The sequence below is a fragment of the Plecotus auritus genome (genome assembly GCF_963455305.1).
Source record: "Plecotus auritus genome assembly, chromosome: 4".
Lineage (NCBI taxonomy): Eukaryota > Metazoa > Chordata > Mammalia > Chiroptera > Vespertilionidae > Plecotus > Plecotus auritus.
Window position 1 is genome coordinate 127,146,948 of NC_137775.1, and position 240,225 is coordinate 127,387,172.

Below are 240,225 nucleotides of genomic sequence, written 5' to 3' on the forward strand. Positions count from 1 at the left end.
ATGCTGCTGGTGGCTTGGGAGTATGTTCAGGACTGGAGATAACCCAACCTACCACAGGTGTCTAAAAATAAAACCAAGCCAGCGAGATGCCAGCTGGTTAGGGATCCTGAGGCCCTCCTGGGTGAGGAAGAGGCCGCCGAGGCATTGCAACCCTCTGGGAACCACAGCCTTCTTTCCAGCACCGCCCTTGGCAGCTCCCAAGAGTCAGGCAGCTACCACTTGATCCCAAGACAAAGTCACCCTTCTCCAGAGCAGCCAGCCAGGCCTGCAGGCTGCAGGGTTCAGCCTCATGGCCACATGGGTAGGTTGGGACCCAGCAGGCCTTGCTAGCCTGCCCTGGCCACCAGGATGCCTCTATTTTAAATGGTGATTGGATGGTCCCCATGGAACAGGTGAGACAAGTGCTTAAAGTAGAGGGCCCTCTGTTTCCTGCGCCCACCCCACTCCTGATGCACCCTGCTTCCCAGACCCCACTGCTGTCTGCCTGCCAAAGAGCTGAGAACTGCCTCGGAGTCTTCAGACCAGTGGGAACTAAGGCCCTGCAGAAGACATTCTTACAGGCAAGTACCCAAGAGGAAGGGAGCGGGCAAGGGGCTGGTGTCTGTGTAAACACATGTGTATGTCAGGACACAGAGCTCTTGGAGCGGGGTGTGTGTGTGCTTTATTCTGGAATAAATTTTTCCTGAGCATGCACCATGTTGGTAGCTCCATTCTAGAAACCATGAAAACAAAAGAGCATGCCTGGTCCTTGCTCCTCAAGAACTAAACATCATCATTAGGAATGACTCATTCATTTACTAGGCCTGATCTCATGCCAGGCACCCCTCTCAAAGCCTTACAATGTCCTAACCCATTTAATTTTCACGACTACCCTGTGCAGTAGTTACAAGGTGTTAGTGATAATAATAATTTTTATTATTATTCTAAAGATGAGGACACTGAGGCAAAGCAGCTAAACAATGTGCCCTAGGTCACAGCGAGGGAGGGACAGACTGAGAGGATACAGGCACCATCACCCGAGGCAAGGCTGCCCCTTAGCACTAAACTGTCCTCTGTCTTGGGCCACAGACAGGGGGGCTGGGAAGATGCCGCCTACAGCCCCTTCTTCCTCCTGGGAGTTCATACGTATGAAGTAATGAGATTGTTTTTTATACAAAAATAGAACCATAAGTTCTCAAGTTTGAAAGGAACTCAAAGGTTGTGGAGTGTAACAGCCCCGCCATTCTCTGGAACTTCGCATCCAAATAACTGTTGCCCTTTTCACCTCTGGAAGGCTAAACAGTGATGCTGTTGTGGCTCCAAACATTCTTGGCTCCCCAGTTGGGAAGTTGCTTCCAGAGATAGTTTTTGAGACTGACAAGAATCAGTCTCCAGAGAGTCACATTTTAAAAAATTTTCTACCCGCAATGTTATTGCCTAGCTTTATCACACTAATTTTTTGCCAGACTTAACTCTGAATGCCTTTTAACTATTTCTAAGTCAGAATGGCTACAGACCACTCACAGCTTTGCCTCCACTGAGGTTATGCAAGAGAATATGCCAGAGGCTCTTAAAAGCTGTTTCCAGAGAAAAGCTAAAAAACAAAACAAAGACATACAAAACCTGCCCTGGGCAGTGTGGCTCAGTTGGTTGGAGCATTATCCCATTCATGCAGAAGGTCACAGGTTCAATTCCCGGTCAGGGCACATACTGAGGTTGCGGATTTGGTCCCCTGTTGGGCCTGTATGGGAGGCAACCGATCAATGTTCTCTCTCACATCTCTCTCTCTTGTTTCTGCCTCACTCCCTTCTTCCCTCACTAGAATCAATAAAGTTAAATTAAATTAAAATAATTAAAAAAACATACAAAACCTTCTGAACAGTGGCAGCTTTGTTAGAGGGGGAATGGGAGGGGATCATCTCCTGTTGACTTTTGGAGGGGAGGACTCATCTATTTGGATGTCTTAATTCTGCATGTTTGTAAGAAAACCAATGTCACTGCCTTATGGTCATCGTTGGTCGTACGCTGCGGAGGGCAGGTGTCCATTTTGCCCACCGTTGTATTCTCAGCACCTACTACAATGCCTCACCCACAGTCAGTGCTCCATAAATGCTTGTTGAATGAATGAAGGAAATAATACACCAAGTACTAAGAGGATCTATAATCAGTAAAGAGCTATAATCAGAGGCAGCCAATCAATGATTCTCTCTCATCGTTGATGTTTCTATGTCTCTCTCCCTTCCTCTCTGAAATCAATTAAAAAAAATATATATATATGTTAAAAATAAATAAATAAATACGTTTTTATTGATTTTTAGAGAGAGAAAGGGAGAGGGAGACATAGAAACATTGATGAGAGAGAAACATCATCTATAGATTGCCTCCTGCACACCCCGCACTGGGGATTGAGCCTGTAGCCTGGGCATGTGCCCTGACCAGGAATCAAACCAGTGACCTCTTGGTCCATGTGTTGACGCTCAACCACTGAGCCACACCAACTGTGCCAGAGCCCACATTCTTGATCACTATAATGAATCACAGATGTTGCCTGAAAAATGAGCAAGAAATAAATGTGTGTGTTACAGGCAGTGAATACAGTAGGGGTTCAAAGCAATGAATCGTGTGAGCTAATGTGAAATTTGGATGAGAGCTGAGTGTTAAAGGGTGGGTACAATGTAGACAAGGAGAGAGACGCAGAGAAGGGCATTCTACTCCTGGGAGAAAGGAAGGCATGGGCATGGAGACCGGGCTGAGTGTGGTTTGTTCAGGAAGTATATTCATAGATCAGTATGGCTAGAACAGAATTTTCATTCTCATGCAATTAAAATTGACAAAGATTGCCCTCGCTGGTTTGGCTCAGTAGATAGAGCATCAGCCTGCGGACTGAAAGGTCCCAGGTTCGATTCAGGTCAAGGAAGGGCACATGCCTGGGTTGCGGGCTTGATCCCCATTGGAGGACGTGCAGGAGGCGGCCAATCAGTGATTCTCTCTCATCATTGATGTTTCTATCTCTCTTTCCCTCTCCCTTCCTCTCTGAAATCAATAAAGATATATTTTTTTAAAAATAAAATAAAATGGACAAAGATTGTTGAAATCAGACATAGGTCATGGGGAGTTGTTGAAGGATCTTGAGAATGATGGTGGCTTGGTCAAAGCAGCATTTTGACAGGAGTGTGTGCAAGGTGGGTCAGACCAGGTAAAGTCTAGAGGCAAGGCCATCTTGGACAGCAATCTAGACAGGATATCAAAAGAGTCTCGGCCAGGGGAGGGCAATACAGTGGGGAAGGGAATACACAAAGCTGTGAGAGATGCAGGAGGGATGAGGCAACAGGGTTTGGAGACCACGATTGATGGTGGCCAGAGAGAAGGGGATATTAAACATTAAAGATGATGCCTAGGTTTCCAGCCTGAGTGGCTAGGATAAAAATGATGACACTGATAGATGACAAGAAGTGACATTTGGTCATATTGAATGGAGGTGACAATAGGACATCTCAGTAGAAACATTCAAGAGGCTGTGGAAATGGAGGCGAAGAGCTGGGCAAAAAGTGTGGGCTAGGGGGAAAAAATAAGAAATTTTCTTATAAGGAAAACAAGAGCCTATCAAGGGGCAGTACCCCAGAGCCCCACTAGCAGCTCCAGTGCTCTCTGGCCCCTCGCTGCCACAGGGTCCCACGCCTTCAGCCAGACAGAAACTGACACTCTCCTGCTGCCACCTGGTTGGAGGGCTGAGCCCCTCCCCAGCCTGACTTAGTATGCAAAAATTTCCTTTTCTCTTTCTTCAAAAGGGCAAGGTGGCATTTTTCACACCAAACATTTTATGAGGGCTCTCTCTATGAGCTCAGACCCAATCCCTGACAGTTACTCTGTGTTGAATGAAGGGTAACCAAGGCTCAGACAATGCAGGTCCTTGGATACCCACCCTGCAGAATCCCAGCCCTGAAGCTGGTGAGGACTGCACATTCTCTGCCCGCAGGGGAAATACACACCCTCAACAGATCTTCTGGTGAGCCCTTACCCACCGCTGCTAGGGTAGATACGCAAGCCGACTCCCAGATCCAAGAAAAGCTAAGTCCTTTTAGGAAGAAGGAACTGTGTGGCTGATGACTGGCCTACTGCCTTCTGCCTTAGAAACTCTAAGGGAAATATGCTCATCACCAATATCCCCCCCACCATAAAACAAAAGAGCAAAAGGCAAAGTAGCCGTTATAGTGTATAGATCACTTTATATATATGTGTGTGTGTATATATATATCCTACATCATAAAAGGCTAATATGCAAATTGTCCCCTCAGGAGTTCACTATGACATGTGCTGACCACCAGGGGGTGGTGCAGAATGAAGGAAGGCCCTGGCCGACAGCTGGCAGCCGGGGGAAGGAAGGCCCCGATCGGCCCTGATCACCAGCCAGGCCTAGGGACCCTACCCATGCATGAATTTCGTGCACCGGGCCTCTAGTGTGTGTGTGTGTATGTATATGTATATATATGTGTGTGTGTGTGTATATATATATATATATATATATATATATATATATATATATATATAGTGTCCCCAAAAAATGTATACACACTTTGAATAATTATTAATTCCAATGGGTTAAATCTGAAAAGAAAGAAATATCAATTGAGCTATCAGAAAAAATATGTATACATTTTTTGGGGATACCCTATAAATGTATATTCATTCAAATACTATCTTACCTTACTTAAACCTCATCATAATGCTATGATAAAGGTAACAGTATAATTAATATCTAAGTTTTATAGATATGGAAACTAAAGTTCAGAGAGGCAAATGACAAGCTCACTGTAACAAAGCTAGTAGGGGCAGAGCTGGATTTAAAGCCCAGATTTTGTGACTTCAGATCTGTTGCTTCCTCTCCCCATACCCCATAAATTCATCATGTACAGTTGGACAGATTGGTCAAAATACAAACAGTTCATTCTCTGCTAGAAAGACTTCATATGGACCAGCAGGAGCTCTGGCCATATGCTATATCACAATTTAAAAAATATTTTATAAAAACACTAGGGGCCCGGTGCATGAAATTCATGCACGGATAGGGCCTCTAGGCCTGCCCGGCGATCAGGGCCAATCAGGGCCTTCCGGCTGCCAACTGGGGCCTCCCTTCCAGCTGCCAGCAGGGCCTTCCTTCATTCCATGCCACCCCCTGGTGGTCAGTGCACGTCATAGCGAGCGTTCAAACTCCCAGTTGGTCGAACTCCCAAGGGGACAATTTGCATACTAGGCTTTTATTACATAGGATAAGGCTTTAGGTTTTGCAAGGTGTTTTCAGACAGCCTTTTCCTTTAATTCCCTGTTGTAGTGTTATAATGCAATCGATAACAAGTAAAATACAGTAGACAGAGTACAGGGCCCTGAGTCGGAGAGCCCTGGGTTAGAGTCTTTACTCCATTTACTGACTGCAAAAGGAAGTTGAGACTAATGTCTGTTAACCTAATTCTATGGAGTTGTTATAGGGTAAGATGAGACAATGAACGTGTAACATTTTTGTGAATGATAAAGCTCCTTACAAGGTTGGTTACCTTTATTTTACTTTATTTATTTATTTTTTCTTTCAGCACAAATGCAGTCCTACAAACTATGCAGGTGAGTTTCTCACATTTGGGGAAATCGCAGGGGTCAGCACATCTGGAATGCAATGGGTAAGCCTCACCCTGGGAAAACCACCTTCATGATCATGGTATCTCCCCTGCCAGGTAAGTTTTACCTTTGTTTTAATAAAAAACAAAACAACAACAACAACAAAAAAACCCAAGGCCTGGCAGGTGTGGTTCAGTGCTTGAGCGTTGACCTATGAACAAGAGAGTCACTGTTGGATTCCTGGTCAGGGCACAATGAGATTCAATCCCCAGTAGGGGGAGTGCAGGAGGCAGCTGATCAATGATTCTCATCATTGAAGTTTCTAGCTCTTTCTCCCTCTCCCTGAAATCAACAAAAATATATTTAATAAATAAATAAATAAACTCAAGTTCTCTCATTTACCTGTTCCATGTTGAGAATATCAGATGAGATGGAGAGGAGCCACAGAGAATATATTACGTCAAAGTGTCCCTAATGTGTCAGAGTCAGATCACATACTTGCTGGGACACTTGGTCCCCTTCTTCACTTCTCAGCCTAAACATAGCCCCAAATTTCCCTTTCCAGCCCTCAGGTAATTTCCCCTTTCACTTCCTACACTGTTCTGCCTTCTCATCAAGAGGAGGGCAGCCCGGCCTGCATGGCTCAGTGGTTGAGCATCAACCTGTGAACCAGGAGGTCACGGTTTGATTCCCGGTCAGGCCACATGCCCAGGTTAAGGGCTCAATCCCCGGGTGTGTGTGTGTGCAGGAGGCAGCCAATCAATGAATGATTCTCTCTCCTCATTGATGTTTCTATCTCTCTCTCTCTCCTTCTGCCTCCCTCTCTGAAATCAATAAAAATATTTTTAAAAAAGAGGATGGCAAATCATGTCTTCCAGGTCCCTATCAAAGCAGGTTCTCGGAGGGATCAGAACAGGTATCCTCGTGGCCATACTACGGTTGCAAGACAAAGTGAGTTCTGCCTCCAAACTTCTACACCAACTACCAACATCTACTTGTTCATTCTTGCAACAAATATTTCCTAAGCACGTTCTCTGTGCCAGGCACTGTGCCAGCTACTAGGGGTACAGTCCTGGGGAAGACCTACAAAGTGGGGGGTAGATGAAGCAGTTAGGAAATTCTGAGAGATCACAGGTATTTGACACATGATTTCACATTTTCCAGTGCTCAGCTGCATACTTCCTCTCATTTATTCCTCAAGCACTTATGAACATGCTCTGATGAAACTCTGTCCTAATATTTTCAGAGTCTAAGGGAACCATCAAAACCAGTTTCTCCTTGGAAAAAGCTTCAGTAAGCTGAGACCTCCCAGTTCCTTTGTTTCAGGAGAAAGCACTGAACATGAACTTGTGGATATGGAAACGTAAAGGAGTAACTTCTGAAATGGAGATGTTAGATGTATCCTGGCTCCAAGAAGCTACAATGGCCTTAGGGTGCCAAAGAGAAAGGGTAGAGGGAGAATCCTGGTGGAGAGGAGGCCTGACCAAAAGGTGTCCTCTCTTCGTCAGATCCTTGGTCTAGGTTTAGGCTCCAAGGGTCACGATTTGAGGATAAGGGTCAGAAGCTAACCAAACCATTCACAGATGACTTTGGGAGACTTGGACCATGCACTACAACTTTGAGATGCACTAACAACATTTAGCACTAAATTGGGGAGGTGGGCAAGGATATTTTTCCATTTATTTTTAGAGAGGGTGGAAGGGAGAGGGAGAGAGAGAAAGAGAAAAACATCGATGTGAGAGAGATACATCAATTGGTTGTTTTCAGCACACACTCCAGCTAGGGCTGGGGATTGAACCTGCTAACCCAGATACGTGCCTTGACTAGGAATTGAACCCCAGACCCTTTGGTGCATGGGGCAGTGCTCTAACCACTTAGCAACACTGTCCAAGTTTCCTATTCTTGACTCAGATACCACTGTCAACCCACCCCAACTCTGTGGCAACACCTCTGGTCCCCATGTAGCTTGTCACTCCTCATGTGGCGTGAGTGTGTGTCCATGATAGACTTTCACACTTTTCCCAAAGGCTCCCTGGCCTCAGCAATAAGTTGGTAAGTATCACTACCCTGACTGGACAGATACAGAATGAAATGGAGACTGATTTTGCCAAGGTCACCAGAGTGACAGCCAGAGCTGGGGCACTGGGACAGCCAGGCTCCCTATTCTAGCTCAGGTGTCCCCAATGCATCCAGAGTACTGAGCACTGGGCACATGGAGATTGTGTGTCCCAGGTTTTATTTTGTTTTATTTTATTTTATTTTTAAATCCTCACTCAAGGATATGTTTTTATTGACTTTAGAGAGAGAGGAAGGAGTGGGGGGAGAGAGAGAGAGAGAAACATCGATCAGTTTCCTCCCATACACCCCCAACCTAGGTATGCGCTCTGACCAGGAATCGAACCTGCAACCTTTTTGGTGTATGGGACGACACTTCACCCACTGAGCCACCTGGCAGGGCCCCAGTCCTGTGTTTAAATGGCCACATCATTTTCATGAACTCAGTCCTCCTTGTTAGACCATGTGTCCCAACTTTCCCTCAGAATATGTGGTGATGAAGAGTCTGCTGGAGTCACAGGGTTGAGGGCCTGCCCTGGGGCTCAAGCGCAAGGCCTTGTTTAGCGGATGCAGAAGAGCACGGGACCACCCCTGGCTGACCTCTGCTGGGACCACCCCTGGCTGACCTCTGCTGCGGGAAGCCCCTGGTTGCTCCTTGCCCACCAGGACCTTCAAAGGCCAGCGCTGGGAGTCACCCTCAGTTGGCAGGTGAGCCAGAAAGCCAGTCATTATGACACTGAGGTCATATTCTTGTCAGCAAGGCCAGAACTAGGCCTTCCTCCACCCTCCTGCCTCTCCCTCCCTGCAGGGGATAAGCTGTCGTCAGCCTTACTTCCTGCCAAACTAGAAAGCACGAGGGTGATGGGTGGCTACAGGAATGCTGAGGCTTTAATGGGGCACAGATTGCATGGCAGGGGTGCCACCCCAAGCCTCCAATTACTGGGGGAGCTGCAGGGGCAGAGGGAGCCAAGCAGCAGTCACAGCTGTGGGGAGGCAGGCCCAGCCCCAGGGAAGTGGCCTCTTGGCCAGTGCCTTGTTTTATGGGGCTCTGTAGCTCTCTGTCTTGAAGGAGGAGAGAACCACATTCCTAAGCTTAGGGGATCACTGTCTTAAAACACTGCTTCCTGTGTCTCCTGTCCCCACCACAGGTGTCCCCATTTGGCCTTTACCAGCTGTGCCACAGATGGGCCCTGCTGTGGAAATCACCCAATGTTGTAAACTTCCTCCAGGTTCCTCAGAGGAAGTAGCTGGCTCAGAAGCACACACCTTTTCACCTCTGTCACATCCTTCTTGTTCCCCTCACACAGTGAGGCAGAGAGGGAGCAGGGGCCTTTTTCATTTTATACTAGAGGCCAGTGCACGAAATCCATGCACTCGAAGGCGGGAGCAGGGGGAAATCCTCGGGGGATGTCTGGCTGTTTGCTTAGGTCCGCTCTCGGCAGTTGGACATCCTTAGCGTGGCTGCGGAGGTGGTAGAGGCTCCCACCACCACCACTGTGCTCGCCAGGCGTAATCCCAGCTTCTGGCTGAGCAGCGCTCCTTCTGTGGGAGCACACTGACCATCAGAGCAGCTCCTGCATTGAACATCTGTCCCCTGGTGGTCAGAGTTGTTATAGAGACCGGTCGTTTCACCATGTGGTCAATTTGCATATTAGCCTTTTATTATATAGGATACCTTTCAAAGAAGCAGTTCTAGTTCTACTGTATTTTTATTGATTGATTGGTTGGTTTGTAAGAGAGAGAGAGAGAGAGAGAGAGAGAGAGAGAGAGAGAGAGAGAGAGAGAGAGAGACATCGATTTGTTGTTTCACTTATTTATACTTATTCATTCATTGGTTGACTCTTGTATGTGCCCTGACTGGGGATCGAACCCACAACCTTGGTCTATCAGGATGATGCTCAGCCAGTCAGCCAGGGCTAATTTATCATAACTTAAAAACTATTTTTGTGAATATAGCATCAATTTTCTTCCTCATTTTACTTTGGAAAACCCCAGGCTGAACTAGTGAGAGTTGAGCCCAGATTGGTGGTGACTTGCAGGGTTGGCTTGGGGAGTGCTGTGGCCCTAAGGGGGGCCCTGGGAGCGGCTCAGTGGTGTGTTGATGGCACGGAGGCAGGGACGAAGCTGCGGCCCTGTCCCTTCTCTGCCTCTTGGTTTCATCTCTGATTGGTGGAAGTGCTTTTCCAAAGGCTCAGGGGCCTCGGCCCTGGTTCTGCTCACCCAGAAAGGGCCCTAGAGCTTTGGCCTGCTATCGAGCCCAGCCAGGCTCCGCTCAGTTGGCGCTCTGCCTCCAGAACCAAGCTGCCTGGACTTGCTTTCTGAGAGGAGAGCAAGCAGGAAGTGTGGGCACTCACCAGGTTCGGTGTACAGAAGGTTCCCGACTCCTGGAAGCCTGCTGGTTCCACTCCAGATGCAGGTGGCTGCAGGATGGATGACTCAGGTAAGAAGTGCAGAACAAACAAGCCCGTGTTCTCATCCCAGCAGGGTGACGACTCTAATTAGCTGTCCTGTCATCACTGTACCACCACCTTCTGAGGGTGGGCTTGCCAGGGCCCGAGGGACTGGCAGGAATGTGGTTATCTTGGCCTGTGTCTTGTTGCCCAAGATGTTTCTAGAGCTGGGCTTGGAGCTGAGCCCGTGGCCCCTGCATTGTCTGATGATGTCATGGAGGCTATTGGGCTAAAAGAGCCCAACTCTGAGCAAGGACGTGTGGTGAGGAAACTCTGGTATGTGTCTCCTGAGCCCAACACCTCTGTGTCAGTGCTCTCTTGCCTCAGGAGACACAAAAGACCTGGCAAATTGGAGAACTTGGCAAGAGAGATGATTGGGCTGAAGCTAACAGGGTAGCTGAGTGGCCAGGTGTGCAGCTAAGGATTGTCATACCTGCCTTGTTTAAATAATACTAAAAAAAAAAAAAATAGCTACTATTTACTGAGCACTTACTATGTGCCAGACACTGTTGGAAGCACTTCACATGTCTCATTTACTTCTCAAAACACCCGTAGGACATAGCTGCTAGCACTCTCCTCATTTTACAGATGGAGAAACCGAGGCATGGAGTAGCTGGCTCAGAAGCACACAGCTGGTAACCAGTGAATGCAGGATTTGAATCCAGGCTACCAGAACTCCCACACGATACAGGGGCTGCAGCGCAGGAAGACTGAGCACTGACGGGACCTCAGGCTTCTACGTCTGGCCCAGCCATACCACCACCTGTGATCTTGGCTGTCACTGCTGAGTCTGGCCTTCAGTAGAAGCGGGAAGGAGGCGGGGATTGTTATGCCAAGTAGGCTTTGCCACTGGGAGGATCTAGTCCAATGTCTCTACCCAGCCTGTAAACAGCCTGAGGAAAGGCCCCTCTCCTCCTCCCCTGGGCAGCCCTGTTGGAAGTGTTTACTCCTGACTTTCAAGGGCGGCTTCAAGGGCATGTGAGCAGGACAGTGATAAACTCGTGGCCTGGTGCCCCTGACTAATAGAGCAAAGCTGCTTCCCCACTCCACGCCTCAGTTTCTCCACTTGATTCAGTGGAGACACTGACCTCTTTGTGCTCAGTGCTAATTAGTCAGGGTTAATTAGCATTAGTCACAGGCTCTGAATCCTCACAATCAAAGGGTCATCTGCTGGGTCGCGGCGGCACTGTGGCCACGATGACATCAGTCGGGCTCATGCCGTGCCCTGTGAACATGTCTTCAGAGCTTCATTGGTGGCTTGCTCACTTTCTGGTTGGTGCTGTGACAGCATGAGGAAGTCACTTCAGGAGGGCCACTGCATGTGTGCCAACGTGGCTGCCAATGGCTTACCGTCCCCTGGGTTTCCTCTTGCAGCTGAATTCCCGTTCAGTCTGCTTCTGGTCCTTGCTACCCTGGCCCTTAATCCTGGTCACAGGGTCCTAACCCTGACACCCCCCGCCTCTTTCTTATCTCAACAAACATCCATTCTCTCCATTTTGCTCCCTGCTGTTTCAATAAGTGTTTTTGGTCTACCTCTCTGAGACTGCAGTAGAAACAAGGCGGCTTCAGCCTTCGAGGAATGTGAGTTTGGTTAGGAGAGAAGACCTGTAACAAAATGACAAAGTAAAAATGATGCTACCCTTGCCGGCGTGGCTCAGTTGGTTGAGCGTCATCCAGGGCACCGAAGGGTCACCAGTCTGAATCCCAGTCAGGGCACATGCCTGCGTTTCAGGTTGGATCCCCGGTGCAAGTGTGCAGGAGGCAGCCAATCAATTTCTCTCTCTCTCTCCTATTGATGTTCCTCTCTCTCTTTTTCCCTCTTCCTTCCTCTCTCTAAAATAAATTTTAAAAATGATGCTGAAAAAGAGAATAATTTCTATTTATTTATTTATTTATTTATTGACACATAGTTCTCTTTATAGACTCTGGTTGTAGGAACAGGGTGCCTGCGGGCCGCGGGGGCCACCACGCGGAAAGAGAATAATTTATTTGAAAAGTATTGTCCACCAATGCTGCTCTGCTAGTGATGAGTATAAACAGGGAGGCAGGTTTGCCTGGTCTCTGCGAGTCCAGCTAGAGCAGTGGTCGGCAAACTCGTTAGTCAACAGAGTGGCAAACCACGGCTCGCGAGCCGCAGTTTGCCGACCACTGATGAAGCAAGATGTGAAGCACGGGGGCCATCTAGTGGCTCTGGAAGGAACTGCTTTATTACGGCTGGGTCCTAAGGCCACGCACACTTGGTCTGGACTCTCAGGCAGGCTACAGTGACTTGCAGTTCTTTTGGAACCTGGCATGATGGTTAAGGAGGGGAGACTTTCTAGGCACTTAATATCGAAAAATTTTCTTTTCACTTGACATCTAATTTCTTTGGATCTACAGAAGAAAAGTCTCGCTTCTGGTTTCACATCCATTTTCTTCCCGTATTAGAGAAGAAGCAACTGAAGCTCATGGAAGACCAGGACCATGGCATATGACCCCCGAGCCAGAACGTACCCAGACACATCAACAGAAGAAGAGGGGTGATGACTGTTGCTGTCTAAACCTAACAGGAAGGATTAAGGGGACAGAATTCAAGAGTGATCTTGTTCTGTACATATAAAAGGTTGATGGCAGTAGAAGTAGCCATTTCTTTTCTTTTTAATGTGGCAAAAACACACCCACCCAAAAACAAGATAACATAAAATTTACCATCTTAACGATTTCTGAGAGTACAGTAAGTAGTGTTAGCTACATGCATACTGTTGTGCATAAAACTCCAGAACTTTTTCATCTTGCAAAACTGAAGCTCAGGCCGAAACCGGTTTGGCTCAGTGGATAGAGCGTCGGCCTGCGGACTGAAGGGTCCCGGGTTCGATTCCGGTCAAGGGCATGTACCTTGGTTGCGGGCACATCCCCAGTGGGAGGTGTGCAGGAGGCAGCTGATCGATGTTTCTCTCTCATCAATGTTTCTAGCTCTCTATCCCTCTCCCTTCCTCTCTGTAAAATATCAATAAGATATATTAAAAAAACAAAAACAAAAACAAAAAAAAAAACTGAAGCTCAGTACCCACTCAATGCCAACTCCCATATCCCTTCTCCCAGCACCTGGTAACCTCATTCTACTTTCTACAAGTCTGACTTCTTTATCCTTTATTTTTAAAATTTATTTTTTAATCTTTATTGTTGAGAGTATTCCCATCCTCCCTTCATTTCCCTCCATCCGGTTCCTGCCCTGCTTCAGGCCTTCGCCACCCTATTGTCTGTGTCCATAGATAATGCATATATGCACATAAGATCTTTGTTTAATCTCTTCCCGCCTCCCTCACCCCCCTTCCCTCTGAGAATCATTAGTCTATTCCATTTCCATGCCTCTGATTCTATTTTTTTCACCAGTTTATTCTGTTCATTAGATTTCTTATTCGTTTATTTTGACTTTTAGAATCAATTGTTGATAGATATGTACTTATTGCCTTTTTATTGTTTATATTTTTAAAATTTTAATTTTCCTTTTCTTCTTCCTCTTCTTAAAGACTACCCTTCAACATTTCATGTAATACTGGTTTGGTAGTAATGAACTCCTTTAGCTTTTTTTTGTCTGTGAAGCTCTTTATCTGACCTTCAATTCTAAATGAGAGCTTTGCTGGGTAATCTTGGTTGTAGGTCCTTGCTATTCATCAGTTTGAATATTTCTTGCCACTCTCTTCTAGACTGCATAATTTCTGCTGAGAAATCAGCTGACAGTCAGATGGGTGCTCCCTTGTATGTAACTAACTGCTTTTCTCTTGCTGCTTTTAAGATACCCTCTTTGTCTTTAGCCATTGGCATTTTCATCATGATGTGTCTTGGTGTGGTCCTCTTTGGGTTCCTCTTGTTTGGGACCCTCTGTGCTTCCTGGACTTGTAAGTCTATTTCTTTCACCAGGTGGGGGAAGTTTTCAGTCATTATTTCTTCAAATAGGTTTTCAGTATCTTGCTCTCGCTCTCCTTCTGGCACCTCCATAATGCAAATGTTGGTACACTTGAAGTTGTCCCAGAGGCTCCTTACACTATCTTCATATTTTTGGATTCTTTTTTCTTTTTGCTCTTCTGATTGGGTGTTTTTTGCTTCCTCATATTTCAAATCAGTGATTTCTCAGAATCCTCTACTGTTGAATCCCTGTATATTATTCTTTATTTCAGTCAGTGTATGCTTAATTTCTGACTGGTCCTATTCCATTTTTTTGTCATTCTTACTAAGATTCTTGAAATTCTCACTGAGTTCCTTGGAGGTCTCAAGAAGATTCTTGAGTAACCTTGTAACTGGTTTTGAACTTCATATCAAGTAGTTTGCTTTCTTCCATTTCTTTCATTTGTGACATCTTTCTTTGTCTCTACATTTTGGCTGTTTCCCTGTGTTTGTTTCTATGTATTGGGTAGAGCTGCTACGTCTCCTTGAGTTAGTAGAGTGGCCTTATGTAGTAGGTGTCCTATAGGGCCCAGTGGCCTCCCCAGTCACCTGAGCTGGGCACTCTAGGTATGCCCCTGTGTTGGCTATGTGCACAGTCTCATTGTAGTTGAGACTTGATTGCTGTTGGCATCACTGGGAGGAATTGACCTCCAGGCTAATTGGTTGTGGGGACCAGCTGCAACTACAGTGGGAGAGCTGCTGTGCAGGAGACACCCTTATAGGGCAGGACTTGCTTCAGTGGGGCTTTGGTGCTCACTGAGTCTGACTTTTGAGTGTGTTGCTTATGGATGTGAAGAGTTGTAATCTGGTATGGTCTGATGCTGACCACTGGGTGCGCTGGCTCTTGGGTCTCCAGGGAGGTGCAAAGTTGGCCACTGTTGGGGCCACCTGGCAGGAGCTACAGAGAGATCTGCAGATTCCTCCTATTTGTTTCAGGTTTGGAAGTGCCCAGGTGAGGCCCATCTGTGAAGCAAGGCAGGCTGGTTTCAGTGCCAGGTTTTGAGCCTTTTATTGATAGGTTTGGGACTCTGTGACCCAGCTGCAGCTTGTTTGAGAGGTTTTAGCAAAGTCTGAATCCTGAGCACGGACAGACCATTCATATGGAAAAGCTGCTGCAAACAGCTTGAGTGGGGCTGCAAATTGGATGGGTGGGGTCTCAGGGAACCCCTAGGGCAGTGGTCGGCAAACTGCTCTGTTGACTAATGAGTTTGCCCACCACTGCCCTAGAGCAGAGCAAATAGTGTGCTCCAGGGTGATGGGGATTCAAATATGGCTGCCAGTCAGCCCTGCAACAGGGGAGGTCTTGGCATAGGAACAATGACTCCTGTGAGCACCTTCGTCTGGTAGAAATCTGCCCCCGAGTTCCTGCCCTGATGTCAGACAATCCAGTTCCTCTCTGTATGTGTCTGGGTCCCCCAACGCCTCCTGGCACTGGAGCTCAGAGGAAGCAAATCTGAGTAAGTTTGTGTCTGACCCTTTAAGAGGAACACTTGGCCCTGGTTAGCTTGGCTCAGTGGATAGAGCATTGGCTTGCAGACGGAAGGGTCCTGGGTTTGATTCCGGTCAAGGGCACATGCCTGGATTGCAGACTCAATCCCCAGTGGGGGGCATGCAGGAGACAGCCAATTGATGGTTTTCTCTCATCATTGATGTTTCTCTCTCTCCCTCTTCCTTCCTCTCTGAAATAAATATATATATTAGTATATTAAAAAAAGAGGGACACCTGGGTCTCTGGCAGCCTCTGTGTTCCTCAGCCACAAGCCCCACTGGTTTTTACAGCCCAAAGTTAAGGAAACTTCTCTTCCCATCTCTGGGACCCTGGGTGGAGAGTCTGGTGTAGGGCTGGGACCCCTTACTCATGGACGGCCTCAGCAGGGACAATCTCCCCTCAGATTAAAAAAGCAGCACACGTGGGTGCTGGTCCAGCCCGCTCCACTGCTCCTACCAGTCTCAATGTGCTTTCTAGTTGTAGGACTTCTATTCAGCCAGCTTTCAGGCAGCTCTGGATGATGGTTGTTCTGTATTTTAGTTGTAATTTTGATGTGGTTATGGGAGGCGGTGAGTACAGGCATTTACCTATGTTGCCATCTTGGTTCTGAGTCTGACTCCTTTAGATATAAGTGGAATCATGCAGTATTTGTCTTTTTGTGACTGGTTTATTTCACTTGGCATAATGTCCTCAAGGTTTACCTATGTGTATCATATGACAGGATTTACCTCCATTTTATTTTTAAAAATATATTTTTATTGATTTCAGAGAGGAAGGGAGAGGGAGAGATAGAAACATCAATGATGAGAATCATCGATAGGCTGTTTCCTGCACATCCCCCACTGGAGAGTCATCCTGAAACCTGGGCATCTGCCCTTGACCAGAGCTGAACCTGGGACCCTTTAGTCTGCAGGTCCTCGTTCCATCCACTGAGCCAAACCAGCTAGGGCAGGATTTACTTGTTTTTTAAGGCTGAATAACATTTTATTGTATGTATATACCACATTTTCTTTATCCATTCATCTGCCCATGGGCACTTAGGTTGCTTCCACCTCTTGACTATTGTGAATAATGCTCTGTGATCATGGATGTGCAGCCATTTTTTAAAAATATATTTTTTTATTGATTTCATAGAGGAAGGGAGAGGGAGAGAGAAAAACATCAATGATGAGAATTATTGATCTGCTGCCTCCTGCACATCCCCTACTGGGAATTGAGCCTCAACCTGGGCATGTGCCCTTGACCAGAATAGAATCCGGGACCCTTCAGTCCACAGGCTGACACTCTGTCCACTGAACCATGCCGGCTGGGCTGCAACCATTTCTTTTTAACAGCTATGAAGAGGCCCAGCCCAGAAAAGGATGAACTAGATTCTACACTGGAGTGAAGGTGGATTGAAGGTGAATGGAAGGAAGGGTGGAGAGGAGGGCAGAGCTTCTTCTATTCTTACTATATGATTCAGAACAGGTAGCCTTCCTGCCCAGTCTATAAACTGTGAAAAATGATACCCAGTATAAGACAGTAAGCTACAAAGAATGTTTGATATATTTGTTTGCATATAAAATATTTACCAAAAGTAGGCAATATATTATTTGGCAACTCTCAAGATAAAACTTTATTATTGCCCTGGCTGGTTTGGCTTAGTGGTTACCAGCCTTGGGGCAAACTACGGCCCGCGGGCCGGATCCGGCTGTTCTATCCGGTTCTCTTGCTCTCCCCTCTGCTCCTTTACTTTGAATTTATATTAGTTTACACAAACACTCCCATCCATGCTTTTGTTCCGGCCCTCCGCTCCAGTTTAAGAACCCATTGTGGCCCTCGAGTCAAAAAGTTTGCCCACCCCTGGTTAGACCATCGGCCCGTGGACTGAAGGGACATGGATTCAATACTGTTTAAGGTCACTGTCTCAGTTGTAGGCTTGATCCCCGGCCCGGTTGGGTGCATGTGGGAGGCAACCAATCAATGTCTCTCTCACATCGATGTTTCTCTTTCTCTTCCCCTTACTTCCACTCTCTCTAAAAATCAATGGAAAAGGTATCCTCGGTGAGGATTAACAAACCAAAAAGAACAAAATACAACTTTATTATTATTCTATCTTAATGTTGTCACTTACTGCTATTACTTGGACGGTTTCTCACCTACTTTATATCAAAGACATACAAAAAGAATCAGAGAAACAATGAAATAGAAAAACTTTTTTAAAAATATGTTTTTATTGATTTCAGAGAGAGTAAGGGAGAGGGAGAGAGAGATAGAAACATAGATGAGAGAGAAACATCAACAACGATTGGCTGCCTCCTCTATGACCCCTGCTGGGATCAAGCTCACAATCTAGGCATGTGCCCTGACCATGAATCAAACTGGCAACCTCTTGGTGCATGGATGATGCCCAACCGAGCCACACCAGCCAGGGCTGTTTTCAACTTATAGGTTATTTCCAACTTATTTTAAGTAACCGTGTACTGAACATCTTCATGTATATAACTTTTTCTCTTTTGAACTATATTTTTGGTTAGAAGGCAGGCAGTATAGTTAGGAGTACTGTGCCACGCTGGCACGGCCAAGGGTGACCCTGAGTGGGGGTGGTGAAAGGCTTAGAAAATACAAACAAGAGAATGAAAGCTGGGTCTCAGTGGGATGCTACATCTCTGAGACAGCAACAGCGCCCACAAGCCGTGTCTTTATTTTATAGGGCGTGATCAAGATGTTTACAACATTCTCGTGGGTTTCAATCCTACTCAACTACATGCACCTGAACTCTATCAAGCCCACATCACTCAGGCACGTGGGGCTACCTGTTCGGACCATAGGATCAAGCTTACAAGTACAGCTGTTGGCTGTAATTGTGCTGGGAGGGCCCTGCCCTCCAAGCTGGGACTTGCACGTGGCCACGAGAGAACTGTGCCATCTCATTAGTCCAAGGCTTGAACCTGTCCAAACACTGTAGCCACTCCCCACAGAGCACAGATGGCTTGAGTTTGAATTCTGGCCTTTTTTACTTATCGGCCGTGTGACCTTGAGCGAGGTGAAATAGTAGCATTTAGAATATGTAGTGTATACTTGCTGTGGTAGCTATTTGCAGTAGTGAGGATATCTATTTTCAGGGTTCTCCTGTTCAAGGATCTTCCTGTCTCTCATGTCCCAGAGGCTGACCCCATCTGCAGTCCTTGCTTCACTGTCACTTCAAAATGGTTTGAACCCCACTGGCTACTCTCATGCGGTTTCCTTCTTCCCCTTTGGGTCTAGTTACGGCTGGGCAAGACAGACATGGAGGCTAAAGATGATTTTCTTATCTCTGTGACCTTGGTTTCCTCATGAAAACAGTGAGGCCTTGTTGTAAATCTGGAATTCCCTCCAGGTTTGACATTTTATGTTCCTATTTCCACCCTCTTGAGAGCTGTGGCAAACAGCCCATTTTATTCTGTACCTACCCACTGGGAGAGTGATAGGGAGCTGACTGAAGTGAGGACAGAAAGCTGAGAAGTATATTATCAACACGGCCTGAATCTTTGGGTAATCTATGGGTAAACTACCAGCCTTCCCCAGAGACCTTCCTACAAACTTTGTTCCCTTTTCCCTTTCTTACTAATTGGCTTCAGCTACATGATGCTGATTGGACTAGAGAGGTGTGGTGGAAAGAAAAACAATCGCCACCGACCACCTTAGCCAAGGAGCAATGAGAAAAAAAGAGAGCCGGGATAAAGATGGAATGAATGGGTTCTAATTAAAGGGCTCAGATGCAGCCTTCACTTCTGAGGGCATGGTTCAACTGACCCGGATAACAGCTACATAAAGCCAAAGAAAACCCAGAATAGGAATAAAACTAAAAATAGCAGGAAAACTGAGGAGGTAGTGTTTGTAACTTTTGCTGTTGGTCAAGCTGTACATGCAGCTGTTTTTGTTGCTAAAATGGAAGGCCATGGACGAATGTACAAGCTGGCTCTGAGGGCAGCCACAACCGGTCTATGAGTTTGATGGGTAAATGAGAAAAGCCCCCAAAGAGAATGCTCCAGCTGCCAAGTTTATTAAAGTTGGATAAAAATTTAAAGGGCCAGGTAAAAGACTCATTTCTGGATAGCAGTATCCCATGAGCAGATGCAAGGCATTCCCTGCTGCGGTGAGAGGCAGATTTTGACTTTGTACTTGGGTAGGAAGATCATAGGATTGCCGTGCTGAAAGGGATCACAGCTGTATTATAATGAAAAGAACAGAAGGCTGGGAAATGGATTGAGTGCGGCTCTGCCACATTCTAGCTATATGGCAGAGCTTGTTATTAAATGTCTTTGAGCTTCAGTCTTTCCCTCTGTGAAAACGAAATCAACTTAGATGGGAAATACAACCTTTGTTTAAATAAAACACAGAATCCTGGAGGCATTAGTGGAGAAAAACAATAAAAGAAGAATCTGAAGGCTGGGAGGACTGGCCAAACGAGGGAGTCTGACTAGCCTTGAATAGCAGGAGGTCTTTGAGATGCCACCACCTGCTCTGACGCTGGGATCAAGATGGCAAAAGAAGGCTCTGATGTGAGAGGTAGAGAGGAAAGCTTTGAAAGTTCTATTTACCAGCAGGAGACAAAGAGCACAGACATTGTATAGCATCCCCATAAGCTACCTAGTGTGGCTAGTGCAAGTGGGAAAATGCCTTAGAATGAAGATATAATGCTACCTTTGTAGGTATTAAAGTAGCAAAAATGATATTTTAGGCCATTATTTACTTTAAAAGGATCTGCCAAAAACAAAAAACAAAAAAAACAAACAAATATTTTTCAAATAAAGAATCAAATCAGGAAAAGTGGGTTCCTAGAAAGGCCAAATCAAAAACTTTGGAACAATCTACAAGAAGAATGAATAGCCTAGGGTTGAAGTGATGTCCTAGTATGTGGAAGACAACGGATGCTTTGGGAACAAAGTTCATGAGCTCAATTCCATCTGTATTGGTAAGAATCCTCCAGAGAAATAGAACCAATAGGATATGTAGAGATTTATTATGGGAATTGGCTCACATGATAGAGGCTAAGAAGCTCCATTTGCCTTTTGCAAGCTGGAGCCAAGGAAAGCTGGTGGTATAGTTCCAGCCCGAGACTGAAGGCCTGAGAACCAGGAGCTCCAATGTCCAAGGGCAGGAGAAGATGGACGTGCCATCATAAGCAAAGAGGAAATTGGTTCCTCCTCTGTCTTTTTGTTCTTTTTAGGCTATCAATGGATTGGATGATGCCCACTGCATTGGTGAGGGCAAGCTTCTTCACTCAGTTCAGGAATTCAAATGCTAATCTCCTCCTGAAACATCTTTACAGACACATCCAGAAATAATGTTTTAACAGCTATCCGGGCATCCCACAGAAAATGAACCATCACCCCATCTGAGAACACCCATCATTGTTTGAAAGTATACTCAGTCCAGCCTTGTAGCGTATTTGCCAGAAACTCTGACAGGTAGCCTTGAGCCCTCAGGTACACAGTTAGACAGGTTGGCATTAAGATCCTGTGAGAAGACAATAAGGCTGATGGGTTCACTTTACATGGTTCTATAGATGCTGAGCATTCAATTTCAACACACTGAATCCTCCTTTCCTGACCTCAAGCACATCATTTCTTTTTAAATTTTATTCTTCAAAAATATTTTTTTATCGATTTCAGAGAGGAAGGGAGAGGGAGAGAGAGAGATAGAAATATCAGTGATGAAAGAGAATCATTGATCGGCTGCCTCTTGCATGCCCCACACTGGGGATCGAGCCACAACCTGGGCATGTAGCCTGACTGGGAATCAAATTGTGACCTCCTGGTTCATAGGTCGACTCTCAACCACTGAGTCACACCAGCCGGTCTGTAGCACATCATTTCTAGATAGATACTGAACTCAAAATGTTAAAAACATAACTATTATCTTCCCTCTCCACCTGAGTTCCCTATCCTGATCGGGAACAAACCTCAATGTCATCCTTGATTCCTCCCCTCTTCCTCACACCCAAAATAATCATGTTGAAGTCATTGATGACATTTCTACCAATTATCCATTTTCCCTGCCATCATACCTCTCTCAGAGCCTTCTTGTCTCCCCAATGCACACTATACACAAATACCAGAATGACTTTCCTAAGCACAGATATTATTGCCCTGCTCAAAAATTTAACAGCTTCTCTTTTACCACAGAATCAAGACCAAACTCCTCCTTAGTATAACATACAAGATTCCAGTCTGGCTCAATCTCTATTCTCTTAGCCTCTCTCTTCTACTCTAGAATGCAAAGGTCCAGCCACAGCAGAATACCTGCTCTTTCAGGAACGTGTGAAATTCTGCTTTGCCGGGGGTCTTTCCCAGCACCTAGAAGGGGTTCAGGAATCTGGAGAAGGCACTGTGTGTAAATTAATCAAGAGTCCAGAGATGAAACATAATTTTGGAAGGCATTTTGGGGAGCCAGAGAAAACTTAGCTAAAGGAACCAAGTTCTCCTGTCTCTCTGGACCCCTTACTTTTTATTAACACAAATTGTCCTAAACCAAGGTAGATATACATATCAAAGGCCAGGGTTTAGTATACAGAATCCATTGTCAGATTAGGGGAAACTGCCTAAGGCTGTTCAGGTATTTGGCCAGTAGGAGGCAATAACATGTAGATTAAGATGCCCTCAGCTGTCTGGCAGCAAGCAATCATTTATGCATTCTTTTCAGGTTTAGGGAAATGCCCTTAGCCATTTCCAACAGGCAATAACATAGGTGATTCAGCCCTTGCTGAGTCCCCAAGTTCCATCAACCTTTTGATGAAACTCTTGCATTTATGACATGCTGGAATTAGCTTCCGGCACTGCTCATCTACTCACAATGTCCCTTCAGCCTCAAATGCTCTTCTTTTATTAAGTGTCTACCATGTGCAGGCAGTTTTTAAGTGCTAAGATTATAAAACAGACAAAATCCCTGTTTCCATGGAGCCTATACCTCTCACTCATCTGTCTCAAACCTACACTTTGACTGAAATTCTCTCCAATTCCATACATGAGAATTAATTTCTTGTATAATTCTCCTATAGTATTTAACACTCTTTATCTTGTGCAACATCTGTGTACAAATGTGTCTTTCAGCCTGGACTATAAACTTCTTGAAGGTGGAAACCAAGTAGTCATTTATTTTTGCATTACATACAGAGCCTCACACAAGGAGGAGACTTAATGTCTTTTTAGTTATACCAGGTCTATTCCAATCTGTTTCCATTTATAGTTAAAAAACAACAACAAACCTACAAAAACAAACAAACAAAAAACTGTGGCGCTTTGCCAATTTTAAAGAAATGTGAATTTTTTTTTGGAGGGAGGTATAGATTAAAAATTATTGTGGAAAAATTTAAACACTTCTTAAGAAATTATCACCTAGAGCAGTGGTTCTCAACCTTTCTAATGCTGCGACCCTTTAATACAGTTCCTCATGTTGTGGTGATCCCCAACCATAAAATTATTATTATTTTTTAAAATATATTTTATTGATTTTTTTACAGAGAGGAAGGGAGAGGGACAGAGAGTTAGAAACATCAATCGGAGAGAAACATCGATCAGCTGCCTCTTGCACACCTCCCACTGGGAATGTACCCGCAACCAAGGTACATGCCCTTGACCGGAATTGAACCTGGGACCCTTCAGTCCGCAGGCCAACCCTCTACCCACTGAGCCAAACCGGTCAGGGCTATAAAATTATTTTTGTTGCTACTTCATAACTAATTTGCTACTGTTAATGAATCGTAATGTAAATATCTGTGTTTTCCGATGGTCTTAGGCGACCCTCCTAACGGTTCTCAACCTGTGGGTCACGACCATCGGAAAACAGATATTTACATTACGATTCATTAACAGTAGCAAAATTACAGTTATGAAGTAGCAATGAAAATAATTTTATGGTTGGGGGTCACCACAACATGAGGAACTGTATTAAAGGGTCGCAGCACTAGAAAGATTGAGAACCACTCACCTAGAGGCTATGAGCTTCTAGAGGGCAGACTTCAAACTCAGTCACCAGATGGCTTTCCACCTTGGGAACATTAGCACTGCCATTAGTCAACCTCTAAAGGGACCATGGAGACGCAATGATGAAGAGTCACGGCAATCACCACTGCCAAAGGCAGAAGAGCACCTTCTCAAAAAATAACCTGGAAGCAGCCTCTAATGGCCTCACCCACTGATAGAGGAGATAGCAACACTATTTACCATTTTAAAAGCCAGGATTAGAAATGATAGATTTAAAATCTGATATGCATGACCCTGGCCAGGTGGCTCAGTTGGTTGGAGCATCATCCTGATGTGCCAGGGTTTGGGTTCAATCCATGGTCAGGGCACATACAAAACGCAACCAATGAATGCATAAATAAGTGGAGCAACAATTCATGTCTCTTTCTCTCTAAAGGGGGAAAAAAAGAGAGGAAAAAATCAAATTATGCACGGGAAAAAGATCTCTTTATAGTAAAGACATTTATGCAAACCATGACCTTGACTGAATCCTGGTTTGGACAAATCAAATGTAAAGAATATTTTGGGAACAATTAAAAATTTTGAATATGGACTAGGTATTAGATGATACTAGGGGATTAATTTTGTTGGGTACAGTACATAGAAAAATGTTCTATTTTTCATAAAGTTTAGCATGGGTGAAATATTATAGTGTCTATTATTTTCTTTAAAATACTTTAGCATAGCCTGGCAGTGTGGCTCAGTGATTGAGCATCAACCTATGAACCAGGAAGTCATGGTTCAATTCCTGGTCAGGGCACATGCCTGGGTTTCAGGCTTGATCTCCAGTGGGGGAACATATAGGAGGCAGCCAATCAATGATTCTCTCGAATTACTGATGTTTCTAACACTTTCTCCCTCTCCCTTCCTTTCTGAAATAAATAAATAAATAAATAAATAAATAAATAAATAAATAAATAAATAAATACAAATAAAATACTTCAGTATAAATGGCGTGGGTTATAAAGCCAACCAACCAGTTACTGAAAGAAAATATGACATTTCAGAGAAAAACTACTTTCTAGTCTTCATGGTTACTTTATCAGTGAACAGTCTTATTTAGATGGGGCGGGTTAATCTTCACCATGGTGACTGATGCTCCCCACCAGTAGTGAAAGCCTTGGGAGCCCCACTCAGAGGAGCCAGGCATTAGAAGGCACATGGAGGAGGAGTCTTTTCTAATGGGACTTCCTCTCCTATTGCTATTATTTTATTTATTTATTTTTTTTTATAAATTTTATTGATTTTTCACAGAGAGGAAGGGAGAGGGATAGAGAGTTAGAAACATCGATGAGAGAGAGACATCGATCAGCTGCCTCCTGCACACGCCCTACTGGGGATGTGCCCGCAACCAAGGTACATGCCCTTGACCGGAATCGAACCCGGGACCCCTCAGTCCCCAGGCCGACGCCCCAGCCACTGAGCCAAACCGGCCAGGGCCTATTGCTATTATTAAAGTGAAGAGAGAATGATTGGCTTACTACTCATTGAAGACATCAGGAGATATTCCTGGTGACATAATAGACATCATGTTGGCTCTGGTTTAGGAATACCTTCTTTGACTAGAACCACAAATAAAGTTTAGGCTTTGCAGCTAACCCAAAAACTAAAAGTTTGACTGTTTACTGATCCACTGAAATTTTCTGTTTTTGCTTCCTTTACATCAGCCCAGAAGGCAAGGAGGAAAACAGTTGTCCAGCATAAAAATTTTAACAAAAATTTTATTAATACGTAGTCATATTTTTGGGATATATGAGTCCTTAAATCACTGCCTCACACTAAAGACACTAGAAGTGCTCATGTATTTGGCCCTCGGTCTAGTTTCATAGAACCAGGTTTGCTGTGCCTCATCAGGTCCACACCCCCGTGTGGAAACGGGTTTCCCTTCAGTCAGATGCAGACGGTGACACTCATTGCCTCTGAAAGGGCAGGAGCTCCCTTTGATTAAACCAGAACGGAGAAAAACTTAGCATCAGCTGATCAAAGGAGATCCAGGCTTTATTTTTCAACGTCACTCATTCCACTTCTCTCCAGGAAGGACTGGAATATCTTCAGGATGAGCATAAAGATTCCCACTGCCGGAATATTCGGAATACTTTCCTTGATTTCTCAGACAGACTCTATAGGTAGAAAAGCTCATTATTAGAGATTAAACTTTTTTCACAGATATGAAGGACACATAACAGCATTAAGGCTTGGTCTGTACATTTCTCCAACAATGATCTAGATATAACCAAGATTGAGTAAAACAAGTTAACTTTATATAGTGCTATACATAATAAACACCTAAAGCCAGAGTAAAAATCAAGAAGCTTGTGTTCTACTGTTAAACTCTTGCTATCACACTCTAAGTTTCTAAAATATGGCTCATGTCTTCTCTCCAAATATCTGTATTTGTCCTAATCTTTCTATGTGAGGATGACACTTCTGACCCAAGTGCAGCACACATTTTGCTCTGGTTTCTCATCTGTGATGCTGAATTGGTCCTAGTTCATTATTTCTTGTGAACAAGGATTCACATTTACGTGATGCCTAGCTGGAGTTAATAATATAATCCAAGGCCAAGGAATAAAACAAAGTTAAATGACCATTAAGAGTTTAAAATATAACCTTGGTCTTCTCAGCTTCATGTTTTAGCCAGCAGAGCTAATAATAGGAAGAGTCTCATTGCCACTTGATCCTGCCTATGAAGTGATCTGAGATTCTGAGAAATGGTGTTACAGGGAGACAAGACAATTCTCTAAAAGATAAAAAAGTTCTCAGTGATTTGGAACACTTGGTTCTCTCTGCCTTTGAGTCACAAGCAGTGACAGCACAAACAATATCTAACAAGATAATCCATAAAGTCACCTCCCCACCCCCGATTTCTGACATAATGACACTTTCACTGTTTTCTTATCCTCTTTGTGGATGAGTGTCTCAATAAAATAAAGTCCCAGGAGGGAAAAGTTTGAGCTCTTACTAGAGACCGAGAGCGATTTAGTTAATAAAGAGACAAAGTTGAAACAAGCAAGTTGAAGAATAGTGTAAACTTTTTTCCAACATCAAGATCCCTTACCACAGCCTCATTAAGCTTTGTATTTCCCAGTCATAGCAGCTGTGGGGAGGTTAAAAGACAAGCTGCCAAAAAGAATTTCAAAAGTCCTGGAACCCAGAGCCAATTATGAGGCCAACTTTTCCTACTACCAAAAAAAAGAAAAAGAAAAAAGGGTCCTATGGGATTTCTTGTTAATCTGAAGTGAGAGAGGAAGTTAATAAAAACTGGCAGTACATTATTTCATGAAGCTCTAGGCAGAGAGAATTTATGTACAAAGATAGATCTAATCTCTCCAATTTGAGAGGTAGGTCAAATATTTATTCTTCAGATAGCTTTATATATTTTCAAGTTTTTAAGTTGGGAAAATGCAGATTTTTTTTTTTCCTGCAAAGACTTGGAAAAACCTTCATCTGTACATTTACTAAGGGTACAAATGTACTTTCTTGGGCTTTTAGCATCACTATAGTTCCTTCCAGTGGAATCCTTTGACCCTACAGAGCATGTCTGGAAATGCTTCTTGTAAACATCTGTTGAGTATTATTTTACTTTGTCTTTGGAGGGAACAGAGGTCAGAAATTATTATATTTATACCAGGCAGGCTACAAGGCAACTTGGGGAATGAGCCAGCAAAGAAAAGAGAACCCAGTTGTCATGGTTCCTTAATGCCCACCTCTTATTACTTCTAGCCTTTGCACAGAGCAAACACCTGACTTGTTTTCTCAGCTGTCATGATGGACTGGCGCTTCCCCATCTTTTGTGACTGGCAGCAGTCATGACTGCGATGGCTAGCTGAGGTTCAGTGCACAAGTCTGGGGCCGTGTCTCAGGGCAAAGTAACCTGTCCACTGTGAGGAATGAAACTGCAGTCTTGGTGCCAGAGCCCAGTGCTCTAGGCAGCTAAGTTAACTGGCCAGGCTCCAAATGCCAGTGACAGCAACAGATGGAAAAAGCAGCTGTTCTGCAACATGAGGCCGGAGCAGCTGCCTATTCATCTATTTCTATTTCTTTACTCCTTTTCCCTTTGAGACATTTTAGCTGAGAAGACAAATAATTTCTCAGAACCTGATAGAATGCCATATGCTAAAGTGCAGAAAGATTGAACCAGTTCCATGCCTATTTTCCAGGATGAAACCAGACGGAGTCTAACTTGACTTACGAAAGCTGAGGGCAGGCGGGGCTAATTATAGGACTGAGCTCTGCTCCTCAACTCATAAACGGCAAGTGCCTCACACACTTGGGACAACAGCTCATCTCACCAGGGCATCTGTTTCAGTTGGCTGGTTAGACTGCTTATGGGCCAAGAGGATGTTCAGCACTGCCTTCCAGCCTGGTTCTGCCAGGGCGCTGGCATCTTCCTCAGTTCCACCATTCTCCCTGGTTTCCTTGCCAAGTGTGATCTTCACCCAAGGGCACCAGTCTCTATGCTGAGAGGTGGGATCAAAGAAGCTTCGTGAAGATGTGTCCTGATGGAGGAGGAGAACCGTGTTAATGAAGCGTAATGCTACGTAAATTCAGAGGCACTATTAGTTGTCTGGTCTGTTCCTCTACCTCACTGCTGTCCTACCCCTGACGTATTTATTACCTCTCCAGAATCCATCCCAAAGAAACAAATGACAAAACCCTTAAATGTTTTCCCTTTGGTCACCCATCTTTAAACTTATTCACATAGTTAACCTTTAGCTACAGGATGAGCTCACGCCTGCTTCTCTGTGCTACAGGTAAGGGTGTGGCGTGCTCTTTGTGCTCAGGGATTTTCGCATGCACAGGTGGACACACCGAGCTGCTGGATGAGCAGAGGCGGGCTCGTTTGGCTCTCCGAAGAGGACTGGATGGCACTTCCAGGCCAGAGGTATCTCCTGTTCCCATGCTCCGGGTCACTGGGCGGGTCCTGGTGGTGGGGCTAGCAGCCTCTGGTTCAGGGCGGTCAACAGGACTGGAAGAGTCCCAGCTCCGAGTTCGAGAAAAGATGGGTCCTGGGCTCCTTTCAGCCTGAGGAAGGGGAGATGATAATGGAAATACACCAATGTTCTTAGTGACTATGGTCAGGAGAAATATTTCTAGAAGCAGGTAAAAGTACTTGAGAGTTTAAATGGTAAAAATTTAGTCTCTGAGAATATTAGATTTCTATACAAAACAATGAATCTAGCTTTTCCATTGCAACTGGTAAATAAAACCATTATGTGGTATCAATGTGGTTAGAACTGACTCCTAAGTTAACTCCCAACTTTTCCACCAACAACATTTTTGGCAAGAATGCTGTTTTTATTTTTTAAATTTATTGATTTGAGAGAGGGGAAGGGAGAGGAGGGAAGCGGCGGGGGGGGGGGGGGGGGGAGAAGGGGGAGAAATAGGGAGTGGGAGAGAGAGAGAGACACTGACTTGTTGTTTCATTTATTTATGCATTCATTGGTTCATTTTTGTATATGCCCTAACTGGAGATTGAACCTGCAACCTTGGTGTATCAGGACGATGCTCTAACCAACTGAGCTATCTGGCCAGGGCCGAGAATACTGTTTTTAAAAAGTTTACCCCAGAGGAGAAACCAAGATGGTGGCATAGGTAAACACCTAAACTGCTGCCTTGCACAACAATTTCAAAACTACAACTAAAAGACTAAACCTCTATCACCCAGAACCACGGGAAAGCTGGCTGAGTGGAAGTTCTGCAACTAGAAGGAAAGAGAAAAGAGCATCGAGACATGCACAAGCGCTGAAAAGCTGAGATACAGAGGCGTGCGAATCGGGCTGGCGGCAGGTGTCTGGGTGCGCTGCTTCTTTCAACCCGAAGGGAAACAAGTTCCAGATTACTCTGAACTCCAGTTTCTGGGGAGATGCTGGGGACCCTAACTCTTATGGGGAGAAGCTGGACTGTCTGCCATCGGGTCGGAAAGTGAGGGTGACTTTCTTGCAGAGGTGTGCCCAGCAATCATGGTTTACTGCGTTGGGGCGCGGGACGCGGGGACTTGGAAACGCAGAGATGGCTGACAGGCAGCCATCGCTGTTTGCCATGCCCTAGCCTAGTGACTCCCTGAGACCCCACCCCGCACAATCTACAAACCCACCCAAGCTCCGCGCAGTGGCTTTTGCATATAAATGGTCTGCCCTATCGCAGCTTAACCAAACAAACTGCAGCTCTGGTCAGACAGCTCCAAAACCTCCAAACCCCAAGCAAAGAGGAGAAAACTGTAGTTCTCGCTGTACCTCCTATTGGGTGGCCTCAGACAGTAGCTGACCAGCACCCCATTGGAGATCCAGAAGCTAGTGTATCTAGTGGTCAGTGTGAGATGACACCAGATTTCAACTACTCACATCCATAAGTGACACATTCAAGAGGCAGACTCAGTGAGCACCAAAGCCCCACTGAAGCAAGTCCTGCACCATAAGCGTGTCTCCAGCGCAGCAGTTCTTCCATTATAGACACAGTGGGTCCTCACAGCCAATTGGCCTGGAGGTCAGTTCCTCCCAGTGACAACAACAACAATCAAGGCTTAACTACAACAAGGCTGTACACACAGTCCACAAAGGGGTGCACCAAGAGTGTCCACCTCAAGTAACTGGGAGGCCGACCCACTGGCCCATATAGGACACCTAGCACACAAAGCCACCCTACCAACTCAGGGAAGCAACGAAACTGTGGAGACAAAGAAACATCACAAACGAAAGAAATAGAGGAAAACAAACGACTGGATATAGAGTTCAAAACCACGGTTATTAAGTTTTTCAAGAATATCCTAGAAAAGGCTGATAAATTCAACGAGACCCTCAAGGATATGAAAAAGGACCAACTAGAAATTAAACATACACTGACTGAAATAAAAAATATTATACAGAGACCCAACAGCAGACTAGAGGAACGCAAAAATCAAGTCAAAGATTTGAAATACAAAGAAGACAAAAACACGCAACCAGGAAAGCAAAAAGAAAAAAAGAATTCAAAAATTTGAAGACAGTGTAAGAAGCCTCTGGGACAACTTCAAGCATACCAACATCAGAATTATGGGGGTGCCAGAAGAAGAGAGAGAGCAAGATACTGAAAACCTATTTGAAGAAATAATGACCGAAAACTTCCCCCACCTGGTGAAAGAAATAGACTTACAAGTCCAGGAAGTGCACAGAACACCAAACAAAAGGAATCCAATGAGGACCACACCAAGACACATTATAATTAAAATGCCAAGAGCAAAAGACAAAGAGAGAATATTAAAAGCAGCAGGAGAAAAACAGTTAATTACCTTCAAGGGAGCACCCATACTATTGTCAGCTGATTTCTCAACAGAAACTATGCAGGCCAGACGGGAGTGGCAAGAAATATTCAAAGTGATGAATAGCAAGAACCTACAACCAAGATTACTCTACCCAGCAAAGTTATCATTCAGAATTGAAGGTCAGATAAAGAGCTTCAGAGACAAGAAAAAGCTAAAGGAGTTCATCACCACCAAACCAGTATTATATGAAATGCTGAAAGGTATTCTTTAAGAAGAGGAAGAAGAAGAAAAAGGTAAAGATAAAAATTATGAACTACAAATACATATCTATCAACAAGTGAATCTAAAAATCAAGTGAATTAAAAATCTGAGGAACAGAATAAACTGGTGAATATAATAGAATCAGGGGCATAGAATGGGAGTGGACTGATAAATCTCAGTGGGAAGGGGTGTTGGGGGTATGAGAAGACACTGCACAAAAATCATAACCTATGGATGAGGACAGTGGCAGGGAGGTAAGGGCAGAGGGTGTGTGTGGGGGGGAACCGGGTGGAGGGGAGCTATGGGGGGAAAAAGGAGAAACAATTGTAATCATCTGAACAATAAAGATTTAAAAAAAAACACACACACACACACACACAAAAATAAAAAGTTCACCCCAATCAAGCCAATTAAGTCTATACCTGCTCTGAGCTTGGGGAAGACGCGGCATCCTGGCTCCGAGTCACCATCCTCCGAGGAGACTCGGGCACCAAGAGGAAGCGCTCCGGCCGCCCCTCAGGGCCAGGGATGGGGGAGCTGGTCAGGACAAAGGATGTGTCCAGGTCGATCATGGATGACTCAATCTGCTGGAAGCCCCAGAGCCCCACTTTCCTCATACAATGTGAACACGTTATCAGGGAGAGCTGCATGGGTTCCAAGGAAGAACTAGATAGGAACAAAAAAGAAAGAGTTTTCTCAAAGGGTAATATTTCCAAGGGACTAAGTGTAATGATTTGCAAGTATGCTTCATCTCATCCAAAAAATCTCTGAAACAGTCCAGTGACTAGGAACACGTCCTCTCCAGGGCCTCAATCCTCTGATCTCAGGACCCCCAAGGTCATCATCTCTCATTTATTTCCTATAGAAATACCTAGGAGTCTTGGTGTGCTCTTCTATGGCAAGACTTTTAAAAGTTATGTTTTATAAATTTCCCTATCCCTCTTAAAACTTTTCCCTTTTAAAGGAAAATTATTCCTTCATCTACCAAAGAAAACATATTAAAATAAATCAAGATTAGCCGAAAACTGCCAAAACCGGTTTGGCTCAGTGGATAGAGCGTCGGCCTGCGGACTCAAGGGTCCCAGGTTCGATTCCGGTCAAGGGCATGTACCTTGGTTGTGGGCACATCCCCAGTAGGGGGCGTGCAAGAGGCAGCTGATCGATGTTTCTAACTCTCTATCCCTCCTCTCCCTTCCGCTCTGTAAAAAATCAATAAAATATATTAAAAAAAAAAAAAAAGATTAGCCGAAACCGGTTTGGCTCAGTGGATAGAGCATCAGCCTGCAGACTGAAAGGTTCCAGGTTCTATTCCGGTCAAGGGCACGTACCTTAGTTGCAGGCACATCCCCAGTAGGAGGTGTGCAGGAGGCAGCTGATAGATGTTTCTCTCTCATCGATGTTTCTAACTCTCTATCCCTCTCCCTTCCTCTCTGTAAAATATCAATAAAATATATTAAAAAAAAAAAAAAGATTGGTTCTGACAGTCTTCCATCTCAGAGGGAGTCTATGCCAAATTGAGCAGCTGGAATGGAAACACTAAAATGGGGGACTAGAAGACTCCAGCTCGTGTTTCCTTTGCTAGTTTTTATCAACGGAACTCATTTTTCTTCCTTTCTGAAAGTAGAAAGGAGCTTCATTGTTTATAGGAATACAAATTCCCAGCTGGGAGGTGACAGTGAAAGGAACAAAGTTTAGGTATGTTTAAAAATTTCCTAGTTCTAATTCTGGCTTTGTTACTGATTTTTACTGTCTCCCATGCGCCCACCTCTTCAGTTTCTCTCTGTCTCTACTTTCCTTATAGGAAACACCATGTGATCTCCAAGTACTATTAGAGACTGAAGTATATGGGTGTATGATGTCCCCCAGCCAAATTTGCTGACTAACCTACATGCTACCCAGCCACACACAGAAAGAATACAGGCAGTGACATGGACTTGGATATCGGAGCCTAATTTGGTGGCAGTTTTTCTCTCATCAGTCCCATGGTCAAGTTCATCTTCAAGTAGGTGCAGGAGAAGACTGATCTTGTCTTCTGTAAAGCACTACAAAGGAACAACAAAAAAAAAGCTTTAAGTTTTAGTCTCCATGAAAAGAAAATTATACATAATGATATACCTACATAATTCAAGGCAAAAATCATGACAGAAATGACAAACACGAAGACAGTTCTCTTCATTAGAGAAGATGTCCTGGGACAGCGCTACGGCAGCACACAGAAGCTTTCTGAATTGCCCCGGATCTGCTGACTGAGAAAGGGGGCAGTTTTCCTGGAACCACCAAATCTTTTCATAGTACCAATTTGTTTTCAGTTTACCAACTGCACATTTTCTCTGAAACCTGTAAACTTCAAACCCAAATAATGAAAAAAGGTCACTGTTTATATCTTGGCCTGACACTGGATTTACTTTTTGACAGAACAGAGTTTGCCACAGTTTTTAAAGAACCATGACAGGGTGGAAAAAAATTGCCTTGGGCCCTGGCTGGGTGGCTCAGTTGATTGAAGTATCGTCCCATACACCAAAAGGTTGCAGGTTCGAATCCCAGTCAGGGCACATATCTAGGTTGCGAATTTGATCCCTGGTTGGGGCACATGCGGGAGGCAACCAATCGATATTTCTTTCTCACATCAACTTCTCTCTCTCCCTTCCGCTCTCTCAAAATTAATTTTGAAAAAAAAAAAAAAAAAACCCATATCCTCGGATGAGGATTAAAAAAAATTACCTTGGCCAGGGACAGGGTGAAATTTGTAACAGGCATAAGAGGTTTGATGTTAAAGTCCATAACTACCTCTCAATTTAAAGAAGCAAAATAATAGCTTCTAGTTCCTACAATGAAGCTTGTTTTCAAAGTACTTACAAGGTGAGGAAATGGGACAGTAAACATTCAAAGTACAGACGAGCCAGAACATTTCAAGATTTCTATTCACAAGAGAGAAGGGAGTTTATAACTTCTCCTCTAGCACTTTCTTTGGGAAATGATATTCAATAAACCATATGAAATAACATTTCAGTATCTTCTGTTAAATAGTTTAAGTAACAAATCAGGATAAAATTTAATTTATGCCACTTAAAGAATCATATCTAAAAGTTTAAATGGAACCCATTTACTTAAACACTTAATAGTCACCTTTCTTTAAAAAAAATGTTTTTTAAAAAATTGATTTTAGAGAGAGGAAGGGAGAAGGATAGAGAGATAGAAATATCTATGAAAGAGAAAGATTCATCAGCTGCCTCTGGCACGCCCCACACTGGGGATTGAGCCCGCAACCCGTACATGTGCCCTGACCAGGAACTGAACCTGTGACCTCTTGGTTCGCGGGTCGACAACCACTGAGAAACATTAGCCAGGCTCAATAGTCACCTTTCTGATGAAAACTGAAAAAGGACAATTGAGTGACAAACCAGTGGTTCTCTTCAAAGCAACCTGTGTCCTCTTGTCATTAAAAGAAATGCTTCAGGGGAGAAACCAAGATGGCGGCATAGGTAAACACCTAAACTGCTGCCTCGCACAACAATTTCAAAACTACAACTAAAAGACAGAACGGACACCATCCAGAACCACAGGAAAGCTGGCTGAGTGAAAATTCTACAACTAAAAGGAAAGAGAAAAGCTCACAGAGAATTGGAGGTACGGCAAAGGGGCTTTGTGCGCGCAGAGAGGAAGGGCGGCTGAGAGCCTGGCTGACTTTCTCTGGCGGAAGGGGGAAGGAAGCATCCGACCGCACTGAACCCCAGTTCTGACTGCACTGAACCCCAGTTCCGGGCGAACCCCTGGGGACCCACGCTCTTGTGGGGGGAGTCTGGACTCTCGGGCGGAGACTCGGGAGCCGGGGAAGGCAGAAGTCTGAAGGCGCATGCGGGCCAGTGCGCACAAAGGCTGCAGAGGTTGCCACAGGCTTTCCCTAGTGGAAGGGAGTCAGAGGATTCTGACTGCACTGAGCCCCAGTTCTGACTGCAGTGAACCCCAGTTCCAGGCGAGCCCCTGGGGACCCACGCTCTTGTGGGGGGAGTCTGGACTCTCGGGCGGAGACTCGGGAGCCGGGGAAGGCGGAGGACTGAAAGTGCGCACGCGCGCGCGTGCCAGTGCGCACAAAGGCTGCGGAAGTTGCCACAGGCTTTCCCTAGTGGAAGGGAGTCAGAGGATTCTGACTGCACTGAGCCCCAGTTCTGACTGCAGTGAACCCCAGTTCCAGGCGAGCCCCTGGGGACCCACGCTCTTGTGGGGGGAGTCTGGACTCTCGGGCGGAGACTCGGGAGCCGGGGAAGGCGGAGGACTGAAAGTGCGCACGCGCGCGCGCGCCAGTGCGCACAAAGGCTGCGGAGGTTGCCACAGGCTTTCCCTAGTGGAAGGGAGTCAGAGGCTCCTGACGGCACTGAGCCCCAGTTCTGACTGCAGTGAACCCCAGTTCCAGGCGAGCCCCTGGGGACCCACGCTCTTGTGGGGGGAGTCTGGACTCTCAGGCGGAGACTCGAGCTGGGGAAGGCGGAGGACTGAAAGCGCACATGCGTGCAAGGGCAAGGCTGACAGGAAGCCAAGACTGAGACTCCACCCCATCCAAGCTGAGCACAGAGGCTATTGCAATTTGGCAAGTCTAATCCTATAAGGCTGTCTCCAGCACCGAACTTCTCCCAGCATAGACACAGCTGATCCTTACAGCCAACTGGCCCGGAGGTCAATTCTTCCCAGTGATACCAACAACAATAAAGACTTAATTACAACAAGGCTGTACACACAGTCCACAAAGGGGTGCACCAAGAGTGTCCACCTCAGGTTAACTGGGGAAGCAGACCCACTGGGCCATATTGGAAACCTAGCACAAATATCTACCTTACCAACTCAGGGAATCAATGAAAATGCGGGGTCAAAGAATCAGATCACAAACGAAAGAAATGGAGGAAAACAAACAACTGGATATAGAATTCAAAACCACGGTTATAAGACTTTTTAAGAATATCCTAGAAAAGGCCGATAAATATAACGAGACCCTCGAAGATATGAAAAAGGACCAACTAGAAATTAAACATACACTGACTGAAATAAAAAATATTATACAGAGACCCAGAAACAGAATAGAGGAACACAAGAATCAAGTCAAAGAATTGAAATACAAAGAAGCAAAAAACACTCAACCGAAAAAGCAAAAAGCAAAAAAAAAAAATCCAAAAAGTTGAAGATAATGTAAGAAGACTCTGGGACAACTTCAAGTATACCAACATCAGAATTATGGGGGTGCCAGAAGAAGAGAGAGAGCAAGATACTGAAAACCTATTTGAAGAAATAATGACCAAAAACTTCCCCCACCTGGTGAAAGAATTAGACTTACAAGTCCAGGAAGCCCACAGAACCCCAAACAAAAGGAATCCAAAGAGGACCACACCAAGACACATCATAATTAAAATGCCAAGAGCAAAAGACAAAGAGAGAATATTAAAAGCAGCAAGAGAAAAACAGTTAATTACCTACAAGGGAGCACCCATACGACTGTCAGCTGACTTCTCAACAGAAACTATGCAGGCCAGACGGGAGTGGCAAGAAATTTTCAATGTGATGAAGAACCTACAACCAAGATTACTCTACCCAGCAAAGCTATCATTCAGAATTGAAGGGCAGATAAAGAGCTTCACAGATAAGAAAAAGCTGAAGGAGTTCATCACCACCAAACCAGTATTATATGAAATGCTGAAAGGTCTTCTTAAAGAAGAGGAAGAAGAAAAAAGTAAAGAGAAAAATTATGAACAACAAATACATATCTATCAACAAGCGAACCTAAAAATCAAGTGAATTAAAAACCTGAGGAACAGAATAATCTGGTGAATATAATAGAATCAGGGGCATAGAAAGGGAGTGGACTGATAATTCTCAGGGGGAAAGGGGTATGGGGGGTTCATGAAGAGAATGGACAAAAATCATACACCTATGGATGAGGACAGTGGGGGGGAGGTAAGGGCAGAAGGTGGGGTGGGAAATGGGTGGAGGGGAGCTATGGGGGGTAAAAGGAGAAATAATTGTAATAATCTGAATAAAGATTTATTAAAAAAATAAATAAATTAAAAAAAAAAAAAAGAAAAAGAAATGCTTCATATACACATGCTGGTGACAACTGAGGCCACGGAAGGCTAGTCAAGAAAAACTCACCATAGTTTTCAAGTCCTCTGGCCTCAGGGAAGGAAGCTGAAGGTCCAAGTGACAAAGGCTTTGAAACCGATCTAGGAATTCACTAACAAGAACAGCAGGCTCATCCAATGGCAACATCCCAAATCGATCTGCGGAAAATGTAAATTGGAGGATTATATTGGTGCAAATTGTAAAAGAAAAAAAAAAAGTATAACGCTGTGGGGAGCCCCAGCTGGGTGGCTCAGGTGGTTAGAGCATCATCTTGTAAACCAAAAAAATTGTGGGTTCAGTTCCCAGTTGGGGCAAATATCTAGGTTGCAAATTCGATTCCTCGTCAGGGCTGGTACAAGAGGCAACTGATCCATGTTTCTCTCACTCCCTCTCTCCCTTCCTCTCTCTTAAATCAATAAAAACGTATCCTTGGGTGAGGATTAAAAACAAACAAACAAATAAAAAAACACATGGGATATGTAAAACTGATAAGCTATTTTATGATATTAACTATTATTGATTTTTAAAAAATATGTCTTTATTGATTTTAGAAAGAGGGGGAAAAACATCTGGCTGCCTCCCACACACCTCCTACTAGGACTGAGCCCACAACCCTGACCAGGAATCGAACCAACGACCTTTTGGTGCACGGGAAGATGCTCAACCATCTGTGCCACACTGGCCAGGGCTATTGATTTTCTTTATTATGGGGTGGTGATGATACTTCTGTGATTATGTTTAAAAAGTAGTCTCAGGAAAGGTTTCTCAGAAGCAGTCAAGTCTAAGCTGAATCTGAAAGACCAACAATAGTGTGTGAAAGCAAAGGCCCAAGAATGGCACATTTGGGGAATTCTAAGTAGTTTCACAGGGTTGGAACACGGTATGCCTATGGGGAGAGTAGCAGGAGATAAAGTTCATGTAGACAGTGGCCAGACCACGACTTCATTAATGTATGTGATGAGAAATTACTGAATCCCTGGCCTGGTAACTCAGTTGGTTAGAGCATTGGTCCAACACGCCAAGGTTACAGGTTCAATCCCCAGTCGGGGCACATACACCAATCAACCACTGAATGCATAAATAAATGGTCAAACAAATTGATGTTTCTCTATCTCTAAAATCAATAAAAATTAAAAAAATAAGAAATTACTGAAAGATTATGTTAAAGAAGAAAGTGATGTTATAGATAACACCCATTAGTTAGGAGTAGAGATTGTAAGGGATCTTTGGATGCAAAGAAATAAGCTTAGCAGACATCAAAGTGATATAAAGTAATAATTCCAATAAGATACCAGCGGCATAAAGATAGAGAAAAGAGAATCAGTACTTTAAAACTCTAAATGATGAATGAAACCTCATTAAAAAAAATTTAAAAACCTCATTATTGTGGGTACAATAATACCATATACAGCATTAGATTGGGAAAATGAATATAAACTCATGCAGTTAAGTAGAATTCTAGTAATGACAGTTTCATGAGTGTACAAACTTGTCAAAACTTATCAAATTGTATACCTAAATATGGGCAGTTTCATGTCAATTATACCATAACAGGCTGTTTAAAAAAATTTTTTTTTCAGTTTTTTTATTAAAAGGGGCCCAAAAAATAGTAATGGTAGCATTTTTGTCCACTACTTAGTCTATCACTAGCAATCAAATTTTGGTCTCTAATTAAATTATTTAAAGTTGTTGCAAGTAACCAAATATGTCAAAACACATGACATCAATTTAAAATGATGCATCATCATTTTACTAGAAAAGTCAGGTTAAAGGATGCCCAGCTGGCATCAACCTATGAACCAGGAGGTCACGATTCGATTCCCGGTCAGGGCACATGCCCAGGTTGTAAGCTCAATTCCCAGTGTGGTGTGTGCAGTCAGCCAATCAATGATTCTCTCTCATCGTTGATGTTTCTCTCCTTTCCTCTCTGAAATCAATAAAAAAATATATTAAAAAAATAAAAAATAAATAAATAAAAATAAAAAGGAAACTTGTTTGAATGACCAGTGGCTTAGGTTTGACATACTTGGGAGAAGAAACCCCAGGTCCCAACATCTTTCTGATCATCCTCTTCTAATTTGGGATCTGGTCTGATTGTTGCAAACTTAAGAAAGTACTAATAGCCTAGCCCCGTGGTCGGCAAACTGCGGCTTGCGAGCCACATGAGGCTCTTTGGCCCCTTGAGTGTGGCTCTTCCACAAAATACCACAGCCTGGGCAAGTCTATTTTGAAGAAGCGGTGTTAGAAGAAGTTTAAGTTTAAAAAATTTAGCTCTCAAAAGAAATTTCAATCATTGTACTGTTGATATTTGGCTCTGTTGACTAATGAGTTTGCCGACCACTGGCCTAGCCAGTATGGCTCAGTAGTTGAGCGTCAGCCCATGAACCAGGAGGTCACAGTTTGATTCCCCATCAGAGCACGTGCCTGAGTTGCGGGCTGGATCCCCAGTAGGGGGCATGCAGGAGGCAGTCTATTGATGATGTTTCTCTCTCATCGATGTTTCTATCTCTCTATCTTTTCCCTTCCTCTCTAAAATCAATAAAAATATATTTAGAAAAAAATAACATACTAATAAAAACTTACAAAGGTGAAAGGGAAGAAATGAAACCCATCATGCAAATGTTTTAACATAAGTTTAAATATACCTTTTATAATTAACATATGTGAATATGTGTCTACTTTTAGTGTTTAATATGTTCAAAACAATCAGTTCTAGTAAATTAGTGATTGTGATTTAAAATTTTTAAAGGAATTTAGTTTAGTTTGTAATTATTACGTGGTTAGAAAAATATTACCTTCAAAATTGTATTTATTGAATATACTTAATAAATTTAAGCATTAATGTATAAATACTTGTGTGTGTTCCTTTCTCCACTCAAGTCTCTTGAATGTTAAAGAACCAAACCCAGGGATAGTATAATTGGAAGGTCCTGTTTGAGATCTACTTAAGAGGGAGAATGGACTGGACCAGGGAAGGTGGTGGTAATGGGGAAGACATCTAAGATGACTTCCAGGGTTCTGGCTAAAACAACTGGAAGAGGAGATTAGTGTCATTTACCAACATGGAGAAAATATAAGAGAACCAAGTATTAAGTATCAGATGAAGAATTTAGGTTTGTTTATGTTGAGTTCTAGGTACCTGCAAAATATTAAGTAGAAATGTTTAGAAAGATACAAGTCAAGCTCAAAAGAGGGGTCTGGATAGGAGTTAGAGGTTTGTAAATAAGTGGCAGCTGAAGTTATGAACAGGATCAAGAAAGAAGTGTATAGCAAGAAGAGTTGGGATTCACCAACAGAGCTCTAGGCAGACCCTTAAAAACCTGGCCTGAGCACACTGGCCCCGGATGAATTCATCCTCGCAGGACTGAGTTTTGTTGTACTGCACAATGAAATAGCCAGGCCAACAGCAGGAAATCCTTCTTACAGTCATCTTCCCTTTTTTTCAGTGAGGCACTTGAAGCTTTTATCTTTCAAAAGCCTTTCCCCAAATCACACTACCTGGGAAACTTACCTACAATTTACTTTAATAACATTCTCTTTTCATGTACCATATTTCATAAAGATAATATTAAAATAAATTCATGGCTATATTGTATCAATTTCCAAGGGGCTAAAATTATTTTAGATATTTAATACTATAACCATCTGTGCTCCTAAATCTACTGTAGGCAAAAATGAATGTTTAGAGACCAAAGCCAGCTAGGAGAAAGCTACACTATTCACTTGGTGTGCTTCAGTGACTTCCTTCTGTTAACCTTCCTCACGTGATGAGGTAGTCAGACAGCCTGAGGGATTTCCCATGTGTATAGTATCATCTATTAATTTCAGAGGCATCTTCTAAGACTGTCTTCTCCATAACTTAAAACTAAAAATTTGGATCTCAGAATTTCAATTTATTTAAATTTAATTTTTCAAATACAGTTTATATTCCATATTATTTTGTATTAGTTTCAGGTGTACAGCATATAGTTAAACAATCATATACTTTACAAAGTGTTGTCATTTTCACTTTAAAATATTATTTCTTAATAATCCCTTTCCTATCACCTCTTCATTTATCAGTAGATGGTACTTTAGTCACCTTCTATCCATTTTTTCCTCCTTGTGGTCACTTGTGGAATATTCCTAGTCATCAGTGACCCTGAAATGAGCCTCAGCTATCATACTAAAATAAAAAAAAGATATCTACATGGCACTGATTTCTGGTCAAGGATGAAATACATGGATTAACAGTGTTGCTCTGTAACCATTGGTCCAAAGAGTTTTGTACCCAGAGGGCTCTGCAGCTAAGGCTGATTATATAACCAGCAAAATACATATATGTAAAAAAAAATCACACTTGAGATCTCATTTTGGGCTCTCTTGTTCTGCAGTGCTTTGCACCCATATCAGTGGTTCCTGATTCGAAAGAGTGTATTCTGCCATGGCCCTTATACAGCGAGAACAGGTGCTTGCACCTGGCTGGTCCAGACCACTGTGGGGGCAGTCTTTGGCTGTTGTTAGATTGTGCCATTTTACTGTGATAAACTGTAGATTTGTAATCTAGGGTTCTGTGGGTCTTCTTTAGCAACCGAATTGCCATCATTAGGGCTGTTAGTGCACCAAAGGAAGCCAAGGTAGAACATGGGGCTCCTTGCTATCACAGGAAGGGCAGAAGGTTTGAAAGTAGATAACCCTAGTTATGGCTTCTCACTAGTTGGTTTTAAGACTTCTGATTCTCAGTTTCCTCACCTAAAAACTGGGTTGAACCTAGGGGGTGGTAGGGTCTTAAAAGAGGTGGGAAGGGGGGGAAAATGGGAGATAGCTGTAATATTCTCAACAATAAAAAAAATATATATACATACATATATATACACATATATATGTAAACTGGGTTGATAATGTTTACATTCCAGGGCCCCTATGAGGATTAAATGGGATAATGTATGCATGGCTAAGCCTTTGGCATGTCAAATGCACTTAATAAAGTTAAGCAGTAACATAATAAGCGAATAAATGTAAGTCAGTTCTTGAAAAGCACAAATATAAATACCAAGAACTTGAAATATTATATTTTCACAAATAAATACACAATATTAGAAATGCATTGACCAGGACGAGATGGTAAAAGGGAAATCTTGGAAAAAAGTACCTGGAGAGGGGCTATCTGGCCAGAAACAGAACTTCTCATGGGCAGTACACAAGGCTTTCTTCAGCTCAGCACATCGTTCCTTATCTGAAACCCACAGAGGAAACGAAGCTTTAAAAACACTATAAAGATTCAAAGCCTTAAGAGTATAGACTCAAACATAAAAATAACTAAGAAAATTACAAAATATATGAAATATTAGCAACTGCAGCATCTTAGTATTTTCTACAAAACAAGTTCTAAATCAAGATCCTAAGATCAATAACAAAGGGAGTATCATGTATCTTATAAGGCAGGCATTCCAAAGTGTGAGCCTTCACCAAGTCTTCTGTCTCTTTGCCTAAGTATAAATTTTGGAACCGTAAAGTAAACATACTACTGTTAGTTTCCCAGAATACATAAAACCAAGTTCATTCTAGTTTAGTTTTTAAAAAAAGGAATGACTGAAAAAAAAAGAATGACTGAAATTCATACAGTGAAGACTAACACAAATTCACCTTGTTATATACAGTAGTATACATTCTTTAATCAAACAAGTGGCCAGTCTTTTCAGAAAAAGTAGCAGAGTCTATCTTGAATATGGAGAAAAATGTAATTTGTATTTTATACTTACATCTGTCAAAATCAAAAGCTGGTTGTAAACTGGCACAGAGAAAAGCTTGACAGCTGGAGCACTTGAGCATATCACATTCAACTGTGACCCAGCCATATTTTGCACAGACAAGTGGAGACAGCTCAGGGGGCTTACCTGCCCATTTCAAAGAGTATTCATGTTAAGAAAACAACACTACAAGTAAATTAAATTGAGTAAGTCAGAAATTAAACCTTTCACTTATTCTTTATGTATATAGAAATAAAATATATTAAACTGAGGGAAAACGCAGTAAAAAAGTATTAAAACAATTTTTATTTAAAAAATTTTATTTACTCATTTGAGAGAGAGAGAGAGAGAGAGGAAGGGGAAGGGAAAGGGAGAAGGACAAGGAGAAAGAGAGAGACATCAATTTATTGTTCCACTTATTTATGTATTTATTGGTTGATTCTTGTATGTGCCCTGAGGATCCAACCTGTAATCTTGGTGTATTGTATTAAGATGACACTACAAGCAACTGAGCTTCAAGGCCAGGGTTTAAACTTCACTTGGGGATATGTTAATTGATTTTAGAGAGGAAGGGAGAAACATTGATATGAGAGAGAAACTGACTGGTTGCCTCTCGTACACACCCCAACCAGGGACTGAACCTGCAACCTAGGTATCTGCCCTGACCGGGAATCAAATGCTCGGCCTTGCAGTGTACAGGACAATGCTCCAACAGAGCCACAGGGGTCAGGGCTTAAAACTATTTTTAGCCCTGGCTAGTGTTTCTCTGTGGTTAAAGCGTTGATCTTCACACCAGAGCTCCAGGTTCCATCCCTGGCTCCAGTTGGGGTGTGTTTGGGAAACAACCAATAAATGTGTCTCTTTCATATCAATGTTTCTCTCTCCCCCTCCATTCTCCCTCCCTCTCTTCTACTCTCTCAAAACAAAACAAAAATCAATAGAAAAAATATCTTTGAGTGAGGATTAACAAAAACAACTATTTTTAAAGAACAAACACATACAGGTCATTTAAGTAATAAGCAGAGGAAAAGTTATTAACTTTTTCTCTAGGAAGCCCTATGTATTTCATTTGTTTAAAATGTCTATTTTAACCCTGGCTCATGTGTCTCAGTTGGTTGCAACGTTGTCCCGTACACGGAAGGGTTGCAGGTTTGGTTCCTGGTCAGGGCACAAATCTAGGTTCTAGGTTCAATCCCGAGAAAAGGCATGTACGGGAAGCAACCAATCAATGTTTCTCTCTCACACTGATGTTTCCCTCTCTTTCTCTCCCTTCCTCTCTCTAAAAAATTAATAAATAAAAAACATATCCTCGGGTGAGGATTTTAAAAATGTGTAATACTTTTAAATGTCTATTTTAGCCCGAGCTGGTTTGGCTCAGTGAGTAGAGCGTCGACTTGCGGATCCAAGGGTCCTGGGTTCGATTCCGGTCAAGGGCATGTACTTCAGTTGCAGGCTCCTCCCCAGCCTGGGCCCTGGTTGGGACTCGTGCAGGAGGCAACTAATCAATGTGTTTCTCTCACATCAATATTTCTCTCTGTCTTTCCCTCTCTCTTCCACTCTCTAAAAATCAATGGAAAAATATCCTCCAGTGAGGATTAGAAAGTAAAATAAAATGAAATGTCTACTTTATTATTGGTGTGGGATGGCATATAGAAGCCATTCACATGCACCTACTAGGGATTTATAAACACTAGCAAAAGCACTGGGATGTGCCTAAGCAATAAGGCATAGTGAAAGACAAACAAGCAGAAATATTTTTCACCACTCACCTATGCTCCCCTATTGTACCACATCCACTTTTACCTTCCAAAGAATATTCAATAAAATAGTATTATTCATTATTCCCCCTGCCCCTCAATTTTTTAAAATCCTCACCCAAGGACATACTTTTTGTAAAAAATTGATTTTAGAGAGAGAGGAAGGGAGAGGAAAGAATGGAAGAGAAGAAGAGAGAAAGAGAGAGAGAGAGATCAATGGGGAAGAGAAATATAGATCAGTTGCCTCCTACACATGCCCTGACTGGGGATTGAACCCAAAACATGGGTATGTGCCCTGACCAGGAATCAAACCCTTGACTTTTCCATGTACAGGATGACGCTTCAACGAACTGAGTCATACTGGCCAGGGAGCCCTCGCCCCAAATTTGATTGTTATGTACTAATGTGTGTGGTCTAGTCTATGTGTTTTCAATAGGTTGAGAGCATCAAGAGCATCTATAGGTATGTGCTTGGGAAAATGCCCTGAAACACTTATTGATCTTTTTTTTTTTTTTTAAATATATTTTATTGATTTTTACAGAGAGGAAGGGAGAGGGATAGAGAGATGGAAACATCGATGAGAGAGAAACATCGATCAGCTGCCTCCTGCACACCCCCTACTGGGGATGTGCCCGCAACCAAGGTACATGCCCTTGACCGGAATCGAACCTGGGACCCTTCAGTCCATAGGCCGACGCTCTATCCACTGAGCCAAACCGGTTAGGGCCACTTATTGATCTTTAATAGTCAACACTCAGCTTTTTATATTTTACCTAAAGAGCTCTTATTTTTCACAGCTCAGGGAGAAAAAGGGATAAAACATGAAAGAAGATATAGGAAAGTTCTATATTTTTATAAGGAATATGAGAATTTGAAAACATTCCAATATCAGCAAAAGGAGGACCAATGGCTAGAAAACAGAATTTAGATGTAAATGTTAAAGGAGCTGGGATTATCTAGAATAAAAGTAATAGAATCACTTAACTAGCTTAACTTAAATAAATAATTATCATATCCAAAGTAGTAATCAATTTATATCCAATGAGAACAAAAGAGAATAAAAGGAAATGGTTCTAAATACTTTCTTAAAATCAGACCCTAACTGAGTAGCTCAGTTGGTTAGAGCGTTGTCCCGATACGTCAAGGTTGCAGGTTCAATCACAGGTCAGGGCACATACAAAATCAACAAAAGAATGCATAAATAAGTAAAATAACAAATCGATGTTTCCCTTTCTCAATCTCCCTCTCTCTCTCTCTCTCTGAATCTCTTCCTCTCTCTAAATTTCAATCAATAAAATAAAAAATACTATATTAAAATAAAAAATTAGTTCAGGGACAACTGAAGCACCCAAATATATAATGGTAGTAATGGATTATAACCTATTAACTAAAAGAAATCATGACCCATGCTGCTACAAATAAAGAAATTATATAAAGTTTGATGAGGTTATTTACCTAATTTCAAAGCACCTCCCCACAAAACACTTTTTAAAAAATATGTATTTTTATTGATTTCAGAGAGGAAGAAAGAGAGGGAGGGAGCCCTAACCGGCTTGACTCAGTGGATAGAGCGTCGGCCTGCGGACTGAAGGGTCCCAGGTTCGATTCCGGTCAAGGGCATGTACCTTGGTTGTGGGTACATCCCCAGTAGGGGGTGTGCAGGAGGCAGCTGATCGATGTTACTTTCTCATCGATGTTTCTAACTCTCTATCCCTCTCCCTTCCTCTCTGTAAAAATCAATAAAAAAAATTAAAAAAGAGAGAGAGAGAGAGAGAGAGAAAGAGAGAGAAACATCAATGGTGAGAGAGAATCATTGACTGGCTGCCTCCTACATGCCCCAACTAGGGATCGAGCCTACAACCCGGCATGTGCCCTGAACTGGAATCAAACCGTGACCTCCTGGTTCATAGGTCAACACTCAACCACTGAGTTATGCAGGCCAGCCACAAAACACTCTTTAATTACAAAGGAGGAAAAAGTTACTTTATAATGGAGAAGACGGACAGACCCTCCCTTTTATCAAGTATCAAAGTGATCATTGCCAGTAAAGGGATAAATCAAAATTGTGTGCCACCCGACAGGATGCAATGAGAACACAGCATCACTTCTGTGATGCTCCTGCATTACCTGACTCTAATCACAAGGAAATAGCACACAAATGTGAACTGAGATACACTACAAAATAATTTGCCTGCAATCTTCAAAAGTATCAAGATCATGAAATTCAAGGAAAAATTGAGAATTCTCAACTGTATCCTTTTGCTATAAAGAACATTACTGGGCCCTGGCTGGGTAGCTCAGTTGGTTAGAGTGTCGTCCCCATACACCAAGCTTTCAGGTTTTGTTTGTTTTTATTTCTTTAAAATATATTTTTATTGATTTTAGAGAGGAAGGGAGAGGAGAGAGAGAGAGAAACATCAATGATGAGAGAGAATCATTGATTGGCTGCCTCCTGCACGCCCACTACTGGGGATCGAGCCCACAACCCAGGCATGTGCTCTTGACCACAACTGAACCCAGGACCCTTCAGTCCTCAGGCCAACGCTCTAGCCACTGAGCCAAACCAGCTAGGGCAAACTTTCAGGTTTGACCAAGTGGAACAACAAATCAATGTTTCTCTCTCTCAAATCAATAAAGTGAAAAACAAAAAACAACAACACATTATTGGGACAATAGATGAAATAACTTGGGTCAGAGGGTTAGATGATAGTTATTACATGAATTGTTTTTGATGGCTGCATTGTGAGTATGTGGGAGAGAATTCTTGTTTGTAGGAAATACTTGGGGACAATGAGGTATCACTTTGACAACTTATTTTCAAGTAGCTCAGAAAGAAAGTTCTTTGTAACCTGTGCAACCTTTCTGTGAGTCTACAACTATTTAAATCTAAAAAGAAAATCACTCTAGTGAATAGAACCTGGCAAAAGTGATGGGATATCTTCTGATATTAGGTTACAAGGAGTCTAGCTTCTGTCTTGCTCTCTCTCGCTTGCTCACTCTGATGGAAGCCAGCTGCCATGCAAAGGCCCATGTAGCAAGAAACATAGGGAGGTCTCCAGCCAACAGCTAGTTTATAACGGAAGCCCTCAATCCAATGGCTACAAGGAAATGAACCCTATCAACAACCACATTAGATTGAAAGTAGATCCTTTCCTAGCCGAGCCCTAAGATGACTGCAGCCCCAGACTATACCTTCAGTGCTGTCTATGAGGGACCCTGAATCAGAGGACTCGGCTAAGCTGTGCCTGGATTCCTGATCCACAGAAATTGTGAGATAATAAGTGTTTATTGTTTTAAGCCACTGAGTTTTAGGGTAATTTGTTATGCAACAATAGATAACTAATACACAGAGGAAAATCTAGAAAAAGACAAAAAGTATAGTAGTCTCAAAAAAACATTAGGTTTGGTTGCCAAGAGCCTTACGCTACAGTCCCGCCTCTGTCACTTGCTAGCAGGGTGACCTTTGGCAAGTCACATAACCTACCTGAACTGCTTCCTCTTCGGTAAAATGAGTATAATAATAATACCTTATTTTCATAGGTTTAAGGTAAAGATCAAATGTGATAATATATGTGAAAACACATATAAAAATGTTAATTATTGTTCCTTCTTCTCTCTGGCTCTTAGTTTTTTCTTCTGTAAAAGGAAAAGGTTGGATCATCTAAAATGTTCCTTTGAGAGAGAACATTTTATGATACTAATTTTCTTATAAAATTTCTTACCAAGCCCAGCTGGTGTGGCTCAGGGGTCACAGTTCGATTCCCAGTCAGAGCACATGCCTGGGCTGTGGGCTCCAACCCCAGTAGTGGGCATGCAGGAGGCAGCCTATCAATGATTCTCTCATCATGGTGTTTCTCTTTCTCTCCCTCTCCCTTCCTCTCTGAAATCAATCCTATATAATAAAAGTCTAATATGCAAATCAACCAAATGGGGGAACGACTGGTCTCTATGATGCACACTGACCACCAGGTGGCAGACACACAACACAGGAGCTGACCCCTGGTGGTCAGTGCGCTCCACAGGGGGAGCACTGCTCAGCCAGAAGCCAGGCTCACGGCCGGCGAGCGCAGCGATGGCGGGAGCCTCTCCCACCTCCGCAGCAGTGCTAAGGATGTCTAACTGCGAGAGGGTGCAGGCTGGACTGAGCCCACCACCCCCAGTGCATGATTTTCATGCACTGGGCCTCTAGTAAAAATATATTTTTAAAGATTTCTTACCAAGTTTAATTCTTAAATTTAAAACATCAGAGCAAGTAGTGTTAAGCAGTGTTATTCCTGGGGAATAACAATTCCAGGAGCAGGCAGAAGTACAATTTGCATGAACTAAAAAAGGATATAGAAAATGTTTCCACTCTGTTAAAGAAGGCTTCTTTGCTTGTAGATTCCAATGGTGGCTGGTCTGTTTGGGGTGATCCATTAACTGACTGGAATGTGGCAGATGTCTCTTTCCTAAAATAAAATGGCAGAACTACTGGTAATCTTTCTGTGGCATCATGGCATCACTTTGCTTAAACATTTTGTATCTAGCTTCTCTGCACTCCACATCCTCAACCACACTGCACTGGATTTTAAACTTGCTAAAAATCATTTCAGTCATGCAATTCCTCTGATAACATTTTCAGTGGTTTCACAATACAATTGGCCCTTTGCATCCGCAGGTTCCACATCTGCAGATTCATTCAACTGCAGATATAAAATATTTTGGGGGGAAAATGTTATGTTTTTGCTGACGTGAACTATGTAGTTAGGCCTATGATGGTTGTGTCTACACTGAACATGTACAGACCTTTTCTTGTCATTATTTCCTAACGACTCAGTAAACAACTATTTACATTACTAGAGGCCAAGTGCACGAAATTCGTGCATGGGGGGGAGGTCCCCTCAGTCCAGCCTACAACCTCTCCAATCTGGGACCCTTCGGGGGATGTCCAACTGCCAGTTTGGGATCTGGCCTAAATCGGCAGTCGGACATCCCTCTCACAATCCAGGACCACTGGCTCCTAATTGCTCACCTGCCTGCCTGCCTGATTACCCCTAACTGCCCCCCATGATGGCCTAGTCACCCCCCAACTGCCCCTGCCGGCCGGCCTGGTTGCCCCCAACTCCCCCCGCCCCCACCAGCTTGGTTGCCCCTCACTGCCCCCCCTCTGCCAGCCTGGTCGCCCCTCACTGCGCCCCCTGCCAACCTGGTTGCCCCTCACAGACCCCACCAGCCTGCTTGGTCACCCCTAACTGACCCCCTGCTGGCCTGGTCGCCCCACACAGCCTGTTTGGTCATCTGTTCAGTTGTTTCGGTTGCGATGGTCGCTTAGGCTTTTATATATACATATATATGTGTGTGTGTGTGTGTGTGTGTGTGTGTATATATATATATATATATATATTCTATCTAATAAAAGAATATGCAAATTGACTGTCACTCCAACACACAAGATGGCTGCCCCCATGTGGTCAAAGATGGCTGCCCCCATGTGGACACAAGATGGCCGTCACAAGATGGCCAGCAGGGGAGGGCAATTGTGAGTGATCAGGCCAACAGGGGAGGGCATTTGGGAGGGACCAGGCCTGCAAGGGAGGGCAGTTGGGGGCGATAAAGCCTGCAGGGGAGAGCAGTTGGGGTGACCAAGCTGGCAGAGGAGGGAAGTTGGGGGTGACCGGGCCTGCAGGGGAGGGCAGTTAGGGGAAATCAGGCTGGCAGGGGAGCAGTTAGGCATCAATCAGGCTGGCAGGGGAGTGGTTAAGCGATGATCAGGCTGGCAGGCAGAAGTGGTTAGGGGCAATCAGGAAGGCAGGCAGGCAAGCAGTTGGGAGCCAGCAGTCATGGATTGTTTAAATGAGCAGTCAGACATCCCTCAAGGGGTTCCAGATTGGAGAGGGTGCAGGCTGGGCTGAGGGACACACCCCCCATGCACGAATTTCGTGCACTGGGCCTCTAGTAGATATCCTATCTAATAAAAGAGTAATATGCAAATTAACCATCACCCCGCTACACCCACCAGCCACGCCCACCAGCCAATCAGGAGCGAGTATGCAAATTAACCCAACCAAGATGGTGGTTAATTTGCATATTCAGGAGTAGAGCGAAGACTGAAGACAGTAGAAGGAAGCCAAGCGTTGCAGAAGGGAGCGGAGCTGCGGAGAAGCAAGCAAGTGGGGATGCAGAGAAGGGAGGGAAGCAGGCGGGGCGGGGAAAAGGGAGGGAAGCAGGCGGGGCGGGGGAGAAGGGAGGGAAGCAGGCGGGGTGGGGGAGAAGGGAGAGAAGCAGGCGGGCCGGTGGAGAAGGGAGGGAAGCGGACTGCAGCAGGAAGCCCTATTGCAGGAATCTTCCTGCAACGGGCCTCTAGTATATATACAGATAGATAGATAGATAGATAGATATAGATATAGATATATAGGTATAGATATTAGGCATGATAAGTAACTAGAGATGAATTAAAGTATATGGGGGACATGCACAGGTTATATGCAAACACTATGTCATCCTATATAATAAAAGGCTAATATGCAAATTGTCCCCTCCACTGGGAGTTCGACCAGGGGGCGGGGTTGGCTGGCCAACCGCCCACGGCCCCTTCCCCTGGCCTGACTGGGGCGATCGGACCAGCGGGACCACACCTGTGCACAAATTCGTGCATTGGGCCGCTAGTCATATATAAAGGACGTGGGCACCTGAGGGTCTGGATACCCGAAGGGGGTTTTGGACGATGGCACTTACTAAATAGAATCCCAATCCTTCTGTCTCTTTTCCGTTTGGCCACACCTAGGTTCCAAGCAAGCCCTACCTCTAACCATTGCTCTAGTTCACTCATGCTCCCCAATCATGTTTTGCATAACTTTAGGAAACACAAAGTAAGACTCTGGGCTTCTGTGCACTATATAATTGGACCACCTTAGACATTTAATTCGTTGAACAGTAGAAGAAAACAATCTTGGCATTGCTACCTAGATCAATCACTGATACCCACTCCACCCATAAATGTACTAATTTGAAAAGTCATATCAAAGTAAAGATCTTTGGGCAATTTCATGAAAAAATTTCAAGGAGAAAAAAACCCCAGCAAAAAACAATTATTTTATTTGCAGGGAAAGGTATTTCAACAGCGCCCACGGAGGGGTACTGGGCGGAACTGCTGAAGACAAAAGTCATTTTAATACAGTGGTTCTCAACCTTTCTAATGCTGCGACCCTTTAATACAGGTCCTCATGTTGTGGTGACCCCCAACCATAAAATTATTTGCTGCTGTAGAGCCTAAGACCATCGGAAAACACAGATATTTACATTACGATTCTTAACAGTAGCAAAATTACAGTTATGAAGTAGCAACGAAAATAATTTTATGGTTGTGGGTCACCACAACATGAGGAACTGTATTAAAGGGTCGCGGCATTAGAAAGGTTGAGAACCACTGTTTTAATAGAACAGGATTACATCCACTATTGTAACCGAAAGGAATTTATTGTAAGAATTCTTCCCAGAGATTCAGAGAGCCTCAGGGAGGTGCGGTTCTTGGGAAAACCTGATTCATAAACTTGGAAGGGAAAAAATGACACTTATTTTACTAACCTCTAACTGAAATTTAGCATTCTTTCAATTATGAATGAAGGTAATAAAACCATAATAGCATCAGCAATACCTGCGAATTTGTGACGAATGGAAATTACAGACATTTTGTCACATTATGGTGGTTGCACGTGTTTTGAAATATTTATGCTGACATCACTACTTCAAAATTATGGCAGCTAAAAGACCGATGGCTAGATAGTATTTAACGCGTTAATAATAAAGTACGTGACTGCATCACCTTTTTCTACTACCTTCATAACTGAATTCCAACAGAATTGATTTCCTTTAGCATCCTAGGTAATTGTTTACTTATTTACTTCAGATAGAGGCAGGGAGAGGGAGGCGGAAACACCGCGGGCTGCCTCCCGCACGCCCCGCCGGGGATGGAGCCCGCAACCCAGGCTGTGCCCGACCAGAACCCAACTGGCGACCTCCTGGTGCATGGTTCGATGCTGCCCCACTGAAACACACCGGCCGGGCATAATTCTATGTAACTTACTTTGTACACTTAAAAATATTATGCTGAGAAGGGGTTCGTAAGTTTTATCAGGCTGCCAAAGCTGCCTACAGCTCAAAAAAGGTTAAGAAGCCCAACTAAGAGCAGTCAGGTGCACATAGCGGTCTTCTTTCTTCCTTCTCCCCAAAACCTGACTATGGCAATCCCGTACACCCCGAGAAGATTAAAGCCAATAGTGACTCCAGTCTCTTTCAGATGACGGGACGAAGCCATCCTCGCCGCCAGAGTCGCCCACCCAGGGGATCCCCACAGGCCGGACAACCCTCTCCAATCAGCCGGAGCTGGACCAGGGTGGACTCCAGAACTCACGCTTCAGTGCCTCCTTCTTCCGGGGCAATCCCCTCATCTATCAGCTGCCGGATTTTTTGGGGAGTCCCTTCTGGGGAGCGAACAACTGCACCCCAAGTCTTTTCAATCCCCGCAGCAAACGCTGTCCCCTCGCTGGGCGCCGCCATCTTGGTCCGTTGCCGAGTTACTTCCCCGCGGCTTTGAAGGCTCGGGGACTTCCGTTCTGGGGAGGTTAAGATCCCCTTCTGCAGGTATCCTTCTGCGCATGCCCACGGGACCCACCCCTTCTTGGCCATTTTAGGGCTTGGTAAACCATGGGGCGGGGTTGGGGGAGGCCTCTGGTGTTTAGATTGAACCTTAATTAATTGTTTCCTTTATGCAAGAATATTTTGGGGCTGATAAAGGGGAATTTAGAGCTCTGTATCTCCAAGTTAAGCAGGAACGAAGGGCCCAATTTAATCTTCAAGTAATTAACTTAAATGGCCCGCCTAAATTCTATCTTTTTACAAGTGAGGAATTGGCGACCATCACCTGAGAATAAATAATTTAGAATCCTTCTTAGAAACCGTATTACAGGTGGGTTTAGAAGTCTGTGGCATTTGGCATTATTGAACACCTCCTCCCTTGTCCAACAAATATATTTATTGGGTGTGTCCTATGACGCTGCCCTAGGAGCTTGCAATGACTGTAGTGAACAAAGGAAACACAGTTCTTAGTGGACTTCGACTTCAAACAAACACGTTTTTCTATAGTTTTGAAATTGTAAGTGCTCCAAAGAACAAAGGTATAAAAGGAGGACCTAATTTAGTTTGCAGAGTATCCTGAGAGTATCCGGTGCTGGAGCTAAAATGGATGAGATAGGCCAAGCTGGTTTGACTCTGGATAGAGCGCAGGCCTGTGGACCACTGGTGGTCAGTGAGGTCCGAAAGGTTGGCCACCACTGGACTGAAAAGTCCTACGTTTGATTCCGGTCAAGGCCACATGCCCGGGTTGCAGGCTCGATCCCCAGTGGGGGGCGTGCAGGAGGCAGCTGATCAATGATTCTCTCATTATATATATATATATATATATTTTATTGATTCTTTACAGAGAGGAAGGAAGAGGGATAGAAAGCTAGAAACATCGATGAGAGAGAAACATCGATCAGCTGCCTCCTGCACACCTACCGGGAATGTGCCCGCAACCAAGGTACATGCCCTTGATGGAAATCGAACCTGGGACCCTTCAGTCCACAGGCCGACGCTCTATCCACTGAGCCAAATTGGTCAGGGCGATTCTCTCTCATTTTTTATGTTTCTCTCTCTCTCTCTCCCTCTCTGAAATCAATAAAAATATATTTTAAAAAAATGGATGAGATAGTGATTGGAAGGAGATTGTCTCATATAATAAACTGAAAAAGAAGACTGTTGTGACTGAGCAGTGGGCAGATGAAAATGGGACCTCCTCACCCCACCCCTTCAGCTAACTCCCTATGGGCTCCTAACTTCAATTATCTTTCCAACCACCAGGACCTTTAACCTGTTGATCTAACCACTTCCCATTGTACCAAACCTCATCAGCTTTCTTATTTCTTCTCTCCTTGGCTAGCTTAAGTTGTTCGGCAAACATTATCATCACTTTGCAAAATTTGAATATGAGCTGAGAATTAGTTAATCCTCCTATATAATAAAAGGGTAATATGCATATTGTCCCCTCCACTGGGAGTTCTGCAGCAGTTCGACCAGGCGGTGGGCTGGCGGGGAGTGGGGGGGAGGGAGGGGCCACAGGCAGTTGGCGGGCTGGCCTCGTCTCAATCGGGGTCGGGGGGGGGGGGGGGATCAGCCAACCTCCCACGTCTCCTCCCCTGAGCCGACCAGGCAGATCAGTCCCAATCAGGCCGGCTGGCCAGACCCCACCCCTGCATGAATTTGTGCACCGGGCTTCTAGTATTAAGTAATTATTGTTAGATTTTATTGATTTTTTTTACAGAGAGGAAGAGAGAGGGATAGAGAGTTAGAAACATCGATCAGCTGCCTCCTGCACACCTCCTACTGGGGATGTGCCCGCAACCAAGGTACATGCCCTTGACCAGAATTGAACCTGGGACCTCTCAGTCCACAGGCCGACATTCTATCCACTGAGCCAAACCAGTTAGGGCAATTATTGTTAGTTTTGTAACATGTGATAATGGCATTGTGATTATGGTGAGGTTTTTTTAAGTCCTTATTTATAAGAGATACATCTTGAGGTATTTATGAGTGAACCAGTCTGGGACTTGCTTAAAAAAAATTTTTTTTAATTAAAAAAATTTTTTTAAGAACCGGCTGCTTTAAAATTCTTGAGGAAAAGAAAATGTGTGGCGGAATAGATGAAAGAAGATTGCAGCCCAGTTGACTTGGCTCAGTGGTTGAGAATCGACCTGTGAACCAAGAGATCATGATTTGATTCCCAGTCAGGGCACATGCCTGGGTTTTGGGCTCGACCCCCCTGTGGGGGGTGGTGATGCAGGAGGCACCCAATCAATGATTCTCTCTCATTGATGTTTCTATCCCTCTCTCCCTCTCCCTTCCTCTCTGAAATCAATTTTTAAAAAAAGGAGATTGCAAAATGTTTTATTTGTTGGATTTGGGTGACAGGCTCATGAGGGTTCTTTATATCATTCTTTCTACTATTGTGATATTTGACAATATCATAATAAAAAGCAAAATAAGCTCAAAATAATACATTATCTTGAATATCCTCTCAAGTTCCTGGAACCTTTCTTGCTTTATAGTACTTATTTGGCAAAACCTCAATCACAGTTAAGTTCACGTCTCCTGCACCCATTCAACTGAATATGAAAGAAAAATGCATGGCAGGCTAATTTATTTCTATATTCTTGACCTCAGTGGGTCCTTAATTCTGCCCAGTAATCATACTACATTTCTCTAGTCCAGTGGTTGCCAACCTTTTGGACCTCACGGACCACCAGTGGTCCACGGACCACCGGTTGGCGACCACTGTCTAGTTCACTTCGTCTCCCACTTTCATACCTATTTTATACCTCTTTCCTTGAACCTTCAACACCTACACCTAGCCATTCTCCCTGTCTGCTGAGGGCCTTACTTCCTATTTCACTTAAAAAAAAAATAAAAAACTAAAGCAGAAGAGAACTTCCACAAATTTCCACCACCACATCTATCCACTAGCATACGGAGTACTGAGAATTTCTGAACTCCCCACACTCCCATGGGAACAACCAGAAATCAGAGCCAGTTTTAAGTTCAGTTGATCAATAACTTACCCGAGTGAACATGCTTTTGCAAGCCAAGTCAACAACTACCTGTTGTTTCTGAAAATAAGCCAATCAGAAAGACTCACTTCAGTAAACATGCCCCTGAGTGCCAGCCAGTCAGCAATAGTTTCACCCAAGTTATCACTTCTACGATGATGTCAACACAATTAGACCCCTGAAAGTTCACCAGTCCCTGAATTACCTACCCTCTTTCTCAAAATCCAGTATGAGATTAGCATCTGGTTGGTCTGCTTGAAGCCATGCCTGACCCACATGGCTATGACTGTCTCTAGTATAAGCAATAAACTCAGCTTTGTTTTTTTATTTCATATATTGAGTGGTTTTCTTATCATTCTCTGATAGTACTTTATCTTCCCTTCTGTTACTATACATCAGTAGTTCTCAAGTGGGCACAATTTTGCCTCCCAGGGCATAAGGGCAATTTCTGGAGACATTCTTGGTTGTTAAACTGGTGTGATGGTAGAGGTCAGTGATGCTGCAAACTATTTTAACACAATCACAGGATAGTCCTCCCTCCCCCAACAAAGAATTACCTCACCCAAACTGTCAAAAGTGTAGAAATTGAGATGCCCTGCTATAGTCTGTGTTCCTCTCTACGGCCAACCTTATATACTGGACCTAACAATCCCCTCTTGCCTACTCAAGGACATTGCCCACGTTCTCCCCTCTACTGACTGTTCCCATCAGCATCAAGATATTATTTCTGCCACCTTAAAAACAAAACAAAAACCTTCTCAGATTTCAGTTCCTTCTTCAGCTACCACTCCATTTATCTGCTCTTTACAGCAAAACTCCTTGAAGGAAATGATGTATTCTCTCTGATTCTAATAGCTCTGTTCCCCACCCCAGCCCTCATTTTTTTTTTTTTTTTTTTTTTGCTCCAGCTACACTGGCCTCCTCACTAGTTCTTGAACATGGCAGACATAGTCCCGCCTTGGGGCGTTTGCACTCCCTGTACCCTCTGCCTAGAAAGGATTTTCCAGAAACTCACATGGCTCACCCCTCACATCCTTCAATTCTTTGTGACTTCCTTGCTCTAATGTCACTTCTCAATGAAATCTATCCTGACCACTCTGTATCAACTTGCAACTTCCCCTTTTCCCACCTAGACACCTGGGATCCTCTTCCACTTACTGTGCTTTGTTGTTCTCTATAGTGCTTATCTTCTTATATCGTATTATATATCTTATGTTAATGTTTGTCTCTACCTGTCCTCTAAATTATTAGAATATAATCTTTATAATCTTCTCAAAAGTAGATTTGTCTTTTTGTTTATTGCTATGTCCCCAGTGTTTGTAACAGAGCAGACACTCAATAAATAGTTTTCAAATGAATGTATGTAAACCTTCTAAAGGACTTAGACTTTATCCTAAAACCTAAGACAGCCATTGGAAGACGTTAAGCAGCACAGTAGCATGAATAGTTGTGTATTTTAGGAAAAATCACTCTGAGAACTATGTGAAGAATAGATTGGAGCCAAGGGAGGATGTAGAGTGACCATTAGGAACTTGCTAAAGAAACCCCTGCAGAAAGTGATGATGGGCCAAGACTAGAGTGGAGATAGCTGGAAATGGGAAGGTTCAAGATATATTTTGGAGCCAGAAACAACAGGACTTGGTGAAAGGTTATACATAGCAGGAGAGAGAATAGATTTCAAGAAGGACTGAACAACCATGTATGCATACATACATTATCTATATATATAAAAAGCCAGCGACCATAATGGCTGATTGCTATGACACCCACTGTGGCCAGTGAACCGGCCGATCAGTCAGTGAGACCGGCTGGCCAACCTCACGGCCCCTCCCCCCTGCCGGTCTGGCCCTGATCAGACTCTCCCACCCTGATCAAGAGCTGGCTGCTGGCCAAGCGCCTCCTCCCTTTCCCCTGGCCAGCCCTGCTCCTGATCAGCCTGCCCCACCATGATAGGCCTGCAGCCCCTCCCCCCGGCCGGCCCCACCCCTGATCGCCCCCCCACCCCAATAGGGGGTGGGGCTGGCCCACCAACCTCCTGAAGCCCCTCCCCCCACCCGGTCCCACCCAAGATCGGCCCCCCAATCCCATCAGGGGCAGGGCCAGCTGGCCAACCACCCATGGCCCCTCCCCCAGGCCACTGGCCCACAATCAGCACCGCCATCCCATTTGGGGGTAGGGCTGGCCGGCCCACCGGCCACAGCCCCTCCCCATGGCTGGCCCCATCCCCAACCAGCCCCCCAACCTCAATTGGGGGCGAGGCCCATTGGCCAATCGCCCTCGGCCCCTTCCCCCAGCCAGCCCAGCCCTGATCAGGCCCTGATCAGGGTGGGCCGGCCGGCCAACCTCCCACCATCTCCTCCTCCCGACAGGCCCAGTCCCGATCTGCCCCAATTGGGGCTGGGCAGCCAGATCCCACCTGTGCATGAATTCGTGCACTGGGCTTCTAGTATATTTATAAATTTACATGTATATATATTTGTGTGCATGTTTTTGTGTGACAGACATTTTGTCTCTTTTCTAGAATTCCCCAGTGCCTGGTACATAGATGTTCAGAAGATACTAGTTTTAAGACATGAATCAATAAATACTTCTGAAATTACCAGTTTTCAGAGTTACTTGGCAAATTTGATTTGGAGGAAAGAGATGGCCACTCCTCCCACTTCTAACACTAACCATGTGACCTTGGGGTCAAGTAACCTCTGTTTATGAGATTAAATAGGATAATGTCTATGAAAGTGGTTGGCACATAGTAGGTTTTGGCGGGTGCTAGTCTTTTCCTAAGTGTTTTAGTATAGGTGGTGAAATCAGAGATGCATCTACTCATTTTTGCTCCAGCTACACTGGCCTCCTCACTAGTTCTTGAACATGGCAGACATAGTCCCACCTTGGGGCGTTTGCACTCCCTGTACCCTCTACCTAGAAAGGATTTTCCAGAAACTCACATGGCTCACCCCTCACATCCTTCAATTCTTTGAAGGTTCCCTTTCAAGAATGAAGAACTAATTCTCACAGCCCCTGGGAATACCATCAGCAGGAAGCCCTTAGGGGTTGATAAGCAACTGACCACATCGGCCAGGACCCTCTGGGAGTTCCTTGACTGAAGAGAACCGTTTACCATCCCCCCACAAAACTCTGCATCCAGAGACTAATCAAGGTGGAGATATAAAAGGCCCAGACCCCCGGAGAAACCAAGATGGCGGCATAGGTAAACACCTGAAATTGCTGCCTCGCACAACCACTTCAAAACTACAACTAAAAGACAAAATGGACATCATCCAGAACCACAGGACGGCTGGCTGAGTGGAAATTCTACAACTAGAAGGAAAGAGAAAAGCACACTGAGACTCAGAGGAGCTGCGGAAGTAAAGCGACCGGAAAGGGCTGGCAACTGAGTTCGCGGCTGTCTTTCTCAATCGGGAGGGAGACACAAGCTCCCGACTGCTCTGAACTCCAGTTCCGGGCCAGACTCTGGGGACCCAGACTCATACGGGGAGAAACTGGACTGTCTGGCATCGAGCAGAACTCGAGGGCGGCTTTCTCTCAGAGGTGCTTGCAGCAATTACCGCGGGACACTGAGGGCCTCTTAGGACAGGGCTGAAGGTCAGCCATTGCTGTTTGCTCCTCCTTGTGGATTCCCTGAGACCCTGCCCCGCCCAAGCTGTGCGCAGAGGCTTTTGCATATGAATGGCTTGGCCCTTTGCAATCTAAAACTACCTAACAAACTGCAGCTGGGTCAGAGAGACCCAGAACATCCAAAAGAAGGCCCAAGGCCCTACAGAAGCTTGCATTGCTTCACAGCTGGGCCTCATCTGGGCACCTCCAAACCCCAAACAAAGAAGAGGAATCTGCAGATCTCTCCCTAGCTCCTGCTGGGTGGCCTCAGTCTGAGGCTAAATTAGCACCTCCTTGGAGATCCAAGAGCCAGTGTACCCAGTGGTCAGAGTGGGACCATCCAGATTACAACTCCTCAGATCCCTAAAGGACACACTCAGGGGGCAGACTCAGTGAGCACCAAAACCCCACTGAAGCAAGTCTTACCCCATAAGGGTGTCTCCAGCACAGAAGTTCTTCTATTGTAGACACAGCTGATTCTCACAGCCAATTGGCCTGGAGGTCAATTCCTCCCAGTGATACCAACAACAATCAAGGCTTAACTACAATAAGACTGTGCACACAGCCCACAAAGGGGTGGACCAAGAGTGTCCACCTCAGGTAACTGGGGAGGCTGAGCCACTGGGCCCTATAGGACACCTAGCACACAAAGCCACTCTATCAACTCAGGGAAGCAGCCAAAATGTGGAGACAAAGAAACAGGTCACAAATGAAAGAAATGGAGGAAAGCAAACAACTGGATATAGCATTCAAAACTACGGTTACAAGGTTTTTCAAGAATTTTCTAGAAAAGGCTGATAAATTTAGCGAGACCCTCGAGGATATGAAAAAGGACCAACTAGAAATTAAGCATACACTGACTGAAATAAAGAATAATATACAGAGATTCAACAGCAGACTAGAGGATCACAAGAATCAAGTCAAAGATTTGAAATACAAAAAAGCAAAAAACACCCAACCGGAAAAGAAAAAAGAATAAAAAAATATGAAGATAGTGTAAGAAGTCTCTGGGACAACTCCAAGCATACCAACATCAGAATTATGGGGGTGCCAGAAGAAGAGAGAGAGCAAGATACTGAAAACCTACTTGAAGAAATAATGACAGAAAACTTCCCCTACCTGGTGAAAGAAATAGACTTTCAAGTCCAGGAAGCGCACAGAACCCCAAACAAAAGGAATCCAATGAGGACCACACCAAGACACATCATAATTAAAATGCCAAGAGCAAAAGACAAAGAGAGAATATTAAAAGCAGCAAGAGAAAAACAGTTAATTACCTTCAAGGGAGTACCCATACTATTGTCAGCTGATTTCTCAACAGTAACTATGCAGGCCAGATGGGAGTGGCAAGAAATATTCAATGTGATGAATAGCAAGAACCTACAACCAAGATTACTCTACCCAGCAAAGTTATCATTCAGAATTGAAGGTCAGATAAAGAGCTTCACAGATAAAAAAAAGCTAAAGGAGTTCATCACCACCAAACCAGTATTATATGAAATGCTGAAAGGTATTCTTTAAGAAGAGGAAGAAGAAGAAAAAGGTAAAGATAAAAATTATGAACAACAAATACATATCTATCAACAAGTGAATCTAAAAATCAAGTGAATAAAAAAATCCAATGAACAGAATAAACTGGTGAATATAATAGAATCAGGGGCATATAAAGGGAGTGGACTGACAATTCTCGGGGGGAAAGGGGTGTGGGGGGGTGCGGGAAGAGACTGGACAAAAATCATACACCTGTGGATGAGGACGGGGGTGGGAGGTAAGGGCAGAGGGTAGGGTGGGAACTGGGTGGAGGGAAGCTATGGGGGGAAAAAGAGGAACAACTAATAATCTGAACAATAAAGATTTATTTAAAAAAATAAAAAAGATTAAAAAGAAATAAGACGAGAAGCAAAAAAAAAAAAAAAAAAAAAAAAGGCCCAGACCCCCTGCCCCAAATCAGGACAATGCTGAAGAGCCAGTCAGTTTTCGAGTTTCCAGGGGCCAACCTTGAGACTTCATCACAGTCCAGCTTCTCCCCCTGTCCACTCCTGCTTTCTTCCCTCCTCTCCCTGGTGTTTGATTCCAAGTGCCCTCCCTGCAAACCTCTGGCATGTTAATCTTCCTCTGGGGGTCAGCTTATCCATTTTATTTATCCCAAGGAAGCAGACAGCTCTGCTGATAGCCCCAACTGCCAGACTGTCTTTATTGTATGTGTGTTTTTTGATGTGAGAATATACAAAAATTTATGTATGTAAACTTTTATGCTAAGAATGAGTACATACTATGTATGCTAGTATAATTCTTTCATGAAGTAGAAAAAATGTGTCAAACAGCTAAGATTATATTTTTAGTGAAAATTTAATGTCTGTAAGACTTGACCCTTGCCCTAGCCAGTGTGGTTCAGTTGGTTGAACATCATCCCATGAACCAGGAGGTCACGGTTCCATTCCCATGTGACTGGGCTGGGGCTTCATCTCCAGTAGGTGGTGTGCCGGGGGCAGCCAATCCATGTTACACTCTCACACAGATGTTTCTCCCTCTCTCCCTTCCTCTCCTTAAAAATCAATAAAATTGAAAACAAACAGAAAACACCTCAACAACTGAAGTTTCCTCCATGACCAAAGTTGTCATTCCCACCAAAACCACCTCCATGATCACCTCCAAAGTTTCTGGAACCACTTTAACCTCTTTGGCTGGATGCAGCACTGGCCATCTCTTGCTTCGACAGGGCTTTCCTTACTTCACAGTGTGGCCATTCACAGTACGGTATTTCTGAATGACAATCTTGTCTACAGAGTCATGGTCAACAAAGGTTACAAAAGCAAAGCCTCTTTTTTTGCCACTGCCTCAGTCAGTCATGATTTCAATCACTTCTATTTTCCCATACTGTTCAACATAATCTCTTAGGTGATGTTCTTCGGTGTCTTCTTCAATACCACCAACTAAAATCTTTTCCACAGTTAAGTGGGCACCAGGTTTTTGAGAATCTTCTCTTGAGACAGCCCTCTCTGGTTCCACAACGCTCCCATTCCCCTCTTCCACAGTGGCATCGTGACAAACCCAAAGCCTCTGGAGCACTTGGTTTGGGATCTCTCATCACCACACAGTCTGTGAGGGTCCCCATTGTTCAACATGGATCCTCAGACTCTCATCGATAATTTCAAAGCTCAAACCTCCGATAAAGAGCTTCCGCAGCTGTTCCAGCTCTTTGGGAGACTCGGACTTAGACATGAGGACTGAGGAGGGGAGATTTGAACGATGCTTACTCGGCGGAGTCCACCAGCAGAAAGGCAAACCTAAGAGGTCTTCACTCTTAACGTTTCCACCAAAGGTGACAGAAGAATGGCTGCAGCTTTAAAAAGAATTTAAAAGTCCTGTTAAAAAATAATAACACGTCCGCCGAAACCGGTTTGGCTCAGTGGATAGAGCGTCGGCCTGGGGACTCAAGGGTCCCGGGTTTGATTCCGGTCAAGGGCATGTACCTTGGTTGCGGGCACATCCCCAGTGGGAGGTGTGCAGGAGGCAGCTGGTCGATGTTTCTCTCTCATCGATGTTTCTAGCTCTCTATCCCTCTCCCTTCCTCTCTGTAAAATGTCAATAAAATATATTTAAAAAAAAATAATAACACGTCCAAGATATGTTGTGTAAAAGAAGAAAAGCCATCTGCAGTATGCATTCTGTATAATCCCATTTATGTAACAAACTAAAATAGTATAGCTGCATAGGTCCACATAAGGGTATGTAAATACATAGAAAAAGATCTGGAAGGATAGGCACCAAACTGTCTTTTGGAGTGGAAAGTAGGACCAGGTAGAGAGTGAAGGGGAGATTTTTACTTTTTCTATTTATTCCTCTATTTATGGATGATTACATAATATGGACATAGTCATTATTTTAAAAATTAAAATTGAATTTAAAGACATAGTGGTGTAGTTACCCATATGGCTATTGTAATCTTGGGACTATTACAACTTTATATATTATATTATTTTACCTCTCCCAGCTGAGTAATTAAAAAGCATTTCTTAAGAATCTACTTTGTATAGTAAATATTACATTGGAATTGTACTTTACGGTTTGCATCTATATCTTACAACTCTAAAGGCAGTATATTAATTAGAATGCTATTGGCCTCACGTAACAAAACTAATTTAACTTAAGCAAGAAGGAGAATTTGGAGGAACAGTATTTCTTAAAATTGAGTAATGTTCATTTCACCTTTTAATTTTGTTCACCCTGTTTTAAACAGAAAAAAAGGCTCCTCAATGTTGACAAGTTATTTTTATCAAAATGTTACTTAAATGCATAAATTATTTATAAGCTTATTATGCTTACAATGCTTATAAAACATAAAATAAAATAAACATAAGTTAAATAACCATAAACTCAAAACATCACATGAGTGGCATTAATTTACTCGGATGAATGATGTTGCTTTGCTAAACTACAATGACCAATGTTGGGGAAAAGTAGAAAAATGTGTCCCCATTTAGTTTCTCTATTTAATCTGCTTGTGCAATTTAGTTTTAATAATATTAACACATGCAGAGAGTGCCTGTTCCTTTAAGCATGTTACATCAAAAATGCAAAATGATATTAATAACTGTAAGGCGCTGTTTACTTGTTTGGGATAATTGGGTGTTATACTTCACAAATGTTTGCCAGAGAGCATTCCTCTAATTTCAATTTAAGGAGATGTCACTTGATATTTTCATAAAACTGTCTTGTTCCCTTGTAGTTAAGTTAGTGTTACATAAAGCCACATCAAATGAGTATATAAGCCAATTATTATTGGAATTGGGAACAGGAAAAAGTATCTGAACTTCAAGTTCAATATTGCAGATGTTGAAAAAAAAAAGTGTCGAGTTTTAACCCAGAACTTTCTCTTAGATTATTGGATGAAATAAATAAACAAATGACTCATTCACATAACTTTAAAAATGTAGGACCATTATTCAGTTTTAAAAAGTAAACTTCCACTTTTCATTGAACTTAACACATTAGGACCACTATGAAATTTATTGGGATTTCCTGCTGTGACATCATGCAGCCTTTATTTGGTATGAGTACATGTTTACAGGTTATTTGGAGCCTTTGTCCTCTTCTCATTAGTCTGCAAAAACTAATGGAATATATTACTGTGTCACATCATGTCATTTTTCTGATGTCAAGTGTAAAAGAAAACTTGTTAAATAACAATAAACTACAGTTGACTTCTGTTTTAATCTTTCAGCTATAAAACACCACTACAAGAGCATTGTTGTTATAATTGATGGATGTAAGATTATGTGGCTCAGTGCTGGGACAGTACTACATTTAAATCATAGCCTAAACAAGAATATCAATCTTTCGTTATATTGCTCTTAAACATGCATACTGTGACATGATAGATCTTTAGGTGGCAGGTAGAAGATATTTGGGAGGAGAATTCTTTTCCCTGAAGCTGCTGTCTATAGCAGGTTTACCCATGGGATCGGGCAGCCTCCAATACAAATCCTCAACCCAATCACTGCTGTGATCTTTGAAAACAAATCTGATTATGTAACCTCTCTGCTTCAAGACGTCAATGGCTCCTCAATCCATTAGGAGTCAACCTAAGCTCCTTGATGAGGCTTACCTTTACAATGTCATCTCAGAGTTGTTTAATTCCTTCCCTGCTCCAGAATGAAATCTTGGTTTTACCTTTGCAAGGCCCAAGATATTTTTAAAAAATGTTTTTATTGATTTTCAGAGAGAGAGAGGAATGAAGTGGGGGTGGGGATGGGTAAGGAGAGAGAGACAGACAGAGACAGAGAGAGAGAGAGAGAGAAACACTGATGTGAGAGAAAAACATCAATGGGTTGCCTCCTATACACACCCTGACCCAGGATAGAACTCAAAACCTGGGTATGTGCCCTGACTGGAATTGAACAGGTGACCTTCTGGTGCAAGGGATGACACTCAACCAACTGAGCCACACCAGACAGGGCCAAGGTCTTTTTTCTAAATATTAAAGGCAAAGTCAGGCCTTCAAGTCCAGAGTTACACAAAGAAACATGGAAGCTTTGAACTTAATTTATTTTATTTAAGTGGAGGTGTGAGAGGGGCAAAGAATTGCCTTCAAAATTTCCATATCCGTTTCTTAGAACAAGGTTCAAGTTACCAGACTTCTGGGATCCTAACCCTTTGCTAAACACATTAGTTGCCTGCTCTAATGCCAATCAAATGCCTGCCTGAGAATCATGAGAGGAGAGTTTAAATGCTCTCTAGTTCAAGCAGTCCTCCAGAAAAGGGCCTTTTAACTTGAACACCTACAGACAAGGTGTTTCAAGATAATCCTGGTCCCTTTGCACCATCCCCCTCCCCGCTTTTAAAAAATATATTTTTTTATTGATTTCAGAGAGGAAGGGAGAGGAAGAGAGAGAGATAGAAACATCAACAATGAGAGGGAATCATTGAGTGGCTGCCCCCTGCATGCCCCCTACTGGGGATTGAGCCCGCTACCCTGGCATGGGCCCCTTATTGGAATCAAACCCAGGACTCTTCAGTCCCCAGGCTGACGCTGTATCCACTGAGCCAAACCAGCTAGGGCCCCACTTTTTTACATTAAAGGGCTTTTATATTAAAAGACTTTAGGCTGCCCTGTCTGTGGCCTCCTCTCTGTGTCACTGCTTCACTGATAAACTCCTTTCACTTTAAACTCTAAAAATAAAATAAAAATATTATTTTTTAGAGCAGTTTTAGGTTCACAGCAAAACTGATTGGAAAGTACAGAGTTCCCATCTAGCCAAATCTCCCCACCATCAATATCCTGCAACAGAGTTATACCTTTATTACAACAGCTAAACCAACTTTAATACATCATTACTTACCAAAGTTCATAGTTTACATTAGGTATCATTCTTAGGGTTGTACATTCTATGGGTTTGGAAAACATAATGACATATATCCATCTTTATAGTTTCATACAGAATAGTTTCACTGTCCCAAAAATCCCCCATGCTTTATTAATTTATCCCTTTCTTCCTTCTCCCAAACTCCTGGCAACCACTGATCTTATTACTATTTCCATAGTTTTGCCTTTTCCAGAATGTCATATAGTTGGAATTATATAGTATGTTGCCTTTTCAGAGTGGCTTCTTTCATTTAGTAATATACATATATATATATATATATATATATATATATATATATATATATATATAATGTAATTTATATATCTAAGCAACCGTCCGAACTTTTGACCGTTTGACCAGTAGCTATGATGCACACTGACCACCAGGGGGCTGACGCTCAATGCACAGGCATGGAAACATGGAACAGACTGATGACTCTCAGAGGGAAGTGGGGAGGGTGGGAAGAGATTAACCAAAGATGTCATATGCATACTAGAGGCCTGGTGCATGAGGGGTCCCTCAGCCTGGCCTGTGGGAATTGGGCCAAATCCGTGCACTGGGCCTCCAACATCCCCCGATGGGGTCCTGGATTGCAAGAGGGCACAGGCCAGCCCGAGGGACTCCGTGCACCAGTACTGTAGTATGATTATAAGTTTCCTCCATGTTTTTCAATGATTTGATAGCTCATTTCTTTTTAGCATCAAATAATATTTCATTGTATTGATATACCAGTTTATCTATTCATGTACTGTAGAGCATTTTAATTGCTTCCAAGTTTTGGCAATTATGAATAAAACTGCTATAAATATCTGTGTTCAGGTGTTTGTGTGGACACAAGTTTTCAACTCCTTTGAATAAATACCAAGGAGCATGATTGCTTTATTGTATGGTAAGTGTATGTTTAGTGTTGTCTGTGTTTTGGATTTTAACCATTTTAATAGATATGTAGTGGTATTTTATTATTGTTTTAGTTTTCAATTCCCTAATGACACATGCTGCGGAACATCTTTTCATATACTTGTTTACTACCTAAATATCTTTTTTGGTGAGGTATGTGTTAGCTCTTTGGCCTATTTTTAAATTGAGTTATTGTTTTCTTATTGTTGAGTTTTAAGACATCTTTTTTATATCTTGGTTAAAAGTCCTTCCTCAGGTAAGTCTTTTGTAAATATTTTCTTTCTGTCTGTGGCCTGTGTTACCTGCCCTAATGTTGATCAAATGCCTGCTTGAACATTGTGAGAGGGGAGTTTAAAGTTTCTATAGCCCATCCAGTCCTCCTGAGCAGGCCCTTCCAACTTGAATACCTAGAGGCAAGGTATTTTAAACCTTTCTGATCCCTTTGTACTCCTCATTTTTTCTTGTACTCATATTTTTATTTTCCCACTGTATTTCATTTTAACATTACTAGTTATACCCACTAAACTGATTTCATGACTTAATGTTTCAAAAATACTATGGTAGGGCCCTAGCCAGTTTGGCTCAGTCAGCCTGCGGACTAAAGGGTCCCAGTTTGATTCCAGTCAAGGGCACATGCCTGGGTTGCGGGCTCGATCCCAAGTAGGGACCGTGCAGCGGGCAGCCAATCAATGATTCTCTCTCATCATTGATGCTTCTATCTCTCTCTCTTCCTCTCCCTTCCTCTCTGAAATCAATAAAAATATTTTTTAAAAATTACTAAAAAAATACTATGGTAGGTTAATCTGCCCATTTTATTTTTATTTAAAAATATCTTTTTAAATTGAATTCAGAGAGAGAGGAAAGGAGAGAGAAAGATCGATTTGTACATTATTTATACACTAGAGACCCTGTGCACGAATTTGTGCATGGGTGGGATCAGCCAGCCTCACCCCCGATCAGGGCCAGTAGGGCTGGGCTGACCAGGGGAAAGGACCCTGGGCAGTTGGCGGCCCAGCCCTGGCCCCTGGTCAAACTCCAGTCAAACTCCTAATGGAGGGGACAATTTGCATATTACCCTTTTATTATATAGGATTCATTGGTTGACTCTTATATGTGCTCTAATTTGGGATTGAATCCCCAAGCTTGGAATATTGGGATGATGCTCTAACCAGCTGAGCAACCTGGCCAGGGCTAATGTGCCCATTTAAAAAGTCAATACACATAGAAGTGTCTGGTTCACAGCAGGTGAGTCCTCATTTTTCTTTTTCTTTTCTTTGGGCAGCTAAACTTAACTTTAGCTGCAATTTATATATTTTGCATTTCTATGACACCTATATGTGTAATGCTTATGTGTGTAATGCTTACATGTATAAATGCTTATACTTTTCATAATTAAGTAAACTAAAGACTCATTACTTTGGGCTTCTCCATATCAATGCTTATTTGATCTGGCCTGATGACAAGCAGTTAGTCACATTTGACTCTTCACCAAGGAATTTATATGATCCGGGGTCATATTTAGTCTACAACAAACTAACCAACAGTCCAAGAAGTAAACATTTTTAAAGATTGCTATACATTCATTGCTAACATGGGAATATGACCCTACATTTACATAAAACATTATATTTTTCCATGTATTTTCACATATGCTACTTCATTGACCTCTCACAATAATTCTCAGTTGCGGCTAAAACAGAAGATGTTACTCACATTTTGCACTTGATAAAACTGGGGTACAGAGGGTTAAACTTGTGATCTCAACCCTGGCTGTACATAGGAATAGCTCAGGGAACTTTGAAAACATGGCCAATGCCCATGCTCCAGAGATTCTGATCCAAATGGTCTGGATGAAGCTGAACATCAGTATTTTCCAAAATGTCCTCAGGTTAGTCCAATGTGCAGTGAGAGTTGAAAGCCACTGGGTTACACAGTGCTGAGTTTAAGATGCCAATTTGACAAATAAAACTAGATTTCATAATATAGTAAGTGCTTTTTACCACTCCCCCAATCCTCTACTTCCCCACTACATTAAAAGTTGTAATGATAGAATCTCTGTGGGAAAGCGATTCTGGAAATTCATTTGAATCACTGTATGTACTCATTTATAAAATATAATTTCCTAGAAATATTCTCTCTCTCTTTTTTTTTTTAAATAAATCTTTATTGTTCAGATTATTACAGGTGTTTCTCTTTTTTTCCCCCCATAGCTCCCCTCCACCTGATTCCCCACCCCACCCCATGCCCTTACCTTCCGCCACTGTCTTCATCCATAGGTGTAAGATTTTTGTCCAATCTCTTCCTGAACCCCTCACACCCCCTCCCCCCTGAGAATTGTCAGTCCACTCCCTTTCTATGTCCCTGATTCTATTATATTCATCAGTCCATTCTGTTCTTCAGATTTTTTATTCACTTGATTTTTAGATTCACTTGTTGGTAGGTATGTATTTGATGTCATTTTGTTGTTCATAATTTTTATCTTTACCTTTTTCTTCTTCTTCCTCTTCTTAAAGAATACCCTTCAGCATTTCATGTAATCCTGGTTTGGTGGTGATGAACTCCTTTAGCTTTTTCTTGCTGGGAAGCTCTTTATCTGACCTTCAACTCTGAATGATAGCTTTGCTGGGTAGAGTAATCTTGGTTGTAGGTTCTTGCTGTTCATCACTTTGAATATTTCTTGCCACTCCCTTCTGGACTGCATAGTTTCTGCCGAGAAATCAGCTGACAGTCATATGGGTGCTCCCTTGTAGGTAACTAACCATTTTTCTCTTGCTGCTTTCAAGATTCTCTCTTTGTCTTTTGCCCTTGGCATTTTAATTATGATGTGTCTTGGTGTGGTCCTCTTTGGATTCCTCTTGTATGGGGTTCTGTGCGCTTCCTGGACTTGTAAGTATATTTCTTTCACCAGGTAGGGAAAGTTTTCTGTCATTATTTCTTCTAATAGGTTTTCAACATTTTGCTCTCTCTCTTCTTCTGGCACCCCAAAAATTCGGATGTTGGTACGCTTAAAGTTGTCCCAGAGGCTCCTTACACCATCTTCATATTTTTGGATTCTTTTTTCTTTTTGTTTTTATGGTTGGGTGTTTTTTGTTTTCTCATATTTCAGATCTTTGGTTTGATTCTTGGGGTACGTTGATCTACAGTTGAGTTTCTGTATATTCTTTATTTCAGATAGTGTATGCTTAATTTCTGACTGGTCCTTTTCCATTTTTTTTTGGCATTCTCATTAAGGTCCTCGGAGGTCTCATCAAGTTTCTCGGCGGTTTTTAGAAGATTCTTGAGTAACCTTATAAATGTGGTTCTGAACTCTATGTCATCCAGTAGTTTGCTTTCCTTCACTTCTTTCATTCGTGACATGTTTCTTTGTCTCGGCATTTTGCTGCTTCCCTGTGTTGATGGAGTGGCTTTATGTGGTAGGTGACCTATAGGGGCCAGTAGCTCAGCCTCCCCAATCACCTGAGGTGGATGCTCTTGGTACACCCCTTTGTGGGCTGAGTGCAAAGTCTTGGTGTAGTTAAGCCTTGATTGCTGTTGGTACACTGGGAGGAATTGACCTCCAGGCCAATTGGCTGTGAGGACCCGCTGTGTCTATAATGGAATAACTGCTGCGCTGGAGACACGCTTATGGTGCAGGACTTGTTTCAGTGGGGCTTTGGTGCTCACTGAGTCTGCCTCTTGAATGTGTCACTTATGGATGTGAGGAGTTGAAATCTGGTGTCTCACACTGACCACTAGGTACACTGGCTTCTGGATCTCCAATGGGGTGCAGGTCAGCTACTGTCTGAGGCCACCCAGCAGGAGCTACAGTGAGAACTACAGTTTTCTCCTCTTTGCTTGGGGTTTGGAGGTTTTTTTTTTTTTTTTATATTTTATTGATTTTTTACAGAGAGGAAGGGAGAAGGATAGAGAGCTAGAAACATCGATGAGAGAGAAACATCTATCAGCTGCCTCCTGCACACCTCCCACTGGGGATGTGCCCGCAACCAAGGTACGTGCCCTTGACCAGAATCGAACCTGGGACCCTTCAGTCTGCAGGCCGATGCTCTATCCACTGAGCCAAACCGGTTTCAGCAGGGGTTTGGAGGTTTTGGAGCTGTCTGACCGGGTTGCAAGTTTGCTAGGTTAAGCTGCGATAGGGCAGGCCATTCATATGCTAAAGCCACTGCTTGGAGCTTGGGTGGGTTTGTAGATTGTGCAGGGCGGGGTCTCAGGGCATCACTAGGCTAGGGCGTGGCAAACAGCGATGGCTGCCAGTAAGCCGGCTCTGCGTCTCCAACCGTGTCCCTGCATCTGGCGCCCCAGCGCAGTAAACAATTATGCCTGTGCGCAGCCCTGCTAGCAAGCCTCACTCACTTTCCGACCTGATGGCAGACAGTCCAGTTTCTCCCCGTAGGAGTTTGGGTCCCCCGCGTATCCCCAAAAACTGGAGTTTGGAGTAATCGGGAGCTTGTCTCCCTTCCGGATGAAAAAAGCAGCACTACCAGTCGCCCGCCGCCAGCCCCGTGCCTCTGCTTTTCAGCGCTTGTGCACGTCTCAATGCTCTTTTCTCTTTCCTTCTAGTTGTAGAACTTCCACTCAGCCAGCTTTCTGGTGGTTCTGGGTGATAGACGTTTTGTCTTTTAGTTGTAGTTTTGAAATTGTTGTGCGAGGCAGCAGTTTAGGTGTTTACTACGCCGCCATCTTGGATCCTCCCCGATCCTAGATCTTTCGAAATATTCTCAATACAGACTTCTTGCTAATTCCAACTGACTTTTTTTTTTTTTCTGAGTTAGTGTGAACTGAGAGTTCTTACTGCTTGTCACGCTATGTTCTTGGGTAAGCCCCAGAAGAGTAGAGATGGTCCTACTGTCTTAAGACATTATGATTGTCCATTCTTTTTTTAAAAATTAAATACGTTTTTATTGACTTTAGAGAGAGAGAGGAAGGGAGAGGGAGAGACAGATGTATGCTTGGTCACCTGCACACCCCTTACTGGGGATTGAGCTGGAAACCCAGGCATGTGCCCTGACTGGGAATTCACAGGTGACCTTGGTGCATGGGGCTATACTCAACCAACTGAGCCACACTAGCCAGGGCATGATAGTCCATTCTTAATTATTTTATTATGAATTTAAAAAAATAAAGAGATTATATTATCTATCCTTGACATCATTATCACAACTAATAAACATAACATTAATTTCCTAGTATTCTCTAATAACCTTTCCAAATTAAAATATTTTCCAGTTGTCCTGAAATTATCTTTTATGTTTATTTGTTCAAGAGAACTACATACAATTTGTTGTAAATTCCCTTTAATCTGGAATTGCTTTTTAAAGAAATATTAAAAAAACTTTTTATGAAGGAAAAATTTAAATTATAAAAGAGAGAAAGTAGTGTAATTAACTCCCAGTACCCATCACCCAGCTATACTAAGCATCAACTCTTGGCCATTCTTGTTTAATCTACATTCTAATTAAAAAAAAAAAAATTTAGTCAAGAATAAATTTTAAACATATATATATGTTTAAAATTGATTCCAGAGAGAGGAAGGGAGAGAGAAAGAAACATCAACCAGGAGTCTGACCAGGAATCAAACCCACCACTTTTTGATGTATGAAGTGATGCTCCAACCAACTGAGCCACACTAGCCAGTACAATCTACATTCTCATTTTGTCTTCCATGCCCCCTTTTCTGGATTATTTTGAAGCAAATCCTAGACACCATAGCATTTTACCTGTAAATATTTCAGTATGTGCTCTGACTGGGACTTGAACTCTGACCTTCTGGTTCATAGGTCAGCGCTCGTTCACTGAGCCAAACCAGCCAGGCTGTTTTTCTATTTTATTTTTTATTTAACTGACTCCATTAACATTGATATTTATAATAGCTGAGGTGTACACTTGAAAGGGTGAATTTTATGGCATGTAAAATAGCTCTTTTAAAAAAACATATCCACAATACCTAAAAAAAAATTAACAATGATTCCTGAATATAATCCAATATCCAATCAAACTTTCCCATTAAAAAAAACAGTTGGCTCATTCTAATCAAAGGCAAACAAGACCAAACACTACATTGATTGATATGCCTCTTAAAACTATTAATCTGTTGATTCTCTTTCCCTCGAAATATAATGTTGAAGAAAATAGGCTGTTTGTTTTATAGCTTTCCACATTATATATTTTGGAGGTTACATCCTCAAGGTACCACTGAACATATTTTCTGTCCCTTTTATTTCCTGTAAACTGGTAGTTAACACTAATGGTTTGATATTATTCAGATTTTTTTTTTTTTTTTTTGGTAAGACTCCTTCAAAGATGATTATGTGTATTTCTGTCAGCAGACACATAATGTCTGCTTGTTTCTTTTTGTTATGCTAGGAGCTATTGATTATCATTGCCTAGATCTATTATTTCATTAGGGGTTACCACCATCCCATTTTGTTTTTGTGTTATTTCATTTTGTTTTTCATGATATTGATGAGACTAGGCTAGATATTGTGGAGATTGTCCCCCTGAATTTGATTGTTTCACATGTCATTTAACTTGTTCCTCTTCCCCCTGAAAGTTCCTGTAAGTGGATGTTATAGCTTAAATCTTGATTAGATTGAAGTTAATATTGTTGGTATTATTACTTCATAGGCGATATTGTGTACTTGCTATTACATTGTGTTAGCAGGTACATATTGTCTTGTATGCACTTATTTTGAAGGTCCCTCTCCAAATCATGTCAATACCCAGCAAAGTGTACTCACATTCTAAGGTAAAAGAATTTGGCTCTAACCTTCTAAAAAAGCTTTTAAAATAATGTAATGCTTTAAATTTAGTCAAGAATAAATCTTTCATTTTGTTTCTGAAATTTAACATTGATATAAACATAAAACTATGAGATAATTTTCAGTTGATGGTTAATATAATCTTATTTTTCTAGACTATTTTTTCCTTTTTATTACGAAGACCTTCTAATACATACAAAGGTAGACAGAACAATATAATGACAATTCTCATGTGCTCATCACCCAGCTTCAGCTAATGGTTAATGTTCTTTCATCTAGCTCCCCATCCACTTCTCCCTTCCTATATTATTAAATTTTTAAAAAATGAGATATAACTTACATGCCATAAAATTCATCCTTTCAAGTGTACACCTCAGTGGTTTAAATATATTAACAAAGTTGTACAACCATTACTGTTCAATGATTTTTAGTGTATTCACAGTTATACAACCTTCACAAGTTTCTTTTTAACCTACACATCTTTCCCTCCAAATCATTTTCCTTTGTAATTTATTTGTTGAAGAAACTTGTTTGTTTTTCCTGTAGAATTTTAATAACCTGGATTTTGCTGTTTGTATCTCTGTAGCATTTTTTAAAATGTTCCACTGTAGTATTTCCCCCTGTCCTCTGCATTTTCTATAAATTGGTAGTTAGATATAGATGTATGATGAGATTAAGATTCAAATTTTTTCCTACAAGACACGTCATTGTCATCTTTATGTTGTGGAGACACAAGTCTCATCTTTCATTTTGTGATCCTAGGATGGTTCATGTTCAATGGGTTGATTTCTGAATTCATTAGGAGTTGCAAAATGGTAACATTCTATTATCCACTTTTTATTTATTACTTGGAATATGTACTTCTATAAAAATAAAATTTACTTTATCTGCTATTTGGTCACTCACTGGTACAGTTTCTTTAGAAAATTAACATTTATTAATTTTGATTTTTGTATTTTAGAGCCATAAACTTTTTGTTTTAGGTCTCCAATATTTTCATAAGCAGTGCGTTATAGTGCTCAATGGGTAAAATACCTGGCAACAGGGACTGAAGTAGAATAATAAGGTGGAATTAGAGGCACAAGAAATTCGCACCAAGAGGTATGCATCCTCAGCTCTAGCAGATTTTCTTTTTTCTCAACACCATCAGGGAGAAAACCTTGAAAAGTCTTGTTTCCTTTGCGCAATTTGTATGCTTTTCCCTCATCGTTGCTAGACATCAGTGAACAATCTGTATTTTCCCCACTTTGCACCGCGCCCAGTAAGTTCAAAGCCACATTTTCTGTTTAATTTTGGAACAATAGGAACTTCTGACCCGTACATCTACAATTTTCTTCGATCTCGATCTTCCATAACTGTTCCTGTCTTTAAGCTGATTAAAATTTTCTATGAGCAAAAGGTGTTTGATTGAACAAAAACGTTTACATAGCCATCAGTCAGATATAAAAGTTCCTTTTTCTTGGCACTCTATTCTCTGCTGGGTGTTACTTAAAAAAAAATCTTTACTAACCTAATGATCCAGAGCTGGTTTCTCACTGGGGAGAAGTGAGGGGCGTCTTAATTCGTGTTACTATAATTACTGGTGAGCTTGAACATTTTTCCATGTTTGTTAACCAGATTTAAAATTGTTTGCTTGGAACGTGGCTTATATTGAATTAGGGAGTTGTCAGTCCACTGAAAGATAAGAGAAATGGAACCCGGGAATTCCTCCTTACATTTAAGTTTTGCCTCCGCCCCTGGATTTTCCCCTCCAAAAGAGCCCTTTTTGTGTGTCATAGGTCAGGGGAAGAGATCTCCGTCGGTAAAGCTGGAGGAATACTACGGTCTCCACCTATACGTATATGTGCATATGCTACTCCATCTCCATCGGGAAGAGCTGCTGAGCCCTGCAGAACCTGGACTAGCTGACGCCCGCTTTCTCCGCAGGCGTGGCCTCGCTCACTCGGCCTTCGATTGGCCCGCCTGCCTCCGCAGAAGTCACCGCGGATTGGCTTCCGCGGTGGATGCGAGCGAGGAGCGGCTGCTTCTGCCTTACTCAGATCCCACTTTTTTTTAACCATAGCTATGGTTACCACGTCTCTCCCCGCCTCCCTCCACCTGCCAAGAAGACGGCAGGCCATTGGCTGCCTGTCACGAAGTCAGCCAGTCATTGGTCACTGGTGAAACCGGGCGCTCCCCCTTCCCTGTCTCCTGGGTCTCTAGAGGAGCCCTGCAAGGAGGCTCGGCTAGTGCTGCCGGGCCAAGGGCTGCCGGGACCGGGCTGCGGCAATCGCTAGCGGGTCATGTCGGCCGCCCAGGGCTGGGACAGGAACCGCAGGAGGGGAGGAGGCGCCGCGGGCAATGGTGGCGGCGGCGGAGGTAGCGGGGCCGGCGGGGGCAGTGGGGGCAGCGGGGGTCGGGGGACTGGCCAGCTCAACCGCTTCGTGCAACTCTCCGGACGGCCGCACCTGCCAGGTGAGTCGTGGGACGGGGTCCCGTGGTCCTGACAGCTTGCGGGCGCGGCGGCAGGTGACTGCTACCTTTGCTTTTCTCCCTGGCTTTCTTTCCCTTGAGAGGAGGAAAGGCAGGCCCCACACATCTCAGAGGGACCGGGGCTTAGAGAAAAGGAAAGGTGTCTTTGAGGTCAGGGAGGGAACAGGAACACACGAGGGGGGGGAGTTATTTTTGCTCTGTTCAAAAGCTTTGTGCTGAGAGTTGTGTTTTCTTTTCAAAGGAGAGCCCGCTGTCTCACTGACATTCCCAAATGTTTCGCTCACTCGGTTCCTAGTCTCGTCCTTTCCCGCAGTTTGATCTTGTAAAAGAAAGACATTGGTTTCTGGCTGTGGAAATTATTTTTTCAAGGGGTGCTAAATTGAGGAGAGAAGAGGGAAGAGCATTCCAAAGAGTGATTTTGTAAAAACCATCTCGACTGTGTAAAAAAAGTTAGGCATTCTGAACCAAGAAAGGAGGATTAGGCGTGGACGGGTTGTTGGGAGGTGGGTGGGAACAGAACCAAGAGATTTAGGGAAAACTAGTTACATTATTCATATTATAGAATGTCCAGAGACAGAATGGATAGTGTGACTGGGTTTTAAGGGAAGAAAACGAAGATCAAGAATATGCTGCTAAAATTATGCCGTGTCTACTCTATAAAAACAGCTGGTTAGGAATTGGAAAAATGTACCCAATACGATTATTTCACGTTTTGGCCCACAATTCCATATCCTTCAGTTCAAATGTTTTAAAATACAAAGACAAATCAAATTGATATGTGTGTACAGACCATTGTAAAACTACACATTTATAAGTAAATAATCAGTGTAGTAGAAGGAAGGCAGGGAAGTAAATACCACACAGAAGGTCAAATATTAATTGGGCAACCTTCTTTTACCATGAAGAGAACTATCAGGATGATGTGTTAATCATGCACCATGTTTTTTGTGTGAATAATGTTGAAGTTGATTTTATCAGTGATATATTTAGCTGATGAATTTTGAGAACATGATGGTTTTTGAATTGTGTTTATTATTGTGCCGTGTACTTTCAAGTAGTCAAAAATTGCTATTTGATAATTTGAAGATAACAAAGGGAATTTTGCACATTCAATGAGACAATTGCTTATGTCTGTGATACAGTTATTGATGTGTGGTAGAAATACACGTTAGCCCATTTTTAATGCGCCATTGAAATTAACATTAAAGTGCTATTAAATAGTCAAATGTATAATGCACCAGGAGTTGGTTTTGAGTTGATAGTATCAGATTGGGTATTTTACAATCACTAAATGGTATTTGATCTTTAACATGAAAAAGAAAACAGGAGTCTTTTTTCTCTCACCCCAAGTTAATAACAGAAACTTATATTTTTGTGTATTGATAGATTAGAAGATAAGTCTCTTACCAAAACCTATCACCAGCTTGCCCTTTACTTCTGAAATCTTTAGGTCTTTGATCTTAGATTAATTAATACCATGGGCTTAGAGACATTTCCGGGCTTCAAGAACCTGGTTGATGCACTTCCTCAATGCTACCACTAGGTGGTAGTGGAAGCCATGATTTCTGATAAGGGGCCTCAGTGTGGAGCTATTATTTCTGTATTCCCTTAGCACGAAAGGCCAAAAACGGCGGTTTGTCCAGAGGTAAAGATAAACGTGTTTAAACCGTGAGAATTCATGCCTTGGGGTCATCAGCCTCTTTCTTTTTCTAATTCTTTCTTCCCCAAGTAGGCAGCCTCTGTCTTTTCTTTATTCTCAGAATTGGAAACATCTGATACCGCAATATATACTTTGAAATTCTTTCACACCAAGGCTTTCTTTTCCTAAGTATTGCATTTAAGCTTACCCTCCCCCTTATTTTGAGATGTTTAAAAAGATTTTAGGTGATGGGGAGGGCTAGAAATGTCTAGGCCTGTTTTATGGCTGACCCTGGAGGTAAAAAATAAATAAAAAGATATTTAAGTTTTTGCAGCTAATGTTCTTTTTCCTTTGAATCTAATCCCATTTTCCATTTTTCATCCTTTTCTACAAAGATTTCCAGATTCTGAGCACCCGGGTCCCTCTCTTACATTTTGTTCATCTCCCCTCTATCTATCTCTCATTGAAACAAAACAGAACAATCCGGTCTTCCTAGAGCATTCTCTCTTTCAGTGATAGCACCCTGACCCATGTTGTTATGCAAATTTAAAATTTGGGCATTTTCTTTTCCTTTGCATTTTGGGTATAATCAATCACAAAGTCCTATTTATTTTATTTCTGCTCTAACTCCAGTCCATGCTGCTGTCATCTATCACGTAGGTCTCCTGCAGTAGCTTTCTAAGCAGTCTTCTGATTTTACTCTTGCCCGCAATTCGTAAGCATGCTGATCTTCTGCAAGCACAAATCTGTTCCCATCTCTGTTTACATCCCTTTACTAGCTTTTCATTGCTTTTAGGATAAGGCAAAAATCTTTAATATGGCCTAAAAGGCACTACACAGTTTGTTGTAAACTCTCTAGCTAATTCTACATCATATGGTCTTGCCCTTTGAACTTTTCCCACCTAATTAGACATATCATGCTCCCTTCTGCCATGGAGCCATTGCACCTGCTATCCCATCATTCAGGAACCCTCTTGCTTACCATTTTTTCTCTCTCTCTCTCTTTTTTTTTTTTTTTAACTTTTCTTCCATTGGATCTCAGCTTGATCACTGTTTTTTCAGGGAAGTCTCAGACCTTCTGATTTATTCTTTTCTCCCTATACACACTCATAGCACCATGTGGTTACCTGGGTATATTTTCCATTTGTGTGTGATTTCCTGATATGAATGAATTGATACCCTTCACACACATGCACACACACACACACACACACACACACACACACACGGTGTCCCAAAAATGTATACACACTTTGGCTGCCATTATTAATTCCAATGGGTTAAATCTGAAAACAAAGAAACATCAATTGAGCTATCAGCTGTTAAAATGTGTATACATTTTTGGGGAACACACCTGTATATGTACCCACTTCAAGTGATATATGTATATACACATAACTACTTATATACATATATATTCTTAAATTGTAAATTAATACATTGGCATTATGTGTAAGCAATTAGTTTCTTGTGAATTCAATTTAATTGATGTGGTTCATTCCTCTAGAGCAGGGGTGGGGAACCTTTTTTCTGCCAAGGGCCATTTGATATTTATAACATTCGAGTGCCATACAAAATTATCAACTTAAAAATGAGCCTGCGGTCAAACATTTAATTAACTCACCCCTAATGCCTTGGCAGGGCCAGGCCAAATGATTTTGAGGGTCTTCTATGACCCTTGAGCCAGACATTCCCCTCCCCTGCCCTATAAGCTCCACTGACTCTGGACAAATGGGTAAAAATCCAGTTCTTAAACATAAAAATAGTGGACTGGACTCTCCATAGTGACAGTACAAATGATATTTTGTGAAACCTTGTTTGAGCAGCCTCTTCTTTTTGCTGTCTCCTAAAATAGAGTAGTGACTGTTTGCCCCTAGGCCAAGAAATTTCATAGTTTCTTGGTTCTAGATTTTGACTAACTCATGATCTCCATACACACAAAGAATAGCGAACAGGGCTTTTTGTAGAGGAGGTATGCAGTGGTAGAGCTCAGGAGTAAGGAAATGATGGGGATAATGGTACCCAAGTTAAGATTAATTGTGAGTTTGATTAAATACCATGTACAGTATTAGCTGGGGAAACAGTTAAAACATTATTGCTAATATAGGAATTAGAAAAGGGATAAAAAAAAGGAGGAGGGAAAATATAACACTTGGTAAAGCTGGGTAAAAATAATACTGAAATCTTAAGGTTTTAAAATGTGATATATGTTTGTGATACAAAATCCAAATGATACAAAAGAGCATGTGTTAAAAGGCAAGTTTTCCTTCTACTTTTGATTTCAGTTAATTGGCTTCCTTCCCAGAAGCAACCAGTGATAAATTTTTTTGTGTTTCCTTGCCAGAGAGATGTGGGGTTGGGAGGAGGGAAGGGAGGATGGTAGCATTTCTTTGATTGGCTGGGCATTTAAAATGTGTACAGTTGTGTTAATGCAAATGATGATACAATGAATATTGTGCATATATAACTTTGTACATTGAGTGAGTCTGTCTTTAGGATATATTCCTAGAAGTTCAATTGCAGGTCAAAGGATATGTACTATTTACATTTTTTTTTCTATTTTTGTTGTTGTTGTTTGTACTATGTACATTTTGATAGATTTTGTCAAATTGCCCTCCACAGAGATTATACCAGTTTATGTTTCACTATTGGTGTTGGAGTATTGACTTTCCATACCCTTGGTATCAGAGTAGTTTATCAAACTTTTTAAAATTGCCAATGTAATAGGTATGTTTTTTTCATCTTTTCAATAGGTATAAGAACCTTATTTGTTTCCTTTATTTATAGCATTTGCTTATATTTTTTATTCATCTGGATATGTATTTTTTGTTAATTTTTCTATTGGCATGTTTAATACTATTTATGGGAACTCTGTCCTTAGGAAATCTTTTTGGGTTCTTTGTTATATGTTGCAGACATTTTTCACAGTTGTAACTTGGCTTTTGACTTTATTTAATAATGTATAACTTTAAAAGAAATGAAAACATTTTTATAGTTGTAATTATCAATCTCTTGGATTTTAAGTTTTGTGTCATAAGATAGGGTCTTCTCTATTTCAACATTATTTCTAACTAAAATTAAAATTCTTGTTTTCCCCCTAATACTTTTATAATTTTATTTTTAAGTTAAATGCACTTATCCATACAAAATATAAGTTGTGTAAAGTATAGAGGTGTATGGGAACCCAACTTTACTTTTCTTCCAGGTGGCTACCCACTTATCACAGTACTGAAATATTGTCTATAGGTGTACTTAGTTCCTACATATAATTTTGGTTTCTATTGGACTTTTATTGTTTCACTAGAGGCCCGATGCATGAAGATTCATGCAAGAACGGGCCTTCCTTCCCCTGGCTGCTGGCACCGCCATCGCTCTGGCCAGAGCTGCCTTTCCACCTTCCCATGCTGCCTAGAGGCCCGGAGCTGCTGGGGCGGTGCGGAACGCCTGCGTTGTTGCCATAGCGACGACACAAGTGTCCCACCCCACCCCTGGCCATTCGGCGCCTGCGTATGCAAATTAACCTTCCATCTTTGTTGGGTTAATTTGAATACTCGCTCCTGATTGGCTGGTGGGTGTCGCGAAGGTACGATCAATTTACATCTTTCTCTTTTATTAGTGTAGATTGGTTAGTTTACCTATTTATACCTAATGACTTCATTCTTTGATTATAGTCCTCTCTCATTCTACTTCCCAGGGATATTCTTGCTTGTTAATTTTTCCATAAAACTTAAAATTAGTTTATCAAGCTACCCTACCCTATCCTGTTAGTATTTTTATTGGTACTGTATTATATTTATAGATTTATTTAGATATAATTGACATCTACTTGAGGTTCAATCTTCAAGAACAGAGTATATATTAATTTTTTAATTGTTCAAGTTTTTTTTTGCATCCCTCAATAAGATTTAAATTTTTTTCATATGGACGTTTCACATTTCTTATTTTGTTTATTCCTTGGTATTTTCTCTCTCTTTTTTTTGTTGCTATTATAAATGGAGTTTCTACATCTATTATGTCTTTTATCTTGTTTGGATATGGGAATGCTATTAATTTCTGAGTATTAATTTGTACATAGACATCTTTGGAATTATAATACTTTCTGTAAATAGAACAAAAAGATAGTTGTTGCCCTGACTAGTATGGCTCATTTGGTTGGGTGTGCTCCTGTGCATGAAGAGGTTGCCAATATAGTTATTTATTTTTTTAAATATGTTTTATTGATTTTTAGGGAGAGTGTAGGGAGAGGGATTGAGAGATAGAAACATCAGTGAGAGAGGAACAGCATCAATCAGCTGCCTCCTGCACACCCCTGCTGGGGATTGAGCCCGCAACCTGGGAATGTGCCCCAACCAGGAATCGAACAAGTGACCTCTTGGTTCCTGGGTCGACATTAAAAAAGTGAACCCCACCAGCTGGCCCGAGAGGTTGCCAATTTAATTCCGGGTCAGGGCACATGCCCAGGACTTGATCCCTGGTAGGAGGGGGCATGCAGGAGTGGCCAATAGCTGTTTTGCTCCCACATAGATGTTTCTTTCTCCCCTCCCTCTCCCTTCCTCGCTTTCTAAAAATCAATTTTTAAAAAAATCTTTAAGAAAAAATAAGAGAGTTATTTTTCTTGGGTTTTATAATTAAATAATTATAAAATTATCAAATAAAGATATTTTATCTCCTCCTTAACAATTTTAATACTTATTTCTTTTATCAAATTGATTTGTCTAGTAATTCCCAAAAATATTAAACAATAAGATAGTAGTGGATCTGCCCAGGCCAGTTTAGCTCAGTGGATAGAGCGTCGGCCTGAGGACTCAAGGGTCCCGGGTTTGATTACGGTCAAGGGCATGTACCTTGGTTGTGGGCACATCCCCAGTAGGGGGGTGTGCAGGAGGCAGCTGAATCGCTGTTTCTCATCAATGTTTCTAATTCTCTATCCCTCTCCCTTCCTCTCTGTAAAAAATCAATAAAATGTATTTAAAAGAAAAAAAAGATAGTAGTGGATCTTTGTCATATTCTTGACTTTAATGGCATATTGTTAGTGTTTTCCTATTAAGCTTTGACCTGACTTTAAAGTATACATATTTATCATGTGAAAGTAGTCAGCTGTTACCATTTTATTAAGATTTTTTAATATGGAAGTAAATTCTGTCAAAGGCCTTTTCAGCCCCTATGAGAACTAAGGTAATTTTTCTCATTTGATCTACTATTGTAGTGAATTGTACTAATAGATTTACTATTACTGGACCATCCTTGTATTCCTTAATCCATTCACTCTGTCATTCTGTAGTATCTATATACTAGAGGCCTGGTGCACGAAATGCGTGCACGGGGGAGGGGAGTGTCCCTCAGCCCAGCCTGCACCCTCTCCAATCTGGGATCCCTCTCACAATCCAGGACTACTGGCTCCCAGCTGCTCGCCTGCCTGCCTTCCTAATTGCCCCTAACTGCTTCTGCCTGCCAGCCTGATCACCCCCTAACCACTCCCCTGCCAGCCTGATTGATGCCTAACTGCTCCCCTGCCAGCCTGTTTTCCCCTAACTGCCCTCCCCTGCAGGCCTGGTCACCCCCAACTGCTCTCCACTGCAGGCCTGGGTCCCCCCCAACTGCCCTCCCCTGCAGGCCTGGTCACCCCTACCGGCCCTCCCCTGCAGGCCTGGTCCCCCCCAACTGCTCTCCCCTGCAGGCCTGGTCCCCCCCAACTGCTCTCCCCTGCAGGCCTGGGTCCCTCCCAACTGCTTTTCCCTGCAGGCCTGGTTGCCCCCAACTTCACTCCTCTGCCGTCTTGGTCACCCCTAACTGCCCTCCCCTGCAGGCTTGATTACCCCCAACTGCCCTCCCTTGCAGGCCTGGTCCCTCCCAACTGCCCTCCCCTGCTGGCCATCTTGTGGTGGCCATCTTGTGTCCACATAGGGCCAGGATCTTTGACCACTTGGGGGCAGCCATCTTGTGTGTTGGAGTGATGGTCAATCTGCATAGTACTCTTTTATTAGATAGGATAGAGGCCTGATGCATGGATGGGGGCCAGCTGGTTTGCCCTGAAGAGTGTCCTGGATCAGGGTGGGGGTTTCCTTGGGGCATCGGGCGGCCTGGGCGAGGGGCCTGTGGTGGTTTGCAGGCCAGCCACGCCCCCTGGCGACCCAAGTGGAGGCTCTGGTATCTGGGGTTTATTTATCTTCTACAATTGAAACTTTGTAGCCTGGAGCGGAGCCAAGCCTTCTGCTTGCTCCGAGGCGGCAGCCATTTCTGTTGGAATTTATGTATCTTCTATAATTGAAACTTCGTAGCCTTAAGCGAGGCCTGGGCCGGCCAGGGTGTGCGGAAAGCTTGGCTTCCTCCATTGCCGCGGGCAACCCTAGCCTCCTGCTCTTTCCAGCTCCGTGGCTGCCGCCATTTCTGTTTGGGTTTATGTATCTTCTATCATTGAAACTTTGTAGCCTTGAGTGGAGGCCTAGGCCGGCAAGGGCAGGCAGAAAGCTTGGCTTCCTCCATTGCCAGGGAAACCCATGCCTCCCTCCTGCTCTCTGTGGCCATAGCCATCTTGGTTGGGTTTATTTGCATATTCGCTCCTGATTGGCTGGTGGGCGTGGCTGGTGGGTGTGGCCTGTGGGTGTAGCGGAGTGATGGTTAATTTGCATATTACTCTTTTATTAGATAGGATTTTATATATATAAAAGCCTAAGCGACTGTCCGGTAGCTATGATGTGCACTGACCACCAGGGGGCAGATAGATGCTCAATGGACAGGCATGGAAACATGGAACAGACTGATGAATCTCAGAGGGAAGTGGGGAGGGGGGAGGGCGGGAAGAGATTAACCAAAGATCTTATATGCATTATAGAGGCCCAGTGCACGGATTCATGCACTGGTGGGGTTCTTTGGCCTGGCCTGCGGGTATTGGCTGAAACCAGCAGTCTGATATCCCCCGAGGGGTCCCAGATTGCGAGAGGGCGCAGGCCAGGCTGAGGGACCCCATTGGTGCATGAATCCGTGCACCAGGCCTCTAGTTTTAAATATATTGCTTGGTTCTGTTTGCTAAACTTTATTCAGAAGTTTTGCCTCTCTCCTCAGATAAGCTAAATTGCTTGTAGTTTTCTGTGTTGTATCTTTGTTGAATTATGCCACTTGCATAAAAATAAGTTCAAACTTGTCTATGCTTTTTTTTTTCTTTTCTTTTCTTTCCCTCTCTGGTTAAATGGTATTGAATTTAAAGGTTTGGTTGAATTGCCCATGAAATCATTTGACCTTGAGTATTTTGGGGAGATAGTAGCTCTTGGGCAATATCTCTACTTCAATGATAATTTAACTGCTTAAAGTTTATATCTTTTGGGGGAAGCTTTGATAATTTATATTACTAGTATCCTAGAAAATAATCTATTTCATCCAAGTTTTCAAAATTATTTGTGTGAAGTTGAGGAAGATATCTTTTTATGAGTTCAAAAAAATTCTTGTGTCTTTGATTACATTATCACTTTACTCATTATCACTTCTTATTTTGTACATGTGAGGCCTTGCCCCTTTTTCTTGTTTAGAACCAGCTCTTGGATTTTTAAAATTAGTTCTCTTTATTAATTTTTCCTTTCATTGTTTTAAGTCCTTCCTTTATTTTTTGTTTTGTGATTGTGTTTCTCTCTCCTTATGATGGATGCTTAGTGTTCTTTTCATTCTTTCCAAGTGTTTAAATTACAAGATTTCTTTTGTATGATGCTGTAGTTGTGTTCTGTGAGTTATAGTTGTAGTTATTTTATAAATGGTTTGTAATTACATTTTTTATTTGTTTTTATAGCACAAGAGTAGTTAATCCTTTTAAACTTTTTCTGAACATTTCCATTTATATTTTTAGTAGATTTATTGAGATACTAGAGGCCCGATGCATGAAGATTTGTACAAGAATGGGCCTTCCTTCCCCTGGCTGTCGGCACCGCCTTCGCTCCGGCCAGAGCCGCCTTTTTGCTCCGGCTCGGAGCCTCCTTTCCACCTTCCCACACTGCCCAGAGGCCCGGAGTGGCTGGGGGCAGGGCGGAATGCGTCCCGCCCTGCCCCCAGTGCTCAGCACCTGCATATGCAAATTAACCCATCATAGTTTTGGGGTTAATTTGCATACTCCTGATTGGCTGGTGGGCGCTGCGAAGGTACGGCCAATTTGCATCTTACTCTTTTATTAGTATAGATAATTCACATACCATCCAACTTACCATTTAAAGTGTACAATTCACTGGTTTTTATTTTTTACTTTTTATTTATTTATTTTTTTAATTGTTTGAAGTATTACAAATAGTAGTACATATGTCTCCTTTTTTTTTTTTTTACCCCATTGACCTCCCTCTGGCCTCCCCTTCCCCCCAGTACATGCCTTTACCTGTTTCCCCCCCCCCCCCCCCAGTGTCTTTTATCCATTGGTTATGCTTATATACATGCGTACAAGTCCTTCGGTTGATCTCTTACAGCCCCCCGCGCCCCCCGCAAAACCACCTCTGCCTTCCCACTGTAGTTTGACAGTCTGTTCAATGCTTCTTTGCCTCTGTATCTATTTTTTCCCCCTTTTCTTTCCTTTAAAAAATCTTGCCTCTGCAGACTAGAAATAAACATATAATAACAAAAAATGTTTGAGTCCCAATTTCAATGTCCAACAGTTCTGATTCCCCGTTTCAATGTCAAACAGACTGATGTGTACATGTCAGCAATGATATCTGGATGGTGGGCACATGGTGGCAACGCAGGTCCAACCCTCTCTGGTTTGGTCCTAGGCAACCTGCTGGGTCGCACAGCTGCTGACTGCTAGCGTGGCAAGGCATCGTCAGCGTCTTCCATCTCTGGACTGTTTCTCCTCTTGTCTTCGTGGTTGGAGCAGACCTGTCAATTCCTCTCTGTTGCAGGAATCCACATGCTCTTGGAGTTGTTTTCTGAAAATATACAAACATATTCTCGACCAAAAGTTAATAAAGGAATCTTTTCTATATAATTGATTTGGGATCCTTTTTATTTTTGCCCAAACGATTTTCCTTTGTCTTATTTAGACACCATGTGTGTTTTTCATGGGTGTCTTGTTGTTAGCATTACAAATGGAAATTAATTTTGTAAAGTAAAAGTTTTCTAGATGTAATTTACTTATAGGATATTTTTCACTGGTTTTTAGTATATTCAGATATGTGCAATTTTATTTATTTTTTAAATATGTTTTTATTTATTTCAGAGAGAAAGGGAGAGGGAAAGATAGCAATATCAATGATGAGAGAGAATCATTGATTGGCTGCCTCCTGAACGACCCCCTACTGCGGATTGAGTCAGCAACCCAGGCATATGCCCTTGACCAGAATTGAACCTGGGACCTTTCAGTCCTCAGGCCGATGCTCTATCCATTGAGCCAAACCAGCTAGGGCAGATATGTATAATTTTAAAACATTTTCATCACTTTAGAAAGAAACCCCATATCTTTTAGCTGTCACTCCCTTATCCTCCTGCCCACCCTCCTACCTACCCCCCTCCCCAGCCTTAAGCAACCACTAATCTATTTTTTGTCTCTATAGATTTCCCTATTACTTTATCATATGAATGGAGTCATATATTATATGATCCTTTGTGACTGCCTTCTTTCACTTTGTATAATGTTTTCAAAGTTCATCACAAGTATCAGTATTTCATTCCTTTTCTTGGTTAAATAATATTCCATTGTATGGATATGCCATATTTTATTTATCCATTTATCCATTGATGGACATTTAGATTGTTTCCACTTTTGGGCTATTATGAATTATGGTGCTATTAACATTTGTGTACAGATTTCTGTGTGGACATATGTTTTTTATTTCTCAGGTATATATCTACCATGTTTCCCCGAAAATAAGACAGTGTCTTATATTAATTTTTGCCCCCAAAGACACGCTAGGTCTTATTTTCAGGGGATGTCTTATTTTTCCATGAAGAAGAATACGGTACACATTTATTGTTAAATGAAAATAAAGGAAATTTATTACCTGTATACGGTACGGTAGTACGGTAGTTGTCAACACAAACCAGACAAACTGTGAATCCTACAGTATCAAGAATTTACTCATTTATTCAATGACAATCATGTTGTCATCATCTTCTGGAACATCATCATAACAATCCAATTCCTGAATTTCCTGGTGAATTTCTTGTGACTCCATTTCTTTCAGAATCAGTGGACCAAATCTCTCATGTTTAGCAATAGCACTGTCTTTAAATGAGTACTTCTTGTCAAGGTAGCCTGCTCACAGTGCATTTGCAATGCAACTGTCAGTGATTTTCTCCCATGAATTCTTCACCCAAGTCACAACTTCTTGCAGTTTAGGTTTCACAGAGTTTCCATGCTGATTTCTCTCCATTCTATTTTCAGTGTAGTCATTAATTTCCATGCGCAAATTGTCTCTGAATGGCTTGTTTATTGCAATATCAAAAGTCTGGAGATAGGCCGTCATTCCTGCGGGAATCATTATCTGATCTATTTTTCTTTCGTGAAGAAATGTCTTCATGTCTTTAGCGCGGTGAGTGCTGGCTGCATCCCAGACTAGCAGACCTCTTTGGCTCCCTCGCATAACAAGCGGCAGCATTAAATCGACCCACTTCCTTATAACTGCTTGTGTGGCCCAGGCTTTTTCAGTTTCAAGAATAAAAACGCCCAAAACACGTTCAATCTTTTCCTTCTTGCCCTTAGAAATGATTAAAGGTGGGATTTTAGTGCCATCCAGACGAATTGCCAAAATACAGGAAACACGTGCACTTTCGTAAGCAGTGGAGGGAATGTACACTAAGGAGGCACCCCGCTGTTCAATTGTTGTTTGAGATGATTGGCCCATAAACACTGCAGTTTCATCCATAGCAATCATGTTGGAAAGATTGTATTTAGAGAAGTCAGCATCATCAATAAAGGACTTGAATGCAAGTGCTCGCTTAATAACTTGAGTATCTTCCAACCTAAACAATGTTGTAGATCTTCTTAAAGACAGTTCACTTCGCTGAAGGAAATTATCCAGCCAGTGTTGTGATGCTTTGAAGTCTTCGGGGGCTATGTCAAACTGTGGTGCCATTGCAAGGGCAAATTCTTGAATCTGAGCCCTATTCACAACCAAAGCCTTTGCTCTCCTGTCAACAACCCATTCACAGATCAGGTCTTCCAGCTCGGAAAGTAATGGTTGCCGACCTGATCCACACATGCGCTTTTTAGCATTTCCCTTGTCCACTTGTTCAATGAGGTTACCATACTCTGCTCGCCATTTTCGGACCAATCGGATACTCAACATCTTCTCTTTGCAGAAAGCAGTAAGATTTTGGCCCCAAGAGTCTTCCACGATTCCTTTCTTGTACTCCACGGAGTAGCTTTTTTTTTTGCGCTCATTTCTAGGGGTAAAAAAAAAGGAATTGGGGTATCAAGGTGGGGGGAGGGGATCACTCAAAATGACACAGGGGGGATTAGAGGGGGGAATCAAAATGGCACAGGAGAATCAGAGGGGGGATTACTATTTTAGTAACCCCTTTTGATCCTCCTGTGTCATTTTGATTGTCCCCTCTGATCCTCCTGTGTCATTTTGATTGTCCCCTCTGATCCTCCTGTGTCATTTTGATTGCCCCCTCTGATCCTCCTGTGTCATTTTAAGTGATCCCCCTCCCCCCACCCCTGTGCCACTGAACACCTTCACCAGACATCCCCCCTACCCCTTTATCAGACATTTACCCCCTGGGGCCTGCCTGGGGACTGTCACTGGGCTTGCTGGGGCCTGGATCTGGGCTGGAGCAGGGTCTGCCACTGACTGAGAACCTTCAGTCATCATGAAGGCGGCCGCGAGCATCAGGTAGTGTCACCAGAGACAGAACAGCACTCACCACCTTCGCCGCGTCCCGTCCGCTCTAATCCTCCTGTTCTTCTACACGCATCTGCGAAAGTCTCCTCCTCTCTCCCGCCCCGTGCTCACCGCTCACTCGGACCTCCGCTCCACCTCCACACAGCAGTGACGTCAGGACTCCGCGTAATGTCACTGGTTGCTAGACGCCAGTCGGGGCGGTCCTAGCGACCAGTTTACAATAAATTAATTTTCATTCTGAGACAGAGCCTGGGGGCCTTATTTTCGGGGGGATGCCTTATATTTCACTCAGAAGGAAACCTGTAAGTAGGTCTTATTTTCGGAGGATGTTTTATTTTTGGGGAAACACGGTAGGAGTAGAATTGTTCAGTCATATGGTATTCTATGCAATGTTTAACTATTTGAGGAACTGCCAATCTGTTTTCCAAAACAGCGGAATTTTACATTCCTACCAACAGTGTTATGAGGATTCCAATTTCTCCACATCCTTGTCAATACTTGCTGTTATCTGACTTTTTCATTTTAACCATCCTAGTGGATATGAAGTGGAATCTTATTGTAGTTTTTTTATTTGCATTTACCTGATGACTGATAATGTTGAACATCTTTTCTTTTTTCTTTCTTTTCCAGCATGTGTGTGTATATATATATACACACACACATATATATATTATTGATTTCAGAGAAGAAGGGAGAGGGAGAGAGAGATAAAAACATTAGTGATGAGAGAGAATCATTGATAGGCTGCCTCCTGCACACCCCCTATTAGGGATTGAGCCTGCAACCCAGGCATGTGCCCTGACCGGGAATTTAACTAGTAACCTCCTGGTTCATAGGTCGATGTTCAACCACTGAGCCACATCCGGCTGGGCTTTTCCAGATTTTTTGAGATGTAATTGACATTGAGCATATTTTTGTGTGCTTGCTGACTAGTTCTATGTCTTCTTTGGAGAAATGTCTGTTAGATCCTTTGCTAATTTTTAAGTGGATTACTTGTCTTTTTATTATTGAACTGTAAGGGCTCTTCATATATTCAAGATATAAGTCCCTTATCAGATAAATGATTTGTGAATATTTTCCCCATTCCGTGGTTGTCTTTTCATGTTCTTAATTGTGTCCTTTGAAGCACAAAAGTTTTAAATTTTGATGGAGTCCAATTTATCTACTTTTGTGGTGGTTCTTGCTTTTGGTGTCTGATCTAAGAATCCTTTGCCAAATCTAAGGTCATGAAGACCTACCTGTGGTTTTTCTTATAGTTTTATCGTTTGCTCTTACTTTCACGTTTTTGTAAGGTAAGGGTTATCTCAACCTGCTGTCTTATTGTCCCAGCCCTGTTTGTTGAAAATACTATTCTTTTCCCATTGGCATTCTTATCAAAAATTAGTTGACCATAAACATATAGTTTATTTCTGGACTCTCAGTTTTATTCCATTGCTCTATACTAGTATGTCTATCCTTGTGCCAATACTATACTGCCTCAGTTACCATTGCTTTGTAGAAAATTTTGAAATCAGAAAGTGTGAGTCCTCCTACTTCATTCTTTTTCAGGGCTGTTTTGACTATCCTGGATCCCTTGTAATTCCATTTAAATTTGTGAATCAGCTTGCCAATTTGAAGAACTCAGCTAGGATTCTTATAGGTATTGTGTTAAATATGCACATCATTTTCAGGAGTATAATAATAATGTTATGTCTTCCAATACCTGAACATGGGAAGTTTTTCCATTTATTTAGGTCTTTTTTCATTCTTTCAGTAATGTTTTATGGTTTTCAGAGTTCATTTATATCTTGTTTGCCTTTCTTAGTCCTGTCGTCCATATCCCTTACTATGTTTTCAGCAGTGTTTGTCCTCCTTTGTATTACCTGCAATGAAGATTTCATTTCTGTGTTGGTTTTATTTTTCCCTTCTATTTCTTTTCTGCTTTCTGCCTGCTTATATTTTATCTCTTTCTATTGTCTGTCTTCCTTGAGTTAAAATATTACATCTTTTCTGCCCTTGAAGCATCATTAATTTTGGTAAAGCTTGTTGTCTTCCAACCCCTATAACCACCTCTATAAAAGGAATATAAGCTCATTAAAATTTGTAAAATGTTGAAAACTTGAAACAAGGGAAAATCATCTGTAGTAATTCCACTTAAAGACAACTATATCAACATTTTGATATTGTTTTCTTTTTAGTTCTTCATCAGTGAATGTTTTGTTTAATACTATGTAAAAAATTACATATAACTAGTAGCAATGGGACTCTCTTAAAACTTCTATATTTAAATGCTTTACTCATAAACACGTGTTTATATTTTCTGTTATTTTATCAGGTAGAATCTGTTTCTTCTCAGCTTATCACATGAGTAAGGTTTTTTCCCCGAGACGATGTCTTATTTTACTTCTTGCCTTCACAGCCAAGCTTTCAGAAAAAATAGTCTGTTGTTTAATTTAATTTCTTTTTTTTTTTCTCTTCAATCTATTGTAGTCTCACTTCTGCCTCCATCGTTCTATTCAAGTGCTCTTGCTAAGGTAATAACTTCCTAATTACGAAATCCTTTAGAGACCTCTTAGTCTTCATCCTATCCAACCTCTCTAGATTTTGTTTTGATTACCTCCTTAGTAGAGCCTGGCAATCCACAGATTAGACAGTCTCTGTTTTAAAAGAGCTCTTAGTTATCCTTTTATTTCTTGAACTTGTCATTAGCTTTCTTTTATCTGCCCTTAATATTGGTATCCAAGAGTATATCTGTTTGTTTTTCTTTCTTACTGTATTTTCCATTACTGTCATCATAATATCCTGGCAATGCCCAAATCTGTCTCCAGCCCAGACCTCTTTTCCTGGCCTGTTTGCCAATGGCTACTAGACATTGTCACCCAAGTGACTGATGAGTACCTTAAATTCAACATGTCCAAAAACAACTTTATCCTCTTTTCTGCCATATCTGTTCTTCTGTGCTTCTTATCTTGACTGATTTAATGTCTATCTCATCAATTTAGTGACTCAAGCCAGAAACTTGAAAATGTGGTCAAATTTCTTCTTTTTGCTTATCCCTTATCTAATTGGTCCCAAAATCTTGTCAATTTTTCCTCATTACCCTATATCTCATGTTTACCACTTTTTACCTCTCCAACCTTATAATTTCTTTCTTTCATTTTATATTTCAGTTATATAGAAATATTTGCAACAAATAGTTGCCTTAAATTCTTTGAATAAGATAGGTTAGGAGAGATTAAAAAAAACAAAACACAAAAAACAACTTGACCTGGCCAGTGTGGCCCAGTTGGTTGGGCATTGTCCTGTCTATTGAAAATTGCAGGTTGGATTCCTGGTCAGGGCACATGCCCAGTTGTGGGCTCAATCCCTAGTAGGGGGCCTGCAAGAGGCAGCCAGTTCATGTTTCTCTCTCATCGATGTTTCTATCTCTCCCTCTCCCTTCCTCTCTCTCTAAAGGTCAACAAAAACGTATTTTCATTAAAAAAGTATACCAGGAAGACAGAATCTCCTTTATACCCTAGATCCCTAGTTTTGTACTCTCACTCCAGAGGTATCATCTATTAGAGTTTCTGGCGTATTTTTTCAGAAATAGAATGTGCACATATATGCATATAGGTATATGATATCTTTAATTTCAAACAAATTAGAGTACAACATAAAGTATTTTTTCTGAGCCTTTCTTTTTTTTTTTAACTAAAAATATAATTTGGGGATTGATCTCTATTAGCACATTAGATTGATCTGATTTTTCTTCATGGCTTAAAGTATTGCATTGTATGGATGTACAATAATTTACTTAGATTGTTTCTGGTCTTCCATTTAAAAACATTGCTGCAATACATAGTGATAAGTATTGCCAACTTACTCTTTAATATTTGTGTTTTTAAAGTTTTCTTCAAGTTATAGAACTTAAAAACTCACATTTATATTTATTCCTTTATTTTACTCAACTTTTCCGATCCAGCTAATCTTTAAGTACTTAAGTTTTATCCCCATAATAATATTACTAGCTATAAACTTTTACTCATAACTGATTGTTATTGTCCCTTTTTTATAGAGAAGGAAGCTGAGGCTGAGGGCCATATAGCTAGCAAGGGACAGAGCCAGGATGTGAACATGGTCAGTGTAGTTCTAAGGTCCGTGCTCTTCTCTGTTGCCTGTCTTTCCCAGTTCTTTCTGATATGACTGTAATTCAGGCCTCCACTGCCTTAAATTGGAATATACTAACAATGTTTTTGTCATTCCCAGTGTTCATTTCCTATTCCCAGTCTTCCTTTTCCTATATACTGAAAGAGATTAATCTTCAAAAGCACAACTAGGATTATTGCTTCCCAGCTCAAAAGTGGCTTCCTGTTGCATTTAGACTCTAGTCTGATCTCATGCTCTTCCCTTTTATATTTGCTATTCTGTTAGTAAATTTGCTCCAAGCTTTATGTAAGATATGATAATTGAATTGTCTATAAGATTAGCTAGTAAAATTAGAAGTATGATAACTAGCAAAAAAGTGAAGCAAGTATTCTTTGGAGTTGAATGGTGCTTTTTTTGAGTTGTGTCCCTTTTACCCATAGTAGTGCCTGCCATATGGTTTCAACAAACTGTCAACTCAGTTAATTTAAATCAGATGTGTTATTGATCAAACGCTAACCACAAACATCTTGGTGTCACATAAAACACATTCCTTGAAACATGCAAAACCCCACAAACCTGATGGAGGAATATGAAATTTCTAAAGTGCACTCTAACTTGGTACTTTAGAAAGAGGTAATATATTTAGCTTTAAATACACATACATATACAAAGCAAAATATTGAGAAAACCTTTCAGGAAGAGAAGTAACTTCTTAAAACTACATCAGTTTTTCTGATCAATTGTGATTTGAAGTTTGAAACTTACCTCTCCATCTATAGATGTGAAATGTTGTCCTTTGACAAATGTTATCCTTTGAATAGCTGTTCTTTCTGAATATAATGCTTCCTACTGATGTCTTACTAGACATCATGTCTACTTTGGCAATATTCGTATCTGACATTTTTTAGTTTTGCATTTAAGGTATTTTTATTGGCTCTCTGCTTGTTACATTAACATAATTATTATAAATTTTTGGAGTATCTTATTTTTAAATATTAGAGTTTTAAAAACAGTTTTTAAAATATCACGTGTGGTTCAGTGCTTAAAACGCTGACCCATGAACCAGGAGGTCACAATTCGATTCTTGGTCAGGGCACATGCCCGGGTTGTGGGCTTGATCCCCACTGTGGGGCGTGCAAGAGGCAGCCGATCCATGATTCTCTCTCATCACAGATGTTTCTCTCTCTTTCTCAATTCCTCTCTAAAATCAATTACAAAAAAATATTTAAAAAATTGTTGTTTAGTGAATGCCTTGTTGCCTTTTGCTAGAATTAGTCTAACACAAGCTTTTATTACCTTTAGTTAAGTCTAGATATTGCCTTGGAAGATACTGCATTTGCCAATAGAAAATGGTGACTTGAGAGAAGGGGAAATGAGTTCATAAAGAACAGTTGTGTTTTCACTTTCAAAACATTACTTTTCTAGTTTTAATCAAGGAACAAATGAGTAGTAAAAGTAATAAATGACATTTCTCAGTATAATCATTTAACATTAGAATTTGAGGATTTCCTTCTGCTTAGTTTCTTAGTTTTACTTACAGAAATAGGGAAGGCTCTGTGTCTATAGAGCTATCCATCTTTGGTGCTCCTTAAACGAGGGAGGTTGCAAAATTTTAGTTCATCAGGCATTGTTAAAATGTATTGATTAAAAATCTGTTTTTCATATTTAGTCTTCTACATCTACATTTACCCAGTACATGGTCTTTCCTCTCTCTCTTTCTCTCTCCCTCAGGGATGTTTTTGAAGAGAGAGGTTATTCTCTGAATACTAAAGTTAGAGTGCAAGAAATCCAAGAAGCAAGAAAAGACCAAACAATGTACTCTGATTCTTGAGTGTATTATTACTATAAATTTTTATTTCAGTATAATTAGGATATAAAATTTAGTTGTTAATAAGGAAACTGATTGGGTTATTTTGTAGTGTTGTAGGATGATTTCTATACTTATTCTTTTAAAGAATAAAGTTTTGCTGGGGATAAAAAGTAAGGAGGTGATATTAAATTAAAAACATCTTTTGGCAATAGTTTACATTTCAAGACAGGCACACTGACATAGCTACACACGGAGTACAAATGCAGGCAATCTTTTTTTAAAATCGTAAACACAAAACAACCTTTAAGCAGTAAAAAAGGCTTAAAATTAAATTTTCATCTTTTTCCTTTTTCCTCTTCTAAAACTCCTTAGGATTATAAAATGTTGAAATTGAAAGATCTTGGAAGGCGTCTTGCCCTACTTCTATCCAGTGTGGGAATCCTTTCTATAATAGCTCTAATCTTTTTGTTTTAAAATTTTCATTTTATTTTTAAATTTATTTTAGAGAGAGAAGAGGGGAGGGAGAAACATCAATTTGTTGTTCTACTTATTTATGCATTTATTGTTTGATTTTTGTATGTGCCCTGACCTGGGATCAAACCTACAGCCTTGGTGTATCAGGACGATGCTCTAACCAACTGAGCTACCTGGCCAGGTGCTAAACCTTCATTTTAAAGAGGTCTACTTATTTCAACCTGCTTATTGCTTTGTTAAGAGAACTGTCAGATTATTTGTTGGCTTTAATTATTACAAAAAGTTGCCATAAATTCAACTGCAGCTTTTACGAGTTTCTCCCAGCTTTGTCGTCTGGTAGAATATTGAATAAATTTATTCCTTCTTCCATTTAACTACCCTTTTGAAAATAACCATAAAGTTCTGGGTCTAAATTCTTTTTTTATTTTTTAACCTGGGGTCCATCAATTCATGAGTCTGGGGCTGGTATATCATATGTAAAATTGTGAGTATATGTGCATTTTTCTGGAGAGAGAGCCAATAATTTTTACTAGTATCAGTGGAACCTAATTTCCCACCAAAGTTAATATGCCAGGCCTACTGGGATGGGCCTGGAAATCTGCTTTTTTGTTTTTATTATTATTTTGTTACTACTTGCCCGAGGATACTTTTTCCATTGATTTTTTTGTTTATTTGTTTTGTTAATCCTCACCCGAGGATATTTTTCCATTGATTTTTATAGAGAGTGGAAGGGAGGAGAGAGACAGAGAGAAACATCAATGTGAGAGAGACACATTGATTAGTTGCCTCCTGCACTCATACCGACTGGGACCAAGGATGGAACCTGAAACCTGGGAATTGGATCTTCAATCCTTTGGTGCTAGGGACCATGTTCTAACCATTGAGCACACCATCCAGAGCTAATTATTATTATTTTTAATAAGCTTTCAATGAGCCAGCTAGTCTAGCATCTCTGGAACCATTTCACTAGGTGAGTTCTTATATTTTCAGAACATTTTTTTTTTTTAAAGAGAAGATGTTTTTGCTCTAAATGTTTTCCAAAGTTTTGAATTATTCTTGGTTTAAATATATTTCTTTATTGATTTCAGAGAGGAAGGGAGAGGGAGAGAGAGATAGAAACATCAATGATGAGAGAGAATCATTGATTGGCTGCCTCCGGCACACCCCCAACTGGGGATTGAGCCCGCAACCTGGGCATGTACCTTTGGCCGGAATCGAACCCAGGAACCTTCAGTCCACAGGCCGACACTATATCCACTGAGCTAAAGCGACTAGGGCTTGGAACATTTCTGATTTCATTGAGAATTGTATAATTTTTAGAGCTTTAGAGACCATCTGGTATACATATAATTTATGGTATATTTATAGTTAATTAGTCTTTCAAAAGATTCAACTGGTCCAAAGGGTGGGGTTTTATTTAAAAATTTATTTCAGTGTTGGCAGTCATCACAAACATTAAGAATGTGATGAGACCCTGGCCAGGTAGCCCAGTTGGTTAGAGCATTATTCCAATATGTCAAGGTTGTGGGTTTGATTCCTAATCAGGGCACCTATAAGAATTAACCAATGAATGCATAAATAAGTGGAACAACAAGCTGATATTTCTCTCTCTCTTTCTCAAAAAAAAAAAAAAAATCAGTAAATGAAAACAAAAAGAAAAGAATGTGATGATACTAAAGGCATGTACTGGGGGGAAGGGGAGGCTGGGGGAGGTCAATGGGGAAAAAAAAAAAAAGGAGACATATGTACTACTATTTGTAATACTTGAAACAATTTAAAAAAAAAGAATGTGATGATGCTATTTTATTTTAATTTTTTATTTATTGACTTTTTAGAGGTAGAGAAGAAGGAGGGGGGGAGAGACATCGATTTGTTATTTCATTTATTTATGTATTCATTGGTTGACTCCTGTATGTGCCCTGACCAGGGATACCGGAACATGGCTTATGGGGATGATGCTCTAACCAATTGAGCTACCCAGTCAGGGCTGATGATGATATTTTAAATCAAGAGTGTTCCCAGGATTTTTCTTTGTTAGATTCAGACTTAATATTTTAATCTAACACAGGTTTATAAATTATAATACTTTTGGATTTTTAATTTGTAAAGTTTATAGGTTATTTAAAACAATTTCTAAGGAAGAAAAGTATAACTTATAATTCAGTCATTTATGAATACTGGTTTCAAATACCACATCTAGCCCTGGCCGGTGTGGCTTAGTTGGTTAGGGTGTCGTCCTGTCCACTGAAAGGTCGCAGGTTTGATTCCTGGTCAGGGCACATGCCCTGTTGCAGGCTCGATCCCCTATCCCCAGTAGGGAGCATGCAGGAGGCCACTGATCAATGTTTCACTCTCACATCGATGCTTTCTCTCTCTCTCCCTCTTTCTTCCTCTCTCTCTAAAAATCAATAATTTAAAGTCAAATACCACATCTACACTTGAAACTCCTGTTGTATCAGGCTCAAACTGTTTCAAGTGTAGATGTGGTATTTGGCTTTCAATCAAGGACAGAACTGCTCAACCAACAAACCTGTTTTTTTCAGTAAAGTAATATTTGAATAATTAATTTTATAAACCAAAATGACAAAGCACAGCTTAAGATTTGAAGATATTTTTCAATGGGCTATGATTACTTCACTCTTTTTTTTTTTTTAATATATTTTATTGATTTTTTACAGAGAGGAAGGGAGAGGGATAGAAAGTCAGAAACATGGATGAGAGAGAAACATTGATCAGCTGCCTCCTGCACACCTCCTACTGGGGATGTGCCGGCAACCAAGGTACATGCCCTCGACTGGAATCGATCCCGGGACCTTTCAGTCCGCAGGCCGACGCTCTATCCACTGAGCCAAACCAGTCAGGGCGATTACTTCACTCTTATAGAAGGAAAGAAGACTATGATAGTTTCACTTTAAAAAATATGTATTTTTATACTTTTAAAAAATATATATTTTTATTGATTTCAGAGAGAAAGGGAGAGAGAGAGATAGAAACATCAGTGATGAGAGAATCATCGATCGGCTGCCTCCTGCACGTCACCTATGGGGATCAAACTCGAAACCCCAGCATGTGCCCTTGACCAGAATTGAACCCAGGACCCTTCAGTCCACAGGCCGACACTTTATCCACTGAGCCAAACTGGACTGGGCAGTAGATTCACTTTTTGCTACAAATGTCAGAGGGGTAATATCAGAAGAGACAGGAGACTAAAGTGAAAGAAAACAGAAAATTGAAATATAGCAGGGGAAATGAACATGTTTTATTGAACAATAGAAATGGCAAGCAACAGAGAAGGTGAGAACCAGCTATTTTCATTTTTTTATTCCTCTCCTAGTGCCAAAAATATTTGAGTTGGTTTATAAACAGCGATATGTATGAAAATAGAATGCTTAAATAAACATGGGCGTGTTTAAAAACAGACGGTATATCTGATATCTGGGGTGCAAATAATTGCCTTTCTCTCAATAATGTAACTCCCTAAAGATACATTTCCTGTGTGTGTGCATTAGGGAAGTACAGTAGAAGCCAGTAAGCTGTCAACAGCTTCTCACACCCTAGCTTGAAGACCCTTAAAAGAATCAGAGTGCATGTTCACATTGCCAGCACAGTTGTTCTTAACCATTTTTTGACTCCTAAAAACTTAAAGGATGGGAAATATTAGTTATTTCATTAGTTACAATGACTTATAATTATAGTTTTTATTCTTAATAAAGTGGCAATATGATGGTATATTGGGGGATAAGACCAGACAGAATCTTGGGAGATGAGAGCAACTTTGTTGTGGGGTTGGGAGAGTTATACCTTTGGTTGAGAATCATTATTTTTGTATTTATTTATTCAACAAGTATCTTATCAGATGCCTCTATTAGACAGTTTTTCAGGTGCCAACTTGAATTGTGACTAAGAGCATTATTGTAGAGTGGTTAAGAGTGATTTGGATCCAAACCTCATGGGTTTGAATCCCAGATTTTTCACTTAGTTAAGAGACCTTGGGCAAATTACTTAATCTCTCTATGTCTTAATTTCTAGATCTGTAAATTGGGAATCATCATAGTATGTATCTCATAGAGTTGTGGTGAGGATTAAGTAAGTTCTTGGAAAAGTATTATTAAGGAATGCAGTTGTTTTCACACACACACACCCCACCACACACACACTATGCCATGACTAATTAAACCATAACAGAATAATATAGCACTGTAACTCATATTTTAGTTTGTATTGATTTATACACTTTGTTTCAAAAAGATTTGAGAAAAAACTGAGGCCTCCTAAGGAATACGCTATACCTACACAGCACAATAGAACTAAGATATGGACTCAGATTTCCTTGTTTTGAAAGGCAGAAATTTAAAAATGAGTATATACAAGTGCTAGGAATAGATACTCAATAAACATTATTTCTCTTATGTTTAAAAGAAAGTTATTTACTTAACAAGTGGGTCACTGTTAGCCTAAAGTGTACCATTGTGCAACATTTTCAAAAATGCCTTTTTCAGGTAGACATAAATGCTATGGGTGCATTGGGGAGTAGAGTACAGACTAGATTTTAGCCTCCAACCCCCACTTAGCCTCTTGGCGTGGAGCTCTTGTGCAGTAAGCAATCTGCACAACTGTTCGGTGATTCCAAATCCAGTATTAGTTTGCTTCTCTTTTGAAATTCTTTATAGATACTGAATTGTATAAAGTGGTAGGACCATACCACAGCTCTAGCCACCTAAGTCAAAATTCTTAGAGTGTATTCTCTATCAATAGTTCTCATTATTAAAATATTTATTGTTTCAGACATATCATTTTGAATGCAATCTGCCCAATATAATTTTTTTTCATTTTGATTTTTAGTTATTTAAAATTTTTATAGTTTTTACTTTGAGATATTGTAGATTCACATGCAATTTAAGAAATAATACAGAGAGATCTATATGTTCTTCATCCAGTTTCCTCAAATGATAACATCTTATTACTATTGTACAATGAACATAACCAGCAAATCAACTTAAAAATGTATTTAATCCTTACCTGAGGATATGTTTTTATTGATTTTTAGAGAGAGAGGAAGGGGTGGGAGAGAAACATCAATCGGTTGCCTCCCATACTCATCTCAACCTAGGCATATGCCCTGACCAGGAATCAAACCCGCATCCTTTTTGGTGTCGAAGCTCCAACCAACTGAGCCACCTGGCCAGGACCAGTAAATCAACTTTGATACACCATCCACTGACTTTACACAGATTTCATTAGTTTTATAAGTGTGTGTGTGTGTGTGTGTGTGTGTGTGTGTGTGTGTATGTATTGTGTATGTACTGAGTTCTAAACAGTTTTATCATAGGTGCAGATTTGTGTGACCACCTAGTTAAGATATAGAACCAATCAATCACAAGGCTCCCTCATGTTACCCTTTTATAGCCAACCCCTGGCAACTGCTAATCTGTTCTCCATTTGTATAATTTTATCATCTCAAGAATGTTATACACATGGAATCATAACATATATAACATTTGAAATTGGATATTTTTATTCAGCATAATTCCCTTGAGAGCCATCCAAATTGTTGCACATATCAGTAGTTCATTGATACTGAGTAGTAATGCCATAGTATAGATGTACCGCAGTTTGTTTCACCGTTCATCCATTGGAAAGTTGTTTCCAGATTTTGGCTATTATGAATGAACCTTCTATGAACATTTGTGCACAAGTTTTTGTGTGAGCATAAGTTTCTTTTTCCCCCAATTTGCTTGGTGTTGAATTTTATCAAATGCTTTTTCTATATTTATCGAGAGGATCATATGTTTCTTTTCCTTATTCTGCCAATGAGGTGAATTATACTGATTTTTGAATGTTAATTCAGCCTTACATTATTAGAATAAATTTCACTTAGCCATGATGTATTCTCCTTTTTACGTAACTTTGATTTGATTTGGTAGTATTTTGTTTAGAATTTTTGTGCCTATGTCTATAAGGATGTTGACCTGCAATTATTTTTATGTCTATATCGGATTTTGATATCAGGGTTCTTCTAGTCTCACTTGAGTTTCTGTATTCTCCGAAAGTGTTTGTGTAGAGTAGGCATTATATCTTCTTAAATGTTTGAAGTGAAGCCATCTAATATTTTTAATCTTTTTTACATAATATTTAAATTTATGTTTTTTATTGATATTTATGTTAATCAGTTCTATTTCTTTCTTCCGAATAAGACAAGGACTTTATAATTCACCTGCTTTCCCTTCTCCCAACCCCTCTTCTTACCCTCACAATTACTCTTGTCAATATCATATATTGTAGTTTTGAATATTAGTAAGCGTTTGTTTTGTTTTTTATTTCAAATCAACACTTACTTAAAGGCTTTGCTGGTTTCTCTGCTTTACTCTTCTTATACCTTGATTATTATTTTGGATTAATATTTTTATTCCAGATATATATCTTTGAACAATTATCTTACCAGAAATCTGAGGGAAGCAAAATTTTTGCGTCCTTGTAGATTCAAAAGTGTCTTAATTGTACTCTCACACTTGAGTGAGAGTTTGAGTAGATATATAATTCTAGGTTCAAAAGTATATCCAGTTGTCCCAGGACCGTGTTGAAAGACGATTCTTTTCCCATTGGATAGTCTTGTCACCCTTGTCATAGTCAATTGACCATAGACATAAGGGTTTATTTGTGGACTCTCAATTCTAATCCATTGATATATGTCCATCCTTATGAAAGTACTACATTGTTTTGGATAATGCATTTTTAAAAATTTCTTTATTGATTAAGATACTAAGTTTTGAATTCAGGAAGTGTGAGTCTTCCAATTTAGTTATTTTTCAAGATTGTTTTGGTTTTCTGGGTTACTTGCATTTCCATATGAAGTTTAGGATTAGCATTTCTGCAAGAAAGGCAGTTGAACTTTTGATAGAACTTACTTAATTCTATTTTACATATTAAGTTTAAAAATGATTTTCACTTCTTTTTCCTCTATACTGTATTCTGGTGAATTTCTTGGCTTCAGATTACTAACTTAATTTGTGTGTGTGTGTGTTTTGTGTGTGTGTGTGTGTGTGTGTGTGTGTGTGTGTGTTTAAATAAATCTTTATTCAGATTATTACAATTATTTATCCTTTTTCCCCCCATAGCTCCCCTCCACCCAGTTCCCACCCCACCTTCTGCCCTTACCTCCCCCCCACTGTCCTCATCCATAGGTGTATGATTTTTGTCCAGTCACTTCATGAACCCCCCCATACCCCTTTCCCCCTGAGAATTATCAGTCCACTCCCTTTCTGTGCCCCTGATTCTATTATATTCACCAGATTATTCTGTTCCTCAGGTTTTTAATTCACTTGATTTTTAGGTTCACTTGTTGATAGGTATGTATTTGTTGTTCATAATTTTTATCTTTACCTTTTTCTTCTTCTTCCTCTTCTTTAAGAATACCTTTCAGCATTTCATATAATACTGGTTTGGTGGTGATGAACTCCTTTAGCTTTTTCTTATCTGTGAAGCTCTTTATCTGCCCTTCAATTCTGAATGAAAGCTTTGCTGGGTAGAGTAATCTTGGTTATAGGTTCTTGCTATTCATCACCATTGAAAATTTCTTGCCACTCCCGTCTGGCCTGAATAGTTTCTGTTGAGAAATCAGCTGACAGTCGTATGGGTGCTCCCTTGTAGGTAATTAACTGTTTTTCTCTTGCTGCTTTTAATATTCTCTCTTTGTCTTTTGCTCTTGGCATTTTAATTATGATGTGTCTTGGTGTGGTCCTCTTTGGATTCCTTTTGTTTGGGGTTCTGTGCGCTTCCTGGACTTGTAAGTCTATTTCTTTCACCAGGTGGGGAAAGTTTTCAGTCATTATTTCTTCAAATAGGTTTTCAGTATCTTGCTCTCTCTCTTCTTCTGGCACCCCCATAATTCTGATGTTGGTACGCTTGAAGTTGTCCCAGAGTCTTCTTACACTATCTTCAACTTTTTGGATTTTTTTTTTTTGCTTTTTGCTTTTTCGGTTGAGTGTTTTTTGCCCTTTTGTATTTCAATTCTTTGACTTGATTTTTGTGTTCCTCTTGTCTGTTTTTGGGTCTCTGTATAATATTTTTTATTTCAGTCAGTGTATGTTTAATTTCTAGTTGGTCCTTTTTCATATCTTCGAGGGTCTCGTTATATTTATCGGCCTTTTCTAGGATATTCTTAAAAAGCCTTATAACCGTGGTTTTGAATTCTATATCCAGTCGTTTGTTTTCCTCCATTTCTTTTGTTTGTGATCTGATTCTTTGACGCCGCATTTTCACTGCTTCCCTGAGTTGGTAAGGTAGATTTGTGTGCTAGGTTTCCAATATGGCCCAGTGGGTCTGCCTCCCCAGTTAACCTGAGGTGGACACTCTTGGTGCACCCCTTTGTGGACTGTGTGTACAGCCTTGTTGTAATTAAGTCTTGATTGTTGTTGGTATCACTGGGAAGAATTGACCTCCAGGCCAGTTGGCTGTAAGGATCAGCTGTGTCTACGCTGGGAGAAGTTCGGTGCTGGAGACAGCCTTATAGGATTAGACTTGCCAAATTGCAATAGCCTCTGTGCTCAGCTTGGATGGGGTGGAGTCTCAGTCTTGGCTTCCTGTCAGCCTTACCCTTGCGCGCACGTGCGCGCCGTCAGACCTCCACCTTCCCTGGCTCCTGAGTCTCTGCCCGAGAGTCCAGACTCCCCCCACAAGAGCGTGGGTCCCCAGGGGCTCGCCTGGAACCGGGGTTCAGTGCAGTCAGAACTGGGGCCCAGTGGAGTCAGGAACCTCCGACTCCCTTCCACTAGGGAAAGCCTGTGGCAACCTTCGCAGCCTTTGTGCGCACTGGCACGCGCACGCACGCTTTCAGTCCTCCGCCTTCCCCGGCTCCCGAGTCTCCGCCCGAGAGTCCAGACTCCCCCCACAAGAGCGTGGGTCCCCAGGGGCTCGCCTGGAACCGGGGTTCAGTGCAGTCAGAACTGGGGCCCAGTGGAGTCAGGAACCTCCGACTCCCTTCCACTAGGGAAAGCCTGTGGCAACCTCCGCAGCCTTTGTGCGCACTGGCCCGCGTGCGCCTTCAGACTTCTGCCTTTCCCAGCTCGAGTCTCTGCCCGAGAGTCCAGACTCCCCCCACAAGAGCGTGGGTCCCCAGGGGCTCGCCTGGAACCGGGGTTCAGTGCAGTCAGAACTGGGGCCCAGTGGAGTCAGGAACCTCCGACTCCCTTCCACTAGGGAAAGCCTGTGGCAACCTTCGCAGCCTTTGTGCGCACTGGCACGCGCACGCACGCTTTCAGTCCTCCGCCTTCCCCGGCTCCCGAGTCTCCGCCCGAGAGTCCAGACTGCCCCCGTAAGAGCGTGGGTCCCCAGGGGCTCGCCCGGAACTGGGGTTCAGTGCAGTCAGAACTGGGGTTCAGTGCGGTCGGGGGCTTCCTTCCCCCTTCCGCCAGAGAAAGTCAGCCAGGCTCTCAGCCGCCCTTCCTCTCTGCGCGCATAAAGACCCTTTGCCGTACCTCCAATTCTCTGTGAGCCTTTCTCTTTCCTTCTAGTTGTAGAATTTTCACTCAGCCAGCTTTCCTGTGGTTCTGGATGGTGTCCGTTCTGTCTTTTAGTTGTAGTTTTGAAATTGTTGTGCGAGGCCGCAGTTTAGGTGCTTACCTATGCCACCATCTTGTTTTCTCCCTCTGTGTGTGTTTTTTTTTTCAGTCCTTATTTAAGTTTTTTAGTTCAGTGATCAAAACTTAACTTCGAAGAGTTCCAGTTGATTTCATTTATTTATTTATTTTAAAGAATAGTTTATTGCTTTTTAGAGAGAGAGGAAGGGAGAAGTGAAAAACATTGATGTGAGAGCACAACATCGATCAGCTGCCTCCTGCATGCCCCCTACCTGGGATCAAGTCTGCAAACCGGGGCATGTGCCCTGACCCAGAATCGAACCAGCAACCTTGTGGTGCATAGGATGACACCCAACCCACTGAGCCACGCCAGCCAGGACCAATTGATTTTATTTTAAATAAATGTTATCTTGCCTATCTCTGAAGATATTAATTGTACTTAATCTAAGGTCTTATTCTATTTATTTTTTTAATTTAATAAATCTTTATTGTTCAGATTATTATAGTTGTTCCTCTTTTTTCCCCCATAGCTCCCCTCCACCCGGTTCCCATCCCACCCTCTTCCCTTACCTCCTCCCCACTGTCCTCATCCATAGGTGTATGCTTTTTGTCCAGTCTCTTCCCGCACCCCCCACACCCCTTTCCCCCCAAGAATTGTCAGTCCACTCCCTTTATATGCCCCTGTTTCTGTTATATTCACCAGTTTATTCTGTTCATTGGATTTTTTATTCCCTTGATTTTTAGATTCACTTGTTGATAGACATGTATTTGTTGTTCATAATTTTTATCTTTACCTTTTTCTTCTTCTTCCTCTTCTTAAAGAATACCTTTCAGCATTTCATATAATATTTGTTTGGTGGTGATGAACTCCTTTAGCTTTTTCTTATCTGTGAAGCTTTTTATCTGACCTTCAATTCTGAATGATAGCTTTGCTGGGTAGAGTAATCTTGGTTATAGGTTCTTGCTATTCATCACATTGAAAATTTCTTGCCACTCCCCTCTGGCCTGCATAGTTTCTGTTGAGAAATCAGCTGACAGTCGTATGGGTGCTCCCTTGTAGGTAATTAACTGTTTTTCTCTTGCTGCTTTTAATATTCTCTCTTTGTCTTTTGCTCTTGGCATTTTAATTATGATGTGTCTTGGTGTGGTCCTCTTTGGATTCCTTTTGTTTGGGGTTCTGTGCGCTTCCTGGACTTGTAAGTCTATTTCTTTCACCAGGTGGGGAAAGTTTTCGGTCATTATTTCTTCAAATAGGTTTTCAGTATCTTGCTCTCTCTCTTCTTCTGGCACCCCCATAATTCTGATGTTGGTACGCTTGAGGTTGTCCCAGAGGCTCCTTACACTATCTTCACATTTTTGGATTCTTTTTTCTTTTTGCTTTTCCGGCTGAGTGTCTTTTGCTTCTTTGTATTTAAACTCTGACTTGATTCTTGCAGTCCTCTAGTCTGCTGTTAGGTCTCTGTATAATATTTTTTATTTCAGTCAGTGTGTTTAATTTCTAGTTGGTCCTTTTTCATATCCTCGAGGGTCTCGCTAAATTTATCGGCCTTTTCTAGGAAATTTTTGAAAAATCTTATAACCGTGGTTTTGAACTCTATATTCAGTCGTTTGTTTTCCTCCATTTCTTTCATTTGTGATCTGTTTCTTTGTCTCCACATTTTCGCTGCTTCCCTGAGTTGGCAGAGTAGCTTTGTGTGGTAGGTGTCCTATAGGGCCCAGTGGCTCAGCCTTCCCAGTTACCTGAGGTGGACACTCTTGGTGCACCCCTTTGTGGACTGTGTGCTAAGCCTTGTTGTAGTTAAGTCTTGACTGTTGTTGGTATCACTGGGAGGAATTGACCTCCAGGCCAATTGGCTGTGAGGATCAGCTGTGTCTACGCTGGGAGAACTTCTTTGCTGGAGACACTCTTATGAGACAAGACTTGCAAAATTGCAAAAGCCTCTGTGCTCAGCTTGGATGGTGCGGAATTTCAGGGTGGAGCAGACAGCCTTGGTTTCCCGTCAGCCCTGCCCTATGAGGCCCTTGGGTCTCAGTGTCCCTCGGTAATCACTGCAAGCACCTCTGAGAGAAAGCCACCCTCAAGTTTCACTCGCTGCCAGACAGTCCAGTTTCTCTCCGAATGAGTTGGGGTTCCCAGAAACTTGCCCTGAACTGGAGTTCAGCGCAGTCGGGAGCTTCCGTCTCCCTCCCACTTTAGAAATCCAGCCGTGCACTCAGCAGCCTGTGCATTTAGCAGTCAGTCCTCTCTGCGCGCACCTCCGGACCTCTTGCCTTCTGCAGCTCCCAAGTCTCAGTGTGCTTTCTCTTTTTTTGACAGTCCAGATTCCCCCCGAATGAGTCTGGTTTCCCAGGGTCTCGCCCGGGACTGAAATTCAGTGCAGTCAGGAGTTTCCGTCTCCCTCCCGCTTTAGAAGGCCAGCTGCGCACTGAGCTGCCCATGCACACAGCCGCCCGTCCTCTCCGCGTGCGAGTCTCCGTACTTCAGCCTTTTGCAGCTCCTCTGAGTCTCAATGTGCTTTCCTCTTTCTTCTAGTTGTAGAATTTCCACTCAGCCAGCTTTCCTGTGGTTCTGGATGGTGTCCGTTTTGTCTTTTAGTTGTAGTTTTGATATTGTTGTGCAAGGCAGCAGTTTAGGTGTTTACCTATGCTGCCATCTTGGTGTGTTTTTTTTTTCAGGTCTTATTCTATTTAATATGTTGACTCTTTAAGTGTGAGTTCTATTTGTGACACGAATGCCTCTTTTTCGTGTTCGAGTCTTGGTTTTGTGCTCATTCATCTTTGTTTGAGCATCCTGGTTAGCCTTCTGTGAATATGATAGTGTGTATTGCAGCAGGTCTCCATTGATTGTGGGTAGTGATGAAATAGGCAGTGAGATGGAGTGTACCAATTACCAGTCTTCTTTAATGTGAGTGTCCCCACTTCTGCCTCAGGCTTAATGTCCACCCAGGGCTCTGTCCTGTCTCTCTCATCCAAGTGTTTATACTCACTGTTTTTCCTGGCAGGGTGACACCTTTATACCTCTATTCTATAATGCTTGACCCAAAGAGGTAAAACAGGTGGGAGAGGTTGACCTGCTTTGTGACTTCTGTGCTACCCTCCAGCCAGTTATGCTATAAATTCTGTAAATTGTTTCCGTTCTTCCTGCTGTCTTCCACCTCTGGGCTTAGTTTATACTGAGGACTCCAACCACTTGCAATAGCTCTCTACTCTGGGCATATAAGATTGTGGTTTCCTCCTTTAAACTGATTCTATCAGCTTTTCATCTTTCAGTGATTCCTCATAGTTTTAGCTCGCTAAGGTGATTTTGATGATTGACTTTTTTAAAAACGGCATTTTTGTTATTTGTGGGGATAATGGGGAAAGGAAGTTTGCTTGCAGTGTTCTTAGCCTACCATCTTGATTTAATCAACGATTATATCATATTTTTAGTGAAATCTAATAAAAAAATTTTAAATCTAGCAAAAAATGAAATATTTATAAAATGATTGAATAAATTATGGTTTTTGTTTTGAAGAGTAGATGCAATCATAAGTGAAGATTGGCAGTTTAAATACATAACAATGAAAACTTCAGTAATCAAAACTTCAGACCAGGAATATATTTACATGAAATTGGAAAGGCGTATATTTGTGATGTTGCTGGTTTTTCTTGTTTTCTGTTCTTTGGGAGAAGGAAGAAAACATGGGTTCCGAAGTCAGTGTCTACCTTGTTTGAATAACCTCCATAGAGTCAACATTAGCCTATGCCTGTAGAGACTTACATTGGTTGCTAAGGGAGAAACAGGCCAAAAATGTTTGACAGAGCTCTGATAAAACATCATAAAAGGATTTTTACTATAGCTTTGGTTCAATAATTTTCATTGTTATTCCCTCACTGTTATTCTAAATTTTAAAAAATATTCTTCCAGTATAAAATAATATGTCATAGACTTTTTGGATAATATAAAAGAAGTGATAATCCTCAACCCCAGTCACAACCACTGTTAACACTTCAGTATATTTCTTTATAGTCTTTTTTAAAACTATAGCTTTAAAACAAAATTAAAGTAATATGGTATTGTTTTTCTTCCAGTCCAAAAGTAATGCCTACTCAATGAGAAAACTTGAAAAATAAAGACCAGCACTAAGGAGAAAAAAACAAAAAGCACTCATAATAACCATCCAAAGATAACCACAATTGAAATTTGGTGTATATCCTTCCTGTATTTTTTATGAATATATACAAATAATTTTTTCATTATTAATATGGTGTCATAATCTAGTACTATTTTGAACTTTGCATTTTTCATTTGCAGTATATTGTGAATGTTTTTGTATGTTAGTAAATATTCTTGTATATACTTTTTAGTGTTACATAGAATATGAACATATTTAAGTATGTTTATTTGGCATACTTAACCACCTCCCTATCATTGGACATTGAAAGTATTTCTAATTTTTTACCATCACAAATTATATATCTTTGTCCCTACATTTTTTCATGCATCTATGACTGTTTCTTTAGGAATAAATTCCTAGAAGTGGAATAGCTGGGTAAAAGGGTATGTACATTTTAATGCTTTTGGTACATAAAAATGTCAAGTTTTAAGCTAATCACTTGTTATATTCTGTCTTGTATTGCTATATAATTGTTTTATGTGTCTGTCTTGTCTCCCTAATTAGAATATAAGCTTCTTGAGGTCAAGGGAAGTTTCTTATACATCTTACGTATCCTTTGACAGTCTGTGGTTTACAATGTTGGATTTATGAGTAATCAACAAATATTGTATTGATTTAAACCTGTGGTTTTACAGGCTTTTGAATGTCATAAACCTGTAAATTTAGAAATCTATGTATTTTGGGGATACACAAGGCTTGCAAATTTTCTATTTTTCCAAGAAAGTATATTAAAAAACAAAACCAACTACCATTTCCTACAACCTCCATCTCATAAAGAATGCTTAATAACAAAATGTTTCTAATCTCTGAAAAATGGACAGGTTTTTAAATGGAACATTTTAGCTTTTAAAAAAACTCACTGCCTTATCCATATTTTTCTCATTTTGTATTGGACTGTTGAATCTTCACCTTAGTCAATCAGTGCTCTGTAGATCAACATTTGAGAACTACCGATTTAAAAGACTTAGAGGATTAAAAGATAACCCTTTTTGCAAAATAAATTTCTTCTTGCCCACAAGCCTGTCTTTTTCACAATAAGTACACAAGTGCAGGTAATGCCATTTTTTAATTACACAGAATTTGTGTATCTCAATGTACAAGTACTGCACTAAACAAACCAGACCTTGCTGATGGTCATTTAAATATATTCCAATTGCCCAAACCAAAAAACTATGTGCTTTCTAAGAAATTTGAGACAGGTTAAGTGTGGTATAATGGAGAGAAGGTAGGTGTTTGAGTCAGACGACCTGGGTTTGAATCCTGACTTTGGCATTGCCACTTATTTCCCTTTAGCTTCCTTATTTGTAAAATAAGATATCTTCCTCCAAGAGTTTCTATAGCTCCAGTTCTGGCAGTTACTTCACTGTAATGAAATTATTTGTTTAAACATCTGCCTTCCTCACAAGACCATGAGCTCTTGAGGGTAGGAGTCATAGCTTTCTTTCCCTACGCTAGAGCCTCACCTAGGACTCAAGGCATAGCAGGTACTCAATGAAATGGCCATTGAATCTGTACATGATTGTTGTGAGGATCAAATGAGGTAATGTGTGAAAGTTCTTTGTAAACTTTAAATTCTATACAAATGTTAATTATTTTTATTGCTAATAAGAGCTGTCCTTGGGAGCTATCAAAATTTTGGGTAGAAACAAAATTACCCATTTCATAGTTCTATAATGTTTCCCACTTTTATTTTATAAGAAAACAAGTTTTAATTGGATTAAGATGGAGCTAATTTGCTCCCTGGGAAGGCAGATGAATCCCCTCACCCCTGGCCAATGGAAGTGCCAAGAGATTATTTCATATTTGAAGAATGGTGCCCCTTATTTTATCCTCTTAACCATATAACTTGTAAAAGGATACCAAACCTGGAAGAGAACAGGAGTCTACATTAATTTTAATCAGTACTTTTTTTACATTCACTGACTTTTTTAAATGTCTTAGTTTCTAATCTGTTTGTAAAGCTTGTGGTGAATTTTTGCCACAAGATGGCATTGGTGATTATTGAATGCATGTTCTTTTGACCCAGAATTCTGAAAAAAATGGTGCACATAATGGTTAGTATTCTTTTGGGGATGAGCTGAAAACTTTCATCACTGCTTATATATTAATTTAATTTTGTTTTGACTCCTAAAACAGGGTTAAATGCTACTTTACATCACTTCTTTCTGTATTCAAGTATTGTTTTGTTTCCTGTTTTTCTGTCTTTATAACTACAGTAACTATGTATTATTTGCCATGTGTTGTATGTGTCTGACTTATTGCTGATAATTGTGGTAACAGGTAAGAAGAAAATACGATGGGACCCTGTTAGGAGGCGCTTCATTCAGTCCTGTCCCATCATAAGGATCCCTAACAGGTTTTTGAGAGGTGGGTGTGACTAGCAAGAGATCTGTGCTTCATATGGGTTGAAGGGAACTTGGAATGAATTTTATAAACTCAAAACCCTGGTTTTTAAAAATTGTCTAAACAGCCAAATTGAAATAAGATAAGTCTAGAGCAAATTTAAGCCTATGTTTCATATTGACCACTGTTGGAATTGTAATTAAGTTTTAGCGAGTTAGAATCACTTAATGTGTATTAGATAATAGAAATAATTTATCTCACTGATATCACTAATATTCCACTATAACCATATTAAAAAGAACTTTGAATAATTTATAAAATATGGGTGTGGGAAAGAGTTTTCTAAACATTATTCAAAGGAAGAAATAATTTGTAACTAAAATATTAAAAACCTCTTACGGTAAAAAGTAAAAAGATATAAGGGGAAGTATTTGTAACAAATGGTTAATATTATGAATATATAAAGAGATTCTATAAATCAACTGTTTAAAAACAAATACCCATGCCCACTAGAAAAATAGGTAAAACAACATGAATAGGTAAAAGAATATCAGTTGATAAAAAGGAAGTTCAATAAATATGAACAAATATTTATTTCACTATTGTTATAAGCATGATAATTCAAATAATAGATATCATTTTCACCTGTTAGATTTGCAAAGACTAAAAATAAGAATACCCAGTGTTGGCAAGGTTATGGGAAAATGAAGCTCATATTAAGAAGGTGTAAATTTAACACAGCCTTTTTGAATTCAGCTTGCCAATATGTATCAAAAGCCTTAAAAATGTTCACATTCTTTGACCTTGTAATCCTTCTATTTTTATTTAATTTTGAAAATTTTCATTTTTGACAGTATTACAGATGTCTCCCATTTTCCCCCAGATACCTTCTATTTTTAATATTTTTCCACAAAAAATATACTTCATAGTGAAAAAAGAAAATCTCAGAAGAGAATTGAAAACTCTGGTTCACACTATTTCTAGATTAACAAATTGTCAGATAAGCATGCTTAATGTTGTAATTTAGACTTTATTAAATTATTTATAAATCAGTGTATCTGATTTTAACTGAAGAGATTATATTTTTAAAAACTAAAAAAAAAAAAACTTTGCAGCTGCTATAGATGTTTTTAGTACCTACCTATTTTAACAGCCAAATTCCAGAACTTGAAAATAATAAAATCTATTTTAAATGGGTCAAGGTAAGATACTTAGGATGGTGTGCTACCCTTTAGCATCAATAAATTATTTTATTTATACAAATTAAGAGGTAATTTTAGTGTTATGTGACAAAAAGAACATAGTGCACACACGTGGCCAAGCAGACACATTTAATTCTGTAACATCTTTTTCTTTTTTTGTGTTAGAAATTAGAATGTTAATTTATTGATTTACAATGACAAAGCTAACTTAGGCTGACTAAATTTAAAATGTAATTAAGAAATTGTTTAATTAGGATATACAATTTAATGTAATATCATATTTTGTACAAATATAAACATAAAAAATACAAAGGAAGTAGTGTTATATCTGGATGGTGGGATTTACTTTTGTGTATTCTCTGTTTTTCAATTTTTTAATCATGGAAAAAAGGAGATTAGCACAGGTAAGTTTTATACCTTTGATTATTTTGTCAGCCCTAAATTGCCTCAAACAATGGCTGAGGAAGACGGTCTCTGACAGTACTAAGAGTGAGGCAGGAGTAAACTCAGTATTAGCAATATCAAGGTCACCAGTGACCACCTCTAAATCAGTGGCCTTGTCTTAGTTCACACCTTCTTTGACCTGTTCGTAGTGTTTGATGCTGTTGACCCACTTGCACCTTCTTAGATTTCTCTTCTTTTGGGTTACTTTACTGTACAATCCCAGATGTTTTCTTCCTACTTCTTTGATTGTTCATTCTGTTTCCTTCACTGGCTTCTTTCTTCATACCCACTAAAGGTGGGTATTACTTCAACGTTCTGTCCTCTCCATTATCTCCTTTAGTTATCGCATCAGCTTTCACAGACTTAACTATCTTCGTTCGTTCGTTCGTTCGTTCATTCTTTCATTCGTTCAGTATTTCTTGATTGCCTCCTAACTAACAGGCCCTGTGCTAGCTCAATGATCTAGATAATAGAGAATCAGGGAAAGAAACAGTTACAGAATAAATTGAGTGCAATTCTTTGTGATAAGTGTCCTGATGAAGTAGTATGATATGGGAGCATACAGAAGAGGTACCTGGCCCAGCTCATGGGAGGATGGAGAGAGGGTGGCCATTAGAATGACTTTTCAGAAGAGATGTACTTAAAGGCTGAGTGGGTGTTAGGAAGGGAGTGTTGGAACATCTCAAACCACAGGACCAACCAGCTGGAGTAAAGGCAATCAGGCAAAACAGCATGGTCTTTCAGAGAACTGCAGGAAGTTCAGCTTAGTGGGAAAGAGTGTGGAGAGAAGTTGGAGAGGGCCCAGATCAAGTGGGGTACCACCAATGCAAGTTTTCAGGATCTGTTTGTTTTTCAATTAGTGAAGAAATTTAATTGAAATTCCAGTTACAAGGTGATTATAATTATCAAGGTGAGAAATGATGGCAGCTACAAGTAAGGCAGTTGTAGTAGGAATAGAGAGGAGGAAATTGATTTGAAATCTAAGGAAGTGGAATTCGTTGAGACTTGACTTATTGAAGAGGAGGAGGGAAAAGTCAAGAAAGCTTCCAGCTTTCTGTGTGGACCATTGTGCTTGTCACAAGGTGTTATATAGATGGATGGAGGAGCAGACTGAGGTGAAAGATGACACATTTAGCTTAATCTCCCCAAACCAATAATAGTGGTTTGGGGAGATTAACTCTTATATTGAACACTCAGTTTAAGAGTTATTTCCTGGGAAACTGTCTTTGAAGGCCCATCTCTTTGTTCTGATGGCACCCTGTGTTCCCGCCTGTATGATAGCACTTATCACACTGAATTATAGATGTTTACTTGTTTATGCCTGCCATAGACTGTAAGCTCTATAAGGGCAGGGACAGTGCCTTTGAGTAGAATTGAATTATTTATAAGGCCACTGACAGGGAATAGAATGGAACTAAAAATGTAGTACGTTTCAACTTCTCTTTGGTGGTGGTGACAGTAAATAAAGGAGTTGCTGAGAATATGAAAATGCTGCTGTTTAGTGTTTACTTAGATTAAATATACCTTATCTATGCTTTTGAAATTTCCACTTTTAGGTCTCTCATTTTGGGAATCCTCCACATTACCTGTGTTGATACTGATTGAACACTAGTGCATACGGCTTGTCTTCTATCACTAGATTCCTTCACTCAATCCTGTATCATCTCTAAAATACATTTCTACCAATTAAAATTGTGTGGTGTGAAAATAATACTGATACAGTGGAAACAATGAGTTTCCATTGATGGACCCAACATACCCATTTACCTTTTCAGACTTTTCAGATATTACTGAAAATGACAAAACTGACATATGAAAAAGAATTCATAATTGTACTGAAAAATGGAAAAGGGAGGCTTTGAAGCCAGGTTACCTAGGTCTGAATCCAGTCTCTGCCATTTACCTATTGTGTGACTTTGGGCAAGTTGCTTATTTTTGGGGGCTCAATTTCCTCAACTGTAAATTAGGATGGTGCTGGCCAGTGTGAGCAGCCTTGCTCACCGAAGGGTCTCTGGTTCAATTCCCAGTCAAGGGCATGTACTTGGGTTGCAGGTTTGATCCCCAGCCCCTGTCAGAGTGAGTGTGGGAGACAGCCAGTTGATATGTCACTCTCACATCTCTCTCTCTCTCTCTCTCTCTCTCTCTCTCTCTCTCTCTCTCTCTCTCTCTCTCCCCCCCCCCCTTCTACTTTCTCTAAAAATCAGTGGGTTAAAAAATATCCTTGGGTGAGGATTAACAACAAAAATAATTAGGATAATGATAATAGTACCTACTTCCTAGAGTTGTTGTGAGGCTCAAGAGAGAGAATATGAGCAAAGAACACTTAAGAGAGTTTTTCCATTTAGCCAATTCATGTTAGCTGCTATCGTTCTATCTGTTGTTATACCAGAAAATTGGTGGAATTTCTGAGTAATAGATAGTAGTTGGAATTATAATGATTGAGAAACGAGAACAGAATAAAATGCAACCTCAATGAGTGCTCCTGGTGCATGCTGGAAGTCAGGAGAATTTCTTAGTAGGGCCCCTTTTCTGAAACTCTAAGCCTAGAGTCAGCAAATGTAGAAGGAAGGAGAAGGTTTGAGAAAGATGAAATATTAGGGCAAATGATTAAGGGACTGTCTCTAAAATAGTTATTTCCCCTACTCCTTCTCTCTCTTCATGGAGGTTTGGAGACAGTATCACAACTGTTAAGGAAACGTATATCTCTTACAATTGTCAATCATTGTAGTCCTTCATTTATTAATATGAATAGATGACCAGATATTTGAGGGAAACTAGACTTGAAAGAGGGTGACTAAGATGAACAAATAAAATAGCTGGCTGTATTGAAAGCAGAGGTAATGATGAAGCAGATTGGAACTTTAGGAAGTTCTGATCATAGGAGGTTTCCTCAGAGTCAAGAGTAATTGGATCCATAAATAAAAAACCAATGCCGTGGAGAAAAAGGAATGACTAAAGAATTAATTCTATATTGAAAACTTGATTGCTGAAATAAAAATGCAGTTGGAGCCTTAAATAATATATAGGCATAAGGCCAATCTTTATGAAAATAAAGCAAAGGAAATATTCAGACCATAAAGCAAGAAGACAAAAAAAGAAAGTACATAAGGAAAAGTATACTTTGAGGACCATTCTGTGTGATCCAGTATCCATTCATGGCATTGCAAAAGGAAGGACAGAAGAAGGGAGAAAATAAATAAAGAGTATTTTCCTACGTTGAATAAAGATTCTGAGTTTTCAAGTATGAAGGGCCCACTAGGGAACAAGCTGGAAGGCAACAACAACAAACAAAAGCATCTGTCTATACATTACTGAACTATTTATGATTCCAGAGATAAAATACAGATATATAGAAAGACTCAAGACTAAGAAGCAGACTGGTGTTGCATTTCTCACCTGCAAACTAGTTTGCCTTCAGTGTTATTCTGAAAACTAGTTTGCCTTCCGTTTTTCTGTTGTTGTTAATCCTCACTCCAGGATATTTTTCCATTGATTTTTAGAGAGAGTGGAAGGGATGGGGAGAGACACAGAGAGAGAAACATCAATGTGAGAAAGATACATCAATTGGTTGCCACCTGCACGTGCGCTGACTGGGTTGGAGATTGAGCCTGCAAATGAGGTATGTTCCCTTGACCAGAATCGAACCTGTGACCCTTAAGTTCACAGGCTGACACTCTAACCACTGAGCAACCAGTTAGCGATTGCCTTCAGTGTTCTGAGGGGAAATTATTTTGAAGGCAGAATGTGCCCAACCTCACTAATGTTTAAATGGGGCTCAATGCCGAAACCGGTTTGGCTCAGTGGATAGAGCGTCGGCCTGCGGACTGAAGGGTCCCAGGTTCGATTCCGGTCAAGGGCACGTACCTTGGTTGCGGGCACATCCCCAGTAGGGGGTGTGCAGGAGGCAGCTGATGGATGTTTCTCTCTCATCGATGTTTCTAGCTCTCTATCCCTCTCCCTTCCTCTCTGTAAAAAATCAATAAAATATATTAAAAAAAATAAATAAATAAATGGGGCTCAAAATAAATAAGAACTCTGAAAGCTTATGACATAAACTCTTTTTGAGAAAATTACTTAAAGAGGTACTCCTGGTAAAATGGAAAATCTAAGAAAGAGAAAGTTTTGGATATAAGAAGCAGTAGTGTGCAAAGGAACAAACAATAAAACTTAAGAGTTGCATCTAAATTAAGGAACTGTGAAGCCTAGTATAAAAGTTAAGAAAAGCGTTCTAGCCTGGCTGGTGTGGCTCAGTGGTTGAGAGTCAGACCCATGAATCAGGAGGTCATGGTTGGAGTCCGGTCAGGGCACATGACTGGGTTGTGGGCTCGATCCCCAGTAGGGGGAGTGCAGGAGGCAGCCAGTCAATGATTCTTTCTCATCATTGATGTTTCTATCCCTCTCCTTCTCCCTCTCTCTGAAATCAACAAAAACTTAAAAAAAGAAAAGATTTCTAAATATATAGAATAATAATCTATAATAATAAAAGTGTAATATGCTAATTAGACTGGGCAGCCAAACGACCTTCCGGACATCCTTCCAGACGACCTTCCGGACGAAGCTGGGGCTGAGGGCCAAGGCAAGCTGCCACAGCTGCAAGGGCGGAGCCCCTTGCACGTATTTCGTGCATCAGGCCTCTAGCATTAATATATGTGTGTGTGTGTATGTATGTATCTAACATTCTGTAACATTTCAGATGATTTAAATAAAGTGTGGGTAGGGAGAAAGTAAAACTGCTAAAGATCTTCTAAATTTTTGTTTTGAAATTTTAAGTATATAGTATGTGCTTATTAAAATTCAAATAATATGGAAATACATAGGGTGAAAAGTGAATGTATCTCAAGCATACATACAAATTTGTACAAATCAGTAAAAAAAAAAAGACAGACATCTCAATAGAAGAATGTTTAAAAGGGTTAAGCAAGCACTTCCCAGAAGGAACAATTCAATTGGCCATTAAACATGGAAAGGTGCTCAACCTCATTTGTAATGAGAGAAATGCACATTAAAATCACAATGAGATAGGTCTACAAATCCACAGGAATTGCTAAATTAAAAGTGCAATACCAATACTAAGCATTTTGTAAACAAAAGTTTGGCTTTATCTAGTAAAGGTAAAGATTTCCATACATCTGACTCAGAAATTTCATTTTTAGATTTATAACCAACAAATGTGGGCCCCTGTGTACCTGAAAACATGTTTGAAAAAAATGTTTATAGCATTAAGAGCCACTAATTTGAAACAACGCAAGTGTCCATTTTTACAATATAGACTGGATAAATTGTGGTATATATTTATACCAGGAAATATTATTTGGCAATGGAAATTAACAGTTACCTTTACCCCCAGCAACATGGATGAATCTCAGAGACATAATTGTGAATGAAAGAGTCCGGTATAATACATCTGTGATGAGGAAACTGAGAGTCAGTGAGGGCCAGTGACTTGCTCAAGGTAACAGAAAGAACCTGGGTTCAAATCTAGACATTTGTAGGAGCCCTTGCTCTTTCTTTCACACCACACTTTCTGTGTTTCAGGATTCCTAAAATGAGAAATTGAGTTCTTTACTTGAAGTAAATCACAGCTCATGAGTAAATTTTCTGATTATAGTTTGCCTAATATTATATATAGTCATGTATTTACATAATTATGGTATAATAATCTTATTAATTGTACCTGTAAACCCTAATATTTGAGTACTAAGGTACTGAACTATAAGGGCCCTAGGGCTTGTTTGTTTTTTGACGAGTAAGAGCAGTATGGGCTGGACTTGGAGGTATTTCCACAACTAGGCATTAAAGGGTAGGCAGACCAAGTCAAGGTCTAAGGGAAGGACTCAGTTTCCCAAGCAGAGAGACAAACTTAAACAAGCAGGCGTGTCAGAGCTCAGGACAAGACTAGGTCGTGAAAGGCTCTAAATTGCTGGTTGAGGACTTTGAGCAGGAAGGAACCATTAAAGACTCAGGACGGATAGTTTGGACTTGAGTGATTCAACACTTTGTGGTTTGTTTGTTTTCTGGTTTCTCTAGATTTGTACAATTTTTTTTCAGTTCTTGTTCAAAAGCATATCCTAGGAAGTGGAATTATAATTTTAAAGATAAATATATAAGGCTTATGTTATTAGGTATCCAGCATTGTCCTAAATATTAATTAACATCATACTAGTATTTACTCCTAATATGTGAAAGTAGATAAGTCTTTAGGGTAACAGTCAACTATAATAGTTTCTTACCATCCAATACATATTTAAGCATATTTGGTTCTACAGTTATATAAGGGTTTATGTAGACTGGTATAAAAATTATAAGGATAATAGAAATAATGTCAAGTTTTGGGATTTTTTTTTCTTTAAAATAATCCCAAAATCATTTTTAGTGAACTGGTTGAAATAATTTAAACTTCAGAAAGCTTTCAAATATAATTGTAGAAATAGCTTTTCTTAGTGTGGAGCTAAGAGCTCCTTTAGATAAATATAAGGATATTTTTTGTTAACTGACAGAATATCTGGAGTATTTAAATTCTACATTTTGCTGTAACTCTTTGAAAAACGAGTTTTCTTTTTAAGTGACTTATTATATATTATGGAAAAATAATAGGTTTTATGTGTGTGTATTTTTATTTATACATGACTCATTCACATTTGTGATTATATTTATGTAGTTTTCTAATATTTTCAGTTAAATTTAGTTAGCCTGTGCTTTTTTCTCCTCTAAGGAAATAAGAAAATTTATCCTTTAAGCTTTTGGATTATTAAACCCCTTCTCTTCCTTTTCTTGAAAATTTCAAGCAATCAGCCATTTTCTTGAGTTTATAATGCTATTTTGCCTCCCTTGGGAAAAATCTTTTTACAGTTACCAAAATCTGAAAGTAGTCATATGAAATAGAAATGGAGACCAGCTCCCTAAAATCTTTAGTGTGTGGGAATGTATAAAATAACCCAAGCAATTGAAAAATACATCCATGTTATAAATCTTCCCTGATCCCCTTTTAAAACTAAAAAGATTGTTACCAAATTTTGTCTATGCTTTTTGGGCCATCTGTGGAAAACTGTCCTCCTCTCTCCTAGGCCACAGACCTCCACCTGCACGAAGTGGACATCGTTGTGTGGCAGATAATACCAATCTATATGTATTTGGAGGTTATAACCCAGATTATGATGAATCAGGAGGGCCAGATAATGAAGACTATCCTCTCTTCAGGGAGCTTTGGCGATATCATTTTGCTACAGGAGTATGGCACCAGATGGGCACAGATGGGTACATGCCCCGGGAATTGGCATCTATGTCACGTGAGTGCAAGCAGTTCTGAACTTTTGACTTCATGAAATGTCTGAGAGGTCCTGTTCAATGTCATTTGTTCTTTGTTAATAATTTATAGTAACACTGTAATATGATTAAACCCTGTTCATGGATAGTTCACACATGGTATCAATTTAATTTTCATAACATCCCTACTGCAGGTACTGGATATATTGCCATTGTACAAATGAGGAAGCTGAGGCTTTAGAAAGGCCCTCTGGGTAGTGGCTAAGAATGCAGGCCCTGGAGCCAACTGCCTGGGATTGAATGCTAATTTGGCAAGGTTCTTTTTTAGGAAAACTTGAACAAGTGATTTAAACCACTTACCATTTCTGTTTCATTATCTATAAAAATGGAGAAGATAATAGTTCCTACCTCTAAGATTTAATTTAGAGAGATTAACTTTCCTGGGGTCACACAGGAATTTAAACCTAGCTTTCTGCTGGCTCCAGAACCCATGCTGTTGACTCTTACACTATATTTATTGAAATATTGGTAAAATGCCATTGAAATAATATGGTAGCACTATTTTGGGAGTATTTACCATCAGAGAAGGAAAGAAGGTATGTGTGACTGTGTGTGTGTGTGTGTGTGTGTGTGTGTGTGTGTGTGTGTGTGTGTTGGCAGGAAAAGAAGCAATACAGAGAAGAACACCAGAGTTACCAGCAGCAATCATTCCCCTGGCAAAAACAGAGTGATTCTTTTACCCCTTCATTCTGAATCCCACTGGGTCTTTGCTAGGACATACGTGATACTTCATTTTCCTCTGCTTCGTTGTACACTTGAACTGTCTTGAGCGGTAGTGGTGTACTGTAGTTCATATCATTCAATATTGTTATATGATATATTCCATATAGCATGAATTAGATCTCTTTTTTGCAGAACTTTGTAGTAGTTAGATGTCAGTGGGTTGAGCTATCTTCTGAGAGCATTTAAGCAGACATTTTTGAGTTTCTCAGATATTCTGGGTTTGTGTGGGAATACATTTTAAGTACCCAGTACATAAACGGAATTTGTGCTTCTCCTTCCCCAGTTGTGCTGCATGGAAACAACCTGTTAGTGTTTGGAGGTACAGGCATCCCGTTTGGTGAGAGCAACGGAAATGATGTCCATGTCTGTAATGTGAAGTATAAGAGATGGGCTTTACTCAGCTGTCGGGGGAAGAAACCCAGTCGTATATATGGACAGGTACCAATCTATGGCTGGTCATGGTGGATATATTTGTTTGGATTTTTCTAGTTCTGGGAACAAACAATGTCAGAATCTTTATATTACTACCAATTTTTGTTTGTTTGTTTTTGTTAATCCTCCCCCGCAGATATTTTTCCCATTAATTTTTAGAGCAAGTGGAAGGGAGGGAGGGAAGGGGAGAGAGAGAGAAACATCTATGTGAGAGACACATTGATTGGTTGCCTCCCACACGCACCCTGACCAGGGACTAGGGCTGGGGATTAAACTTGCAACCCAGGTACATACTCTTGACCAGTAATGGAACCTAAGACCCTTCAGTACACGGGCCAACACTCCAACCACTGAGCCACATGGCCAGGGTACTACCAGTTGTTTAAATGGAGAGTAAATTTACTCTAGTTAATATTTTTTTCAGTTCTGATGTGAAATTGTAATTTGTAAATCTGGTATCTTGCCTTCTCTCCTTCCCCCCTCTTTATTTCAAATCCAATTTAGGATTATGATGTAGACCTGTATGGAAGTTTCTTAAATGTCAGGACCCCACCCCACCTTCTCTCCCACCCCCAACAACAGATTGGGCTCCATATGGTCTAGGTCTTGTCATCTTTAGAGTGATAGGATTCTTTGAAGAGCTTTTTCACCTAAGTAGCAGAGTATGTGATCCCTGCACTTGGTTAAGATCTGAGCTAAAGCACATATTATGTAGAGATTAGTTTCCAGTTAGGTTCCAGTGCTTCAAACCTAGGTTTGAAAAGTTATGTCCAAAAAGTTAGGGTGCAACTCACCATACATCAGAGACACTTTGAGAATAATGGCTAAGCTTAAAGTAATCTTTGTTTCTTACTTGACTGGCTGGCATCAGTACTGATAAATACCTTCTGGCTATGTGTAGAGTCACATACTGGATAACCCTATATTTCACAACAGGAGGCATTTAAACTCTTAAGAAATGACAATAAAAATAGCCAAACTTACTTTGAAGAAGAAAGTCTGGTGGAAAACGTCAAGTTTTGGGGACTGTCAACTCTAGATCTTACCTAAGGAATTCTGGTGGCTTATTTTCATTTCTGCTCCTGCTTGAGAGCATTTTTCTTCAAATTGCTTAGGAAGAGAAACAGTTTTCTTCTTTTTTAAATATTTTTTTAATTGATTTCAGAGAGGAAAGGAGAGGGAGAGAGAGATAGAAACATCAAAGATGAGAGAGAATCAGCTGCCTCCTGCATGCCCCACATTGGGGATTGAACCTGCAACCCAGGCATGTGCTCTGACTGGGAATTGAACTGTGACCTCCTGGTTCATAGGTTGACACTCAACCACAGAGCCATGCTGGCTGGGTGAGAAGCAGTTTTCAATGAAAATGCTCACGTCCATGATCTATAAATTCTTTGGTTGGCTAGAAGCCCTAACCATCATCTGACCCCCTTGCCTATCTAGGTGGAACTGGCTTTCCAGTTGAGTAAACTTTACCTTCTAAAAATAATCTCTGTGCCCTGGCCAGTGTGGCTCAGTTGGCTAGTGTGGCTTAGTGTGGCTCCCATGCACTGAAAGGTTGCCTGTTCGATTCCCATGATGCCTGGGTTTCGGGCTCCGCGGTGGGAGGCAGCTGATCAATGTCTTGCTCTCACATCGATGTTTCTCCCTCTTTTACCCATATCTTCTCCCTTCCTCTCTCTCTCTCAAAATAAAAATAAAAATAATCTCTGCGTTCTCTAAAATCTTTAGTTCATTAAGTGTCTTGTGTTTTAGAAGGTTAAAAAATACAAGAGGCCCGGCTGGTGTCGCTCAGTGACTCAGTATCAAACTATGAACCAGGAGGTCACAGTTCGGTTCCCGGTCAGAGCACCTGCCCAGGTTTCGGGCTCAATCCCTAGTAAGGGGCGTGCAGGAGGCAGCCAATCCATGACTCTCTCTCATCATTGATGTTTCTATCTCTCTCTCCTTCTCCCTTCCTCTCTCTGAAATCAATAAAAATATTTTTAAAAAATACAAGAGAATTTCATAAAACCTGATTTGGGGGTATTTAATAAGTTTATATTATTTAATCAAGTGCTAACGAGTCAGTCGTCTTCACCTTTCCTTGTTTTCCAGGCCATGGCTATCATCAATGGCTCCCTTTATGTCTTTGGAGGGACAACTGGCTATATTTACAGTACAGACCTGCACAAATTAGATCTTAATACCAGAGAGTGGACACAACTGAAACCTAACAACCTATCCTGTGATCTACCAGAAGAGAGGTAAGGTTCTAAGATTAAAGCACATTTATTCTTTCTTCCTAAGATTTTTTTTTTAAAATATATTTTATTGATTTTTTACAGAGAGGAAGGGAGAGGGATAGAGAGCTAGAAACATCGATGAGAGAGAAACATCGATCAGCTGCCTCCTGCACACCCCCCACTAGGGATGTGCCCGCAACCAAGGTACACGCCCTTGACCGGAATCGAACCCGGGACCCTTCAGTCCGCAGGCCGACGCTCTATCCACTGAGCCAAACCAGTTTCGGCTCTTCCTAAGATTTGACTTTTTTCCACATATTGGTAATATGGTTTGAAGAAAATCCTTAGGCCTGGTTAAAATAGCTAACTGGTTGTTACATCCCAGTTCATCATTAAAGAAGGGTCTCCTGGTAAGGGAGGGATATTTCCCTCTGAACTCTAGAATTATTTTCCATGTTATTTTCTCTTATACTTCACTTTTCCTGCATTAGGAAGATAGTAACACTTTGAAGAAGAAACCAATGGTAGCATTGTAACTAAATTTCATATCACAGGCAAAACAATTACTTTCTAGTTATTTTTTAATTTCCCATCTTAATTTGCATATTTTGATTCTTTGGCTCATTTGCTCATAGCTATATTACCAGTATAGGGCTTAGTGCCATACCTATAGTGGTACTCAATGAAAATTGATTGGATGGATGAGAAGGAGGAAGGGAGGTATGGAGGGAGAGAAGAAGGGAGAGAGAGAAGGAGGGGTTCTTCAAATTCTCTGTTAAACACTCAGACAGCACATAATTCACTCTGGTTGCCTTCTAGTAGACCCTAGATCTTTCACTTTTCTTTCCTAATAGTGGTTGCTGCTTCTTAGAGTTAAACTCACTGGAAAACTTAGAGTGATCTTTTGCCCTCTAGTTTAAAATCAAAGGTATAGTAAATAATTTTTTAATTATTTTGTTTAAACTAATCTAAGGTCTCTTTGTTTTCTTTAAGCAAAATGGTATACAGATGCTAAGAAAGAATTTATCTTTATTTTAGTATAGTAGTGGGCTGACTTGCATAACTTACCATGAGAGGACTTGGGAAATGGACTGTTACTGGAATAATTTTGATGTAATTTATTTTATCAGCATTTATTTCCTTCATGGAAAGGAGGAAATAGATGACGTTTTCAAAGCATTTTAATATGGTTGCCTTCTTGAATTATTTTATGGACATATTATAAATTATTTCAGCTAGTAGCTAGGCTGCTTGGATAAAAGTGGTAGGCATTTCACATTATATTCACAGTTCTCTATAGCATAATTTTCCTGGTATCTTTGTATCTGTTAAATAAGTATTTTAGTTTGAAAGCCCATGGTCTAGAGCAGGGGTGGGCAAACTTTTTGACTCGAGGGCCACGATGGGTTCTTAAACTAGACCAGAGGGCCGGAACAAAAGCATGGATGGAGTGTTTGTGTGAACTAATATAAATTCAAAGTAAAGGAGCAGAGGGGAGAGCAAGAGAACCCTCCGCTCTTTCGGCTCCGCGGGCCGTATAGAACAGCCGAACGGGCCGGATCCGGCCTGCGGGCCGTAGTTTGCCCACAGCTGGTCTAGAGTTTCTAATTAAATGTAGGCAGATCACTTTTTAAATCTCTATAATAGCTTCCCTCCTTATGCAAAGTTATCCCAAAAAGATTATAGAAAATACAAATAAGCAAAATGAAGAAAATAAAAAACAAAATCTAAACTCAGAGATAACCAGCGTTGATATTTTAGATGTAACCTTATAATAATTTTCCTTGCATATTTATGTATCTATAATTTACTTATTTTGAGAGTACATTTATTAAAACTGGGGACACAGGGCTTGGGGCACAAGAAGCAACAGGAGAGAGGCTAGGCAGTGATCTGCTTTGCCTCTCCAGAAATGGTAGAGGAAAGAAGTGGGCCATGGCGGGTCTGCTGTTAGCTCCCTGAAAATTCAGAGAAAAGGCAGCGTTGGAGACAGGTTCAGGGTTAGCCTGGGACGAGCTGGTGCTGCTCATTGCTCCCCTGGTTGCAAGTCTCATGGGGACCCTTAGAATTTAGGAAAGAAAAGTAAAGATGCATTCAATGAACATTGCCTAGCCCTTCCAGTCCTCCCTTATTGCACACTAACACAAAGCCATTAGAAGTCTCATCAGAGCGGTACAATGTTAAGGTGCCAGGAAAGAGAAGAAAGGAAGGCATGGGCATGCTCCAGAGAGAGCCTGCAATTATCTATAAATTTTTAATGGAATTATAGCCCATCTGCTCTTATATAACTCTTTTTTCCCTCAGTTAATGACACAAAAACAACTTCTCAATATATTAATTATTCTCTATGCCAACATTCTTACTGGTTGCATACTAATCTATTTTATGTATATTCTTTAATTTATTCAACCAATTCACATTATTAAACACTTAGGTTATTTCTAATAATTTGTTATTATAAATAATAATCCAGTAAGAAGCCTCGTGGCTAAATCTTAGGTAGATCATTTTTCACTTAATTATAAACGTATTTTATTGTGTATTTCAGATACAGACATGAAATTGCACATGATGGACAGAGGATTTACATTTTGGGAGGTGGTACTTCCTGGACAGCTTATTCCTTAAACAAGGTATATATTTTTTTAAAAAAGAGTGAGAAAAAAGAAGGAGAAGTATAGAGGGAGGCATGTGCTATGCTAAGCAAGATACTTCTGTTACTGTAGATATCTTAAGTTTTGAAAAGGTTCTTCATTAATATCTATTTTATGTTGCATGCTCTTTATCATGTAAGGTTGAGCTCTGTGCCCCTAATATGCTCTCCATTTGACAGCTGCATTATCACACATTGAATACACTTCATGAAAATTATCCTCTCATGCTGGATGAGGAAAATGACTAAAAGGAAGATATAGTAGCTTGAATGGAGCAACTAATTGGAATTGGAACCAGCATTCTCAGAATGTCACATCCTTATCATCATCAGTGCATCTAAAAAGAACAGGCATTTGTAGGGCTGTGCATCACTATCTTGAGAAAGCTGAACTCTGAAGGGCTTTCAGTTCTTCCATCCCTTTGGCATTTCTAAACGCACGTATGCAGAGGAAATCTAGAGTAGGATGCAGAGCTCCTGGTCTGCTTTGGAACCTTAATGGTCTTTTCCCAGTTTGGTTGAAACTGCATCCGGGTGCTTTCTTACCAACACTTGCTTTTTTCTGTTATAAAATCATTTATATTCATTATAGAAAATGTGGAAGTTGCAAAATTCTAATTGTTTTCTTCGTTATTTTCTGTGTTTTTTAAATATTGAGATAATCTATGTGCTTAATTTTTAACTGTTAATGTTTTGTCTTAGAATTAGCAACAAATCAGATTAAAAACAGGAAAAGAAGACTTTTCAAAGAAGAATATATGTTTGTACAGGCTGTTGTTTAAAATCCAGTTTTCAGGCTAGCTAAAATTATGTTTGTGTATCTTCTTTTTTTCTCTCTCCAAGATCCATGCATACAACCTTGAAACAAATGCATGGGAGGAAATTGCAACAAAACCCCATGAAAAAATAGGTAAATTTATAGTATTGACTCATTTATCTTTAACAAATGTATTTTATACTTTTACTTGTTTTGGGGAAGGGAAAAATTAATTTTATTGAGTTATATGACAAGTAAAATATCTGTTGAACTGTTATTAGAAATTACTTGTATTTCTTAGCCAAATTCTTCTTCTTCTTCTTCAGCAGTTGAGCAGAGACTTTTAAAGGGAATTGCTAATTTCTGTGGAAGTGAGGAATTATGGGTGGGATAAGAAATAGGTACTTAAATCAAGATCTATCTACCTGTTTGTGAGTAAAAGGGCTTGGGAAACCCACTAGTAACCCTGATCTCTGCCACCCCAGTTTGTTTTCCTGGCACCTTAAAATTGTACCACTCTGATGAGACTTCTAATGGCTTTATGTTTGTGTGCAATAAGGGAGGATTGAAAGTGCTAGGCAGTGTTTATTGAATGCAGCAAAGGGATTGTTTTAAGTTAGTTGCTCATAGTATGTCTATCACTATGTCATATCAATGTTATTTCTGTGAATAATGGAATTTCTGTGTTTATGTGTCTGGCAGGTTTCCCTGCAGCCCGAAGATGCCACAGTTGTGTTCAAATAAAAAGTGGTAAGGATTCTAAATAACTTTCTGGTTCCATTTTTGTAATTGTATATACTGAGAATGCCCTATTTCCTAATGATATCTCCTTAAAAGACACATAACTTTGGGAACAGTCTGTTTCTTGTAATTTCAACTTAAAAGGAAATATAAAGTTATGCTTCTCTCAGCAGTTTTTATAAAGTAAACTCGTATGTTTGGGTTCCTCCATTTATTAGAGAACTCAAGACTTGGTGATAAATAAGCTTTTATTGTACCACCTGATTTTCAGCACCCACCTCAGCAGATGTCAGTGGTTATGGTGGGGAATACTAATAATCTTGACATACAATAGAGACCTCAGTGAACATTGTATTAAAATTGTAATAACTCCTTCTGGAGTATTATATCGTAAAGTTTATTTTGTTCTCTGTCTGATGCCAAACAGAACTGTTAGCTTATTCCTGGGCCATATTACAACAAAGGCATTGTGTGGCTTCAGAGAGCAGCTGCAGCTACTTTATCTAAGTGTGACAAATGACTCCTCTTTGGATAACCTTTCTGTCTTTTAATTTACAGCTTGTTTATAGTTTGATATAGCACCTTAAATGTGTTTCTGGGAGGAAGTTGCATATAACTGAGTTTGATAGCCTGTATCCTTTCAGCAGCTCAGTTTGGATTTTCCTGGGATTATGCTGCTGTCTCTAGTACAGAGAATCTTTTTATTATGCTTCTGCTTTTTGGATAAGATTTATAGATAGTGGCATTGTTCAGCTTTGCCTCTCTAAGAATGGAACTGTACTTTTCTTGAATCCTAGTCAAAATGGTTTCCTGTGTATTTTATTGTTTGTTTAAGTACTGGCTTAAACTTAATCAAGACTTGAAATAAGACAGCTATTATTTTGATTCTTTGAGACCAGGCACTGTACAAATGAAATTCAGCCTTAGTTCTGGACATTTAATTTGAAGGCCCCCATAGCCTTTGTTACAAGTTGTCTAATTAGTTATAACTAACTGAATTTATAAAGCCAAAAACAAACAAAACAACAACAAAGAAAAACTTTGAATTTGGGAAGGTTTTTTCCCTCTGACATAAATAACCATAAACATCAAATGGGTCTTCAGACTGTCCTCTTTGGGCTGAAGAAACTTGGAAGAGCCTCTTTTGTGCCCCCAAATAGAACAGCCCAACAAATGTTTTTCCTCAGGTTAAATGTCTACATAGAGAACATTTGTCTCTACGTGCAGATAAGTGTCGATCCTTTCCAGGAAGTTATTTTAAAAGAAGAGTTTACAAACTGGTGGTCTGCAGATGTGTTTTACTTGGCTCATATGTGTATTAAAATTTTTTGAATTACTAACACTTAAAAATCAAAATGCTTCGCTTTTAAAGAAATCCAGATTTTTTTTCTTTCCTGGGAACCCAGTGTGTGATACCAGATTTCTTGCATGATTACATGAGGTGTCCAGTGGAGCAATGTAGTTCCTCTAGCTGAGAAGCTTTGCTCTTTTATTTACTTTAAAGAATAGTGTATGCCCTAGCTGGTTTGGCTCAGTGGATAGAGCGTCGGCCTGTGAACTGAAAGGTCCCAGGTTCGATTCCAGTCAAGGGCACATGCCCAGGTTGTGGGCTCGATCCCCAGTGGGGGACTTGCAGGAGGCAGCCGATCCATGATTCTCTCTCATCATGAATGTTTCTATCTCTCCCTCTTCCTTCCTCTCTGAAATCAATAAAAATATATTTTTTAAAAAAGAATAGTTTATAGATTTTTAGAGAGCAAGGAAGGGAGAGGGAGAGAGAGAGAAACATTGATGTGAACATCAATTAGCTTCCTCCTGCATGACCCACTGGGGATTGAGTCTGCAACCTGGGCATGCACCCTTAACAAGGAATCGAACCGGCAACTTCCTGGTGCATGGGCTAACGCCCACCAACTGAGCCACACCATCCAAGGCTAGCTTTCTTTAAGGCAAACCTGACCTTAAGTCTGGCATGGTATTGATCACCTGGAGCCCCATTGCCATCTCCCCTATAGAGCATGTGCACTCCTGTTTGTGCCCTGGACCTTGTATTTGTTTATTTTCCCTGGACCTTTTTACTTCTTTCTATGCCTGGCACCTATAGATATCGGAACCCAGACATGAAGCTTCCTTAGAGGCTTGCTTCTTTTGTCCTAGCAAAGATCCTAACATAGTGTCCATCGAGGGACAAGGCGGCAGCATGAGAGGCCCACCCAGCTGAAGTCCTCTGTGGTTTGCGGAAATCTGTTGAACTGGTCCCAGGTCAACTAGCCATGTGCTAGAGCTGTGGCTCATTTTCTTTGTGTGATCTTGGCTTTCTCTTTTTGTTTGATAGATGTGTTTATTTGTGGGGGCTATAATGGAGAAGTGATCCTGGGAGATATCTGGAAATTGAATCTGCAGACTTTTCAATGGGTAAAGCTCCCAGCTACCATGCCAGAGCCCGTTTATTTTCACTGTGCAGCTGTTACACCAGTAAGTTTTTATTTTCATATCTTCCTTACATAGTTACAGATAAGGAAATCTTTTTAGGAATATTAGCAAGAAAAAAAGATTCTGACATTAGCAGATTCTGGATTAAGGATGTGTTTTTAAAACGTTCTTCCAAAGCTAGCTCTTCTTCTGAGAAGCGGGGAGAAAGCACATCATATACAAGTTTAAGAGAGCAGCATAAACATAAAAGATGTGCTACGTGCAGCATTCAAGCCCTGACAGTGCTATCAAAGGGGTTTCCTGGGAGGGCAGAATAGATTTACCCCATGATGCCAGGTTATTGAGAATTCTACTAGTTTTTTTTAATGCAAAGACCTTGATTTTCATCTCTTTACTTCCAGTATTGGGCACAATGGATAGTAACCTTAATGTTTGTTTAAGTTGTTGAAGTAAAAAAAAAAATCTATAGTTTTCCCCTTATGATCTCATTCATTATTTAAACCAGTCGTGATCGCTGCACTATGTTGGGATCAGTGAGAAATTTTTTGTTTCACCTCATCTCAATTCAGCCTCTGTTGAATTTTTTTCTTTAGTCTTAATATCTGTTTCTCTTCCGTTTGAATTTATCCTCTTTGACTGCCATTTGTTCATAGGCTGGTTGCATGTACATTCATGGAGGAGTGGTGAACATCCACGAAAACAAACGGACTGGCTCCTTGTTTAAGATCTGGCTGGTGGTACCTAGCTTGCTGGAACTGGCATGGGAGAAGCTGCTTGCAGCCTTCCCTAACCTAGCCAACCTCTCCCGAACACAGCTTCTGCACCTTGGACTCACACAGGGACTCATCGAGCGCTTGAAATGAGGATTTCTGGACTGTTCATTGATACTGGAAATGTTAATTTAAAGAGACTCCTTTATTTATGGGCAGTGTAGAATGTGCTACAAAGAGGATTGGTTACCCTGATCAAGGCCTTATTCAGAAAATACATCAGATGCCTTTCTGTACATTGGTTTTGGTTTTAAGTTTATGGAATCTCATTTTCCCTTGTGTTTCTTTCTTGGCTTCTCTCCCTCCCACCCCAATACATACACACACATACTCACATACTCCCTCTTCCTTGATGGCATTGAGGGAAAGTCTGAAAGTACCTTAATAATGTTATGAATCAAGATAAATAATTTTTAAAGAAAATTTGAACATATGACCATGTCAGCTAATGCTCTATAAATTAAAGCAACATCATCAATGAAAACAAAAATAAAATTAAAAAATTTTAAATCCTGCAACAACAAGACATTTGGGGGATAGAACAAGAAGGCTAACCTTGAGAGTCTTGCAGATTGTGTGTAAAGCTAGATGTTTAACTTACTGCTTTCAAAGATACATCTGAATAGCTGGTTCTAATGGCCACAGTGGTTGACATCTTGCTGCATAGATACCCAGACTTAAATTTTGACTTTGGAGGAAATTTAAGCAGCTCAGCAACGCTTAATTAGTGATTTCTTTTTTCATCCTTATGGTGCCAGCAATAGTTAGAGGTGGCTTGTCAAAAGACTTATGTGTGTCATAGTTGTGCTGTTTGTTGTTGCTCTTAGAAATTAGGACTCAAGAATGTTTCAAATCAAGAAATGATGGGGGTCAAAGTTCTTCATTTGAGCAGTTTTGAAATTCTCCTATGCTTATTAATTCTTCAAGTATCACTTTGGCTTCTTCTTCATGGGGAGTTGTAGACCCTAAATAAGTGGCACAAATGCTGTGGGACATAAATGTAAGCTCATGAGAGGCCGGAGAAGAGCAGGGCCGGGAGGGCTTCTGCTCTGGGCTGCGAGCTTCGACTGTCACAGTGACCATTTCCTTTCAGAACTTGCTTCTTCTCTAACTCTGGGCCATGCACCTGCCATTTTCTTAGGTGACAGGTTTATCTCTAGAAAGCCAGTTGGCCCTTGATTTTTCTCTTAGCTTATCGCCTCCTTCTCCATCTGCTTTAATGTGCATAGTGCTGTGAGTACTTGTCTAGTAAATGGATAGAAGGTCCTGGGGGGGGGGGGGAAAGCCACAGGTCATCTTTCCTGAAGAACTAAGCATCATTTTAAAAATTAACATGAGGAGCCCTGGCTGGTTGCTCAGTGGTTAGAGCATCATCCCGGACCTAAAGGTCTCGGGTTCAATTCCTTGTCAAGGGCACGTACCTTGGTTGCAGATTCAATCTCAGGCCCTGGTCGGGGCGTGTGCAGGAGGCAACCAATCGATGTGTCTCTCACACATAGATTTTCTCTCTCTCTCCCTCTCTCTACCCCACCCCTTCCACTCTTTCTAAACAAACAAACAAACAAAAAATAAGCATGAGGAAGGAATGAAACTAAGGATCATTTGCTTTTTGGTGCAAAATTTTAGTTCTGGTTTAGTTTGTGTTGTTTTTAATTCTAGGAAAGAAATGACTTAACTTTTCACTTACTCTGCCATCACGCTGCTAGAATAGTTCAGCATTTGGAAGGCCTTGGGCGTATGAAAGGTGCTAAAGGCACACAGTGCTGGTCATCCCATTGGTTGCCTCACCACAGGAGACTCGGATGGGAGATTTAGGACACATTTTCCTTTAAGTGCCTCTTTTTCACTTAGCTTTTAAAGTTATTCTTTTTACTTCATCCCAGAAGGGATATTTTTAGCTCATGTGTGGATTTAAAATCACCTTTGAGTTATGCCTAAAAGTTACCATCTAGAGTTCAGTGCTGGGGAAGAGAAAATTGTGGCCTCTAGGCTTGAACTCCTAACTTGCAGGCTTTATTATAACATCCCATCCATGTTGGGTTGACTTTATGGAGCCTGTGTTTGGCAAGGTCTTGTAATAACCATTCATCTCTGAGTTTGGGTCCTTTTGCAGGGAGTGAGGGGTGTGGAGAAAGGCAGGAAAAGGAGCAAGTCCTCCAGAGGCCTCATCCTCATTTTGCCATGACCAGTCTGTTTGGCATTAACTTTCTAGCCACTGCTAGGCTTGTTGCAATGAGGCGCTCTCTCCAGAGCAAGTCAGTCTGAGCAGCCCCATTAATTCAAAACAAAGCTTTGCTGCATGACTCCAGTGTAGTCTCTGGATCATTGGGGGAAATATGTCTAGGATTAAACAAGTTGTGCAGTCTAGGGTGGTGAAAGGATTTTGCCATGGATTTACATAGGGACCAAAGACTGAGTGCTCAGCCTCTGCGCTTCTCCTCCCATGGTTCTTGGGATATAAGTAGGTCTCTAGTTCTTCTCCAGGGGTCCTCAAACTACGGCCCATGGGCCACATGCGGCCCGCCAAGGACATTTATCCGGCCCGCCGGGTGCCGCTACCTGTCCTGCTTAGCAGCCGACTCGTCCTGGGCCCGCAGTGCGCATAGGAATTTGTTCATAGTTTTTTTTTTTTAAACTATAGTCCGGCCCTCCAGCGGTCTGAGGGACAGTGAACTGGCCGCCTGTTTAAAAAGTTTGAGGACCCCTGTATACACCGAGAGCTAGAAAGAAAGTCTGGTTCAGGCCACACTTGCTAGCATTCTTTCTGTAAAGCCTCCTGAGGGCAGTCGTCTTTGAGGTAGACTTTGGAGGCCTGACATCCAAGACCTGTGTGACGTTTTCATAAAAGTACTGATCTTTGGTCCAAAATGTCTTCTTTTAATATAACACTAGTGAAAATGATGTAGTATGACCAACTCTGAGTGCTGTAGACTACACTTTATGCACATGTTCTGAATGCCAAATGAGACTGTGTGTATGATGACTTTAAATGTAGATGCCTAGGATTTTATATAGAGGGTCACTAGGCATTTTAGTATATCTGTAACCAGTTTTTAAAGTTATTCTGAACTTTAACTCTGAATTCCTGACACTGTTACTTGATTTAGGAAAGTTTATGCCTGCTGCTTCTCCACCTCTTTGAGGTATTCCCTGCCATCTTACTGCAGTCCTGTAAATTTAAGTGCAATATAAAGAAACACATGGATATGTACAGATTATATATGGGATATGACTATAAGGCAGGTAGCCAACTTTCTTGGGGAAGCCAGCTCATCACTTTAGAGTCAAACTATAACCAGAATTGGAGTTGGGATCGGCTGGCTTAAGCCAACTCTTGGTAGAGCTGGATTTTCAAGTCAGTGTTTTGTTACTCCAGTCCTTGGGTTTGTTCGAGTTGAGACTTCCCCCAGTCATCTTTGTACTATCTTGTGTTTGCATATCTGCCTACATTTCTTTGCCCAGGAACAAGGAAGTCTATCTGTGAGAGTTTCCTAAGTGGAGAATTAAAACCTAATATTTAATACTACCAGTTCTCCCATGTATATACTAATTTATCTGTGAATGTCAGACTTTAAGTAAAGAAAATCATGCTTTCTTAATTTAATAGAGTGTTTTCCACATCCTGGAAAAATCTATAAAACAATATAGACTAGATTGAAATGTTAGCTATTCTTCAGGGGCCAAACTGAAACCATTTCCACTGGCAGAATCTTCTTCTTTCAGGGCCCTAGTGACATGATGTGAAACTTCGCTCTAAACTATTCATGTCTATTACATAGCTAGATTTAGATGTATAATAAATGTTAACATTTCTAAGAAACAGTATATTAACAGTGACCTTTGGTTACCCAGAGTAGGAAGAGTAAAGCACAGATCATTGAAATCCATAGATAATCAGTGTTTCAACTTTTCTGTCACACTTGATTCATATAGTTTTTCCTTCCTACCCCTTTCCCTAGAAGCACCTTCTCTTCAATGGGTGGAGCTGTGAGTGGTTAGAAATGGAAAAGGAAGAATCCTGGGAGGGGTTGGGAACCAGTAGACATATAAGCAGCCTGATTAGCTTGGGCAGTCTGCTGACATTAGGACCCACTGGTGGTAATCCTGAGTTTAGCTTTGGCGTAGTTTCCTGCCCTGAGTTCTAGACCACTGGTCAGCAAACTGCAGCTCGCGAGCCACGGTTTGCTGCTCTGTTTACTAATGAGTTTGCCGACCACTGGGATAGGGGCTTAATTACAAGGAACAACAACAGCCTGTAATTATTGGAATCGAGAGTTGACCATCCGCCATCTAACCATCAAAGAACTCTCAGCATCTGTGGGAAGACTACGCAGTGTGTGAGGAGGAGAAAGCCCGTCATATCAACACATTTCTTTAGCTTTTGACATATACTTGCTTTCCCACTATTCATGCAGGAGCCTTACTTTTTCCTTTCCAGCCATAGTGCTTGGCATGTAGGAAAGGTTGAATTATCTTCCAAGACTGTGTTGTCTTAATTATGTAAAACCCCTTTGTCTTTAGGTGGTCTTACAGTCATCTAGAATGAGGCACAGGTTACTGAATTGCCTACCTGACAGCACTTTGATGTAACACAAAAAGCCATTTTCCTTATTCTTCATTGTTCTGGCATTGAGCTTCAAGATGGGCGAGGGTTTATGGTCTTGTGACCATAAGCTCCCAAAACTGTCACTGTTAGCTTAAATTGCTTTGGTTCCCAAAATACCCGAGGACTCCCGGAGCGGAGCGTTGGCCAGGCCTGAGGAAGACTCAGTTGAGGTCTGTAACCTCTGTGTTCCGTTCGTCGCCACCAGATCATGCCCAGCAGTGGGGTTTCCTTCTAAGGTTGTTAGATTGGGTGGAAAGCAACCACCTGTCTTGTCTGATGTTATGAAAAGAAGTTCTGAGTTGTGCTTCAAAAGTGGTGCCATCTTTTTAGTATAATTTTCATGTTTTTAATTTTTTTTTCACTTTTTAGATATTTCTTAAGGGACCTGCTTAGTGTACAGGGTGAGTCAGAGGCAGTTTCATCAAGCTCAGTAATTGCTGTTGTACTAGTTGCACATTTAGAATACAAAGGAGGCATCAGAAACACACTGACCTTCTCTAGAGCCACTTCCCTGTACAGAGTCTGAGCAGGGACAGCGCCAGGCATCTCCCTGTAAAGGCACCTGCCAATGAAGATTTTCTGGAAGAAGCTAGGCAAGAAAGGGAAACCTCTCCCCCACGCAATCTCTGAGGGTGAGCCTGGGCTTGGCTCTCATACAGGGTATGCTTAGGCCACACGCGATGCTTGCCTTATTATAAAGCTATTGCCACAGTCCTGTTAAATAGTGTGGAAGTCCTTTTGCAGTCTGGTGTGCATGCCGTATGATCAGGACAGCTTTTCCACCTTACCTGGTTTCCTACAAACAGGTAGGAAATATAGTGAATTTACCCTAAAATGTCCAATCTGTATTTATGTATCTTGTCAGTGTTTTGCTGTTGGTTTTCTAAAAACAATATGATCAATAAATCATCCAAATCTATTTGGTTCAAGGCTACCTTGATTGTTTGATGGTAATTTGTGGGTATGTGAGCTCACCTATCTGACCTAAGCATCAGTCTCACCCACCCCCACCCCCTACTTTATCACCCCACCAGGGTCCACTTTTCTGTATAATTTCTGTGGGTCATCCACTTTCCACCCCCACGCACTGTGGGCTCCTTCTCTCTGCTTGCCATCTGGAACTCCTGGGCAAAATAGTCACCTCCACAGAACACAAGTCCCTTCAGGACATCAGCAAGGGTGTGACTGTGGGGCAGATCCCACTCCCTTTTACTGCCCCACCCATATGTTCCGCAGACTACCACTAGACAAGTTTGTATGGATGTATGAACACTTTTCTGAATGGTTGGAGGAGCCACAGAAAATTGAAAGGGAAAATAGTGAACTTTTATATACAGAGTCATGACTGTCTTTATGATTCAAGGGAAAAGCCCCAGGAGGAGCTGAGCCCTTCACGGGGGTCCTTTGGGGATGAAACCAGTTCCTAGTTCTGGCTTTGCTCTTCCACATGTTTCCCTCTGCAAACCTGTGCTTTGCATCACTTCACCCTTTAATAGGACCCCTTCTCCCACAGTGCTGTTCCCCACTCCCTTATGTCCAGAGTAGGCGTCCCTTTCAGATCTAACATTCTGTGATTATGACCAAAGGCTTGGAGCATCATGGTGAGCATCATATGTGAACACTGAGATTGGACCGGGTTAGCTCTTCACCTTGATTTTGGGATTGAGATCGTGAATCCGACTGCAGTGGGAGGTCTCCTGTAGAAGCCAGGCCGTTCCTGTGAGTGCTGCGGTAGTGCAGGCTCCGAGTGACCGTGCTGGCGCTTGGGTTGCAATAGAACAAGCTCAGCTGCTGGCCCACCTGTGACCCACTGGTTTCCAAACCATGAGGCATGCTGGTTAAAAATACAGATTCCTGGGCCAAAATCCCAAAGATTCGGTTTTAGCAGGTGAATTCTGAACAAACTCCTCAGTTGATTTCAATTTAGCTGGTTTGTGGCATGTGGGAATCCAAGCTCCACAGCTGAGTAACTAACTGCCTGGTGCCGGCCGAGATGCCTGAGAGAACTTGCTACCTTACTTGTCACTGTCATTCTTTTTTTCAATTTTTTAAAAATGTTATTGATTTTTGAGAGAAACATTGATGTGAGAGAGAAACATTGATCAGTTGCCTTCCACACACACTGGGTATGTGCCCTGACCAGGAATCAAACCACCAACTTTTTGGTGCATGGGCCAGGGCATCACTGTCGTTCTTAATTATTCAGCAGGGAACTAGAATGAATGCCTCCCAATCCTTGTTCTGTTAAAACTCTGTAAAGATGGCAGACTGGCCCCCTGCATTTACCTCCTCTCGCTCTTGGAGAACCACTAAAACAATAGTAAGATGGCCTTACTTTTCCCTAAAGTGGGGCCAGTAATAGTAACCTGTCTCTTGACATTATTATGTGGCTTAAATGAGCAGGTATGTGTAAAGTGCTTTGGATGCTGCCTGGCATGTAGTAAACATTATTAGGCATTTATTATTATTGTTCTCTACTAGAGGCCCGCTGCACGAAATTCGTGCACAGGAGGCGGGGGTGTCCCTCAGCCCAGCCTGCACCCTTTCCAATCTGGGACCCCTCGAGGGATGTCCTACCAGGATCGGGCCTAAACGGGCAGTCGGACATCCCTCTCACAATCCAGGACTACTGGCTCCCAACTGCTCGCCTGCCTGCCTTCCTGATTGCCCCTAACCGCTTCTGCCTGCCAGCCTGATCACCCCCTAACCACTCCCCTGCCAGCCTGATTGATGCCTAACTGCTCCCCTGCCAGCCTGTTTGCCCCTAACTGCCCTCCCCTGCAGGCCTGGTCACCCCCAACTGCTCTCCCCTGCAGGCCTGGGTCCCCTCCAACTGCCCTTCTCTGCAGGCCCAGTCGCCCCCAACTTCTCTCCTCTGCTGGCCTGGTCACCCCTAACTGCCCTCTTCTGCAGGCTTGATCATCCCCAACTGCTCACCCTTGCAGGCCTGGTCCCTCCCAACTGCCCTCCCCTGCAGGCCTGGTCACCCCCAACTGCTCTCCCCTGCAGGCCTGGGTCCCCTCCAACTGCCCTTCTCTGCAGGCCCAGTCGCCCCCAACTTCTCTCCTCTGCTGGCCTGGTCACCCCTAACTGCCCTCCCCTGCAGGCTTGATCGCCCACAACTGCTCTCCCTTGCAGGCCTGGTCCCTCCCAACTGCCCTCCCCTGCTGGCCATCTTGTGGTGGCCATCTTGTGTCCACATGGGGGCAGTCATCTTTGACCACATGGGGGCAGCCATCTTATGTGTTGGAGTGATGGGTAATTTGCATATTATTCTTTTATTAGATAGGATTAGATAGAATAGAGGCCTGGTGCATGGGTGGGGACCAGCTGGTTTGCCCTGAAGGGTGTCCCGGATCAGGGTGGGGGTTCCCTTGGGGCATGGAGTGGCCTGGGCGAGGAGCCTGTGGTGGTTTGCAGGCCGGCCACGCCCCCCGGCGACCCAAGTGGAGGCCCTGGTATCTGGGATTTATTTATCTTCTACAATTAAAACTTTGTAGCCTGGAGCGGAGCCAAGCCTTCTGCTCGTTTGGTGGCGGCAGCCATTTCTGTTGGGATTTATTTGTCTTCTATAATTGAAACTTTGTAGCCTTAAGCGGAGGCCAAGGCAGGCCAGGGCCGCAGAAGCTTGGCTTCCTCCATCACCGGGGGCAACCCTAGCCTCCTGCTCTCTCTAGCTTCATGGCTGCCACCATTTTTGTTGGGATTTATTTATCTTCTATCATTGAAACTTTGTAGCAATGAGTGGAGGCCTGGGCCAGCAAGGGCAGGTGGAAAGCTTGGCTTCCTCCATTGGCACAGAAACCCAAGCCTCCCTCCTGCTCTCTCTGTGGCCGCAGCCATCTTGGTTGGGTTTATTTGCATATTCACTCCTGATTGGCTTGTGGGCGTGGCTTATGGGTGTAGCGGAGGTGTGGTCAATTTGCATATTGCTCTTTTGATAGGATAGTTGATGGAACAAGAAATAAAGGTGAAATATTTACTTAAAATTACAGTTAATCAAGAAGTTAAATATAAGAGGATGAGGCAGGGGAGGTAGAATTATGTGAGCTAACTCCTCATCTTCCATAGCAGGAAGGCAATATATGGAATTTCTCAAATCGAAGCAATAACCAGTAAAGCATATTAATTAGAGATGTAAAGGACGGTATCCAAAAAGCAGCCCAAAGAGCTAACAGTAATGTGATGGGTAGGGAGGGAAGGGCTGCAGGGACTGCTGTTTTGTGTGTGTGTGTGTGTGTGTGTTTTTTAAATGTGTTGTTTTTTTGTGTTTTTTTTCCTCTCTCCCCTTTATAAAGCAGAACCCTTCACAACTCTTCCAATTTAGTTCCTCAGGATACTGTAAATCTGGGTCAGAATGTAAATGATCGGGTGTTTCAAAGGGTGGGGCTGGAGTATTAGTATTTTTAATTTCTTCATTGATTCAGTTGTAGCCTGACTGGTTTGGGGGAATCTTTGATTTAAAAGCCAATCTTGGAAGCTAGTAGAAGGAAAAAAGTGCAGGGAGGGAGAGACTTTTTATTTATTTATTTATTTTTAAAATATATTTTATTGATTTTTTTTTTTTACAGAGAGGAAGGGAGAGGGATAGAGAGTTAGAAACATCAACGAGAGAGAAACATTGACCAGCTGCCTCCTGCACACTCCCCACCGGGTATGTGCCCGCAACCAAGGTACATGCCCCTGACTGGAATCGAACCTGGGACCCTTGAATCCGCAGGCCAACGCTCTATCCACTGAGCCAAACCGGTTAGGGGGAGAGACTTTTTTTTTTTTTTTTAATATATTTTATTGACACTTTACAGAGAGGAAGGGAGAGGGACAGAGAGCTAGAAACATCGATGAGAGAGAAGCATCGATCAGCTGCCTCCTGCACACTCCCCACTGGGGATGTGCCCGCAACCAAGGTACATGCCCTTGACCGGAATCGAACCCGGGACCCTTCAGTCCGCAGGCCGACGCTCTATCCACTGAGCCAAACCGGTTTCGGCGGGAGAGACTTTAAAAACTACACAGTCTCTCCAGGTTTAAGTGTGGTTTTAATCCTGTCACCCAGAGCCTATTCCTCATTATTCCATCCATTCATAAAATCAAGCAAGAACATTATTCCAGGGCAGACCTTTTTTATTCCATGAACACAGCGAGGTGAGAGGAGGTAGAGGGTTTCTGAGTGACATACAAAGCTGACCCAGCAAATCCATCCATCCTGCACAGGCCTTGGGGGTCTGGCCCGGAAGTTGGAAATGCAGAAGTGAGATACTTATCTCAGATTCTCAAATACAGTGTGTCCAAGCTCCTCTGCAGCAGTCAGCTGTGCAGGAAGACCTCAGCAGCTCCTGTAGGAAGGAAGATGCCAAACCCTGCTCAGGAAGGGCAGTAACCACCTGGCCCACACCAGGGCTGTGGACAAGGACAGGCAGGTGGGAGGGCAGGCCACTTATTTCAGGACCTCCCACCAGGCCAGGAGCTTTAGAGCAGTATTGCACATGGCAGCTGTGAAAAGAAGAGAAAGCAGCTGTAGTTCAGTCTGTCACCTTAGAGGGGACAGACTGGTCAGTTCATCCTTTTTTTTTATTGATTTCAGAGAGGAAGGGAGAGGAGAGACAGAAACATGAATGATGAGAATCATTGATTGGCTGCCTCCTGCACACCCCCTACTAGAGATTGAGCCTGAAACCTGGGCATGTGCTCTGACTGGGAACCAAACCGTTTATAGGTGGATGCTCAACCACTGAACCACATCAGCTGGGCAAATCCTTCCTGAACCTTCCACCTAAAGCTGTCTTTCTATTGGAGCTGAGGTGACTGGGAAGGGTGTTTTCAAAATCCCCCCATCTATATCTATAATAATAAAAGTATAATATGCTAATTAGACCGGACGTCCTTCCGGATGTAGCCAGGGCTGCCAGGGCCGAGGCAGCTTGCAGGTAGAGCTGAGCCCCTTGCATGAATTTTGTGCATCGGGCCTCTGGTACCACTATAAAGGAACAAACTTACTTGCTCTGCCAACCACAAAGAAATGCATCAGGCATCTGGGGTCTCAGTTTCCTCCCTAAGCTCAGCCTAGACCTAGAGGAAAAGGTAGAATGTGCACTGAAACAGCCAAGATTGGGTCGTGGCTCAGGATGGCAACATCTGCCTCTTGTTCTCCCTGCACTGCCCAGACTCCCTTGAAAGTAAGAGGCCTTGGAGATCGCTCAGGTGGCATGTGCCGAGGGTTGCACTAGGGCATGGGGAATGAACTGCAGCCCTGCTTGGTCTCACCATGATCGCAGAGCCCAGCCTCTGCCTCCCTGCATGTCACCCAAGCATTTTCACGGTTCATTTTCTCCTCAGCAACCCGGTGTTGGAATGTAAGCCTGGAGGTCTTACCCCATTTCACAGGTTGGTAGGCCAAGACAAGCCAAGTTACGTGGTTTGCCAAGGGGGTTAGCCAGATCTGCAGAGCTCAGGAAAGGGTGACCCTGCCTGCAAATCCGAGAGGTTTCCTTTTTAAGAAATGTCACCCTCTGGGCGGGTGACAGCCAGTCCTTAACGAGAAGACCTCGAAGGGTGTCTGGAGAATCGAATTCCCCCCTCCCCCTCGTCCCCCTATCGGACAGCGGTGGGGTTGGGGAGAAGGGTGGCGCTGGGGCGAAGACTAAGGGGTGTTCGAAGCGCCGCCTTCCCGCTGGGAGTGAGACCCCCCGCCGCCTGCAGCCCTCGCCTCCACCTTCACCGCGCTGGGCCGGGCGGGATGCCCGCGCACACAGGGCTGGGTAGTCCGAGTGGGTTTCTCCCTGCGCAGCAAGGTGGCCTGGTGCTGGCGTCCACGGACCGACCGCCAAGGCCAGCGGCTGGCTTCTCGGCCTCCCCTGGCGGGAAGCAGGGGCCCATCGAATTCCGCCAGGAGGGGGCGTCCGCGCTAGCCAGATTCCCGAGCTCCCGGCCGCCCGCCGGGCTCACCTGCCCCCGGGAAGATGATGGGGGGCCGGCTGGGAAGCCCGGGACTGGCGCTCACCTTTCTAGGCCGGTTTTTGAGCAGCTGGTAGCGCCGGCGCCGTGCCCTGAAGGCCTGCCCTCAGGGGGCTTCCATGTGATGGGGTGCAGGCAGCCTGCTCACAGGGAGGCCACCAGAGGCTGCTGCAAGGAGGGCTGCTTTACACAGACCAACTAGGGGGCGCCTTTCTGCGGCCCCAGGAAACTGTGCACGAGGAGCTAGAAAGCGCATGAGAGAGGATGTTACTACACCAGGACCAGAGCTTTCCAGAAGCCCTGGTGTCTTCTGGGAGGGAATGAGCCATGTGACAGGGGCGGGGAGCAGGCCTGGGGGAGCCGGAGGGGCGGCCGGCCGAGCGTCGGGAGCTGGCCGAGTCTGGCTTGTGTTCCGGGAGCACGGGGAGCTGTGAGCCGGAGGGCCCAAAGCACCCCTCTGGTAGGAGGACCTGGCGGTGGTGCAGGGCCAGCGCGGGCTGATTTCAGCTCCATCACGCCCCACCCTCTGCAGGGCCCCTTGGGGGGAGAGAGCAACTGCCCAGCTCGGAGCGGAGGCCCAGCGACCGGGGGCAGCACCACAAAGGCTTGGCTCCCACCCAGCGCCGGCAGGCAGGAGGCCGGCCGAGGTGGAAAGAGAGGGTGGGGGTGGGCAGAGTCGCCTCCAGACTAAAGCTGCTCTAGGGCCTCCCAGCCCACCCCGCCTAGCGGGAGAGGCGCTCTGAACCGGAATGATCTGGTTTAGAGTGGCTGGCTCCCCTCCCCCGCCCGCCGCCCCTCCTTCCACGACAGGCTGGTTTTTGCCGCAGTCCCTGACCAAGGTAAACAGAGAGGGAGAAGGAAAGAATGCTCTGTTTCCATGGCAACCCAGAGGGCAGCCGAGGTGCTCTCGGATGTCAGTGTGACGGGGGAGAACAGGCTCGCTAGAAAAACAACGGGGAGGGAGGCCGGTGGGGTGGGCCCGGTGGGGGAGGCGGAAGGTGGGGAGGAGGGGGGCCGGCACCCCAGTGGAAGGCAGATGAGCAGGAAGGCTGGGGATACACAAACATGCTACGCCACAACCAGGGCTCAGTCCTCATACTCAGGGGGCAGAAAACTGCCCCAAGTCCTCCTGTGGGCAGCTGGGCCCAGGGGCAGCCACGGAGGTTGGACCTAGGGCCGCAGGGTCAAAAGCAGGTTTTGCCTGACCCCAGAGGCCCACACTGGTCCCCAGCAGCGGGTGAGCTGGGGGTCACTGCTGCCTCTTCTCTGTGCCCCTCACAGGCCTCCTGCTCCTCCTTTAGGCCCCTGGAAGGCCGACCCCTCCATATGACCTCCTGACTGTAGGGTGCGTGTGATGAAAACAGTCGCTTCTGCACGGGATTAGGGGTGTGCGTCACAGAGGGGGCGCCCCTCGCCCCAGCAGAGGACCACAGTATTCTTCACCATGTCATTCTCCAGCCGCTGAGGGAGCCTGTCGCACGTGGGGGTCTTCTCTCAGGAGCAATGTGAGGGCATCAGAAACCTCTTCCAGGTTCAAGGCTCACATTTGTTCCACCACAAATGGGCCAGGAGCCTTTCTCTCGCTGTTCAGCTCTCACCTGTGTGCGCAGGGATGGGAGGAAACCTAGGACAGAGGCAGGATGTAGGTGGTAAACTCCTGCCCCAGCAGAACAAAGAACTTGGAGGGGTTTCCCAGGCCATACAGAGAATCCTAGCAGTGGGCTTCAGGGCCCAGGAGAGCGCACCCACGTGCTCTCCAGCCCACACCCTCAGCATGGGCCCTCAGACTGTGGTCTGCCTGGGAGACTCCTTCAGGGCAGAACCGAGAGGGTGGGAGGGAGCGCCAGGTGAGGACAAGAGCTGAGCAGACAGGCCCACTTTTTCCTTGCAAAACACCCAGGTATGCCGAGTCATGGCCCATGGATTCCAAACGTCTCTGAACTTAACTCCTGCCCCTGCCCCTGGGCTCACTCTATTCCAATCACAGCACCTCTTTGCTGATCCTTCACCAGTCAGACATGCTCCCCCGTCAGGGCTGTGGCACTGTCTGCAAGGCTCTTCCTCCAGTATTCACATGGCTCAATCTCTCTCCCCTCCTTTAGTTCTTAATTCAAATGTCATCTTTGCAATGAAACAGAGCCAGGGCGAGGATGAGGCGAGTCAGCCTGGCCTTCTCTTGACCCCTCTATATAAATTGTATACAACACCTTCCCCCAATACTCCAGATCCTAGGACACCATCTCAGTATTTATCTTGTTTACTGTCCAACTTCCTTTGTTAGAATAAAGTGCCATGAGTGCAAGAATTGTCTGTCATGTTGTTGTTTTGCCTTCCCCAGAGCCCTGCACAGAGTAGGTGCTCAATATACATTGCTGAATGGATGGATGGATACATGCATGGATGGATGCATGGATGGGTGGGTGAATAAATGAGGCCACAGGTTCAATAGGTTTTGTTTTTTTATCTTGTCTCAAAACAAGTGAAAGGTATAATGCAGCCTTAGAAGAGGCTGTCAACGTGATCTAACACTATCCTGGCAGGGCACACATGAGATGCACACAGGACTTACTATTAGAAAGAAGAGCCTGCCCCAGCCGTGGTGCTCAGTGGTTAGAGTATTGGCCCATGCACTAAAGGGTCTCGGGTTCGATTCCCAGTTAAGGGCAGGTATCTGGGTTGCAGGTTGATCCCCAGTCCTGGTCCAGAGGGTGCAGGAGGCAACTAATCAATGTGTCTCTCTCACTCACATCAGTGTTTCTCTCTCTCTCTCCCCCCACCGCCCTCCCTCCCTTCCACTCTCTCTATAAATCAATAAAAAAAAATCTTCTGATGAAATCCTAGAGCAGTTTTAGGTTCCTAAAAAAAAAGTAGCTTAAACAAAAAATGAAGGTGGATGCTTCCGTTTATACTAGGCCGGATAGCCCCAGCAGGCTTTATGTAAGATTCCTTCTGTGCCACAGCACTGATAGCATGGTGGAGTGACCCAAGTCACCCTGAGGTCCCAGAGCCTGCCCGCTGGGTAAAGCAGGGTTGGAGGGCAATAGCCAAGGTGTGCTCCTGCCCCTACCCCATGCTGAGGACTTTGGGGATTTCTCAGGATGGGTGACTCACGTGGAGGTCTCTGCCACTAAGACACTCAGCTGGCGCATTGGGAGGAGATGTGAGGATGGGGGTGGGGAGGGAGCCTTGTCACCTGCAACAGGGCCTCGGCGTGACCCTCTGCTTCATGAAGCTACCACTGTTCCTCTCATTGGCGTCAAGTCCCTGTAGCTAATCAGCAACAGCAGGTTCTAGCAATCCGTCAGTCAGTCAGAACTCCCACTTGCAACGTGAGTCACCTTCAATTTCCTGCCTGCCTGCCTCTTTCCTGATTGACCTGATAAATTCAGGACAGCTTTTATTGCTTTTGGCAAAAAACTGCCATTAAGATTTGCAGAGCCAAAAGCTGGTACAATGTAATCTTCATAGTAATTTACACACTGAGCTTCAAAAGATAGAAAGTTAGCATTTCAGAGGTAATTTCATAAAAAGGATTATCAGATTAATCACTGTGTCAATTTAATAGTGGTGTCTAAAATAATTAATTAGCTTTCTTGGAGTCAGCAATGCAAAAAGGGCTCTAAAAGGTATAAAAATGACTGTGTCAGACAGTATGTTTTGGGTAATAGATCTCGAGAGAATTCACATTGGAGTTACCCCGTGGAATGTCTGGCGTGGGTTCTGTGGCACAATAAGTTGGGGGGGGGGGTGTGGAAAGCTCTGGAAGTGCCCATGTCTCTCAGACTCTGGATGTGATTGGTGTAGGCTCCTGGGCCCCTGCTGAACAAAGGCTGACCTGCCACGTGTTGACTTGTCCTGCAACACCTGGAAAATGTGTCTAGCCACACTGCGTGTTGACAGGCCGCTCTGATGAGAGCCAGGTGTGAGTTGCAGCCCACTTGTGAAATTACTTGTGAGAGCTCCGAGATGGAATAAAGTCAACTGGGCCAGGGCTATAAACAGTCTGAAGGGTCCAGAGCGACACGGCACTCAATCAGCCGCCACATGTTGGGGCAAGGCTGTGTCCTCGGTGGGAGTTAGGTGTCCTCTGCAAAAAAAAAAAAAAATACGTTACAGTGCTAACTCCCAGTTCCTCAGAATGCGCCCTTATTCCGAGACAGGGTCTTTAGGGAGGCAATCCAATTAAAATGAGGTTATTACGGTGGTTGGTTCCTAATCCAATATCACTGGTGTTCTTTTAAAATGGGGAACTTTGGTCACCCACCCAGAACTGCACGCGAACAGGAAGGCAGAGATTGGGGCGGTGATTCTACAAGCCAAGGAACACCAAAGCTGGCCAGCCGACCACCAGAGCTGGGGGAGAGGATGGGACAGGTTCTCCCTCAGAGCCCTCAGAAGGAGCCAACTCTGCTGACATCTTGATGTTGGACTTCTAGCCTCCAGAACCATGTGACAATAAATTTCTGTTGGAGCCACCTAGTTTGTGGTACTTCCTTATGGCTGACCTAGGCATTGTGGAGACTTGGGTGTCATTGTTTTTACTGTTCCCATATTTTTTGATTTTTAAAAGACTAATGTTTTTAGAGCAGTTTTAGGTTCCTAAAAAAATTGAGCGGAAGATGCAGAGATTTCCCATATACCCCCCTGCACACAGGCACAGCCTTTCTGACTGTCAACATCAGGCACCAGAGTGGTCCATTTGTCACAACTGAGGAGCCTACACTGACACAGCATTCTCACCCAGAGTCCATGGCTCACATTAGGGCCCACTCTTGGTGGTGGTGCACATCCTATGGGCTTGGACAAATGTATAAGGACGTGTATCCACCATTAGGGTATCATACAGACTTTTCATGGCCCTAAAGATCCTCCCTATTCATCTCCCCTCCCTCTAACCCTGGCAACAACTGATTTTTTTTTACTGTCTCCATAGTTTGGCCCTTTCCAGAAAGTCGTAGAGTTGGGATCATATATGTTGCCTTTTCAGATTGGCTTCTTTCACTTAGTAATGATATGCATTTAAAGGTCCTCCACGTCTTTTCACAGCTTCATAGTTCATTTCTTTTTAGCACCAAATAACATTCCATTGTTCAGATGTACCACAGCTTACCCATTTTTATATTATCCTTTAAAATTAAAAAAAAAAAAACAACAAAAACACTGGCTCGGGACAGAAAGAAAAGATATGACAAAGCTAGGTGGTAGGTGTGCCGCGCCAGCATGGCCATGGGTGAGCCTGAGGGGGCGGGGGGTGGTGAAGGATTTAGAAAAGACAGAGAATAAAGCTGGGGCTAGATGGGACACTCCTCTCTGATGGAGAGATGACACCACGGCCTGCAAGGTGAGTCTTTATTTTATAGCCAGATTCCACCAAGCAAAGTAAGGGTGTGGTCAAGATGTCTCGTGGGTTTTGAATCTACTCAATTACATGCACCTGATCAAGCTTTGTTTACTTGCTGCACCTGCCGCAGCCCATACCACTTAGCCACGTGGGACCACAGGTTCGGACCATAAGGTCAAGCTTACAACTATAGCTCATTAGTCCGAGACTTGAACCTGTCCAAACGCTGTAGCCACTCTCCACAGTAGGTAAGAGTATTCTCAATACTTTCTTGTAAAGAATTAAAAAGATTCAACGTTTTCCTCCTGGGGTTGCTGACTGCATAGACTCTGAGCTGGAGCTATGGGGTCTGGCCTCCTCCGCTTGGGGAGAGCCTGCCCCAAGAGCACAAGCCGGCGGGGTTGAGGGGGCTCCAGCGCCTGTGCACCTGGCCCCAGCTGGCCAGGTGTTTCGGTTACATGAGCTTTAAACAGTACGTGGCTTTGGGTCCCAGCAATTCTACTTAAAACGTGGCCTTCGGGGCCATGCCTGCCTTTTCTCTAAAATAAGAAAAGCCAGCCCTGGCCGGTGCGCACAGAGGTTAGAGAATCGGCCCGTGAGGGTCTAGGGTCCGATTCCTGTCAAGGGCATGTGCCTGGGTTGCAGGTTTGATCTCCAGTCCTGGTCCAAGGACACATAAGGGAGGCAACCAATTGATGTGTCTCTCACATCAACGTCTCTCTGTCTCTCTACCTCCCTCCTGCCTTCTCCCCTTCCCTCCCTTTCACTCTCTACAAATCAATGGAAAAAATATCCTCGGGTGAGGATTAAGCAAACTAAATAAATAAGAAAACTCGGCCTGGAAAGGTTGTGAGGATCAGGCACAAGAAGAAAATCGAGGACCTGGAAAGTGCCAGGACAGTGGTAGGTGTCCGGTTAGCTGCTCCCTGGGCCATTGATGCTACATTCAGCAGCCTGGGAGCAGCTCTGGTCCCAGCAACGGAGCTGGAGCCCCCACCCGCCAGGCCTCTCCTCCCCTCAGGCCCTTGCTGGCTTCGTGCGGGTCTCTCTCTGGGGTCTGCTTCTCCCTGGGAGGATGATGGCCAATTCCTTCAGAAAGGGCACAATGGCCAAGACGCCGATGACCTCTGGGTGCATGGCCAGCACAGGTGGAGCTTCCACAGCTGTGGAAGAAGTTTCTCCGGGCTTCTATGGGCTGAGGAAAAGGAGTCTGAGGTGGGGCCCGGCAGATGAGCAGGGGCTAGTCATTTTCGCCAGAGGAGGGTGTGAGGGAATTTCAGGGAGGCCTTCAGGTCTAGAAACTTAGGCTCCTTGCAAACTCGAAGGCCAACATGAACCACCAACTATCTTCCCTGCTCCCTCCAGGACGGCCCCCCTGGGCGGTCTGCCTCTCTCCCTCTTTCCTTCACAGACTCAGGTTTAGATTCTCCCCGTGAGAGCGGAGGGCTCCAGGGAGAGCACTTGGCCTTGGAGGAAGAATTCCACTACTTTTCTTGTCTTTTCAACCACTGGAATTTATTTCCTGCTTTTAGATTTTCCACCTTTCTTCACTGGGAGCTCTTAAATTCCATGTTGGGATTTTGGACCCAGGATAGGGAACAGAGGTGGGCTGGTGGTGGGGGGGGGCAGTGGGATATAGGAAGCAGATGTCTTAGATATAAGCAGTTTGGGGGCACAACTTTTATTAATTTGGGAAGTAAATTTTTTGGTCAAATTGGATCCTGCAATGGTGTGTTTGCTCACTGTCCCCCGTGTGGGGGAGTCAAGCCCAGGTGCACGTCCACTCCCCATGCCCTCTGGCAAGGCCGCCGGAAGGACCAGCTGGCGGCTTTCTAGTTATTGTAGTTATTTTATTCTTTAACATCCAACTGATTAAAGTCCTTAAAGTTCAAGAGGCCAGATGGAAGCCAGAGAATATAGTCCTTTTGGTTTCCTCTTAATGAGATCAGGATTGAGAGAGGACCCAGAACAGAGATGGAGCCGCCAGTTGGGTACCCTGGACTCGCTGACCAGAGGCCTTTGGCGACCCTTGAGTTACTTTTACCCTCTTCACGGCAGGGAGTGTTGTCAGTCACTGTTTTCCAGAAGACTCTCGCAATGGCTTCCATAGGACTTGGTGCTTCATGGGCTTCAGTTAAAATTTGACCCAGCTTGGGGGATAGGGAAGCTAAGAGGCCTGTTAAGACATTTGACCCTGAAAGCCCCCAAATCCTCCTGCTCCAGGAGGGTGGAGGGGGCACTCCCCCAGGTCCTGCTGCCTGGGGACTAGCCATGGGGTGCAGGGCCAGGACCTGTTCCTTGGAGAGGAGCTTTGAGCAGCTGGACAGCAGCGGGGCCTGGGGGCTCCCCGTTCTGCTGGGCAGGAAGGGCCCGCCCCAGCCTACCTAGCACTCAACCAAGCGGGCACAGGATGGCCACCTGCTGCCCTGTCTCCGCTGCACCCACACCTGCTCTGGGTCTGCCACCAGTTGCCTCATCCTTGTCTAGTGAAGGGGTGAGGCGGGCAGGCAGGGCCAGGCAGGCCACCTGCGCCAGGTGTGGGTGCTCAGGAGGCAGCGCGGGAGTGTGGGCTTTGTCGCGAGGACCCTCCACCCTCCAGCACCTCCCACGGGGCCCTTAGAGCCTCCCTCCACGTTGTCACCTTTTAATTTAGCAGGCAGTTTAGCACCAGCTGTGTACAGAACCCCACATGAGACCCTGGGGAGTGAAAAGGAAACAAAAGGAACAGGATATTCTAAAATGGTCAGGAAACACAAATCTACCAACATGACCTGAGCACAGAGCCAGCTGACAGGCACATTTACGACGCGTAAACCCCGAGGCTTCAGGAAATGGGCAGAGGCAGTGAAGCAGAGGTGGCGGAAAAAGCTCAAGGACACTAGCGTGCAGGGGACAACTGTCCCCCAGGGAGCGGTTTGCTACTAAGCTAAGGATGGGCCACACCTCCCAGCGCCACAGGGGGCTGAGGGAAGCCCGCGCCTGCGCACAGTGCTCCCTGCAGGTGGCTGTTGGTATGCACCACCTGGCGGGGCAGCGGCTCTGGCTTGAGTCTGCAGAAGACCCATCTGAGGACCTTGTTAAGAAGGACACCTTATGAGGCCCCATCCACACTACCTCAGTCAATTGGCGTGAGCACAAAGCGTCACCTTAAATAAGGCCCACGGTGGTTCTGCTGTAAGAGCTGCTGCTGCCACACCGTGTGGTCACTCTTGCAGGAGCTCAAACCAAGGCCCCTCCCCAGAAACCTCAGGGAGGGAACTTTAAGGAGGGTATTTTCCACTGTTGAAGACTCCTCCACAGGCAGCACCCTCCATGGTCAATGCCTCCCCACACATACCACACACTCCTACATACCACACCACACACGCACACACACGCACACGCACACGCACACGCACACCCTGTCCTGGGCCAGATTCCGTGGAAGGAGCCTGGACTCTGTGATGCAGGCAGGCAAGTGCGCTGAGGCACTGAGGCAGCGAGCAGGTGAGGACAATGGCTCATTGCCCGCTTCTGTCGTTAGGGACGAAGTGCGTCATCGCCTCACTCTGGCCTCGGCTGCGCAAGCGGGTGAAGGCCCCGGGCTATTGTTCCTTCAGCAGCGCTGCTGCAAGACAGCCTCTCACCTCGGCAATGAGATTTATCGATCTCATTTTGCAGACAGAGAAAACAGATACAGGGGAGGAAAGTGATTAGCCAAAGGTGGGAGCAGCGAGGCCCTGAGCACATTGTGTTCAATAAATTCACAGATGGAGGAGGAAGGACGGAAATGAGACTGAAGTGTTGCAGCCAGACCGCTTCTCCCGAGGCCCCCGAGCAGGTGGGCCGGATGGAGGCTGGGCGGGGCTGGCCTGGCCCTTTCCTCTCCCAGGGCTGGCCACGCAGAGGGGCCTCCAGCTTCCTCCAGCTTGTTGGTGCCCCCCTTGCCCTCCTCTGCGAGGGCAGAGCAGCTCCTGGCAGGAGAGGGGCAAACATAAGTGACCACTAAAGGGGTGTGAAACCCCCCTCATCCTTGGGAGCCATTGGCACAGCTGTGGAAAGGCTAACATCTGGATGTAGCACCCAGTAAGCTGGATCCAGACAGAAGCTCGGAACAGCCGGGGAAGCTGGTGCTTGAATAGCCACAGGGACCTTCCTCCCTCTCCCTGCCCAGGACAGACAGACACAGCTCAGCAGCAGCCTTTGTGGAGGGCAGAGTTCAGAAACAGAAGCTCCTCTTGGAAGTCCTCCACTTTCTAAACAGTCCCTCCGGCGACAGGCTTCCTCTCACCCCAGCCACAGCCCCTACCCACGGCCACCCACCCCTCAGGCCCCTCTGATGCTTCTCTAAGACCCAGAGAGCTCGGCGAGAGGTGCCCATCGAGGTTCCTTGGGGCGGGGGTGAGGGGAGGGGCGCAGTTGACTCTAAAGAAATATGGGCCACAGAGTCTGTATTCCGGAGGCTGGGGACCGGGAGCCTGGGCTTGGCGGCTTAGTGAGCCACTCCCAGATCTTGAGCCTACAATAGGGGATGGAAAACAGTTGGGTTTCTTTTACCCACAACTCCCCAGTCACCAGAAGGACGTGGTCAGCAGCCTGGCGTCATGGAGAGGCCAGGACAGAAGCTGTCGAGGCTGATAGCACCTGGGCACTTTAGAGGGAGGTGCCCTTTCCTCCCTTGAGTGCGGGGCATGCCCTGGGGGCACTGCCTGGGCTTCTGCTCCCACTGGGGCTCAGGTTTTGTCCTCTAGCTAAGGACCACCAGGTGGGGGAGGGAGATGAGGGAGTGAAGGGCACAGCTCAAAGCTCGTTAGAAACCCTAATTCTTCAGTGTGTGGTGGGGGAAAGGGAGGAGGAGGGGGACTGGGAGGGTAAGGGCTGGAGAATGGGGGCCGGGGAGGCATCAGGCCTGCTAAGTCAGGGATGTCCCATGATATCCCCCCAGAGGCAGAGATGCCAGTGGCCTTGGGATTCAAGCCAGGAGCAGGTGGCCATTAGATGCCTGGCCCCCAGCCTCCTGGCCCCCAGCTCCTGAGGCCCCCACAGATAATCTGGCACCTTTCCGATGCCAGCTGCGCAGCCTGGCACGAGGTCCTGCACCCAGGAGAGCCCGTGGTGCACGCGGCCGCCTAGGGGACCGGATGCATGACTCACTCACTGCTTAATAATCACTCCCCTCTCCTTCGCCTCACATCTCACGCAGCCTGACTTCCCAGGAGAAAAGCAAAGCGTGCCCATCTGACACCTCGCCTGCCTGCTCCCTGTGACACAGTCATCTGTCGTCGCTGCTGCCCCTGCTGTGCAGCACCCCCACCCCCAGCTTCCTGCTCCAACCTCCACCAGGACAACAGTCCACATGCCTGTCCCCTCTCCTCCCCCATCCAGTGCTGTCAGGTGAGCTTGGCACCTGGAGGCAGCTGTGTGTCCTCCACCCCCAGCCTGGAGGTCTCTGGAGAGGAGTAGAGAGCGCAGTGGCCAAGCACTCCCTTTTGGGCCACCATTCGGCCTTTCTGTGACCGGTGGCATCTCCCCTAAAGGGAGTCAGAAGCCAAAACCTGGCTCCTGGTTGTGTCTCTGCTTTGACCAGAGGCTGGAAGAAGGGACCCGCCCAAGTAGGTCCTGGGAGTGTCCAAGGTGCCCCTGCCCTGGCAGCACAGAGACAGCCTGATGGGCAGACTGCTTCCTGCAGTGCAGCCGGCGCTCTGGTGGCCGAGCAGGACGCTGGGCGCTCCCAGGCCCCTCTGGGCTTCTGTAACATGAAACAACCCAGCTGCTTGGTGCCCAAGGCCACGTCTAAGTTTTCTAAGCTGTGACAAGAAAAACAACAACTCGCCTAAAAGCTGGTCTGCAAAGCGAACACCACTTGTTCGTGGTATTTCACAATAGAAATAGCTCCTTTGTTCTATTAGGCTAAACAGAAGTGGCCTCCCAGGCCTGCCACCTGGACAGTCACGCAGGACCCTCCACTCAGAAGTTTAATGCTCTGCTGTGGCCGTCTTTAAATTATTGAACAAGGGGCCCGCATTTTCATTTTGTGCTGAGCCCCGCGAGTTATGCAGCTGGTGCTGGCTAAAAGTGCTTAGAATGCTGGCCGAGGAGAAGCAGCGTGGACGTGTCTGCGATGTTTTGTTCTATAGGGTTTTGGCATCTGGAATACAGAAGTTGAACGTTTCCCATTTTCAGTGCCTGGGGAAGAGGGAGAGGGTGAGCCAATGAAGACAATGCTTGGTGAGAGTTAAACTGTTCAAGGGGATGGTGGTCCTAGATCAGCCGCGGGCCGTTCGGCTGTTCTATCTGGCCCGCGGAGCCGAAAGAGCGGAGGGTTCTCTTGCTCTCCCCTCCGCTCCTTCACCAGCAGCAGTGTTAACATGGCAACATCGGGAAACACGGCCGCAGCTCCTTCTTCTGAGTGGGCGGATTTATACACCTTATCGTGGTGTGTAGGGAGACACGCCCCTGGAGAGCACAGTATCAAAGCCCTGAGGTAAGATTAAGAGCTCTACTCAAACACAATTTTTTCCTGTTCCCACATTCTGTACATCACAATGACGTGTTAATAAAACAACAAAGACTTTCAGCTTTCAGGGCTTGTATCCACTGCAGTTTTTTTTCCCACTGCGGACGCGCGCAGCAGGGAAAAAGACACACAGAGGACATGTCACACTAGCCATGCTGCGGCTGCATTTTTTTGCTGATACGGATGCGGTATCAGTAACGCTACCGTGGCCACTAACCGCATGTGTTAGCGGCAAAACAAATGCATTTTGCGCTGCGTTTGCTTCTCCCCCTTGCGCCTGTAAAAATGCGTGCTACAGGGCATTTGTGTTAACATGCACCACTGCACATTAGCATCAACGCTGGTGTTAAAATGTTTGAAATGAATAAAACTATTGAAATAAAAAAAAGACCGTACCCTTTTATGTAATGATATTTACTTTGAATTTATATTAGCTCACACAAACACTCCATCCATGCTTTTGTTCCGGCCCTCCAGTCCAGTTTAAGTACCCATTGTGGCCCTCGAGTCAAAAAGTTTGCCCACCCCTGTCCTAGATGCATAGCAGTTATTCTCCTTGGAGCCAGACATCTCCTGTGTGACAGACTGCTGTCTAATATGCACCCTCACCTTTTCCATGGGGGAGGAGGGGTGTGGAGGACGCACGGCCTGCCTCCAGGTGCCATGCTCACCTGGACAGCACTGGATGGGGTGGGGACAGGCACATGGACAGTTGTCCTGGTGGAGGTTGGAGCAGGAAGCTGGGGGTGGGGGTGCTGCACAGCAGGGGCAGCAGCGAGGACAGATGAATGTGTCACAGAGAGCAGGCAGGCGAGGTGTCAGATGGGCACGCTTCGCTTTTCTCCTGGGGAAGGCAGGCTGTGCTAGGATGATAAGCTGGCCATGGCCATTGCGAACATAAACTGCTTTCCCCAGAACCCTTTGCAGCTAGATGTGTCCGAGTGACCAAGTGCTGGGCAAGGGGATGCACCTGGAAGTGTCTGCCACCATCCGGGAGCCTTCAGAAACAGTGGGTGTGTCTCCTTCCTTCTGAGTCAAATGGCAGAGACATTTTAAACCTTTAGACTACACTCTGAAGCAGTCAGAAGAACACATGCTATCTGTTCTTTCACAATAGAAATGTACGTAAGAGTGAATTGGCACATAGTTGCCCTTTAATTCTTTTATTTTAATCCTGACCCGAGGGTATTTTTTTCCTTTGTTTTTTAGAGTGGAAGAGAGGGAGGAGGAGGAGAGACAGAGAGAGAGAGAGAAGGAGAAACATCCATGTGAGAGAGACACATCTATTGGTTGCTTCCCACATGAGCCGTGATGGGGCAGGGATCAAACCTGCAACCCAGGTACTTGCCCTTGACCAGGAGTTGGACTGGAGACCCTTCAGTGTGTGAGTGGACGCTCTAACCACTTAGCAGCACTGGCCAGGGCATAGTTGCCCTTTAATGTTTAGTTCTTCAAACAGTGTCCCATCTTTAAAGGGGATAGGGGCTGCTGGTAGGGGAAGCAGGTAATACGTAAAAGCTCAGGCATGTGCAATGAAGAGCTGAGTGGGGTGAGGGGATGGTGAGCGATAGCGTGCTATTTTAGGGTGATAAGAAAGGGTCGAGGAGGTGCTATCTGAGCTGTAACAGACAGCTGGGGGAAGAGCACTCCAGCAAGAGGGATACGTTCAAATTGTTTTGCCATAAGGGGGATCTCTTACTAAGATTCAGACTTATCCTTCCAGCTACCTGTTGTCTTCTCCATCTGGATGTCCCAGTGGCAGCTCAAACTCAATGTGTTTAAAATTTCCCTCCTGCTCTACACCAACTCCTCGGCCTCCTAGCTCTACTTCTGTTATTAGTGCCACTATCTCCATAATCACCTGGACGGAAATCTTGGAGTTGTGTGCACCAGGTTCCATGGTTGTGCTCATGGCTTCCACAAATGCCCTCCCATCTTCTCCACCACCTCTGGAGTCCAGGCCCTGGGTAACGGAGGGGCCTCCTCACAGGCCTGCCTGCCTGCAGCTGCTCTGGCTTCTGCCCACCTGTGGTCATCAGCTTCTTTCAGCACTGCTTTGACTTAATTCTCCTCTTGAAAAGCTTGAGCGCTTCTACAAATATAGCCTGCAGTCCTTCCCCAGAACCGAAGGTCCCCCTTTCCTTACCACCCCGTCTCCCCACAGTTCCCCAAGGACAGCCTCTCCTCGCTTGTCCTCATGTCCCGAGCCTTGCCGCTTCCTCCTCCTACTGGAATTCAATAGCCACTTCTCCCAGGAAGTCTCTCCTCGGTTCTCAGCAGAGCTTTCTCTTCCTTTGACCTATAAAATTCCATCTGCACTCCCTTATTTTCTGGCCCTTTTCGATTGTAACATTGAGAAAAGAATTGAAAATGAAAATACAATCATCCACATTCCCATTTCAACAAGTGAGTTCACATCTGACTGGGGTAAAGGGGATGGTGAGTGATAAAAGATATTCTTTTCCAATCCTTGGCTATCTGAATGCATATTTTTATATAATTGTAATCACAGTAGACAGACAACATTGTTTTGACTTCTATCCAACATTTCCTCCATCTTCCTACAGTATTTTGAAAGTTGTAGGAGTTTTAAAAAGAGGTCAAAGTATGTCTATAAGTGTCTCATTCAAGGATGTACCTCAGAGTTGATCTAGCACTGGGTATTGGATGGGTTTTGGTTTGGGCTATTATAAACTAGAAGCTTTTTGAGGGGGGAAAAGGATATCTTAAGTCTTCTCTGTATTCCTAGCAGCTAGCAAACTACTTCAATCAGTATTTATTAGGTGAATAGGTGACAAAATGCACACAACAAACATCTTTAGGCATAACTTTTTTTCCTGTTATTTCCCTAGGATACATTTTCCTGGGCTCAAAGAACCAAAGTAACAATATTTTGGGGGAGTGTGGGACATTGCACATTGTGGCAGATTTTGTATTTTTCCACAAATGGTCACATCAATATATGTTCCATCCCACATGCTATGATGTGAGACATCCTTCCACTGAAAGGTGGGGTCTATGTTCCCTCCCTTTGAAATTGGTCAGTTCGTTGTAGCTGCTTTGATCAAGAGAATGCAGCGAAACACAGCTTTCAAGCTTAGAATATAGAGGTAATATGCTTCCGTCCCACTTCCTCCTCTTTCTGAAGGTCCTTGCCCTTAGAATTCAGTCACCATGTTCTGAGGAAGCCCAGGCCACATATGGACATTCTGTCCACATTCCCAGCCACTAGACATGTGAGTGAATAAGCTTTAAAATGGTTCTCTTCCAGCTCCAGACATTGTGGACTGGAGAGGAGCCATCCCCATTGTGTCCCATCTAAATTCCTGCCTTTGAAGAGAGATACTAAATGAGCGTTATTGTTCTGGGTTAATTTGTTATGCAGCAGGAGTGACTAAAACACACACATAGTCCCATGTTGTTTTCCTAAAGGGTTGTGCCAGTTTGCAGTGCCACCAGCAGTGGAGGGGGGTGGCAGATTCATTACCTCATGAGCCCTGGAGCTTGGTTTCTTTGTGGGCACTTAGTCCATCCTCTCCAAATCTCATCTCTACTTCTAAAGAGTAAGCAACTTGAGGGGATACATCACTGCACTTTTGTACATAGTTCTGAGCAGGCACTCGGGAAATGCGGGTATATTTGTTCAAAGTATATATAACTAGGGTACTTTTGTGAGACTGCCCTGGAGACTGTGACCGTGGACTAGACCAAGCATGTCAAACTCAAAGGCTACCATGGGCCAAATAAACAAGGTTTAAGTTTCTGTGGGCCACAAAAAACAGAAGCTTCAATTTTCATAGAAACTAAGTTTATTTCAATAGAGACATGCTGAATACAAAGAGCTGAAATGAGTCATTGTTAACATAAAGTAATTTTAATAAAAATATTTTTTCTTGAACATTAATTTACCAGACACTGAATAACTGCACAAATTCATAAGTGTAATGCAAATAAACCTATTTTTCTTGTTCTCTGAAAGCGAAATGTTTTGTTGCGCACATCAAAAAAGTCAGTACAAGACTAATGACATGGCAATTGGCTGTTAAAATATTTGCTGCCTAGTATTAGTGGTGAGAAATGGTGCGCCTGCGCGTAAGGTGCATATGGGAAATGAATGCAACACGATTATAGTAATCAGTCATTAGCGAATGTTATAGTTCGTTATTAATAATTATGTATAACAGGATATTGTAAAAATTAAGTTACAAAATTTTTATTAAAACGTTTCTTACATACTGTTATACTGGCTGGGCCGCAAAAATATTCATTGTGGGGAGAGGATCCAAGATGGCGGCATAGTAAACACCTAAACTGCCTCACACAATTTCAAAACTACAACTAAAAGACAAAACGTCTATCACCCAGAACCATGGGAGAGCTGGCTGAGTGGAAGTTCTACAACTAGAAGGAAAGAGCAAACAGCACTGAGAGGTGCACAAGCGCTGAAAAGCTGAGGTACGGAGGTGCGTGAATTGGGCTGGCGACGGGACTGGGAGCGCTGCTTTTTTCAACCCGAAGGGAGACAAGCTCCCGATTACTCCGAACTCCAGTTTCTGGGGATACGCAGGGAACCCTAACTCCTATGGGGAGAAGCTGGACTGCCATCGGGTCAGAAAGTAAGTGAGGCTTGCTTGCAGGGCTTCGCGCAGGAATAATTGTTTACTGTGCTGGGGCGCAGGACGCGGAGATGCGGTCGGAGACGCAGAGCCGGCTTACTGGCAGCCATCACTGTTTGCCACGCCCTAGCCTAGTGATGCCCTGAGACCCCGCCCTGCACAATCTACAAACCCACCCAAGCTCCAAGCAGCAGATTTAGCATATGAATGGCCTGCCTGATCGCAGCTTAAGCTAGCAAACTTGCAGCCCGGGTCAGACAGCTCCAAAACCTCCAAACCCCAAGCAAAGAGGACAAAACTGTAGTTCTCGCTGTAGCTCCTGCTGGGTGGCCTCAGACAGTAGCTGACCTGCACCCCATTGGAGATCCAGAAGCCAGTGTACCTAGTGGTCAGTATGAGACACCAGATTTCAACCCCTCACATCCATAAGTGACACATTCAAGAGGCAGACTTAGTGAGCACCAAAGCCCCACTGTAACAAGTCCTGCACCATAAGCCTGTCTCCAGCGTAGCAGTTCTTCCATTATAGACACAGCGGGTCCTCACAGCCAATTGGCCTGGAGGTCAATTCCTCCCAGTGTACCAACAGCAATCAAGGCTTAACTAAACCAAGACTTTGCACTCAGCCCACAAAGGGGTGTACCAAGAGCGTCCACCTCAGGTGATTGGGGAGGCTGAGCTACTGGCCCCTATAGGTCACCTACCACACAAAGCCACTCCATCAACACAGGGAAGCAGCAAAATGCGGAGACAAAGAAACATGTCACGAATGAAAGAAGTGGAGGAAAGCAAACTACTGGATGACATAGAGTTCAGAACCACATTTATAAGGTTACTCAAGAATCTTCTAAAAACCGCTGAGAAACTTGATGAGACCTTCAATGACCTTAATGAGAATGCCAAAAAAATGGAAAAGGACCAGTCAGAAATTAAGCATACACTGTCTGAAATAAAGAATATACAGAAACTCAACTGTAGATCAACATACCCCAAGAATCAAACCAAAGATCTGAAATATGAGAAAACAAAAAACAACCAACCATAAAAACAAAAAGAAAAAAGAATCCAAAAATATGAAGATAGTGTAAGGAGCCTCTGGGACAACTTTAAACGTACTAACATCCAAATTTTTGGGGTGCCAGAAGAAGAGAGGGAGCAAAATATTGAAAACCTATTAGAAGAAATGATGACAGAAAACTTTCCCTACCTGGTGAAAGAAATAGACTTACAAGTTCAGGAAGCGCACAGAACCCCGTACAAGAGGAATCCAAAGAGGACCACACCAAGACACATCATAATTAAAATGCCAAGGGCAAGAGAGAGAATCTTGAAAGCAGCAAGAGAAAAACGGTTAGTTACCTACAAGGGAGCACCCATATGACTGTCAGCTGATTTCTCGGCAGAAACTATGCAGTCCAGAAGGGAGTGGCAAGAAATATTCAAAGTGATGAACAGCAAGAACCTACAACCAAGACTACTCTACCCAGCAAAGCTATCATTCAGAGTTGAAGGTCAGATAAAGAGCTTCCCAGACAAGAAAAAGCTAAAGGAGTTCATCACCACCAAACCAGGATTACATGAAATGCTGAGGGTATTCTTTAAGAAGAGGAAGAAGAAAAAGGTAAAGATAAAAATTATGAACAACAAAATGACATCAAATACATACCTACCAACAAGTGAATCTAAAAATCAAGTGAATAAAAAATCTGAAGAACAGAATGGACTGATGAATATAATAGAATCAGGGACATAGAAAGGGAGTGGACTGACAATTCTCAGGGGGAATGGGGTGTGAGGGGTTCAGGAAGAGATTGGACAAAAATCTTACACCTATGGATGAAGACGGTGGCGGGGGGTAAGGGCATGGGGTGGGGTGGGGAATCAGGTGGAGGGGAGCTATGGGGGGAAAAAAAGAGGAACACCTGTAATAATCTGAACAATAAAGATTTATTTTAAATAAATAAATAAATAAATAAATAAAAAATTCATTGTGGGCTGCATGCAGCCCGTGGGCGAGTTTGACATGCTTGGACTAGACTAAGGCTATCTTTAAAAAAAAAAAGTTTGAGAGAACCAAGATGGCAGCGTAGGTAAATGACTAGACGCGCCGCCTCCCAGAACCACATTAAAATTACAATCAAAATACAGAACAATCATCATTCAGAACTGCCTGAAAGCTGGCTGAATGAAAGTCCTACAACTAGAAAAGAAGTACATCGAAACTGATAGAAGGAGTGGAGGTGAGAACAGGCTGGTCCGATCCCTCGTGTGGCGTTTTTTTTTAATTGGGAGATAGTCTCTGTGGAGGCTGCCTGTGAGGAGCAAGGGGTCGCAGCCCCACAGCAGATCCCCAGCCCAAGGTTCCAGATTTGCAACTACGGACTATAAAAAACAGCATGGATTGTGGCTGAGTGACAGGGAGGTTGCTGGCAACCCAGGTGTTCCATTTAAAGGACCAGCACTCAAACTTACTTGGATTCCCAGTACCGGTAGCTTTAGGGAAACTAGATACATATGGAGAGGAACTGGATTGTCTGGCATCAGGGCAGGAACTTGGGGGTGGCTTTTTCCCAGATGGGGGTGCTCCCAGGGGTCATTGAGGAAGGGAGAGGGAGAAACTTTGATTAGCTGCCCCCCCCGCCCCCCGCCCGCAAACTCCCTATGGGGATCCAACCCACAACGCAACCAGGGCGTGAGCCCTGACCAGCAATCAAACCAGTGACCTCTTGGTGCACAGGAGGCCGCCCAACCAACCGAGCCACACCGGCCAGGGCAACTAAGGCTATCTTGATTTTCCCATGGGAGAAGGCAGATTCCAGAGAGACAGCTCAGAAAATACATCCTGTAGTCCAGTTACATACATATTTGGAGACAACTCTATAGTTTCAGAGAACAGGATAATGGTGTCATGTGACTGGATCAGAGTGTTCCCAGCCCTCATACCTTGCATTCACCTAAATACATTTCCAGCTATGAGGGCTTGTGATTCCACCAATTTTGCATCCTACTGAGAAACTACTGGCAGATATGTATCTAGATGGTTTTCCCCACCCCCAAGCCATATACATACTCTATACCCGTGGTCGGCAAACTACGGCTCGCGAGCCACATGCGGCTCTTTGGCCCCTTGAGTGTGGCTCTTCCACAAAATACCACGGCCTGGGTGAGTCTATTTTGAAGAAATGGCGTTAAAAGTTTAAATTTAAAAAATTTGGCTCTCGAAAGAAATTTCAATCATTGTACTGTTTATATTTGGCTCTGTTGACTAATGAGTTTGCCGACCACTGCTCTATACTATTGAATGTTTTCATAGAGCCCACCAAAGAGGAATGCATGGAAATGCAGAGTGGGCCCTCTGGCCTTCCCTTCTGAGTTTAGATCCAATTGCCAATTGCCAGGAGCTTGCTTCTCTGTCACACTTATACTCACCAGCCAGAGAGCTCTTCGTGGTCTTCAGCATGAAAAAAGGGCTCACTGAAAATTTCAGTTCATAAAGAGGCTTGCTTTTCAAGTGAATTCTGCTTACTTAACCCAATTATTGATTCAACACATATTTACCGAGCATCTAATACACACCTGCTCTCAAGGAAGCTGCAGTCTAGTAGAAATCTCCATTGTTTACAGGAGTTTCATCCGAGACCTGCAGTTTGCCTTGGGTGTTTTTCTAGCTTTTGCCCCACTATTGCACCTGCCAGGATAGTGGCAGGAGAGCAAGCTAGCCACACTCACAGATTCCTCTCTAATAGAAACAACAGGGGTGGGTGAGGAGAGAGGGGGGTATGTGTGGGGAAATAGAGTTGCAAGGTGGGAAAAAGCAGCAATGTACTCAGTAATACAGTAACTCGAGGAAATGTAATTACTCTGGCTGCATAGAAAATAGCTAGTCTTACTGAAGAGACACTATTCTAGGATGTGGATTTTGCCTCCAAGTTCTGTCCAAGGCACTTGGTCTAAGTGGAGTCTAACCACCACTTTAAGGCATTTAACTACAGGAATTTTCAAGATGGCATAAAAAAGACTTTAAAGAACTCAAGCAGAACATTGCACTGACTTTCTTTTTAAGGGTGGTTAACAACTTGAGATGGAAGCCACATAACACTTTCTCAAACCACCGGGTTTGGGGCTGGTGGCTTTAGTTCAGACTTCCGTGTCAGGTCTCATTTTCAGGAGTTAGCTGGACTCCTCGCGCCCCTCAGGCTGTCCGGGGGATGATACCCCTCCCCATGTGGAACACAAGGAGTCTTTCTTTGGAGTTGGAGCTCAGTAAGCTAATGCCTGTATCCTGAGCCAAAACTATCACAGAGCTGCCTGACTCGTTTACACACCATGTGTTTGAGGAAGAAGCATGCCTGGCTGCTGCTCCTGAAAAAACAAATTTTGCCCCCGACAAAGCAGATCACCACCTTCTGACTTGCCTCCTATGGGTCGCAGTTCATGAAAGCAGAGTCTGATTCAGGATTGTTATTTTTTCCCTCTAGTTTAGAAATGGGAAAGGAGAATGTTTTCTTGGTAGACCAGAAAGCCCAGCCCCTAGGCTACAAGGACAGTACTGTTGACTGGGGATGGCCTTGTCTAAGGGGGTGGGAAGGGGTGGGGGCGAAGGACAGAGGGAGGAGGCCACAGATACAGTTGGGCTAGGATGGTTGGGGTGTCAAGGCCATGAAGATCTGTAGTTCAGCATGACCCCAAAATGAGACAGTTGTGTTACAAAGCCAAAGGGGCCATTTCCTAGGTTTACACTAATGTTATTTTGAAAGACTTTTAAGTGCTTTTTTTTTTTAAATACCTAAAAGTACTATCACTTTTAGCTTCTCAATGATCTGAGGCATGGGGAGTATCTTTATGTTAATCAGAAATCACAGTGTAAAAGGTTAATTGCCCTGCCCCAATCAGTGACAAAGCTCAGCCCTCACAAGTTACAGCCCATTTAGGCCACTAGCTCTCCTAGTTAGACAGACTTTGGAATATTCATTTTGTTTTTAGGGCATGAAAAAATTTACTTATAGCTTTCAATTTCATCCATAGCAGTGCCCAGGGTTGTTTGTGTGTGACTTTGCTATGAAATATATTTGGGGTCACTGCTGTCCTAGGTGGACAGGGTCCCAGAGACACACAAAGCTGTTCTCCATGTCCATCCTGCTGTATCACTCTTCTTCCTAATCCCAAATGAGGTGCCACCCCCGTAGAATCAATAACCTGTTCCCCAGGTCAGTGCAGCTCACTCACTGTGGAAATGAAATTACTGATGGCCATCCAGGGAACAAATTGGCGATATGGCTCACAGCTAATGCCTACTAATCCTGCCAATTCAGCTGAGAGCCACTGTCATACCCAGTGAGAGACGTGGCAGTCACTGGGGCCCAAGAAGCACAGGTGCCGACTGTGCAAATCCCTCTAAGTGGCAGACAAGGGCCCCACACAGACCCTTCCCCAAAGCCTTGCTAGAGAGCTCAGGCCTCTGCTGCCTGCCCTCACACACTGTCCGGGGCAGCTGGAGGGATAAGTGAACCAGTAGCTTCTCCCATCCCTCACGTGGGCCCTGTGGCATCTGGGACAGTGTGCTGCTGCTGAGCGCAATGGAAGACCCCAAGAGTCCATGGAATTGGTGGTGTCATTTTCCTAACACCTTCACCTTTCACTTTCAGGCAGCCCCCCTGCAGCAGCTGTCCAGGAGTGTGTCCTCCTCCTTACCTAATCACAAAAGGAAAGCCACAGTGCTGGGCTGCTCAAAAGGTGTCTGTCCTTCAAAGAGAAGAATGTAAGCCTTTCTCAAAAAGTAATGGTCTTCATCAAGTTCTCTTCAACAGCAGTACAGCAGTAAAAAAACTGTTCTTTTCACGAGGATGAAGCCAGATATAAGGATACTCTGTTAGAGAGACTAGAAGTCATTCATGAATCCATTCATATGACTGCTAAGTACCAAGAAAGGGGCACAGATCTAATCACCCTGGGGAGAAATGGCTGTCAGCTGGAGCAGTCAGGATCAGCTCCAAAAGGTAGCAGGTTTCATTAGAGTGAAGTCTGTCGCCAGGGTAGACTGTGGAGGCGGATGGGGTATTCTCAGAGAGTGATCAGGATGACCGGAGGTAGCTTGCAGGGAGCCCAGCAAGGAGCACCCTGCACCAGCTAGAGCCAAGGTCTGGGGGATAAGGCTAGCTTGGGACCAGATTGTAGAGGGCTTTAAATGTCAGGCTAAGGAATTTATCAGGGAAATGAAATGATCAAACAGGTGTTTTAGGAAGATGAATTTGAAGAGAATGTGCAGGATGAATTGGAAAATTTGGAAGCATGGCAACAATTAGGAAGCTGTGAGATTAATTAGGCTGCTGTAGTAGTCCTATGTGAGTTGATAAGGGTGTAAATGAGCATAGCGGCAGCAGAAATGGAAAGGGACAGCTGCAAGAGACGTTGTTAAGAAAGAATGGATGAGGTTTGCTGCCTGATTGGATTGGGGACCCAGGGAGCTCAAGGAATCAAAGATGACACCAGAGTTTTGAGCGCAGGCAACTGCTGATACACTGAACAGAAAAAGGGATGTTAGAAGAGGGAGCTGTTTTCAGCAGATGCGAATTCAGTTCAGACAGAGCCTGCAGGATACCTAAGTGGAAATGTCTGATAGGTCACAGGAAATTTAAAACTAGAGTTCAGGAGGGATGTTTTGGTTGGTGATGAACGTGAGAATCAAGTGCAGAGAAGTGATAAATGAAGTCGTGGAATGAATGAGTTCTCTAAGGAAAAGCCTAATACAGTGAAATAGAGGACCAAAGACTGATCTCTGAGGAATGCCCACATTTAAAGGGTTTCTACTACAAACCTGAGTTTAGAAAGTGCTATCCACATGCTGCATGTCCTCACCATTAAAATCAGTTTAAAGTGTATATCAGTTTGAGAAAGCCAAGCAACATAGTATTTTTATGACTCAGTAGGAACTAAATTATAATAACCTAACTATGCCCCTAAACAAATTTGGCTGAATTCAAGGCTTATATCCAGAGAAAAAAGAGTAAATGATATAGTGAACATAATCTAGAAGATTAGTGGATTTCAGCCCACAAGGATGTCAAGCAATAAAAACTTGTGAAAAATATCCTATAAATAACATTTAATTAGAGAAAAGTAAATATTTACTCATTTTTAACATAGGACCAATAAATTTACCATATTTGCAGTACACTGTCTTCCTGAGTGTGAATTTTTAATAAAGGCTGCATTACAGCATAGGCTGGCTCAAACATTTGTGAAGATGAGTTAATATAGGAAAGCTACCCAGAGTATAGTAAGCCCCACTAGACTTAGCATGCAAACAGAATATCTTTTCTTTTTTACGCCTAGTCTTTTTACTTGTATATTTACAGTATATTGTATATTTTACAATCATTTTAAAGAAAAAAAATATTGTAGCTTTGAATTTTTGGACTAAAAGATGCCTTAAATCCTATAAAGAAATATTTTATTTTGTTTTATGTATTGCTAATATTTTCTTACTGCCTTTAATAAAGAATATGCACCAAATGGTCTAACAGCAAAGCATGACACCTTTAATAACTACTGAGTGGACTTAGCCCTGGCCGGGTTGCTCAGTGGCTAGAGCGTCAGCCTGCGGACTGAAGGGTCTGGGGTTCAATTCTGGTCAAAGATACGTACCTCCATTGCAGGCTTGATCCTAGCTCCAGGAGGCAACCAATCGATGTGAGAGTCTCGCATTGATGTTTCTGTCTCTCCCGCTCCCTTCCACTCTCTCTAAAAATCAATGGAAAAATATCCTCGGGTGAGGATTAACAACAACAACAAAAAGAAATAGTAGGGAGAGAAACCAAGATGGCGGCACCTGAACTTGCTGCCTCGCACAACCACTTCAAAACTACAACTAAAAGACAAAACGGACATCATCCAGAACCACAGGAAGGCTGGCTGAGTGGAAATTCTACAACTAGAAGGAAAGAGAAAAGCACACCGAGACTCAGAGGAGGTGAGCGCGCGGACAGGGCTGGCTACTGAGGATGCGGTTGTCTTTTTCAATCGGGAGGGAGACACAAGCTCCCGACTGCTCTGAACTCCAGTTCCGGGCGAGACTCTGGGGACCCAGACTCATACGGGGGGGGGGGGGGGAACTGGACTGTCTGGCATCTGGCCGGAACACGAGGGCAGCTTTCTCTCAGAGGTGCTTGCAGCGATTACTGTGGGACACTGAGACCCGGGGGCCTCTTAGGGCAGGGCTGATGGGAAGCCATTGCTGTTTGCTCCGCCCTGTGGATTCCCTGAGACCCCGCCCCACCCAATTTACAATCCCACCCAAGCTGTGTGCAGAGGCTTTTACATATGAATGGCCTGGCCCTTTGCAATCTAAAATTACCTAACAAACTGCAGCTGGGTCAGAGAGCCCTAGATCTTCCAAAATAAGGCCCAAGGCTTCACAGCAGCTTGCATTTGCTTCACAGCTGGGCCTCATTTGGGCACCTCCAAACCCCAAACAAAGAAGAGGAATCTGCAGATCTCTCCGTAGCCCCTGCTGGGTGGCCTCAGGCAGAGCTAAATTTGCACCTCCTTGGAGATCCAAGAGCCAGTGTACCTAATGGTCAGAGAGGGACCATCCAGATTACAACTCCTCATATCAATATGGGACACACTCAGGGGGCAGACTCAGTGAGCACCAAAGCCCCACTGAATCAAGTCTTGCCCCATAAGGGTGTCTCCAGCACAGAAGTTCTCCCATCGTAGACACAACTGATCTTCACAGCCAATTGGCCTGGAGGTCAATTCCTCCCAGTGATACCAACAGCAATCAAGGCTTAACTACAACAAGACTTGTGCACACAGCCCACAAAGGGGTGCACCAAGAGTGTCCACCTCAGGTAACTGGGGAGGCTGAGCCACTGGGCCCTATAGGACACCTAGCACACAAAGCCACTCTATCAACTCAGGGAAGCAGCCAAAATGCGGAGACAAAGAAACAGGTCACAAATGAAAGAAATGGAGGAAAGCAAACGAGTGGATATAGAGTTCAAAACCACAGTTATAAGGTTTTTCAAGAATCTTCTAGAAACCGCCGATAAATTTAGTGAGTCCCTTGAGGATATGAAAAAGGACCAACTAGAAATTAAGCATACACTGACTGAAATAAAGAATAATATACAGAGATCCAACAGCAGACTAGAGGATCGCAAGAATCAAGTCAAAGATTTGAAATATGAAAAAGCAAAAAACACCCAACCGGAAAAGAAAAAAGAATAAAAAAATATGAAGATAGTGTAAGAAGCCTCTGGGACAACTTCAAGGGTACCAACATCCGAATTATGGGGGTGCCAGAAGAAGAGAGAGAGCAAGATATTTAAAACCTATTGGAAGAAATAATGACAGAAAACTTCCCCCACATGGTGAAAGAAATAGACTTACAAGTCCAGGAAGCGCACAGAACCCCAAACAAAAGGAATCCAAAGAGGACCACACCAAGACACATCATAATTAAAATGCCAAGAGCAAAAGACAAAGAGAGAATCTTAAAAGCAGCAAGAGAAAAACAGTTAATTACCTACAAGGGAGCACCCATACGATTGTCAGCTGATTTCTCAACAGAAACTATGCAGGCCAGAGGTAATGGCAAGAAATTTTCAAAGTGATGAATAGCAAGAACCTACAACCAAGATTACTCTACCCAGCAAAGCTATCATTCAGAATTGAAGGGCAGATAAAGAGCTTCACAGATAAGAAAAAGCTAAAGGAGTTCATCACCACCAAACCAGTATTATATGAAATGCTGAAAGGTATTCTTAAAGAAGAGGAAGAAGAAAAAAGTAAAGAGAAAAATTATGAACAACAAATACATATCTATCAACAAGTGAACCTAAAAATCAAGTGAATTAAAAACCTGAGGAACAGAATAATCTGGTGAATATAATAGAATCAGGGGCATAAGAAAGGGAGTGGACTGACAATTATGGGGGGGGGGGAAGGGGGTATGGGGGGTGCGGGAAGAGACTGGACAAAAATCGTACACCTATGGATGAGGACAGTGGCGGGTGGGCAGTAAGGGCAGAGGGTGGGGTGGGAACTGGGTGGAGGGGAGCTATGAGGGGAAAAAAGAGGAACAACTGTAATAATCTGAACAATAAAGATTTATTAAAAAAATAGTAGACTTAGATCTTAACATGTCCTCATATTTAACACGTTTAATTAATATTTTCCTCTAAAATATCATAGCCAACATATTAACATATATCAAAAGCAGTTAAAAGATAGAAACACCATTCCAGTGAACATAAGACTTTTAAAAAACGGAAACAAGTTAAAAAGAAAATTTACAAAATTATACAAAACTGGCTGCACATAAAATACTGACATGCAGTTACTGAGAAGATACTGGTTTTAGTTATTTCCAGGTGATGGAAGCAGTCTAATATATCAATCCAGAAAATATATGCAATTGTTGGCTGGCCTTAGAGGTACTACATATACACATTAAAAAAAAATAGTCATGCAAAACTTATAAACCAGGTAACTTCTCATTCACCAGATATTTTGAATACCTAAAAAATTTAAACATATCATATGATCTTAAAGGGAACTCTTAAAATCATACAATATCATGGAATTAAACTTTTTAAAGTGGAGGATATAGAGGTAGGCCTCTTAGAAAAATTTCCCTATTTGACTTGAGTTATTAAAACCAAAGCAGCCCTGGCCAGTGTGGCTCAGTTGATTGGAACATTGTCCCATGCACTTAAGGTCGCCGGTCAAATTCCCAGTCAGGGCACATGCCCACGTTTCCGGTTTAAACCCTGGTTGGGGCGTGTACGGGAGGCAACCAATTGATGTTTCTCTCTCTCTCCCTCTCCCTTCCTCTCTCTAAAATCAATGAAAATACAACATATAGAGTGAGGATTAAAACAAAAACAAAGCAGTTGTTTTCTTGATGTCCTCAACTTCTTAACTAAGACCCAAATAGTTTAATTCTATCAGCTAAATTTAATCAAAGAGTTGACTTTTTAAACACAATACTGTCAAACTTCTTTCATAAAGTTTAAAAAATACACATGAACTAACTAATACATTACTTAGAAGCTGATTTCATTTTTAAAATATGGGCCTTGGGCTGATTTGCCAAACACTGGGAAAAGATAGAGATTTAAAAAGTTAGACAATTTGCTTGTTTCTTTTTAAGTACTTATACCAAATAATGTAATTGAAGAGTCAATTTCTGTGGGAAAGAATCAGGTAGATGATTCTTATTTGAAAGTTACAATGAAAAGGGACACATATTTACTTAATTAAGGGGGGACTGCACTGTTTTAGGTTAACAATCCTGAAGGGTTGCAGTTTTGTAAGCAACTGAAAAATCTGAAATGTGATAAAAAATTGAGAGTAATGTCTGTTGTTGAAGATATAGGACATACTTTCACAAGAAAGTTTCCAAAATAGCTATTTTTTCATTAAATCTAAAGAGTCTGTAACATACACACGTGTCATAAAGCAGAAGAGGTGGTAACTCAGAGATGCTTAGATTCAACCAAATAAAAGTCCAAATGTTTGGAATTAAATGACCAACTACTCGCCAAAAATCCACAAAATATTCACACCAGACAGACCAAGATTAACTCTCCTATAAAGAAAAAAAGTTTTAGTGAAAATGATTGTCAAGCATTGAAGGTCTTTTCTCATATAACAAAATAGAGTATAAGGTTTCTTCTATCATTTTATTGATGACATTTTTAACAGTATTCTGTAATAAGTTATGGTACACATGGTTTATAAGGTGAATTCTAGTAACAATAATTACTTTCTTAATTGTGCTTAAAACCCAAATTTAGAATAAATGAATTAATAGTGTTGAAAATTAACTTTTCAGTGAGCCTCAAGAACTATTATATCAGGTAGAGTTAATAGGATAATTTTAGTAGGTAAAATCAAAGTAAATGTGTCAATAAAATTTTTTTTAAATGGAGAATATAGAGACAGGCCTCTTAGAGAAATTTACCTATTTGACTTGAATTAGGAATTTTCCAATATTAGATGCTTTAGTGGATTTGCATATAGGTATTAATATTGCTTAAACTAAACCATATTTCACATATCAAAAAGAAAAGTCACTGGAGGGTTAGTAGGGGCTGAGAGGAGGGGGGTAAGGCGGGGAAATGGGAGATATCTGTAATACTATCAACAATAAAAAATATATTAAAAAATAAAGAAAGAAAAATTGCCCTAGCCGATTTGCTCAGTGGTTAGTAGTGGCCCACACACTGATGGATGGATTGCAGGTTTGCGTGCAGGCTTGATTCCTGCCCTAGTTGGGAGGAGGGGAGCGCGTATACGGGGGCAAACAGTTGATGTGTCTCTCTCACGTCGATGTTTCTCTCAATCTCCCCTCCCTTCCACTCTCTCTAAAAATCAATTTAAAAAAACTATCCTTGGGTAAGGATTAATAAAAAGAAAAATTGATTTCTACTCCAGAGAGTAATATAACTGTATTTAAAGTATGAAGAGAAGAGGGCTATAAGAGAGATAAGTTACTCATATAACAGAGTAATCAACTATGTCCAACACTGAAGAATCATGAGAGAGTTGTACACCTCTATTATTTGGAATCACAGGAGTAATATCATAATGAAAAGCTACAGGAGTTTCAAGTGGTGACTTTGGGAAGTGGGCTTGGGTAATACAGGGAACTGCTTATTTCTGTCAGTAACTGTTAGCACTGTATGATTTATTAAATTACTAGAGGCCTGATGCATGAAGATTCATGCAAGAATGGGCCTTCCTTCCCCTGGCTGCCGGCACCGCCTTCCCTCTGGCCCGGAGCCGCCTTTCCACCTTCCCACGCTACCCAGAGGCCCAGAACGACTGGGGCGGTGCAGAAAGCCTGTGTCGTCACCATGGTGACAACACAAGTGTCCTACCCCCAGCCACTCAACGCCTACAAATTAACCCGCCAGCTTTGTTGGTTAATTTGCATACTCACTCCTGATTGGCTAGTGGGTGTCATGAAGGTATGGTCAATTTGCATCTTTCTCTTTTATTAGTGTAGATGAGTATGTATTCATTCTGATAAAAATTAAAAATATATATTATAAAAATGCCCTTCAAAAAAGGTAATTTCTATCAGCCATATTTTCCTATTTTTTCATACCCTCACCAACACTGCAAATGATAAATCTCAATTTGATAGAAAAATGTTTTAATTTGGGCTTGTCTATGAGGCTAAGCATCTTTTCATGTTTATTAACCATTTGTACAACATTTTCTATGAAAAAGTCTTTTGTGTCTCTGGCCACTTTCTATATTTTTCTTTTCTAATTAACTTACATGCTTTACATGTGATGAATACTAACTTAGATTTGCTATATGTGTTGCAACTATAATGCTTTGTTTCAGTTTGACATTTAACTTTAAACTTTATTTATGGTGTATTTCGCTGAACAGAACACTTAAATTACTATGTGGTCAATTCTGTCTAGATTTTTTTCCCTTTTGGAAGTAAAACATTCATCTTATTCCAGTAACGGCACAGATACGTGGCATTAAATTGAAAATGTTTTTGGATCAATCTGCTGATTTATGGGCATGATTCCAAATGGAGTATATTTGAGTCACTTGCTATTTCCTTTAAGTTACAGGATAGTAGTTTTTAACTATTTCATTATTTTAGAATATATTAAAAGGAGTAAGCAATCATACTTTTAAATTTAATTCAATTTTATTTTCCTTGGTTAAAAAAAAAAATAAATAAATAAAACACAAATTAGTCTTAGTCAAAAATGTTTCATTTTCTACATATAAGTTGTACACTTAACAGATAAGCACTGTATCAATTTGTTTTTGGCCTTTGAGTAAATTATTGTTCCATTGAGTACTTTTATTTATTTTTATTCATTTATTTATTTTTAAATCTTTATTCAGATTATTACAATTGTTTCTCCTTTTTCCCCCCATAGCTTCCCTCCACCCAGTTCCCACCCCACCTTCTGCCCTTACCTCCCCCCCACTGTCCTCATCCATAGGTGTATGATTTTTGTCCAGTCTCTTCCTTAACCCCCCCATACCCCTTTCCCCCTGAGAATTATCAGTCCACTCCCTTTCTGTGCCCCTGATTCTATTATATTCACCAGATTATTCTGTTCCTCAGGTTTTTGATTCACTTGATTTTTAGGTTCGCTTGTTGATAGATATGTGTTTGTTGTTCATAATTTTTCTCTTTACTTTTTTCTTCTTCCTCTTCTTTAAGAATACCTTTCAGCATTTCATATAATACTGGTTTGGTGGTGATGAACTCCTTTAGCTTTTTCTTATCTGTGAAGCTCTTTATCTGCCCTTCAATTCTGAATGATAGCTTTGCTGGGTAGAGTAATCTTGGTTGTAGGTTCTTGCTATTCATCACATTGAAAATTTCTTGCCACTCCCGTCTGGCCTGCATAGTTTCTGTTGAGAAATCAGCTGACAATCGTATGGGTGCTCCCTTGTAGGTAATTAACTGTTTTTCTCTTGCTGCTTTTAAGATTCTCTCTTTGTCTTTTGCTCTTGGCATTTTAATTATGATGTGTCTTGGTGTGGTCCCTTTTGGATTCCTTTTGTTTGGGGTTCTGTGGGCTTCCGGGACTTCTAAGTCTATTTCTTTCACCAGGTGGGGGAAGTTTTCAGTCATTATTTCTTCAAATAGGTTTCAGTATCTTGCTCTCTCTCTTCTTCTGGCACCCCCATAATTCTGATGTTGGTATGCTTGAAGTTGTCCCAGAGGCTTCTTACACTATCTTCAACTTTTTGGATTTTTTTTTCTTTTTGCTTTTTCGGTTGAGTGTTTTTTGCTTCTTTGTATTTCAATTCTTTGACTTGATTCTTGTGTTCCTCTAGTCTGTTGTTGGTCTCTGTATAATATTTTTTATTTCAGTCAGTGTATGTTTAATTTCTAGTTGGTCCTCTTTCATATCTTCGAGGGTCTCGTTATATTTATCGGCCTTTTCTAGGATATTCTTGAAAAGCCTTATAACCGTGGTTTTGAATTCTATATCCAGTTGTTTGTTTTCCTCCATTTCTTTCGTTTGTCATCTGTTTCTTTGACGCCGCATTTTCACTGCTTCCCTGAGTTGGTAGGGTAGATTTGTGTGCTAGGTTTCCTATATGGCCCAGTGGGTTGGCCTCCCCAGTTAACCTGAGGTGGACACTCTTGGTGCACCCCTTTGTGGACTGTGTGTACAGCCTTGTTGTAGTTAAGTCTTGATTGTTGTTGGTATCACTGGGAGGAATTGACCTCCAGGCCAGTTGGCTGTAAGGATCAGCTGTGTCTACGCTGGGAGAAGTTCGGTGCTGGAGACAGCCTTACAGGATTAGACTTGCCAAATTGCAATAGCCTCTGTGCTCAGCTTGGATGGGGTGGAGTCTCAGGGCGGAGCAGACAGTCTTGGCTTCCAGTCAGCCTTGCCCTTGCGTGTGTGTGCGCCTGCAGACCTCTGCCTTCCCCGGCTCCCGAGTCTCCGCCCGAGAGTCCAGATTCCCCCCACAAGAGCGTGGGTCCCCAGGGGCTCGCCTGGAACTGGGGTTCAGTGCAGTCAGAACTGGGGCTCAGTGCAGTCAGGAGCTTCTGACTCCCTTCCACTAGGGAAAGCCTGTGGCAACCTCCGCAGCCTTTGTGCACACTGGCACGCGCGCGCCTTCAGACCTCTGCCTTCCCCGGCTCCCGAGTCTCCGCCCGAGAGTCCAGATTCCCCCCACAAGAGTGTGGGTCCCCAGGGGCTCACCTGGAACTGGGGTTCAGTGCAGTCAGAACTGGGGTTCAGTGCGGTCGGGGGCTTCCTTCCCCCTTCCGCCAGAGAAAGTAAGCCAGGCTCTCAGCCGCCCTTCCTCTCTGCGCACAAAGACCCTTTGCTGTACCTCCAATTCTCTGTGAGCTTTTCTCTTTCCTTCTAGTTGTAGAATTTCCACTCAGCCAGCTTTCCTGTGGTTCTGGATGGTATCCGTTCTGTCTTTTAGTTGTAGTTTTGAAATTGTTGTGCGAGGCAGCAGTTTAGGTGCTTACCTATGCCGCCATCTTGGTTTCTCCTCTCCCATTGAGTACTTTTAAAGCTTTTACATTTTTATGCATAGGACAAATTGTATATGGCACTCAACACAAGATTCACGCCATCAGGGCAAATCATTTATGTATCTAAATGTCAATTTGGATAGACAGAGGAAAAGATAAATTTTCAATTAAAACAGAAAACTAGCCCTAGCTGGTTTGGCTCAGTGGTTGGAGTGTTTGGCCCGTAGACTGAAGAGTCCTGTGTTTGATTCCAGTCAAGGGCACGTACCTTGGTTGCACGCTCAATCCCCGGCCTGAACCGGGGCCACCAATTGATGTATCTCTCTCACATTGATGTTTCTCTTTCTCTGTCTCTCCCCCTCCCTTATACTCTGTCTAAAAATCAATGGGAAAAATATCCTTGTGTGAGGATTAACAAAAACAAAACAAAAAGACAAAAACTAAAACTTCATTGTTTAAAATATGTCTAAAACTCCAACCAATTGAGCTACCCATGGCTAGAAATTACCATTTTTGAAGGGCATTTTTGTAATATATTTTTTAATTTTTATCAAAATGAATACATACCCATAATTTAATAAATCATATAGTGCTAAAAGTTAATGACAGAAATAAGCAGTTCCCTGTATTACCCAAGCCCGCTTCCCAAAGTCACCACTTGAAACTCCTGCAAAATCTTAAAGGAAGAAAATCAGTTAATAAATTAAGTACTTGTGTTTTTAAAGCACAAATACCTACCCAAGCATTCCTGACTCTTTGGTCTTTATGATGTAAAGGAACATTAATAATGTATGAAACATATTATTTCGGCCCTGGAACAAAGACAAAAAAGACAGCAAGATTTAAACTAAACCAAGCAAAAGAAAACAACAACAACAACAACAAACCCACAAAAAACTAAACCAAGCAAAAGATTCAGTCTCCTAAGTAAATGCAGATCCTATCAATTCACATTCTACAAACTCAGAATTCCATGTAACTCAGATTTTCATTCACTCATTAAAGACAGTGCCTACTTTGTGCTAGGAAGTGGGAATACTGCAGTGAATAAGACAGAGAGGATCCATTAAATCAAGGAGCTTTAAGTCTAGTAAAAGGCAGACAGAAAATTCAGAATTACAAAAAGTGTGATGAATGTTATAAGGGGGAGGAGGAAGGTGCCATGGGAACACATGTGGGCCTCTGACCCAGACTGGTGAACCAGGAAATGCCTCTCTGAGGAAGAGATTTTTAAGTTGAGACCTGAAAGATGAGCAGAAAGTAAACAGACTGGGAAGTTTCTACACATGGATAGTAGCATTTACAAAGGCCTGGAAGAGAGCTATTGTTAGGCTGGTGCCCATGCATACTATACACACAAAATGCTCTATCTCAAAAATTAACACAAAAGTATGGGGATTAAAAACCTTTTAATCATACTTCAATTATATGTTAATGACAATATAAGTAACAGGTTAAACAACAATTTATTTTATCTACAAGTGACTACACAGCAGCATTTTGCTAGCCCTAAAATCAAGCAATGATATGTAATTTCTGCTCTTTGAACTAGCTCCTAACTTAGGTTTTCAATTCACCGATCAACTTGTATCTACTTACTCTGATTCAGTCTTTTTACTCAAGAATCTAAGGATATATAATTTTTAAAACACAGTGTTTAAAAAAAAAAAGATTTCAAAGGAAGTTCAATGGCCCAAAATATTTATACTTTTAGAAAGTTGAAATATTAAATTTGAAAAATGAAATTAATATTCTTCCTTTGGAATCTGATGGAGAACACATTTTATAATTATAGTCAATGTAAAAATTTCTTAGTAAACGCACTGATAAAAATAACTGCAATGGTCATCAAAAGAATTGATGTTTACAATCAAGACTAAAATACCTGGGTAATGCTTGCTTCAGAAGCACATATATTAAGATTAGAATGATACAGGGAATATTAGCATGGACCCTGCGCACGGTAACACACAAATTGATGAAATGTTCCGTATTAAAAACAAAACCCTCGATAGAAGTGTAAATTGGTACAATCCCCCTTTTTTTAAAAAAAAAAAATATATTTTTTATTGATATTTCACAGAGAGGAAGGGAGAGGGATAGAGAGCTAGAAACATCGATGAGAGAGAAACATCGATCAGCCGCCTCCTGCACACCTCCCACTGAGGATGTGCCCGCAACCAAGGTACATGCCCCTGACCGGAATCGAACCCGGGACCCTTCAGTCCGCAGGCCGACGCTCCATCCACTGAGCCAAACTGGTTTCGGCCAATCCCCTTTTTTATAAAGTAGTTTGATATCTATTTTAAAATCCTTGAAAATATTCTGTAACCTAGAATTTTACTTTTGGATTCTGAGCTAAAGAAATTCCCCAAAATGCAGACAGCTATACATATAAAGATGAATATTCAGCCATATTTATGATAATTAAGAATTAGAGCACAGTCAGTGTGGCTCAGTGGTTGAGCGTCAACCATGAACCAAGAGGTGATGGGATCGATTCCAGGTCAGGGCACATGCCTGGGTTATGGACTCAGTCCCTAGCAGGGGGCGTGCAGAAGGCAGCTGATCAATGATTCTCTCTCATCATTGATGTTTCTATCTCTCTCCCTATCCCTTCCTCTCTGAATCAATAAAAATATATTTAAAAAAACAAACACAACAAAATGTCTAACAGTAGGGGAATGGTTGAATAAATTATGTTACAATCTTATAATGAAGTTTTTTATAGCCATTAAAAAGTATTTTTATGCCCTAGCTGGTTTAGCTCAGTGGATAGAGAGTTGGCCTGCAGAGTGAAGGGTCCTGGGTTCAATTCTGGTCAAGGGCACATGCCCAGGTTGTGGGCTCAATCCCCAGTAGGGGGCATGCAGGAGGCAGCTGATCAATGATGCTCTCTCATCATTGATGTTTCTATCTCTCCTTCTCCCTTCCTCCCTGAAATCAATAAAAATATATTAAATCAAATAAATAAAAATAAAAAAATATTTTTAAGTATTTTTATGAAAATTTTTAATGGTATGGAAATTATAAAGGTAATTTTTAGAATCATTTACATAAATGATTGCAATCCATAAAAAAGAAGAGAGAGCCCTGGCTGGTATTTTCAGTGGTTAGAACACTGGCCCAAGGATGAAGGGTCGAGGATTTGATTCCTGGTCAAGGGCAAGTACCTGGGTTGCAGGCTCCATCCTGGGCCCTAGTCGGGGCATGGGCAGGAGGCAACCAATCAATGTGTCTCTCTCACATTGATGTTTCTATCTCCCTCCTTTCATCTTCCCTCCCTCCTTTCCAGTCTCTGAAAAATCAATGGGAAAAATATCCTCAGGTGAGGATTAAAAAAGAAAAAGTACAGAGAAAGAGCAAAATGAAATTTACCGAAAGCAATACACCAAAATGTTAACAGTTGCCTCTAAGTAATAAAATGAGTGATTTTTCTTTATATTTTCCCCAATTAAACATGTATTTTATAGTTAAAAATGGGCTAATGCAAGAAACACATTTTCCCTAATTTAAAAAGTTTACCTATTCCATAAACTAGAGATTCTAATTTTAAAAACATCATCAAAGCAAGTCATCCGTGACATTCTATAAAAGCAGCTTCTACACTTAGAGAAGTACCTTTGGAAGATTGTAGACATGACGCTGGTAGATTAGCTCATAATGGGGAGGGTTGATAGCACTCTGATAAATGCAAAAGACATTCTCATTTGTTACATCTGTAAAGGAAATATGCTACATGAAAAACAAAATCACCAGATGTATTTCATGTAAAAAGTTCAACTCATTTTTTTAGGAGAGGCTTATACCTGGTTTATTTGGTGTCTGAACAAAGTGCTGAGAAGTAAATGTTTTTCCGTCAGGGTATTTAGGATGTGGAGGTAATCTGGAATCAAGGTAGGTGCAAAACACATGCATAATGATCTAAAAATGAGAAAACAATTTTTCAAAATCAGCATGAAAATCTGTCATAGATGGAGCCCTTTAAAAACATCTGTGTCCTTTTCCTTCCTGGCTGCTTGAAGATCAATCTTCATCATGAATGACACAGTAACTATCTGGACCAGGAAGTTCGTGACCAACAGACTGCTTCAGCGGAAGCAAATGGTCATTGACGTCCTTCACCCTGGGAAGGCAACAGTACCCAAGACAGAAATTCGGGAAAAACTAGCCAAAATGATAAGACCATACCAGATGTCATCTTTGTGTTTGGATTCAGAACCCACTTTGGTGGAGGCAAAACAACTGGCTTTGGCATGATTTATGTATGATTCCTTGGATTACGCAAAGAAAAATGAATCCAAACACAGACTTGCAAGCCATGGCCTATATGAGAAGAAGATCTCAAGAAAACAGAGAAAGGAACGCAAGAACAGAATGAAGACAGTCAGGGGGACTGCAAAGGCCAATGTTGGTGCTGGCAAAAAGAAGTAAAGATTCTTCAGTGACTTTATCTGTGGTGATGGTGCAGATTTTTCATGAGAGGATTAATAAACTAAACTTTTATGTATAAAAATATCTGTGTTTATGACTCTAATTTAAAATTTTTTCCCTAAAGAGAGAATTAGCAAAAATGCTTTCAAATGGTTTTAAGATGAAATCTGTAAAATGAAAAGATAAAAGACATTCCTAATTTTCTGTTATGTAGATATTTCACACCCATATAGCTAGTGAGCAGCAAAACCAAGATAAAATACATATCTACTCAATTCTTAATTTGAATATCAGCATTTAAAACATCATTTTCACACAAAAGTCACTATAAAAAAATAAAGAACATGCCGAAACCGGTGTGGCTCAGTGGATAGAGCGTCAGCCTGCGGACTAAAGGGTCCCGGGTTCGATTCCGGTCAAGGGCATGTACCTTGGTTGCGGGCACATCCCCAGTGGGGGGTGTGCAGGAGGCAGCTGATCGATGTTTCTCTCCCATCGATGTTTCTAGCTCTCTATCCCTCCCCCTTCCTCTCTGTAAAAAATCAATAAAATATATTTAAAAAAAATAAAATAAAATAAAGAACATGATTTTGAAAAACTCTTAAATGACCCAAATTTTTATAATCTTTGATCTTAGAAATCTAATTCTACTAGGAATCTTTCTTCTTTAAAATATATATTTTTTGTTTTTATTGATTTCAGAGAGGAAGGGAGAGGGAGAGATAGAAAGATCAATGATGAGAGAGAATCATTGATCAGCTACTTCCTGCATGCCCCCCACTGGGGATCGAACCCACAACCCGGCATGTGTCCTTGACCAGAATTGAACCCAGGACCCTTCAGTCCACAAGCCGAAGCTCTAGCCACTGAGCCAAAGCAGCTAGGGCAAGGAATCTTTCTTAAAGTAGTAATTTCAAATAAGAAAGAAATATGCATCATGATATTCCTTGCAACATTATTTAAGATAGAAAAACAAAAATCCCTTCCCCTATCACATTTCTCAAACGTTTAAGTCTAATATTGGAGAACAGTTAAATGACAGTGTAATAATGAAAAACCTACTTAAATATTGCAAAAGTGAAAAAAACAAGATATATCTTTTACACACGTGATTACAACTGTGATAAAAACATTAAAAAATAGTGCAACCTAAGTAAAGGGAAAAAATAGACAAAAATAGTAACACTTGTTGGGTTAAGATGCTGGTACAATTTTAATTTTTTATTTCTACTTTAGTTTCCAAATTCTTTTTAATATTTATTTTGATAATGGGAAAATAAAAACACATAAATCCAATAACAAAACTGAAAAAAGGCCCTGGCCGAGTAGCTCATTTGGTTAGAGCATCATCCTGATATGCCAAGGTTGCGGGTTTGATCCCCAGTCAGGGAACATACAAGAAGCAACCAATAAATGCATAAGTAAGTAGAACAACAAATCGGTATTTCTCTATCTCTCCAAAAGCAATAAAAAACAAACAAGCAAACAAAACACTGAAAAACAACAATGAAAAATAAAACTGCAGACTTACAGCAGAATCAGTGGGCAGGTCTGTATCCCACTTGCGTCCTTTGAAGTCTCCACCTCTATTCCATCGAAACGAGCTCATACAGCCTCCCTGAGAAAGTTCTATAGCAACAAAGGTGAAATTTAAAAAGCTAAGACTATGCAAAAATGAGGGAAAAACGGCTAAGGGGTTATAATAAGAGAAGCATATCATCTTAAAAACCTGATTAAAAGATCTATAACATAAATACAAAATATAAAAGATTAACTTAAATATCACCAGAAGAATTACATAAATCCAAAATGTGAGATAAGACTAATATTCTGGATTTTTTTTTTTTTTTAAAAAGTATTTTATTGATTTTTACAGAGAGGAAGGGAGAGGGATAGAGAATTAGAAACATTGATGAAAGAGAAACATTGATCAGCTGCCTCCTGCACACCCCCCACTGGGGATGTGCCCGCAACCAAGGTACATGCCCTTGACCGGAATCGAACCTGGGACCCTTCAGTCCACAGGCCGATGCTCCATTCACTGAGCCACACCAGTCAGGGCTATTCTGGATTCTTAAAGTCAATGTCATGTAGGCAAAAGGTGGCAAGACTGTTAGAGACAAAAAAAAAAAAAAAAAAAAGATGAAACAATACATTTAATGTATGAACCTATAGTTTATTCCTGGTTAGAAAAAAAAAAGGGTATATAACATTATTTGGACAATTGGGAAATCTGAATATGAACTGTATATTAGATAATATAGAAATATTTTTAAATTTTTAACTGTATTATGGTAATGTAAGGGAATTTATTCTTTTAGGAATTCGCATGCTGAAAAAATAATAATGCCTATACAATACACTTTCAAATGAGCAAAAAAAAAGTGTGTCTGTATACGTATATGTACATGTACATGTATATGTAGAGAAAGAATCAAATATGGAAAATGTGGATAACTATTCAATCTAGAAGGCCTACTGTACAGGGTTCGTTGTACTTTTTTGTATATTTGATATATATTAATACTTTGTATATAATTTGTATATATATATGTATATGTATGTATATATATATATATATATATACATATATATATATATATATATATATATATATATATATGCACACATACACACACGCCTTTTTTTGTATATATACAAACCTACCTATGAGGCAATCTTGCCAAAAAACTGTAACCTAAATTTTCAGGAAATACAGAGAACAGAGGGTCACGTAAAAGTACACCATGGAGATGCATTCAACAAAATCCATACCATGGGAAACACTAAAGGACAAACAATCCAGTTCTTTAAAAAAATAAGCTTTGCGCAGGGGCAGTATCGTAGCCAATGAGGTTTATCCAAGGCGCGATTATTGCTAATTGAAAAAAAATGTTGCAAAGAAAAAAAATGATGGATGGGAAACCTATAGCTTAAAAGAAACTTAAATATAGTAATCAATCACAACATGTGATAATATTTGAATCCCAATTCAAATAAAAAGTACCAAAAAAAAGTAATTATACATTTTAGGAGATGGTTGGAAATTTGTATATATAAACTGTATATTTCATGATATAAATAAATAATCACAGCCCAGCTGGTGTGGCTCAAATGGTTGAGAGTCAACCTATAAACCAGGAAGTCACGGTTCGATTCCTGGTCAGAGCACATGTGTGGATTGCGGGCTTGATCCCCAGTAGGGGGAGTGCAGGAGGCAGCCGATCAATGATTCTCTCTCATCATTGATGTTTCTATCTCTCTCTCTCCCTCCCTTCCTCTCTGAAATCAATAATAATAATAATAATAATAATAATAATAATAATAATAATATATATGGTTAAAAATATTAGGTGTGATAATTATATTATAGTTATGTTTTTTAAAAGGCTTTATCTTTTAGAGATATATAGCGATATTTACAGATAAAGTGATAATAATATATAGGATTTGCTTCACACACACAGGAAGAGAGGAGGTAGATTGGGATATGGAGAGGGCAGAGGTTGCCCAGGGACTGATGGTTGTTGGGACCGGGTGCTAGGTACAAAAGCGTTGAGCATACTGTTGTATCTAGTTTTATGTATGTTTGAATTCTCCTTATATAAAAAGATTTTTAAAAGTCATGATAAATGCTTATTCCTAAACCTCAGACAAACCTAGGGGAAAAATGGGTGCACCATAATATTTTCAAATTAAGATTTATAATAAATCTGAAGAGTGAAATACTATTTCTAAAACTTGCTTTAGTGATGAGAATATTTTACAGAGTTTACCCAAATGAAAAAAGACAGTGTATGGGAATGTCAGGGAAGATAAATTTCCTGATTCTCACATCAGCTTCCTCAGATAACAAAATGTAAAAAAAAAGGAACATGATAGCCCTGGCCAGTGGGGCTCAGCAGTTAGAGTGTCAACCTGAGCACCAAAGAGTCGTAGGTTCAATTCCCAGTCAAGCGCATGTACCTGAGTTGCAGGTTCCATCCCTGGCATCAATATTTCTCTCTCCTTCTCCCTCCCTCCCACTGCCCTCCACTCTCTCTAAAAATGAATGGAAAAAATATTTTCAAGTGAGAATTAACAAAAACAACAACAAAAGAACATAAATATGACATAAAAATTGAAAGAAATAAGAATCACCTTCCGAAATTATAAAGAATGTCAAAGTGGCACCATTTTTGAGAGTTTAAGAATAAAAAATGAGTGAAATATCCACTTGAGCCCTTTTAGCTCATTTTTAAGTCTTTCTATATAGAATGAAATTATTAACTAACATATTCAAGGCTAAGTATATTATTTTGACAATTCTTAACTATATAATACATAACACCCAAAAGTTGTTCAAATATAAGCCTTAATAAAGCTGTAATTAAATATGTCTTTATAAAACAAAAGATCATACTTAGTGATACTTTTAATTTTTTAAAAAAAATTTTCCCCTTTGTTGCCTTTATAAAATCTCAAAGTAGTGAAAAAGTACTCATTTTTTTCCCCCCTCTTCAAATCAATAGTTACCTTTGATCCTTTCAAACAAGTATTCCTGATTTGGTGTAAGGTCTAGATACTGCACAATTGTATTCAGAGTTGGAATGAGAGGAGCTTTGACCAGAGCAGCTTGTTTCAAGCTGGTAATATTAGCCTCTGTTAAAAATAAAACACACCAAACACATTATTATTCACTTGGGCCTCTAAAAAATACTTAAAATGCTCTTCCTACAATAAATGTTGAAGGAATAAATGACAGCAATAATAGTTTATCTTAACAATTTGCATTATCTACTTTACTTATAATTTATTTTATCATTTCTGACAAGGTAGACAGATATCTATCTATCTCTCTGTCTTCCTCCCCTCCTCCTCCCGCCCCCCAAAGAATCAGCCATATCCATTTTGGAAGATATATAAACAACTAATACACCATATATATATATGTATATATATATGAAATACAGTCCAGCCATAAAAATTATACTGGACAATACTTAACAAAATAGAAAGAGCAAGGGGAAAAAACATAAGACAACTCCAATTTAATTAGAAACATACACATATATATGTACCATATTTCCTCAACTCCTAAATATATACTTTTCATGTTCTTAAATTATAAGATAACTTATAATTGATATATATAGTTAATATCATAGTATTTTCTTAAAAATAATAATTGGTTGTGACTAAATTGATAATGGTTATTGCTGAAAGCAGAATGGTAAGTAATATTCTTCTTTGTGTATTTTTGTACTTTTTGAATTTTCTACTTGAACACTGTATACTGCTTTTGTAGTCATAAAGCAATGTTGTTCTTTTTTAAAAAGCACATCATGCTGGCACTGACACATGTTACAACATGGATGAAACTTGAAAACATTATTATATTAAATGAAAGAAGCCAGTCACAAAGGACAACATATTGCATATCCCATTTGTACACAATATCCAGAAAAGGTCTATCTATAGAGACAGGAAGAAGCCTGATAGTTGCCTAGGGCTGGAGAATGGGTGGTGGTGGGAGAGCAGAGGGGACTGCTAGAGTATGTGGGTTTCTTTTGAAGTGATGAAATAGTCTTATGATTGATTATGGTGATGGTTGTACAACTCAAACCTCTGAATTGTACACTTTATTATCATTATTTTTAAATATACTTTTATTGATTTCAGAGAGGAAGGGAGAGGGAGAGAGAGATAGAAACATCAATGATGAGAGAGAATCATTGATGGGCTTGCCTCCTGCATATCCCCTACTGGGGACTGAGCCCACAACCTGGGCATGTGCCCTTGACCGGAACTGAACTTGGGACCCTTCAGTCCACAGGCTGACGCTCCATCCACTGAGCCAAACCAGCTAGGGCTGAATTGTAGACTTAAAATGATGAACTATATGTAAGTAAATTATATTTCAATAAAACTTAATATTGAAAAAAAACCCCTGTATTATAGAGATTTAGTTTTATTTCCTTCACCTCAAGGTAACAAAGTTAAATAGCCCACTACAGAAGAAATTCCCACCTGCAGATTCACTGAAGGTAAATCAAATGCTGGGCTCTATTTTCACATACCTCCTATTTGCAGCTCTGGACAACCCATGCGTCTCATCTGTGTGCTGACAGACTCAATCTCTTGTACAAGTGACACTAATATTGTCTCATTGATCCACTAGGAAAAAAATGAGGTAAAGATTTTACACACGTAATTCCAAAGCATTTCTCAAATAATTATTCACAAGACTCTAAGATTTTTTTTATTGTTGTGTACTTTAAATATTAGAGTATAGTGAAAGAGAATGGAAGTAGCAGCTCCCTGAAGTCCAGAGTTAAGTAAATATGCTACTAAAGTATAAGTTGATTAAGTTATAGTCTTAAATCACATATGCCTGTGGTGTTTTTTGAAGAATATGAGACTTCCAGTTGTAAAGTTTTTCTTAAATGTTTCTTTCTATGCTTATTATACTAAGCTAAAAGGATTAACTCAGCAGGCTCACCCAATTCCCTAACCACGTAGAAAACAAATGTATTATATTTGAAAATGGCTTGTGAATATTACCATATGACTTTAGGACTAGGGATTTCAAATGCCACTTTGTTCGGCTACTATCAAATTAATTCTGGGAAATGAAAAGACTGTCTAAGGAAACAGCTCATCTGGTTTATTTGTGTTGTTTCTTTTTGTGTGTATGTATGTTTTTAGAAGCTTCCACCATTTCTGTTTCCAGGCTTCTGTTTAACCATAAAATTAAAGGATGAAAAAAGTTTCAGGTCAAATAAATGTCTACTATTCCTTAAAAAAAAAAAAAAATCCCCCAAATTCTAAATTTCAGAACACTGGTAGTCTAAGGAATTCAGATAAGGGATTGTGCTTATATTTCTTCTAAGCTAATACTCTCAACCAAGCCTTTATATTGGTATTAGACAAGCCTATGTGTGGAAATAAGAGTACAATTCTAAGATATCATTTCACTCATTCACACTTCCAACATTTATTTAAACACATTCTAAATTGTCAGCTACTCTTTCTCTGAAACAAACTGATCTAAGGGGTTTAGGAGAGAGATCTAGGCCCCATTTCCAGAAAGTCTGACTGAGTACTTCCAGGGCTGGGCTCAAGAATTTTTATTTATTTATTTTAATTTAATTGTATTTCATTTTTGTTGATTTTCACCCAAGGATATTTTTCCCATTGATTTTTAGAGAGACTGGAAAGGAAAAAGGGAAGGAGGATTGAGAGAGAGAGAAAGAAAGACAGAGAGAGAGAGAGAGACAAAGAGTGAGAGAGAGAAAAAAGAGAGAGAGAGAGAGAGCCATCAATATGAGAGAGACACATCAACTGGTTGCCTCCCACACTTGCCACAACAGGGACCAGGGATCAAAGTGCCCTTGACTAGGAATCAAGCCCATGACTCTGCGGTGTGTGGGCCGTTATTCTAACCATTGAGGACACAGGACAGGGCAAAAATTTTTATTTTTAAAAAGTCATCCAGCCCTAGCTGGTTTGGCTCAGTGGATAGAGCGTCAGCCTGAGGACTAAAGGGTCCTGGGTTCGATTCCAGTCAGGGCACAAGTCTGGAGGGGGTACAGGAGGCAGCCAATTGATGATTCTGTCTCATTATTGATGTTTCTATCTCTCTCTCCTTTTCCCTTCCTCTCTGAAATCAATAAAAATATGTTAAAAAAAAAAAAAGCCATCCAGACTTCTGGTTCAAAAAAGTAGGCTGCCATTTTTCATCACTCCCTCTTGATACCCTATTTAAATTATGATAAAAGTATGCAATAGGAGTGGAAGTGATTTCAACGTATCTCTAGAAATGAAGAGCAGCAGATGAATAACTATTGCAATATGAAACAGAGGAAGAAGTGGTAGCCTCTACAGAATCTACGTGGACACCTGCAGTGGCGGAGGGGCCAATGTGCCCAGCAGAACCTGGGACATACAGGTACTACAGAAGGCGAGAAAAAGAGGCAGGGGTTGAAACAAAGGAATTAACACACTCTGTACAAAGAAGAACTGGCCTTCCCAACTTCCAGGCCAAAAACAGAGAGGGTTCTTCTTTAAAAAAATCAAAGAAACTGATATATATTCAGGGATCAGCTGCCTCCCACATGCTCCCCACTGGAGATCAAGCCTGCAACCCAGGCATGTAACCTGACTGGGAATTGAACTTGAAATTTTTTGGTACACAGGACAATACTCCAACCAACCGAGTCTCGCACAAGAACCTCATTTTGTTTCCCACACATTTCTAGATACACAATAGGCTCTGACAAAAAAGCTCTTTGAAAAATAAAATTGAGATGTTGGAAAAGGGAAGAAGGTCATACTGTTCCTTTATCTATTCAACATAGAGGGGGTAAAAAAATCCCTTAAAAATGGACACACACACACAAAAAAAAGGACACCATAAGGTAAATGTCATGTTTATCCTTATATATGTTCCATCCATATTGCACTTTTACTAATTCTGATATCTAATTAACAACATCTCTAATTGATATTCTAATAACATACTTTGCATATTAAGAGGCACTAATAATGTCCAAAGAGTAATGTCCAACTTACATTTCTGAACTTAGCTGTCCATGAATCCATATGGTCAAGAAGTTGTCTATTCATACTCACTCTTGCCCAAACCTATTAAAAACATGTTTAAAATGAACAGTCAGTGAGGAAAAAAACATTGCCAGAAATCAGTTATTCTTTTCCGCAACCTCAAAAATATTTGAAATACTTTGGGGGGAAAAACTTCACACATGTCAATAATGATCTAATATGTAATAATTTTTTTATTACATATTTGTTGCTATTCATGCAGACATATCTTTAAAATTCCTTATGTTGGTGCCGAAACCGGTTTGGCTCAGTGGATAGAGCGTCAGCCTGCGGACTGAAGGGTCCCAGGTTCGATTCCGGTCAAGGGCATGTACCTTGGTTGCGGGCACATCCTCAGTGGGAGGTGTGCAGGAGGCAGCTGATCGATCTTTCTCTCTCATCGATGTTTCTAGCTCTCTATCCCTCTCCCTTCCTCTCTGTAAAATATCAATAAAATATATTTTAAAAAAAAAATAAATAAAATAAAATTCCTTATGTCGGTATGATTAAAAAACATCCTTCTTGCTTTTAAGAACAAAATAAAAATCCTGTATTTGGTATTAAACTGATGAAGTTAGACTGTCAAATGTTCTAATCTAAATATATTTTAAAAGCAAGAGTTCTGTTTATGTTAAATAGAAATTGATACTTGAGATACCTTTTTATAAATGAATGCAGAAAAATGTTTTAGGGAGGATACTAAGGACAACTATGTGTCATAAAGAGTAAAACATGCAGTATAATTCCATTTTAGGTACAGAGTTAAGACAGAAGCCTTTCCAGTCTTTAATGTGCCAGATTTATGTTGTCAGCCAGTAAAAGTGGAGGTTACAGGGACAAAAAAAGTTCCAGAAGTAAAAAAGATGACTTTCTAATAATTTGTAAATCATAAACATTAAGTCATTTTTATTTTCCATTTACCTCCTCTGCAGCTTGTTTAGAACTGAGATCGGCTTCATCTTTGTTAGCGCATGGAGCCTGGGACCTACAGGCAAGCTGATACTGAAACTTCTTTAGAGTTTGTACATAATCTCCCATAGAACGATTGTAGTTCCAGAAAGTAGGACTGGTGGAAGGCGAGGTAGAATCTGGGCTCCCTACAATGATTAATTAAAAGAGCGTCAGTGTGTTGTAGGCATTTTGACATCTAGAGTTAGTATATGAGCACAGGGTATCTAGGCACAGAGGCAATGGCAACCAAGGAAGACAAAGCCTCAAGGCGCTTCTCTTTTTTCTCCTCCCTAACATTATTTTTTCTTTAGAGAACATGGACTACTTATGCTAAAAGTTAACAAAGACATTTCTGAACAGTATTCATTTAAGAGCCATAATCATAAATGGTGGAAAGTGGTTTGGTTGTAAAATTAAGCTTGTTTTATTCTCTAAGACTTTCAAATGATTCAAAAACAAAAAGATTTATTCAGGAAATAAATAGGCTAAGAAAGTTCCTTACTTAAATCTTTCCAAATGGGATAACTACAGCCTACTATTAATAAACTACTTTTTGGGCTAGCAACTAAACTCACTCTTCCCTGCACTATACTGTATCTACTCATATCCTGTTGTAATTCCTGTGTTGTAATAAAAGAGACTGCTAATCACATTTCTGAATAATTTACTTCTGGGAAATGTAAATAGTTATATTTAGGGACTTAATCCTATAATTATGGGAGTAATTATCACATTAAAGTCAATTATCTTTCTTTTTTAAATCCTTACCTGAGGACATGCTTTTTAAAAAAATTGATTTGAGAGAGAGAGGAAGGGAGGGGGGGGAGAGAGAGAGAGGTAAACATCCACATGACAGTGAAACACGGATTGGTTGACTCCCGCACATGCCCCAACCAGTGATCAAACCTGAAACCTGGGCACATGCCCCGACCAGGAATTGAACCCGAGACCCTCCAGTGTATGGGACAACACTCCAACCAACCAAGCAACACTGGGCCATCGTTTAACTCTTTCCAAATAGAATGTGAGCTTCTTGAGGGCAGAGTATTTTTTCCCCTAGCACCTAGCACAGTATTTGAATAAACAGCAAGTTGTGAAAGGTAATTATCCTATATAATAAAAGCCTAATATGCTAAGTGTCTGGTCGTTCAGTTGGCCATTCAACCAATCAAAGCATAATATGCTAATGATATGCTAAGGCCTCTCAACTGCTTGCTATGATATGCACCACCAGGGAGGGGGCAGACGCTCCAACCAGTAGGTTAGCTTGCTGCTGGGGTCTGGCGGATCGGGACTGAGCAAGATGGGCCAGACACGCCCTGGAGCCCTCCCGCGGTCCTTCCCCAGCTGGCCAACCTCCCGCATCCCTCCCTGGCCCCAATCCCTGATCATGCACTGGTGGGGTCCCTTGGCCTGGCCTGTGCCCTCTTGCAATCCAGGCTGATCCCCTCTCCTCCCCTGAGTGCACGATTTTCGTGCACTGGGCCTCTAGTCCTATTTAATAAAAGAGTAATATGCAAATTGACCACCACTCCAAGACACAAGATGGCCGCCCCCATGTGGTCAAAGATGGCTGTCCCCATGTGGACACAAGATGGCCTGCAGGGGAGGGCAGTTGTGGGAAGTTAGGGGTGACCAGGCCAGCAGAGGAGGGCAGTGGGGGAAACCAGGCCAGCAAGGGAGGGCAGTTGGGGGGGACCCAGACCTGCAGGGGAGAGCAGTTGGGGGGGACCCAGGCCTACAGGGGAGGGCAGTTGGGGGGGACCAGGCTGGCAGGGGAGGGCAGTTGTGGGCGATCAGGCAAGCAGGGAGGGCAGTTGGGGTGACTGGACCAGCAGAGGAGAGCAATTGGGGGAGACCAGGTCAGCAGGGGAGGGAAATGGGGGGGGCAGGCCTGCAGGGGAGGGCAGTTGGGGGGGGGGGGAATCAGGCCTGCAGGGGAGGGCAGTTGGGAGCCAGCAGTCCTGGATTGTGAGAGGGATGTCCGACCACCCGATCCACTGGGATCGGGCCTAAACAGGCGGTTGGACATCCCTCAAGGGGTCCCAGATTGGAGAGGGTGCAGGCTAGGCTGAGGGACACCCCCCCCCACCGTGCACGAATTTCGTGCACCAGGCCTCTAGTATACTTATAAAGGGCTTATTTTTTTAGAGTTTAACTAATGTAAAAAATACCAATTGATACTTCATACCCACACACAAAAATCACAAATAGAAATTTTTTTTTAATCTTAGCAGAATTTCTAAGAGGAATGACTATATATATATATATATAACCCTAATATGCAAATAAACTGAAGGGCGGAACAACCAAAAAACTGGTCGCTATGATGTGCGCTGACCACCGGGGGCACGCACGGAACATGGTGGGCGTTGGCTGCGGCGGGATGGTGGAGATGAGCAGGGGTGCCAGACCAAGCCGGGGCACCGGTCACTATCATCAGGGTGAGTTACTGAAAATTCTTTGCTCCCGTGCACCACGTTCCCACCCGGTGCTCGCACCCGCTGCTGGCGCTGGCCCCGATCATTCCGTGCTGTCAGTGGGTATGAGTGGTGGCAGCCAGCCCCGATAGCCCCTCAGGGCTTTTTCCCCCTCCCCCTGCTCCTGAGGGGCAATCGGGGCAGGCAGCCACCTCTTGCACCCACTGCCAGCGCCGGCCCTGCTCACACCTGCTCGCACCCACTGCTGGCGCCGGCCCCAATTGCTCTGCACTGTCAGCGTGTGGGAGCAGGGGCAGCGGTGGCAGGAGTGGGCTGCCAGCAGACAGGGGACCAGGGGGCCATGGCGGGAGGGGCTGGGCGGGGGCGTGGAGGATGGGTCAAGACCCGCCTGTGCCCACTGCAGCTTCACGGCCCACAATTCCTTTCAAGGTGCACGAATTTGTGCACTGGGCCCCTAGTATATATATAAATGTTTATTAAAATAAAACACTTTATTTCTATGGATAATGGAGCTTGCAAAAAGTTAAGAGGAACAGCCAGTGGCTAGAAATGAAGAGAGAATTGAAAATCAGAGTGGCCTGTGTGTAAGCTGATACTGTGGCTGCTCTGAAGAATTTTGTAGGTTTTAGGAAACCTATCGGCTTGGATTTCAGTGGCCAAATGGGAACTGGAAATGAAGATGTAGGAAATAAAGATGTAGGCCTCAAAGATGTAGAGAGTTGGATTGAGACCTTTCTCCAACCTCCATCCCTTGCACCTGGCATAGGGCCAGGAACCTCAAAGGCCACATTCTCAGTGGATAAGAAAATAATCTAACCACTGGGCACCAGGAGATAACAAGGAAGCTTGTGTGTCTTAGGCTGTTGGGAGATTAATCCTTTAAGCCTAGACATTACTTAAGTTAGTTCAAAGTTAATGATATTCCTTAGGGACCTGGCAGAGTCATATACAAACTTCTAGGAGAAAACAAGGCTTACATCCAGCCCACCCAGGATAGAAAAAGCACAGATAAAACTCTACTGAAGATGAGCCTACCAAAAACACAAGAGAAAAAACAGATAAATCACAAGGAAACAAGCTCAAAGCATGAATCCACAAGATAAAAAAAATGTTAGTATTTCACCTCCACGAACATCATATAACTGAACTATTGGACAGAGGCTTTGTTAAAGTATGTTTAAAGTGATTGAGATAGGAAGAGGAATTGAAGACAGAAACAAAACAAGATATTCTAAAATAAATCAGGCATATTTGAAAGAAAGCCAAATAAAACTGAAAAATGAAAAAATACGAATTAAAAAACTCAGTTAATTAAAAAGCAGTTTAGACATTGCTAAAGAAAGAACCAATCATGAGTCCCAACTGGCTAAAATGAACAAACTGTGGGGTGAGGGGTAAACAGAAAGTTCTTTACAGAAGAATGCTAAACGACTAAATGTAGAAGAAATGAAAGTATTAGAAAGTCTCCATTGTGAAACTACCACTATATTAACTTACTGGGAAATGACAATCAATGGATGCTAGCTAAAACCACTTGCTGAAAGGCTGTAGGGGGAACAGTATATTCAGTCTCAATCACACTACAGATTATTTATAAACTAGAGGCCCAGTGCACGAATCCGTGCATGGGTGGGGTCCCTCTGGGTGGCCTGCAGGGATCAGGCCGAAACCCGTAGTCCAACACTGCCTGCAGCTCCTACCTGCTGCTCCCGCTCATCCTGGCCCCACTGTGCCTGCTGCAGGCTCATGCCCAATCAGTCCCGATCTGGAGAGGCTCGCCAGCCAAGAGCCCTGCATCTGGTACCCTCCCAAGGGGAGTGGCCTGTGGGACTGGGCTGAAACCGGCTCTCTGACATCCACCGAGGGGTCCTGGGTTGCGAGAGGGTGCAGGCCAGGCTGAGGGACGCACTGGTGCATGATTGGGACGGGAAGGGACCACGGGAGGGCTCCAGAGCGTGTCCGGCCCATCTCTCTCAGTCCCGATCAGCGGGACCCCAGCAGCAAGCTAACCTACCCGTCATCTGCCCCCTGGTGGTCAGTGCACGTCATAGCGACCTGTCAACCAGTTGACTGTCTGCCCCCTGGTGGTCAGTGCACGTCATAGCGAGCAGTTGAGCAGCCTTAGCATATCATTAGCATATTACGCTTTGATTGGTTGGTTGGTTGTTCTGCCGTTCAGTCTATTTGCATATTACCCTTTTATTATATAGGAGGATTACAGAAGGGAAAAGCTATTATGGAGAAATCAGGCTGCCATAACCTTGGCCAATGATCCAATTTAACATTATCAATAAAGGAACAAGAAGATATCATGTGTCTACTGATGTCACACACTAAAAGGAACACATCACCACCTAAACTACATTCTTGATAAAAAATATTTAAACTAAATCTAATGAGAAAATGATCACATAAATCCAATTGTGCAATACAACTAGCCTGACCTCTTCAAAATGTAAATGTCATAAAAGACGCAAAAAAACATGTGTTCTAGATTAAAGAAGACAAAAGAAGCATGACAACTAAATGCAATACATGAACCTTAATTAGATTAGTAAAAGGGGAGAAAAAAAGCTACAAAGGTCCTTACTGTGAACGAAATGTGAATATGAATAATGGTAGTATCTTTAGTATGATAATCATATTGAAAATACTTAAGATAGAAAGGAAAATGTCCTTGTTCTCAGGAGATGCATATGAACTATTTAGGGATGAAATGGCTCTTGAGCAAAAATGTGGGTATGTGAGAAAGAGTACATGAGTGCCTGGTTTCTCACTACTGGAGAAAGTTACAAATACAGAAAGAGAGAAGAGGCTAGAATAAACCCAGTATGGCTGGATTGGAATTGGAAGTATTAGTATGAACTCCAGGTTTTTAATACAGTTGACCCTTGAACAATGTGGGGGTTAGGGGGACCTATCCCACCCCTCCAGTCAAAAATCTATGTATAACTTCTGACTCTGCCAAAACTTAACTACTAATAGTCTTCTGTTGACTGGAAGCTTTACCCATAACATAAACAGTCGATTAACACATATTCTGTGTGTTATATGTATTATATACTGTATTTTTACAATAAAGTAAACCAGAGAAAAGAAAATGCTATTAAGAAAATCGTAAGAGCCCTAGCTGGGATAGCTCAGTGGATAGCACATCAGCCTGTGGACTGAAGGCTCCCAGGTTCAATTCTGTTCAAGGGCACATGCTTGGGTTGCAGGCTCGATCCCCAGTAGGGGGTGTGCAGGAAGCAGCCAATCAGTGACTCTCTCTCATCATTAAAGTTTTTATCTCTCCCTCTCCTTCTCTGAAATCAATAAAAATATTTAAAAAAAGAAAATCATAAGAGAAAATGTATTTACAGTACTGTACATATTTATTGAAAAAACAAAACAAAACACTTGTTAATGAACCCATGCAGTTCAAACCCATGTTATTGAAGAATCAACTGATGGATTAATATAGATGGATGGATGTAGAAATACATATAGATGTGTATGTGCATGTACATACCTATATAATAAAAGTCCAGCGACCCTTACCATGGAACAACCAGAACAACCGATCGCTATGACGTGCACTGACCACCAGGGGGAAAAGGTTAATGCAGGAGCTGCCCCTGGTGGTCAGCACGCTCCCACAGGAGGAGTGTTGCTCAGCCAGAAGCTGGGCTCACGGCTGGCGAGTGAAGTGGCAAGCCAAACAGTAAGGAACAAGCAGGCGTGTGGTTAGGAGCGAGGGGTCCCGGATTGCGAGAAGGCGCAGGCCAGACTGAGGGCCCTCCCTCCAACACGAATTTCGTACATCGGGTCTCTAGTATAGATACATTTCCTAACTGTCTGTTGAGAGGACCTAGAGTAATGACACCCCATTAACATGGCATATCCAATACCCAGATATTAACATCTAAATATTATTTTTCACTAAAAACAGTTATGGCCTCTTAAGAAACAGACTGACTCCAGAGCTAGGTAATAAGAAAAATACAGGGAGAAACCAAGTTGGCGGCATAGGTAAGCACCTAAACTGCTGCCTCGCACAACAATTTCAAAACTACAACTAAAAGACAGAACGGACCCCATCCAGAACCACAGGAAAGCTGGCTGAGTGGAAATTCTACAACTAGAAGGAAAGAGAAAGGCTCACAGAGAATTGGAGGTACGGCAAAGGGTCTTTGTGCGCGCAGAGAGGAAGGGCAGTTGAGAGCCTGGCTGACTTTCTCTGGCGGGAGGGGGAAGGAAGCCCCCGACCGCACTGAACCCCAGTTCTGACTGCACTGAACCCCAGTTCCGGGTGAAACCCCGTGGACCCAGGCTCATACAGGGGGAGTCTGGACTGTCAGGTAGAGAGAAAGGCACCCGGAGACTCAGAGACCTGGGGGAGCCCCGGTGGGCAGGGGTCTGGAGGCGCGCGCCAGTGTGCACAAAGGCTGCGGAGGTTGCCACAGGCTTTCCCTAGTGGAAGGGAGTCAGAAGCTCCTGACTGTACTGAGCCCCAGTTCTGACTGCACTGAACCCCAGTTCCAGGCGAGCTCCTGGGGACCCACGCTCTTGCGGGTGGCGGGGGGGAATCTGGACTCTTGGGCAGAGACTCGGGAGCCGGGGAAGGCAGAGTCTCAGGCGCCCGCGGGGAAGGCTGACTGGAAGCCAAGACTGTCTGCTCCGCCCTGAGACTCCACCCCATCCAAGCTGAGCAAAGAGGCTTTTGCAATTTGGCAAGTCTAATCCTATAAGGTTGTCTCCAGCACTGAACTTCTCCCAGCGTAGACACAGCTGATCCTCACAGCCAACTGGCCTGGAGGTCAATTCCTCCCAGTGATACCAACAACAATCAAGACTTAACTACAACAAAGCTGTACACACAGTCCACAAAGGGGTGCACCAAGAGTGTCCACCTCAGGTTAACTGGGGAGGCCGACCCACTGGGCCATATAGGAAACCTAGCACACAAATCTACCCTACTCAGGGAAGCAGTGAAAATGCGGCGTCAAAGAATCAGATCACAAACGAAAGAAATGGAGGAAAACAAACGACTGGATATAGAATTCAAAACCACGGTTATAAGGCTTTTTAAGAATATCCTAGAAAAGGCCGATAAATATAACGAGACCCTCGAAGATATGAAAAAGGACCAACTAGAAATTAAACATACACTGACTGAAATAAAAAATATTATACAGAGACCCAAAAACAGACAAGAGGAACACAAAAATCAAGTCAAAGAATTGAAATACAAAAGGGCAAAAAACACTCAACCAAAAAAGCAAAAAGCAAAAAAAAAATCCAAAAAGTTGAAGATAGTGTAAGAAGACTCTGGGACAACTTCAAGCGTACCAACACCAGAATTATGGGGGTGCCAGAAGAAGAGAGAGAGCAAGATACTGAAAACCTATTTGAAGAAATAATGACTGAAAACTTCCCCCACATGGTGAAAGAAATAGACTTAGAAGTCCAGGAAGCGCAGAGAACCCCAAACAAAAGGAATCCAATGAGGACCACACCAAGACACATCATAATTAAAATGCCAAGAGCAAAAGACAAAGACAGAATATTAAAAGCAGCAAGAGAAAAACAGTTAATTACCTACAAGGGAGCACCCATATGATTGTCAGCTGATTTCTCAACAGAAACTATGCAGGCCAGACGGGAGTGGCAAGAAATTTTCAAAGTGATGAATAGCAAGAACCTACAACCAAGATTACTCTATCCAGCAAAGCTATTATTCAGAATTGAAGGGCAGATAAAGAGCTTCACAGATAATTAAAAGCTAAAGGAGTTCATCACCACCAAACCAATATTATATGAAATGCTGAAAGATATTCTTAAAAGAAGAGGAAGAAGAAAAAAGTAAAGATAAAAATTATGAACAACAAATACATATCTATCAACAAGTGAACCTCAAAATCAAGTGAATTAAAAACCTGAGGAACAGAATAATCTGGTGAATATAACAGAATCAGGGGCATAGAAAGGGAGTGGACTGATAATTCTCAGGGGGAAAGAGGTATGGGGGGATTCAGGAAAAGACTGGACAAAAATCATACACCTATGGATGAGGTCAGTGGGGGGAGGTAAAGGCAGAAGGTGGGGTGGGAACGGGGTGGAGGGGAGCTATGGGGGGAAAAAGGAGAAACAATTGTAATAATCTGAATAAAGATTTATTTAAAAAAAAATAAAGCTGGAAAAAAAAAAAGGAGTCTGAAATATCTTGTGGTCCGCAAAAGTTAAAAAAAAAAAAGTGCTTAAGAATGAATAATGTCATGTCTAAAGAACACTGAAGTCAGAGGCCTACTAGCCAAATCTGAGACAATATAACCATTAAAATAAATGACATAATTGAGAAGAAGAAAAAGATTCATCTTAGAGTACAATGCCAATAAATAAATATGAAAAGCGGTTGCCCAACAATGTGAATGTACTTAATACCACTGAATTATACACTTAAAAATGGTCAAAATGTGATTATGGAAGGAGCCTTGACTTGGGGTGATGAATACACAATACAATATACAGTTGATATATTATAGAATTGTACACCTGAAACCTATGTAATTTTTTTTTAAGCCTTACCCAATGATTTTATTTTTTTAGTGAGAGAGGAAAGGAGAGAGGGAGAGGGAGAGGGAGAGGGAGAGGGAGAGAGAGAGAGAGAGAGAGAGAGAAACACTGATCTGCTACCTCCCATACGTGCTGACTGGGGATTGAACTCACAACCTTTTGTATACACGATGCTCCAACCAATTGAGCCACTGGGCCTGGGCTGTAACCTATATAGTTTTATTAACCAATGTCACCCCAATAAATTCAATTAAAAATGGTTAAAATGATAAATCTTATGTATATCTTATCACAAAAAAAGTTTAAACAAATAAGGTATAAATGTTAAAAGAATGACAGAATTAGAAAGCCATGACAACAAACAGTAATAATTTTGAAAATAATCTCAAAAGGATGTTAAAACTAGAAAGTCAAAATTTGATGAGAAAGAGGATATTTGTATAGTCTCAAAGTAGCTACCCCCCAAAATACTTATTATTTACAAATTAATTTGTACAAAATACTTAACTAAAATCTATGGGCATAGAAGTGTTAAAAGTATAGGGATAAACATAGATGTACCCAGCAAATGCTAACCAAATGAAAACAGTACAGCTGTGTTAATGTCAGACAAAAAATTCTTGAAGGCAAAAAGCCTAAGTGATAAAAGGAGTAATTGACCAGAAAGATATTAACAATTCTGAATTTATATGCACTTAACATAATCTCATAGATACTTAGCAAATTTGACACAATTACGAGGAGATATTTACTGGAAGACAATCAGTGAGAGTTTTTAACACACTTCCTTAGTGACTAATAGATAAAGCAGACAAAAATTAATAAAGAACTTAAGAATACCACCAAAAAGCTTACTAAATGAACAAATATGGAGCCCAATATTTGAGACTATGCATTTTTTTTCAATATAACAAGAACCATTTATAAAAAGTAATCACACAGCAGGCCTAAAAGCAAGTCTGAAAAAAATACCAAAAAATCAATAGGATACAGATCAGAATCTCTAACCATAGTACAATCAACTTAGAGAATAGAAAAAAGATAAACAAGCCTTTCATTTCATATATTTGGAAATTAAAAGCAACAGTAATCAATAATAACAATATTTCCAAACAACTCCTTTATGTCAAAGAAGAAATAAAAATGCAAGTCAGAAAAACTCTGGCTATGACAAAGATATGTAGAGGGTTAATAGATTGTTCTTTGTACTTTATCCTATAGTTTTCAGTATTCTTGCAATATTTCAAAATTTAAAAGAAATAGCACGCATTGACAAATAACAAGATAATATTGATTTGTTTCTCTGACATTTGTGGCAATTCCAGGCCAAATTATATTAAAAATCAATGGAGAGATTTAAAGTGACACAAGAGCCATGGTCCAATAACTGGCTTCCTCATTGTGGCCATGCTTTAGCACCTAATGTGCTTTCTGTGAAAGTTCCTGAGGGGGAAAATCATTACTCTGCTCAATAACCTAATCTGGTGTCAAGTAATTGACTTTGTAATAATCAAATCCACCACAAATAGATTAACATTTTCTAACATTGTTTCCCAAGGTAAATTAAAGATAAGTTTAAAATGTTTTGAAAAACAGCAGCACTTCCAGCGTAAATCCCTGCTCTGTCCTTCATCCTTCCAGGCCACACCAACCTTCCCAAAGGAGACAACTATCACATCACTGAGCTTTGCTATACCCACCACTTCAAAAAACATTTGATAGTCTTAACTTTTAAATAGAAATTATAACTTACATTATATAAAAAAGCTTTCAATCTAAATGTAGATGAAAGGTTCAAGATTTGTTAGTTCAGCTTTATTTTACTTCTTAAATTTGGAACTTAACTCTAACTGCATAAAATATAAAAACAAAATGTATTTCTCTCCTAAGCTACACAAGGTATATAGGTAAAAAAGATTTAAACATTTATGTACAGGTAATCAAGTAACGGAAATAATAGGTTAAGGATAATGTATTGTAAAGTGACACCATATATATTAGTTCTAAAAATATATGTACATACCCAGCTTAACTCTATGCTGTTTCTCTTCTTCACTTCTAAGAAAAGTATCCAAAGTTCGTAGGTCTGTCATGTAGTCGTGTTTGTCAGTAGGGGAGTTATAGACAGTGGGTGAAGAACGGTAGCGAGATCGCAATCCACTGCTCTCCACTGGCCCAACAGTGGTAGGGTACGAAGAAGGAGAGGGACTATAACTTGTCAACTATAAAAATAAGAATCTTTATTTTATTTAATTGAAATTTACTTTTGTTTTGGCTTTTGACTTTCAAAGAGTAATACACCAATAATAAAATCCAGACCACTGACAACACAAATGCTGACCAGTATATAAAGCAACAGGAACTCTCATTCATTGCTGGTGGGAATGCAAAATGGTACAGCCACTTTGGAAGATAGTGTGGTGGTTTCTTATAAAACTAAACATACTCTAAACATACTCTTACCATACAATCTAGCAATCGTGCTCCCTGGCATTTACCCAAAGGAGTTGAAAGCTTATGTCCACACAAACCTGCACACAGATGTTTTTAAGTTTTATTCATAACTGCCAAAACTTGGAAGCAACCTACTTTAGTAGGTAAATAGACAAACTGTGGCACATCTGGACAATGGGATATTATTCAGCACTAAAAGGAGCTATGAAAAGACATAAAGGAATCTAAATGCATATTACTAAGTGAAAGAAGCCTATCTGAAAAGGTTACATACAATACAATAACTACATGGTATTCTGAAAAAGGCAAAACTATGGAGACAGCCATAGCTGGTTTGGCTCAGTGGATACCACATCGGCCCTGTGGACCGAAGGGTCTGGGGTTTGATTCCCGTCAAGGGCATGTATGTACCTTGGTTGCAGACTCCTCCCTAGCCCAGGCCCTGGTTGGGACTCAGGTGAGGATTCAAAAAAAACGAACAAAAAAAACTATGGAGACAATAAAAAGATCAGCTGTTGTCAGGGGTTGGGAGAAGGATGAATAAGTGGAATTTAGGGATTTTATTTTCTATTTTTATACATTTTATATAACTCATAAAACAGTGCTTGTATAAAAATTCACACAAAGTTGCTAGAGAGCATACAATTTCCAAAAATGTCCTGGGTTTTTGTTACATTCAGTTTTCTAGGGATGCACTCAAATCAATGGTAAAATGCAAACATTATGTGATAGTTCATTATCTTCGGTAAAACCATTTTCATCATTTTGTCTCCTCACAGTATTAACTCTGCTATCACTTTGTGCAGGGTCTGCTATCACTAGGATATCAGAAAAACGTTAAGGCTGGATCTATGCAAGGCAAGTATTTCCAAATGGCAGTAACAGCCCTTGGTCCCCAGCCCCACTTCATAACACCTAGCTATACAGGCAGGGAGAGAGCTCAACGGGCTCCAATCAGGGGTCTTGAGAAACTCCCTCCCCCATCAGGCAAGAGGCAAACGTTTTTGGGAAAGTTGGAAACTGAGAGCCATCTCTACAGGAACCCAGGGGCCATGCTGTGGTTTGGTCAGGCCAGTGACTTTTAGCATTTAAACAGCGATCCATTCATCACTCAGTAGATCCCATTGGTAGGTTGATGATTGCTGCTGATATGATACCCCTCCCCCTCAACTTACAGAAAGGAAGGTTCAGGGCTGACACTGAATGGGGAGGAGCACGGAGCTTGAGGATTTTAGGGCGGTAAAAATACTCTGTATACCATAATGGTGGATGCATGTCCTTATATATTTGACCAAACCCATAGAATGTGTACCATCAAGAATGGAACCTAATGTGAACTATGGACTCTGGGTGAGAATGCTGTGTCAGTGTAGGTTCTTCAGTTGTAACAACTGTACCACTCTTGTGCCTGATGTTGACAGTTGGGAAGGCTGTGCCTGTGTGCAGGGGGCATATGGGAAATCTCTGCACCTTCCGCTCAATTTTTCTAGGAACCTAAAACTGCTCTAAATATAAAGCCTATTTTTTAAAAAATAACATATGCATGTTTAAAAAAACCTAAAAAGTATGAAAAAAATAAGTCACACTTAGAACTTTGCCACCCAGAGATAATATAATCCCTTTTCACATTTTATGTATTTTCAAATCTTTAAATGTATATGGCTATGTCAATGTATTTTTTTTACATAAATGACAATACTATCAATTTTTAATTTTATGTCCCTGTTTTATTTAAAGTTAACCAAACATTTTCCTATCATATCCTTTATAGCCCTGGCTGGGTGGCTCAGTTGGTTGGAGTATCGTCCCAAACACCAAAACGTTAGAGGTTTGATTCCTGGTCAGGGCACGTGCCAGGTTTCGGGCTCAATTGATATGCTTGCACATTGGTGTTTCTCTCTTCTCTCTCCCTCTCCCTTCCTCTCTCTCTAAAAATCAATAAAAAAATAACACAAAAAAAACCTTCTAACTAGGTGTTAAGAAATCTGGGTTTATTATTGGCTCTTAAATGGGCAATTTCCATTTCTTCATTGATGAAATGAGGAATTTCAACTCACTATATTGTATAGGTACCTCCAAATTCTAAAATAACTTGACTGGCCAAGAGAAAAGAGTCTTTACCTTATTATAACCACTGATGGGTGAGTAGGTCACTCCTGGGCTATAAGAACCACTGCCACCTGATGATAGACCTTGTAGCTGAGGGCTGTATCCAGTTATACAGCTGGTGGTGAACTTGGGGCTGGTACTGGGTGAACGAGATGGGCTATAACTCAACACACTCTGACCCTGAATTGAAGAAGGTGGAGAGGGAGGAATTTGGGTTGCTGCCAGGTCACGTGGAGGAGTAGTCTGTACAACTAGAAGAAATAGATAGATAAATAAATGGCAAATAAATAAAATGTGTGTGTATATATAAATAAAATTTCTATTAAAACATTTAATGAACTGAATCTTTTTATTAAAAAAAAAGGAAAGTAAGAGAGAACTTGGTTGTTCAATTACATAAAGTATTATTACCAAAAGACACAAATTAGTTGTTTACCATTTCCAGAGTTCAAAATAAGAAATTAGCTTTAATGCAGCAAGCATCAGTATTTAATTTTAATTATAATTAAACAGAATAAACTTTCATGAGGCTATTGATTGCTAGTTCTATTTAATTTATATAAATAGGAATAGTCACTGGTCTTAAGACAATATATTATAGATCTGCTTAATATAGTTGAACCAGATGGCCTAAGCCCCGTGCAGCTGAGTCTAGGAAAAGGGAAAATTAAACTGAGAAAGAGTTATTGCCAACCTTTCCCCAACTTGTGCAAAAGATGCAAACACTTACCAGCTGTTTTTAACCCTAAAAGTGTTTGCTGTCCAGGGCTAACAACCAAACTTGTTGGTGCCACAGTATATTTGAAATATCTCCAAAAATCAAATAAAGCATTTAGGCTGAAGAGAGATGCAAGGGCAAGCTCTGTAAGAGAACAATAATTAATTTTTTTTTTAAAGGGTGTGTGTGTGGAACATTTAAAAGGGCAAACAGAACTCTTTATACTTTAGCAAATTAACAAAATTGAAAACTTTTTCCTCCTATCAGTTACCACTTAATGTCTATTATATGTAGGGTACTTACTAGTAAGTTTCAAAATATTATCACTAATCCTTAAAACTAGTACAATAAACATTTTCATCTTTAAAGATCAACCAACAGTTGTAGAGAAATAGTGATTTTGCAAGAGCACACAGCTAATTATTGATTCTAACTCAGTATGCAGATTCCAAAACTCTTGCTCTTCCATTTTCCACACCACTTCTATCACAGACTTTAGATTAATGTGTATATTAGATGATGGAATTTCCTTTAATGGCCATAGGACTCTATACCCAAAGACTGAAGAGCAGACAGGGAGATAAAGAAACAAGGAGACTGAGGAAGGCATCCACGTTGTAGAAATCTGATTGGTTTTGAAAGGTGAAAAATTAGAGAAGTAGGGAAGGCATTTCAGAGAGAGTAACAAATACAAATCTCACTACACCCAAACTATTTTTCTTCACAGACCTCATTATTATCTAGAATTGTATTGTTTAATCCGATTGTCTCCTCTACTGGAATGTTCCTTCCACAAGGGCAGGGACTTTGTTCCCTCCCTGCTGCATTCAGTTTTGGGGACATAGTAGGCACTCAAATATTTGTTGAATGAAGGCATGGATACTAAGTTGAGTTAAACTTGTGTGCAGTTTTTCATTGACAGTAACTCTAAATCACAGTGAAAATTAATGACTTACCAATATACCAGAGAGGCCAGTATGTCACATTATAATATGAACTTATCAATTTTCCAGTCCTGAAAAAATTAGAAAGGCTTTTCAATGTCTTTAAAATACAAAACACACCAAAACAAAAACAAACACAAACACCTGTGGGACCAACCATTGGCCTCTTAAATTTTTTTTTTTCCTAATTAACTTACATTTCAGTATATATCATTCCAGCCATAGACACATTGAGGAGTCCCCAGGCTAAAACCACTTTCCTAGCTTCTGTTTCTTTTCTCATCTTGATGGTTCTGTCAATAAGGGAAGCACTAGGGTTAGACTCCCCTTGCATCTATTCAAAAACAAAAAGCACAAGAATTAATCAGAAGAAACTACTCCGTTTAAGAAATCACACTCGTGTCCTTTATAACAGTAAGTAAAAATTGCACATACTTTCCCTCATCTTTAAAATGTCTTTCCAAAATTTTTTACATTTTAGTATATGAAAAGGGAACCCTAAATTATAAACTCATTAGCTCTGTATTGTAATCAACAAAGAAGTGGCTGGTCACTTTAGAAAACAACTTCATGCTTCCAATAAATAAAAATGTCTTAGTTTGTAATTTATGTGTTGGTAGTCATGTCTGCAATTACTCTATATTTTTTTTAAATATGTCACAAGGACTAGCCCAAGGGCTAATTTAAGAAATTCAAACACAAAGTTTTGGGAGAAACTACTCCATTTACGCAATAAGCCCTTAAAGGCACTCCTAAATAAAGCCTTATGCAGAATTCATTAACTGCCCATACTCTTCACTTTGCACAGGCGGATACACGCCAGAGATCGCAGTTTTGTTTCTAAATTTTAGAAGGGCCAGTATACATGTGAGGAGTTGAGGGCGAGTGGGGAGAAGTATGCATTCAGTCTTGGTCTACAGTGGGATTTACATTTTCTTTGTTTTGCTAGACCTCATCTCTTGCGGACAAGTGTAAGATTTGTTCGTTATATGGAGTCGCATCTCTGCGTACAGAGCAGTGCCCTTCCCGCCACCCAGCCGGAGTCAAAACTCCCCAGGCCAGCGAGCTTCCCTCCCTGGCTCTCCCAGTCCCAATTTCAGCAACCCCTATTGTTTCTTTCCTCCGTTCCTCTAAGGGTGGCGGCACACCGGGCTACGTCCCCCACTTTGGCTAAGCCCGCAGCAGATCCGCAGGCACTGAATCCCCACGGCCCGCGTGTATTTTGCGTTCAGGAAGCACAAAAATGACCCCGAAAACGCACCATGATCTCTGGCCGGAAGCCGCTGACTCGCGCCACTCTATTGCACATGCGCGAAGCCAATTGTAAGGCGAAAGAGACCTGCTTACAGGTCTACATTACCGGAAGAACGGTTTATCTCTTCTCGCGAGAAGAGAAGGGGCGGGGTGGGACAGGGACTGAATGCGTTACCAGGGAAACACTCTCGGATTTGTGGCTGGCGCTCAGGTGCGGGAGAAAGCTGAGCAGCAAGGATTCAGACCAGGTTCTGAACCCTCATTAATAACTATAAGAAGCTAAATTTCTATGTATTAACATAATTTTAGCTTCTTTAGGGCATTTATGGACTCACATTTTAAAACACTTTATTCAGTAGAGTGGCTAATTTGTAGGTTAGAGTACGTTGTAATGTGTCCAGGGACCATCAGCAATGACAAAGCATTTCTCACAACTGTGTTTAAAAAAAAAATGTTCTGACCCCATGTTAATTCTTAAATATCCGTGTAATGAAGGTGCAGCAGTAACAAGAAAAACTCAAATGTGTTTTGTTAAAGTTGTTAGTGGTTTTGAGGTTTAAAAAAAATATTTAAATTTCCTGCATTTTCTTTGCAAGGACTTATAATCCTGAGGGAAAGTTCATCATAGAGTTGTTTGGTTTTATTTTACAAATACGCCTACAGTGTGTCGCCGAACAATGCAGGGGTGTACAAGTAAAAGCGCTCTGATTACTGCCTGGAGGAGCTCTGCTGGGGGAAGGAGGGCAGGTGCATTAGGAGGCTCGATAGGCCCAGTTCGGGCGCCCCTCTAGTTGCCTGGAGGAAGCGAAGCAGGCCGCAGGCAGACAACTATCAGAATGGAGACTTGCCCTTGAGGATGCAGAGAAGTGTGCCCCTAATAAAAACATCGGTATCACAAGCTAGTGAATTGTTACATCATGCAAGTCCCAAAGACCAAAATTTTTCCTAAAATGTTCCAATAGAAGAAAATGAAGTTTCCTTGTGGTATTGCATATTGAGAGAATGAAGGTATGCTGTGGTTTTAAAGATCTAACAGATTTTTTTTTAGAGTGGGATTTTTATAATTTTTAGATTGTCTTAATAGCAATGGTGTTTTGCTCTAGTTTTAGATTGAGAGATGAACTAACTTCCCATGTCTGGCTCTTTCCTAAGAAGAAATTGTATGCATTTGATGTCATTCACAACAGACACATAGATAGTTTCCCTTTTAATGCAATCTATAAATTACTGTGCATTTATTCAAGGCTTAATAAGGAACACAACTACTACTCCAATTAGATTTATCCTTGGCATTACACATGGGTTTGCTAGGGTTGCCTTAACAAAACACTACAGACTAGGTAGCTTACACAAAATAATTTTTTTTTTCAGTTTTGGAGGTTGAAAGTCTAAGATCAAGATTCCAGCAGAATTGGTTTATCCTAAGGCTTGTCTCCCTTGGCTTACAGATGGACACCTTCTCTCTGGCCTTTTTTCTTTTTTTCTTTTTTTTTTCTGTGCTTGAACATCGTTACCGTCTCTTCCTCTTCTAATAAAGTCACCAGTCATATTGGATTAGAGCCCCACCCTTATGACCTCATTTAAACCTAATTACCTGTTTAAAAGCATTGTCTCTAATTATAGACAAATTGAAGATTAAAGCTTCAACATATGAATTTTGGGGAACACAGTTCAGTCTATAACACATTAGAATGTGTATGTTAATTTACAATCATAAGAGACTGAAAAAAATGGGTACTTCAGAGACTAAGATTTAAAGACATTAAAATACTGTATGTAAAGAAAATATAGTACAGCCCTGGCCAGTGTGGCTCGCTGGCTGAGCGTTGTCCCACGCACCAAGAGATGGCCAGTTTGATTCTGGGTCAGGGCACATGCCTGGGTTTTGAGCTCCATCCCTAGCAGGGGGTGTGCAGGAAGTAGTTGATTGATGGTTCCCTCTCTCTCTAAATTCAATGTAAAAAAGAAAGAAAGAAAATACAGTATTGACCATTGAACAAAATGGGGGTTAAGGGCACCAACCTCCTCACAGTAGAAAATTCAAGTATAACTTTTGACTCCCCCCAAATTTAACTACCCTCAGTATTTGCAGGGGTTTGGGTCCAAAACCGGAATCTGAGAATGCTTAAATCCCTTATAGAAAATGGCATAGTGGCTGGGGGGAGGGAGTTGTCAATTGGGGGAAAAGGAGACATATGTAAAACTTTAGACAATTAAAAAAAGGGAAATTTGATTAAAAGGAATTATAAAAGATTAAAAAAAAGAAAAGAAAATGGTATAGATCAATGCATACAGTCTGCTTTCTGCATCCTTGGGCTCCCAAAAGCAGATAAAAAATATTACTGGTTTTTATTGAGAAAAAAAAATCCTAGTAAGTGGACCCATGTGATTCAAACCAATGTTGCTTAAGGGTCTACTATAGATAGAAATTTCAGGGATGGGGGAAATTAAGGCAGGACACACTATATTAAGTTATGAGGAAAGACCATAAACTTTCATAAAAGTAATTTAAATAAATCTCCAAAAAAATTTAGGAATCTAAGAAGGGTTTGTCAGTTCCTGTCACAGTTGCTGAAGTGTATGTCATAATAGGTTGTCAAAGAAGTTGTCATACATGTGGAGTAAAGTACTTTCCAGTCATTTTCATCCCTTTGAGCATGTTTTACTTTTGAAGCAAGAAGCCATCATGGGAGAACTTCTTTCCTTATTTTGGGAGGTGGATCCTCCCCCCAGACCTCTAACTTTTAGCATTCCAAATAAGGATTATGAGTGCCGGCAGGATGACTCTTGTGGGGCAATAGGGACTTTACTCTTCTGGTATTTTGTCATTATATTGGTCTTGATGTTCTTCTCTCGAGCTACTATCTGGGTAGGATATCCTTTTTTCAAAAATAATATGTTTACTATACACTAGGGTGTTTTTCTTTTCATAAAATAAATTTACTTTACTTTCATGAAACTACTCTTTTAAAGTTTGTTTTCTAGTTTTAAAAACAATGCAATCTTATTCTAGAGAATCCAAGAATATAGAAAATGATGAAGAAGAAAATTTAAACTACTGTAATCGTATTTCTTAGAGATAATCATTGTTAACATTTTGGAGTATGTTCTAATTTTCTTTTTCCAGTGGTCGGCAAACTCATTAGTCAACAGAGCCAAATATCAACAGTACAACGATTGAAATTTGTTTTGAGAGCCAAATTTTTAAAACTTAAACTTCTTCTAACGCCACTTCTTCAAAATAGACTCGCCCAGGCCATGGTATTTTGTGGAAAAGCCACACTCAAGGGGCCAAAGAGCTGCATGTGGCTCGCGAGCCACAGTTTGCCGACCATGGCTCTATACCAATATATATCTCTCCATCTTTGATTTTACATGGTTGGCATTATGTTATAGTATATATTTTCATATCCTGCTTTTTAAAACTTTATATTGTATTGTAACACTTCTCCAAATTATATTCACACAGCAGAATTCTTAGTGATTGCATACTTTGGTTTTGTCTGTGTTTGCACCATAACAAACCTGCAATTTTGAGATATTGAGATCGTTTGTACTTTGTTCATATGCTGTGTAATGCTGGGATAAACTTCCCTACTAGTTAATGACCTTGAAATTCCTTGTGTAGCCAGGTAATTTTAATCACAAATAAATAAGTTGTTTTATTTATTGGACATAGGTTGTAATATTTTGGGGATTTTAGAATGGGGCAACATACTCTCATAATAGAATAAGCTGCAGAACTAAATGAAACTAAACAGAACTAAAGTCGCCACTCTAGACCACCTCCTAGCAGAAAAAAATACCATCCTCTTAGGAATGAGGTAGCTCACTTTATCAGGACTGTTATGTTCCAACATATAATGAGTGTAACTGAGCTCTTGTAAGTCGCTGACATGGGATCCTTGCTGGCCATTAATACCAGGTTGATGGTTAATCAAACCACCATCAATTAGCATTGCAGCCAGAACCCTGGGCTGTCGGTGGTCAGCTAGACTGAGTGCTATATCGCTCTAGATGGAGAGGAGGAGGTGTGTTATGCCTGTGCCAGCTGGATTCCATTATAATAATCAAAGACTCTTTCCCTCATCATGTCTTCCCTCTAAGAAGTTTCATCTAAAGTTTAAATGCTTCATAAGGTAGATATTTTGCCAAAATGAGATTTAGAAGCGATAGCTTATACGTATCTTAGACTCCCTAGCTAAGTATATTGAATTTGTCTGGTCTGGCAAGAAAAGCTACTTTAGAAAATTAACAAAAAATTGAAATTGATTCCTGGCAATTTCATCATGAAGACCACTTAAGAGGCCTAAGCTGTGTTCTTCTGCTCCCTTGCTTCTGTCATAGTCAGAGTGACCCAAGCTTCAAGGACCTCAAGATTGCATATGGTCCAGTCTCCTGTTTGTAAGCAAGTTAGATATCAGTTATCTATCCTTTTTTAAATTGATAAGGCCCAAAGAAATTAAGTGACTTGTCCAATCTCACACAAACTTGGGAGCAGTAGACCCAAGTTTCCTGCCATATCATTTGTTTGCTTCAAAGCATAGTTGAAATGTTGAATTAAATTTATTCAGTGCTGATTAAAACCTTAATTATCTTAGAAGTCTCATCTTTTACTTTGTTCAGCTAAACTGCTTCTTTTCAAGGGTCCCAGATTTGAAATCTGAGAATCATATGAGGACTAGTTAAGGAGGATGGATTTTTTCATTCCCTTTGAACTTCATTTTCTCTGCTAAACTATAAGCCTTTATTTACAAACCTGGAAGTAATGGTAAAAGTGTGATGGAAGTGTGGTGGTAATTATCCTCAAACATGAAGCACACTGATTTCCTCTGGGTTTGCCACTTTTTAAGAAATTATTTTTTAGTTGGAGAGAGAGGAGAGAGAGAGAGAGAGAATGAGAAACACTGTTTGGTTGCCTACTATAGGTGCCCTGACTGGGGATCAAACCCACAACCTGGTATGTGCCTTGACCAGGAAACCAACTGAGCCACACCGGCCAGGGCTGGATTTGCCACTTTTTAAGATGCATTTACCTTTTGCTTTCAGAGACTATATATGCTGTGTTTAGCTTATATATTTGTTTAGTATTTGTTTGGACAGCTGATCGATGATTCTCTCTCATCATTGATGTTTCTATCTCTTCCTCTCTGAAATAAATAAAAATATATTTTAAAAAAGAGGAAGGAATGGGCCAAAGATCTTAGATTGCAATTATGAATACCCAAGTATGGCACTTTTCAACCCAAAGAGTGTTTGACTTTACATAAATTCATTTTTTCTTCATTTAGACAATTTGAAAAATTATAGGGGAAAAATACTTTCACCACTCAAAGTTAGCCATTGCTAACACTCCTGTAATCCTTTAAAATCTTTTTTCTTTTCATATTTTTAGCTAACTTGTGATCATACTGTATATACAAATTTGCATCTTGATTTTTTTTTAAATATATTTTATTGATTTTTCACAGAGAGGAAGGGAGAGGGATAGAGAGTTAGAAACATCGATGAGAGAGAAACATCGATCAGCTGCCTCCTGCACACCTCCTACTGGGGATGTGCTCGCAACCAAGGTACATGCCCTTGACCGGAATCGAACCTGGGACCCTTGAGTCCGCAGGCCGACGCTCTATCCACTGAGCCAAACCGGTCAGGGCTGCATCTTGATTTTTAACTTAATATTATAACATTTATTTCCTCATGTTATAACATACTTTTACCATAATCATTTACACAACTATATATTATATGATTGTATAATTATTCTTCATTTATTTAATCATGTCTATTTTTGAATTTTGTATTTTATATTATCTGAATTACGCTGTGATGGATATTTCTGTACACAATTTTTTTTCTCTTTGGGGGATTATTTCCTGATGAAAAGTTCCCAGAAGAATTATTATGTGTCAAAAGTGTTATGAGTATTCCTAAAATTTTTGATACATTCTGAAGGAGGAAGAGCTTTATATTTGTATTATTTGACAAAATCATCTTCAGCATCAAAAAGTGGGAGACTGATCTGATAAATGGGACAAATACATTTATGGAGTATTGGGCAGAATATTTGAAATTGGAACTATTCAGAGAAATCCATTTATTCTGGTTGCCATATTCACAGATAATATATATTATGGTTGCATTTTGAAGGAAAGTTTAAAAGGATTTAGGAAATATTAAGTTTATGAATTGAGTAAAGATCTGAAAGAATTACTGAAATGTGACTTGATAAAATGCCCTTTAAAAAGTAATTTAAAGTCTTGGCTGGTTTTGCTCAGTGTTAGAGCATCAGCTTGTGGATCTAAGGGTCTCGGGTTTGATTCCTGGTCAAGGGCATGTACCTTGGTCAATGTGGCTCTCTCACATGGATGTTTCTCTCTCTCTACCCCCCCTTCTCTCCCTCCCTTCCACTCTATCTAAAAAAAGTCAATGGAAAAAATATTCTGGAGTGAGGCTTAAAATTTTTTAAAGCAATTTAAAACACTAATCATAGTACTATCAAATCTCTTTTTAAATGATATTACTCTATAATATGAATACAGAAAAACTTTATAACCTATAGCTCCTTACCATTATTATTGTTCCTCAAGTCTTTGTTCCTTTTGCTTGGTTCACACATTTTGGTAGATTCTGCTATCAAAGCATGGTCTTCCCAATGGGCAGCAGAAGTGAAAGTGAAAAGCAACCAACTATGATGACTATTGTGTGTGCCACAGAGTGGCTCCAACTTCTGACATTATGAATGAGTGATGTCCACAATGTCCTGTCCTCAACAGCCCTGCTCCACTTCTGTGGACTCATGCCTATGGCTTCTTTGATGAAGCTGACCCATCTCGTATTTGGCCCTTCTAGTGAAGAATCTGCTGTCTTCTATTTTCTCTGCCTTCTTATGATGTGCCCAAAATAGGAAAGCTTCACTTTTGTTATTTTTGCCTCCAGCAATGTTCCAGGTTTAACTTGCTCTAGGACCCACTTGTTTATCTTTCTGGTGGTCCAGGGTATCCATAGAGTTTTCCTTCAACACCACATTCCAGATGAGTCCATTTTTTCCCTATCAGCCTTCTTCATTGTCCAACTTTTGCATCTGTACATATTAGTTGGGACTGTGAGGGTGTGGATGATCTGAGGGTATGTATGATGTAAGATCACTATCACTAATCTTATTTCTGAAACAGATGTCTGAGAAGAAAAAGGATGAAGATAGTGGGACAAGCTCTTCAGTAAGTAAAGGTGAGAGTTGGTGCATATTTAGTATTGGACTTTGATGAGAGAACTATGTGCTATGTGTGGAAACAAGCAACAGAGGTGAACAGCCAAGAGTGTTATAGGGCCTCCCCAAGACCTATGGCACCTCATTGGACAAGCTTCTTGCTTTAGTGCAGGATAATTTAGCTGCTTTAATTTAGTAGGGGCTATGAATTACTGGTAGGTAAAGCTCAAGTTCTTTTCATTCCTCAGCATTCTCCCTTCACACAGCTTCCTTTTTACATACACTTAAGGTTAGAGTTATTACAGGATTATGAGCTGTAAATAAAATCTTTTTCAATAACCTATAAGCAGTGGTGTGCTGGAAAATGTTTAACAATTGACTCTCCAAAAATGTGTGTATGTGTGTATACATTTTAAAAAAATTACTGATATAAAGCATGTGTAGCACATAATTTACAAATAATCTATATAATAAAAGCCCAGCGACCATTAGGGCGAACGACAGGATGACCAGAATAACTGGTCACTATGATGCGCACTGACCACCAGGGGACAAACGCTCAATGCAGGAGCTGCCCCTTGGTGGTCAGTGCGCTCCCACAGCGGGAGCACTGCTCAGCCAGAAGCTGGGCTCATGGCTGGCGAGCACAGCAGCAGTGGCGGGAGCCTCTCATGCCTCCACAGCAGCACTAAGGAGCAGTGAGCCAAGCGGTAAGGAGGGAACAGGAGGGCGGTTAGGAGCGAGGGGTCCCAGATTGCCAGAGAGGGTGCAAGCTAGGCTGAGGGACCCCCCACCTATGCATGAATTTTGTGCATCGGGCCTTTAGTAAAATATATAATACTCTTTATGGTAAATTCCATATAGACCACTGATTCTCACAAAATATTTTCCTTGATTTTTACCAGACTCTTGCATCCTTAGCCAACTTATATCTGCAATTGATCAACAAGTGTAGTTCCATTATGAATGTTACTTTCCCTAAAGAGTAATATGAAAGAAACAAGATGTATGTTGGAACTTAACTTGGTTGTCAATGATGTGACTTCTTTGCAAATTGGATAATAGCTTTAGAATACTCTGGAAGAATATTTCCTCATTTTTTGGAGGTGCTATTCACAATGTAGTGGCTATAGGCATGATACTTTTAAATGTAAATCTAGGTTAGTACCATGTTCTCCATCACTTTAAACCTAGAGAGTCAACAAAACCATAAAACAATGCCTGACTTTTGGTTCTTGTTGATTTTTATCCTACCCAAACTGATTTCAAGTCACTGAACATGGAGCTGGGAAGGAGATGCACAGTAGCACATAATTACGTGGTATTTCCAACACCTAACAATAGACAAATAGCTTCAAGAGCATACATCATAATAAAATGTAATAAAATAATTAGGAAGTGATGTTTTGAGCATTATGTTTATTTGTAATAACTTGATGTAATGGTAATTTTTGATAGTTTAATTTTTACTAATGTCTGTATTTAACAACTATCTCACAAATTCCTGAAAGCTTAACTAAGTTATTGACCAGCCAATTCCAGTATACCACTGTATAAAAAAAAGATTCTTTTTAGTTTCCTGCTACCCAAATCACATTCACATAAACATGTGAATCTTTAAGACTTCAAAGGAGAAAGGGTCTAGAGACTTTTCCCTTGATCTTATATCAGGGCTCTTAGGTAATGTGAAGGTATGGTAACCAACAATGTGCCTAACTTGTTGATTTATTTCATTGATTGTTAGCAAGCAAAGATACTTCCCATAAGTGGCAAAACAAAGATGGTGCCTGGGACTCTTCACAAAAGATGAAAAAACCCAAGCAGATCCAGCTTACTCCTATAACTGACTCAGAAGTGGCTTTGGTAAATGCCTATCTTGAACGAAGACGATCTAGGTACCATTCTCAATTCAGCCAGGTGAATCAGACCCAACATGACAGTGATACTACTGAGTATGACAGTGAAGAATCTGACTCCGGAGCCTCCTCGTGGAAGGAGAGTGAAAATGAACACCCATCACCAGCCGGTATTAAAAGAAAAACAGTTCAGAGGCAAAAGAGTGTGGGAAGCTACCAAATCAGGGAAAGGCCCTGCCTCCACTGCAAAGCCATGAGAACCAATGAATGGTTGGCACGCCATTTCCTTCAAAACACAACAGCAACAGCCCCAAGGAAGGGAGATAGTCAAGAGGAAAATTCTGTACCTGACATTAACACAAAATTCAGTAAATTTTGAATTTTATCAAGTCCTTACCTTATTTGAAGCTAAATGAAAGAGATAAAACATGAAAAATCACCAGAGCTGTAGGTGACGAGGCTTTTTATAATAAAGTCCCTCTATTAACAACAACAAAGCCCTAGCTGGTTTGGCTCAGTGGATAGAGCGCCAGCCTGCAGACCAAAGGGTCCCGGGTTCAATTCCATCAAGGGCATGTACTTTGGTTGCAGGCTTCTCCCCGGCCTGGGCCCTGGTTGGCTCATGCAGGAGGCAACCAATCCCAATCCATGTGTTTCTCTCACATCAATATTTCTGTCTGTCTTTCCTTCTTTCTTCCACTCTCTCTAAAAATTCAATGGAAAAAGATCCTTGGGTGAGGATTAAAAAAATAAAAATAAACAACAACAAAAATACTTGGAACCCAAGAGGTAAAATTTCAAATAATTATTTGTCCAAAAACAAATGAATTTCTTCATGGCACCACTGGAGCATCAGAGATCTGCATCCACTATGATTTTTTATTCAAAAGAGCACAAGACAGATATTTTATCCCTTGAGTATATGTATTTTGTTTAAGGAAGCTCTTTAAAAATATATTTATGTTCAGAAACCATTTACAATTATATGTTTTGATGATCTGACTGACAATGAATTAAGTTTAGTTGGTTAGAATAGAATTGGCCCATATTCTCCAGGTCCATATTTTCAGGTGACTAACTCTATCTGAGCTGTATTGTTGCACATGTGTCAGCTGGAGGAGGAGGAGGAGGAGGAGCTCAAGAGCCTGGAATAAGATCTCTGATTCTTGGAGTAGACTAAGGAGGGAAGGTAGACCTAGAAGGGCAGCTGGGCCAGGGGCTGTCCATTGTTATTGTCCAAAGGGCATGGAAAATGTTAAAAAAAAATTATTCTGACACTTATGATAAGGAAGACTTTATTCAACACTATTGTTACAGGGGTCAAATCTATTGCAATAGAGGAGGGAAATCAAGCTCAACTCCAAATACAGCAAGGACAAGCCATGATTTATAGCCAAAGAGCAGGGTAAGGAGGCAGTGAATAGAAATTATTAGGAGGAAACATAAAGGATTGGGGTTTTCTGCTAAACTAACCTAACAGAATTCTTGGTGAAGGCAGGCCAAGGACTTATACCACTTATACATGAAAGATAGAAGATAAGGAACTCGATCAAGGGTGGATGGGACACTCACTAAACCTACTTAGCAGTATTTTTGCTAAAACTGGGCTAGACAGGCCAAAGATAGGACATAGACACCAGAGTTGAGATCTGGTCAACAAGAGGGCTCAGAAGAGCCTGACTTAAAATTTGGTCTTTGTCAACAGTAAGCTGTAACCTAGACATAGTTGGGGCTGGGCTTTCTGGTTAAGTAGGGATCCCAGCAGTGAGGAACTCGGTAGGCCTAGGGGAGGGGGTGGCCATTCTGGCTATCACTCTCTAGATGGCAGAACCCATCTGGGATATAAAATGAAACCCAGATTCCAGAGAAGAGGGCTGGCCTGGACTGATAAGCAGCAGAGACTCTGGTCACTAAGCTGTAAAGTTCAAAGAAGGGCTTTAGGTCTTAGGGGAGGACTTAAGTGCTTCATGTGATAAAGATTGCAACATAAGGACTGAGCCTTTTATGGGGGTTGGGGGCGGGAGATCACAGAGCTCTGACACTGGGCTCATGAGTCACTGATAATAGCAGCTTCCTTAACTGATTACAACAAAGAGACCAGGAAGGCCATGTGGGAGCCCCAACCATCAGAACTGGAGTCCAATAGGCTATTAGAGTACAGGACATGGGGGCCATTTCTGAGCTTATTTGAGGAGACTGTCTTATTCAGACTGCCTCACGACTGAAACAGGTCTGATGCTTGAGGTCAGCTCAAGCATCAACCTTTTCCAAGTGGATGTTTACTTCTCCACACCCTCCTCCACTGTGTTCCCTCAGGCAAACTCACTAGGCCCTCCCTAATGCTCCAGTGCACGTAGAAAAGTCCTCCATCTCAGCACCCTTAACATTTTAATGAATGTGTTTGTTATATATATATGTGTGTGTGTGTGTGTGTGTGTGTGTGTGTGTGTGTGTGTGTGTATGTGTGTATATATATATATATAAAACGTGTGTATATATATATATATGTTGGCAAAAGTAGGTTTACAGTTTGTATGGAAAAATACATGCAGGCTATGATTATTACAATAGCTTTATTCACTCTCTGTTTCATGTACTCACAACTGTAAACCTTCTTTTACCCACTCCAGTATATGCATATATACATACCCTTAAAGGTAAACTCCATGATTTGTCACCTTTGTATTTCTGTGATCCAACACAGTGCCAGACATGGCAGATAAATAATGCAGTTGAATAGATATACAAAGGGATGCACAAATTCAAAAAAGGAGGAGCTGAGGAAAGCTAAGTGACAGAGAAAGCAAGGCAGAGGCCAACATCTAAAACTTAATAACTATGATATTTCTAACTTGAAAAGATCAAGATCTTGTTTGTTTATCTAAATAGCACCAACACAAAAACCAAAACACAAAAGACAAACAAAATAAAACAAGCTCAAAATACAGTAGTAATTTGCAGAGGCAGGATTTAGACCCAAGTATTCTGGCTTCAGAGTTTGGGCTCTTAATTACTATGATTTAACCATTATTCTCTGAAGATGGAAGATCCTGATTTTAAGGTAAGTTAATCACTACCTCCTACACAGCCATAAGTGATGTCTAAGCAATTATAATCTTACCAGAAAAGGATGACTATTTTCTAGACAGCAGAGTCAGGGAACATGCCCCAAATGTTTTGCTTGTGGGTTTAGAATATAAACCAATGACACTATTTTCTGAAGAGTCATTTATATCAAAGACTTACTTTTCATGGTCTTATCCATGGGGCTAGAACAGATCAGAGATAGCGGGTAGAAGATAGCCACCTATAGGAAGAGGGAATTAGGGTTGAGATAAACCAGGGCCTGTAAGTATGAGGGGATTAACTAGGGTAATCTGTGAGTACATTAAACTGAAAACAGGCCAAACAAAGCCAAGGAAAGAAATGCACTGGATCAAAGGACTAAGGCAAAGGCGTGGGATGAGGAGCAAAAGCATAGCTAGGAATGTTGGAATGGGATTAATGAGCAAGGTACAGAGCCATTGATGTGGGAGACAGTTCGTGGAACCAGGGTTGCAAACTCTAGTCTTGGCTGAATGTTGCTTGTATGTAGTCTGGTGTGGGCTATCAGGGTGGGGTCCCTGAGCTGCATAACTGTCTCCTCTTCAGTTCACCCTTGGTAAATGGGATAAACTAGGCTGTGTCTGGTTGTGACCTGCTTGGGTGGCATGGAATTCTTGGGCTTGCCTCCTAGCTGTGGCCCTTCCATGCAGCTAACTGTTCAGAACTGACATCTGTGGCAATGTCCACTTACATCAAACATTATAATTCTTGTCAGGAATTGCCATGTGATGCAGGGAAAAGTCCAACAGAGATGGATGTGGTGAAGAATGAGAATATACACATGGTAGGTGATTGGAGAGGGTTGGGGGAGCTGGAAACTATGGCACTGGATAGTCTCAAACTCTGAACCAGTATCTGCCCTTGAGGACTGGGTGGTGTGGATTTGGTGGCAGGAGAAATGAGCTAGTAGATAAAATCTAAATAACAGCAACAATAATAATACTGATAACACTAACATTTAGAGAGTGCTTGCCATATGCCAAGCACCGAGGTAAGCATTTTGTAAAGATTATTTACCCTTCACAAGCCTGCAGAATACATCTTTTCCCAATTTTATGGATAATGAAACTGAGGCGTAGGGAAATTAAAAGATATACCCAAGGTCATACAGCTGGTGAGTGTGGGGGAGCTGGGTCTTGTCTGACCACAAAGGTTTTGTTTTTACCATGATGATAATACATTATCTGTGTTCTCAATGGAGAGCGATTAGATAAGAACTTGGGAGAACTATACCAAATACCAAACTGAATCCAAAGTGAACAGGGGCTGTTAATGGAAAATGGAGCAGAGTCAGAAACGGAGCAGCGATGGGAGCAGTTTAGTAAAGTTGGAGAGGGCTCACACTGTTGAGTGGAGAGGCTGTACAACATAGAGTCTTTTGGAAAAAAAAAGGGGGGAAGCAATAGAAAATTAGCTGTAAGGGTTGGTGAGGGTAAGAATGAGCTTTGCACTGAGTATCAAGGTACAAGGGGCAGTGAGGTTGATGACCAAGGATTCGAGAGAAGGAGAATGGGGAGAGGACAGCATTCAGAAAACCAGGTAGCAACCACTGCTCTTCCACACTGCCATGCCTTTCTCCCATGAAGGAATACTATCTCCCAGCAGATTCTAGAGTAGTGTTTTCAAAACAGCCACCCATTAATAGATTGTGAAATCAAATTTAGTGGGTTGTGACTAGCATTTATTAGAAAGTAAGTAGAAAATAACAGAGTATTGCACATAATAAGGGTAAGTATTGTTTCTGTTCCAGTGTGTGTGTATTCAGTTGTAATGCAAAATGTGTTTCTTACTTCGGTAAGAAAAAAAGGCCCACAAAGACAGTGCTCGGGAGTAGCTTTCTTTGCAGATTTTCGGTATTAAGCAGCTCTTCCACTGAGTGAGTGAAGGCAGTTGTCACTCCCTGCATTTCTGATTGCTGTATGCTAGTCATTATTAAAATTTTCATCCATACTATAGGATGGACCAACTGTTTAGATCAGTGAAAAGCCTGAACTGAATTCGACTACTTTAAAAGAATTTAAGGTTTATTATTTCTATATAGAGTAAGTGGAAGCAAGCTAACTAACTGTTGCCTGGTACACAGGGGTGGGTTTAGCCTTGGTGAATAGACAAGCGTAATTTGTAATTGACATTTCAAAGAAGCCTTAGAAACAGGCCAGCCTTTGTTTAAATCATAATTACCCTGTTTGTATGTAAAAGGATACTTCTAAAGCTTTTCAAAACAACTGGTTCTTTTAAGTAGATAATTATTCCCCTTCCAATCTTGTTTACACTATTCAAAACTTTAGTGAACTCTTTTTATTTTTTGCACAGATAGTACAAAGGTTAACTTCAGCCAGCCCTTCCTTAAATTATTACAAATTCCCAATTAGTGAATTCTAAATAGGGTTTCCCTGTAACAATATACTATACTAGAGACTTGTATGATGTGTTCTTTATTGCTTTGAATAACATCTGACAAGTTTCCAAGTGCCAGGCCACCTGGATATTCTCTCTCCGTCAGGAACATGTGGTCACAGAGGTACTTGAGAGGGTAAGGGCACAAACATGCAGGGGTGGGAAGGAGATAAAGGGAGAAAATGCTTTTTTTTTTTTTTTTGTACCTATTATAAATCAACAATATTAGATTATAGTCACTTTTCTGTTGTAAAATGGAGTTGCACTTTTAATCTAAATTTAACAAAGGTACAGATGAAAATAGAAAACTGATTTTTTCTTTAATGTCAACTGGAAGTTTTTAGAGAGGCCTAGAGAAGTTGGCTGAGAAAAGATGCATTATGAAAAAATATATACTTGTCCTTTTATGAATTACATTTCTCATTGTAAATACCCACTTAGTGCACAAAAGGAAATACATAATATGCTTTAAAAAAACCACAAGAAACTAAAAAACAAAAATGTTATAATCCTGGGCAATACTGTTTTCTTGTCCTTATTTTATTATTATTTTTTTAATCTTCTGAGCTTGGCTTCTTTCACAGGCAGTTCCTCAAGCTGCCTTATTACAGGGGTCTGTTGTCCATAATTGTCTTTGTTTATTAAGGCCCTCTCTCACCATTAAGTTTCATGTGTTCAAAATCTTGATTTAGCAGTGAGAACATCAGGCAGGGAGCCAACTCTGCTACTAATTAGTGTAAATCAAAAGGGGAAACGGGGAGATAAAAACCAGGCCCCAGTGGAAGGGTCTGCAGCCAGGGTTAGTAAGACTGACTGGCAGGTCAGAGTTGAGTAAGAGACAAAGGGGCTTGGAGAAATGCCACTTAGGGCTAGGGTCTTTTTGTCCCTCTTCTCTGCTTGCACCCCTTCAGCTGCAGAAAGGGTCTGTGGCAGCCTCCTTTGATTGTTTTCCTTCCATTCAAGCAGACCCTCATTTTTGTCCCATTGTTCCACCTTCCTTAAAGACTTGGAATTGGGTCCTGATTGTTTAAGCCAACCATGGCAATGCGGGCCCGTCAATGAGTGGTTCACGCATGGGTTCATGATCTAATTCTGGAAAGGGTAGTTTGCTGGTGGGGGCATTCCGAGAAAAGTCTTTTTGGTCTTAAAAAAAAAAAAAAAAAAAAAAAAGACTTGCACAGGGAAGAAATGGTCCCTTTTTGTTTGGTGGAGGATTTCAAGTCTGCACATGATGTCTGCAACTGTGACAGCTACAAGTGTCCATAAAGGCATTACTCTGAATATGTCAGAGTGAGACTGTGGAAAAGACTAAATTCTGAGCTGCTGAATTAGCAAACTCTGGAACCATCCTACTATTTGACTTATTAGGCAAGAAAATTCTCTTTATTGTTTAAGTGTTTTAAGTTGGCTTTTCTGTTACTTGCAGCCAATACAGGGTCTTAGTCATCTTATCATCTAAAATTTTAAAAACAGCTCCTTTAACCTAGGAAGCACTCTATAATACCGCAGGTGTTAAATACTAAACAAAATGCATGTTTTGATGGGGTCTGTGGCTATTAATTTATAAAGGTCTATGTAAATGTTGTGGGCCTTTTTGGGGGGTGACTGCTTTATTCCTCTTCTTTCCGGGAGCCTCTTCTACCCCAAGTCTCATGAATGCTGGTACAGTGTGACCCTGCCAGTTCCCACCCCACCTTCACCTGGCCCAGGCATGGATTTCAGTAAGACCTTCTTCTTTCTTTTGTTAATTCTCACCCGTGGGTATTTTTCCCACTGATTTTTAAAGGTAATGAAGGAAGGGAAGGAGGGGGAGACAGAGAAACATGGCTGTGAGAAAGACACATTGATTGGTTGCCTCCTACACGCGCCCCAATGGAGGGTGTGGCGGGGCCTGTGGGTGGAACCTGCAATTCAGGTATGAACATGCCCTTGACCGCGAATCGAACTTGAGATCCTTTGGTCCGAGGGCCAGTGCTCTAACCACTGAGAAACACTGGCCAGGGCAGTAAGACTTTCTTTTCATCAGAGTCCCTTCCTGAGAATTTAGACCAGAAAAGAGAGCAGTCTCTTTAGGTGACTGGACTTGGAGCAGGTTTTCAGGCTCTACATTTCCTTCCAAGTAGACTGGGAACCAGAGAAAGCAGGTTGTGACTGAAAGAAAAGAATGAAACAAACAGCCCTACCCGGGTGCTCAATGGTTAGAGCATTGGCCTGTTAGAGCATTGGCCTGTTAGAGCATTGGCCTGAAGGGTCGTGGGCTTGATTCCTGTCAAGGGCATGTTCCTTGGTTGCAGGCTCCACCCCCAGCCCCCATGAGGCACTTGTGAGAGGCAACCAATCGCTATATTGCTCTCACATCGAAGTTTCTCTCCCTCTCCCCATTCCTTCCACTCCAAAAAAAAATCAATGGAAAAAAAGATCCTTGGGATAAGGATTAACAACAAAAACAAAAGAACGAAACAAACAGAGAAGGGCAGAGAGAAGTGATGGAAAGTTTGGTTGGTGGTTTTCAATTCCCTGATTCCAGTTACTTCCTGAGGCCCAATTGTTTACCCACTCCTGGGTGTCATGGCATTTCACTAGCAGATTCTTATAATAAATTTCCCTTTGAGATTATGCTAGCTCAAGTGGGTTTCTATTACTAGAAACCAAAAGAATCCCTAAAACACTGGTGTGTTGGTACATGTTTAACAATTGCCTCTGATTGTTAAAAGCCCTTGTTTTGTTGCACTTGCTGATTTATCAGTGATATAAATACTCCCACTATTGCTTATTTCAAGCTACCAAAGTGACATCACTGAACGTGGAGTTGGGAGGAGATGAGCACATTGGCTCTGGCAAACTGGTCTGAGCCATCTCCAGCTCAGCTCACACTGCCTAGGAATACAACATAAAGCATGCTTTTCAGAAAATCCACACGAGATATAGGAGATTGAGGGCTATATACTGATGGCCAGTAAGCTGGGAATTCTAGCATTAAAATATTTTAATTAATTTCAAATGTGCAGAGTCTTGGGGCTCAGGGAGTAGAGAAAGTAGGATTAAGTTTTTAAATAATATTGAAAAATATTTTTTCAGTATAATAATGATTCGGGTATATTGGGATGAGGTGGAAGGTAGGGGGCTTGGATTGAAGAAAGAGGCTGGGAGTGCAACTGGGAAGGTGTGAGGAAGGTGACCTGTGTGAGGGAAGGGTCCAGACCTTGACAAAAGGGAGAATATTATCTTGTACTAGTCAGGAGGGGCATTCTGAGGGGCGAGAAGTCAAGGCTACCTGGTACCCCAGGTTACCATACTAACGAAGGGCTAAATTTGGTCATTTGGCCATATCCTGTAAAATCTCCTGATCTGCTTTGTTTTTGTCTGAAGTTCCTTTAAAGAGAGAAAAGCCGCCTGGCCATCGTGGCTCAGTTGTTGAGCCTCAACCTATGAACCAGGAGGTCATGGTTTAATTCCTGGTCAGGGCATATGCCTGGGTTGCGGGCTCAATCCCCAGTGTGGGGTATGCAGGAGGCAGCCTATCAATGATTCTCATCATTGATGTTTTTATCTCTCCCTCTCCCTTCCTCTCTGAAATCAATAAAAAAATATTTTTTTAAAAAGAGAGAAAAGCCTTTTACTGCACAATTAAAGATAAGAAGAGAAGGCATTAAATGCATATGCAGGGTTGGAGTAATACTATTGTTGTGAATGAGGTCAAATAATTAGTAAGAGTAAGTCCTGCATCAGATTCCTCCCTCCTTTGATGAGGGGAAGTTGGCAGGGGTAGAAAAAGATAGTATTGGGACTTGAAGAAACCCATTCCAGTCTAGCCAATTTCCCACACTTGATTCCTCCGCCTGCAGGCCAGTCACCCCTCTAACATTTTCTGTGGCTCTCCCAGGAAAGCTGGGTTCCCACAGTTAAGACCCCTGTTGTATACCTGATCATAGCTTACTCTAATGAAACCCAGTCTTTCAAGTGTCTGATGTTTAAATATAACTGGAATTTTTGGACACTATGCACTGATACTCCTAAATTCCCAGAACTTGAATTTTTGTACGTAAGGCTCATGAATGAACTTTTCAAACAACTGCATTGTTTAGTTTTATTGGCATCAATATCTTCGTGCATCAGTGTTTGCATATCTAGTTGAATATTTAGTCTTTGACATTTATACATGGAAAATGAATGTGTTGATGTTAGCGATAAGAAGAGTAGATTTTAATAAATTTAGTGCAGTTGAAACAAAGCTGGAAATCATTAGACATGCTGGAAGGGGTGCATTTTAGTATCAATCATATATTTGGACTTAAGCCTGTTGACTCTGTTCATTTGTGGGGGGAAAAAAGATCAAAATTAAAAACCCCATAAAATGTTGAGAAATATATTCCTGAAGAATATATCTGAAAGGTGATGTGAACAAATTCCTTATATAAATATTAATACCAGATGAAACAAGATTGAAAGAGAAAACAAGGAAACCATAAAAGTGCTAGAAAAAAGTGCCAGCAAACAGTTTTCTAATCTTAAAGTAGGGAAGACTTTTCCAAGCAAAATACAAATAAATCCAGAAGACTTAAAGACTGATACTTGAACTGCTTAAAAATATTGAAACTGAGAAAGAGAGAGATGAGAAGGGGAGACAGAGAAAGAGAAAGAGACTCAGTAAATAAAGTAAAAAAGACAAAGACAAACTAGAAAAAAATCTGGAACACAAAATTAGGGCAACGCTTAATATTCATAACATATAAAGAGTTTTAAAATAAGATAGGAGATTAAAAATGGTGGCAGAAATCTTACACCTATGGATGAAGACAGTGGCGGGGGGGTAAGGGCATGGGGTGGGGTGGGGTGGGGAATCAGGTGGAGGGGAGCTATGGGGGAAAAAAAAGAGGAACACCTGTAATAATCTGAACAATAAAGATTTATTAAAATTAAAAAAAAATAAAAAAATAAAAATGGTGGCAGAGTAAGTGGATGCTGCACGGACATGCTCCCAGGATCAAACTGGAATTACAACTAAAATACAGAAAAACTCCCTGAATAATCAACTGGAGACTTGCTGGAGAGAACCCTGATGACCTAGGACAGAAAGTGGAGACCACAGAGAGACTGGTAGGAGGGGCGGGGGCGAGAAAGGGCTGGCTGGTCTCCCAAAGATAGCAACTTAAGTTCCAGAGAGATATCTCAGCTGTGAGGGATTGCCACTAAAGACTATGGGGTCTAATCTGCAAGCTGGACGCCCCCAGCAGAGCACCAAAACTGAGAAGGGTACCCATACTTTAACATCTGGCTGTGAAAAGCATCAGGATTGCTATCTGCCAGGGGAGATGACTGGAAATGCAGGCACCCTTTTAAAGGGCCAACACACAAAATTCCCTGTGCAGACACTCACCTTGTGCTCCAGTAGAGGGAGGGCAGAGTGGACTGGAGCTGTGTGAGCAGAAGTCACGGTTGGGTTAGAGCTCAGAAGGCAGACACCCCAGTTTCCTGTGCTGAGTCATTCCCTCACCTGCACAGGCCATCTTTCTTATGCAGACATTTGCTATTCAGGTGGTTTTGCCTGGGGGGGAAGACAGTTGACCTACCCTATTGGAGAACATATTGCCCCATGGTATGGAGTTTCTGAGGCCCAATCGGAAATTGAGAATAACAGCCTTCAGGCAGAAGCAATTGCCCTACCCCGTTGGAAAGACTCTCACCACACCTGTGGACTATTGTATGAGGGCTATTCAAGACTGAATCCAATCAGTCTGCAGGCAGAGGTGGTTTCTGAAGGCTTTGAGTATTTGCTTGACCTAATTAGTCAGAAACAGCATTTGACATTGTCCTGCACTAGAGATTGAGAAGTGTAGCAAATCTACCTAATACATAGTCACAAACCCAAACTGGAAGCTAAAATGAGGAGACAAAAAAACAACCTCAAATGAAAAAACAAGAGAATTCTCCAAAAGAGATAAATGAAATGGAGATAAGAAATTTATCTGATATAGAGTTCAGAATAATGATGATAAAGATGCTCAACAGCATGAGAAAAGGTATAATAACTATGAAACAGAAATAAAGAATGACATAGCACAAATAAAGGACACATTGGAAGGAATATACAGCAGATTAGGGGAAGCTGAGGATTGGGTCAGTGAATTAGAAGACAGGGTAGAAAAAAATAACTCATCAGAGAATCAAAAAGAAAAAAACAATTAAAAAACAGGAGGACAGCTTAAGGGAGCTGTGGGACAACATGAAACGTAACAATATTTGAATAGCAAGTATGCCAGAAGAGACAGAAAGGGAGAAAGAAATAAAGAACATGTTTGACAAAATAATGGCAGAAAATTTTCCTAACCTGGTGAAGGAAAAAGTCACACAATTCAGGAGGCACAGAGAGTCCCAAGCAAGAAGAATCCAAACAGGTCCACACCCAGACACATCCTAATTAAAATGCCAAAAATTAAAGACAAAGAGAGAATCTTAAAAGGCATCAAGAGAAAAGCAAACTGTTACCTACAAAGGAGCTCCCATAAGGTTGTCAGCTGACTTCTCATCATCAACTCTACAGGCCAGAAGGGAATGGCATGAAGTACTCAAGGTAATAGAAAGCAAGGATCTGAAATCAAGATTACTATATCTAGCAAGGCTATTATTCAAAATAGATGGTGAAATAAAGGGCTTCCCAGACAAAAAGTATGGAACTGCCATTTGACCCAGTGATCCCACTTCTAGGAATATATCCTAAGAAACCCGAAACACCAGTCAGAAAGAATGTATGCACCCCTATGTTCATAGCAGCTCAATGTGTGATAGCTAAGATCTGGAAACAGCCAATTGCCTATCCGTAGATGAGTGGATAAAACAGCTGTGGTACATTTATACCATGGAATTCTATGCAGCAGTAAAAAAGAAGAATCTCTTACCCTTTGAGATAGCATGGAGGGACCTGGAGAGTGTCATGCTAAGTGAAATAAGTCAGTCAGAGAAAGACAAGTATCACATGATCACACTCACATGTGGAATCTAATTAACAAAATAAACTGATGAACGGAATGGATTCAGAGACAAGGAAGCATGGAACAGAGTGCAGAATCTCAGAGGAAAGGTGGGGGAGGGTGGGTGGGTGGGTGGGAGATAATCAACCAAAGACCTTGTATGTATATATGCATAACCCATGGACACAGACAATAGGGTGGTGAAGGCCTGGGGTGGGGGGTGGAGGAGGGATGGAGGTGGTCAATGGGGGAAAAGGGGACATATATAATATTTTCAACAATAAAAATTTAAAAAACAAAACAAAACAAAAAAAGATTAAACCAAACAAGTTAGTAGAAAAATGGTCAGAATATATGAATAGAAAGTTCACAGAAGAGGAATTCCGAAGGACTAATAAGTACGTAAAAAGATGCTTAACTTTAAAAGTAATTAAAAAAATACATAATAGACAATCAAACATTTTTCTTATTTTAGATTGACCAATACGTGATGGAGCCAGTATTGGGAAGCCGTGGCAATCAGGCCTTTCAAAGAAATGTTGGTAGGAAAGAAAATTGGTATAATTTCTTTAGAGAACAACCTGAGAATATAAAAAATGCTTGTACTTTGTGTTCTAGTAATTCCATTATTAAGAATCGGTTCAAGCCCTCACTGGTTAGGCTCAGTGGATAGAGCGTCAGTCCACAGACTGAAGGGTCTCGGGTTCAGTTCTGGTCAAGGGCACATATCTTGGTTGCAAGCTCCTTCTGGGACCCAGGTCAGGACGTGTATGGAAGGCAACCAGCCGATGTTTCTCTCTCTCTCTGTCTCTCCCCCTCCCTTCCACTCTTGGTAAAAATCAATGGGGAAATATCCTCGGGTGAGGATTAACAAAACAAAACAAAACAAAACAAAACAAAACAAAACAAAAAGAATTGGTCCAATTGCCTTGGCTGAGTAATTCAGTTGGTTAGAGTGTTGTCCCCATACACCTAGGTTTCTACCAATGGGGGGAAAAAACACAACAACAAATGAATGCATACTAGTAAACAAGTGCAACAAATCGATGCTTCTCTCTCTCTCTCTCTCTCTCAAAAAAAAAAAAATCAATCAATAAAAAAATTAACCATAAAATAGTCATCTCTTTAAAAAAATAATTGGTCCAACAAAACTATTCTTTCAGATATACAAAAATATATGTAGACACATACTTAAGGATATTATTTACTGAAGTACTTAAGGGTTGCTATGTTCCTAGAATCTGCTTTTTTAAAATGACATTTTTATTGTGTGGTTTTTCTGATTAGAAGTGCCTATGCACATTGTAAGAAATTCAAATGATAGCTATGTTAAAATAGAAAGAAAATTGCATCCCAAAGATGATTACTGCTAACAGTTCAATGCATATTATTTCCAGACCATTTTTTTTCTGTGCATAAACAAATGTAATAAGCTGAACTCTTGCTTTCCAAACCTAGGAACTGAATGGATTCAGATAAATATTTTGAGATACATTTCATCTCATCTCAAATCTTGATATTCCCTATCTGAAACTTCAGAGCTGAATACATTTTGAAAACTGAATATCCTTCACTATCTGAATTTACTAGCCAAACTTTACCTCTTGCTATCTGCCTTTAGAAGTAAATAGACTTGGATAGCCAAGGATAATTGTACAGATATTATCATCATCATTATTATTACTACATATTTTTTGGTTAATCCTCACCCAGGGATATTTTTTCCATTGATTTTTAGAAAGAGTGAAAGGGAGAGAGAGAGAGGGAAACAGAGAGAGAATGAGAAAGAGAGAGAAACTTCAATGCATATGCCCTTGACCGGGAATCAAACCTGAGACCCTTTTGTCTGAGGGCTGACACTCTAACCACTGAGTCATACCAGCCAGGGCATGTACAAATATTAATTTTTCTTACAAAAAATGAATTGTAATAAATGCCATTCAACCACTTGCCTTGCCTTTTTTTTTTTTCTTTTTGACATCTTTCCATGTTCATTCATAAAGATGTATCATTTCCTTTTAGTGGATGCATAGTATTACACTGTATAGATATATATCATAATTTATTGAACTAGTTTCTTCTTGAGGAGCATTGATTGATAGCCTAGTTCTATGCACTGACATGGAAAAGTATCCAAATTATATTTTTAACTTAAAAATTAATTTGGACCATATGTAGAGTCTGTCTAAAACTTTGTAAAAGAAAAAGGTAAGCTGGTAAAAATAGACACAGAAGCCTTAACCAGTTTGGCTTAGTGGGTGGATAGAGTGTCAGCCTGCGGACTGAAGGGTCCTAGGTTCAATTCCGGTCAAGGGCATTTACCTTGGTTGTGGGCACATCCCCAGTAGGGGGCGTGCAGGAGGCAGCTGATTGCATCAATGTTTCTGACTCTCTACCCCTCTCCCTTCTTCTCTATAAAAAAAATCAATAAAATAGGCCTGACCGGTTTGGCTTGGTGGATAGAGCGTTAGCCTGTGGACTGAAAGGTCCCAGGTTTGATTCCGGTCAAGGGCACGTACCTTGGTTGGGTTGCAGGCACATCCTCAGTAGAAGGCGTGCAGGAGGCAGCTGATTGATGTTTCTAACTCTCTATCCCTCTCCCTTCCTCTCTGTAAAAAAAATCAATGAAATATATTTGAAAAAAAAATCAATAAAATATATTTAAAAAAAAATAGACACAGAAGAAAAATTCTGGTGGAATAGTCACACAACTGGTAACAATCAGCAGAGGTACAGATTAGGGCAGAGAAGTTGGGGGTGGGCAATATGAGAGGTTGTCACATTTTTGTGTTATAATTTTCAATAATGTTTGAATGGTTTTACTGTGAGAATATTATTTTAGAAGCAGAAAAAGTAAAGAGTATTCAAAAGTAGTACTGAAATGTTCCTTGTAACATGCTTTGAAATAATAAAAATTGGATGCCATACATGAGAGATTGGTTAAATAAATTACAGTATATCCATATAGTGGCTCTCTCCAAATGCTGTATAATCTAACACTTAACAAAAATAGCCAATAATAACAATATGTGTTTATATAGCTCGAAGTGTTAATTATCTCTAGTGATAACCTTAATTTTCTAAGGTATTTCTGTAATGTTCAATTCTTTTAAAAATATATATTTTTTATTAATTTCGGAGAGAACGGGAGAGGGGGAGAGATAGAAACATTAATGATGAGAGAGAATCATTGATCAGCTGCTGGGGATCGAGCCTGCAACCGGACATGTGTCCTGACCAGGAATCAAACCATGACCTCCTGGTTCATAGGTCGACTCTCAACCACTAAGCCACACCAGCAGAGCTGTAATGTTTCAATTCTTAATAATCAGCATCAGTTACTTTTGCAATTGGGAAAAAAGCCTATTATGTAATGCAGGCTGAAATTAAGGATTTTGTGATTTTTTTTTAAGTTCTTGAGAATTAACTACCCCAGGTAAGTGTATTGTTTAACTTTTATGCAGTACATTTATTTATTTTTTTAATCCTCACCCGAGGATATTTTTCCATTGATTTTTTAGAGAGAGCAGGAGAGAGAGGGAAAGACAGAGAGGAATATCAATGTGAGAGAAACACATAGATTGGTTGCCTCTTGCATGAGCCCCAACCAGGACCCGGGTTGGGAGGAACCTGCAACCGAGGTACATGCCCTTGACCGGAATCGAATCCAGGACCCTTTGGTCCGAAGGCCGACACTCTATTCACTGAGCCAAACCAACTAGGGCTACAATAGACTTTTGTATACATTTCCAGGAATCTATAATATATGTTAGTGGAAGACTATTTAGACATCACTTTTTTCCTCTCTAGGCTAGAGCTATCCAATAGAAGTTTAGTGCAAGCCACATATGAAATTTTATTTTATTTTATTTTATTTTGCATTTTTTTATTTTTATTTTTTTAAATAAATCTTTATTCAGATTATTACAATTATTTCTCCTTTTTCCCCCCATAGCTTCCCTCCACCCAGTTCCCACCCCACCTTCTGCCCTTACCTCCCCCCCACTGTCCTCATCCATAGGTGTATGATTTTTGTCCATTCTCTTCATGAACCCCCCATACCCCTTTCCCCCTGAGAATTATCAGTCCACTCCCTTTCTATGCCCCTGATTCTATTATATTCACCAGATTATTCTGTTCCTCAGGTTTTTAATTCACTTGATTTTTAGGTTCACTTGTTGATAGATATGTATTTGTTGTTCATAATTTTTCTCTTTACTTTTTTCTTCTTCCTCTTCTTTAAGAATACCTTTCAGCATTTCATATAATACTGGTTTGGTGGTGATGAACTCCTTCAGCTTTTTCTTATCTGTGAAGCTCTTTATCTGCCCTTCAATTCTGAATAATAGCTTTGCTGGGTAGAGTAATCTTGGTTGTAGGTTCTTGCTATTCATCACATTGAAAATTTCTTGCCACTCCCGTCTGGCCTGCATAGTTTCTGTTGAGAAGTCAGCTGACAGTCGTATGGGTGCTCCCTTGTAGGTTTTTCTCTTGCTGCTTTTAAGATTCTCTCTTTGTCTTTTGCTCTTGGCATTTTAATTATGATGTGTCTTGGTGTGGTCCTCTTTGGATTCCTTTTGTTTGGGGTTCTGTGGGCTTCCTGGACTTGTAAGTCTATTTCTTTCACCAGGTGGGGGAAGTTTTCGGTCATTATTTCTTCAAATAGGTTTTCAGTATCTTGCTCTCTCTCTTCTTCTGGCACCCCCATAATTCTGATGTTGATACGCTTGAAGTTGTCCCAGAGTCTTCTTACCTTATCTTCAACTTTTTGGATTTTTTTTTTTGCTTTTTGCTTTTTCGGTTGAGTGTTTTTTGCTTCTTTGTATTTCAATTCTTTGACTTGATTCTTGTGTTCCTCTGTTCTGTTTCTGGGTCTCTGTATAATATTTTTTATTTCAGTCAGTGTATGTTTAATTTCTAGTTGGTCCTTTTTCATATCTTCAAGGGTCTCATTATATTTATCGGCCTTTTCTAGGATATTCTTAAAAAGTCTTATAACCGTGGTTTTGAATTCTATATCCAGTCGTTTGTTTTCCTCCATTTCTTTCGTTTGTGATCTGATTCTTTGACCCCGCATTTTCATTGATTCCCTGAGTTGGTAAGGTAGATATTTGTGCTAGGTTTCCAATATGGCCCAGTGGGTCTGCTTCCCCAGTTAACCTGAGGTGGACACTCTTGGTGCACCCCTTTGTGGACAGTGTGTACAGCCTTGTTGTAATTAAGTCTTTATTGTTGTTGGTATCACTGGGAAGAATTGACCTCCGGGCCAGTTGGCTGTAAGGATCAGCTGTGTCTATGCTGGGAGAAGTTCGGTGCTGGAGACAGCCTTATAGGATTAGACTTGCCAAATTGCAATAGCCTCTGTGCTCAGCTTGGATGGGGTGGAGTCTCAGTCTTGGCTTCCTGTCAGCCTTGCCCTTGCGCGCATGTGCGCTTTCAGTCCTCCTCCTTCCCCAGCTCGAGTCTCCGCCCGAGAGTCCAGACTCCCCCCACAAGAGCGTGGGTCCCCAGGGGTTCGCCCGGAACTGGGGTTCAGTGCAGTCAGAACTGGGGTTCAGTGCGGTCGGAGGCTTCCTTCCCCCTTCCGCCAGAGAAAGTCAGCCAGGCTCTCAGCCGCCCTTCCTCTCTGCGCGCACAAAGCCCCTTTGCCGTACCTCCAATTCTCTGTGAGGTTTTCTCTTTCCTTCTAGTTGTAGAATTTTCACTCAGCCAGCTTTCCTGTGGTTCTGGATGGTGTCCGTTCTGTCTTTTAGTTGTAGTTTTGAAATTGTTGTGCGAGGCAGCAGTTTAGGTGTTTACCTATGCCGCCATCTTGGTTTCTCTCCACATATGAAATTTTAAATATTCTAGTAACTACATTAAAAAATGTAAAAGGAAACAAGTGCAATTAATTTTAATAATATATTTTATTAACCCAACATATCCAAAATATTATCATTTTGACACATAATGAATATAAAAATCATAAATGATATTTTACATTCTAATTTTCATATTAAGTCTTTGAAGAGTATTTTACATTAATGGCATATCTCAATTTGAATGCTAAAATTTCAACAGTTAAAATGTCCTGCCAAGTCATTAAAGTATGTTTAAAGGAAAAATATTTTACACTGCTTCTGTTTTTAAATGTAAGTAAAAATTAATTAAAATAAAATTAAAAATTCAGTTCCCCAGTCATACCAGTCACATTTCAAGTGGTTAATGGCCACATGTCTTTCTTGTGGCTGCATTATTGGACAGGGCAGAGATAGTACATTCCCATCATCACAGAAAGTTCTATTGGACAGTGCTGGTCTGGACAGTGAGCTCTTGGCTGATAAGCTTATTCATTTTTGGAGCCCTATCTGTAACTGAAATGATTCCAGAAATGATCAATATATGAACTGGGGCGCTCATAAATGGGAACCTGATGCAGAAAGAAAAGGAGCAGAAGACAGATCTTCGCAACATGGTGTTGGGGGCCTATTTACTTCCAGCTGAGGAAGAGCAAATAGTTATTGTACTGAAGGTCTCCCCAGCCTGGTGTTGCAAACAGCAATGACCTATGGAGTCTGTTTGTTCTTCCCAATTGACTAATATAAAAAAGAATTTGTATAATAGATTTTAGACTCAAGCAAGTGCAAATGCTGTCTTTGGAAGGAGAAGGCTGGGACCCAATGTAATCTAGGTCCCACAGGTTACCACAGTGTTGTCTGCTACCAGAGGAGGGAGTAGCAGAGAGTCCCAAAGGATGGGTTGGTGGGAAAATGGAATATTAAGGTGAACCCAAAGAAGGAACTCACAGCCCAAAGGGAAAACCAGGTTAGAAAGCACAGTATCAAGAGGGACTCCAAACCAGGCTGGGACCAAGGTGTAAAAAAATATACTGAGAACTGTGGCTTCCCACCTCAGAAGATTTAGTCTTTTCTTTCTTTTTATTTAAATTATAAGTAAATTGAAGAAAATTAAAGTTAATGTTAATACAAAGAAATCTTGGCAACTGGCTGGTGTGGCTCAGCAGTTGAGTGTGGTTCCAGGAACCAAGAGGTTGCTGGTTTGATCCCTGATCAGGGCACATGCCTGGGTTGTGGGCTTGATCCCCAATGGGGGGCATGCAGGAGGCAACTGATCAATGCTCCTCTCTCACTCATGTTTCTATCTCTTTATCCCTCTCCATTCTTCTCTAAAAATCAATAAAAATATATTTTAAAATAAAAAGAAATTTTGGCAATTTGTGTAGCCAAATCACTGGGTTAACTTTTTGGTGTATTTCCTTCCTATATAATCATTTGAATACGTTTCCTTCCTTCCTTCCTTCCTTCCTTCCTTCCTTCCTTCCTTCCTTCCTTCCTTCCTTCCTCTTTCTTTCTTTCGTAAGCTGCTTTTAAAAAAATACCCTGCAATATCCCATAACATCTTTCCATGTCTTTACATGGTCATAATATTCTTATACAACATAGTTTTTAATGGTCACCTCATCTTTGGTTGGTGTGAATTTGCTCTGTTTAATTTAACCAGTTGCCAATTAGAAGACACTAGGATTTTTCTAATTTTTCACCACTTTAAAACATATAAATTCTAGGTAAATCTTTATGTGTATTTATGAGGATCTACTTAGCATAAATTCCTAAAAGTAGAACAGTAGGTGCAGAGGTCCATATTGTCTTGGGTGTTTTTTTTAATCCTTGTCGAAGGATATTTTTTCCATTGATTTTCAGGGAGAGTGGAAGAGAGAGAAACATCGATGTGAGAGAAACACATTGATTGGTTGCCTCCTGCATGAGCCTTGACCAGGCTTCGGGCCTGAGGAGGAGCCTGCAACCAAGATAAGTGCCCTTAACCGGAATTGAACCCGGGACCCTTTGGTCCACAGGCCAATGCTTTATCCACTGAGCCAAATCAACTAGGGCAAGTTTTTGGATTTGAATTGCCAAATCTGTCTCTTGGAAGGCTGCAATAGTATACACTCCTCCACTAGTGCCCATTTTCTCCAAACCCTCACCAGTTCTGGATAATATTAAAAACAAATATTGAATCTGTAGATTGCCTTGGGTAGTATGGCTATTTTACCCATATTATTTCTTCCTACCCATGAGCATGGTAAATCCTTCCACTTCTTTGTACCGTCTTCATTTTCTTTCTTCAATGTCTTAGAGTTTCCAAGCACAGGTCTTTTACCGCATTGATTAAATTAATTTCTAGATTTGGGTGAAAAATGTCAAAGGGATTAAGTAGTACAAACTGTTAGTTATAAAAATTGTCATGGGGATGTAAAATACAGCACAGGGAATATAGTCAATAATATTGAAAAAACTATGTATGATGTTAGGTGTGTGGGTACTTGACTTACTGGGGTGTTCACTTCATAAGGCATATAAATGTCTAATCATTATGTTGTACACCTGAATCTAATATAATATTGTATGCCAACTGTAATTGAAAAATTAAAAAAAACACAAGCAAACAAATATCCTTTACAATAAAAAGTACCCTGCCCTACTGGCTTGGCTCGGTGGTTGAGCATCGACCTATGAACCAGGAGGTCACAGTTTGATTTCTGGTCAGGGCACATGCCTAGGTTGCAGACTCGATCCCCAGTGTGGAGTGTGCAGGAAGCACCAATCAATGATTCTTTCTCATCATTGATGTTTCTCTCTCTCTCTCTCCCTCTCCTTTCCCCTTTCAAATTAATAAAAATATATTTTTAAAAAAACATCACACTAACAACTTTGTTAACCTGACTGATGAAAAAAATGGCATCTCATTTTTAAAAACAGCATTTCTTTGGTTACTACAGATATTGAACATTTAAAAATATTTGGTTATATACTTGAGTGTATAAGTGTTTGTGTGCTTGTTTGATCTGCCTATTTTTATTATTGTCTATTTTCTACAAGATATTTTCTTGTAGTTTTGTAAGTACTGTCCACATAGTAAGGCTAGTCACACTTTAAAATAGATGCTGCTGTAAGTCAGGTCTTTAAGCATTAGTTACCTGTGACTTCAGGCATGACACCATATCCTTAATAAACTCTTACTTTCTTGGCTGCAAAATACATACATACATAACATTTATTTTGCAAATATTTTCCACCGTTTTAATTGTTTTTGCATGTGGCTTCCCAGAAAGTTTTTTAAAATAAACTTTTAACTGAAGAGTAATTTTTGGAATAACTTTGGATTTGCACAAAAGTTGTCAAGACAGAAAAGTTGCCAAGGGAGTTTCTGTATGTCTTCATTCATCTTTCTCTAACATTATCATCTTATACTAGTATAACCATAGTATAATTGTCAAAACAAAGCAATCCCATAACATTTTAGAGTTGCCTTGCTCATGTGGGGCAGAGACTGGAGCAACTCTGAAGTAATGATCTTCCTCTGAAGGAAACTTTGGTTTAAAGTTCGGTTGATTGAAATTTGGAGCACATTTATTTTTCCAGAAAGTATGAACTTTCCAGTCAGAGCACAGAAGTCTATTTAATCCATAATGTTCTGAAAAATATCATTAATGGTTTACTAATAGAGTTGTAGAACTCCTTTTACTACAAGTAATACTGTTTCTACATGCAAAGACATTCAAATTTTTTAAAAAATATATCTTTATTGATTTCAGAGAGGAAGTGAGAGGGAAAGAGAGCTAGAAACATCAATGATGAGAGAGAATAATTGATTGGCTGCCTCCTGCACATCCCCCACTGGGGATTGAGCCCGCAACCCGGGCATGTGCCCTTGGCAGGAATTGAACTTGGGACCTTTCTGTCTGCAGGCCGATGCTCTATTCACTGAGCCAAACCAGATAGGGCAAGACATTCAAATTTTGATTTTGAAATTCTTTGGAGTCTGGTGACTCTACTGGAGGATTTAATTTATAGTCTGTTCTCCTATGATTCTAACATTTAGTATCTTCCTCTCCATACTATTAGGCTACTCACTTTCTGAGCTTAAAGGGCAAAAGTGAGAAGTGTGCCTAACATCATCCTAATAGGAAGCAACATGCCATTAGAGCACTTTTCTAAAGACAGCTATCATTTTTTCCCTTTCTGAATTATGGTTTCCTCAGGGATAGGCTGCTAAGGAAGTGCTTGGTCTGAAATGGTCTTCCTAGAGCTCAGTAGAATTACCTTGGGTAACAGGACAGTCCAGAGTGTCAGAGCAATGACCCAGGGTCTGCTGAGAACAGAGCTCCCAGTGCCTGCCCCAAGCCCGGATCAGCCCGGGTTTTATGCAAGACACTTCTCTGCTTGGGGTCTTGGTTCCTCATCTGCAAAGCAAGGGGGCTTCAGTGATCTTTCCGGCTGGATATTTTCTCAGTGATTCTCAAAAACAGGTTTTAATGGGGGTGATGCATATGTTCATGATTGTGGTGATAGTATACATGTGTTAAAACTTATCAAATTGCATATTTTAAATGTATGCAGTTTATTGTATGTCAGGTACACCTCAATACAGCAATCTAAACAGATTTTGTGCAGCTTCTGGAATGAGGGGGTAGAAGGATGAAGCTCTATTTGGTAAGGATCTGTGTATATTGTCAGGAACAACAGTGACAGAAACAACAGTGCTTTCTGGAGTTTTCCCTACTAAAGCTTGTGCTTTCTCCTCCTCTGACTTTTATTTATTTATTTATTTATTTATTTATTTATTTATTTATTTATTTATTTATAATTACTATTTTCATCCATTCCAGGGAATGTTCTTTTTCCTCATCTCAGGCATAATGCTAGAGTCCTCTCTCTTTTTGGGACTAACTCCAGGCTCAGGATTGAGGGGTCCAAACTTATCTTGGATTCCCACTGCAACTCTAGATTCATCCCACTGTCCTTTTCAGGAAGAAGAAAAGAGAGCTATCATGTATTTTACACCTATAGGGGATGCAATTCATTGAGTGGTAATTCCCAGTAAAAATTCCTCTTTGAACCCATAACGTGACAATTGGATGAAGAACTGCTGAGAGGCTTCCATGGCGGTGGCTCTTAGCCACTGGAAAGCACCTTTCCCCGACCTCTCCTATACCCAGTCTGGCACCAATCACTCAACATGCCCTTGTGATTCTTCCACTGAAATACCTCTTCGAGCCCATCTCATGCATTCCCTCTGCTACCACTTAATCCAGATACATCATTTTAAGTCCTTGGCTCCCTGCTTAGAGTATCTCTGCCGGGCAACCCATCTTACAAGTCTCCTCATTTTCAATACTGTCTTCATCATCAGTTACCTGCTCAGAAATCTTCCGGGGCTCTACACATCCCCCTCTCATCTGGTGTAAACTCCTCTGCTTGGACTGTGAGGCCCTCCACCATGTAGCCCTACCTTCCCACCTGTCCAAGGTCAAAGCTGCCCGAGTGGGGCACGTTTCCTCCCTAATCCAACCGTGTGCCACGTGTTTTCCCAGTTGTCTACTTGTTTCCCTACCACCAGAAATCCAGGCTCTCCTCGGCAAATCCTACCCACTCTAAGACTCAGTTCAATCCCCGCCTTTTCCAAGAAGCTTTTACTGGTTCCCCAAGCACACTCACTTCAATTCATATGACTACTGTTTACTTGAGAAGTGCTGGGGATATAAGGATAAATTATGGTCTCAGCCTCTCTGTTTCTATTTTCTCCAGACACCCAAGAGACTAAACCCCTCCCCCCAACAAGTTTTATTCAGGAGTTTCTTAAACCAGAAGTACCCTTTCCTTTTCTAGTAGGTACTTGAGAATTCTAACCCAGGGATTTAAAGTACATGCAAATGAAAAATTTGACACACAGAGGACAGACGAACATTTTCTTGTGTCTGTTTATGGTTGATTCTTGCTAGGCTGAATATAATGTGAGTGAATG

The 240,225-nt window shown here is 41.7% G+C and overlaps 4 protein-coding genes and 2 pseudogenes across 12 annotated transcripts; 3 read left to right on the plus strand and 3 right to left on the minus strand.

The window, feature by feature from the left end:
* Positions 1-25,192: 25,192 nt before the first annotated feature.
* On the minus strand, positions 25,193-53,174 carry ZC3HC1 (zinc finger C3HC-type containing 1). 3 transcript variants are annotated; one of them, XM_080664284.1, is made up of 10 exons: positions 52,971-53,120; positions 48,918-49,029; positions 42,837-42,987; positions 42,227-42,310; positions 37,126-37,253; positions 32,875-33,032; positions 31,413-31,656; positions 28,302-28,514; positions 27,782-27,949; positions 25,193-25,609 (listed from the first exon to the last, which is right to left on the minus strand). In XM_080664284.1, exons 1-10 carry the CDS (start codon positions 53,114-53,116, stop codon positions 25,541-25,543), a joined length of 1,473 nt encoding a protein of 490 aa, XP_080520410.1. In that variant the 5' UTR covers positions 53,117-53,120; the 3' UTR covers positions 25,193-25,540. The 3 variants fall into 3 exon arrangements, with proteins under 3 accessions (XP_080520410.1, XP_080520412.1, XP_080520411.1); XM_080664286.1 differs by having other exon boundaries at positions 27,782-27,988; positions 52,971-53,118; XM_080664285.1 differs by lacking the exon at positions 48,918-49,029 and having other exon boundaries at positions 27,782-27,988; positions 42,837-42,971; positions 52,971-53,174.
* Positions 53,175-62,395: 9,221 nt separating this feature from the next.
* On the minus strand, positions 62,396-63,033 carry LOC308246812 (heterogeneous nuclear ribonucleoprotein A1-like; annotated as a pseudogene). The gene has a single exon. The product of its transcript is annotated as a heterogeneous nuclear ribonucleoprotein A1-like (transcript).
* Positions 63,034-76,500: 13,467 nt separating this feature from the next.
* On the plus strand, positions 76,501-132,902 carry KLHDC10 (kelch domain containing 10). 2 transcript variants are annotated; one of them, XM_080666073.1, is made up of 10 exons: positions 76,526-76,786; positions 112,657-112,743; positions 121,430-121,651; positions 122,695-122,849; positions 124,941-125,089; positions 127,617-127,701; positions 128,565-128,631; positions 129,181-129,228; positions 131,555-131,694; positions 132,306-132,902. In XM_080666073.1, the coding sequence occupies exons 1-10, from the start codon at positions 76,615-76,617 to the stop codon at positions 132,513-132,515; spliced, it is 1,335 nt and encodes a 444-aa protein (XP_080522199.1). In that variant the 5' UTR covers positions 76,526-76,614; the 3' UTR covers positions 132,516-132,902. The 2 variants fall into 2 exon arrangements, with proteins under 2 accessions (XP_080522200.1, XP_080522199.1); XM_080666074.1 differs by lacking the exon at positions 112,657-112,743 and having other exon boundaries at positions 76,501-76,786.
* A 15,064-nt stretch (positions 132,903-147,966) lies between these two features.
* On the minus strand, positions 147,967-206,981 carry TMEM209 (transmembrane protein 209). 4 transcript variants are annotated; one of them, XM_080665570.1, is made up of 16 exons: positions 206,892-206,981; positions 205,828-205,964; positions 205,643-205,701; positions 204,699-204,830; positions 203,981-204,219; positions 201,429-201,627; positions 190,380-190,555; positions 189,429-189,500; positions 186,935-187,031; positions 185,391-185,516; positions 182,407-182,504; positions 180,251-180,365; positions 180,063-180,160; positions 177,180-177,253; positions 173,388-173,470; positions 170,531-172,031 (listed from the first exon to the last, which is right to left on the minus strand). In XM_080665570.1, the coding sequence occupies exons 1-15, from the start codon at positions 206,937-206,939 to the stop codon at positions 173,422-173,424; spliced, it is 1,719 nt and encodes a 572-aa protein (XP_080521696.1). In that variant the 5' UTR covers positions 206,940-206,981; the 3' UTR covers positions 170,531-172,031; positions 173,388-173,421. The 4 variants fall into 4 exon arrangements, with proteins under 4 accessions (XP_080521694.1, XP_080521696.1, XP_080521695.1 ...); XM_080665568.1 differs by lacking the exons at positions 170,531-172,031; positions 173,388-173,470 and adding an exon at positions 147,967-148,069; XM_080665569.1 differs by lacking the exon at positions 173,388-173,470.
* LOC308246992 (small ribosomal subunit protein eS24-like) lies at positions 180,480-180,875 on the plus strand (annotated as a pseudogene). Its single transcript has one exon. The product of its transcript is annotated as a small ribosomal subunit protein eS24-like (transcript).
* Positions 206,982-209,570: 2,589 nt separating the features above from the next.
* Positions 209,571-216,329, plus strand: SSMEM1 (serine rich single-pass membrane protein 1; the record flags this gene model as incomplete). The annotated part of the gene is made up of 3 exons (XM_080664024.1): positions 209,571-209,753; positions 214,060-214,114; positions 215,839-216,329. 3 exons carry the CDS (start codon positions 209,571-209,573, stop codon positions 216,327-216,329), a joined length of 729 nt encoding a protein of 242 aa, XP_080520150.1.
* Positions 216,330-240,225: the final 23,896 nt, after the last annotated feature.

Coding starts and splice junctions, on each gene's coding strand:
- ZC3HC1 (XM_080664286.1), bottom strand. CDS start 53,116: ATGGCGGCGCCCAGCGAGGGGACAGCGTTTGCTGCGGGGATTGAAAAG. Junction 42,988..48,917: donor ACAGAGTGGAAACATTTTCT/ATATCCTTTTTT, acceptor TAACATGAATAC/TCTTTGAAATGGGCAGGTAA. Junction 25,610..27,781: donor CAACTGAAACAGATGCCCTG/GTGAGATGAGCT, acceptor TTCTACCTATAG/AGTCTGTCTGAGAAATCAAG.
- KLHDC10 (XM_080666073.1), top strand. CDS start 76,615: ATGTCGGCCGCCCAGGGCTGGGACAGGAACCGCAGGAGGGGAGGAGGC. Junction 129,229..131,554: donor TTGTGTTCAAATAAAAAGTG/GTAAGGATTCTA, acceptor TTTGTTTGATAG/ATGTGTTTATTTGTGGGGGC. Junction 131,695..132,305: donor ACTGTGCAGCTGTTACACCA/GTAAGTTTTTAT, acceptor ATTTGTTCATAG/GCTGGTTGCATGTACATTCA.
- TMEM209 (XM_080665568.1), bottom strand. CDS start 206,939: ATGTGCAATAGAGTGGCGCGAGTCAGCGGCTTCCGGCCAGAGATCATG. Junction 204,220..204,698: donor TTTAGGGTTAAAAACAGCTG/GTAAGTGTTTGC, acceptor TATTTCTTCTAG/TTGTACAGACTACTCCTCCA. Junction 187,032..189,428: donor GGACAGCTAAGTTCAGAAAT/GTAAGTTGGACA, acceptor TTTTTTTCCTAG/TGGATCAATGAGACAATATT.